The sequence below is a fragment of the Cinclus cinclus genome, chromosome 9, assembly GCF_963662255.1.
Source record: "Cinclus cinclus chromosome 9, bCinCin1.1, whole genome shotgun sequence".
Taxonomy (NCBI): domain Eukaryota; kingdom Metazoa; phylum Chordata; class Aves; order Passeriformes; family Cinclidae; genus Cinclus; species Cinclus cinclus.
Genome location: NC_085054.1, coordinates 4,696,973 through 4,982,851, shown reverse-complemented (window position 1 = coordinate 4,982,851; position 285,879 = coordinate 4,696,973). Strand labels below are relative to the sequence as shown.

Sequence of the window (285,879 nt, the reverse complement as noted above, 5' to 3'; positions counted from 1 at the left end):
AAAGCTCCCATATTATGTCAGGAAAAGGGCTACAAAATGCTTCTGTTGGCATCTTATGAAAAATAAGTAACAGACCTTTCTCTCCATTTTGCAGTGCTGGAGAAGCATTGCGTGGGGAAGCATCCATGCTACTGATCTAGGCAGAATAACAAAACAGCAATGTTGATGCCAAGCTCTTTACAGCTGTATTCCCTCCTGTGTGGAACACTCACAAAAGCAGATGTATTACATCAGAGCACCCCCACCTAATTCTCAGTCTCTGCAAGTCACTGTATCTGTTACCACAGGAAAAAGACCAAGCAACAGCAACTCAAGTTCACGAGATGTTAATGATGGCTGTTACTGGTATACGCTGCTTCAAGCACTACACTCTCCCTCTCTAGGAACCTCCTTCCTGCTACATCAAGATAAGGTTTGCTTTAGCACCTAACAAATATGGATTAAGTGGAAGGGACATGGGTGCATGTAGCAGAGCAAATCCAGGGTGCCTAGGGATTTTTAGTGCACCTTGCTACTACTGGGAGTTCAGCCTCTTGTTATAATGCTTATATTGTACTGCCTTGCAGCTCAGACATTTCCCCATAGTTCCAGCATCCCAAAGGGTGGAAATTCAGCATGCTGGCATGTGTATCCTTGGACAGAGCCCTTGAGGCAGCAGTCCAAAATCATTCATCCATCCCTTCAGTCAGCTCCCAGAGGATTCATCACAAAACAGGGATGATCTTGAAAAGCCATTTTAAATCCTTCCTGTGTCATTTGCTCTACCCCTCGATATTACCTGTCTTTTTCACAAGGGATGCACTTAATGGGCAACAACCTAGGGTTGAAGGAGATGGCCCAGTTCCTGTCTAGGCACACACTTGACAATGACTGCAGCTATCTGCTGGCATTGTTCACTTCAATATTACACAAATATCACAGAAAATTATCAACTCCCATTCATACTTAGTCTTTCTCTCTACAATATGGCTCTAAGTTCACATCTTTTAGAAAAAGATACATATAATAATATGCAATTTAAGTTTTTACAGCTGAATACTACAGGATACAGTAAAAACAAACAAACAAACAAAAAGAAAAGAAAACAAAACAACAACAACAACAAAAAATTTAAGACATTTACAGCCTGTTATCCATACCTTGCTTTCTTCACCTTGCCTCAGTCTCCCAGGGCTGGGTGGTACTGACGGACGTTTTCTCCCTTTCTCTTGTTGGAAGAGATCCTGTAATCTTAAACAAAAAATAATAATGCAACAAACAAACAGAAACAACCCACATAAAACCACCACCACCAAAGAAAAATAAATCAAAATATAGGTTACTGCTGTTATCTCTGAATTACACAAGTTATGAAGTTTCTCCATACCAGAATACAGCCAAGCATAATTTCACAAGTCTTTACAGTAAACTCAGATTACTGCTAATATGCCATCCTAACTTCCCATCTCTTTCATCTTTATTCACATAGTAATTTCTCCTCCAGATGCAAGTTGTGCTCTGCAAGACAATGCTTTTATCATATGGCTTCAAATGATTTTCTGTTCCAATTGATCAGCTGTGTGTTCTTAACCAGTAGAGTACATTCAGAACAAATTCGATAGAGCAACTGCTCTGTAGTGAATGAAACTGCAGCTGAACCTCTGCCCTCCCAACACAGTGTCAGTGCTGTTCATGATTCCAGCATGTGTCATCTTACCTATTATTCCAGGCTTGTAGCATCTCACAAAGCCCTTGCTTTTTAGCTATCAGAGACTCAAAAACAGATTGCAGCTGTTGAGGTGTGTCCAGTGATGATGAAAGCAGCCTTGCTTGGATTTTCTCAGTCCAGTTTCGAAACTCTCCTTCTTCCATCTGCCAAAAGGAAAACTGCCCGTGTTATCTCACCAAGATGACACGAGATTTGAGTAGCTCCTCCACACACACAGCCTGTGGACCACTGATGTAAAAATAGTCTATTACCTCCTTTTGGGCAAAGAGGTCTTCCATCTTCTCTTCCCTCGTTTTGCTGAAAGTATCAGTTTTCAGAGAAGCAAGGCGATCATCCACAGCAAGATACACTTGTGACACCCTGTGAACAGCCATGCAAAGAGTTAAGCTGTGACTACCTGGAGCTTCTTAAACATTCTTTAAAAAAAGTTTGAATTTAATGAAAATTTAAGGTTAGTGTTTAAGAATAAAAAAGACAATATATGACAACGTTCCTGCACAATAAGCTATCCAACTGTATTCATAGAGAAAGGTGGGAAAACTTCATTAGTAAAAGGAGAAACCTAGAAGTAACACATACTGACATTTGCCTGCACAATTTATTCTTAGCAGTGGAAGTTGTCAGAAAACAATACAAATGCCTCAAACACATTACTAACATAGGGGAACTGTTGTGTCATCGGTGATTAGGAAGAATCTGGGTCTGCAAATGACACCTCCACCAGCAGGGCTCAGAAAAAAGGAGTACCACTATTTCAGCTCTAAACAAAGCTCCACAGGATTTGAAATCAGATGGTCACAGAGACATCCAGCAATACAGGAATGCTGTGACCAGGTCAAACAACAGTCGGGCAGGATTTAACAGATTTTTTTATCAGGTCTGTCTTCCACCTTTTTGTTCCTACATTTACAAAGTGTCTAGGCTCATGGTAGTTCACCTTAGTCTACAAGGAGGTACAGTGTGCCTGCTGTTACCATATCCAATAGCTAAAATGCAAATACTTTTATACACCACAGAGTTCCACTGCCACAGGACCAACATAATGACAACAGTTCTATTCGGGAAAATTTGGGCAAGGTCTTTGCAGCTTTTCGGGGCTGAAGAACTGAAACTCAGTCAGATGTTCTGTAAAGGAACATTAGGGTAAGAGTACAAAGTATAACCTGCAGTTTTCAGAGTTAGCCTTCTAGGATCATGTTTTCCATTTCATTTTTAGCCTTAGAGGGAGGAATTACAAATACTTTAACTGTGCATTTCATAAGGTAACATTTCAGAACCTGCTGATGGTCAACCTTTCAGTAGCTTGGCAGCATTATTCAGAAATATGCTACATGACTCAGACATCAGTGAAACATTTAGGGATAGAGAAGAAAAGAGTCTTAGATTCCACTGGCAAAGTTTAACTTGACTTGCCACCAAAGAGTTGAGACATTAGTACAGACAGAACAAGCGAAGGCAACAAATATTACAGTACTGCTGTCTCTTGGAAGTATGCATATATGCATACCTGTTTTAAACTATTACTTTTCTATCAAATAAGGAATATTAAGCCATCATACCAGCAAAAATAGTTATGTGTTCTGCTAATAAAAGTACAAAATACAAAAAAGATTAGGAAGACACTAAAAAAAAGCTTACTTTTGTGAGAAATCCTTGAGATCCTGCAAAATAGTAACTTTCAATGGAGCCTGTCGTTTAATGTAGATCTTGGGGAGTGGGACACACACTTCCAGCAGCCGGATTGGAGAGTAGCTGAGAAGGCAATAACAACAGCTTGTAACAAGACCCACACCACACAGTACTAGTTCTACACCATAGTGAGGTTTGAGGCCCTTATATGAAAAAGGGCACTGACAGTGCATCCAGGGCTTCATTTACTTCTAGCAGCAATAACATTTCCCAGGCAAGAAGTAAAACCACAAATCATATTGCAAAACCAAAATTTTGAAAGCATTTGGAATTAGATAGGGAAAAGCATTTCCCTTCTGTATCATGAACAGGAACCATCCACTCTTGGAACACTGCCCACCACAGCTAGGACAGTGATGACACCCACAAAGCCCTGTGCAAACCAGCACACAATCCTGCACTTGTGGTTATGGTACAGTTATGCTATCCTATGCTGTACACACTGTGAAGGACAGACCTGATGAATCTTTACTAGAGCCATATGTTTCATACAGTACCAGAGAGAGAAGGAAGTTTTTAGCAGTGGAACTCACCTGAAAGATGCCACCATCTGATTATAGGAAAAATACTGGTGATAGTCATGGTGAATGGAATGCCCACAAGGCTCTGCGTTGGCCCTTCGAGTGTACTGGTACCCATAGAATCTCAGCTCAAGGTATTTTGCAAAAGACATAGACCAAGAATCATTGGAAAGGGGAACAACTGGTGTCACCTGAAAAATTGAAAGGCAAGTGTCTAAATTTCATCCTTTGAACAAGATTAAGGACAGGATAATTCAGGCAGCAATCTAGTATGTCTAGTGCCAGAGGCACCCATGACCCTGAAAAATACTTAGCATAAAAGATATCATTTATGCATAGCTAAGGCAAATACAATTAAAATAAATTTGACAAACAACTGCTACCTGATGAAGAAAGGTGGTAAGCTGGGGAACTCCAATCATACCCTTGATGGAAGCTTATTTCTAGGATGCTTTTTCTCTATATAGAATCAATTTCCAGCAATCCAACCAGCAGCAGTAGCCATATAATATACTTTTTTCCCTGGTGATTCTCCAGCTACAAATGCACTGGTACTGCTTTGTAGCATATTTCCAGCTTCAGAAGTGCTTTCAAGCTTAGAGCAGACACCACTTTACACACACTTAACAACCTCAAACACGTAAGTGTTTACATGAGCACACAAAAATAAAAGGTTACAGAGCAGCTGTATACACAGCAGTGCAGGGCTTGCTGTCAGCAACTGCATCAACCTCCTCCAGGTATCTGTAAATCCAACACCCATGTTTAGGGCAGTGTAAGTAGGTGACCCGAGTCATCCATATGGGTAATTCAGATGTTTTGCATTTCAGGTACTGCATGAATCTTTCTTCATTAAGTTTTATTCTTCTTTGAAGGCTCTTTGTGTTTAGCTAGACATGAGTATCCAGTTAGCAATGTTTTCTTAGCTAAATTACAGAACAGGTTTCAGATAATACACAATCTTACTATCCTGTGGGCTTTTAAAAGCAATTTAATGTTTCTCTAATTAAGATGTTACTTTCTAATGACTACTACAAGAACTCCAGACGTCACGTTGATGCAGCACAGGCTGCTCAGTCCACAGCAGATCAAAGAACAGCAAGTGGCTTTAGCCCATTACTGTGCCAGAAGGTCTTGGTGTCTGCCCTTTCCCATATGCTCATAAAGATTCACTGCAAGAAAGGGACAATACCCTTCACTTCTAAGTGGGCAACTCCATTTTTTCTGCTTTGATCTATCCTCTCAGAGTCAGTTTTGACACTTTCTAACAAGACTACCTCACACAACATTTTTTACCCTCAAGGGCCACAGTTCTAAAAGAGGAATTTGTAGCTACCACGAGAACACATGTATCAGTAACAGGTTTTCTGTCAGTTTAGCCATAGCTCCAGTCATGAGCACTTTCTCAAAAATGCTGCCTTTCCACACAAAGCCAGCCACAACAAGAACACTAAATTGGCATAGCAATGATTCTGAAGTCCACATCCTGACCTGCTTGCATAGTCGGCACCAGGAGTAAGTAAGGATGGTGTGCTGGTACCCAGGGACAGGGGAGTCCAGCTCCTTCAACACAATCTGCACACAGCCTTGCCCATGAACAAAGCGACGGATGTGGTGCACCATTGGTGTTTCACAGAACATGCTGGGACATTGGTAGGAAGGCCTAACAGAGAGAAATAGAAACATTTATGAATGATCACATACCAGGCATTGCTGAAGAATTGATTCAACAGATGCAATATGCCTTTTAATACCACGGTATTATTTATCTTCACTGTAAAAGAGTTAACTAAGCCTGTAGTGAAGGCAGTTTCTGCAGAGCAGTTTAGAAGTGGCACATAGTGAAAGTTCCATTGACAGCAATGGCTGGCTGGGTCCCAAAAGCAGTCACTGGATACTGGTTACCATCACCTTTCTACAATGAAACACTTTCTATCAACATATTCTGTGTAAGCATCAAAGCACATGTGGAATTCCTTGGCACCAAATTAAATGACTGCTTTAGCAGTGTACCCAAGCAAATGCTATTGAGGACAAAGATGTGACAAACAGCCTTCAAAATGGCAATGTTTCAGCTCCTGAAGGAACAGGTAAGCAACACAGTGCCACAGAACACCTCTGAACAGTAAAACCCATGACCTCGCTTTGGATGGGTATTTTTAAGTCATGGAAGAAAGACAAAAGTTGAATTGTTTAGGTAACAAAGTCAGATAAGACATTCTTCAAAACCAGAAAGAGCCTGAAAAAGCTCATATTCTCCTTGTTCATGTGAAAAAATAAAGAATTTTAATTACTGAAACTATGGAGACTGAGAAGCATTCACTTTAGCATACACTACCTAATGAGCAGAGAGAAGCAAGAATTAAAAGTGAGGAGCTAAGCTCCTTCTCACTGATCACCACAAGGAGAAATACTTGCTCCTGCAGAAGGCTGAACATTGAGAGCCTTCTGCTACTGCAAGTGGCCAATGGAGAGAACAGAGTAAGCTTGTCTTTTGAGCAGGTTACCCATCCAGCTTCACAGCCTGCTGAGACTCTGCATGGGGTTGTGACAGTGCCAGTTACTACAGAAATGTAAAAACTCTGAGCTGAAATAAATGACACAGAACTTTGCCAGGGCTGAAAGTGTTCTCGACTGTTTACACTGGCCACCTTGCACATATGACAAAGTCTTACTCTGAGACAGTAAATGAATAGTGTTACCCAACACTTGTATGAATTTTCAAAGAGGAGCCTCAGAAAATTGTGCCCAGTACAGTTGCTTGTCTTGAAAAACAGACAGTTGGAATACATGTTCAGACTCTTAACTTGGCCCTTAAACCTTAATTGCTACAAAAAGTGCTAAGTGAATACATTTGTCTTCATGAACTAATAAATCTTGTTTCATAATCTGTTTCACTTCCTCATGAAGGGAAGTAAGGAGGACAGGGCCAAAATAGGAAAGCAGTGGATGTACTCTAACAAGTGGGCATGAGTGAATTAGAATAAATTCCTCCTTACCTGAAACAGTAGCGCTCCAGAAAAATCCCTAGAGTTAGGTCATTTTTCCCATAGAACTCCATAGTCACAATCCTAAAGCAGAGAATGAAAAGCTTTAGAGACTGGATTGCCATCACCATTAGCTGTGCAATGGCCTTTAGGTGCACAGATCTACACCCACTGCTGACTTCTTTACAGCCATGTATAACTTCAAAGACTTTTTTTTTTTCCACCTGACTACACTTCGTAGATCCCTGCTGTCAGGTTTGCTAATAATGAGACCAAAGTACTACTAAAACAACTTTAAACTTGACATTTAAAAGTCCAGTACAATTCAACTGCACTTCTGAAGATTATTTTCAAAAATATCTAAGAACAGAAGTCTAAACAGCTTTAAGCTTCAAGCACTAACATTTAAACAGCTACAAAAAGGGAACATCCAGGACATTAAAAAAGCCTCAAGAAATCCTTATTCTTCTAGAATATTTAATAGCAAGTTTAGTTTCCCCAGAACCTGAGGTGACCAAGCCATTTAAATTGTCTATCAGTTTAAGTGTCATAATTCAGATATCCCTTTAAGTGTCACAATTCAGACATTCTCTCACTGTTGCTGCTTAGTGAGCATATCACCATATTCTCTGGTTCATTTCTAAGCTTTTACAGGAATTTTAGACCTTTCCCTGTAAGAGGGTTCTCTCTTTATTTTCATCTAAGTTAAATGATTCAAATCACCTAAGCTAATGATTAAACAGCAAGAGACCTGTTCTGTTTACTGAAGATAAAAGTGTGTCGTAAGTTGCACACAATTAGCAAATTACAGCCCCCTAAGCTAGAAATAAAGCTCTTAATACAGATGACTATAGTATGAGAAAGACAGCGATATATTCCAATGCCACTGCTGGATAATACAATCTACAAGTATTCCAAGATTCTCACAAGGCTCATTTTTGGGCTTGGACATTGTCCTGTGTTCATTTACACTACCCCTTCTCCACAAGACTGCACACAGTACTCCCCACACAGAGACATTACCCTGCAGTGAAACACCAACTAAAGCATTTGGTTTCAGGCTGGGCTTTCTCATTCATGCCTTGGGTATTACAGAGGTTGTGCAATACTGCTGTAGATTCACCTGACCACGCATAAAAAAAGTCTTTTGGCAAAAGCTCCTGTTACAGAATGGGCACAACCTACCAGGGAGTCCTCAAAGAAATACTGCTATGAGGCAGGCACTGACTATGACTTTGGGAAAGAAATAGCAACTATCCAAGCTGCAGAGGAGTAATTTTTATACCAGGGGCTAACACAGGCACTTGGAGCATTGCTGGACTGAGCAGAAGAGCTGCTGAAGAGAACACAGAGCCTCTGATGGTTTACTGGACTCAGGCAATCCACCTAGTAGAGAGAAAACAACTCATTCACTGGTTACAGACACCTCCATTCACACCCAACTTCCACTGACAAAATTCTATTGTAGTAATTTTATTCAAAGACAAATCTCTGCTTGCTCCTCTTGTACAGATTAACTTGGCATTATCTCCCAGCCCCAGGTAAACTTGTACTACGTATAATTGCTAAATGCCATTTTTAGAATAACATAACTCATATGCATAACAAAACCAATGAACGCACGTGTGTTTCTGTGGAAATTAAGCCAAGAAAACAATAAAAGCCCCATGACAAACATCCAGAGTCTCTAAATTACTGTATGATGTAGGACATCTTGGATTCAAAGCTCTGCCAAGATATACCTCAGTTACTCATTCAGCTATAGAAAGCTGATTTCTGTCTTTTTATTCTCTGGGAAGAGATGTACCATGCTGCTCTTGGAATGGAGCTGTTTTCCCTTCCATGCTCTACAAAGCTGTAATGTTACCAAATACTTTTCTTTAATCACTGAATACATTTAAAACTGCATCAACCAGTCTGATCCAGAGCAAGGGCTACTCTTACAGTTTGTAAGATTATGGCCTCTGAAGCTATAGAGATACAGCTACATTTAAGTACCAATTAAAAATTGATTTCTGCCCATTAACACAAAGGCTGATTGGCTCAGTGACCAACATGCTTGACTGTTTCAACAAATCAATTCTGCTACGCTTGTTCATAGACGTTTTTCCTAAACAACTCACAATTCAAAAAAGTCCCAAAATTCTTTTCCTCAAATACAAGTTAGTTACTTTCACGGCAGTTTACCAAAACCCTAAATATTTTTATTACAAACACATACTCCCTTGCTTTTGCTTTGAAATTTCAAAAAAGATTCTTCCCCTCCATTATGTGATTCTCACTTTTCTTCAGACCACCCAAACTTTTTACAATCAATCAAGTACTTTAATGCGATTACAGCATACTCCTGTTTCCAATACATTAAGTCCTCTGAAAATGAAAGCACAGTTCTACAAATAACCAAATACAAGGAGCAAGAAAGCTCAGTTTAAGAAACTTAAGGCTTGCTCCCTCTTCATGGACTCATTTTCAGAAACCAGTTCAGTGCAGCCCAGTCAAACAGGCAAAATCGATTATGGGCTGACTGTGCATTTCTCAGAGAAATTTTGCAGTCTCTTGTTCTGAATGATTGCAGAGCACCACAGTCTAAAACGCAGCTATGACCCGCTCAAAAAAAAACAAAACAAAGCAAAACAAAATGAAAAATCCATAATCAAACAGAAAGAAACAGACAAAAACCATCCCCTCTGGTTTAATATTAGAACACTACACCTTCTGCAGCAAATCAATCTTACCTTATGAGACCATGAAGATTCACTCTGAGCCAGTCCCTTCTCCTCCTCTTCAGTTCTGCTGCCTGTTTTTCCAGGAAGGACACTAGACACATCCTTATTTTGGGCAAAAGGATCTATGCTTTTCTGTAGTATCCTCCCTCCCCTGGCCCGATAGTCAGCCAACATTCTGGCCAAGCTCTGGCTATCACGCAGATGTTCTGCTATTCTAGTATTAACCAACTCATGAGAAGGTAAGATTTGGACAGCCTTGGCTTGGATACTCCCATTCCTCCCTTGTAATCCAGAGAGATCCCGTAACAATTGCTTCTTCCTTCTGCTCTCCAGCTCCTTGTATTCCTTATTGAGGAGAGGAGACCAATAAACTTGCTCAGGGAAGTATTCCCGGGCAGGGCACCTCATGCCTTTTTCAGTCAAAAGAAATGGTTCACGGAACATCAGTACTGGAGAAATGCAGAGAATGACATCTTTCAACTCCTGCTTAAATGCTGCAGAGTAAGTTTTGAGACGATCCTCAGATGAAGTTACCTCTTCTGTGACATATAAACCAGTATCATCCTGGAGAGGGTCTCGGAAGACTCTCATCTGACTCTTGGATTCCTGTAAATCATCCACTTGTTGAAGAGGCTCTAGTGCCTGGTTATCCAGAGTGGCCAAGTGCTGGTCCATGCCATGGACGGGCAGTGGGGATGTTTCAGGTATTGCATGAGGTACAGAGCTGAACACTGCAAATGGTGGCTCCACTTTGTGGTGCTCTTGCTGCTTGGAGGACACCATTTCCAACTGACTGTTCTCTTGGTCACCCCTGTCAAATACACCTCTTGGCTCAGGCAAACTGACCTCCTCAGAGGACACCGATTCAGAGATTACAGGCAGCTTTTCAGAGGATAGTTCAATGTCTTTGACTGCTGTGCTGAAGTCCTCACCATTGAAGAGGTTCTGTTGCTCATTTTCATCTCCTGGCTCCTCCATAAGGGAGTGAAAGGAAGTGTTTTTGGTGAGAGTAGGGGGCATGGCAAACTCATCCATAAGAAATGAGATTTCCAGCTGGGAATGATAAGCCACGCAGACCATGAAGATCAGGATCTCCTTCACACGAGCCAGCTCATACTCTGCAGCACCACACAACTTGATAGTGCAACCCAGGTGCTGGGGACACCCTTCAAAGAACATCAGGGGTTTTGTCTGATCTAGAAATAGAAGATGGGAGTTAGGATGATAACTATAGTTAATCTGTTTTTGGATACCTCACACACACAAGAGACTATAAAGGAGACTAAGAGCAAGTAACATTGGTAGTTGCAGAAATTCACATTACTGTACTGAAACAACTTATTTTAGCAAGAAAAAAAAAGCATTTGCTATAAATCTTCTTCTGTTTTATACAAGAAGCCATCATAAAGTCAAAGTGAAGGTCACATGGAACACCCTGACGTAAACAGAGTATTCTAAGATCACTGTAGACTCTGCACCAGTGGGCAAAAGAATCACTTCTCTTACCAAAACATTAGCTCATCCTTACAAAGTCAAAAGCCTATGGCAGACATCCTGTGGGCAATTTAAAGGCTGGAAGGAGCAACAAGGAAGTGGAAAGGGAAGTCTTCAAGGACAGATTTGATGGAACTTAGAAGCAACTTGGTCTAGTGGAAGGTCTAGTTCCTGTCATGGCAGAGAAGTTAGAACTAAATGATTTTTAAGGCCCCTTCCAACCCAAACCTTTCTATGATTCTATGAAGAGATGAAAAGACTACATCTCTGCAAAGATCTGCATCCACAGCATTTATGTGTGCCAGCACCTTTGGTAACCTGTCTAGCAGCATTTCTTCCTTCCTTTGTAGGCTCCCACTGCCTAGGGAAGTTACAGAGAAAAAAAAGGAACCTTTCTTAAAGCTGCACAATGACTGGACATGGGGAAGCATGCACAATTTGCAACAAGGCAAATTTTGATTTGATTTGTCAAGGTAGGCCCAGATAATCTTGTTCCTTTGTTGGAAGTCCCTTCCAACATAGGCTGTTCTATGGTTCTCTTATTTCAATGTAGAAAAATTCTTTAGTGAGGATGTAGCCCAGACAGCCTATAAAATCTCCACTCTGCAATATTTTCAAGAGTTGGCTGACAAAACCTTAAGAAATCTGATGCTGCATTGAAATTAATCCTTCCTGTTTTGAACAGGAAGATGGACTAGACAAACTACAGTATGTGGGATGAGAAAAAAAAAGTTTGGAAGAAAGAAATCAGTCTAATCAAAATCTAAAGAATATCTTTTCTTAGCAAGATCATGCTTTTCTCTGCACAGGCAGTTCACTATAGTTCCAAGAAGTAACAAAAATAAAATGAGTAGGATGATACACGATCACACAAGAAAGCCAACAGTTCAGATCTATTTAGCAAGGAGCAAAGCATTCATCCTTCCACACACATAGGCTAAGGCACATAAAGCTTTACTCACCATTGGGCAGCTGAAAAACTTGCATATAAAATTTATGACAGGTCCCCAACTGTGGTTTGGTCAACAGTTGATCCATTGACATCACTAAGTCTCCCTGGGTCATTCGACTTACCCGGTCTAACACTTGCTGTAAAAATGGAAACACCAGTAAGAATCTACACTGCAAAGAGGACACTGGCATCCTTACCCTGCTCCTAACAAATCAAAAAAACACCAGTGTAATCTACGAAACCTCTCACTGAGATGCAAACACTCCGTTAAATCCAGTCCCACAAGCCCACATCCACAATATACAAGAATCTTAGAAACACAGTTGGGTAAATATTTCTGGTGAGATTGTACCCTGCCTAGAACTTCTCACTTGAGTAGATCCAGATACCTCCAGGAGGTGCAGTGCAGTCAGCATAATGCTAGCTCTGCCAGGAGCTCAGCCAACTCCCACAGCTACTCTGTTTGGCTGTCTGTACCCTGCCTCACAGGGACAGAGGCTCTCTGGCAATAGCTGAGGACCCACACATGATTTGCTACAAATGGATATCAAAGTCAATTAGAACTTCAAACAAGGACAGCACAGTAGCTGCGAAGAGCTGAGGAAAAAGTAACCCTCCAGATTTGCCTGTCTTACCTTCCTGGAAGAGAACATGTGGTTAGAGAAGAAAATAAGACAACTCTTGGTTTTCTCCAGGGAGTTTGCTACAAGGAGTCATTAGAAATCTACCACAAGGCTGAGTCTGACTCTGACCAGAAATGCTCACCGGCTTGACATTGATGACCAGGGTGATACCATGCTCTAAGAGCATGTCCTGGGCAATTCTGGACACAGTCTTCTCAACAAGGACCAAATTGGGCTGGACATCAACGATGCGCTGTACATAGTTCTTCAAGAACTCCCTTTCCTGCAGACAGAAACAAAGTATAGCAGTGAACTACTGCAAAACTGTCAGGAAAATAAACCCACTTTAATGCTTACTATTATTTTTCACTTCACTTACATACTGTCCTTTCCTATAAAACAGGGAAAACAGCTATCTAGAAAACACCATCAGTAGTACATTGTGAACATTTTCCCACCCCCACAGCACAATACTAGTTTAACAGTAATAGTTTATACATTTCATAAAGAAAAGGTCTATACATTTCAGTGTTTTCATACTTAAGGCACATCCCTGCTCACAGGGGCAGGGCACCTGTTCCAAAGTGACATTTTCTAGTTCATCACTCCTTAGGTTGGTGGTTGTTCCATTTTTTCAAGCCTGACAAAAAATAACATGGGTGTGACCTAACCCTCACCTACACTAACTTTTCAAATATTCTTCACGCACCTAAACCTTATCTAGCTCTAATACTGCATAAGGAACATACAGTTCAGAAGGTCTCAATAATGAAAAATTTTCTAAAATGCTGGATTGTGAGAATCAAAAGCTGACATGTTCTCAGGACATGTAACTTGAGGATAAAAACCTTCAGTGCGAGGCCACAAGTTTGTACTGTATTTACTGCAGCAGCTCTCTTAGCTAGCTTACTAGAAGAGGAAAGTTCTCTCTTTTCTGTGTAATCTTATTCAACTCCACCTTACACACTGAAAAAAATGCACTGATCATGATTTTGTTGGGGTATTTTAGTCAAGAACAAAAGCATACTCTTACCTGAAGTACTATAGGCTCTATGCAGGTAAATTTTGTTTCTTCTCGATAGAGATACTCAATTGAGCATTTTAGGAGAAGAATTTTGGGATTTTTTAAGCAAGAGTTCATCTAAAAAAGGCACAAAAATAGTTAAAACAAAAATAAAAATACCTAGAGAGAAAGAAGTACACAAGAAAAAGACTTGCCATGATTGGTCCCTGCTACCCCCTTTAAAGTTTTATTCCCCCCTGCAGACCCAACTACACACTATTCCTTCTTCTGAAGTTGTTACACCCAGTTGTTGGAATTTCACAGGTACTGTCCATAAGCAGGCAATGCTAGAGAGTATTTCCAGTCACTGCTAAGAGCCCCAAAGTCTTGATTCACTTGATTCATGCAGTTCACTTCTATCTTGCCCTCCTGCCTTAAAGATCCATTTTACCATACTATTCTAAGTCAGAACCACACATGTCTTTTTCTGGCTAAAAGTTGGGGTAATTAATAGATGGTCTAGAAAACAAAACAGCTTGGAAAAGAAATGCCTTAAAAGCCATTCTTATTTGAGGGCTCAAAGGAGAGGATGGTCACAAATCTCCTAGGTGGTGAGAGAAGCTTCCTGACACAAAAAGCAAGTCAGAGCACCCTTGTTTCCACAGCATGCACTACAGTAAGATTAATCAAGTTGCATTACCTTTTTGTGTGCAACATTCTTAGTGCAAACAAATCCATTCACCACCATGGAGTCAAATTTCTTTCCACCAGGGATCTAACAAAGCAAAGAACATTTTTAGAACTGTCATACACTCCCACATCTTGTAGTGCACTAAAGGTAATACATAGAATATCTAATGTAGGTGATGTACAAACTTCAGCTCAACACAAACACCCTCAATTATGAGATGAAAGATCAGCTACAGTCATGCTGGACACAAGTCTTTCCTTTCAAAGCCTGGCAAACTTAGGACAACATGAAAACAAGTACTGAGTTCCAGGATTTCTACACCCCAACCAAGAGATGCTTATTTGTTAAACCAGTGTACTCCAGCACATGACAAGGGAACCTAATTTTGACAGGCCACAAGGAGCATATACCTTTGCACATGCCAATTCTATTAACAACAAATAAATTGTAAGGAAAGGGAGGAAAAACATAAAATAAAGAAAGAAAACCAAAAAACCCTCTACCTACCAATTGAACACATCAAACAGTTGACTGGTGTGCCTGCAGCCACAGGCAATCCCAGACATAATAAACAGCATGAAACAGGTTTCTGAATAACATGCTTCAGAGGACATTCACATTACCAGCATGTGAAAATAGCAGTCAGCTATGAAGAGCTTTCACCTCTAAACAACTGCTCTTTGAACAGGAGAAGCAGGAACAAGTGGTGCTGCCTGAAGACATGCCACAGAACTACTACAAGAATTGTAAGGTTCTCCTGAGATCTCATATGGCTTTCAAACAAGAGTACTGCTGAGGTGGATTTGGCCTAAGAAAGCTAAGCTTCAGTCCTCAGTCACACTAATTCCTTGGATGTTATTTTCACATCAGGTTCTCAGAAGGAACTTTGCATGCCAGAACTCCAGACTTACAGTTCAACAGTGTCAACACTGGGCCATCTGGCAGAACTGGATACACCATTCCATAACAATTAAGTTTTCCTCTTGAAGCAAGTCATTGTACTTGGCATGGGAGGAGCTGAAGCCTCCATAATGGATAGGTACAGGGCACACCATGTTAGATTGCACACCATGTCCTGCAAGCCACTTATCCAGCATTTGGTATATCTCCAATTCAAGCATAAAACAAGCAAAAACCAAAAAATGAACCAAGTCATTACAGAGGTGTTACTCTTTGCTACCTTCTGCAGCTTGCAGCCTGAAAGAAGAGGCCAGCCCCAGCACATGAAAACACTTTTCATAGCATACCAAGTTCCCTCTGAGCAACTTCTTCTAGAACCCCACTTTATACAAAGGCCAAGTCAGCCAATTACAGTACTGAATATGCTGGGGGCAGTGGAAAGGGGACTATTCTTTTCAAACAAGAGGTACTGCCAACAACTGCACCCTTTTGTTTCCCTACATCCACTGTTTGAAATTTACTTTTTTGATGTGGACAAACTGGCGGATATCCATGTCATCATCTCTCTTCTTGACATCTGGCCGTACCGTCTGAACTACCTGGCAGACCACAGGTACAATAATATCCCTCCAGGACAGTGACAGGGACTCATTGTATAGGAGCTGCTGCAGCAGTGCCATCATGTGGTTGTGATTAGCAGACCTATAAAAAAGGCAAAATCAATAGATTTCTCATTTTAAAAATATAAAAAATACAGTGCAGTGATTAGCTGAAGTCACATTTCAGGAGTAAATTTCTTAATATTTACAATGCAGAAGTCATCTGAAGAACAGCAGTCTAGAATGTTCTACAGTAAGCTCTGGCCCCGTACTCCATGTATTGAGTACAACACATGACATCACAAGTTAAGAAAAAAAAAAACAACCAAAATATACTGTAAAAATGCTCCCTTCTTAATGCAAATTAGTTCCTTGTATCACCAACTGTAGCTCAATTTCCACTGAAAGCTGGTGGAATAGAGGAGCTTCAGAAATTGTTACTCAAGATAGGCAAATTCCTCTTTCTACATTTTTCTTACAGCAGCCTTTCCATGGCTTGTTTCTCCCCATTCTCTTCTCTCAGCAGATCCAGATTGCTGTGGTGCCAGCCTAGGGGTGTGAATAAGAGCTCTTTGGACTTCTCCTCCACCCTTCTGTTGAATAAGGACTCTGCAAGAGATAAACCAATCTGTTAATGTGAGGTCACAGTTGAATGCTTGTGTCTTTCTGGAAGGCTTCTTTGAAAAGGAAAGAATTTACTAAGACATAAGTCTAGAACTCCTGAAATACTGAGTTTAAGTAGACATCATGGTCCTCAGTTTGAGGGGGACTGACACTTTCAATCACTGTATTGTGCAGTAACTCCTTAGAAGGGTTCTCTATTTTGCAGCACCAAAATTAGAGGTTATTTCAGCACAGTCTGTGCTTTGAAAGAGTTACTAGGTTATTTCCTACATGGTTATTATGATATTATAGAGGCAAATTATAAACTTCCACATTGACATAGTGGCTGACTATATTATAAGTCATTTATACTAGTAGTATATAAATGTTCACCAAGAAAGTATGTAAGCCTTCAGAGTTCAAGCTTAGAACTCCTCAGAGTTAAGCAAAATCTTTAGACAATAGTAACCCAAGGAGGACTACTAAAGAAAAAGACTCTTAAAAAGCAACAATTAACTTCGTCCAGATGCTCCACACACAAAATTAGCTGTGTAGAAGTTTAATAGAAGCTGCATTGATTTCCCTCTTCCTTCTGCAAAAGCTCAGTTAAAAAATAAACATCCGTTTAATCCAAGACTTTATTTTTCAGGCTAGACAGATATTGGGGTTTCTCCCTTATTTCCTCCTCTTATGGGCACACCAAATCAATAGCAGTAACTGGGAAGAAAAAAAGCCCACAAGTGCATCTGGCCATGATGAAAAGCACGTGGGTTTAAAAATTCATAAGTGCCTGTAATGGCCTTCCATTTCAGAAGCAGTGATGGTGATGGCAAAGACAAGAAACACAGAAAGATTTAAGAGAAGAAGCTTTAAGATACTCTGTAGAAGTGCAATTAACTGTATCACATCCTCATTTTCTTGCACAGGAAGTTAAAATCAGTTATATAAATTTGTTGGTGGAGAAACTGAACAGAATTCCACTTACACTTTTTTTTTAAAAAAAAAGTAAAAGCTTTTCTTTGAGTCTTTTTGAATGCAAGAAATTGAGAAGTGAAATAAACTTAAGCTTGAAAGTGCATTCAAAAAAGTCAAAGTATAGTTTATATATCAATTTTGTCACAAATAGCTTCAGATTAACTATCAAGTAAATATTTTGAAAGGGTCAGTGCTCTATTAAAGGAGTATTAAGGAATTTCCATCATTATATTAAAAAAACACACAACAGCAGCATTTGAAGTTTTTCCTTACCTTTAATAAAAGCGTCACTTATAGAGAACATCTGCTGCCCTCCGTTTTCAGGATTCAAGTACTCTGAAAGAAGAGAGAGGAGGGATATAGGTGGAGAAAAAAAAAAAAAGACAGGTTACACTGGTGTGCCCATATAATTACAATGTACACGCCCACACCAGAAGAGGCAGCATTACTCATCGAACTGTTTAGTCACCAATTTAGCAACAGCTTAGTGAGTGGTTAAGACAAGAATATCCTCTCATTCTTGTTCTAACAAAAAATTCTGCGATGTGAAGAAACAAAACAAACAATGTAGACACCAGCGAAGAATGAATTAAGAGCACACTTTTCCAGCTGACAGAGACCATCCTTTTCTAGACCTGAATATAAATGTGTTCAGACACCATGAGAATGGCCTCCTCACTCAGTCTAAAAATGCAGTTTCAGAAACCATTTTGGTCATCCACTCCATTGAACTATCTCAGACTGAGGGAGAGACCAGCCATGAGGTTTATCATACACAGTACATGAAAAGGAAGGCAGCCTGCCTTTCAAGAGCTGAAAGTCTCAAGTCTAGAACAGTTCAAAGTGTTTTGAGGAATACATGCTGACAGAGATGGCTTCCCAGAAACAAAGTAGAGCAAGAGACAGATCACTTTACACGTGGGAAATACAGTTAGAGTCTGGTGCTAATAATGCCAAGGTTGTGGATTCAATCCCTGTATGGACCATTCACTTGAAGAGTTGGATTTGATGGGTCCCTTCCAACTCAGAACATTCCGGGGTATCTCTGAAATAGGATGAAGCTCCACCTCCTATCCTCATTTAGCTTGCTATATCTTGGTCTTTCATGCTGACTGGGTACAAAAAGCTTGTTTTCTCCAGAAGCCATTAGTTTGTTGTGCCTTTAGTTGGCTCCTTACTTATACAAAAAGGGTTTCTACAATGACAAAACAAGAGCAGTAGCCCAACTGCTTATACAGCACAACTACCTGAAGCCCAAAGCCAGCCCTTTATCATCTTTCCTGAAAATACTCCAGACCCATCATAAACAGAACACAAACCCAGGCTGCTTTCAGACACCAACAGAAAGCTGACAGGACATAAACAATCACAAGGCTCTGAGCAGCAGCACTCAGGAGACCCCTTTCATGCTACCATTTTTAAATATCTGGGCTTGTTTGCAAATAGATACTCAACAGAGGAGAAGTGTACCCAAGAGAAGTTACAAGCCTCCTTTGTAGGATCCTGGTTATTTGCAATTCCTTTCATCTCTTGCTTAGTTTAAGAGTTCAGCACCACAACAGACTATTTCTTGATAAAAGCTGGCTTACCCTCAGCATTCCTTCACTCACTGACTACCTAGAGAAAGTCATGTCATGCCCTACCTACACAAGAGCATGTATACTAGCACCTCCAACCCTCTCCATCTTGCAACAGCCTCAGGACATCAGCTCTTACTCTAAACACACTTAAATTAGGTATGGCCAAGACCCCAGACTGGCACAGCCAAAGCACAAGTTATCCCCAGCTGAAACCTAACCTTAATTATGCTCTGGATGAAGACACAGGTAGGACCTCCAAACCACTTACAGATTTGTAATGATCCAGGTTCTTCCATCCAGGTGATCTTTAATGATCTAGGTGATCTTTTTTTTGGATCTTACAACCCAAACCACTCTGTTACTCTTTTCAATGCAACTTCAGGTCCCATAACTTCACTTCTGATTGGTTCCCAGGGGAACTTTCTGACAAGGTAAGGTACTATACCTCTTCTTAATCCAGACAGATAACACACTTGTAAGTGTGAGTCTTAGATGGTTTAAAATGGCTAACATGTACATTTCTTACCTCACACCACCCCTACATGCATCATGCTCCACAAAATGAGGAGGAGGAACAGAGAAGTGTTCCTGTATCTTATTTTATTACCTGAAAACTCAGGCACCTTCTCAAAACAAGAACCAAAAGGGCTCCTGGCAGAAGTACACTAAGCCTCGTCAAGCAATACAAAAAAGGAACTGCATATGGTTACTCAAATAATCTTCTCTTTCCCCCTCCTAACTACTTGCAGACATCAAAAACTACACAAAATACCTGGCACCATGATCAAGGATACCTGTCTGGAAAGATGTTCCTAAAACAGAATTTCACATACTATTAACTGTATATCTTCAAAAACAGCAACTAAACCCCATATAAATAATTTATCATATAATCTCTTCCCACAAATTAAATGCAGAAAATGATCTTACTTTGTTTCCCCTCCTGATACATACTATGTCTTTAGGCAGATGATACTATAAATGAGTCACTATGCTCAGCTAAATCAGAGTCACCCAAATTTCATGGAAACACACCAGGCCTTAGTCAGCCTGTAACACCACAAGAAGTTCTGCCATTAGAGTATACACAAACCACTCTGTGCTAAAACACAGCTGGTGGATACATCACCCACCCTTGCTTCAAAGCAGCTGACCTCTGTGACTCCGGGAAATTGCATATCCCTTAATCATTCCAAAAACCCACGAACTGCTCAGATCAAAGCTGTCCTGAACTTCTAGCACTTGATGTTTTCTACTGTCAGTCCTCCCCACAATGAATTACTAGAATTTACACAGTCTGAAGGAAACTAAATTACAAGATTCAAAAGGAAAAAGGGCTCTTCAGTTTCACTTCATTATTTCAAAGAAAGTCACTGTCACCCAGTCTAAGGACAAGAGACAACTCCAACACAGTCAAGCTAAGTAAGTGTGTCCATAACAGTCATAGGGAAGTTACTGATGCTGAGAGTGGCAAACACCTCATGTCACTGATTAACCACAGAACTCTGTTCTTAAAATAACCACCCGTTTTACACAAATGCTTAACTATCCAGTTTTGGCTGTCTAATCATTGTGATATCATAGCATCTTAGATGGCATATTTTCTTGAATATAGCCAGGATAATCAGAAAAACAAGGTGAAAATCTTAACATTATTATATAAAGCCTCTGACTTTAATATTTACAGAACCAAGTTTTAGAAGTCATGTATTTCACTACCCTAGGCACTGCAGCATTCACTGTAGGGTTCTGTCCCTCCTTGCTACCCACAAAGTTTCAGTCTTTCTATTGCCAATAAGTGTTTCTTGCTATATAGGATATTGTCACTCATTTTAACTTGTTGCTCTCTGGTTAGGTCTTTTCTCTAGAGAGTCTCATGCCAGGAACTCTAAACACAAACAAAATAAAAAAGGTATGCTAACTTCTCTGTATTTGCAGATACAGATTTTTCAAAAAGCTGCAGGATACCTACCTATCCACTCTGCACTTCCATGACACAATTCCACCCTATCCCAGCTCTGGGCCTATTACTGGTACTGTGCTCTGAAGGGAAAGCCATTCTCTTGGAAGAAATTGTTAGCAGTTTTCAACTACCAATTACACTCCTACAGAATAACCTGGTTAAGAGACCACATGTTCCAGAACATACAGCAAACACCAGCAGAGATTCACCAAAGATACCACAGTGCTGCCAGCATACATAATTCATAGGCAGAAGTCTTTTTCCTTTCAGTCCCCTCACCACTTGCCTTTTCCACTGATCTTCTCTGAGCTCTCTACCATTAAAAACTTTCTCACAAGAACTCACAAGAGTTCTGACTCTGAGCAGCCTTGATTTGGTCAACAGTTTCCAAGAGAGAGAGGCTCTCTTACATTTTCCCTTCATAATGTACTGCTCCTTGTATAAGGAGATGAAGAGTGAAGTATGTCTGAAACCAAACACCCTACAAGTCCTTTAACACTTGGAAAAGCCAAACTGACTACTGCCTGCTTTACTGCCATCACACACTGGTAAAGATAAACCTGCTACAGCTGTAAATTCATCAGATACTGCAGCACACCAGGGCCTGTTTCACACTCACTTAATCCAGCACCCCTCCTTCCTAAAAGGAATCCATTGGTACATCTCCCTCTCTTCAACTTTCCTTCCCTACAGATGCATTAGCTTTTCATTTGACTAGGGCATCAGCAGGGAACAAATTGAAAGGAACCCATAATGAGCTGGTGTCAGTAGTGCTGACAACCCATTCCCAATTTCGGATCATCTGACATCAACTCAAACTTTTGAAACTGTTCTGCTTCTCTCTTTGGGGGAAATGAGCAATCAGATGTCCTTACTTCTAGGTGTAATTTTAGCAAATAACAAAAGGTGACTACAGTAGGCATCAATAAATGTCCCCTCTAATTTATCTCATTCTGTCCCACACGTCTAGCACACTCAGATAGTCAGCTGTGACCACTTCTCCCTCATTGTCAGAGGCCATTTCAGTTTCAGAATATGCAATCTGTATGCATGCTTAAGGTTGTTGTTCCATTCTGATTCATAGCAACACAAGAGATCTGCTAGGTATTATAGAAGAATGAATTATCTAGGAGTACAAATTATTTAACACTAGATCATCTTTTAAAGCCAGAAACATTGAAAGGGTGTGGTGAAACAATAATTAAGAAACTATTTAGAAGCCACCAAAGATAAAATTCTACAAAGCTGATGTAACATTACATAAGGAAGCAGAGCAAGACATCAACTACTACTCAACACATTAAGCAACAGAAATATATTAGACCCAAGCCAGTGGCAAGCCCCAGTTTCAGACAGGCCCTGAATCATTTAGAGAATGCAGATGTCAACAGGCAGGCACATGATTTCTTCCATAAGGATGTTGCTTATAGAGCCTTTCAATTTAATACTTCTTTAGGGGAAAATCCTTTCAAAAGCAGTCTTCAACACCAAGTATTTGATTTCTTCCTACTTAAGTGGATGATCCCTTTTGAAGAAATGCTATGTACATGTGTTAAGTTAGGCCTTATTGTTTATCAGTAAGATTCTTCTGTAAAATGTAAGCTTATTAAGGTACAATTTTAAGTCAGCACTGAATTCTTCCAAGTTAATCTTGTTCTTTTGTTCTCTGGGATTTTATTTCTTGCTTGCTTTTTTAAGTTCCATCTCCAACTGTAGAGTCACGCATCAAACTGGTTTATGCGTGGATTATTTTTCCACCCCAGTTAGCCAGAACACATATGTGGATCTGTCTATTATGCATGGACAAGAGACTTCGTTTCAATGGCAAAGAGAAAGTCACAGGGGAAGTTACACACTCTGCAGAGAAGGCATTTCAACAGGTCTACTGAGCCTCCTCAGAGGTGAGCACATCAAAACTGCAAGCAAATGTCAGTTAAGTATCATATTTTCCCCTCTGTAAGACAGCTATGTAAGCAGTGTCCAAATAAGTCAGTAATCCTAGGGCCAGCTCTCCATCATGTGCAACTCCAGCTGGTGACTACCTCGTACCTTTTTGGTCGGCAGGGTGAGGGGGCACATGTGGGTACTTGGAGTGCTTCTTGATATGGAAGTTCACGTTGTCCAGCTCCACGTTGAGGCTGATGGAGGCGGCTGAATCACTGTCCATTGTGGACTGGAAGCTGCTGACTGAAGTGCGCTTGCTAGGGCTGGCGGAATCTTTTAGTGTTGGGTGAGGGGGAAGATACAGGGAGGAGAAGGGTTCAAATGGGTATTATGAGGGTACCAGAGAGGAGAAAAATTGTCTTTAATACATAAAGACCAGTGTGCAATAATACAGGAACACAGTATTTTCATCGGTCTAATCTTGTCTTCATGTGGGCATGCTGACATACTGGACATTCTTTAGTGCAATACCGGAGGGCCCAAATCAAGCAGAAATCTGCCTGAGAAACAGAAGGCAGCAATTTACATGCTTCTCCTTCATTAGAAGTATGAAGCTTTACCAGTTCCACTAAATTCAAAATACTGTATCCATTGTGAGAAAGTGGAAGACTAGACAGGCTATAGCTTCCTTAGATCCTTACAGCCCCAAGCGCACACACAGAAACACACACAAATAAAGCAAGACATGGTTAAACTACTGAGCCCTGAAGGACTGGGGACAACAGGGGAGAAGGCAGAGTGAGAACAAGACTCAGATGAAACTTACTGGCTGAGTTGTCTTCCCCTTCATCAGCAATCTGCTCTGTGTCACTGTCATCAAACTTGATGTCTTTGAACCACGATGGCTCAGAGTGGCCCTCTACAGAGTTCACAGAGTCACTGTCTGGCGATGGAGTTTCTGAGAACTCTGTGCTCTAGAAGACAAGGAAGGGAAAAAAAAATCATTAAAGTGCAGCTCTGCTGAAATATTAATCAGCCTACCACAAATGCAGGTTGGGCATTTTAAAAATCAGGAGATACTCTCAGTGGGCTGAGCCAAGTTAGTCATAGAGCTACTCCCTTTGCTATTAAGTAGAAACTCTTTGGGACAAGATTTTTTTTAAATTCCAGATGCTTAGTCTCTGCCTACCCTCTGCTTCTAAACAAACTGTGACTAAGTGGCACTAAAGGACAAGTTTATTACACTGCACATTTTCTGTCATTGTGGCCAGTTAAGCAGCTTTGAAAGCTTGCTGACTCCAGCCAAGGTGGGTCAGCCTCATCCTTTGCCCAGAAACCAACACACATAGCTTTTGGTGGAGCCTAATTCTAAGTTACTGGGGCAATTCTTTAACTGACCAAAATAGCCCCAAGAATTTCAATCCAAGATGGGCTCTGGCTGGGCCTACTGCGTCAAAGACTGGCCAGATGGCAAGAGAACCTGGAGACTAAGTAATTTCCATCAGCCTTCCTGATGCATCCAGGCACCTCAAAACAAAGGTAGCATTATCATGCCTTTGGCTGCAATGAGTGCAGCAAGCAATGGAGTCAACAACACCATTCCTCCAGACCCTTGTCCAGAAGAACTGAGATCAATGTTTCCAGGTGATGAGAACAAAAATTGACTTTAAACATACAACATAAGCATCTTACAAACAGGGATGCATAAGGACTTGCTAGTTAAGGGCAAGGTTTTACCAGAACAGTGAGACAGCTAACTAGCTGAGATATCAGATGAACCCCAGAGCAATCTCAAGGGAAGCCATATGACTGTGTCCATATGACTGAAATGCATGAGGAAGACAAATGCTATCAGCTGCAAGCTTTCTGTCTGAAGCCCATGGAACAGCTAAGCCATTCTTCATTCTAAGAAGCTGAAGAACATGCAAGGTTCTTAACTGAATGTTTTCAGTTAAGAGAGGCTACAGAAATACCTTGTTCAAGCTAAAAAACCCAATACAATCTCTCAGGCCAATGTCTGCTCTTACTTCACTGGAGTCAAACTTGCTGAGAAGTATGGTAGGACAGAATCTCTGGTCACTAGCTCTTGCCTCCCCTCAGGTAACTAGTCCTGTTTGGGAGGCATGAAAAAGACCCCATCCCAAACTTGGATGATGTGGCTAAGGTACTGAATTCCTTATTACTGCATCACTGGAGATCTGAAGAAGGTTACCAATACAATATATCTAAAATATCCATTTGGAATTTTTTTAAAAGGAATTTTTAAACAGAAGATCACCACTGAGTCTCCATCACCAGTAAGCGCACACAGATTCTAAATTCTGCACATGACAACATAGCTGCCACAAGCACAGACTGTGCCATCCTGGAGCCTCTGTGGAAGATGTTGACCATGAGAGGCCTGGCTCTGAACACCCTTTCCTTCACTTCAGGCAGCAGCACATGTAACAACTCATTCTCCACAGAGGACAGCCCCAAAGCTTTCTAGGCAAATGAAACTTCCTCAGGCTTCAACCCACTAAGGAAAAAGGCCTGCCCCCCTACTTTCTGTACAGGAGATCTGATTTAGAAAATATACTACAGCTGTTAAGAACAGGATTAGAAAATATTCTAGTCAACAGTCAAATCCAAGAAGAACCATATCGTTCAGCCTTCCCACTCCTTCTACCTGCAATGGTTTGTAGAGTGCATATTCATCTCTGAAGAGCTGATCATGATGACTGACACATTCCAGCCAACGTCCATCAACCAGTGCTTGTCCTATTGCAATGGCCTGGACCCTGGAAGTATAAGAACAGAGATGGTTTTCTATGTTTTATGGCTTGTGATACAAGCACACTACAAAAGGGAAGAGTCATTTGCTATGCACTTTTTGACCTGTCAGTATTCCATTCCCATATTAACACAGACACTATTTACAATACTGTGATGTGTTAGCACAGTGTACTAATTCTTGCATGGAGCTAAATAAACAGACTGCCAGTACTCTGAACTCAGCTGAGGTGTTCAACATTGTTGGACACCTCCAATATTGTTAACTTGAGTTATGCATACTGATCATCTCTGAGGAAGGACTGTTGGTCTACACTTAAGAACTCTCTCAGTTTTATCCCATTTTCACATAATTAAATACACAAGGTTTTTATACTCCCCTACATGGTTAAGAGTCTGCCAGCTCCACTGAAAATTTTGCTATAAAACATTAGCAGTGATCTCTGATCTCAGAGGCAAACTTGCTCTTTGGAGTACCAGTGAACACCTTTGGACAATTTTTGTAATACAGGCACTGTTCTCCAAGTGAGTGATACTTGTCCTATAAACTACCTCCCATACTGGTTTCCAAACCAGTCAGCCTCCTGTGTTCTGCTGTTTTGGGGCACATGGAGTCAGAATGCAAACTGCTCCAGCAGGCAGTAAAGGGGACATCATAATTTTCTCTCTCATCTCCCTGCAAAGGGGCCTATCTCTGCAGTCTAAGGTACCCTGTATCAGCTCAAACTCACAACCTCCTCTCATGCAGAGGACACCTGTTGTCCTGAAGCATCGGGGTTACCTTGTGGTTATGTGCCCATTTCTCATGAGCCAGTTGACCAGCTCTTTTCCCACAATGCAGTTGGGATGTGTCCGCAGCCAGTAGCGATGGTCTTGAAATTCCATACCACTGTTATGATGGCAGATTTTCTTCCACAGATCTTTCAGCTGGACTGAGTCCTGGACAAGGAGATGCGCAAGTGAATTACCAGTCTAATCTCAGCACTGATTCCAAGGGCACCAACCCAGGCCTTCAAATCAGCTTCTAGACCAAAAGCCCTCCATAAATAGGCACAGAATCTAAACCATTCTGCATAACCTATGCAAAGGTGCAAACAGAAATAGCAAACAGATATAAAATTATAGATAAGCTCCTAATTTCCTTCCATTTATATCCAGTTGAGAATAACAAAACAAAGTGGGTACTCTTAAAGATAAGCAGTTTTGATTAGGCAACATTTTGTACTGCCTGTAATGTACTTATGTCCTCATTACTGCCCTCTTGCACCCCATTCTTAAACTCAGAAGTTATAAGCAAACATAAAGGACATCACCCTTGGTGAGAAGGTTTTTCTCTATTATCTGTGCTCAGCCCAGGCATTGTGAACATATCAGTCCAATATCAAGACCAGATATAAAGCAAGTACTTAACACAGCAATGTCTACTGCTAGGATACTATTTCTTATTGAGGATCCAGTTTTGTATTGTCCATTATGAAGCTTTTCTAGGCACTCTCAGCTTTGGCCTCTAAGAAAAAAATGTGTATTCCTCCCAGCTCAATTAATAATTTTTGAATCTGTGAATCTCTTCCCCTTACCACTTGGAGCACTTCAGTCTATACCTAGAACTCATTTTGAAGCCTGTTAAACATGTGCAGAGCTGTCTCTCTGCACCTAGCCACTTTTGCCTTCCTATATGTGCCCTCACTTAGCACAGCACAAGCCATTATTGCAGGTGGAAACTGGGATCTGGATTTATTCTGACCAAGCAGCACACCACCCCAAGGTGTGGAGAAGAGATGCTGCAGCGTACCTTTCTCAAATGCTTCATTTGCTCTATTTTTCTTTAACAGAACTTTTAATTAAGTTTTAAGTGGTTTTGGCTTCCCCGTTAACCGCCAGACCCACGTTATTGCACTTTCCAAAGGGTGCCCTGAGGCCCAGGAGTTATGCTCCACTTCATTACTGGACTGGCTTTCCACTATCAATTCTAGCAGTGGTTATCCTGGGTATTACCCTAAAACCAATGTCAGCAGCTCCCTTTCCATACCAGGTATGGAGTCAAATGGATCAGTACCAGAACAATAGGAACACATAATTTGATGCAACCGGAGTCTCCACAGTTCAGCTGTCTTGAAGTGGTGAATACAGTAAACTGAAGAAATTGGCAGAACAAAGCAAATCCTTCCAACAAAAGGATTTTGACCTCTTGTTCACTGAAGTATGTGCTTATCCCAGTGTAGGTACAACCTCCTCTACCTTTATTTCACAAAGAGAGTTCATTAGACTTCTGAATGAACTAGGTTAAGCTTTAAATTAACTCCTGACATAGGGTCAACTCTACACAGTAAGGGTAATAAACAAATGGTAGGAATGCATAGAAAATCCTTCACTAATTTACACTGTCTTCTGCTCCTCCATGAACAAAATAGTACCAGTCCTCTTCTTCCTCAAGAAAGAAAATTGACAAAACATTTAACAATGTCAAGCTGAAGAGCACTGGGACTTGAACATGTTGCTCAAGTTGCACTCACAGAGGTTTGAATTTCCTCTTTCCTGCATTAACATACATGCATGAAGCAGGGTGGTTATAAAGACGTGCCTTAAACATGTTTCTCCCTCAGGTAGTTATCCATTTACAGAGCAACTTGGAAATGAGTTTTGCAACTAAACAGAAGTTAGTTTTTCTACACCCTCAGGCACACTTGAATGCATACTGCTGACAGCAGGCAGAATCTGGTAACACAGATGAGCCTGATTTTAAAGTGGCAATGGGCACAATCTTGAGTTTCTTAATGTGTGAAAAACACTGCCTTCCCTTCTCTGCAACTTCTTTGCCTAACTTGTTGGAAACACTTCCCTTTCCTTCACTCAAAGAAAATAAACAGTTTTATACTGTTTAGAAATTTATATAGCAACTGCAACCTACAATATTGCCGCTGGGGGGAAGGGATAATAGGATTACACAGAACACTGTTGCACATTGACTTTTCTTTTAAAAAGTACATCACTACAACCTTCTACAAAATATTTTACTTATTCTGCAAACAAAGGGAGGAGCCAAGTTATGTTTTGGCCCAACAAGCTATAAGGGCTTTAATTTATTCATCATCCTGTAACTTTTTCAAAGCAGCCATTTAAAGTTCCTGATTACATGGCCCTTGAAAGAAAATAACAACTTGAAGAAACACAAAAGCAGGTCACCGCATTACAGCAGCAACCACGACAGGTTTAACTCAAAGAGCAACCATATACCAACTCCACACCTAGCAAGACTAAAACTATAAACATTTGTATGCAAAAAAAAAATCCCATGAAACTATGATTTACTTCAGGAAGACAGTAACGTCCAAAGCAGCATCAATATTCCTCATCTCTGTTCCCCCTGGAGGAGAGGTCCAGGTACAGGTGCTTAGGGAAGAGCCTTAAAAGGCAGCAAAATACTCCTGCTGCATGACACAAGGGAGGCAAACATGATTGCCTTCACAGAGCAAGGCAAGAGAAGTGCGGGAGGTACCAGAAGGATTTTGCGCTCGTCCTCGCTGGTGTCTGCCTTCATGTGAGTGCGAGTGGCCTGGGGGCTGACCGACGCCTCGTAGGCAGGCACCATGGGTGACCCCGACCGGTCCAGGGACAGGTTTGTGATGCTGGCTGACCTGCAGGGGAACAGACAACAACTGAAATGGAAGTGTTCATCGTGGGGTGCTACACCAGAGCAGCCCTTCATCTTACAGCACACTAAAAACCTGCTCAAGCCCCGGGACACTGTTTACTCTTGCCAGTACAGACTGTTTAATGCTTCCTCTCTTGTCAAAGCAGAAGAAAGACTCCTGAGGAACCAAGTGTATTGCTTTGGAACTGCAAAGGTAAGCATAAAGTTCTGTAAAGATCTTGTATGAAGCAGTTGGAACTAAGTTTAGGCACACCAATTCATACATGTCTGTATTTAAAGAGACTGGGAAGGGATGGGATGCTGCATAATAAGAAGCTCCAGCAGTTTGAGACAAGACAAATGCCAGCAAGTATGGCCAACACCCAGATCCCGTAACAGAGCACTGAGATTTCTTCCTCTCCTTGTCCCATTTAAAATTCCTTGTCCTCAGCTCTCAAATACATGCCTGAATACATGCAGAGTTTGAAGTTTGAGCACTTGTTTTCTAGAGTGGCTAAACCATTTTCTGAAGCTGGCACTGCATTTCTGAAGAGGTCACTGCAGCTGGCAATCCTCCTTGTACTGCAGTATGGAGCATGCCCCTTATCTCAGCCCAGCTATTAGGAAATCTTGGCTATGCACTCCAGCCCAAACACATCATTTTGCAATTATCATTGCAAAGTTACAAATGCAAATAAAAGTTCCAGATACCTTCTGCTCCATTAACCCACAACTAGACCAGAGACTCTGAATAAACAGAGTGCAACTCCTCATCACATAGCAGCAATTGCAGTGTAAGCTATCAGTGCTAACAGCACCCTAAGGAGTGAGGATGGAAAACATTTCTGCATATATCAACAGGGAAACTCAAAATGCCAATGCTGAACTGACTGAAGAGGCTTGCACCAATCTCATGAAAATAGTTGTCAGCCTTTGGAATGAAACTTTGATAACTTCAGAGAGCTTGCTAACTGGCTAATGGACACACTATAATTATTCTCAAAAATACTCCATGGATGATGTGGCTCAGCCCAGTCATGAAAAAACAATGCCACCCTATTTCAGCTTTTACACTGCAGAGTTATGCAGCTTAGCAGAAAGCATCCTAATGCATAAGATGAGGCTGACATGGAAGTCCATAACCAAGCACTCCTCCCAGTTGTTTTGCAACAGCTGCTTTAACTGTGCCACACACCTGTAAGCAGCAGGGATTTTTATTTGGGTGCAAGCAAGTTAGAACAGTGAGATTTCACATCTGTGTCTTTACCATCAACAATTATATCTGGGCCTTTATTATATATATTTTTTAAAAAAACAGAGAGGGAGCTTTTGCAATAAAAATGCTTATCCTTTAGAAGGACCTGCAAGGGAGCAGTCTGAACCCTGCTTGAAAAATTTGATTGTTCTGCTGGGGTTTTTCCCCTCATAAAAACCATGACTGAGAACAAATAACACGTTTCCCACCCACGGGGAAAACAAATAGCATTATGTAGCTTTTGTTATGTGCATCTAAAGGCACTAAACCTGCATCTTTTCTGCTTCATCTCCTCAAGAAAGAGGAATAGTCAAGCTTCTCTCAAAGAAATGGCTACAGCTGCTTTGAGAAGATCTAAATCAAAGCCAACAGCTTGTTTTCCAAAGGTTCAGAATTTTTAACAGAGATATATTATACCTCATCATTACACACGTCCAAACAATCAAGTACTTTTGGAGAGGCCATGAACAGTCAGAGAGTTAAAATTTAACTTGAAAAAGCAATCAGGGCCTGCCAGATCAAGATTAGAACCATCCTACTATTGCATGTTTGAGCAAACAGCAAAAGCCTTTTAAAACAGAGGTATATCCAAACAGGAACTAGGAGACCATCCTCAAAGTTTCAGACATTTCTTGATGTCACAGCAGTTATTTCACAATGAACTTTTAACTTTAGATTCCTTGACATGTTTGCCCAGAATTGATTTTTTGGTACTTGTTTATTCGCCAGTATTTTACTCCCCTAGATGATATCTTTGGGTCTCAGATGTACAGTCAGTGTGCATTTCCTCCTAACCATCCCAATCACCCAGGATACAAAGGCTCCAAGCAGTCCATTCTCCAAAAAACACACAGCATACTTCTCAGCTGAGTTCCCTTGTCTTCACTGGTCCTGCCAGATCCCTCCAAACTGCTAAACATTCTGTATTCTTCTAACACCAATGCAAAGAAATCTCTGAATGTCCCAATTCCAGTTTTGAAATCTGGATTATCTTTGCTTTGTTCCTCACCTCCCTGCCTTACCTTAATTTCTTTAATTTAACCATAAGGGAAGCATGTAACCAGCACCATAGTAGAAGCACTGTGAAGTGGGAGCTACTTGTACTTGTAATACCAGCCTATTCAGTGGAATTAAGATCAAGTACTCACAAATTACACTAAAGCTCTCATGAACACTTTCAAGTTCATCCCAGCACTCTGGCATAAAGACCCAAGGGATTTCAGCCTGAGGAAGCCTGGTAATTTAAACAAGATGATCCTTCATGGAAGAACAAAGGAAGCAGATGGGGCACACACAAACAAATAAATAAAGTCTACACCTCTGCTTCACCATGACCTGAGTCTTCCTGTTTCCCACCACCAAGTATGTGTTACTCCCTTTTCTTCAGCTTCCTCAGAACTGTACTTTTCTTAGCCACTTCTTTCCCCTTCTGTCCTTTTCATCACCACTTCTGCTTGACCAAGTCTGCAGCAAACTACAGGCCCTCAAAAGTAGTACATTTGTTAACATGAATATGTACACAAATTGTCCTTCCTTACCACTCCATATGGGCAGTGAGCTGTCCCATTTTAGACATGAAACAGCACTTTCAGTAAAAACAAGCCTGGAAATGCAATCTTTACAGCAACGACTGTGATAGGAGTGCATCCAGAACAGAAAATACTCAGAATTTTTTAGTTTACCTGTTTCTAGCTGGTGACTTCCCTGCATCCTCCTGGACAGACCCAAGGCGTGCAGACAATGTGGTAGTTGAAGAGTCTGAGTGAATCAAACTGCAGGGAAAGGAGCATGATAAAGATGTTTGAGATATATGTGACACCCAGCTGTAATTAAAGTACAATTAATTGTCATGTTACCTTTCACTCACACCCATGATTGTTAAATCAGCAAGGGAACAGGGAGAGCTTTCCCCACCTGGAGGCCAAAGGTATCTATGTGGAAGACAGTGCCCCTGTCTTCTTTCAAACTCAACTCTTGAACAATATAGACTATTCCTACTTCTTGTATTATCCTGCTTTCCTACCTGCTTCCCCCATTTCCCTTTCTTACACATCTTCCTTTCCTACAGGCTGCTATTAGATGCTTTGGCAATAGACACATTGCTCCCATCTCCCACACATGCCATCTTTACTATCCATAGCTACTGCTAGACAGCTTTCACCAAGTTAGCCTGACAACCACATGTAATTGTTTAACCTGATATTAATCACCTTTGCCCTCCTTCTGTCTCCACCCCAGGAAAGACAGATGTTTGAAAACCATCAAGAGAAATTCCTGTTGGCAAAACTGTGTCACACCTAAGGCACTAGGGGCCAACTGATACAGCCACCCTGCTGCACTCCAGCACAATAAATGCTCCTAGTGTGATAAATGCTCTTCATGACAAGCTCTAAGCAATGCAGCTTTGCCTGAGTGGCTGTACTTATCCAGAGTACACCACTCCTTCACTTTTAAAGGGCATTGCCCTTCAAGTTAGTTAAAGCAGGAATTCTGTGTTCCAACTGTTTGAAGAGCAGAGCAACACCTGACAAGTACATGCAGCATCAACCTCCCTAAATGCTTTTCTCACTGCTTTGCATTTTACCTCAGATACATTATTTTGGAAAGAGACAACTCCCAAGTTTCCTTTTGAAACAAACTATTTCTCATGCAGAAGCCACTATTAGAACACAACCTCTGCTCCATTATGAAGTTGTGAGTTGCCAGTTCCTGTTGTGGCACTATTTAAATTCAGTATCTTGATTTTAAATCCCTTAAGGTCAATCAGGAACTTACCAAACAGTATTTAAGAAAAGCACTGTAACCCACTGCAAAGTACAACAAGCACTGACGAAAATATTAATCCTGCTAAAGCAACAATAAACCACCTAATCCCAAATCTCTCTTCCTCTCACACATAAAAGAGGCCCTCGTTTACTCAGTGTCTCCCAAAAAGACTGTGCTCCATTAGAGAAATATGAGCCCTTCAACAATAGGAATTGAGTGCTACAAGCTGCACCAAATAGATATAAATTCTTTCTTTACGTGTTCATGTCTACATGCTGCTGAATTGTTGTTATAAAGACACTAACAACACATTCAAAGACAAAAGTAACAATACCTTCAGCATTTTGTACATTTGAAGAGAAGAGTCTGAGAACAGCTACTTTTTCCCCAATTCAAAATTTGGTAGTATTTATCCATTGTATTTTATGCATTGTTACATTATGACTGTAAATGACTATAACATTAAACCAGAAGTACTTTCCTTTACTTAGGCCTAAAGCTCCAGATAGGAGCACCATACTCTGAAAAGCAACATGCAAAGCAAGAGTCAGGGCACCTTCTGAAGACAGAAAATGATTTGATGAGGTTTTTTAACTACTGTCAGAAGAGATCTGCTATGGGGCACATGTCACTAACACTACTGCTCAGTTAAAGGTTCTGACTCGACCTCCTAAGTAGTTTCACATCTGCTTGTTCTTCTGTTTTAGGGAAATGAGCACAAATACCACACCTAATTACTTCTTCTTTCCTACAACATTAAATTAAATCAAGATATTCCAAAAATAACTTGCATAGCACTTGAGAATTACAGTGGTCTTCTACTCATGGTCCAAAGATAAAGATCCCCTCAGTTGAGAGGGGAACAGGAATAAATATACTTTGAAAGGAGATTAGAGAACCTTTAAAGCTGTCCTTTCAATCCCATTTCTTCTGAAACAGGCAGTTACTTTCATCACTTCTCTTCTGCCTACAGAGAGCACTTCTTACGTTCTCCTGCCCAATTCAAAACCTGACAGGTAAAGCACCAATGTTACATTGACTTGCATGTCAATAACACATTGGTGGTTAGAAGGCATGATTTTGGTTCAGTATTTTCAAACTCTGAAGACAAAAGCCTGCTCTATCACTGGTACAGATTCACTGATTCAGTACATTGAAGGAAGAACTGCAAACAATTTAAAACTTCACTAGAAACATTTCCGTATTTCAGTTTGAAGAGAAGAATATGACAAGCACGCCCAGGATTAGATTATTTTTACAGGAGCTGGAATCTAAGTTTCCTAGGTGGAAACCACCAGCTTTTGTCTAGGTAGCCGTCAGCCTGAAAACAGTTGAGATTCCAGAGCTCAGCATGAAGCCATCGATTTACCTTTGCCAGGTCAGATCCTCCTCCAGGAAGATATTGCGGCTGGCTTTGCGGCTCCCAACGGGCGTGCGCGGCTCGCCAGGATCCAGCACGGACACAGAACAGGCAGAATCTGACAGGGCATTTAAGTCTTCTCCAATGGAGTTACTGTCTGTGGAGTGTGCATAGCTTAAGGCTATTTTACGGCAGTAAGTGCAGGCTCGGAGATCCCCTGTGGAAAAGGGAACCAGAGAGCGTAAGCCAACAGGAACAAACAGTACCCTGTTCCTACAGGATCAGAGGTGTATACCAGTGAAACAGAAGGATTTTCTGTTTCCAAAACCTCTTTGCAAGTCTAATTCTCATACTCTCTTATAGGGCAAAATCCTGGATAATTACACGCTCAGGGAATTTTTTTCCAAGGCAAATGATGCATAACACAAGATCATGAAAGAGGAGAAAGAAGAAAGAAAATGAGAGGAAGAGGGAGGGAGAACACACATGCCCACTGAAATGATGGCAGGACAACAGGTGGTCAGATGTGACACACCAATCGATGCATGAATTTGGTAACTCGTATTTGAAAGACTTTCCCCCTACCTTCAGTTAAAACACGTGGCTCATGAACTACTGTTACTAAGAGAAGCTTTCCCTTGAGTACACTTTTTGCAATGCACACCCTTGTTAAATTGTGGCTATATTTGTTCTGTAGTGTGGTAAAAATTAGCAGGCATGACATAACCCACCATCTTTCACAGCGAAACTGGCAGAATTAGGTCCTCTGATTCTTCTTCCTTATTTTTAAGCCCATTACAGACCACTGTACAACAGCATTTTCTAGCAGATGCCAGGATCTCAGATGGAATAGACTAAACGTGTAAACTAAATAAACCCTACCTGTGTAGCCCATGAATTTTCCAGGGATTTCCTGATTGCAGCATCGACTACAAAAGATCTGCCCACAAAGTCGACAGTGGTGCCTCCTCCGGAAGGTGGTGAATTTCTCACTACAGTCATAACATTCTTTGCACTGGCTGTCAGGCATCCAGTACTGCTTCAAGTCACTGTCCTATGAGACAAGACAGCAGAAAAAAGCTTTTTCTTTTGTAAATAAGAAAGCATGTTTAGTTTCATGACTCTTTGTAGACTGTGCTCATGGAAAAGAAAATTTCATATATTCACATATCCGTGCACATGTATACACACTCCTGCATAAAAGCACACAAAGGATTTTCCATGTGGTTTTACAGGGAGGCAGAAGGCTGAGAGCTCTGAACTAAGAGAATAAATCCAGTAGCACTTTGCTTCCTTGATCCAAGATGGCAGCAAAGCAGAATAAAACCATCATATGATGTAGATAAAAGTCAAAAAGAAACAAATATATGAAGTAGTTATTGCTCTCCCCTCTCATTTGCCCCCAGCACATGAACAGTCCTTAGCTAGCACAGTTTAAAAATGAAAAGAAAAAAAACACCATCATATATTAGTTGAAGGTGTTATCTAGGAGTAAATCAAGTTATCACAAATTATCAGTGCAGGAAGATCATTTCAACAGCTAATATTGGCATATGCTTTGAAAATATTATAGATACATGCAAACAGTTTTATTATTTGATCAAATTCTTCAACAATTCAGTAAATAGTTGTAAAAGCCTGTCCCAGACTGATCTTATTTCAAAACTCCAGGTTAAAATGCTATGTGAAGAAAACTGAATTTCACACTCAACAGACAACAGCATATATTAATTTACAGCATTGGTACAGCCACAGGAAAAACAGCATCTTAAAAACAGAGAGTTAAAATTTCCATTTGGTGTTGAAGCTACAGAGCAAGACAAACTCTCAGTTGTGATTCTGAGCACACCAGCTGCAACTGCCATGGATGGAGACAACTGCTAATGGTCACATGAAAGCCCTGGCTGTGCAACACTCTTTGCTAGAGTTAGTTCTGGCAAAAAGCCTTTGCAGAGGGACTGAATACTCCAGGTTTTTCTTAGGAAGAGAAACTGCTGCAAGTATTTTCTCAAAACAATCAGAAAGAAGAGAGTAATCATACAAAAGAAAGGTGATCCATGCTCTCATTTTCACATACTCAAAAAATCCACTGGGTTTGATTTTAAATTGGGATTTATTTTTGGATATTGACAAAGTAAAGTTTGATACAGCTGATAGACCAATTCTGAGACCAAAGCAGTTATGATCAACAACATACTTTCATGCTCTCCTCAGCCAAGAAAACTCACACAGAAAGAGGTTGAAGACTGCTCAAGACAGTCTAGACTTTTAGAGAATCTAGAACATTTAAAGATAAGCACTCAGCTTCAAGCAGGGAAAGCTGGAAAGAAGAGCTTTGCTGAGGAACTGCGGCAAAGCTGCAGGGGACAACACCACATAACAGTTTTTGTTGCAACTATGCATGATAAACCAGATCTTTGGATCTAGCACATAGAGAGGGGCTGTTCCAAACACCAGTGCTGTGCCCCACTTGCATGTAACTAAGTGTCCAGAAACCAGCCACTGCTGGTAACACCTCCCAACTCTCTGCCTTCCTCACAGGCTGTTCTTGGCATGAGGGAGGGTTCAGAACACAAGTCTGGCCCACCTTAGCAGTACAGGCTCATTAGAACAGCCCCTTCCAGAATTTGACACAAGTTTTCTACAAAAGTAAAGAGGTCTCCTGTAGACACAGGCCAAGTCCACAGCAGGAACAAACTGTTGCCTGAAGTGACTCAAGCAAAACATGGCCCTAGTCAAGGGCAGTGATGCATTACCTTTTGTACAGAAGTCAGCATGCTGATAACTAACAGACTGTTTCCAGGAGACCTAGTCATATTCATTTACTGCTGTATCCTGTCTGTTTCAGCCCTTCTCCAGTAGCTTCAAACACATCTGAAAATCTCTACGGCCTTCAGAAATTGCAACAAACTGAAATATTAGTAAGGGCAACACTCAATGCGCTGTTTAGTGCAATGAAAAGCTCCTACTTCACTCTCAAAAATCTTGCCCTTCCTATCAGAACAAGATTATTCTTACAAGCAGAATACCACAGGAAGCTAAGCTTACTCAAAGTCTACCTATAAAAACTATCAAGCAAAAAGCCTTTTTCTTCCTCTACCAGTTTAATCAAATGTACTTTTGCCTGTTCATGTCTTGCCCACAGACATAGCTATTTATACCCTCACTTATAAATAGTTGTGGATTCTTTCCTCAACTAGAGCCTCTCCTTAAAGGTATGGTCCAACTGAGGATGGAAGTAAAATCAGCAAGTCAGTGGCAACCACCAGACTCTTGGCTATCTAAATTGAAACTGATTATCAGGGAATGTCTTTCAAGCAAATATTGCTGACCAATCAGTACCATAGTAAGTAGGAGATTTAAACCACCCCAGGAATTCTCACTACTATTTGTGACAGTTAATGTGTTTCACCAGTCCATGGTTAGTCTTCAAGTGAGAAAACTGTCAGGGGGGTTTTATCACTAGACTGGGTAATATATAAGTGGGAAGGAGTCTAAAATGAGAGCATCTGGTCCAAGCACAAGAAACCAAGTAAATGCAATGATTCACTCCCCAATACGACAGATGTTTGGCAAGTCCAAAGTCAGCATCAAATGAAATTGTGTCCCCTGCATTCACACCATGTTTTCCAAGTTTATTCACTCATCCTTCAAACATCCAGAAAAAAAAATTTCTCAAGATGCATCTAAAAACAAAGCTCAGAAAATCCCAGTAAAGAAAGAATTAATTCTCTAGATGGTTTGGCTACAAATCCTTCAAAAGAAGTACCTGGCTCTTCCCCTCCATGATTTCTTTGAGGCGTTTTAAAACAGTGCTGAGGCTTCTTAACTGAACTGCAGTTCGAGGATCATGACCTCCAAGAGGTGGCTCTACTTTCCTTCGATTGTCTGGAGGGGAAGAGAGAGCAAATATTCATTTCTTCCATGATACATCAACATTCACATCACAACACAAAGCCCCACTAGAGGGAAAAACATTCCTGTATGTTTACATTCAACATTTTACAAAGTTACAATATGTATCACTTCTTGCCCTTGCATTCTTTCCCCCAAAGAAGCTCCTGATGCCAGATAGTCCTGACTGACGTTTTTTTACACAACACCCTCTGTGTTTACAAGAAGTCATTTAAGTTCTCTGAGAATGAAAACATCTTTCAAATAAGTGATTTTCAACCCACTAGACGAAGCTTGTAGTAGTCTGTTACAAAGCACTGAGGTCCAATTTTTAAAATGCCCTCTCGGATATTAATGCTTACAAAATAATTCCTACAATATATGCATTCATTTTAGGGGTAGTATAAGTCAATGCTTTAACCTAAAGTTATTTATAAATTACTACAGCAAAAATCAGGGCTATTAAAAGCAGTAATTCAGAACAAAATGCATTCAGAAGCTCACATTTTTGAGGGGTTTGGTGATTTTTTTTGTTTTGTTTTGTTTGGTTGGTTTTTTCCCTAAGAAAAACATCAGGTTGTTGAGAACTTGCATTCTTGATTAGACATTCTTGATTAACTATAGCAAAGAGAATCCTGAATAAAAAAGTAATGCAGCCAACTTCTTTTTGCTGAACGAGTTACAAATAGGCTCCTTCTTCCAGAAAAATTTGAAATCGCAGCCCTCTATTTACCTAAACATTTAAACATTTTCAAAGTCTCTTTTCTCGATCAACAACTTCAGGAATAGTTTAAATTTTCTTACCAGCTTCGTTGCTCTCCATCTGCTTAGTGTTTTATTTAGCTTGCCCCCAGAACAGGAAGAACAGACATGGCTGCTTTCTGTTTACTGCCTGGGCTATCCCTGATGTCAGCAGGAATGCTGACAGCTCTCTCTGAAGCCCGTTAACTGTTGCTGTGCAGTAACAGATACTACTTCGTGTGCAGCAGACCAAAGCCCTCCCTGTAATGTGACTAAAACCATGGGATTCCATGCCTCCTCTTCAGCTACTTAGGAGGCATTTTTAGTCAATCAGCCCACATTTTGCTGCTATGTACAACAAAGAATGCACAACATTTTCCTTTTTAAGAAAATAAACCCATTTCTGTAACTAGCCGCTCAGAACTGGTTTCTTTTTAAAAATCAAACAGACTTTTGGGCAGTACAAAGTTCAGTATTTTAGGGTGATTAAGGGGACTTTCATATTTCACAAAGACATTGATAATACCAGAGAAGCCTCTGGCTCCTCCTCACTTCTATCACAAGATCTATGCTGCGTTCACTTCCTGGTACTTCCTCTCAATTCAAGAGCATCTCCTTTCCAGGAATGTTGCTTCCAATCCAAAGAATTAAAAAATCTACTGCTTAACTACCAATAAATCTCATCATGCAAGTGACTTCCAAAAAAATGAACATACACAGCACTGAGGAAATGCCACAGGTAACTACACACTGGTTCTTGTTAGTTAAATGCCCTTTTCTCTCTTCTGTAAAACACTGTCAGAAGGATGTCTGACATTATGTTCTATATAAGAAAAAACATGCCATCAGCAGTAGCAGCACATGGCCAACGTGATTATACTACAGAAGCTGACTGACACTCAGATTAAAATTCAGCTGGTATTTTTCCTTCTTAATCATGAGATTTCTCCCTTTCTGAGGAAAAACACACTGTAGCAAGAAAGTAAGAAGTTTTCATTCCTGCAGTAAAGAAAACACTGTCTAAAACACGATCCTTCAGAAAGAATTCCCCTGTATTAATCTTAGGTTAACTCTAACCCCCTGATCCAAACTGCATTATTATAAGTTAATTTTTAACTCCTACAGTTTAAAAAAAATAGTTAATTTATTTCAAACGTCATCCTTCCTGCATGTATTTATGGTTGCTGATCCTAGGTAAAACCTAGGAAAAAACCTCTGAATTATAGAAATACATTTTTATATAGTTTCATGACTCCATAGTATTGTAGCATTCATTTTACAGTGAATGACAAGGCAAAAATACCACAAGAACTACTTTGTTGCAACCTATAGTTTCAGTTTATAGGAGAACTGATCATATACTAACACAAGAGGTAGAGATTCACACAATTTCAACAATAAAAAAAAAAATCCCTGCCAGAGATACTACAGTTTTGCTAATACTGTGGTATTTTTACAACACTAATTGCTTTCTAATTACTTGTTGCCACAGCATAAAATTTCATATTTAAGTTCAGTACCACAGTTAAAACATCACATCATTCTCAAGTCACTGCCATAAAAAGTATTGCCACGAAAAGTAGGAAAACTGTCCTTAACTTTATTTTATAACATGCATTTTCATGTTCCAAAATCTTTCTGATTAGAACAGATGCTCTGGTAATAACTCATGCTCCACAATGGTTTCCTGTAACTACCACATGCTTTCCTTAGGCCTTCTTCCCCCTGTATGATCACTCCTGCGAAGATCCTTTGCCACTCTCTATTACTTCCACTCTGCTACAACTGTCCAGCATTAACAGCTTTTTCCTGCATGACAGGGTAACAAGATAGAAGTGCTCTTACTACCCATGCTCCCTCTGCAGCAGTCAGCATTTCCAGGTCTCCTTAAACAGGATTTGCAAGCTGTGACATTATCTCAGTGACAACAGTCTCAGTGTTGGACTATCTTGACTCAATCCAAGCCTTGAAAGCCCTCATCTGAGAGCACAGCACACGCAGCCCAACACAACCAGCTGGCCCCATGGTCCCTTAGCAGTGACACCAGCTCTGCAGCGCCTGCTCCAGCACGTGATGACGCAACGGAATACCCAAGAGAGAGGCCACACAAGCCATTGCAGTCTCAGCACTGGTTCTTCAGCCACACAACCCTCAAAGCATCTCTGACATAAGCCAGGCATCCAATAGCTCCTCCTATTTTCATAAAACCCAGTATGGAGCTATTATAATGTTTTTGTGCAAGCAGTCCTGAAGGCAAGCACACAACTGAAACCCTACATAACTGCTGCCAGACAGTGTCCTACAAAAGCCACCACCCCTTCATGCTGTTCTGCACCTGCAGCTGTCAGACAGCACAGTCCCTGGGCAATGAAATGATCTGCTGCATAGACAACACAAGCTAATGCAAAGATGAGGGGGGTGAGGGTCAGCACCTTCATGAGAAATTTCATTTTATCAATATTTAGAGGCACCAGCAGCAGCCTTTTATTTATTTATTCCTTCATTTCAGTTTGCTTAACTTGACACATTATTTAAAATCAAGTAGGCTAGAGAGATCTTTGTAAAGTGCTTATATATTTTTCTGCCTACACTTGCCCACATTATTAAATATTAATGGAAAGCCTAGAGAGAGATTTACAGGCCTGGGGACAGAAGGCTACAAGAAAACTCAATTAGACACCTCACTGTCAATGAAGTCAGTAGGTGATCCAACCTACCAATCTAGATGTTTATATAAATCCCATCACTTATTTTCCTGCTTTTCACTATTTAAATATTAGAATAATTTCTAAGATTATTTGTGCAGACCAGCATCAGCTGCAATAGCAGAACTTACATTCTCTGCTACTCAAAGAAAATCCTCAAATACCTAATTATTCAGCATCTTTTAAGGTTTAAAAAAGGAAAGAAAAATAATTATCTAAAGTTTGCATCAAAAAACCCCAACACCTGGTCCTTAGAGAAGGAAAATACGAATATTTTCTCCCCTCTTCAAATAAAGTGAGATGGCCTAAAAATCTCCCCCAAACCTTCTCACTAATCCAATACACTTTTACATGTGTTACACAGAGCTCATGTCTCTTACAGCACCAAGATCGTTTGGGGGAAAATACTCAACAGCAAGTCAGGCCACTCAGCACACAGTACCACAGAAATCTCTTCAAAAAGTGAGCAGCAATTCCTGCTTCTCCTAACTTTCCTTCTTAACAGGCTAATTCATCATCACATTTTTCTAAGCATACTTGCATTCAAACTCAGAGATATGAACGGAGGTCCTGAAAAGGAGCTGGAATAATACAGGAAAAGTTCCTCCCACACACCTTAAACTAAATCTTATTCCCTGGCTGCCTAATTCTAGAGGAAGGTAAACAGCAAGATTGCTTCTTCCTTCTGAGTATTGAACAACATACCTCACCTGAAGGCTTCTAACATCTAACCCCCAGGCAATTTCCAAGTGATTCAGGAGAGGTACCAAGAAAAGGTAAATTGGCTTATCAGCTAAGAGCACATGGCTGTTCTTGAGACGTTTGAGAAAATTAAGAAAGAGCCCAAGCAAACAAAACAAAACCCCCAAATTAATTAATTAAACCCCTTGATTGGTTCATTGGAAGAAGTATAACTAAAAATATCAAACAGTACTAGAGGGCAAGGAGGAAGAAGGTGAACATGTTTAACTAAGCATGCAAATGACTTAGGTAAAAATGCTAGTTATCTGTACTAGACTTTTGCCTGCTACATGTCTTTCTAAAAATCCCATATACATTAACAACATTTAGGATCCGATTTGTTTGCACTAGGTACCACACTCTTGGAAATACTGTCTTGCACAAGACTGTTATCCAGTTTAGCAGTTTCCTCAAGGCTGTCACTAACAGCCAACAGTAACCTGCAGAGGAGCCCCTGCAACCTACTTCATAGCTCTTCCACATCTTCATAAAGCCATTATGCAGTTGCACCTCTGAAATGACAATCAACTCATATACCAGCTAAAAGATTCAGTACAGAATCCAGCAACAGTTTCAAGGCTAGGCAGGACTGCAAAAAGATTAAAAAACTTAAGCTCAACTTCCTATTCAATTCTCCTCAAAACAACTACAAGTAAAAACCTTAGTTTACAACTCCCTTGAAGACACAAACAATAAATCCACCCAGACTAAACACTAAAGTTAGAATTAGCATGTGGATGTTAAGAAATTGTAGTCTCTCAAGACAAAGCAGAAATGTTCAGGAACAAAGTTCAGGCAACTTTAAAACACTGCATGTGTTTTGGCAGCCTCTTCTGTTCCAGACTGTTTTCCAATTGAAAGAGCAGAGCCCCAACAAGAAGCTGTCTTGCTGGAACACCAGGAGTGGAGGGTTATGAGGTTAAAGTACAACCTCACTAACAGAAGCAGTGTAGCCTGGCACTAAATTCTGCTATGACTCTAGACACTAACATTGCCTTATAGAACAAAGAGCTGAAATTACCCAGAGTTGCAGAAGATCTTCTTTGCAGCTCACCAGTCAGTTGTTTTTTGTAAGGAATTGGTGATCTCAGAGACTGAGCCCTTGTGGGATGCTGAGGACTGGACCAGCCACCACTCAGTGCTTGTGGATCACTCTGTCCTGCCTCTGCTCTCTCTGCTGGGGATGAAAGCCTGCCATCATCTAGAGTTAACAAAAAGCAAGAAACCACCTGCTCAGACATGATAAAGAAAAACCAGTAGTACATGCAAAGCTAAGGGTAAAAGAACTCTCACAAATAACTCTTTTGGATCATGATTAAACAAGACAAAACAAATTACTTTTTAGTTTTAAAAGTACTATAGATTATAGTATCATAGAAAGAGGACAGTAGGCTGTCTTCAAGGCTCAGGGTATTTCAGAAATTCCCTAATGTGAAAAGTGCAAAAAAACCCTTCGCAGATTATTCTTGAATATGGATGCGAATTATTCTCGATAAATAAAATAGCTACACTTGACTATCAGCTTCTGCCTTGAAAAGAGATTCTCAGTTATTTTACAAGCCAGTAGTAAGGTCACATTAAAGTTACCACAGCTTTTAATTTCTATCAGCAAGACATTTCATGTGTTGTTTCAAGGTTGTTTTCCCATTCACTAAACAAAAGACTTTGCTGACTCCAGCTACATTTGTCAGAAAAAAAAAACAAGTGAAGCCAATATTGGCCACATTTTATGCTACTTTCAATATATTAGCAATGACAGGTGCTATTCTACTATGCAAACTAATAGCAGTCATACCAAGTAATTATTTTTCATTCTGCATAAGAAGAGTCTGAACAGATCAGTTTGCTTACACAAAAAGCTGTTTGGCTCTTTTCCCCCAGCCCAAACATTGCTGAAGTATGCTTAGCAGAGCTGGATAATGAACAGACTAAACAAAAGCAGCTGACCAGTGTGCCATCTCCAGTAAAGGGATACACAGATTTGCACAAAATCCAGGTGCATTCACTTACCACTCTTTGCAGGATTTTTCTTTGAAACAAAAAGCAGCTCACACAGTTCTTTTAGAGTTTGCCCACTGAGAACATATTTCACGATACATGCAGCACAAAGACCAAAATCAAGTTTTTAATGTACAAAACTTTCACAACACTTCAGACTTCTTGATAGGGAACACCTAAGCTATGCAAATTAAGTGTGGACTTCCTGCTTTATTGCAGCTCAGCTGTCACCCAGCTGCAGAGAGGAGATGCACAGGAAGATGAGGGGTGGATGAAGTCTGACGTAAGAACTTGCACTGGAAGGACAAGCACACTTTTTGCTCATACAGGCTGGCAGAGGGTTAGTCCTACTTTCAGCCCAAGAAAACCCAAAATCATACAGGCAAAGGAAATTCTGATTTCAAGCTAAGAATTTATAAAATACTATCTGCTAACTGGCTTGTCTTTGACTTCCATGGGCAGCCACAGATTTCCAGCTACTAAACGCTGGCTATCTTCTCTCATAATAAAGCTCTACATCACTCAAAAGCAACATGAAACATCCCTCACAAAAGAAGTGACATCAGCCCTTCGACATTATGCTCCTATGTTCAGAGGCGTTTTTACAAGCAGCACACAGCAGGCACGACCCATGCCTACACATCCCCCCAAAGCACTTGCCTTTGCTGAAACGGAAGAGATTTACAAAAGAACTGTAAGCTGATTTAAAAGGAGGCTCATCCTGGTCAGGAGTCAGGGGTTTGAAGTGAGTGAGATGAGACGGACTGCTGGGAGAACGAGGTAGATCACTGGTAGAGTCCAGGGTCGGAGACCGTTTGTCATCTGCAGCCATTTCAGGGGACCTGGAAAGAGGTCAGCAACACACATTACACACAGGGTGGTGAAACAGAACCTCTTCAGACTTCTGTACAGGAGGTGTCTCATTAGATTCCAGAGGACAGACATTCACCCAACTGACCACAGGCATCTGCTATTAGCAGAGATCAAGAGTGCCAGAGAAGCACACACCCCCTGCCCAGCCACTGACAAGAGAGCAGCATCTCTGCAAAGGACAACTCAGAGTGCCCAGTTCAACCTCCAGAGCAACAAAGTGAACAACCACTACACTGAAAGCACACTCCAGTAGAAGTTTATGAGAACTTGAAATTTTCAAATGGACACTCTGCAGGCATATCACAAAGAAGTTTTAACTTTGACAGCTCTTCTAATGTTGTGACTTCTGCAGTCCTTGTAACAAAACAGAAAACAGGCATGCCTGAGCAAGTACAAGGCAGACTTGTTGTTTGGCCAGGTTAACTTCAGAATGAGAAGCAGAATGAACTACGAACAAAAGCAGGACTGAAAAGATTAATTTTGGTGGGAAACTGTTTCCCTCCCCTATGCATTACAACACAGGCCTTGTGCAAGTTACCAGGGAAGTAACCCAAACTGTGGTTCACTTGTTGTCAAATCTAACACCTTCAAACATCCTCGTTTTCAGGAGCAGCTCCATTAAGGAAAAACAAACAAAAACCCCAAACCACTTTCTGTATTAGGAGAAGCCATACTTGTAAACCCTATTTTCTGCATACCAAAGCTTCCACATAGCCAAGAGTCATACTTTTCCCCAACTCCTACTCTTTAAGCCAAGCAGATACCCAATTTCTTTCACAACACCTAACTCAGCCTGCACTTCTAGCCTGCTAGGCTAAGGTGCTTACTACCTTCATCTTCCTTTAAGCAAGATTTAGTGAAATGTTTGACAGAGCAGGAACACAGGGAGCTGATGGAACCTACAAGTGATGGCTGATTTTTACCTGTGCCAGAATCAAAACCTCTTACGAGCTTACTTCCTGCTTAGCAACTGATACACACTTTCTTCATGAAATAACAATTTCCAGTTCCCACAATTGTTCCATAGAACTTACAGGCATATATTGCTAACTAGAGTATTTTCTTCCAAGTTCAAGAAGTCACACTGAAAGAAATCTGTGCAGTCCAGAGAAAATCAACGTGATCAGCAAGTAACAGGGAAAGTGCTAACAAGCTGCAGGCAGCTCATGTGGCAAGGTTTGACTATTCCTTCAAAGAATGCTGAAAAGATGGTATCTGCAAGTCATTCATGTGACTTCTCAGAGGACTTCTGCTTGTTGCTCCATACAGTAAGCACCTTCAGCTCAGTTTCTTTTACTATTCACATGTCCTCAGGAAAGAAAGCAGAGGCATCATTTACTAAGTTTCAAGAGAAACTTTGGTCAGGTTCTTTACGTAAGGGTGAGTATTAGTCTTCCACATCCCTCTCCCCTGTAAATAAGGGTATGCTCTGTGGTATTATTCAATATTATTCAAACAGGTGATTTGAATATGCTTAAACATCAGAGTTGACGGAACATTTTCCTTGAAACACTCTTGGGGTAAATTTGGAATTGTTTCTTCAATCTTAAGGCAACTAACAGTTTACTTTTTAAATGCTGAACATACAAGGAGGTACCTTCACACACACTACTACATAAAAATGCCACTATGAAGTCAGTTTTGTCAAAAACTATGTTTGTATTTCAGCAAATGACTATAGCCTGGTAAGATAAGCAAGTCTCTGAACTTGCATTAAATATATATATGTGTGTGTGTGTGTGATTATAGAAAAACCTTCATTTCAAGTGAAAAGATAACATAATAACTTCTTCTATCACAGCAGAACCGATCTAATTAAAACTATTGGAAAGAATAGCCTTGTACCTGGCATTAGCTCCAGAAGCACTTAAGACTTTCTGCGCAGTCCAACACACTGGCTGTGGAATCTATCGGCCTTTCTATACTTTAGTTGTCCCACTAAAGGGAAAATACTCCCCCCAATCCCACCTCAAGAAACCAAGAAATAGTCACTTCCTTGTATGATATAGGAAACGAGAAAGCAAGGTGCACATATCGGTGAACGAGCAGAAAACCGGAGTACACTCCTGACGGGACCCATACCAACAGTCACGGGGAATATATCTAAACCCACTCGAAACTGCAGCTTCAGCAATCCCCAACTCATCCCCGGTAAAACACGGAGTACGAGGGTGGCAGTGAGCCTCTCTCCTCACACGTACTGCTGCTCCTCGCCGAGCAGCGCCGGGACATCCAGCGCCCCACTAAACCGCCCACAGCTGCTCAGTGCCACAAGGATACGGCCCCTCCTTACAGACACCACTGCCGGGCACCGGGAGAGCACACCCCGGCTGCGAAAACACCCACACGTCAAACGTAACTGCGTGACACACGCTCCCCTTCCAACCTCTGCGCAGGAGACAGGGTCTTTGCTCTCCCTTCCGTGAAAGGGACTCCGCCGCCTTCCCCCTCCTGGGACGGCAGACCCCGAGATCACCTGCGACGGGACGGGGAGGACGCGGGGCAGCGACCCCCGGAGAGCCGCTACCAGGGGCCGGCCCGGGCAGCCCGGAGAAGGCTCTGGGAGCAAGGGGGCCCCGGAGCGGTGCCGGCGGAGCGGAGTGGCCCCGGCGGGCTGTACTCACCTACTGCCCGCGGCGGCGGTGCCGGTGCTGGGGCGGCACCGCTGCTCTTCCCTCACCGCCCGGCCCGGCGGCGCCGCCAGCCCCGACCAGCCGCCCGCCGACCGCGCCGCTCCCGCCCAGGCATCGCCAATCGAAGCTCCGCGCACTCCACCCACCGGCAGAGCCGGCCCCGCCCAGGCAGCCTCTGGTAAAGCGGTAAGCACACCGTATTTCATCGCTGTTCCTTTCTCTTCTATTCCCGCCCCGAGGTTCCTGCCCGGCCACGCTCCCCCGCCTCGCCCCGGCCCCAGAGAGGTGCCCGCTCCTGCCCCCGGGGCTGTGGTGTCAACACCGCCGCCGCAGCGCGAGCGGACGAGCCCGTGCCCGCTGTGGGTACCGCATCCCCGGGCTGGGCAGCGGCGCTCTCCGCTGGGGCACGCCCGAGCCCCCCGGCGCCAGCGGGTTCCCTGTGCCGGCGGGCACTCACTGCGCGGGGGTGCCAGGGAACGGAACTGGCCCGGCCGGGGAGGGGCGGGGCGGGGGCGCGGCCATATAAAGAGCTCCGCGCCCGGCCTGGCCCCGCATCGCTCCGCGCCGCCGCACGGAACGGAACGGCTCGGCACGGCACGGCACGGCACCGGGGCTGCAGGTAAAGGGCACTGCCACCGCCCCGGCGCGCCGCGGTTCGGCGGCCGCACAGCACCCTTTGTCCTTTCTTTCCCGGGCGCGGCGCCCCGCAGCGAGGCCCCGAGAGCCGGGGGTGTGTTTTACGGCTTTTTTTTTTTTTTTTTTTTTTCTTTCTTTATTCCCTCGGTGCGGGCGGGACCCCGCGGCCGCGCTCCGCCCGCCGTGAGTGTCGCTGAGGGTGCTGCAGCCCGGGATCGCCCGTCCTGTCCTGGGCCGGACTCTCTCCTCACGCAGTCCTGGGGGCTCCCGCTAATCGCTGCTGTCCTTCCCGGGCTCGGAGGCCCTCGCCTGTCCCCGCCCGCTGGGGGAGCGGCCTCGGTCACGGCCGTGCCGGTGCCGGGATTTCAGCCTCGGCCGTGGCGGCGGCTGCTGCTCTCGGCCCGGTGGGAAAATCGCGCGTGTGCCTCGGGATCGCCTTGCCAGGGGCGAGTGCGTTCGAAAAGCGAGTGCACCTGTGGGCTCGGTTGGTGGCAGCGACCCGCCCCGGGCCCCTGCGAGCCGCCTCCTCCGGGGAGATCAGCCGTACAGCCGAGTTGCGGACTTGTTGCAATAGTTAATTATTGCCCGTGGGCCCCGAGCCCTTCCTCGGGACCAAGAGGTATTTGGAAATACACAGTTCTAAGTTGCCTTGGCTGTGTGCCTGGGTTAAGTGTATTTAAAGAGCTGCTGCAGGAGAAAGACCTTGCTGGATTTTGGTAGTTCAGTATAAATTCAGAGGGAATGAGTGACAGAGTTGAACTCTGGGGAATGTATGCTCTCTAAAGGAGCCTCTGGTGTGCAGAAGAGGGATGCTACTGCAGTACTGCCCCAGTTCATAGAGAAACCGGGGACACTAATGATTGAGGAGGGGAAAAGTACCAGTACCTGGGCCATGATCATATAAACAAGCTGGGTGCTGTCAGAGTCGTTCAAGAAGCTGTTGTTTCCACACATCAGTGGAAATGTATCTCGCTGGAGGTGTGTCTCACCTTTGTTCTCTGCGTGACAGCAGCATGGAATAGTTCTGAAGGCAAACCTATTGCTGTGACTGACATAGTCTGTTTTGTTTTAGTTAAGTAGAACCAAACCACAAAACAATTAGTGTTTTCTGGATTTGTGCCTGTCCATATTTTTATTTAAATGAATCAGGCCATTTCTCAGACTGTGCCAAAAGCAAAATTGAACTCTCCCCTAGCAGTAATTCTGTACCTAGGCCATGGACTGTGATACAGACATTATTTATTCAGGTAATTACAATTGAAAATTGGGTTCAAAATATTCGCATAAATAAACTTGAGTTCAGACAGAGTGTGGTCATGTGAAGTTCAGCTCTCCTTGAGGACTAGAGAGGTCCAATGTAAGCCAAGGTACTGTCTGTGTTAGGGATAGAGGTGCCTGAAGTAGTTTATTGTTTAAACTGAGTCTCAGTATCATAACCTTATTTTGTATTTACGATTTTTTTTAGGATTTTGTGTTCTTTTTGAGTGGGATTTTTTTGGGGGAGTGGTTTTGAGTGGGGTTTTGTTGTTGGGAGTTTTTTGGATTTTTTTTGTTGCTGTTTTGTGTTTGGGGGTGTCTTTTGGTGTTTGTTTGGTTTGGTTTTTATTTGTTTTTAAGTTTTTGCACTTTAAAAGGTTTGGAAGGGCTTGATCCTGTGAACATAGCTCATTAATATTCCATTCTCTTAGAGACTAGAAAGAAACTAGAAAGTTTATTCTCTTCCCAGACTAAAATTGTTTAATAGATTGGATTTTGGAAATGCAGTACAAGTTACTTTAATTAGAGAAAAAAAAAAAGAAAGAAAAGGAAATTTTAACCCTGAGATAATCTCCCAGCGTGCTTGTAATGTGGGGCCCTTGCTCTGCAAGCCTCTCACCTCAGAATGACTTGGTCTAGATGAGCAGGTCCTGGGTACTGCTGGGTACTGGGTACTCCCTTCATTGTCTATCAAGTCATTCATGGCCCTTGGGCTCTGAGACTGCAACCTCAGGCACAAGGGCTTGCTATCTCACTGTGGTATCCCAGCAGCTGCACACAAGCACAGGACTGCCTAGAAGGAGGAACTTGCCAAGTCATAGCCCTTGCATAATCGGAGCCAAGACCCAAGAAACTGTAGCTGTTGGAAAGCAGGGCACTGTGTAAGAGCAGTTCAGTGCCTTCCGAGGTTTTCTTGACAAAGAACAAAGTGCAAATAGAAGGGCAGAGTTCAAGTTGGTTTTTTTTCCTATTTTTTTGAGGCTTTGTTCACAAATATCTTGGGAAACCTCTGTTCCCTACAGCAAACAAATCTGTCCAGTATTTATTTTAACTGTAGAAATAAAGCTTGCCACGAGAAAATACTCATGATGTGTAGCCCTTGGATTTTTCTCCCTGTTTCCTTCCTTCCTGGGGGACAAAGCTAATAAAGAAGCTCACAATATATTAATCTTAGTAGTTTCAGCAGTATGATCTGTCATTGTACTCGTGTCCAGTAACCCCTGATTTTCAGAAGAAGGTGGAGAAACAGGCAACTGGACTAGAACTCATGAAATCTGAAAGTAAACAGTGCTCATCTATTTCTCTGGAATTTGGGGAAAGAATTTGGTTGTGTTTTCAAATTCTTTGATACAACAATAATTAAAGCCCATGCCCTTAATTGTCAAGATATTAAAGTTTCTTTTTATCCTCATGTAAATCTCCCTAGGAGCTGGGGCTTTTAGGAAAATACCATGTAGCATGAAACTAAGGATAAACTTAGGTTATTTTCAAGTCTTTTTTATGAGATCCTGTATGCTATGTTAGTGCTTCACCTAGTTATGTTGTAAAAATACAGGATACATGTATTGGTCACTTAGGTTGAACTTTTTTTTTATGTCTATTGCAGTTCAAGATGTCTAAAAAAATCCGTGGAGGCTCCGTTGTGGAGATGCAAGGAGATGAAATGACACGGGTCATCTGGGAACTGATTAAAGAAAAGCTGATTTTTCCTTATGTAGATCTGGATTTGCACAGGTAATGGCTCTGTGACATTCAGCTACGCTGTACTGCAGTTTGCATGTGTCATTAGGTGTTGGTGGATTTTCATTTAGCACAGGAAGCATGCCCTCCAGGGTTCCTCACAGCAGTAAGCAGTGAATGCTGAATTGTGAGTTAGCTTTTTGCCTGTACTGTGCCTCTAAGACAGTCTCTCAGACACATGGCCTCTATTTTGATCCCCTGTGTCTTGGAGTTTCCAGCACCTGACAGTCTGCATGACTCCCTGCAGCCTGCACAATGAGAAACATGGGCTGTTCCAGCTGCTCCCTGGCTTGAAGCATAGCATCCTGCACCCCTGAGTGGGCTTATGGCTTCTTGCCATGGCTGTTCAAAGATCTGCCCAGAAGACAGAAGGGTTCATGTAGGGCACAGACTCTGCCCTGATGGCTGTAAGCCTGAGCTCTGCTGTTGACAATGTGAGCTAACTGCTGCAATTACTCCCTGAAGCTAGGCTGTGCTCCTCTACTCCCTTCTGGAAAAAAAAAACAAACACTAGCAGCTGGATACAGCAAAAGGGACATGCTATCTAAAGCATCTGGCCAAGCAGAACAAATAATTTCTTCCTTTTCTGGCCTCTGAGCTATAATTATTAAAGAAGTATCCAACTACATTGCTCCTAGCCATGTGGACAGAGGCCTTCAGTAGCATCTGCCACAAGTCTGACCTCTTCCCCTGCTGCTGGTGCCATTTGTATGCCACCTACATCAGGCTTTCTGCTTGCTGGTGGTGGGAACCAGGCAGACAGGAACCCAGCAGCATAATACATGCACACAGTCTGGAGAGCATCCCTTTTCAAAGAGAGTGGGAGGAGGGCAAGCAAACCTCTGGCTGAAACAGCACAACGGCCAGATTCATGTACAGCTGGCCATGTTTCAGGGCTGTCTCATGCTGGGCACCCATTGTTCTCCAAAAGCTGTTAAAACAGTGAGTATGGAAATAACCTTCCTCTGATGTTTGAGGGGAATATTGGCAGTTTTGCTGCCAGAGTAGGATTGTGGGTACATTATCAAAGCAGTTTTTAAGGCTAGTGTGGCTTCATGTGCTCAGTACATGAAGTAAGCCAGAGCCCTCAGCACAAAAGATTTTAAATAAAGGCTCATATTCGTCTGGGGATTTTGCTGCTCCATACAATTAGAATCCTCAACTGATGGCTGCCATTGCAGGAAGCTCAAAAGGCAAGGCAGAGGAGATACTGTCCAATGCTGGCAGCAAACCTCAGTCGTAAACTGAAGCTCTCCTTTCTCCAATCTCCTCCCAGCCTCCACTAACATGAGAAATGTCACTGCATAAGTCTTATTTTCTTCCAGTCCAGCAGCATTTTCACGGGAAGAGGGATAACTTCAGTTGTGGCAGGATGCTGGAACTACACTCACAAGTACATATGAGGTCTTGTTTCTTTCCTGTTGAACACAAACAAATGTCCTGGGCAGTCCTGATCATGTTTTTGGGTTTTTTGCAGCTATGACTTGGGCATTGAGCATCGTGATGCTACAAATGATAAAGTAACTGTGGAAGCTGCTGAAGCCATAAAGAAATACAATGTTGGCATAAAGTGTGCAACCATCACTCCTGACGAGAAGAGAGTGGAGGAGTTCAAGTTGAAGCAGATGTGGAAGTCTCCCAATGGCACAATTAGAAATATCCTAGGTGGCACTGTGTTCAGAGAGGCTATTATCTGCAAGAACATTCCCCGGCTGGTGTCTGGATGGGTGAAACCCATCGTCATCGGCCGTCACGCTTATGGGGATCAGGTGATTCACCTCAGTGTTCTCCCCTCTTTTAGTCTTAACAGGCTTATTCCTGACTGGTATAGAGCTCCAAAGGCTTAGATACATCCCTGTGCTCCTGCTCTGTCCCTTGCATTCCACCTGGGAGCACATACCTGCTAGCACTTTGTACTGCACCTCACAAGTGTGGGAGAGCCTGGTTCATGCCTCTCTTCCTTGAACAGTGTCACGGTATGAACAGCATTCAGAAGCCTGTGCTTGGATTACATAGGCCTGTACTTAGACACTTAACTCTGCTAAGTTATTGTTCTTCACCTCTATAGAACCCTCCTCCGAACATAAGAACATCTTTAGAAAATACCCTTTACACTGCCCACCACCTTACTTTGCAGGACTTTGTGGTGTCAAATGTTGCTCACAGCAAAAATGGAAAAAACTGAGTGACTTCTAGAAGTGGGCAAAATTACCTTCTGTATGGGGGAGTGGTTTTGTTCTAGTTCTTTTATAATTTTTTTACTGTGATCTTCTGCTTTAACTTGCATAGCACACCTGCAGAGTTGGTATTTGACCTGGACACACCAGGCTGTGGTACAGAAGTAGGGAAACCTCTTTTATCAGATCTCTCCTCATTGGGCTGTGGAAAGCCCTGGAACAGTTCTTAGTGTTGTGCACTTTGGATAGCCTGGAAGATAAGAATCAGTCATCCATGTTCTCCGTGGGCAATCATATTCTATAAAGCTAGCAAACATGGCAAAATAAGTCTTCTAGAAGAGCCAATTGCTTAAATAGGTAACAAGACATAAGTTTACCTGAGATAGGAAGGTAAAATAATAATTTTTCAAGAGGAAAATAATTGCAGAACCCTGACACTAGTAAAGAATGGGATTCAACATCCTTACAGGTTGCGAACAATTGAGAAGGTCAAAATAATAATAGGAAACTGAATTAAAGGGGAAGGATTGAAACCCTGCAAATGTATGAGACTAAAGTGAAAGGAACAATATAAGAACGTACAGAGGACATGGGAGCTAGACACTAACTTCAGCTCAGGGAACAGATTCCTTTGATAGGAGGGAAACTACATGAAAAACTACATAACAAATTTCAAGGAAATGTAACCTTAAATAGTCCTGTTCGGGACAGTTGAGAAGATGAGACATCATTTAAATACTTAAAGTTTTTAACTTGAAAAACTCTTACTACAGGTTGGCCTTTCAAATGTCATCTTATATAATGTATGAACCCTGTTACTTATGAGATCAGCAGCTGTTATATGAATGGCTCTTTTTGAGGCAGGGAGAGGAGCCTTTCTACCCACCAACCTCACAAGAGTCTAAATACTCTGCACTTTAAAACTTCAGCACACCTGCAAAAGTAGGGACTCTGACATTTGATGTGGCCCAAGAATCTGTGAGCTTTTTCTCCTGAAGGGGGAAATGGCTTCTGAAACAGGCAGACTTTTGACTATTTAAGGACACAGTTTAGTGGTGCTATTGGCAGTGCTGGGTTAACTGTTGGACTTGACTATCTTAAGAGTCTTTTGCAGCCTAAGTGATTCTATGACTTGTCTTTCTAATCTCTAGTAAAATAATCCAGTGACAATATGGCTGAATAAAAAGTATACTTAATGGGGGTTTTAGTACAACTGTTTTTCTGTAACCTGCCCTCCCAAATAAGGGCTGTCTTTTATGGCTCTCTCTTTCTTATAGATAAAATCATCATGGCTTTGTTTTTTTGTTGTTTGGGTTTTTTTTGTTTTGTTTTTTGTTTTTTTTTTTTTTTAACAGTACAGAGCAACTGATTTTGTGGTACCTGGGCCTGGAAAAGTAGAGATGACCTACACTCCCACAGATGGAGGCAAACCAGTCACATACCTGGTCCATAACTTTGAAAGTAGGTATTTTCTCTAATTAGTGATTGAAAGTAGGTATTTTCTCTAATTAGTGATTAAAACTGATATTTGTTATTTAATTCAACCTTGAATTATTAGTCGGGTGCGTTTGATGGTAAAATATGACTTTGAGGTAGAGTGGGGGAGAGAGTTTGGGCCTTCTTCATTTATTTGTCAAGTACTTGAAGTTCTTTGAAATCTTCCTGGGATCAAAGAAGCACATCAAGAACACAACCAGATTAGATTGGCCACCTGTTGTGCTCCTTATATGACCACTCTGGTAGCAGCATACATGTTTTTCTGTCTGATCAGAGACAAACTTGCTATGTAAACAAGGCTTGATTAAACAAGGCTTGACCTAAGGGGAGATATTTGAGAACAATCCATGTGTAATTCTTTCTGGGTTTAGTTTGTTTTACTGATCTCTGTATACCTTTGCAGTTTTTGCACTTCTTTATGAAGCCGTCTTTTTATTTGCTCAACAGAAATGAGAATGAACACTTGCTCTGTAAGGTGGAAAGAGGATTTCACAGTCAGGATGCTCCTGACTTTGTAGGCTGTAAATGTTTTAACAGATGCAGTCCCAGAGGTTTTGGTTCTCCCTATTGCTGTGCTGGTTGCAGACATTGCAAGGCTCAGGAGGAATCTTGAGGTTGCTGGAGTTTAATGGGAGCAGTTACTCACATGTTGCCAGAACTCAGGCTGTTTTCTCTAGGGGCAGGATTGAGGAAAATCATACATGTTATGTCTCTTGTCTATCATTAATCAAAGGGTTCAGGATTTAAAGTCTTATGGTGATCTGTGTGTGAGTGTTTTGGTTTCAGCTACAAAAAAATGAAACCATATAAACTAAAGCAAACAGGTACCAAAATTGACATATGACCCTCTTTTGTAGTACTTGATTTCTCTGGCATGCTCGCTCATAAGAACCTACGTCTCTACCATCTCTTGTTGCATAGCCTTTCATCTGCAGTTCACCTGCTTCATGGCCAGTCCTAATCTATTTTCATTTGCTAGATGTCTGGTGAGCCTGTGTTTGGAGATGTGTGGCCATCCAGCTGCCAGTGTGATTTGCTGCTCTGCATTGCATCAGGAAGCAGGGAAGTGCAAAGATAGCAGATAACTGCTGCTGCTCTGGGGAGCTGCCCTCCCCACAGATAGTTGTTGTGCCAGCATATCTCCCAGATGATTAAGGGAAGCTTGTACTTTTGCTGTACTAATATATTCAACCTTGACACTGAATCAAGAGATTTTTTAGTAGGCAGTAGGACTGTATGATTGCAATAAAAATTTTCATTTATATGTATGAAAATAACTGTTTGAATACAATTTAGTAGCTGTCATCCAGGAACCATGAAATCATGGCTCCTGAGGAGACAGTCTCTGTAGCTGATTGCATCCTGAACTGTCCTTGACTCCATAGGGGAAGTACAGGGATAGGTACAAGGACAACATGTATTTTTCATTGGTAGCAACAGGAATCTCATTCTCTGCCAATATCAGCTTTAAATGACATTGCTCAATAGCAATAAATATGCTCTTGGCAAGCAGATAAACCCCCTCTGGCTTTCTCTCTTCATTCTTCATGTATGTCCATATACTAACAACCATCTGGAGGTAAAGATAAATGGATATTAGGAAAGGTATTTTAAAACTGTGTTTCCAGAGCAGGGTTCCCTGATAGTGGTACTGTATAAAAAGTAGATAGATGGTGGTAGTGAGGTGCTTAAAATTAAGTACATGGTATCTACTTTTCACTAGAAACACAGAGCTGTGCTCTGAAAATGACAAAGCTGTCTCATGAAGCTCTAGACCCTACTTTCACCCACAATCATCCTCTTCCATGATCTGAGTGCTGCTTTCTTATAGGTTAGCTGGGCTGCAAGTGCAGTACACTTCCATTTGTGCTTCTAACACATCTGCCTGACACAATCAAAGTCATGTGAATGTTGATAGTTCTTCAGAGCCTTCTCAGGACTTGCCTGAGCACCCACATGACTGACTTGTTCTTCCCACAACTTGCTAGAAGTGAGCCTGAGCAGGTGGATCAAAGCTGCAGGGTAGGCCACATAAGTGCTGAAATAAATGCAGGAATTCATGTGGAGTCTTGTTTACCTGAGTTAGGCAAAGCAGTCCTTGTCTGCTGGAGTTAGTTCTGAAGATTCAAAGCATTTAAGGTGTGAGCACATCCATTTCTGGCTTTGACTGAGACTTCCTGCTCCAAACTGCTGCCTGCTGCTTTGATAGAAAAAGACTGTATTACTTAAATGGCTAGTAGGAGTTCAGGTGCACTCACTTCTGTCACAATGTGCTTGAATACTTAGACTGGATTCGAACAAAACTTCTTAGAGGGATTAGATCATATTATTAAGATGTACTTACCTGTAAAGTTGAACCACCTTCCTATCCATGTGTCACAGAACTGCTGAGCTTTGAGCTGATGGTGCAAAGCAAATATCCTGAAAGAACCAACCTTAAATTGAGAACTAGATTAAGACACCTGGGGAGAGCACCAGCCTGCCTGCCAGCCAGAGTGTGCTACAGGGAGAACAAAATTCTTTAACCAAAACTAAATCTGGTTGATTCCTATCTGTTCTTCCTCCACTAACAGGTTGTGGTGGTGTAGCCATGGGAATGTACAATCTTGACCAATCTATCAAGGATTTTGCCCACAGTTCCTTCCAAATGGCACTGGCTAAAGGCTGGCCCCTCTACATGAGTACCAAGAACACCATTCTGAAGAGATATGATGGCCGCTTCAAAGACATCTTCCAAGAGATCTATGACAGGTAATCAGTTGTGTACTTCCTGTGCATGAGTCTGCCACAGGAACATCCTCTCCAGCCTTGTGAGTTGCCTTTTCAGACACTCAGCAATGTTTTAAGGACAGAGGGGATGCCATCTCTGTCAGAGCCTCCTTTGTCCTGCAAGGCACAATACTCGATGTGGAAAGCTCTGCTAAATGTGGCTGTGGTGTCCATCTCTTCCAATAAAATCACAGATTCTCTATGGATGCCTCTGTGATTCTGAAGCTGCCTTGCTATAGCCTAGCAAAGTAGACAAGGGAAAAAACAGTAAAGAGAATGCAGGGTTTTGGGATTTTGGGGTTTTTTTAGTCTTATCTCTGTGCACCTCTCTATGTATAAACTGTGCAATCCCTGTTTATATATGACAAGGTATTCTGTTTTTTGTTTTCTAGAGAATATAAGTCCCAGTTTGAAGGCAAAAAGATCTGGTATGAGCACAGGCTCATTGATGACATGGTTGCTCAGGCCCTGAAATCTGAAGGAGGCTTTGTCTGGGCCTGCAAGAACTACGATGGGGATGTGCAGTCTGACTCTGTTGCACAAGGTATGAGGTGCTTCCCGTGCCACACTGAAGCAGGCTTAGTGGAAGGCCCTCTGACAAATCTTATGGAATGGCCCATAATGGTGTTGGCCTCAGAACTCGTATTTCAAACCCGTGGCCAGTAATGGAGGTATCAAGCAGTCAAAATCTGATTTTGCTTTTACAAGAAAATCTATTGGATGTTGATTCTGTAGTTGTGTTTATTTACATGAGGAGGGAAGTTCCTACCACCATGATAACTGGTAGGCTTCCTATTCTAGTGGACAGTATTTAGACAGCTGGTTCTCTGTCATTGACAGCTTGAGTTAAGCTGAATGCTGCCGAGTGTGCTGGCAGGTGCTCTGCAGATAAGTAATAAAACCTTCAGGACCTAAAGCTACCTGTCTGGTGTAAAGAGAGAGACTGATACATTTAGTTTCGCATATTTGCAATGCTTGATCAAAATCTTATATAACAAAGGTGCCCAGTGCCAAAACAAATATGGATGCAGAATTCCACACAGTGAGATGTGTGGCTTTATGGCATACACTCTTTCTGAAGTAATGCCACTAAACTACCTCCCACAGAACAGGAATGTGTGTTGAACTGCTAAACAAAGCAGGTTTTAAATATGCAGATCTCTGAAACCTACAGAGTTAGAAGTGGTGTGAATGTCCAATATCAGAAGTTGCTGGTTCCTCTCACAAGAGCAGGTGCTCTTGATAAGAAGTTGGTTTGTTTCCTGTCACTCTCTGTGACAAAGACAAGCAGCCCAACACTTACTGTTCTCTTACTGTACATTTTCAGTGGAAATCTGTCCAGCAAATTAGATGAGAAAACTAGTTTTATTGGACTGTTGCAGAATGTCTTTATATCTCATGGTTCAGCAGCACTTCATGTTCAGAACAGCTGTTATCTTGATGTGTAAGGACTTGCCAGTTAGTTGCAGAAGCACTACTGCTGCTCTGCTGATCAAGGATTTTCATATCAGCGGGAGGATGTAGGGGGATTGTAGGATGAGGAGGTTAAGGGGAGTTTGAAGGAGCTGTCCAAAGGAGACACTGAACTTTTGAAACTTGTACGGTGTAGGCTATGGCTCTCTGGGGATGATGACCAGCGTGCTCATCTGCCCTGATGGCAAGACTGTTGAAGCAGAAGCTGCTCATGGGACAGTTACTCGTCACTACCGCATGCACCAGAAAGGCCAAGAAACCTCCACTAACCCCATTGGTGAGCTGCTTTTAACTGCCTTTCATCATCTGTACACATGAAAGAACAAGTTCAGAGGAAGAACATCTGCACCCTTTCTGTAGACAATGCACCACTGAGTGGTGAAATTTGCAGTTCGTAATGCATTTTTCTTCCAGAGACTGTGGTGATCCTTAAGGGGAAGGAAGTAACTAAGATTCTTAAATGCTCATTGATCAAAAGAATCGACAAAAGTTAGAGGGTCTGCAAACAATCAGAAAGTAGATCAGTAAATTACACAGGTGGCATGGAAATTGCTGTGTTAGTCCCTGACCTACTGTGTAGCACACAGCAGTGGGTTTTGGATAAAGGGGTGGGGTGAAAGGGAAGGGGAAGAGAGGAATTAAAGAGAGAAAGATGAATTAAAGTGAGAGAGAATGAAAGGATGAAAAGGAGGAGAAGACAGAAAAAGAGATCACTAGTCCTGATCACAGAATTGATCCAGCTGAGTGGATGCCAAGCCTGGCTGCAGTGTTGATCCAGTTGATAAGTGGCAATCCAGCTGCATTGGTCTGGCTGCTGAGATGTCCAGGACCTGGAGGCACTGCCTGGGTTTGGGAGGGGTCAAGGGGGGTACCTTTTTATGTACATTAGTCAAGTGCAGTCTGTTCTTCCAGGCCTGTCTTGAAATGGGTCGGAGGACTTTGGGGGGTCTTTGGTCTCAATCCCATGCTATACTCCTTGCCCTCTTCCTGCCACTTATTCTTGTGCTTGTACTGTACTGTGTTGTGGTTCTTTTTCATGGAAAAGTGCTCTCCTGTTTCTACCTGGCCCCTCTTTTCCAGTCAAATCTTGTTCTTTTTCATGGCATGTCAGTAGCAACAGTCCATGCTTGGCTCTACAGCCATCCAGTTATCAGTGTTTGAGACACACAGATTAGCTCCTTCTCTTGAGATGGACTCAGTTGGTCAGAGCATGGTGCTAATAACACCCAAGTGTGTGGGTTCAATCCCTCTATGGACCATTCACATAAGAGTTGGACTCAATGATCCTTCTGTGTCCCTTGCAACTCAGACTGTTCTGTGATTCCATGTGTAACTTCTGGAAATCACGAGCTGCAAAAGATCTCACTTTGGGCTGCTGTTTAAAGGGTTGTTGGAGAGTAGGGTAGAGTATGCATTAGCTCCTTATAATCAAGAGCTTGAGGGGCCTCACTGTAAGTCACTGTTTATGGGGTCACAAGAGAGTGGGCTTTAGTCATAGTAATTTTCCATCCTGGCTGCAACTCAAGTCAGTAACTTCCTTTGAAAGTTCAGTAACAAAAATATTATTCCATTTGGGTTGTTATTCAGGCAAGAAAAACACCTTTCCAAGGCTGTTCATTAAAAAAACTAACCACACTCTGTGTGGTGGTTAGTTCCTGTGTTTCTGATAAGCTTGAGAAAGGCTTAATCCACATGTGGTTTGTCAAGGCCAAGACCTAATGAGCATTTCTCAGATCACAGTGTGGCCTGAGGGAGGCGAGGGAATACAACCCCACAGTCCTCTCATGACTTAAGTCAGCTTCTCTGGGTCTCTAGAGTCACAGCTGTATCCTGAAGCAAAAAACAGGCTGGAATGGAATGAGTGCAAGCAGTAAGCTAGACCTAACGTAGCCTTTGAGATGTGCACTCACTCTTCATGAAACAACTGGTTTATAGCCACAAGGCCTTAAGGTTGGTTGGTTTTTATTTCACTTTTCTTTCTGATGGCCCAGAAGAACCAACCACACCCCAAGCCGTCCATGTACACACTCAAAGTGTAAGTGCACTTGGAATGGGGCCTGAGGGAAAAAATCCTCTAAACAGAGACCAGAGCATAATGTAGTGTTAGGAAAAGCACTGCACCCTTCTGTGACAGTGTTCTCTAGCTACAGAGTCCTACCACCTGTCATTCTTTCTGACTTGGGCTGGAGGAAAATAAAATGACATGCATAGAGAGATTACTGGGGGCAGTGAGTAGTTCTGAGGTTTGCTTTGCTTTTTTTAGAGTTGCACAAAAGGCAAAGGATACCTAGATGAAGATAAATGTTCTTTCCCATACCAGATTTTCTATCACTTTTTTCAGTCTGCTTTGCATTTTATTGGTACTAAAAAATGCAGTTATTGTTCCACATGATGATTTGGAGCAACTTTCAGGAAGTTCTAGACAGGTAGAATAACCTACTGTTCTCTCTCAGCCTCCATCTTCGCATGGACAAGAGGCCTCGCTCACAGAGCTAAGCTGGACAACAACACTAGCCTTGGGAACTTTGCAGTTGCCCTGGAAGAAGTCTGCATTGAGACCATTGAATCTGGCTTCATGACCAAGGACCTTGCTGCCTGCATCAAAGGACTGCCTAAGTAAGTGTATGAAATAACCAGTTGTGCTTAGAGTAGGCTGTTGTATGTGGTGGTTGTGAACAGCATTTGCTGGAATGTTATTTTCAGTATGGTAAAGAACAGGAGTCTGTCTCACAGGACTCACCTGTACCCAGTGCTATATATACAGAACATGAGACACTCCCTGACCCAAGCAGCTTAGTCCAGATTGCTCTCTCCCTGCTATTGCACCAAATGAATGGGAGAAAAAAGAAGCAACTGCAAAGATTGATATTTTTTCTTATGACAGTCTAGCTATGTTGGCCAGATCCTAATAAATGAAGACTTATGTAACTGTAAAATATCACCTGGCTACCTCTTTCTGGAGCCTTTTGGCAAAAAAAACCCAGCCTGATGAGTAGGAGAGAACTCTTGGTTTTAGATGCAAAACATAAAGAGTTCTTTGAACAGTCTTCCTCTGCTTTGATTATTTGAGAGTCTACACAACCAATATCTGTCTTGTTTTGTTTCCCCTTCCAGTGTCACACGCTCTGATTACCTGAACACCTTTGAGTTCATGGACAAGATTGCTGAAAACTTGAAGCAAAAGCTGGCCTCTATGCCCAAAGCTTAAGGCATGGGTTCTACTCAAGCTCCCCTAACAAAGTGTCTCCCACTTACATCAGAGTGTAAGTGGCATTGTCTCATGCTTTGTTGTGCTTCTTTTAGGCTGGTCTTCAGCTTTGGCCCTCTGGTATTATCACACTGGCAGTTACCTACTATCAGAATCATCTTTTTGCCCAATCACTTCGTTTTTCTCTCGATTTTTCTGTCTGATGCTCTTTCTGCTCACACTTGAGTCCTCTTGCAAAGCACAGGCACTGGAGGTCTCTTTCCTCAAGAAAAATGAATTTTATAGACCTGAATCACCTGAGGGAACTTCATGACTTGAGAAGGTCTGAACTGGGGGTTTTAGCAAGCTCTCCATACTTTGCCATCTCAAAGATAGGTCCCGTCTTAATCTGCATTAAGTCAACACTTTCAAGACTCTGCAGCTGTGCTGGCTTCAACTCATATGTACTTCAAGATATTGGACTCCCTCAGGGGAATGGGAATGGTGCACACTACAGTCTCTGGTCTTCCTGTCAGAAGCCCCCTCACACACCTTCTGCCCAGTCTCGCTAGATGTTGCAGCTTTTGGCTGAAGAAGCTTCTTGCATTTTGAGCACACTCTTCACCTTGAGATCTACTACTTTCTGTATTGCTTTTAACAGCAGTTGTTTTTTTCCTGTTCTTCCTTTCTTGCCTGTTGTTCTCTTATCAGTTTGTTTTTTTAATAGGGTCCCTGCAGGATACAAACATTCACCTGTGATTGCTCAATCTTGCTGAATTTTTAGACAGTCTCATTCCCCCAGATGTGAAACTGTACCAATATATAGATGATATTCTATTTGAACGAGATTCCCGTGAAAAGATGGGAGAAGCAGCAGCAATAACGAGAAGCATTACGTGAAGCAGAATTTGAAATTCTGCCTGAAAAATTTCAAGTACCAAGTAAAGAAATGAAAGTTTTGGGTACTTGGTAGATGCAGGCAATGCAGTAGTTCCTCTAGACACTTTTAAGGAAATTGAATAAATACAAGTGCCCCCATCAAAGAAAGAATTGCAAGAGTTAATGGGAACTTTAGGATATTGGAGAAGACATGTACCTGGCTTTTCTGTCATTGCTCGTGTAAGTGGCTCTGTATTGTGCTTTGTTGTGTAACATTACAAACACTAGATAAAAATGAACGTAGACACTTTTTAAACTTTTAGAAAATCATGTTTTCTGAAACCCTTTGAGCTGCTGGGCCAAGCCCTACTTTGCTAAGGAGGTGAATTTGATAAAAGCTGGGTATGGGTTCGGATTCCTATTCACAGCAGACCTGAGGTTTTTCTCTATGACTTTGATCTATATTTATCTCTTCCTCTCAGTCTAAAGGCCAGTTTGTGTCACAGCTCTGGTCAAACCAGCAGTGACCTACCGTCCAGCAGACCACAGAAATTAATCCCATCCTCCCCTCTCCAGTACTTCCCAAGGAGTGTAAGTGAGCTCAGAGGGCTATGCCTGCTCACCCACCGCCCTCCTGAATTTATCCTGTAGTGCCAACCAGAGCACAGTACCATGAAACCAAGGGATTTGGTTCCATTGCTACAGTCAGGACTGTAGCATTTGAATAGCACTTGGTAAATGCTGAAAACAAGCCTTATAGGCTAAGAGCCTACCAAAGCCATGCTGCAGTGTCTAAATGCAGACCATGCATTTAGTTATGCTCCTTCTGACTGGATGTGAAGCATAGGAACTGTTAACCTCTTCCCTCACCCCACAATTCATAAAGGTGCAAACTTTTCTCCAATTGTCTGGGCTATTACTTACCCTTGTCATCTTACAGCAAGTCAGATCATGACTGTGAAAACTTATTCCATCCATGGTTGTATGGTGGGTTTTTTTTAAGGAATATTTTTAATTCAGACTAAAATAAAAGCCAACTAACATTCTTTGTGTCTCCTTCCCTTGTGTGATTAGCAGATAAAGGGAAACTCTGCCTCAGAGAGAGACAGCTTTCAGCATAGCACAGTACATGCTGGGACAGACTGCTGGAATGTGATATAAACACAAATTATATCCCTTCTTAGAATAGAGTGAATTTGTTCTGGCCTAGGCAAAGCTGTTACGTGTAGTGTCATGGTAACCATCAGGTACTGTACAAGAATTTGAAGATACTACTTGCATTGAAATTTTATTTGGGGAATAATACAAACTAATACATCATCTTTCAGCAAAACAGAAACAGGTTACACGTGAACAAAGTCTCCCCCTCCAGCTGACTGCTATAGGTGGTGAGTAGGATAGAGATACCAATGTTAGACTAAAGGAGCTGGTATTACCATGTGTTTGAAGCACAGCTCTGTAACTGCTAGCAGCTGTCTCTGTACCTTCAATGTGAATGAATACAATCTACTATTCTGTTATTAGCACAAGCACATAAGTGCAGCTGGGAAAAGTCCCATTTCTGACCCACAGAGCAATAAAAACAATTAAGGGGAACAGTTGGAGATCTAGCTTCCTGCCTGGCTTCTGACATCAGTGGGTCAACATAGTCATATTCTAATACAACAGCATCTATAACAAATTCCCTGTTATTTACTAGCTCCTACCTGGCTTCCATAGTTACAAAGTACCAGAGAAAGCTGGGTAACTTCCAGAAAACAAATAAATAAGAGGGCATTTTTGAATCTTGGGCTTTTTGTTTCCTATTTTTAGTAATTTAAGAGTACAGCTTAAATGTAAGCTATGCAGTAGCATTTACCTGACTGCAGATGACACTATTCTCCCTCTACTAATGAAGTTTCCATCTTCTGGAGTCCTCTGAGTACAGCGAGTACAGCAAGACCCAGCCTATGATTATGAATTGATGGATGTTGCTGAGGTGCTACGGAGAAGCAGTAAGTATGGTCAGAAGAAAAGAGCAGCCCTCTCTTCCCTCTGCCACAAAGAGGAAACACTCTGCCTGCTTCCAAACGGGCACATTTCCTTCCCTTTCACTACCAGCTTGATCCCTTCTTTTCCTCACCACTCTCTCAAACATTCAGAATCAATAGCTTTCAAAGTTACACCAGTAGACCCCCGCCCACCCAAAAAAAACAAGTGCTTGAAGCCAGTGGGTGCTCAGTCTGCAATGGAAGAGGATTTCCTGAAACACAACTGACCCCATCTGGAGTACTGTTGTCCAGCTCTGTGATTTCCAGCTTAAGAGGGATATATGGACCTATTGGAGCAAAGCCAGAGGGAGGACACAGAGATGATCAGAGGGCTGAAATAGCTCTCTTATGAACACAGGCTGAGGGAACTGAGGTTTCAGCCTGGAAAACGAGGCGCTAGAGAGACCTTATCACACCTTCCAGTACCTCAAGGGGCTACAAAAAGGCTGAAAGTGGTACTTTATAACAAGGGCAAAGAGTCATAGGAAAAGGGGAGATGTTTTTAAACAGCTCTGTCCCACGAGACCTTCTCCTCTGATCACCTTTTCTGTAGCAATACTCAGAATGTTTGAGACAAGGCATTCTTAGGTTTTGTCCTAAGCACCCTGTGTTTCAAGTATTCCTTAATGTTGGCTGGTATAGGGCTCATCCGCTGCAAGGAGCTTTACATGGCAGACAGAGAACAGGAAGGAAGCAGAAGATAGCTAGGGGCTATTCATACAGCACATAAGGGCCAAGCCCATCATTAAAACAGACATTCATCAATTTGTATCAACCACTTTCCCCACCTCATCAGTCCCAAAGATCTGAAAACAAAAGAAATCCACAGTACAAGGCTCGATTTGTCAAACTGGTCCTGGGGTTGCCTTAGCTGGAATAGTTCAGCTGCCTGGTCAGCCACGTCCACCTTTGCCTCTTTGTGCCTCTGCATTCAAAGCTGGAGCCTTGCAGCTAAACGCACGAGTTTCTAGGAGCTTGGGGACTGCCTTTCAATCGCTATTCTAATCCTGACTCCTTTCTGTTGTTATGAACTTGCCTGCCTCGCCACTGAGACACCCTTCAGGAAGCCATTCTTCGTTCTCTTTCATCTTCTTGGTCATTCCCTTGGCAGTGACAGGCTTCTTTTTTCTTTTGTAGAGAGGAGAGTGGAGGAACTTGGAGTCTGTAAATGGGTCACCCTGCCTCAGTTTCCTGCAGAACCAGAAGGGTTACATTGAACCATCAAGTATTCCTTGTAATACATGTATGATTATAGCCCCTAAAATTTCAGATTTTAGTGCAGTTCTTCCCCATAAGATGATTAAGTAGTACAGCTTGTTTTTTGTCCAGTACAGAGTACTTTCTGGTGCAATATAACCAGCTATTCATGGAAAGTTCAAGTTCAAACTGGGACACTTTGCAGGGAAAAACACACCCAGTAATGTTATATAACAACAAGGTTGTCATTTTAGGAATACACAACTCTCTGCAATAGCCATCGGGTGTACTGAATCTACAGTTTCCTAGGGAAAAGATGCAGCTCTTTGCTTAGGTATCATATCTGCTAGTGAATATAGATACAGACTGCCCTCAGGAGCCAAGCATTACACAAGTGTGTAAAATTTTAGTCATCGCAGAATAAATGAAATCAGGACTTTTGCTGAGCTGTCTTTAGCCTGCATTTTATCCTCATGCTACTGCCTCGTTAGTACTGGAGTACCACAGATGCAGTCTGCCAAGAGATGGTGCTCATTTCAACAAGTAAAATAACATCTTTAGTAGCTTGTTACCAGAAGCCTGAACATCTATGTGTGCTGATGCAGAATTTTGGCATAACCACACAGTGGTGTAAGAGGAGGCTCACAGAACACAAAGGGTAAGAACTTTGAACAAAGCCACAGAGGGCCCAGCCCTGGAGAGTTAGTACATGAGAGCAGAACAGGGGTTGCAGTATGGGAACAGTCTTTGGAAGGAATAGTTTAAAGCCCAACCTCGTGAGTGATGGCTCTTTGTAGCAGACTGGCTTCTGTTTCCGCCTGGATGAGCACCCTGGTGTTTCCTCCGAGCCAGAGGGAGGCAGACCCCTGGTATTGTTCAAATCCTGTAGTGGCCTGATATCTGCAAAGGGAGACATTCACATGGTTTGATCAAAATTATTCCAAATCATTTCCAGACACCCTAAGAAATAACAGCTGTCAAATAGAAAGACTTGCATTACCAGGTTTCTCTCAACATACACAAATCCAGAATCTCATCATATTCCCTCTAAACTCAGGAACCATTTTAATCCAAAAATACCAGACCTACTCCTCAAAAGTCAGCTCATAAATCAAATTAGGCTCCTCTGTGAAAAAAAATCACTAATCACAGATCACTAATGCTGATAGTATCATGGCCCCTGGTGGTGTAGCAGAAAAATGATATAAAAAGTCTATTTGACAGCTGTAAATCCCAGGAGCTTACAGCCTGGAGGAGACAGCAAGCTTATGGCACACAACCAACCTACCAGCAACCTACCAATTTCAGCAAGGCACAGGACCATGCCAACAGTCACTGCACCTGTCCAAGTGGAGTCAGGCAAAAGGAAGAGGGCAGGAGAACAAACTTCCTCTCTATAAAAGTACAGCCCAGTTGAGTTGTAACAGGCCTGTCTGTAAACGGCTACAGAAAGGAAAACCCCATAAAACAACTCTCTTTACAGAGCATCCATTAACAGCAAACTCCCAAAAGGGTCAGTTTAATTATTGTATGACCAGCCTAGGGATACACCCTCCAAATCCTTCTAAAAACAAACCAAAACAAACAAAAAACCAAAACCCCCATCCCACAACCAAAGTAATTTATGTTGACTCCTGATTAATTTCCAGTGAAGATATCACCTAGAGATATGAAGTCTGATACCTTGCAGCACTAAAACTATTCTGGACCAAAAATTTGCCACCTTTTTGATATTTTGTGCCCCAATAATATGACTGACCCTAATAGGCAGTGCCAGCATCAAATTATACCTTCGAACTGCTTGAGTACTTGATTTTCTAAATTAATAGGCATGCCCTGTAGATAACAAGAGTGGTAAAGCAAGACTCAGCACACGCTGCTAGTCTTGTCCATGTGTAGATATTGGGACAAGTGGACATAAGTTTGTATAGAAATGCTGATAAATTAGAAGCAAATGCAGCCACAGAAATGACTGGCCAGCACAAGTGGAAGCATAAATGGTGTACTGGAGACTGATCTTCAACTCTGAAAAGAGAGGAGAGGAAGGAAAATATAAGCACTTGCTGCATGGATTTTTTGCCCTCATCTCCAAATACAGGCACCTTCCCCAGCTTACCACCTACCAGGTTTCTGTGAAGATGAGCTACAAGAACTTGACTGGACTTGGTTCCTTTCCCCAGGTGTGTCCTCTTCAGTCTCTTCTTTAAATACCACTGACTTTTTCAACCAAGCATGGGATTTTACTTGCATTCTGTTGCCCACTGTACTTGAGCTCTTGGAAACTGGTATTTCTGTACCTCTGGAGCCGGCAGGCAGAACTGCAGAACTGCTCACATGGGAGGATTCAAGAATGTGTGAAGAGTCTGTAAGGCTATCTGCAAGTGATATGTCTGGTAGCTGCTCATCCAGGAAAGCATCTGGCTCAGACAACAGATGTGTAATGCAGGAAAACTTCCCCAACAGGACAGTTTGTTTGGATGCAAGTTCCGTGGAACTTCCAACGGGAACCTTGGCACCATCACTTTTTCTGGCCAGAGAATCAGTCTCTGGAGGTCGAGAGCTGTTCCTCTTCCTCCGAGGCCTGGGTTTGCAAGAGGCTTCTTTTTTCAAAGCATTCATGTTGTTGTCAGCTTCACCTTGCCCTTTTTTTTTAAGGCTCCCTGTCTGATTTTTATAGCTCTTTTGATTGCTCTTAGCAGCTCTGGGGATTTTGCTCGCTTTGTTCCCAGGAGCAGACGGGGGAGGAACATTTTCACCCCCTTCAAATTTTGTCTGGAAACAACCCAAGTTCCCTGCAAGATCCAAAGGATGGACAATATACGTTTCCCTGCGCTGTTTAAGATTACCTGGCAAATCCTTTGTACTCTCATTAGCTGCCCCTTGAACATCTATCCAGGAGCTAAAAACATTAACTTCATTTCTCTGATCACAATTGCTTTCCCTGACAGTATTCTTCCTGCTTCTTCGGCTTTTTTTAGGCTGTTCTTCAGCTTTGGCCTCTTGTATTATCACACCATTTGGCAGATATTCCTCATCAGAATCATCTCTTTGCCAAATTACTCTAGTTTTTCTCTTGATTTTCTGTTTGATGCTCTTTCTGCTCACACTTGAGATTTTTGTAGAATTTTGTAGACTGGAATCACTCGAGGGAACTTCATGACTTGAGAAGGTCTGAACTGGGGGTTTTAGCAAGCTCTCCATACTTTGCATCTCAAAGATAGGTCCCTTCTTAACCTGTTGCATTAAGTCAACACTTTCAAGACTCTGCAGCTGTGCTGGATTCACCTCATATGTACTTCCAAAGTCTTTGACTCCATCAGGAGAGTGGGAATGGTGCTCCACACCACAGTCTCTAGTCTTCCTGTCAGAAGCCCCCTCACACACCTTCTGCCCCATCTCACCGACTTCAATTTCACTAGAACTTGTTGCAACTTCTGGCTGAGGAAGCTTCTTTGTATTTTCTTCACCTTGAGATCTATCAGAACTATTTTCTGCATTGTTTTTAACTGCAGTTGTTTTCTTTTTTCCTGTTCTGGCTTTCTTAACAGTCTTTTTCTCGCTGGTTTTACAGTTACCTTTGCTTTTAACCTTTACAGGAACCATCTCAGGGGCTTGGCTATAGCTGGGGTCCGTTTCAACGCCACACCCCATTTCTTTTGTCTGTGGCTGCTCAGAAAAAGTCTCTTTACCCACAGAGTTTTTATGAGAAACAACAGCAGTTTGAGCAGGTGAAGCCAGGGGGCTGGGAGATCTCAGCTGTTGCTGTGTGCTGTTCTTGCTGGAGCTGCTGTTCTCCTGTGCAGGACTACCCCGAGCTGCCAGAGTGGAACTGACATGTGGTAAGATATCCAGAGCAGAAGATGGAGTGCTTGTAGCAAACGGGGTGGAACGTTTTCTCCTCAGAGTAACGTGCCCTTGTGAAAGACGATCAAAGAAATGTTTTACCATCTCATCAGCCTCATATGAAAGATTATGACTTTCCAAGGCAAGTGCTGGCAAATTGTTGGAGTTTTGTTCAGTGGTGCACAAGACCTCTGTTGTAAAGAAAAAAAATCATGTCTAAGGCTGAGAAATGCAGCAGGAAAATGCCATCTTTCCCCATACCACTAAAAACCTTGCTCCATACACTGCCACAAATCCAGAGCACAAAAGAAGTGTGATTTTGTGTTCTACAGGGATACCCCCCCCAGCTTACTGCATACTAGATTTGCTTAGCTGGCTTCCCTCTGAACAAAAGGGGAGCCCAAAGCAAGATCCCCTAACCAGCTGTAATATTAGAAACACTTATTTGATCTAGCAATTCTACTGACAAGTAATTTATCTTTCTAACACCTGAACATCATATCTTCTGCCACAGACAAAGGCAGCCCTTTGCAAGAGTTCTATACTCCTAGTTTATAAGGTATGTGTTAATACATTAGCAGATGAGCATTAGGCAATGGCAATTATTAAAAATATTTATTCATTCCAACCTAATACTGATCTGTCTAAGAGTTATTATTTACATGACAAATCAAAAAGAAACAGTGGTGCACCTAGTCAGATTCTGCACTTTTTGACATCTCCAGAAATCTTATGTAAGCTCAGTGCCTTTTTCTCAAAAAGCCTGATTCATGAGCTTTATCTACTGCAAACATGCCTCTGAAGACTCTGATTGTGGGATATACATAATGCCAGCAATAACAGCCCCAGTGGAGCATGTAGTTCCTACCAGTCATTAGGAGCTACTGGAGCTGTGGCTGAGAACTAACTGGAGCTATGGCACTCAAGCATTTCTGAGCACAGACACAAAGTCATAAAGAAGAACAGCAGGACATGCAAATGTACCTCCAAAGATGCGAGAGTCATGAAAAGCCTCTTCTGTTGCCATTGCTTCAGTCACCTTCTTGCCATTCTCTTCTTGGTGGAACCGAAGCTTCTCATCGTGCTGTGGTGGCAAAGTATCTTTAGAGGCAACAGGCACAATTTTTAGGGGCTCGTTAGAAGCAGGTCTCTGAAGTTCCCCTCCATTAGAAGCAGGTCTCTGAAGTTCTCCTGAGGATGTTTGTACTGCTGTGGAGCTGCAAGCTTGCTGCTCTGCATCAGGTAGCTTGGAAATGGGCACTCTCATTGGCATCTGTGTAACCCTGGTGAGAAGGAATAGCAGCAATGGATCATGTTTCACATATAGGACAGGCCCCAGAATCCAACAGACTAACTACAGGGCACATGTGGGCAGCTCCATGGACTGCCCTGTCTTCAAAGCAGAGACTAAACAGAGAAGAAACAGGACTTCAAGTATACTTTAAAGAGATCCTGCTCTGACCATCTTTCCAGAATGCAAGCTTACATCATACAAGCAGGTGACTATTAAGCATTTTTATGTAACAAACATCAAAGTGCTAGCTATGGCACTCACTCAATCAAGCAAATCTTGCTATGCTTACCAGCTACAAAGACAAAACAGCCTAAAAGTAGCACAGTCTCAAAGAAAGGAGGTAAAAAGACCATCTGTGCACAGACTCAGAAGTAGGACAAACAAAACAAGGAGTGGCAATAAAAAGACAGCTTCTCTGAACCACCACTGCTTGATACTTTCCTTTATTCTATCTCATGTGCAACTAGTAACTGGGCACACACATAAAACACAAGAAGTTTAGCATTAGAAATTCAGGACAAAGTTGGTGATATCATTTTAAAGCCCACCTCAGAAGCTGACCACCTGCAATATCATCGGTCCAGCTATCTTCAGTCATGCTGCTCTTCTGGCCACTGGACAAGGATGGAGAATTTGTATGGAACTGGAAAGAGAAATAGAAGAGTGATTTAAAGTTCTTGAAATCCCTCGTGCAGCCTCCTGCACAGAAACATCAGAAGCTCACGTAGAAGCAGTTTCTCTGGAAAGTATGTAAAGTACTGCCAGCAACCCTTTCACATTATGGAATAAATTGCAGCAGAATCAAATTGTGTCTCCATAGCCTAGGGATGAGGTTAAACTAGTTCAGATAATCTGAGACTAGGAAGCAGAAGTATTTTCCCATCCACCCATGAGACAGGACACAGGCAAAGTGTCCTATTCCCTATCCTAAGTTGCCATGGCTATACTTCAAAAAAGAAATTGAAAAGAAGTCACAACCTGTCAGAACAGAAATGGCCAATATAGCAAATAATCCAGAGCAAAGCAGTTTAAAACTGCAGCTCTTTCTACAGAAAGAGTTACCCTGGAAATCCTTAACACCAAGCTAAAAACAAGGACATAGCCAGCACAACTCAAGCAAGCAAAGAAAACCAGGTGAAGCATCCAACACTGAAGTGAGCAGGCAACACAAAGCAAAAGACAAAGGAAAACACAGCCCCCTTCCCAGAACAGTGTGGTCACGTTTCCCATGGTTTACCTCAGACAGCTCGGCCATCTTAACTGCAGCCATAAGATTGTCCATTTTTTTCAACATATTATTCTGTGTTGAGGTAATAAAGAGAGAAAAGCCATAAAGATATTAAATCAAAACATCTTTTCCAACAAGGATATTAGTAGCCAGAGCAAGGCATGTTCTGGGGAGAACACATTTTGTTTTGGAAACAGAAATAAGCAAATGAATGGCGACCTGTTCCATATGTTGAGACTTCAGACATTCAAAAACAACAGCTCAAGCCTCCCACAGTTGAGATGCTGGTGCAGCCCACCTTGTCTACCACCCATCCCCAAGCCAACCACACAGTTAGTGCCATACCAGGAAGGAGAGCCTGTGCCGCAGCACTGCGTTCTGGAAGTGGCACTGCTCCACCTCCTTCTGTAAGGTGGTCTTCTCATGGGTGAGCCGCTGTGCATTGGCTTTCTCTGCGTTGAGGGCTAGAGCCAATGCTTTATTGTTCTGCTTTAGGGAGACTTTCATCGTGGAGGAGTTGTCTGTGAGAGACAGAGCAGTATCACACACCATCAGCATCCAAGGTTTTACCCATACGTCTCCCCTCATCATAATTCTTTCCCTTCCTAGACCAGCCTTCCTCAGATTCAGATCTCTGCAACTTAATAGCCCCTCACAAAATCAGTAGTATCTTTCATTCCTTCCAGTAACAGAAGTCTCCAGAGAAAATAGCAGGAAAAAATTTTCCAGAATAACATGCAACACTTCAGATAGCCTCTTTACCCTCAATGGGCCACAGGCAGCAAGCTACTGCTTCAATTCTTAACGGATAATGGCATGGTTCAAGTATTGAGTTTAAAAATATATACTCCTTGCTTTGAACAAGTCACCTACAGATAAGACCTCATCATCATCCAAAAAATGCGAAAAAACCCTCTCTTCCTCTATAGTTGCCCTTGAGTAGATTTCGGCCCATTTCTCAATTTCAAAACAATTCAATAAAAATAATGGAAATATTTTGATTTTTCAAGGTAGTCCAAATTATCTCCTTTCCATCTTTGCATTATTTTGCCCACAAAAACAAATCAGTGGCCTAGCTTCTGCGGAGGATTGCATACACACTAAAATACTTCAGACACCTCTGGGCACCTTAGTGGCACTTGACACTCTCTGCAGAAGAGAGAAGCCCCCGGGCAGAGAAGCAGCACATGAGCTCTGCTAAGGGACTGCTGCCCGCTCCCGATGCCACGGCCAGAGGCCCAGGTATAAGCTGACACAGCAGCCAGCATGTGTATACACCGCAACGCAAAATACACTCACTGATGATCTTCGTCTTGATTTTTGATGCAAGCGAGGCATTCAACTTCGCAGTCCTCAAGGGACCCTTTTTCTTTTCCCGCATCCGCTCTCTCACGTCGCTCCGACTGAAGAAGGACATTTCGGCGGCCTCCCACGCTGCCATCACTGAAGAGAGCGACACGGAGCAGGGGCAGCACCCGTATTTCCCTTCCACAAGCTCTTACCGGCCAAGGCTCGCACTTGCCCCGAGAAGCGGCGCCGCGGCCCGGAAAAGCCCCACGCGGACCCCCGGAGGGGCAGAAAGAAGATGGGGACGAAGAGGAAGAAGAGGAGGACTAGGAGGAAGCCCTGCCCACCAAGCGACTTTCGAATGTCGCGGCCAGTAGGCGGCACGCCCCTCGTCCCGCCCCGCCCCGCGGGACGGCGGCGGTGAGCGGCCCTCCCTCCCGGGGTCCGGGTGAACCGCCCTCCGTCACGGGGCTCGGTGAGCGGCCCTCCCTCCCGGGGTCCGGGTGAACCTCCCTCCGTCACGGGGCTCGGTGAGCGGCCCTCCCTCACGGGGTCCGGGTGAACCGCCCTCCGTCACGGGGCTCGGTGAGCGGCCCTCCCTCCCGGGGTCCGGGTGAACCGCCCTCCGTCACGGGGCTCGGTGAGCGGCCCTCCCTCCCGGGGTCCGGGTGAACCGCCCTCCGTCACGGGGCTCGGTGAGCGGCCCTCCCTCCCGGGGTCCGGGTGAACCGCCCTCCGTCACGGGGCTCGGTGAGCGGCCCTCCCTCCCGGGGTCCGGGTGAACCTCCCTCCGTCACGGGGCTCGGTGAGCGGCCCTCCCTCCCGGGGTCCGGGTGAACCGCCCTCCGTCACGGGGCTCGGTGAGCGGCCCTCCCTCCCGGGGTCCGGGTGAACCTCCCTCCGTCACGGGGCTCGGTGAGCGGCCCTCCCTCACGGGGTCCGGGTGAACCGCCCTCCGTCACGGGGCTCGGTGAGCGGCCCTCCCTCCCGGGGTCCGGGTGAACCGCCCTCCGTCACGGGGCTCGGTGAGCGGCCCTCCCTCCCGGGGTCCGGGTGAGCCGCCCTCCCTCACGGGGCCGCCGCCCTTCGGGCGCTGCTGCCACCACTGCTCCACAGAGCTCAACCTTTTCTAGAGAGCGCCTCAGAAAAGGCCCAGCGTTCTTCTCAAGGACATACGCCACCCAAAAATGGGGGTGTTTTTTTCAGCTCTGAGAAAGACAGTTAAATGTGACCATTAAAAGGAATTACTTTTCTTCCTACGTACTTCACGCTTCAGTGAAGTTAACGCAGTTTTCCAGACACCTTTGAATTTGCCCTCAAGAAGCTGAAATTACATGTGCTGGTGTGGTGATGTTAAATATTGCATGGAAATGACAAGGAAATACAGGAAAAACAGCCAAATACTTAAAAAATGAATTTACATTGAAGGTACCAAGGGAATAAAGCTGCTAAAAACATGTGTGTTTTCCCAAAATGGGTTCTTTTACCTGGTGTGCACCTCACAAAGAGTTGAGGCATTTGATATTTGTACAATTCTGCACAGAAAGGAGTGTGCTGGGTGTCAAATCCACTAGGCTGGCACGATGACTATCAAAAATTATCATTATTCGTACATTTATTAAAGAAAGACATTAATATTCATTGGCTGCAAGTTACATAGTTCTCTAATTAGTATTCTATCTGCTGTTATAGTCTACGTTCTCAATCTCTCTTCTTTTGAGTTGGTGAATTTAATGAGTTGGTGGTTGCAATCTCCCTTGCCAGAATTACCTTCTACCTACTTAGGGCTGACTTCAGCACAGTTACTGAGTTGGTTTTGTTAGTTTCTTCCTTATCTTGGGAGTTCTGCCAAATGTCCTCATGGCTTGTAAATTCTGCATTCTGTTTCCACTATCGCTAGTACATCCTTCTCCCAGACTTTGTTAACGTCCCTCTGGAGCTGAGATTATTGAAGCATTTCAAGCTCTAAACCTCAGAAAGGCAATTCTACTGATAAGTAATTTATCTTTCTAACACCTGAACATCATACCTTCTGCCACAGACAAAGCTAGCCCTTTGCAAAAGTCCTAAACCCTACTGTTTTATGAGGTATTTGTTAATACATTAGCAGATGTGCATTAGATGATGGCAATTATTAAAGAAATTTATTAATTCCCACCTAATTAAGTAGCAGATTGACAAAACATCCTCCATACCTATCCTGAAAATCAGATGTGCAGTGGGTAACAATTCTGTAGGCACACGGTCCTACCTGTAGCTTTCTTTCTTGCTCTAGGGAAACAGACTGCCATTAAATGCTAGTGCTATGGGTGTGGGGAAATTATGTAAGTATCCTCTAAGACATATTCTGTGTTCCACGTGTGACCAATTCCACAGTTGGGGGGCCTAAATGTTCTCAACTAAGTTTATTAAGCATAGTGGTCAGTAAATTAAATTCACAGCTGGCTTCTTAAAACCAGAGACCCTTTCCCACAAAGCTTTATTGAAATAGTGGAAATCCTTGCCAAGAGATATTGCAGATGTCGTTGCTCAAAATTTCAATTTCACTTACTCCAAAAGTGATTGGACAAATTTGTTGAAGTTAAAAACAAGAGCTATTAACTGCCAAGGCAACGCTTTTTGCTCAAGAAGGTCCTGCATTGGAGAACAGAGAAATACACTGACAAACTTTGATGCCTGCTGGCACAGTTCCCCCACCTTTTCCCCAGGCATCCTCTAGTGAATGTTATTTTATTTTTACCAGGGAAGAGCACAAACACAGCCTCGCCTGCCTTGCAGTGATGCAGAAGCATTTCTTGCTTTGGGGGAAATGGCAGGGATCAGCTCACCCGAGGACTAGGGACCAGACTCATTTCAGGAAAGTCCCTTTATTCACCAGGGTATCACTTTTGCCACATAACAGGAGAGGGGTTGGGTTAGCAGGACTTCAGGTCAGTCCTGGCACAGCTATATTCAGTTTGTAAAGATCACTTTTCTCACTCGTCTCACCATAGCAGCAGATAAGCCCTGGGTGGGTGTAACTGGTGCAGTTTATGCCTGGCAGGCAGTAGATCTGTGTTTCTTAGAGCAAACAAGCAGCAGCTCTATGTTTGCCATGATGCCTGCATGGAGGATGCTCTCAAAAATCAAATCCAACTTAATTACAAGCTCCACAGCTGGAATGAAAGGTGAGGAAGGGCTAAGCTTGGTGCTCCTTTTGCCACAGAATAAATGAGAAAGGCAAATGAAAGAACAAAGAGAAAGCACAGCACAAATTCTACAAATGCCAAGTAGATTTCTTCCTGGGGAACATCTACGTCTCATGATAATACATTTCCTTTTATGTTTTCTTAGGTCATCACAAAGAGAGGCAACATTATGATCATGTCTCATAAACCCATTCCTGTTTTTTACTGGGAGATCATTTAATAACAGAAGTACATTTCCAAGGAGGGGGATGGCTCGTGCATTCAGAACTGCAGCCTGCAAACCTTCTTAATCTACAAAACCCCATACCCTCTCAGTGACTTGCAAGCCATCATGATAGTTTGGCTACTATCAGCAATCCCATGAAAGATGTGCCCTGCAACCATTGGAAGGACAACAGTGGGGTTTAGAGCAGCATGTTGGGACTTCTTTACTGTTAAAATTTCTCCCAATACTGTAATAAAAAACATAACACTGATGAAAGAACAAGTAGTTTGTATATGCCACAAACACTGTAAATGAAGCCCTAGATGGGCTCTGGGGAGGTATCAGGTCTAGTTTTTCATTACTCCATTTGGTAGAATTCTGAAACAGTAGTAGAAGTTGGTAGCTTCATTTTACAAGTAATTAGATCCATCAGAAAATGCAGTGAATAGTCTCTGCCTCCCTTGTTAGCAAGTCTGCTAGGTTTCCAACCAGCCACTCAGCAGTGAAACTCAATGCCTTGAAGTGTAATAGTATCATCTAGCTTGAAACTGATAACATAAAATGAAGGTTTAATCTCTTTTCTGTGGTGGTTTTGATTTGCTGCTTTTTTTCTTTTAATTTCTCTCAGCTCAGCAGCATTGTTTCTAAGCAACATGAGAAAGCAGCTGCCCTGCACGAAGCCATAATCTAATTTCCACGGCACACAAACTGAGGGGCAGAGGCAAGAAAGGAACAGCAACATCAAGAGGGAATTCCTCTTCATAAATACCTAAAGTCAGAGAGGCTCCAAACCCAGATCCTGAGGCCTGTTGCAAGAACTGACACAGGTAGAGCATTATTTCTTCTGTACATTTATGAGATAGAGAATATGGGAACAATATTCATTAAGAGCTGTGTGTATCATGGAGCAGAGGAGTAGAGCATGCACTTTGATGGTACAATAAATTGGTGGGCCAAGTGCTGGCTCCTCTCTTTGCTGTAACTTCATGTCTTATATCCTGTCTTCTTCCCAGTCCATACCCTCTTCCTACCACATAGATCTGATTAATAGACACACAGTAAGGAGAGGAAGGCACTGCTAAGAAACTGGGAACTGGCAGTGGGTCAATAGATTGCATTATATGAGAGAATATACATCACTTATGGGGGTGCAAACAAGCTGCAAGCTGATGCTTGAGGCTGATGCTCATCTTAAATGGGCTCATTCTGTCCATTTCCCATTACTAAACTCTTTACCCTCACCTTCAGTACTGTGCATGTTGTCTTCTTTCTTGATTAAAATTTTCTCAGCTCCTATTTTAATCGTAGTTTGGAAATTACGTTGGCTATATATTTGTAGGTGGTCTCCAAGTGTCCCACTCTTTTTATTTGTGATTAAGAGCATCACTGACAGAGATACTTTGTAGGATGCGCTTTTCTCTGTCTTAGACTCACTGAGTTTATGTTACAATGACAACAGGAATATGGAAAGAAAACTCCTGAAGAAGCAGATTGAAAAACTCCTGTAAGTAGTACCTGCCCACAGTTACTTGCACTGCACTTGAAATTGGCTTGTTTTCATTGCAAAGGCTTGTAGATCCTAGGTGGATGATAGCTCTCAAACCTTAGTTTTCTCTCTGGAAAGTATGAACAAACTTCCCGTGACATGCTCTTCATTTTGTGACATTCAGTGTTCAGTGGGAGACCTCACTGCACAGGTGACAGTAGAGATGTGACAGCCCAGATCTTGCTCAATGAGAGCAACCAGGGTGGTGCAGAGTTCCTCCCTTACAATTCAGCCAGGGCAGCTGCTGTCTGTAAGGTGTCTCCTAGCTCATGCAGCAGCATCTCATGCTCTTCAGTGTAGGATTGTCCAGCAGACAACTCCTAGGGAGTATAAGCAGTATTCCATCTATTCACACAAGTCCTGTGCCCATCTCCCCTAGGAATACTTGCATGGATCAGTAGCATTTAGTCTGAGGAAAGGTTACTGAATCAGGTCTCCCCTGAATGAGAAGGACAAGCACCAGTGAAGTATCTCTTTCAGTCTCTTGGCTGCACAGTGCAATTCTTCTGTTGAATCCCCAGACTTAAAGTAATTGTTTCATATTTGCACTTCTTCCCATATTTTGGAGCCTTTGGAGCAGTGGGGTTTGTGGGAAGCTGAGATTAGCAGAGATGCAAACATCTAACAGCTTTCCTACTTGGAAACTGTCTGTGAGAGATCCTGCAGCAGACTCCTAGCCCTGAATCATAGTAAATTTAGCCTTGATCTTGCACTAGCTCTAGAGTCATCGATTACATTTCCTATGCACTGGATTGCTTAGAAGCAGCTGTAATTCAGAATTTTTTCCTTGCTTTAAGGGGAGATTATGTTGGCATCAGACTACGAGAAAAAGGATTCGATCCAAGAGGACAAAGGCAGTCCACCTTTCTAGATGACATGGTAATCACCAGACTTTCTACTTTCTATTCTCATTAACTGCAAGGCTACTGAGAACTCTGGAACATGGCTGCTTGGTACAGCTAAATAACCTGTCCCTACAATGGCCAAGAAAAGAGTACTTAAAGAAATTACCTGTGAATAGCCAATCCTGGTGTAGTGTATACAAGATAATTAAATATTTTGCTGATTTTTTAGCAAGGAAAAGGTCATTTGCAGAAGGCTTTTGATTAAGTCAACTAACCAGATTATTATTCTTCATAAACCAAAGCTGTATATGCATAAGAGAACAAAGTCTTCTTGTGTATGTTTAAAGTACCTCAAACCGCCTTGAGTATCGTACAACATGAGGTATCCAGTGTGGTTACAGCTGATGTTTCCCTACAATACTCTGGTCTTTCTGTCTTCAGTCAAGCAATTACAGTCAAACACACCACATAAGGTTCCTCTGTCTTTCCAGGTCCATTACAACTTAGCCCTCAGTGTTGCTTTGATGTGGTTACGTGACTCAGATGCTCAGACTACACTGACAAGAGAGAAAATGTGAGTATTGCAAAGCCAAGGTCCTGCTGTTGCAGTTACTTACACCAGTGTGAAGATGGAGTAAAAGCAGCAGTGAATTGAGCCCAGGGCTACTTTTTGTATTTATAATACTAGGCTAATAATCTTCTTGTTCAAAACACCATACAGGAATTTTGCAGCTCGCACTCGATACACATATCCCAACCGCACTGAGAGAGAAGCTATGATATTATCTTCATATGCTGGAATACTAATGGTAAGAGGCCAAGAAAGATCTTTTGTCCTATAGAATAGAAACACTCCCTGTACCTAGAATGTCTTTGTTCATTGACAGCACAGTATACAGACAGTGCAAATATTACAAATGCATCTCATGTTTATCAAGCAGCCATTAAGTTTTGCTCAGCCTTAGAAAACAACACAGGCATTTTCAGTAAGTGGTCCTGTGAATGTACATGTTACTTAACTTGTCTCAGCCAAGTGCAAAATGGCAAGCAAGTTTCAGGACCAGATCAATGGGTTTGTACTAACAGTATAAAACATTACCAGGAACTCATGTGAGAGCTGTTTCAGAGAAGGGGATATGAGCTTGATTTCATCCATTCACGTGAAAGAATACTACTTCTGAGAGCTGAACCTCTCCTCTAACTTGTCTTCACAGAACAGCATACCTATAGAAGAGATCTTTGAGATTTACAGCATGAGGCCCTCAGCAACACACCGGCAGAGCTCTGCAAAAGTGAGTGACTTGTTTTTTCAGCACATCTGTAAAATCGAAGTTATTCTATAATATCTGTGCCTTTTAAAAAATATGCTACATTTTAAACTGAACTAATTATCCCTTTTACCCCATTAGTAATAGCAGATGAGTGCCAACCTTCTCTTAAAGCAACAAGCCAGATTATTCACCACCACTTCCTCTACCTTACAGTGTGCAAGGGAGAGGCAGGAAAAAGGCAGTCCAGTTACTGACATCCACACTAAGATGTAATCCAGGCCCTGCACCTTTGCCATAGTGAGGTTTACAGAAGAGCATTCCCACCACTACGATCTAATTAGCACTAGTGTGGAGTGGAGAAAAGAGATACTGCCTGCTTCACAAGGGCCTTGCCTCTGTTCAAAGCAAGTTTCCCTAGCAATATCTCTTTAGTCATAGAATTGCTCTTTAAAAAGTAGGAGAGGTATTACAATCTTTAATTCATGACTCAGATCACAAAAAAGTATTCTCCATGGCTCAGCTCCATAATGAAAAAGCATTTGTACTGGAATATATAGATTGTTTTTTCAGTAACATATAATTTATAGATGTTTCCTAAGCAACTATTTAAAGCTGATGTGGAATTGTAGTTAGACTAGAACAGATGGCTCACATGTAATTAACAGTGTTTCTGGTGCACTTAACTTTTTTTTTTTTTTTAATTTCAGACATGCTTAGCTGTAATATTAGTGACAGACTGACACCCAGTGTCCAGAAAGTGCTAGAGTTCATTCCAGCTCACAATTACATGCACCACAATAGCCTTGGCTGTAATCTCTCTTAGCTGAATTTTTCCACATCAAGAAGTAGAAATGTCGCTAGTTGTGATGTAGGGGCATTTCACAATATGTTATTTAGAAGGAGGGACCTTCCTCTCTGCTCCTGGGATAAGTGGGTGGATCAACTGTCCCTCCTTTTGCTGTGAATGTTACACTGGATGTTTTTACAGCCTTGCTTCTTATGGACAATTTCTTGATGAATTTCCAACCCAGGTTATTTTTAGAAATCTATGTTTTGAGTGCTTACCATATACTGCAGAGGAACGATGTTTTCTTGAAAGGTTTCCAGTTAGCTACTCATGCTGTTTCCTGTGGTGGGGTGTTTGAGTTTGCATTTGGGTTTTGGTGAGGCTTTTTTTTCCTTTGGGAGGAGGAGAGGTCAGGCTTTTTTAGCATTGTTCTATATTCTGATGTTGTGCAAGCAGAGAAAAAGAAAGAACAGAAATAGCATTTCTGCTCAGCTCATGTTACTGTCCACTTGCCTAGATCTTGCACCTTGTGGACTCAGAGACACTTCCTTAAGGATCACAAGCTAGCAAAGTTACAACATTTTCAGAAGAGAAAAAGCCAATGTTACCAGGCTCTTCAGTTTCTGTTTCAGCCAACAATACTGCTTCATTTTAGTCATGGGCTAAAGATCATTCCCACTCTACCAGAAAGGAATGGAAATGCTTTGATGAGCTGGGAAACTAAGGACACTTTATTTTTCAAAGTCCTAATTCATTTAAGAGGTTGAATCTACTGTTTTAAATCAACAGCGACTCTTGAAACTCAGCTTAGGCTTCCTTAAGAGTCCTAGACTCGAAGAGCTGGAATCCAGCCCATCTGAAAGTTCAGTCTCTGTGGATTTTTCTTTTCCCCCACTGACGTAAACTAATGGAGATTTCTTGTTATCTCTCATCAGTTTTGAAGCTTTCACTTAAATCTTGTAAATCATGTGCTAGTTTTACTAAGATATACTTAGGGAGCCCAAGTCACACCCTTGAGGCAGTTTGGATGGACACTATAAATGGTGCTCATTTATCCACCAGGACTGCTGAAGCACTTATTTTAACTTCTGCTGACCAGAAGAGTGTGCCCATTGTCTTAGTACATAGTTTCTGCAGGTGTATGAGTCTGTGAGTTATTGTCCTTTCAGGACCACTGCATTCAACCTTTCAAGATCTCCTCCCTGCATCCATCTGCCATGCTGACTGCCCCACAAGCTGCAGAGTATGCCTGGAAGAAAAGTGAGCACATTTCACCCCAACTCCTACAAAACCAGGGCAAGAAAACAACAGGCAGCAGGACCTGGCCCAGCAGAGCCACCAAGTTACAACCTGCTGAGCTCTAACAGCTGGACATGGAAAGGATGGTGTAAACCTTGGGCTGTGCCCATTCTCTTGGGGGGATGAGGGGGATGTAGAGGTGTTTCGTCATTGTAGCCTGAAAATGGCATCTTGCTCAGGCTCCTGAAATTCATGACAATTGCAAAAGGTGCATTTTCCTCAAATAGAGGTAAACAAGATTACATGTTTCCAGTAGAATCAGCCTTTATGTTGGTCAATTATTTGCTTGCTTTTAAGCCTGGACTAATACTAGAAGTTTTGCAAAGGTCAGTAATGCTACTGGCCAGTGAAAGCCACCTACAGTTTGCCTGTTTCTTTTCCAAGTGCAGCAAAAATGAGAGTAACTTCAGGAGCATTAAAGAATTTGAAGCCTGAACCTCTTACTTCCAACCATGTATTGCGAGTGGACCCATGCAGTAGGTCTGTAAACCAGCCTGGTGGCACTCTATATGCTCAAGATGATACAAGGCTCTCTCTCTCCCCCAAGGCATCAAGTACCAGACACCAACAACACATCAAAAGCAAGGCCCTCATTCAGCAAGGAGAGCTAAAAATGACTGCAAGCAACTGGACACACTGACCAGAGGAAAGCTACAGGGTGACAAAGTAGGTGTGGAGAATTCACACAAGCCAGTAAAACAGTTTTTGCAATGCAACACAATGTCCCAGTCTTGTCTACCCTTCTCAGCTCTCTTTAGCATGAGATGTTTCATAGCAACACTAAAGAATGTCAGCTCTAAATTGGACTGCATTACATTGGCAGGAGATGTCACTCGTGAGCTGGAAAGTCAACTCCAGTAATACACACATGGAAAGCATTCTTCTGCTTAGTATTCCTGAAAAAAACCAAAACACTTACTACCATCACTTTTAGGTTAAAAGAAAAGAAAGCCTTTTTTTAAAGAAATTAACAAAAAACCTGACTCCATGAAGAACCCAGCAATGTCAGATTAGCCTAGTATGTTCATGAAATAGTTTCTGCCTTTCTATTTCTCTGTGATTTGCTAAAGCCTTTTGTTCACCACTGCTCCACTAAGCAACAGAGCTAAGAACACATGCCAGCAGCAGTTCTGGATTTGCTGAGCTAGAGTAAGGGGGCTCCCCCACATCCCTCAGTTCCTGCATTGCATGTCACACAGCAGGAGGGAAGCTGATCTTCCTTGCAGTCGCCATCTCTCCTGATGGATTCAGCCCTTCCTGCTGTGCTTGTGCTTATTAACATTTGCATCCTGCAGGGAGCTACAGAAGCAAAACAAGGAATTTCTCCAAGGAAGCCTGGAACAAACTCAAAAGTGAGGAAAGCAAATGAAGCAAAGACATAACAAAGACCTAGACTTCATGTACCTCACTTAGTTGTAGGTGAGCTAACTGTTGTCTTCTACCTTAGCTTTGGTAATACATTTGCAACTTGTGTTTTAGGTGGGGTTTTGTTTGTTTTTAAATCTTCACAACCATTCCTTCCTTTCCACCCTCATATCTTGGATCTAAGACATCCATTCTTCTTCCATTAGCCACTTCTCTCCTGCTTGCTCCTGCCAGTGTGTTGGGAGTTTACATTCTCCCACTGCATCCCTACTGCTCCTCAGTGCACTATTCTACTTTTTCAGAGACAATGAGCGGATGCAGCACTTCAGAGGCAGGGAACACACTTTCCCTTTTCCAGAGTGCTTTGCAACTCCCATACACGATCCAGCTTTGGCCAGGATGGTGTGGGCTGTGCCTCTCAGCTCTCTCCTTTAACCATCCTGCTTTCTTATTTTGGTAAAGGGTTCAGCTAAAGAAAAAGCATCTCCCTGCAGAGCCGAGTAGCACTGAAGTCTCTCTTCCAATCCCCATTTGTATGTCTTGAATGGTTTACTTCTTATGTCCATGCTGTGCTGCCTAACAACACTCCCCATTCACTAGATGGGCTGTCACTAATCACAGCTCAATACATTCACAAATTACAAATTAACTGGTAAGTCTCCAGTGAAACAAATTCAGTAGAACCATAGGCAGCAGCCAGTGACAGGACTTGAGCAAATTTCATCCCAACTCAAACAGCATCAGTCTGACCCGTTAAAAGCCAAATTAGAAAGAAATTGTACTTTAAAATGAGATCATTACGAGAGGGGAGGAGGGGATACTGCTGCTGAGCCCATGAGAGAACAATGATGAGGGGGTGGTTAAGATTAAACAGCTAGAGAGATTAACACCTCATGACTGTTTTTTGTTCACTGACCTGTAATAAACAGTAAGACTAACAAATAGGTGATTAGCCTTGTTTTTCCAGGTGGTGTCTTTGCTGTTAGACTACTGCCATGGTATTCACTTTTCTTTGCCTAAGATTTTGTGGTTTTAAAGATAAGACCGGCAAAGTTAAGAGGAGTAAGAACAGACATCTTATTGTAGTATATTATACTTACTATATTATTACTTACTTACTTATGCTAATAAACATAAACCCAATGTTTTATTTTCAGAGTGCAAGTACCTGCCCTTTTGCTACTCCTTCCCCTGTTGGCTGGCTGGCATCTGATTGTCTGCATGCAAAAATGAAGCCCAGCACATCACACGGTTAGCTGCTCACATGTTCAGACAGCCAGAACCAGAGAGCTGAAAAGTGCTTGTGTGTGCACCACAGGATTGGTGAATCATAGCCTTCTGCTACCTTGACTGGAAATTCCTCCTTTCCTGAGTTATATTGTCTCCAGGAAAAAAAAAAAAAAAAGTCTTTCAGTGACCAAATCAATTAGTCAGAACAACTTCAAACTCTTTCATCAGCTATACAGAAAGCAATGGACAAAGTTCAGAGCTCAGATGCAATGCAGAGTCATGAATTTCTTCTACAGGACCTAGCTTAGACATCTGATCATATGTGCACCCTATGCATCTATTTGGTGCCTAGCATTGCAGTGCAGTACTACCCATAGTGGGAAAGGTAAGAAGCCATTCTGGCTCTGTTCTTCCTAAGCACCTGAAATCATGGAAAAGGGGCAAGTGAGGAATTGAACCAGGCATTATCTACTTTTCCTTTGATAATTTAAGAGGAAATTAGTACCCCAGAGGCTGACTCCAGCAGTAGAACTCACAGTGGCAACTCTCTATCACAATTCATAGCCCAGTTTATGACACTGAAATCAGATGGTTTCAGCTAACATGCTTGACTGGACAACACAGCAGCTGAGGTACAGACATATTGTCTGCTGAACCATAGATTCTAACTTCTTAAATTGCTCCACACAGGTTTCTGAGTCAGAGTCTTTACACCACAGCCAGAGTTACTAGAGCACTGCCCATGCAAGCAAGCACAAATTTTTCCCTCATTTCTGCTATGACAATCTTAAGACAAGTCACTACTGATTCTCTAACTAGTCTGAGAATTCTCACTCATTATGTTGAAGAGCTTTTTCCTAGCCAAATGTCATGTGAAAACATCTAGCATCAATCATGGAAAAGCAAAATATCTTTTCTCCCCAGACTGGTTTATCTGTTGGACAAAAACATAACCAATCTGTTCTGAAAAGCATCAGTTTTGTCAGGTTGGAAAGTAATGTAAGTCCACAGGACTTCAAGAGGCAGCTGGCAGCAACAGCAATTACCAAAGCCATGAGAAAATCAGTTTTCTCCATCTCTCTAAAACACTGTTAAAGATGATGGCTTCACAAGGAGAGTCATGGTTGAAAGAGTGCTTAGAGGTCCTCAAAACAGAAATTAGCCCAGACAGGCTGTTGTGGAGGTGATCTGCCAGCTACTTCCTCACTGGTATTTCCACTGCCAATGCTAAACACCCATTTCAGTGATGCACATGCATGGTGTGGTTGCCAAAGGCATCCAGGGCTAGATTTCATGGCCCTTCACGGGGACTTACCAGCAGACAAATATCAAGTTCTGAACAGCATACTTAGAGTAACAGCAGCAATACAGCAGGTCAAATACAATAAGCAAGCAAACATCACAACAAGGATATCCAACAGGATGAAGGCAGATAGTCTGAGGAAACACAGTCTGGGACAAAAGGGCTAAATATACTAAAGAGGACAGAAGGGTATCTAACCTGCTTGGAAATGGTGAGTGCTCATTAGGCCCTGTCATTTAATATGGATACAGTTAAAACAACATCAGAGAAGTGGTTTGTGAAGGTGGAGGTTTTGTATTTCCCCCATCCGTTTCCCCAGAAGACGCTTCTCTTTCTCTTTCCTGTCTTACTACAGCACTGAAAGCCCTCTTCTTTGGCCTAAAACCTAAGCAAAGCTGCACTCCACTAAGTCTCCCAAACTGTGCCCTGCCCTCCCTCCTTACAGCCACAAACATTCCTTTGTTCCATTGGAGGTGGAGGCTTGTGTAGTTGAAAATAGAGCTCTTTTAAGTAAATTAGATCTACAAAGGTGTTCATCTGTGTGCCAAGTTACTAATGGATCATATTGACAAGGTCTTCACATGCTTGAATGAGTTCCCCCAAATACATAAGATTATAAATTAGTTTTGGAGTGCAGTCGTTTGTTTCAATCTGAAGTATTGTCTACTTGTGATATAAGTCACTTTTATAACCAGCTTTGCATATTCCATGAAACAGTTTGTTTTTCAGAGTCAAAGATTTAGGTGCAAGGAAATGAAAAATAGCACAGAACAAGTCAATGTTTGTTACAACCCTGCACCAAACAGGAAAAAAAAGAGGAAAAGTTTCAAAATGGAGGAATACAGTTTTCTCTAGCCTACTAGCTGTACTTTAGTGTTAAAGCATTCTGCTTTAGAATTAAACAACAATCCTTCTGAGTTCCAGATAGAGAGCAACTTGTATTTAATGCTGTTTTCTCCCTCTGAATTTTTAAAACAGACTTTCAAAGGGAAAAACTGAACCAAGTGACACAAACAGATTTACAATGTTAGTCAGTAATTCAGATACACTGATAAACATCTAGTAAGAACCACTTGATTTCAATCTTTATAGTCTTCCAGGATGCTGCAATTAATCACACACCAGGAAGAGACTGAAATTTTTAATCACTACTTCCTCCTCACATGTCTATGTTAAAATCTGTACACAACAGAAAGGCTTAGTAGGCAAAGGCTAACAACACCACGTGAGGTGGACACTTTTCCTGTCTCCAGGATAAAGTGTGTGACAAAGTATTGAAATGGAAGCAAAGTATATCTGCTGTCACAAAAGGAAAGTTTGCCATGGGACAAACTTGGGCAAGTGGTAATCAGCACAGGGCAGGGAAGGAAAGGAACAGACCTACACCAGAAGCTGCTCAAGTCCACTGAGGTCAAGAGCTTTCAGGCAAAAGAGATTCTATAAAGTACCATTTTTATATACTCATACACATGCTTGTACCTATCTCACATTGGGTCAGATGGACCACGTGAAAATCAACAGCAGCTCAAAGTGTAGTCTACCCCACAGTTACATGGTAATTTAACTTGCACACAGCATCAGCAAATGCAGAGTAAAACACGGGAAAAAATAAGAGTCCCCCATGGGAAATGCAATAAACATCATAACTACAATAAAGACAAAACGTGAGAAATCCCCACAGCTTAGAATAGTCTCTTTAGTGTTACTTTTTGAAGATGGGGCATTATTACTCTGGTATATAAAAGCAAACACAATGCTCACAGCTCTTAACTTTCATCTCAGCAAATTTTCTGAAGTGGGAAAGAGAAGTGGACACCCCAGTATGCCAGTGCCCTGCTCTGACACAGACACTAGGGTGGACTATGAGTCTTTGCAAATGTTTATATTGTGGATCACTTTTTGTGAAGATAAGAGCTTCTGGGCCACTGCTGTGAATGTTGCAGAGACCACCTTGACCTGCAGCCCTCTGTGAAATAATGCAATTCCTTTAAGGCAAAAAAAGGCTGCTAGAGTTTATAGGAGAGCACAGTTACTCAGAACACCATTGCCTTTTAAAAAGGAAGAATGATCCTTACTTCCAGAAGTGGCTCAGTCTCTGCAATTCCATCAGGTCTTGACATGTAATACTACAAGTGAGTTCTGCTTAGCAGCACATCACAGTTTAAGAAAGTGGGTACAGTTTATCATTTAAGATTATAATTGCATGATGCAATGAAGGAAATAATCTGTTTAATATCAAAGCTATTTCCAGGACCTTTTCATAACTTGAAGATACTAAAAAAAGTGGAGCGATTGTTCCTAGGTAAAGAATATCTTTACATCACCCAGGGAAGGGCTGGCAGGGCTAGCTGATATAAACTTCTGCTGTGGGCTGATGTATGCCTCTTGCTTATGACCACAGAGTGTTATTATACCATGATACTTGAGCATGTTAAATCAGATTTGCAATGGGTACAGTTTTCCTAACATAAAAGCCGTGTTGGTTAAAGTCAGGCAAAGGATTACTACTTGCCAAGGTACTTCTCTCATTATTTAGATATCATTTCAATATAGGCCATAGCAGCAGGAATACTCCACATCCCCACACTCAAAGCTCAGCAATTTCTCACATGGCACATGGTGGCCTGCACACCATGGGAGCACATGGAGTGACATAGTAATGCCTTGGTAAATGTCTTTTAGCAGCATAATTCTGAAAAGGCCACATTATTCAGGCCTGGTCATGAGTAAGTGCCACACATCATCCCCAAATTGTCTGAATATATTTGCTCCTATTGTCTTGGTACAGCGTCCTCACAAATCACATTTGTTCAAATCATAAAGCATCTTCATTTAATTGCTATCACATGTGTGATCATACCCTTTTGTTGGCATACCTGAGCTCTTACCTATGGGTAAGAATTAAACCTTTCTTATTAGTTTCAAAAGAGTGAACCTTTTAGCAATCCCATCTCCAGAACAGAACACAATTTCTCAGAAATACACGTAAAAGCTGGCAATGCTCCTTTTCCTGTATGTCTGTCTTGTTTAGTAAAGTAAAAATCAGTTAAACTTCTGTCTTTTTTGTATTCTTGATATTTGCCACTGCAGAATTCTGTTTCCCACAATATTCAGCTCCATAGAAAGAAAAGCCCCAAGGTCAAATGTTTGGTCTTACTGATATTTGTCCCAGGCTATGTCCATCTCCCTGAGATCTGCTCCCTCAATGCCTGTGGAGGCTCTTGGATCTTGTATGAAATGCCTAAATTCAGGGCAGACTGTATTTATTGAAACCTAGGGAATAGAGTATTCCTGACTGTGGTGCAGTAAATGCAAAAAATTGTCTCTGCAGAGGCTGGCTGACTCACACTGAATTACTGCTTTCATACTAAATAAACAGTATGTGCTTTCCAAAATCCTGGTTCAAACAAATCTTTCTTCAGTACTACAAAAAAATTAAAGTTGTGCAATCCAGAGGGAAATCTGATTTCTTTCACATTTTCAGGGGAGAGGAGGAATAGGTTTAAAACCATTCACAATCAGTCAGTGGTTCATGATAAGTTAAGGCATGATAAGTTAAGTAAGTGTTAAAGGTCCAACTGCATATTGCTAGTAAGTGTACACTTACCATACTCTGGTAGGTGAAGGGAAAGGTCTGATTCTTTCATCTAAGTTCTCTATTTTCACAAGTTTTCAGTTTAGGAATAGATCCCAACTCTATACTTACCAGGCATACTACTGTTTTTCAGCAAAGTTCTGGAGAAAGAGAAAGCAGTACAGAGAGCACAGAACAACTAGGACACTGCAACTTTATCTGGTATGTGTTTAATTTTAAATCACTTCATCTTGGCTTGAAATGGTAGGCTTTGATTTTGTTTTGCCTAGCAAACATTCTGATAATGGAGTTCTTGAATAAAACCAAGCGACTTTTACAGCAGTGAGGTAGACTGGTTAAAACTCACATCTCTCCTTGCTAATGTCAGAGACTTCATTTAGCCATTATTTCACACGTACATGACCCATCAGAAACAGCCTGTTAGTGCTGTTAGTGACCCTCACCAGTTTCCCTGAAAACACTGGAGAGGAAAATAGAACTATTCTTTGTCCTTCTTGTCCTTCCTTTTGTACATGGGACACTATCTTTGCCCTCCTGCTTGTCCTTCACTGCATGAAGTAGGCTGTTCAGCTACTGTAAATGTTTGGTGTACGTAAAAACACCATGCTTCAGCCAAAGGGAAATGGAGCATGAGCAACTTGGCTCTCAGGGCAGAGGTGTGGAAAAGCATGTTTCCTCTTGTTCACAAACACCTAATATTGTGCATTTATGGGAACTGCACAGTGTAAGAAATACGTGTGTTAGCATGCTTAGCTAAACCAGATTTGCAAAATAACACAGCTGTTAAGGTATAATATCTGCTCATCTGCTAAGAAGAGGAAATCAAAATACTTCATTTGTCTTCAGCAGGGATGAAATAGAGACCAGTTCCCCAGACATCAATTAACATATTGTTACTGCAACAAAGTATCTGGTTCAATTAGTGCAACTGAGAACCTCAGCTCTGTAGTGATGTGTAAGATTACATGCTGGCATTCCTCTGGCAAAAGGTAAGTACCAAAAGAAATAAGTCTTCAGAGATCATGGTGATTGGTAGGGTATCTGGATTTTATATCCTGCTGCATCCTAAAGCTCAGGGGTGGCTAACCTTCTCCAAAGTTTTCCACCTGAGACAGGGATGGTGGCAATTCCTAGTTTTTAAGGACCACTGCGAAGCTGCACTTGCTTTTGTTTGCAAATGTTCAGCAAATCTCAAGGAGACGTTAAGAACAATGGTGCTAAACTAGAGGAATAATGGAAATTCACAGAGCATCCAAGTTTTCACTAACAAATCCTCTAGGTTCCTGCATCTTGCTTAAATGTTAGTAGCAGGCAACACAGCTGCTGGCATGCAGGCTGTATTTCTCTACAAAAACACTACTATTTTCAGATTACTCCTATGCTCGAGTTTTTTTGAGGTGCAAAAGCAGCCAATCTCCATGTAAAAGCAGCTGTCATGTCTCCATGTAAAAGCAGCCAGCAGTGTACTGGCTGAGGGCAGCTGCGACAGATGGAAATAGCCACACTCCCCAGACCACAGATAACATTTGTCTAACAAGATACTCTGGCTCCAGAGTTTATGATCAACCCACAGCCCTTCATGCAGTGCTCAGTTCATCTGTGGCATAGGGTCCTACGAACAGGATCCAAGGAGAAGTTGGAAGACAAGTCCAGTGAGCTAAAAAAGCCTGAGGTCCTGAAATTTGAATGAAATGTCATGTATTTGCTTCATATCTACCCTTCCCTCAGTGCCTTCTCCTGGAAGTTACTTGGCTGGATGGCCCATCTAACCTCTGATGGTTGCTCTACATTTGTTCCAGTAAGGAATACACCTGCCCTACTCAAATTCAAGGCCTCTCAAGTTCCAGACTTTATTACCAAGTCCAGTGCCCACTGTGTTCATCTGTGAAGGACCATGTGGCATCTAGAAGACAAACCTGCTCCACAAAGCAAGCATGATCACTGAACAAAAAAAAAAAGTGTAACACTTCTGAGCCTGACAAAGATCTTTAAGAAATACAAGCAGAGGCCTGCACATAGAAGTTGTTCCTGTAAGTGAATTCAATTTGCTTAGCATCAACCATGAGGAAGAAGTCATTTTTGATACAAAGAAAGCATAAAGGTGTTCAGAAACAAATGCTAGACTCAAAACACACTCTTCCCTCAGTCTGCATTCAGTTAAAGGGTACAATTTCCTGGCTGAGGAAGCACCTCCAAGAGAGAGGCTGACAATAGTGATACCATTTACAACAGCCATTAGAATCACAACTAGAGCTATGTAAAAACAGGGTAGCTAAAGATACAGTTTCATGAAATCAATGTACAAGACTCATCGTGAAAGACACATGCAAGAAAGCCCAAAACAAGTGGCATTTTGGTTGAAAAAGAAGCCAGTGAACAGAAAGACCCAAAATTCCTTCATTCAGTCTGAGCAAGAAACATGAAAATGCACTGCACATGAATAAACTTTGTGAAGTTTAGTGCAAAGGTGGGTGTGGAAGGAGAGGAAAGGGAGGCAAGTACAAGAGAAAAGATGTCACAGTTACACTCTATCAAAAATAGCAAAGATAAGAACAATGGAGTGAATGGAGCAAACAGCCTAGCAAGGGTATAGCTTCTTGTAGGCAAGTACATTTGCAAACATCTTTATTTAGTTGGTCTGCCAATGAAAGATGCAGAGAGAAAACCTCACGTGGTTGTTTTTTTATCTATCTCTGATAAATTTACTAAAGAAATATAGTGTACTTGACAGATTTCAAATACTAAAACAGTTAGACATAAAAAATATTTCAGGTGTGTTTTCTGTCTGGCTAATTTCCCTTTTAGTTTTTCAACTGCTGAAAGAGACCTGAAGTTTGTATCATCTTAGATTTTTAAGATGTCAGGAAAATAGGGTTGAAATAACCTATATCAAACAAATGTAAGGAATAGCACCAAACAATACTGCTGAATTTAATATTTCTAACTTTATTTTACTGCCACTAAGATATGGAAGTCCAGCAGAACTGAAAATGATCAGTGGGCTAACTTGGATTGGACAGAACAGTCTTGTTTTTTTCCAGTATCATTAAGAGATGTGAAAGCTTCAGCATGATTTAGATACAGCAGAATTATTCCTTCCTTTGTCTCTCTTCTACATTAAAGAAAATTTCTAGGAACCCAGGACTGGGAGCAGGAGATGGGCACAAAGCTGAATGAATGGGTGATAAACAGAAGTCATTCACAGAGCTATCAAAGAGCAAATGGTGTTTCATTTTCTCCAAATGCTCCCAAAAACTTGTCAAAAGGCTGCTAACAGGATACTTTCAATGCTAACAATTGCTCCCCACTTTCAGAGTCCCAAAGGGACATCCACCATTCTGGAGTACTAGAGAAAGGAAGACAGCAGTAATGGTCTGCACATCCTATCAAAAATGGATAGAAGGGCTTTGCTAGTCTTAGGGCTCAGTAGAAGCATCCCTATGGACCTTGCAGTCTTTGGATTACTTTGCACAACCCAGGCAAAACCCAGTCAGCTTTCAGATACTTCCCTTGATACTGATTGCGAGCACTGTTGTTTTATTGCAGATGTCTTTCTTTGAGGGCTGCTCCACTGACCCATCAGACCTGCATGCCTTCCTCAACTGCCGATAAAGTGGAAACCAGCTGCTGGACAATACATGAATGTCCCAGCTGCTCAGGCCAGCAATACTTCCTGAAGGTGGAATCTCTCCTGACTGCCAGCACTGTGTGGGCTTCAATGTGAAAAAACAAAAAAAACCCAAAAAACAAAAACAAAAAGATAAACAAACAAAAAAAAACAACCAAACAAAACAAATAAAAACCCAAGCCAAAAAAAAAAAAAAAAACACAAAAAAAAACCCCAAACTTCCAGACCTTAGAGAAAAATATTCTTCATTTTGATTATGGAAATCCCAAACTCCACCTGTAATTGACCCATGGACTAACTGCATGCCTGAATTTATTAAAGGATGTACCTTTCATCTTGAGTTGCCCCATGAAAGCAATGGCCTTCACAGAAGTATTTCTTCTGTGAGTACACTGGCAAGCTGACAGCAAACAATATCATCATGGAAATACTGCATACCAAGCCCCCAGCTGTGACACTGGACAGTTTAAGACAGAGAGAAGCATTTACAGTATTCACCAGGTTTACTAATAAAAATGATTTCCAGCAATGACTATTTGAAATGCTACAGATACCAAAATAAATCTCTCAGTTGCTTATTCACTTAATTATTAAGAAACACCCAACAAACAAACAGTCCTGGTGCCCAATAGTTCCTGCTACCAGTTGGCATTAAATCCAGATTTCTGCAAAGGATTGAATTGCTCCTACTTCCAGCTCAAAGCCTACACTGTGCTCTTTTGTTTAGCCAGGACCTCCCACAATTTGGAGACATGAACTCATGTTGACCCTTCACAGCACAGAAGTAGCAGCTTTCTCCAGGGTCTGGGGTTAGGAACCAAAATAGAGACCTGTTTCACTAAAGATTCTACAACCAGCTCAGTGTGCAAGTGGGCCCCCACAAGTCTCTCACATACTCTAATTGTACAAGTGTTTACACTACAGTGCAGAATCTTTAAAACTCCATTTCAAGTTTTGCAACAGTAGCCATCATTCATACCCTTTCTGTGCTCAGGAGACAGGCTACCCAAGTCTCTGGGATATTCACAAAGGAACACCTTTGGTTTCACATCCCACTCAGAAGCAGGCAGTGTGTTTCCAAACAGCATCTAACTTTTGGGAGGCTGTAGTACTAATATTTTGCAATAACCCCACCTCTAGTCGAAGTCAGAGCTTTCCTAAGTCCATTTTCCCTTAGTTACTTCCCTTCATTTGCCTTCTTCCCCAAACCAAGAGAAGTTAGGCTCCGAGTTGCTGTAGCAGACATCCTTGAGACATCCCTACCCTGCTCAGCTAAGAGGGACTTAAATTCAAACAGATCAACTGACTACTAACACCTACACATCCTCAGTCTTGGTTGCTGCTATGTTGTTTTTTTCCTGACACACTGATTGCTTTCAGGAATCATGCTGCAGATTCATGCTGCTGAGCACTGCAACACAATGAAATAATTCATTAAATACCCTCTTAACTAAAGCAGAACGGTTTGAAGTGCAAGTACTGTAACTCCACTGATCCCTGGCTCCATGATTGTATAGTAAATGGTGGCTTACTTTGAGTGAGAAGTCAGTTTGAAGAAGGAAGCAGAACAATTTTATGATGCAATCTTATGCAGTAACAAATGGTGGCTTCAAGCATCTGCAAAAGAAAGACAGCTGTAGCACAAATCTACATGTTAGGTCTTGCATAGCTAATCTAAATGGCAGCAGATGAGAGGGACAGTTCTAAGACTCAACTCTCATACATGAATTTTCACTATATGTTTAAGAACCTAGGCAGATCAAAGCATATTAACACATACTATCCATTTAGTCTGAAAGGGTCTTTGAGAGGTACCCACTCAAGAACATTCCTTGCACAGCTGCAAACTTAAGGCTTGTGATAAGGGAGTCCATACTACAAAAAAAGGGAGCAGAAGAGATCAAGTCACTGCCTGAGCCTTTGACAACGGTGGAGTCATTATACTGAAGGCCCCCTGTGGAAACAATCCGAAAGGACAGGCAAGGACAAAAATACTCACCGGGGTCCCAGGCTACCCTGGGGTAAATTCCTTTCTGAATTTAAGTCTGGTGAATGGCTTAACCACGCATATCTGAAAGCAGGGCAGGCAACGGGACTTAATACTATTAGCCAGACCATCACCTCCCGGCTTTAACTGTGGCCAGTCTCCAACACTGAAAGAAAGTAACTAAAATCCCTAGTTTGTATGTCAAGGGGTAAACAAATTTCTTTCCATTTTCAAATTTTATGAACAGCTAACAAGCTCGGAATTACCCGGAGTACAAAATGAATATACAGTAACAGAAGGAGATATAACTTTTTGCTGACTTACCAAACTGAATAATTGCACATTCATCTGTCAATCATGGCCAGAGAAATTGAAATCACCCTCAGCAAAATGTCGTCACAGAGACCTTGGAATCTTACAAGGAGCAGCTTACCTCTTTCTACTAGCCAAACCAAATCCAATCTCAAGTTATTTTGGTTTGAATGTCCAGAAACTAGCATTCAAAAAGTCTTATTTCTTTACATTTAGCAAAAGGTATTTTGATAATGGAAATGTTACATGCAGCCAGAAGGCCTTTTGCTTACTTACACTGTAAGGATTACTCCTTGCTTGTGTGCAAGAGCCTGCTTGTAATAAAAAAAAAAAAAAAAAAAAAAGAGTGGAAGAATTGACGGGCAGGTTCATTTCTAAGCTAATTTCTAAGTCCATTTCTATTTCAGGTCTTTATTGTTGGTAAACAAAGCATTAGCTTTAAGACATCAAGAAAAAGCTCAGCTAAAAGCTTTGCCATACATTCATCTCAGCATTATTTCTTTAGTCTTGGGGCTTGGTTTCAGTAGAAGCCTTGGGGCCAAACAACAGGCCTGAGAATATCTAAAAGTCAAATAGAGATTTTTGCCTGTTTCATTTGCTTCCACAGAAAATAAGCATAATTTCACAAAAGCAGTACTACAAGGTGTGTGGCTTTTCCTGCCATTTCAGAGGTTCCTGGACTCAGTTTCAATCCAGTGTAGTCCATTTCTTTGTTAAATCTTTCCTTAACACAAAATTAATGCCTTCTCCTTATCCACACCCTTCTTTCTAACCATTCTGTTACCTGGACTTGCCAACAAACAAGTTAATTCCATAGTAAAATGACTGAGTGACTAATTTACGGCTCCTGACAAGAGACATTAAAACCCACAAGTAATAAACAAAGTATGAGAAATAACCACTTATATAAGTGTTATGTACTTTACAACAAGTAACTGTTGTAAACAGTTACCACAAGACAGCAGCTAAAGGATAATGAAATACTAATGAACACTGCCTACCTGACTGTTTAAGGTCCATGTAACAATTGATACGTAATTATGGAAGAGCAGGCAATGAAAAAGTTTAACAATTATCTCACAGCTGAAACAATCCATAAACACTCACATTTTAAGTACCCATCCATAGCTGGCAATGCTTCTCTTTACACCTTTTCCCATTCTTTGATTTCTATATCCTTTGCTGAGTCTTCATGTAAGTAAGTACACTGAAATATAAAATCACCTACTCCACCTGCAGAGACAAACCCGTACTCCACCTTTTTCCACTGACCTCTCCCATTATTGCCCATATATCTACGTAAGAAAAAACTCATAGCAAATACTGAATGTCTGTCTGTACAGGGAGAGACTAAACTTGACATACACCCAGTGATGCAGACACCTCAAAGCTACCTCAACAGCCTTACAGAGAGCCACCTGGCTTAGGAAAACATCTAGAAGGTCAGACCAGGAGACCACTCACCCTGAATAATACAGGAACAGACTGTTCTGTTGCAAACCACAAGTGCTTTACTTTCCATCTAGAACACCTATATAAGGCAAGAACTACCTACACAAGCAACACTGATTGCCTAGGCCCACTAAAATAACTACATTGCTACAACTCCAACAGAGTGGAAAAATGGCTGCTTTATAGTCTTGGGAGCATCTGAATTCCGGGGGTGGCAGCACTTAGTCAGGGAGGAGTCTCCCATTTCTATCAGAGGATGTTTTTTTATTGCTTCATTTAAGGTTGTTGCAGGACTGGTGTGTGTAGGAGCAGCTGCTGTAGGAGTCAGTAATGTAAAAAAGCAGAGCAATATCTGAAGGGAGGATTGGGCTTTGCTAGGGCCTGGCTTCTTCAAAGGGAGCAAGTTGTAAGAGAAATTTGAAATAAGCTGTTTAGTCTAGAAAAGGCCACAAAAATGTGATAAGAGTCTGTAACTCAAAAGACTTGCTAGAAAGAGCTTCCTTTTAACAAATTATTGCAGAAGGGCCTAATAATAGTGGTTTGCATTTGCTAGAAAGGTGATGCAGGTTAGCTGTAGGGAGGAGCTCCCAGCAGTAACTCAAGCCCTGAGGTAAAGCTCTCAGGGAGGAGGCAGGCTCTCTTTTTTTCCTAGACACATTTCACCGAAGGGGCTACAGTGTGGTTTAAGCACAGCAGATCCTGCCCTGGGGACAGAGCTAGACTCTAAGCTCTTATTTTTTTCATGATGGAAAAAATTATGTTACATCCTCAATATTGCGGCTAGCATCAAGTACCAGAGCACATGTATCACACAACTAAAAATAATTTTACAGTCTCATTTTTGTCAGTGTCCCTCCATCCGTGCTAGATACTATGTTTAGATATTGCAGTAAAATATACTTCTACCACTCCCACAGCGATGATCCACATGAAACAACATTGAGCACAGATTAGCTCTTAAATTTCTTCACGGAAACTTCGCTGATCTTCTAAAAACATGACAAATATGCAAAGGCCTGTTGCAGGAACATATCTCAATCTGTCTTTGGGCTCTTGGTGATACTTACCCATCCCTAGAAAAAATGAATCTAGCAGACACTACAATGATATTACACAGTCAATTCCTTTGCAAAGGATTTCCAAACCTTGTATTTAATCATTGCAAAGGTGTGAAAAATCCCCTGAAAGTAATGGGTGCATAATGGATAGCAATGTTTCATTGCATGAAGCTATATGAACCCAAGTGAGGAGATGATCCAGTGGCAGAAGGATCAGAGCTGTGGCCAAAAGTTGCAGGACTCTGATTCTCCCAGCAAACTAGCTGGGTGCCCCATGTCTCCTTAAACCACCTCCTCCCTGCTTTGGAGTCTGATACAACATTAATTTCCAGCCTCACTTTCCAAGGGAACAGGAAGACACGAAGGGAAGCCCCTTCCCCCCAGAGTGGCCTGCAAGTGCCTATGCAAACAAGATCCTGTTACTGAGGGAGCAGGAGGAAAATCCTTCACTGGATTGGTGATACCAATTCAGTGGTACCTCGGTTGGCCAGCACAGGCCCGTGTGCTCGGGCAGGGCCACCCGAAAGCTGAGGGACATCTTGCATTTCTCCTTTGGAAATCTAACTTTTTTTATGAAATCTAACTTTGGTTCCTTAGTCCTATGCAAGCTCTGCATACAAAGTAGGGGGCTGCCTTACAGGGGCAGGTTGGATGTATGGATGTATCCATGCTCCGCAGGTATGCTAGCAGGCCTCTCTGGAGCATATATAAAACACCTGTATGTGCGTGCTAACCTCTATTACTTATGAAGCAAAGCAGTGCGGAGGTTTCCTGAGGTGCTCAGGCTGGCGCGGGCCGGGCAGGGACCGCCGGCTCAGCGGGGGAGGCGCCGCAGGCTGTGTGGATCGGCTCTGCCCCTGTCCCTGTCCCGGCGGGTCCGGCTCTGGGCCCGGGCCCGGGCTCTGTCCCTGCTCCTGCCCGTAGCCAAGATGGCACCCGCAGCTTCCCCGCCCCTTGGCGCGGCCCGGGGCGTGTGCGGGAGCGCGGGCGGGGCGAGCGATGTGGCGAGGCTCGGCCCCTCCTGCCCGGCCGCCACTCGCCGCGGCCCGGCTCGGCGGCGGGAGAGGCCGCGGGAGCGCGGCGGGAGCTGGGGGAGGCCGGGGCGCGGTAGGTGGCGGCGGGGGTCCCGGTCCCGGCCGGGAGCGGGCGGCGGAGCAGCGCGGGGCTCCTCCCGCGCCCCGCGGCTCTGCCCGGCGGCCGCTGGCCTGCGGGGCCCGCCGGCGTCCGGAGCGGCCGCGGAGCCCGGGGCTGAAGGGCGGTGGCAGCGGCTGTCGCTGCCGGCCCGGCAGCGGCGGTACCCGGGGCTCCGGCGGCCCCGCTCGGCTGCCCTGCGGCTTCCCCCCTGCAAAAGCGAGAAAGCGCCACGAACATTAAACGCCGGAACTCTCCGTCACCGGGGAATAGTGTCAGAGAGCAAAGCGGTGCGACCTGCCGCCGCCCGGTTCCCCAGGTTGTCTGTGGGCTGTAAGTGCGGATTTGATTTTTCCTCCCTACACCAAAGGCCTGAAGGGTATGTTTTCACTTTCAGAGATGAAAACCGAAGCGGCTGTGGCGAAGAACGGACATGCTTGATGCTTGTCTGCAATTGCTTGTGCTGCACTTCGTTGTTTACTCAAAAAGGAGAGACTGAGACCCTGTCACTTGGCTTCTTCTCGGGTTATGATATAATCAATAATAAAGCAAAACTGTGGAAAGAGCACCTGGGAACTGAGCATGGTAGGATCTTGAAGAGAAAAGTATCTGGGATCGACGGGAAGAGGAAGGGGAGGAATGGCATCCCGAGAGAGGCTGTATGAGCTTTGGATGCTTTACTGCAATAAGGTAAATGTTTGCGTTTGTTTGCTTTTATTCTCTTGTTTGTTAGTCAGGTATTTAAATTGTAATTTCTTTTTTCTTGGAAATTGCTTGGACATGATTAGCTTCTGCAAGGATGTAATTGCGTTTCTTATACTGTTTACAGCCTCATCCTATGGTTTGCTGTTCAGCTTGGTCTTTTTTATGAGATGGGAATTGCAGTGTTCAGTTTAAGCAGTTACTATATATAGCAGCAGCTATATATTTTATCTGTGTGAACGCATACGTTCACATAATTCTTCGTTTTGTAGCACATTAAGCTGTACTGTGTTGATTTAATTCAGTGCTGCCTAGTATTTAGTTTTGTACTTACTGATTTCTGAACAGCTTCAGTTCATTTAAGATTTATTAGCAAAACCCTTCCCAAAGAGCAAATTTGTTGAGTTACTCCAGAGTCTGCCTTTGCTGGCTAATGCCATAGTATCTACATACTCCCATTAGTAATTTCCTACACCTGGTAGAAATAATACAAAACTACTGTCCTGCCTCCGTTTGCATTTTATAGTGTAAAGCAATTAATGTGTTTAAAGCACATGTTCCAATTGCTGCCGGATGTGCTGAGTATGTAGAGAAGTTGGATTGCAGGTTATCAGAATACCTAGCTGTAAAATAAGTAGCATACAAAAAAGAGCAGTAAAGGTGGAGGGAAGGACAGATCTACTGTCATACAGGAGCTCAGTGGCAAGGGTAGCTTTAGATGGCCTTATTCTCTGGTTTTGTTTTGCCTTTTTGCAGTCTCATGCTTCGTTTGTATTTCAGTTTCTTTAAGTCTCTAATCCAGTATGACGTTAAGGGCAGAACAATCCTTCCCTTGTTCTTTCCACCTCATTTCTAGAGAATGCCCATCTCAAAAGTTTAGAATGTGAGATGTTAAGTACAGACTATTTAACTGCAAGTGCACAAAGTACTTGTCTTAATTGTATCGTTTCCTAATTTTTGTGCAGCCTTAATCCTCTACATGTTAAAACAAGTGCGAGTATAACAGCATGGTGTGAGTTCTCCCGGTGTGGGTAATCTGCAAGGTTGAACGTTTGCCTTTTCAACCCGTGTAGTAATGAATATGGCAGTAGGAAGTGGAGTAGCACTGGAGAAGATGGATGTTTTGCCAGTGAGTTCATCGATGTGAGAAGAACAAATACACTTAGAATACACTCAGCGAATCCAGACTTGACTCAGCTTTGGGAGCTGCTAAGGCTGCAGAGATGAGCCAAGTTCTGAATTTCTTTGCTCGTCTGTTCTTTGGCTCTTTCCTCCCTTGTTATTTAAAACATTGTTTTGTCTGTCTTGAACCTACTCCCTCTTTGCTGGAACCTTTCATTCAGATTGTATGCTATCCATCTCCATATTGCTCACGTATCAGGAAGTTTGCATGAAGGAGTGCTGTTTTAAATGTGTAGTTTAGATCACTTAGTGGATGTTGAGTTTCTTTATGGGAATGATGTGTTCCCAGTCCACTGACATCTCAGGTGGCAGAGTATGGGCTATTTAAAAAAAAATAATCTTTTAATATATTTGGTTTCTTCATTGGCTGTCAGTGACTTTTTTGGCCTTTTTTTTCTTTCAGACCTGTATATTAAAGGCATGATTAAATGAATTTGTTTGTTGATAAGGGCTTGTTCCTAAGAAACAAAACGTATATTCTAAAAATTAAATAGCGTCTTCAAAATATTCGGGCAACTGGAGTGATTCAGAAAAATGGAGTCTTCACTTTTTTGAGAACTGTTAGGCACAAAATATTTATTTTTTTTTCCTTATCTCTCAACTGGTTCAGGTTAAAATTACATACTGCTTGAGGCAGACATCAGAATTAGAGTCTTGGATTAAGCTTGGTGAAGTTAAGAGCAGATGAAGAAGCCATGTCTGCATCTTGGGATGTAAACTGTGGGAAGCCTTAATGTAAATTAGTTGGTTCCATCCACTTGGAAACATCTCTATATTGTGCTTTGTTCTCAGAGCATCTAGCACAATGGGAAGGTGTAGCACTAATTACCAGTGACAGGATATAGTGGTTTAGAGAAAAGTTCTTTATACCTGTGACTGCCCAGTAGGTTGCTCTGCAATAACTTTGTCTCAGAATGACGTGCTAGGGAAGAAAGCTAGGCAATTTCTTCAAGCTAGAGAAACAGCTGGAGAATTACAGTTGAGTAAAGTAGGAATTTATTGTGCCACAAATCCCAAATAAGTGATTTTAACTTTTGCAGCCTCGTCAGCTACAGAAACAGTGAAATCCATGCTACTCCTTGATGCTTCAGATTGTTACTAATAGTCTTGTTTTTTGATCATCGGGTCCTTCATGATAATCTTTTAAATACAGCACTCTACGCTAAAGCAGCAAGGCTTTTCTCAGCTTTCAAATGCTACATAATGCTGTGTTATCGTCTTACCACCTATCCTGGGTCATGACTCTTGTTCTTTGTGATCCCTTGAGATCTCTAGCAGCATCAGGTGTCAGTTGCAACACTTAGTTTTGTGTGAAGTATCATTAGGAAGGCATTTCTCCACATTTTCATTGCCTCTTGTGCAGTTAGGAATTGGAGATTTGGGCAGACGTCCAGCAGGTCTTCTGCAGAAGCAGTCTTTGGAAGACACCATGTACGAGGTGGTTTAATTTTTCTGTGTTTTTTTGTTGTTGTTGTGGGTTTTTTCTTGTTTTGATTATTTATTTTTTTAAAGATAATGTTTGAGTGGCTGCAAGAGTTTGGTTTTAGTTGGTATTCAATTGTTTTTCATTTGCAAGTTTCTAATCCAAGGCTGGGATTTGGTTTTGGGCTTTTTTTTTCCTCCGTTTCCCTGAAAGCTACAGATTAGTCTACTGTTAGAGATGAAAGTAGCAGCCACATTTGATTTACAATGCTTCTGATGTGGCATGGAAGCAGTTTTAAACTTCATTAGATGTAGTAAAATCCTGATTTGAGTGACTGGGGTTGTTATCACCATGTTGTATTATTCACAGTCTAAGTCTGTTTTTGTCTTGAGTCTTGTGTGTTTTTTTCCCCTTCTTTTTTTTTTTAAATTTGTTGATATTAAAGTTTCTGCAAAGAGTGCTTTGTTAAGGCACTTAACTTCCTTAACACCTTAACTTCCTGATGATTTTCAGTTTCAAATGTCTGTAGTGGTTGGGGATTTTTTTTCTGTTCAGTGAACTGTTAATGTACAATGTCTTTACTCAGATATTGATATGATGTAAACTGCTGTCTTCTCATCCAAGCGTTGGAATGTGAGTGTTTTAAGATAATTAAATTGTATAGAATAGATAGCAAAAAGTTTTCATTCAAAAAATTTCAATGCCAGTTCAAAGCCTTCAATAACCTACAGAGGAGCTTGGAACACTTCTTACATAAGTGCATATAGAGGCAGATACCTGAAAATGCTTCACTAATGTCAGTGTACAGCAGGAGAAGAGCTCCATTAGGTAGAAGAAGAGGACATGCTTTCATGTGTGTCTGTGGCTTCTTTGGGTTTGTGTGAGTGAGGCAATCTACCAGTTTTGTCTTGTAACATTAGACCATGATGGCTGTAATATTACTATGTTAATGTTGCTATTGTAATGTTGGTTGATTAACCTTTTATTAGATATTAATTATATATCAGTATAGAACATTTATTTCTGCTTCATAATTCTCTGAAGTAACTTTTGCTGCCAATTCAAATTAAAGAGATTCAGCCACTGTCTTGCCTGTAAGATTTTAACCATATGTAGTTTATCTCCAGTTATTCTGGTAGTTATTTGAGACTCTTAGACATAAAGCATGTCAGGATTTCTGATATTTTGGATTTTATTCAGAAAGTCTTCAGATAGCTGTTTACATGGAGATTTTTCTAGTCCATGAAAATAAAAGAGATCCTAGTTGCCTTCAAATGGGGTTTCAGAGGCATTAATGCAAGCACTTAACTGCCATATGTACATCAGAAAATCCTTAGCTTTCATGATGCTACAATGGTTGTGAGCTTTTTCTTACCTTCTTGTCTTCAATATAGCCCTGATTTCATTTAAGCACTGCCTTTTCCTGTGAAACGACAGAGTGCTTTGAAGGGAAAGCCGTGGATGTTCTTCACTCAGTTTGGAGTCTGTGCTTCACATTTTAAAGAGGGATGGTTCATGCTTAGTGTCATTGATACAGGCAGGACTCTGTGTGGTAGCTGATGGTGATGATCTGGTCTTTACTGATGCACAGAGCTGAGACAGTCACATCCTTTGCTGTGTTAAGAGCAGCAGACCCGTGCATAAGCTGTTATCTCAAATGTGCTTTCCTACCTTGTGCTGTACCTCTAATTTGCTTTTGCAAAATATGATTGTATTGAGATAAATATGTTGTGATTTTCTCTCTGGCTCAGTGAGGGATATATCTATATATTATAAATATCTTCTCATTTAATTTTGTATCATCATGTCTCAAAAAAATGTGGGTTTAGCCAAATTCCACTTTGTTGTGGTGAGAAGCATGTAATTCAACAGGAATACAATAATTCTTGACGTTGAACTGTGAGCCCCATGTGAAACACTGACCTTTGCATCCCAAATGTGATCTCATCCTGACTTGGCTTGCCCTTGTCTTCTTTCTTGTGCAGTTGCTGACTTGTCAGTGATGCAGATCATCATTGCTGTATATTACTGCCTTTGTTAGAGTTGATAAAGGAGTATTCAGCTTACAGTTAGATGAATGTTTGAGCAAACCAAATGCTCAGTAAAAGTAGTTTTTCACAATTGGCTGTCATATAAATTTGTGCTGAAGCTAGTGAGTGAAGTCTTATAATAAATTGCTGTGTAATATCTTTTCTGTCCGGTGTTTTAAGTAAATCTCTGCATTTAAGTAAATCTCTCTACATAACTTGTAGACAATAATGTCACAAGTTACTTGTGGCCACATGGTGGTAAAAATATCTTTGTTCTGTCTTTATTCAAGAGGCTAAACTAAGAATGGATATAGATAAACAACAACAGTTGGTCTTCTATTCTGAATTAACTGCTATTTAAAGAGCTGTGTCCTAGTCCAAGAACTGACATAATTCTCATATTTACAAATATAGACCTTTTCATATAAATAACTGACTGAGAATGAGACATCAGTCTCTTGAGTGGCTGTTTCCTTCCTTAATTATGGGCCAGGGTGACTGCGTGCTGGTAGTTGTTCAGACACAGAACAGAGACTGACACAGAGAATGCAGACTTCAGGTTGCAAATAAATCTAAACATTCAAAGATGTAAGAAAACGATAACTTTTTACAAGCTATGGAGAAATTATTGTTGCTTATTCTGTAATATAGTTGGCAGTATACATATATATAGCTACAACTGGTGGTTAAAGTGGAGTCTGAGGTTTGTGTTTTTGATGTAAGATTCAGGTCTCTAGTGGTGTCTAGCGTGAGGTTAGAATTCCCACATGTCTATGGGTTTGTGGATCAGTGCTTTACAGAATCAATGAGAATCATCCAGTTCTGAACATGCCAACAAATATAATTCAGTTCAAATTTTTACTGACATGAGAGAATTGAGTGTCTCTTAAATGGAATGATATATCACGAAGCTGCAGACACAGGCTTCTGGTTCAGTGTGTTGATGCTCTAATATAGAGTGAATTTAACAAACTCTGGATTGTTGTGTTTGTCTGAGTTATGGGTCCTTTAATTTGGTCAGCTGGGCAGATCTGAGGATAATGTGTGTCCTGATAAAAGAATATTGCCTAATCAACTCAAATATGTAGTATGTTTGTGCTGATTGCAGAAATGAGAGAAAGTCTTGCTAGCTGCCCATTTAACAGCATTGGAGTTAAAGGCCTGAATCCAAATGTTGGCAATAGATACTGTTAAAATATTTACAGGCTTCAGAAAGGTTAAACAGCTGCTGTAGAACAGAGAAGAGCTTCTCTAATTACTGAGCTTTTCTTGCTGAAAGAATTATATGTGAGTAGGGGAACAAACATCAAAACATGCACATCTCAACAGTACAGATAAACATCTTTTTTCATTAAAAAAACACCAATTTTCTCGAGTCTAACTTTTCCAAGTTAGGGCGAGGGGAGATACAACAGGGCACACCAAGAAATGAAAACTGTATTTGATTATTCTTCCTCATAAACCCTGCCTTACGTTTGATATCTCAGGCTTCAAGTATCTGGAAATCTAAACATTAGCTGTGAGTTTTCTGTGCTGGTAAGATGTTTATGTGTGTTGATGCCTCTCTGATTTTAAAGCAGTTTTGATAATTTAATTTGTGATTGAGGATTACATTTGCCTTTGGTAAGCAATGGGAATAAGTTTTATTAAATATACACTGGGGGGGTAAAACTCTTGGGAGTAAAGCAGGGTATAGAAAACAAGTGTGTTATTTACACAAATTTGGCTTTAGTTAGTTGTGCTAATAGTTTAAAAAATGAGCTAGCAGAAGTGCAGTGGTTGCTAAACAGCATTTGGACAAGTAATCCATACTCTGCTATACCATAGTTTTTGTGAGTTTTTAAGTGTGCTCTCTAAAAGTGAATTTGGGGTTTTTAAATGATACCCGTTCAGTGTATACATGAATTATACCTTCCATATGTAGTTCAGCTTCAGTACATTAGTAAGGCCAGGTGAGACTGAGGAGGCAAAACCAAATAGTTAAGTCCATAGGTGAAGATACAGAAACTGGTTTTAGTTTAGTTGGCTATAAATGCGTGACAGTTTGAAACAAATGCAGACTTTTTTTTACTAAGCTATGCTCAAGTTCTCAACTTTTTTCTGCTGGGAGACATGGCTAGACAATGTTTAGCTGTTGATGTGGTGAAATAGGCTGATGTTTTACTGTTGTAGCACCATCGTGCTTCCTTTCTGTGATAAACCTGTAGTGTCTCTTGCACTTCATTGAAAGTTAGAAACTCAGTGGGGCAGAAGCTCTCTTTGTGTGTGCTGGTGCTAAAATTCAGCCTTTTTCTCATGTAAAATAATGGCATCATTTGGGGCTTTAAAACAATTGAGAGTTAAAGTCTAAAGCTTTCCTAAAATATAGTTTGAATTTTCGTTAAATTTAGGCTAATCTTGACACTGTAGACTTTTGACATCATGCAACTTTAGTTGCCTTTGAATTATTTCGGATGCTTCTTGTTCCCCTTAAAATACAGCTTCCAGTTGGTTCACTATGCCAGATCTGATGGGGAAATTGAATGTTAATAGAATGTACTGTTACAGTATGGTAAATTCCTGATAAGTGCTCTGTGCAGTGGACTCCAGACAGCTGAAATAGGGTATACCAACTTGTGCGTGGGGCTTCCCAGTGGTACTTTCTGTCAAATGTGAAGACATTAAAATCTGAGTTAATATTAATTAGATTCATCCCTTGGATGGCATCAGTCACGTGCCAGTTTCAAGCTACAAGGCTCTAATTGTATCATCATTGAGCAACAACAGCAACAATAAAAATGGCAAGAGAAAGAAAAGTAGAGGCTTTACTTCTATTTTAGTAAGAAAATTCTTTCATTTTGTTTTTCCGGTTTTGTTGGAGATCTGAAGTAACAAGGAAAATGAATGAAAGTTCTTAGATTATCTTTAACTGAAGACAATACTAGAAGATTAAAGTATTTTTTTTTGTTTTGAAAAGAGAAGAAAAATATGGAACTTGAGTTTAAAGTTTGTGAGCTAAATTTTATCATGATTGGCAGCAATATGCTTATTTTGGTATAAATCCCTATGCTAAAGAGAATTTTTAACTTGTCCCAAAGTAGTATCTATCGTGATTCACTTCAACTTCCATTTATAAAACAAAGCATCACCCCTCCATTCCTTTTTGCTTTTAATTCTGGAAATGGAACATAATGCTCGTATGGATGTTGAAAACAGAGATTTATATTTACTTGCTAGGAGCTTTTCTTCTTTTGAATCTACTGATTTAAAAATCAGTATTTTGATTATAATGGAAAGTTGTGCCCAAAGGTGATTCCCCAATCAATTAGAATTTATTGATTGAATTTATCAAGGTAGTTATACCGGTTTAGAATGGTTTATCATGAAGTCTTTTACTAATTCTAGCTGCTGTGTTGCTGCTATAACAAAACTTTTCATATTTTATTTTAGCATTTTATATGAAAGGTTTACAAACAGCATAAGCATTGTGTCACGTTTCAGAGTAAAGGCTGCTAATTCTCATGCTGTAAATGTAGCCTTTCATGTCTGAAAACATGAAGAGGAAAGAGCTCCCTTTAAACAAATCTTCTAGTTCCCAAATGAATAGTTTATTTCACACTGTGTTGAGAAATGTTCTGCAGTTCTGCATTATGCAGACTACTTCAATTAATTTGAACATGAGTAAACTCGCCAGTGATCTAAAGGCAATGTTTCATATTTAGTTTCCTAATGTTAGATTTTGTAACTCTAATTTAACCTTGACACAAAAGGATTGCTCTTACTTTAAATAAAATGCTTGGGGATGGGGGATTAGTTATGATAATGCCTGTGCCAGTGAGATTTTATGGTTGTGCTTCTAAGCTGAAATCCACTTTGAAGGTTGACTGAGAGCTGGCACAGGAGTCAGACCCGGCTGGCTGTTTGATGGCTGCATGTTCAATTTATTGACTTCAAACGACTGGCTTGTTGAACAAGTCGGGCTTGTCTGATAGTTGGACTCTGAACTGCCCTGCAGGGAATTTTTGCCTTTAGAGCATGGAATGTGACACTGTAAAGAGCCTCGGGTGGATCCAGCTTTTGTTTTTAGCAGCTAATACTTCCTGAACATATCTTTGCCCTTCCAGTTCTTTGCCTGAAGCCTTAGTCGAAATGGAAGTTACTACTAAATCTATAATTGATTTGAAACCTTAGCTAAATGTGCCTGTATTCCACAGGCACAGGGCTGAAGACTTTCAGCTGGGAGGACTTCAGTACCAGTTTTGTGTAAAATGTTTTTCTTTAGCTGAGATCTAGCTTTAAGACTAGTACTACCTGGCTTCTTAATGGATTCAAAAAATATTATACGGGTTCAAACATTTATTGTGACGTTCTTGCATAGGCCAACTGAAAAGTAAGAGTGTATTAGAACATTTTTGTCATTCATTTAGTCAGTTTTCATAGCGACTAGAAAAGACTTCTGTAATTTCCAGACAGTTTAGTTTATCAAAAACAAGAGCCTGTCCCAAGCTAGTGCAGATTTTGGCTGTAGCTTCTTTCCACATCATTGCCTTAGAGAAGGTCCTGTGTGTCTGAAGGGCATCAGAGCAGATCCCCACTGGGCTGTTGGCTTTGGCTCAGCATGGTTCAGCTGAAGGTGGTGAGTTGGGAGCTGGTTTCCCAGTTCCACCACCTCAAGGAGCTGCCTTGCTGGAGTTTATACATCCATATTGCAAGTGTTAATGCTCCATGGGAATCTTGATAATTCTTTGGCAGTGTTTAATCACAGTTTTGCAGTGTATACTGGGGACCAGTACAATGAGTTTATTTAGCTTTTTTTTTTTTTTCCCTTTCTAGCATCATACTAACTGTGTTGGAAAAGAAAAAAAAACAAAACCTAAATCTCCTCTGGCTGTTTAATGAGAGACAGGTCTAGTGTGTTATGGATTTGAGTTTTTTGGGGTTTTTTTCAGTACCTGTTAGAAACACTGCAGTGCCCTTGCCTGGCAGTCCTTTTCTTTAAGGAGCTGTAGCAACTCTTACTCTGTGCCAAGAGGGTTTTAGGGAAATGGAGGCCTGAAGGGTGGTGTCATTGTGCCAGGTTGGGGTATTTGTTTTTTCAATGAAAACCAGAGGTATTTAGGGAAGGGAAGGAACAAGGAAGCATTTTCACTTTCAGGTGCTCTGAGCTACATTTGACTGAATAGGCACAAAGGACTTCTTTTTCATTACTGGGGGTGAGTGACTGCTAGAGTACTTGCTATAGCAGTTTCACAGACCTTTATTACAATGGGCCGAGCTCAGAAGCCTAAGCTTAGCCTCTGCAAACTTGTGGCTATCAACAAAAGAACTTTTCAAGTAAATAAAGACTCTTTATTTTGTTTTTCAGGGTTTTTTTTCATAGATTTTCACTTTTCTGACAATGACAACTTAAAGATAGCCTTGTTAAAACTCTGGTTGTTTCTGTTTATCACTATGAAGAGAAATAGCTGACTTAAATTGGATTTTTACATTCTTGGAGTTCAAGCCATGGGGAAATTATCTTCCAGAAGTTTTAAGGCATGCAGTTTTTATATGTGAATTATTATCTAAATAAGTTACATAAATTTGTCCTGCACAAAAGCTAGGCAGGTTTTAGATAAATAAATTAAAAGCTTAGGCTTGTAACTTAGAAAGCTTTAAGGTTTCAGAAAATAACATTTTTTTATCTTGTAGTAATTGGAAAGTTGTAACTGGTGAAAGGCATTTTATTACCACTCACAAGCTTCTTCCTGCTTTTACTGCTGCTGTACAATTCAAAAATAATCCTTCTTGATTTCTTGCTGATCTCATAGGACATCTGCAGAGTGTGTGTGGTGAGGCTGGAAAAGAATACCAATCCTCAACATTGGCTTATCACAGTTTAGCCCTGTGGTGTATTATCAAAGCATATATTGTTTTGTAAACTGTGCTTTAAAAGTGCATCTTCTACCAGCACCACAGAAAACAATTTGGAGCTGTTTTCTGACATACACCCTCCAGCTACCTGTGTGCAGAATGATAACAAAAGGGTAATTTTCAAAGAGGGCCAATACATTCCATAGTTCTTGCTGCTTCTACTGGTAGCAAGGCTTCTTGAGAATTTCTGATGCTTTATTCTGGTTTTCTGCTGCTTCCTTAGAAGGACCACAGATGTAGTAATAGCTCACAATTTATAGTGGATCAGGTGGAGCTGAGGTTGCAGTTCAGATTTGTTTCCCTCAGTAGCAGCATCCTATGGGATGCACTCTTCTGGCACATAATAACACAGATATTTGTCATGTTGCAACATGCACTGGCTTGGAAAGTTGATCTGGCATTGGAGAACACAAATATAGTCATGTTAATATAAGGTTTATTCATGTTCTGCTGTTAATACAGTTTACCACTTCTGCCGTGGGAAAATAGAGGATAGTTGAAAAGGTGAGTGGGGGGAGAACTTAGCAGAAATATATTATTTTTCATTTTTCATTCCACCAAATTTAAACTCCAAATTAAGTGGGAGCAGCCGACCTCAAGAAAAAATTCAGTTCAAGATAGATGCTGGGTATGGTAATTGCATTGTACATAAAATCACAGTGTAAACAAAACAGCTGATACCTGTTATTACTGCCTGGTTTTATTATGAACTTGGAATTTTAAACCACTGTTAAAAGACTCTGCTTCTCCTCAACTATGATGCCTTGGGTTTGGAAGAGTATAAGATGCATCTGACTCACATAGGCAGGTCTTCAGAAATGTTGTATGTATCTAGCTGTGTTTTAGGACATTTATATGTACTTTGCCAAGGGTAACATTTACCATTTTTAGTTTCCATTCTTAAAACTGCTTCAGTAAAATGTAGATTTCTTGCGGCTTTCAACAGGAGACTGGCGCCTGGGATCTGGAATGATTGCTGCTAATAAGGAAAAAAGAAAACCTGGGTCAGATTTGAAGTTTGAAACCTGTTTATAACTTCTGTTTCTAACATTTTTGCAATCACGTACATATCTTAATTGTAGCCCGTCTGCTAAGTATTTTGCCACTTTTTCCTTTTTCTTCCTTCTGTTTCACAAGTCTTCATTTTTGTTTGTTTCTGGAAAGGAGGAATGTCTCTATTAGCTGGTTTATAATGGAGATCTATTTCTTGGTGTTTCTCATGTTGCTAAGTGATCTTGTTTACTTTTTTCCTTCATGATTTAAAAAAAAAAAAAAAGTCCAAGTGGTTTTGAGTCAGTGCTGTTGCTTGGATGGAAATCTCTAGATTTGATTGAGTCAACTATTGCATAAACTGTTTTCTACTGGCACATACCAGTAGTGCAACCTGGTATTTTGATATCAAATCAGATTTTACTAACTCGGAAGATTAAATTATCAATTGACTGGCAGGGGATTGAGATAGAAGGGATTTGGGTTGAAGAGTGTGCTGTAGGGAATGATCAAACAGTACTGCAGTTCTTGGTTTTTACCGGGACTGGGAGGAGTTCTAGTGGCAAAACAAATTGAGCAGTATGTGTTCTACAGGTAGGCAAAAACTTCTGGCTGTTTCATAACACGTGGTTTACTCTTGCCATCTGTGCTATTTCTTGACTATTGTCTGCCAGTGTTCTCTTATTCCCAGTCTGTATTGATAGCTTTGCAAAGGCATTGCAGTTCAAAGATAAAGAAGCTTGAAACTGATTTAGGCTATATCATTAAAAGGGAGCAAGGAGGCATTTAATATAATTTAATCTTTTGCCATACCCTTCCCCTTTTCTCATCCTTGACTTTTGTTAAAGCAGTTTTAAGTCAGATAGTGTTATTTGCACGTCTTTCATGGTGACCAAGAGCAACAGGTTTTTTTTTTCACAAGTTTACTGTTAACAATTGGAAATGTGCCTGATCTGTGTCAACAAACAATTTTAATTTGGGAATAGGAATAGAATCAATCTAGTATTTGTTGTTGGATTTCATGGAGAAGTTTCTCATGCTAATGAAGAAGCAGTTTGTTCAACAGGGAAAAAGTCATGTAAGTTTAGTTTTTGCACATGTATATGGTCATTATCATCAGAGGCATAGATACGTGGAAATGGCAACATTTCTGTTCATTACTTCACTGTGGTTGCTTTGTCTTTTGTAGCCTGAGCTGTATTGGAATTACTAAAATGGTATCCTGGTTTCCCTTGTCTTTATGATCCTGTGAAATTGCTTGCTTGCAACTAAAACTACTTGCTATAAAATATAAGACAGTTAAAGCTTTAAATATGTGAACATTTTTGAAAAGCTGGGATGTCTGAAGACAGTGTCTTCTACTGCTTCTGAATTATTATTTTAGGCAGCTCTTACTTCTTGTCTAACTTTTGGGTTGATGTTCAATATGTTTGTCTGAACCTGAGAAATGTGTATTCTATATTCACCTACTTGTGATACAACAACCTCTGTAGCTTAAACCAGTAGCTTGGAAACCTTGAAATTATTCTTTATCTCAACTGCTTCCTTCATTCTGTGTTTTGCAATTTCATGTTGAGGACAATTGGTATGTGTGTTTAAGATAAGTTAACAGTTTGGTGGTTCAGTACCTATTAAACATGAGAAGAAGGCTGTTATACTTCCAGAACATAGTGCTGTTTTGAGCAGTTTTTAACAGAAAAAGGGAATGATTACTTACAGAATTGAAAAAATAAATAAAAGCAGACATGAGGAAAAGAAGGATTATGAAGGAGGGAGAGATTAGGAATTAAGCAGAAGGGAAAATAAGACAATTAGGAAAAGTCAACAAGAAAATGCAGTAAAGTCATTGAAAACAAATAATCAGATGTGTATCTAGGTGAGGGTTTGATTTGGCACCTGTTGTCACAGTACCTGAACACATTTTATATGTGATTGTGATAATGAAATAAATAGTGTCTGGATGTTTGTGACACTTCTTGCTTGAGTTGAGGGTGGTTTTTGGGGACACAGAAAACAGTAAAGTCTAGAATGAGAAGGGGGGGTTCCAATGCTTTATAACTGCTGTACTTGCTGTGGAGACATGCTCTGAGAAGAGCTTTGCAACACTTGAGGTTCTGGATTTGTGTTTATTTTATTCTGAGGTTTGCTTTGTTTTTGTGGGGTTTTTTAAGCTTTGTTTTGTTTGGTTTTTTTCCCTGTGGAGAGCTCTTGTAGGTAGCTATTTTGTACTGGCAGGACTCTGTCAGTCTTTCTTGGTGATTTTCTTTTTCATTGACATTGCTGCCAGAGTGTGTGTTAGAGATAGTCACTGTTTGCTCTTCGATCTTAACTATGCAGGGAAATACTGTCTTATTTTGGTAATATAAAGGCAACAAACAGAAGGGAGGAGATACAGGAGAGGGAAAAGGAGGAAGAAAAATGTTTTCAACTTTTGCAAAATGTTGCAAATTATGGAGTAGATTCAGAAATTGTTTGTAATCTCAACTACTTCTGGCAAAAATTTTAAAACTGTTTTAAAAATTATTTGTCACATAGAATGTGGGACTACGTGCATGTGTATTAATGGACAGGACTGCACAGTCCTGGCAGAGGAATGTGTTAACTATGGGCTGGCAACTTGTTTTTGAAAATTAAGCAGCTTGACTTCTAAAGCAAGACGACCTCAAATGCATATTTTGGCAGAATTTCCCTGTGTGATTTGCAGTTGTCTAGTATTTGTCCTAGTTCCTGGGACAGTGTCCAGCCCTGAGGGACTGCTGGTCACAGACACAGTCTTTGTGCTCTGCTAGGAACAACTAGGAAACCTAAATACAATTTTCTATTTGTTTTATAGCTATCTAGTATGCAAGTTGTAGTTTCTACATTGTCTTTCTGAACACCATCTGTCTCTGTTCTGCTCTTATCTGCCATATTGACCTATGAGTGAAACAAAAAAAATTACTTTGTGATTAGGATTACTATTAGGGCTCTTTAATTTATGAGCCCTAAGGAGTATTGTGTACTAATATCTATGGTATCAAGACTAGAGCACATTCTAATAAGTTTGTAAAGCTGGTATGGATGATCCTGGAGAATAAGTTAAGATTGTCCATGAGGGGAAAAGCTAAAATGCTTTGGTTGACACTGGTGCCAAGAAGAGGAGACACATAAACTAATGAATAGAGCAAAAATGTCCCATTAGCACAATGTGGCAGCTGAAAATTTCAAAGTACACAGGTGACTATTTTTCCTTTTAGTTCTAAAAAATATGTATTCTCTCCTTTCTCCCAATTGAAATGCATTAAATAGAAGTTTTTTATTTTTGGCAATACTACCGAGTTGTTGATAGCTGATCTTGAGTGCAATGTTGCTTAATGTTCTCTTCCTTTTTACAGAAAGATCCAGATTACCTGAAGCTCTGGTTGGACAGTTTTGTGTCTAGCTATGAACAGTTTCTGGATGTGGACTTTGAGAAGTTGCCAACGAGGTATGTAGAATTGGAGACCTGTTCATCTTTCCCTGATACCTGAAGCAAACCTGGCTGAGAGCCCGGTCTTGTTCAAGGGCAGTGCTGCCTTTAAACAAAAGAAAGTTTTTTAGTTGTCAAGTGGCACTCCCATTCATTTGAAGGTCGAGTTGGGTTGAGAATGATGAAATTAGGCAAATACTGGTATTTGCATTATATTAGGAAATTGCCATGAGTACTTCTTGTTCTTGCTCATAGAAATATATTGTTATTACCTTGTGTTCCTCATCATTTTTTTGAGTAGGTATTCACTGAATGTTGCATATGAAACAGTGTTTACTATCTGCATCAACAGTGACAGAAGAGAAGCAAGATGTAGGTAGAGAGTTTGTAATCTTATTTCAGAGGTGGCTGTGAGATTAAGGATGAATGAGATGCTCAGTGAAAGATTTGGGTATCTCAGCTGAAAACATTTATAAATTAAAATATGCACCAGTTAGAGACTTGAGAGTGATTTCCTTGCATCCATGAAGACTTCAGGGTAAGAGTATTGCTGCCTTCCCCCATGTTGCTGACCAAAAGCTCCCACTTATAATCATGAAGGTCTGTTAGAGCCTAACTTCAAAGTTTCATATTTAGTATTTTAAATTTGTGTGTTGTGCTATCCTGGTTGTGTTTTCATGTCTGACTTTGAAAATAAGACGTGAAAACTTAGGCATTGGATGTTTTCTCTTGCTTTTGAGGTGCTTGGATGAACTAGGGATTTTAAGAAAAACCAAATGTTAAAGGATTCAGACTTCATGAGAACTGCTGTGGGTATTTTAGCTGATACCACTAATGGTGTTTGAAAGCAAAGAGTGGTGCTCCTTACATGATGGCTGCATTCCAAGCCCTGTTGAAATCAATGGAAATTCTTTAATGGGCTTTGGATCAGATCCTGTTTGAAGTGCAAGCGATAGCCTCAACTGTTACAAGGAAGTTAAGAATGCTGCAACTGGATCTCAGCAGATAAAACCTGGACTTCCCAGCTCTTTGTATTAAAATTTTCTTCATAATGCCTATATGAGTGCAAAATATATAGTGCAATTACCAGTAAGCAAGGCCTTCAAGTTAATTTTGTGCTCTGTCTGAAAATTTACTCCATTGTAGTGTCAAAAATGCATCTTACTATGTTTAGTTAAGGAAAAAAAAATGTCCTTTGACACAGGTTATTTTTAAGATATTATTTAGTGTTAAAATATGAGCACAGGAACAGAAGAATGTCTTGGTATTTTGAGTTTGGCTTTTAAAAATTATTTATAATAATTATATTAAACTCTGAGTTTAAGTGTTTTTTACTGTAAGTGTTCATGGTTTTCATGTTGGTTTTTTTTTTTTTCCAGCAACATAAAGCTTAGTTATGCAGAACAGTAGCAGCATCTTCATTGGGATAAGTGGTGATTTTAGTGTGAAAATGTGTGTTTTTCTGAGCTTAATGACAGGATTAGTGATTTAGTCTGGAAGAAGAGAACCATGTGGATTTAGACTCATTTGTGTAACAGATGTAATGAAAAAGCATCAAAACAACATAGGGATGAAGGCAGATCATTCCTGTGCTTTTGTGCCTGCATTAAAAAAACATGGCAACCAGATACTAGAATTAACAAAGAACTTCAGTTTCTGCCCATACTTACATTTGTGTTAAAATCAGGCATGTGAAAAGTGTCATCTTTTTGGGCTTTGTCTATTTGTATTGCAGGCCTTTTCATTGTGAAAACAATAATACAGGGCCCATGAAGAAGAAAAGTAGGTCAGTGTGGAACCACCAAATGCTGATTTTCAGTGACTCCAGGGGCCACAGGACCCTGTGGACTCACTTTATTTTTTAACTGGATTCCTTATTAGACAACTAATTCTGTCTGTTTTTTTAAAAAGTATGATGTTGGCTAAAATGGGAAACTGACTGCACTTTTTTGGGTTTTTTTCCTTCTATAAATCTTGGTATGTTTTACAGCTATATGCCTGAAAGACTTTGTGTAGTGAAGGGCTAATTCCAGGAAGTTATGAGAAACTCTTTAGGGAGAAGACATGTACAGATTGTTGGACACAACTAACCTTTTGGAAGACAGACGTGAAATTTTGTGTCAATCGAAAACATATGTGGGGGTTTTTAGCATCCAAGAAAATACCAGTTAAGAAATATAAAGATTCTATTACAGGTTTGGGTGTTTTGTTTTGGTTTTTTTTTCTTCTTCTTGAAAGGAGGACTCTTAATTGGCACTGTCACTTGCTGATTTAACTCACAAGACTTTTCTTTCTATAAATTAGAATATCTAATTTCCTGAAGTCTGCTTTAGAAAAGTGAAAGATGCTAAGCAGTGCAGAATTAGAAAACCTCTAAATATAGTGTGTGTGAGTGTTTCCAGTATGATTTGACTGTTTAAGTAGAGGTTATGCAGTTCTGCAGCTTATAGGCTTATAGAGCTTTGTTCTACCCATTTGTGCCTCTACTCTGTATGAAATGGCTCATTGATGATGCTATTAATGCTTTTGCTGAAGAGGTGAATATAGCTATATTAATGGTTTGATCATGGAGCACAAAAGACCAGCACACCTGTCTGTTATTTCCCTCAAAACATGTATCCATGTCGTATGTATTTCCCATAAAAAGGATAAAACTTTCACCAGCTGGTGAGAGGATTTTTTTTTTTCTCTGCATTGGAGAGGAACTCTTATTTGATTAATTGCTTTTAGAAATAACAAAGGCCTCTGGAGTGTTGTCATCCTTTTTTTTCTGTTTTTGGTTTGCATGATCTCGAATGAAGGAGCTTAAAGGAAGGTCCTATGAAATACCATAGAAACAGTATTTTGTTAACTTGCTGACTTGAAATCCACATAAAAATTATGCAGCAATCATGATAGGAATGCTGATTACATGGTTTGTGTGATTACATGGGGACTGTTGAAAAGTAGAGCCTGGATTGCTACCACTGTTTGTTCCCAAGCCCTTACCCCTGGGAGGGGAGAGTTCCAGTGTGTGTTTGTGCTGGAATAGGTGCATACAAGGTGGAGGTGATTCAGTTCCCTTTCAGACACCTGACACAGTTTGTATGGCTGCAAAACCACATTAACATAATGAAGGGAATTATAAATAAAAATAACCTAAATTTGCCAAGTTCTTTCTCATATTTTTGAGCTAGAGTGCCAGCAGTCAAATAACAATGTCAGATAGGGTATGCTTATTTTTTAATATTAATATTTTTCCTTCATTTTGGAGTACTTACTTTAAAAAGTGAGGCTGATTGGGAAAAATTAGTACTACATGTCAACACATTTAAATCTTTGTTTTAAATCTAAGGTTTTTTGGTGGTATAGTAGTAATTTACTCTGGAGTGAAAACAGGCTTGATTATTTATAAATATTTACATTTATTTATATACTCCATAGTGTATTAATTTTGTGTAATGCCAGTTAGGATTTCTCATGCTGGTCTTACACATCTCTCCCAGATTCTCATGTGTTGTGCAACAGGCAGCTACTGCAAAGAAAACATTCTTTGGGATGTGAGGCATGAAGGGTATGCTGTTTGCTCTCTTGTAAAGCATTTCATGATCTTGCTGAAAAAGACTTGTTGGCCATTTTAGGGAATTAACTTCTGGAGATAGGACTTCAGATGTCAAAAATTACAGTTATCCTAATACTGAGAGGGGATTACAGAATTTGAATTATCAGACTATGAGAAACCCTGCTTGTAGTTCCAGGGAGTGTGGATCTGCCAGCATCTTGAGGGGTGAAGTAGCTATCAAAGAAATTTCTTTCTTGGCATTTGTGTTGGAAAAAAAAGCAGTTGCTCTCAGTTTTGTGGTTAGTGTGTTGCTATCAGTTTAGAGCCCAGGCTATGAAATTTGTGTTACAACTCTCTGAATCCCTTGAGATTCTGAATTCCATGACCTGAAAAGCAAATTGCACAACTGTGTGAAGAGCCAAGGGAATGAGCAGTAGGTGCTTGTCTGTATGAGTATAGGGAACATTTGCTTTCTAGGATATGAGAGCTTTCTGTCACTTATACCTGTCCAGGTGTTTCCTAAACTGGGTCTCTTGATTTTCCCTCCTGTAAAGGCTTCCTTTTCAACATTGGAAGCTAAACCATGGATTGTTCCCCATTTTCCTTGAATAGTAGCAGTCATGTTTTATGGGTTTAGTCACTGCATTTCTACACATCTTTTTTGTGCTTTTTCTCACAAAGATGCAATGTGCACAGCAGTTGTATTAGTGAGGTTTTGAGCTTGCTGATTTTTTTTTTTTTTGTTGTAATTTTCCTCTGGCTTTGGCCATGTTGAAAGCTTTTGGAAGCTGTAAGGCTCTTGCTTGTGTCTTCCTTTTCCTGCATAGAGTTCATAGAGGATGTGTGAGGGTAAATAGCTGCTGCCAAAGGCTAACTGTTTCTAGCATGTGCAGCAGTGGATAAACAGTTTTCATCCCAAAAAATGTTCTTACAGATCTGTAGATTTCTATACTATTACTGAAATGGATTTCCCAATGGTTGTTCCTGAGTAATTTTCTTATTTGGTTTTGGATCACTGGGAAAAAAAAAAAAGAAACTACAGATAAACCCATTATTTTCTTCATGTCCTCATTCTCATTGGTGTGTTTCTAGAAATGTTTTAGTTTGCAAAAAACAATAAGCAAGATAATTTTGTATGGCTTTTTAAAATTCATGTAAGAATGACATGAGGTTCACTGTGGATGAATACCAGCTGGACTTCAATAACTAATAATTGGCATTTTATTCATTTGGACACTTTTAATCTTCAGTAGAAAGTTAAAAATGTTCTTCCAAATATGTTTCGTTCTCATGTTTCATTCCACTGTGGCTGTCCCTGGGGATTTCCCAGGCCACCTGATTACCTGATGAAGATCATGCAATTTTTGTTGCAATTAAGGCAGCTTATTGCATGGAAGAAGATTTGGGAAGCCACTTAATGATTTTTAACCCTTTTTTAAAATGTAGTTCATTGCTGGGGAAAAGAAAGCTCAAGCTGGTGTATTGCCACCAGACATTTCCTTGTGGTTCATTAAAAAGTGTTTGTGATGTGTCAGCTGGATGACCTTTCCCACAGAACTTCACTGGAACACTACATGAGTGCATGGAAATCGATTGGCAGCTTGGCATTTGTATGATTAACAATTTTGTGTCTGGCTTTTTTCATTAGGGTGGATGACATTCCACCAGGAATATCGCTCCTTCCTGATAACATTCTTCAGGTCCTCAGGCTCCAGTTGCTACAGTGTGTCCAGAAAATGTCAGATGGCCTGGAAGAGCAGCAGCAGACTCTGTCACTTTTACTTGTGAAATTTTTCATCATCCTTTGCAGGTATTTGCTCTAATTGTTACCACAGCAAGGCTGTTGTTTTGTTTAAGAAATCTTGATGCAGTCCATCAATACAGATTTTAATGACACATCCAATGTGATTTGATACCTTCCAGTAGATACAGAGAAATGACAATTCTCACAATTGTCAAAATAAAGGCGGAGGGAATAAAAGAGAGAAAGGGGAGCAGTGCAATCATCTTAGCAATAATGTTTGCAATAAGAATAGGAGGGAGTTACACACTAAATTCCTTTGTAGCTGTAGAAGTTAAACCTATGGGAATTCAAGTAATGATGTACCTTGTGTAAGAAATACTTTTAAAAGAAGAGGTGCACTCTGACAAGTGTTAGCTATGAAATAACTTGAGACAATTGTACAGGAAGAACTGTTCCACATTCTTAGCATGCTTATAATTCCATAAACGGCTTGTGAAACTTATTGCACTACTCATGCAGCTGATTTCCTTCTGAAACTTCTGCCTGATAGTGTAATTCCCTTGACACAAATGAATAAACTATTTTTAGGGATCAGTTCCTCACTATTTTTTTCAGTTTGCTGTTGCAAAATGCATTTAGAGAGAGGAAGGGGATAAAATATAATGGAGAATCTCCTTTACTTAGGGGTGTTTGAAGCAGGATTTTTGGCTTGCCTTACCTCTGAAACAGCATAAAGAGCTGTACAGCAGTGTTTAAATATCCTGATATATTGAATCTAAGCTGAGTAGATGGTGGTAATGTGCTTCTGAAATGTAAACTGGTGTCACCTTTACTTGCTGAAAAGTTCTCCTGTGTCATCACTTTGGTGTCTGATCTTTGTAATTTCAAAACTGTGAAATGTAGTTTCCTTTACTGCAAAACTGCTTTAATTTCTGAAATAATTTATTAAGTGTTTGTTTTGCTCCAGAGAATTTAAAGTGAATAAATGCTTCCAGGTAATATGTTTCCTAAAGTTTTAGAAAGTGTATGTGCTAGTAAAGTGGAAGTTACTGTCTTTGCTATCAGATACCATTTCTGAGCTTTCTATTTAGGGTGTCCTGGGAATCTGCTTAACCTCTGAAACCCCAAATTCCAGATGGAATTGGCCTGCAGCAAAGTGACTTGAATCTTTCTTCCTGTTAGATGAAAACTTGTGAGCTCTGTAATGGTGACAGAAATAAACATTTAAGTATGTGCAAGCTTTTGGAGAGTATTTTTGAAATACTGGTATCCTTTAGAATGAATATAGACAGAATGCTAAAACAGGCATTGTTTGAACTAGCTTCAAATGGTACACTGTGTACAATCTGTGGTTTTTATGTTGTCTTTGCAGGAATTTGGCTAATGTGGAAGAGATTGGGATGTGTTCATACATTAACCATGTTATCACCATGACTACATTGTACATTCAACAGGTACATGGTTAATAATTCTTGTCTGTATTTCTGCCATCTGATACCTCCTGCTCCTTTTCATGTGATTTGCTCTTTCTGTAATAGTGTTATGTGGGGAACAATTTGTAGGCTCAGAACTGTTCTGGGGGAGATCTTATATCTGATTAGAGAAAAGATTAATTTTAAACTTCTGGAAATTTTCTGACCATAGCTTTCTTTTTCTCCTCAGTTAAAAAGCAAAACAAAAGAAAAAGAAGTGGAGGATCAGACCCCCATAGAAGAATTTGTGAGGCATGCATTGGCTTTCTGTGAAAGTCTGTACGATCCATATCGAAACTGGAGGCAGCGAATTGCAGGGTATGTGTGGACTAGCACAGGATTTTAAATACTGTGTTTTATGAGAGCTTCAACCATGAGCCCATAGAATCACACCACAGAAACGTGTTATGCATTCTCAAACTGGATATGATTTAAATAACTTAAAGATAGTGTTTTTACTGTTAATGTAAAAGTTGAAAGAAAATTAAATTTGAGGATCTATTAAGAGGTGATTGGTTGTAACTGATCACCACGAAGGTGCTTACATTACCTTCTTCCAAAAAACTGGCCATTTTTATAAACTAGTGGAACGAAGAAACCGTGTGTTGGGCAGACCTGCTTGAATTAGGATAAAAGAATTTACAGAAGTTCACAGTATAGATAAGTTACATCTTTGAAAATAAGTTTTTAAGTGTATCAGTAGAATTACATTCCTTTAATTTGACTGTCTGTTCCTTCCAGCCTAATAAACTCATAATGTTTTGTGCCCCTTTAAAATTGCTTGGTCAAGAAATCTGACAGTCTGGATGGTTGTTTGGTTACAATAAACATGGACTAAATAAGAGCTTGCTTTTTTTTTTTTTTTTTTTTAAACTAAGCCATTTAAACCAAAATGTTAAATATGTTTAGGTGCAGACTGAATATGGGGTTAGCTGTGTTTCATGTTTTCAGGATGAAATACTACTTCACTATTCTTTTTCATCCTGTAGGCAAAAGATAACTCCTGATTTATGACAGCGTTTTCTACTATGTCATATTATAATTTCATATTATAAATTAACAAATAAGTCATAAACAGAGGTACCATGTCTCATGTCTTTGGTGTATGTTTTTTTGATGTAATTGCAGACGTTTCCTTAGTACAGTTGAAAGGAGCAGACAGAAGTATAAACCAGCTTCCCTCACTGTTGAGTTTGTCCCTTTCTTTTACCGTAAGTATTGCTAACCGCCTTTTAAAAATAGATTTCTTTAGAGGAATGAACTTAGTGAGCCCAAGTAACTTTCTCCTAAGCATGCCTGATAAATGTAAATATCCCTTACTTGCTTTCTGAAGCTGAATGAAGTGAGTTACTTTGGTTGCTTGTTTTTTGTACTTGTACTTTGCTCCAAGCATCACTATTTTGCCATTCCTGCTCATCTTTGAAAGCCTTTTTGTTTATTTTTAGACTTTATTTCAGTGCTTAATGTGGTTTGATAATGCTGTTTGTGTGAATTGCCAACTTTTCCTTTTATTGTGTTACACAGCGATCTCACATGAGATCCCTGTACTAACTGCTAACTCTCATGGAAAAGTAATCTTAGGAGAGTGTTCATGCGCTTTGGTCTCTTTAATATTATTTAACAGCTGGAAAAAAACTGAAACTCTGTGCCATTCAACTAACAAATGCTCTTTGGCCTTGAGTTTGGGAAACAATTTTCTCTCTGGTTAAGTCATTAATATTAAATATCATGATGGCTACTTCAGAATTCATGTGTTCTTACCATTACAGGTTGTTTGTGTTGTAGAGAAGGACCTAATGTTCATATTCTGTACTTAAATCTCAAGAGTGTAGGATGCTCAGGTAGTTTGCCAGTTTAGCATATCTTAGTGATGGTGCCTACAGAATTGAAGCTGCAGGAATAAGATGGAGGGATGGGCAGTGAAGGAGTGAAATCAGCCCATTTTGCACCTGTCCATTAACTTAGTTTTAATTGAAAATAAAAAGTTCTATTTGTGGAGTGGTAGCATTTATGAATTTGATTTTTCTAGGTTTGAGTCACAGCTCCTGTTCCTTGGGATTCCATTGCTATGTACAAAAAATAAGATAGTTGCCAAAAAGACCAAATTGTTGCTGCCATTAAAATGCCCTTATCTACATGCCAGGGCACTGGAAACCACCTCTAAAGGCTACTACAGAGGAATGTCATCTGTAGGTTCTCTCCTCTCCACTCAATGCATTGCCCTGTGGTTCCTCCTAAGTCTCTTAAATATCATGTAACGTGACTGAGCTAAAAGTGTGCTAATTAGCCAGCAGATACTCCTGCTTGTTGGCCAACTGGAAGAAAGGACAGAGTAAGAAACTGCTGAGCATGTGCCTTAAGTATTCTGCCATGCCAGGACTAATTTGAGGGGGCATGGTTTCAAGTCTACCCAGCTTAATGATTTATTCACAATCTGCTAGATACTGCTCTTTTCAATTTGTCTGAGGCTCTACAAATATCCAGAGGCTGTAAGTCAAGCAGTGGTGGTACTAGCTCACTAACAGTGTGATCATCTAAGTAAGTTTTGTTCTGTTGGGAAAGCAGATCAGAAAAATAGCTCCAGAATATTAGATATTATAGAATATTAGAATATAAGAATATATATATATTCTATATAATATAGAATGTTAGAATATACGATAGCTCCAGCTATCAGTAAAATAGCTTGCCAATAAGTGGTATTTCCAAAAATAATCCTTTGTAGTTTCTTGCTGCTGTGTTAGCATTATTGCTGTAACAACAATATCCAGGTTGTATCTATTGCTAAGAAGAGTTCCTGAGGCTGTCTGGGACTAATTTCTGTCAGATACGGCAAGAGAAGAGATGTAGGATAGTTGTCATTACTGCTAGATAGTTGAAATTACTGCTAGGAAGGTTACAGATCTGCACAGGATTCTCTGGCAATCTGCCTTCAAATCAGCTCAGGGACTGTTTTTTAAAGCAACCTGCACTGCATATGGCATCAGACTTTTCATGCCAGAATTTCTATGAACTTTGTCATGCTTGATAGCTGGTTGTGTGTTAGAATGTCCTTCTATTTGTCATTAGTATGGACAGAATGGGCTCATTTTTACATTATGAATCAAGAGCAAAGGTTGTGTTTATGGTTCTGTTGGCTGGCACGGGAAGGTGTGGCCCTGTGAATTCCTGATAAATGTGGAATGTTGTGGTACTTTGATAATGATGGAATTGGTGTGTTTGTGTCTGAGTTATATAAAAAAAATATGGAGATGATACAGTTTATTTTTTTTTTTTCATCTGTATGACGACAGGGAATAGAGGAGGGGTTTTTATTTTTTGTTGTTGGGTTTTTTTTTGAGGAAAATCTTTTTATTTAATCAGAATGCTTTCAAGAAAGTGAACATCTCAAGGAAAGCCTAAAATGTTGCCTGCTGCATCTCTTTGGAGCTATTGTGGCTGGTGGTCAGGTAAGGATAAATGAAACTTTTCAGCTGCTGAAACCTCCAAATGCTTGTTCCTTGTTTAAGACTTCTAAATACTCCATAACTTGTAAATGAGAAGAATTTATTATCCGTGATTAATTCTTTTTGTCATAGGAACTTTGGCATCATTTTAAGTAATAATACCTAAATGCTAAAAGCTGGGTCCCAATTTCAAGTAACTATAGAAGTTTGCTGTTCAGAGCAACTACATGTTCATATGACCTTACTGTAATATTTTAAAGGAAAAATATGCATAACTAAATTAGGAATTTCCACCTGCAAAGACAAAAGTTTTGTGTTCATGTGAAGGAAATTATCTAGCTTACTTCCCAGTGCTGAAAGTAAGCTGTTTTCAGTAGGAGCCCTGGGGCCTTTACAGCTTGGAAGCAGTTTAAAGTCTTTGAAAGAATATGAGACAAAGAGGGCATTCATCAGCAACATAGCCAACATCCACTTTCTCACCTGACTTCTGTAATGTCCTCCTTAGCCTGTTCACAAGCAGCTGCTGCTTCTGGTGGTCTTGAAGAGAGAGTGTTTTTAAAGGTTTCCAGGGAGCTGCAAAGCCAGGCTCTGCTCCATCAGGGAAGCCAAGTGGAGTTTGAGCAGGATGGCCAGCAGCAGATCACCTGACCTGCAAAGGGTGTGATCTCACTAGATGCAGACAGAGCGATGGCAGCACCTGTGGTGGCTGGAATCAACCAGCCCAGCCCACCAGACAAGTCTGTAGTGATAAAGCCTCAAGTCAAGCCAGGGAGTCTGGTCAGTACATCAGAGTAGGGGTTTGCTCTACTGGTGGTAACTAGAGTCAGTCAAGAGGCAGGTGGTTGCCAGCCCCACCATAGCCATGAGGCAGGGCTAAGGTCAAGCTGCAGTCAAGGCAGTGCGTCAGGTTCAAGACACGACGTGGCCGGGCATGGCCGTGGCTGCAGTGTAGACAAACAACTCGAGGGTTGAGAGCCAAAACTTGAATGCAGTCCCCTAGAGAGGGCAAGGAGTCCCTGACAAGGCTTCTCAAAGCCCACCACAAGCCTGGGTTCCTGTGCCTGAGCCTGTGCATCAGGCTCCCAGGAAGAAAGGTGAGGTGAGTGCATGCAGGGCCCAGGCAAACGTTTGCTGATTTTTATGTTCTTGCCACACGTTCTAAAGCATCACGAATCTCATAATCTAAAATGAAAACTTGGGCGAAGGTTTGCCTCAAATTTACAGTTTATCTGGGCTGCGTCATAAAATTTTGTAACATATTAAAATCATGTTTCCTTTTCTATATAAGCATTCCATTTGAAAAAGACAGCCTATTTAAGTGAGCAAGATGGGGGATGCGTTTCATCTGTAGCCATCAGCATAATCCAGATTGAATGTTTCTTAGTTATTTAACAACTACACAACATTAGTGGATATAATAATGCATATTGCATGGTTCAGATAACTCAAGTAGACACAACTGATTTGAAGAGGTTTAAATTCTTTCAAGTTTATTTTTTTTTTTACTCATTTTTTTGCTTTAATGGGTTTCAGAGGAATGCTCTTCAAGCAGTATCTCCTGCCACCATGGAAGTCTTGATGCGTGTTTTAGCAGACTGTGACAACTGGGATGACAGAAACCCTGAGGAAGTGAGCAGGAAGGCAGAGCTGACTCTGAAGTGCCTGACAGAAGTTGTCCATATCCTCCTAACCAGCAGTTCTGACCAGCGCCAGGTCGAGACAAGTACAATATTGGAGAACTATTTCAAGCTGCTTAATTCAGACCACACAGCCTTACCTAATCCAAGGCGATGCAGGCAGTGGGAGAGCAGATTCATAGCACTACAGATCCAAATGCTGAGTGAGTACACAGTTCCTTTCAATATTTCTTGACAATAACTCTGAAGCAAAAAATATTGACTTGGCTACACAATTGAAAAGTTTCTAGCATTTCTCCTTAGATATTTCTTGTTTAATCATTTACTAATAAAAAAAAACCAGAAGAAACCATATCAGATTGCTACTATTTCAGCATAGCATCTAGGTTCATAGACTGAAAGTCTCCATTAAGAGAGAAAAACTTTGCTAGGCAAGAAGTGACACTTATCCACAACCTCAGTAATTGCAGAATAAAACTCTTCTGTAGTAAAATAACCGTGTGGTGCTGTTTTGTAAGTTTGATCTTCAGATGGCATTGTTGTGAACGTTGGGGAAAGGTAATAGTCTGAAAGAGTTGGATGTAAGAGTTTGGGTTAGAATTTGGGGGTTTGAGTTTTTTCCATTTTGGTGTTTAGAATGCAGAGTAATTGCTTGTTAAGGAAACAAATGTTCATGTGCTCTAAAGAAAGGTAATGCTGCTTATGTACTCACAATTGGCAATGACTTAAAACAGAGCCCCAAAGCAGTCAAACATATTAATTAGCTGAAATTTCTTCATAATGTTAGTCTGTGGTAATTTTTACAGTGTCAAAATTAGCTTTAGGCCTAGTGATTTGTTCTTAAATGCATATCATTCTTGATCAAAAAAGCAGAGCATATAATTAGTTTAATTTTTTGCTGATGTGTATTATGGAATGTGCAGGCAAAAATGATTGCTTTGGGAAGTGTTTTGTCTTTGATGCCAGTTCTGTTTTAATTTTATAGATACCATCACAGCCATGTTGGACTGCACAGATAGACCTGTTTTGCAGGCAATTTTCCTTAACAGCAACTGCTTTGAGCATCTCATTCGACTGTTGCAGAACTGCAAGGTAAGTTTTCCCTTATCACCATGTTTTTAACAAACCCTGCAGCACAGTTTTAACAAACCCTGCCTTGTATTATTACTAATAAAGTAGAGGTGTCTAGTGTCTGTCTTGTGGTTAAAGCAATGAATACTTACTCTGGGTCCTGGGCAAAACACCTTTACAGACCCTGCGTAGTCTCTAAAATCTGTTACAAAGCTGTGTCTTTGAATCCCTGCTGAATCTTTCCTTACCTATTAAAGTCTCTCAGATGTCAGTTTGAGCTAAGTACAGTGCCCTCTAACAGTATGTCTGATTAAAAAAATCAGTCACCCCTGCCTTTTTATTTGGGTTTTTGTTGTGGGGTTTGGTTTTTTGTTTTGTTTTTTATATTCTGTCACTGGATTGCTAGGAAATCACTTAACAACTGCTGCCAGGTAGAGGTCTGAATTCTAATTTGAGAGGAATGTTTTTCCACTAAAAAAGACTTTTCTGGTATGCCACTGTAACTGTTTCAAAATATTTGAGTCCTGTGTGTGACTGACATAAAACATGAGCTCAAGCTGTTAAAAATACTCCTCATTTTTTTCTTTTCTACATAGGATTTAGGATTTTCATCTCAACCACCAGTGGTCATAATTTGCAAGCTTCCACTGATTGCACTGATTTCATTTTTCCCTGTGTAAAAGAACATACCTATGATGTAACTCTCTGCACTATTTTGTCTCTCTTTTTGTGATATGTTAGTGACTTAGCTGTTTTGAGCTCTTCTGATGTTCATGTAGACAATGTAATTGTAGCAACAGTGTACAGTTTATTTCTAATCCATTTAGATTTTGGATTAGAATGTATTTCAGTGCAATGATTTATTAAAAATAAATGTGTTTGGATTAGGTCTTAATTGTAACTATAATCAATGGCAGAATGCCAGTGGACTTGAAGTGTTTTGAATAGTCTGTAGTTTTATTATCTCCTTCTGAAAAGACATTGTTTGACCTTCCCATTCTTCTCTGCGTTTGGGAATTTCTGCCTATTTTTGTACTAACCTTGTACTCTACAAGAAACTCCTGTTTTACTTTCTTCCAAATTCATCATCAGCATGATGTTTACCTTTTCATGGAGACTAGCTGTGTTCCTGCACTCATAAACAAATGGTGGAATGTAAAAAAAGCAAGAACAGCTGCTCTGTTTTTTCTTGCAGCTTGCTGTTTTTATTTTTATTCTGCCTGTTGGTTACAAGATGCTTTCTTTTAAGTTTTTTTTCCAGGGGTACAGTCTCACATATCGCTGTGTTGTTTAGAAATCAGTGCTGCCAGTTTAGTACACAGTGTGTTTTTTTTAGCCTTTTGCAGGCAAAATACCTCCACAGATGACAAGTGGGAGAGAGAGAGGCAAGGCAGGTGTTGCAGGATATTTGTACTTCAAATATACTGTGTCTCCATGCAAAGATTGATTTAGCTGTGGAATTAGGATTTCCCTTTATTAGCTGGAGGTAGACACCCTAGTTTGAGATTTTATTCCTTCATTTGTGAAAATTGCTGCTGGGTTCCTAAGGAAGCTGTGTGTGGAAAGCATGTTCTGCATCTCTGCAGAGAGCACGAGAGTCCATACACATACCTGAAACTTAAGAAGCTGTTGGATCTTCTGCAAACTTGAAATGCAAGTAATGTCTGTGGAAAGGAGGGCTAAAGAAAATCCATACCACTATTTCTGCTATAGGTATCACAAAGAACTTGGGGTGTTCAAGGCTGTATTTCTACTCATACTTCCTAGTCATTTGCAGTATGACAGTCTTCTAAGATGTAAATTATTTTTTTTTTATTTGCTGGTTTTAAGGCTCATGGGCAAACTGTCTTTCATTAACTATGCTTTAGGGTTAGATATCAACACAAAAGCTTTTAAAAACTGCTTGGTTAAGTTTTGATGATCTGAATGTTGCTTTTTGCCTGTGATAGCAAAAAAGAGCGTCTGTAATTTAGAGGTATCAGGAAGTGCTTATTCTGTACTGAGAGTCATTTAACAAACTAGGTTGTCAGTGCTGAATCTTTTCTCATCTGTTTAACTGTCTCAGAGGTCAGACTTTGAGCAAAGCACAATGACCTCTAACATCATCTGATTAAAAGAAAAAAAAAGTGGTTTTTGAACAGCTTTTAAATGGAAAGATGAAAACCATGTAGGCAAAGAAATCTATGTTTCCTTTTCACATGCCTTATGACAAATGAAGTAGCTCATACCAAAAGTTTGATGGACTCTTTATTTTTGCATTGTCTGCATTTGCTTTTGTTTAATGTTCTTACTCCTGCTAATGTTATAGTCCTCTGAGGCATATTGTAGTTACTCTCCATTGTTAAGTTCTCTTGACTGTGATGCACCTTTCCAAGTGTTTCCAACGATGTGCTTTCACACCTATGTAAGTCAAAGTGATATCTTGAGTGTTGTCCTTTGTTTTGCCCTAATTTATGGAAGTTGATTTCTCAGGTTGTTCCTCTTCAGGGAGACTAAGCTAGCAGATAATGGAACAAAATCTGTGTGTGGGGGGGGAAAATAAATGCTTAGGTTTTACCCACTAAAGGAAAGTGGTTTTTTTAAAGGGACTTTTAAAACATTTTGATCAGGTTTTTTATTGAATGCAAAAAAAAGGATTCTATTTTTTTCAATAGAATCTTAAAACAGAAGGTGGTAAATTTTAGTTGCAGCTAAATTTGGCTCACAAATTGCAGTTGATTATGAATTTGGGTGAGTTTGAAACTGTTAAATTCAGGTATTCACTAGGAATTTAGCTACTGAACACAGAAAAGTTCCTTAGCTGAAGATGCATTATAGCTGTATGTTTGATTTAAAGCTATTTGCAGTATCTGTCTGATTCTTAGGATGATGGCAGAGTTAGTTTTCCCTTCTTCCTGTCCCAAAGACTGTGTGACCCAGAAATTTTGCTACTCTGCTGTTTGAAGATTAAATTATTCTGTCTGGTTATCTGCGGCTTTCACCTAGGGTGAAACATCTGTATCCATTTCCATGTTAATGCCCCAATCTTGTCTTTATTTCTTACAAGCAAATTTCTTCAAACTCTGTCATATTCCATACTATGTATGAAATCACAGTTAAGCCAGAGATGAGTATAAATTCCAGATAAATCTCTCTTTCTCAATGATTGAATATTTTAATTTCTTTTTTTGGGGAAAAATAGTAATTACTCTTTAGCAAAAACACAGTGTAATCTTCAGTGTTTCAAGAATTAACAGAAGACTAATACTAATGGATGACTGTTTTACCAGTGTGAGAAAACTTTATTTTTTTTCCCCCTTCCCCTCCCCCCCTTTTTTGTTTTTGTCTGTGAAATACAAATCTAAGGCAGCCTCCACAGATTTGGCTGCAGGTAACTATTTAATGCAATTATTTCCATTATTCTTGTCTCTGTTTCTAACAGCTGTTTTTAAATGCTAACAATAAAGTGGCAGACAAGAGTGAGAAAGACCTTACCAACAAATTACTGACAGAAATGAATGAGGACCAGGTACCTACCTAAATTGTATTTTGCTTCAGTTGAAGTCAAGACACAATCACAGGAAAATTGATTCCTGTGCTTCACCTTAACCATCCTCCTTAAGCCTTTCTGCAGCAAGATGAGCTTATGATGCTGCACAGATCAGCATCAGTCTCTGGAAAATGCTTTTTGTGAATAACAGATTGAATTCAGCCTATGTTTTATTCATCTGCTTCAAACTGCAGATATTGGCAATTGAATAAGCATCAGTTATGCTTCTTTTAAGGAAAAGGTGAAGTACATGAATGGCATCTAAATTAATTCTCTCAACCTGGTGGTGATTCTTTTTCCCCTCCTTTTCCTCTTTTTTGCTCTTTGTCTCAACACTGTGGTGTTTTGGATTCTGGGGCCTTGTTTGTGAATCTCAGTGGTTGTGTTTGGTGTCCTGATTCTTTGCTTGTCATCAAGAACAGATGTTCACAAAACAATGGACAGGCTGAATCAGGGAGGTAGGAATAGCCTGCTGCTTCATTTTTCCCAGATACTGTGGAAAGCTTCAGATACAAATTTTTGTATTAATTTTATGGAAGAATTATTTGTTCTGATTAAAAATGTAAAAAAATGCTGAATACAAGGGATGGTTATTTACAGTTGCAATTTTTAGCTAATAGCTTTGGCTTTTCTGGACACAGTACAATGCTCTAACCGCATGTAAATGTTTCTTAGCATCTAATACTCTTCTGCTTCTTGACATTTCACTTCCCAAATATGTCTAAGGTGCACATAATATTTCAGAGATGATGAAACAGTATGTTTGTTTGCACAGTGTTGCTAATTAGGTTTACTGATGGCTGCAAAGGACTACTCCAACATTTTTTGTTCTTAAAACCATCATAGAAATAACATAAACAAGAATTAGAGTAAAAAGCCTCAGAAGATTACTTAAATTGAAGAGAGAGGTGTTGAATCAATGCAATGAGGCAATGGGTGAGGAAGCCACCTAACTGTGCTGATGTGAGTTCTCTCTTACACTTCAGGGGTGTGTCTCTGCTGCATTGGTTTGCAGGACCTTGGATGGAAAATAAATTACTTTATATGAACTGCAGATGCTGATTTTCCAGCAGCACACACACACCACAAGAGAATTCCTAATTGTTTTCCTCCCTCCCTCTTGAGGTTGTCCATTAGACGCATGAGGAAAACTTGTTTGTCCATCAGAATATTTGAGGTGCGGTTTGTGTTGCGAATGCTTCTCTCCTCTTGAAGTCTGTTGTTATTTGTCTACTGTGGTGTAATTCCTTGTAGGCTGTGGGGTTTGAAATTTTGACTGGTGGGGAGATGATTGTTGAAGCATGATGCCAAACTCTTGGTTTCCCTCCTGGCAGGAGGGCACAGTGCAGATTTTGGAGCTGAGCTGTCTTTGCATGTTTGTGTATGACTTCTGTACCTGCTCCTTTCAGGTGTTTCAGGGACACCTGGACTCCCTGGCAGTATCAACCATTCAAGCCCTCACAGCAGTAATGCACAAGTCTCCAGCTGCAAAGGTAACAGTGTCCATGTGGAGGGCTGTTTGCAGATTCTTGATCTTGTTTCCAGCTAGTGTTTGTATCACAGTTCCTTGATGCATCTTGCTAATGGAGATGAGCAGATTGTGGTCACACATCCATGCCAGATAGGAATAGCTCCTTATCCCTTTATATGTGTCTAGTGGCTGGACAATGAGTCATCTTTCTGCCAAAACTGGGAGATCTGAGTATGATGGCAGTTGGAACCTCTGTAAAGGAGGTACATTGTTACTTGTCCCATGGATATATAGGTAGATTTAGTGGGTATTTACAGGAATTCTCAGGCAGCTGTTTGTGTTGCAGTTTTATATGGGTTTCAGCTAGGCCAAGACATTATTGCTGTCCAGATGGTGGTTGTCGTGCCATTGCCCTGTTCCCTTCCTTGGTAGTTATTCTTGGATTTACTAAATGGATAGGTTGTAGTTAGTTTGTGGTTCTGACTGGAAGCTAAACCCATGACAAATAGTACATTTATTCCTGGATTGCTGAGTTCATTAAATGTAACCCTTGGCTGAATGATTCCTTAGACTTGGCACAGTTAAGGGGTTATGACTGTGCACTGGAGGATAAAGAAAGAGTGGGAATCATTAATTTTTTCGCTACTTTCAGTACAGCTTAAGGGAGAGACAAGAGGATCTGTTATGTTCCTCCAGAGCATTCCTGAAAGTGTTTATTTCTCTGACTCTGGCAAGCCTGGGAAGAGTTGTATGTTGGAGGTGGGGACTAGCTGGGATTCACAGAGTCAGAGTTTTCAATTGCACTTCTACTGCAACATGTGTATTTTTTTCTTTTCATGTTTACCTAATTAATCACCTCACTCCTGCTGAAAGATTTATTCTTTAAAAAACAACCAAAACATTTCAGCACAGACTATAGCCCAGAAAAGAGTATCCATTCCATATGATGTGTTGGCTGTTTAAGAATTAAACCATAAATGGATAATGCCAGTTGAACTTTGCCGGTTGATTTTTTTTTTTCCCCTTAAAAAAATCAGTTAGTAAAATCAGTTAGTTTTCAGGAAAACTTCCTTGGAACACTTTGCTATTTTTTTAACATTTTTAGGACAGGTGTTTTTAATCTGGTCCAGGAAAATCTTTTACTGAAAGATTAAAATTTGAATACTTCTGCATTTCAATGTAAACATTTTATGCTATAGTTTACACTAAAAATATGAAAAATGAAGCTATTTTGCCTTTGTGATATTATTAACATTTTGATTATACCAAATTAATTATATTATTTTATAGGTAATTAATGAAATACAACTTTGAACTTTTATTTATCTGTGTGATGCAGTGGAATGCTTATCTGCAGCATTCTAGAGACAATTAACAGGTTATCAAAATAGATTTCTGGCCCATTGTTATTACATTTTAATTATTATGTGTCTAATACTGCATTAAATTGTCTTAATTAAAATTAAAAGTTGCTTGTCTACCTGCTCATAGACAAGCAGCTTTTGTCCATTTTGTTTGTTTGTTTGTAAGACTGGAATTTTTATCCTCAGGAGGTCTTCAAGGAGAGGATTGGGTATGCTCACATATATGAGGTACTAAAATCACTGGGTCAGCCATCACGGGAATTGCTGGAAGAACTCATGAATATGGTGAGCTGTGCTTCTTTGGAGCAGAAATGCTTGTATCTTTCAGCAGTACTTCTGCCCCTGTCTTACTGTGTTTCATGTCTGAGTTCCCCGCTGTTTTTCAGGCTGTTGAAGGTGACCACACGGCTGTTGGGATACTAGGCATCAGTAATGTCCAGCCCTTATTGCTGCTCATCCAGTGGCTCCCAGAACTAGAATCACACGAGCTGCAGATTTTCATCTCCGGCTGGTTGAGGCGAATCTGCTGTATCGACAGACAGAGCCGCGCCACGTGTGTCAACGCAAACATGGTCATCCGTGTCATCGAGACCCTCAGCTCCCACCGGCTGCTCCACAGCACCTGCGCGGAGAACCTGATCGCCCTGCTGGGCTCCCTGGGGAGCCAGTCCATGGGCTCAGAAGAGCTGCTGCAGCTGGTGCGGCTGCTGCGGCCGGAGGAGCCGCGGGGCGCTCACCCGTACGCGGTGCCGGCGATGCGCGCGCTGCTGGCCATGGCGCGGAAGCAGGGCCTGGCCAGCGCCCTGCAGTACTTCGACCTGCGCCACGGCACGGCCGGCATCGCCCTGCCCGCCGTCCACAGGTGGCCGGGCTCAGCCTTCTCCTTCAACGCCTGGCTCTGCCTCGACCAGGACCGGGTGGACCCCGGCACGACGGGCAAAAGCGGCAAGAGGAAGCAGCTCTACAGGTACGGTTACTGTAACTGCTGCGGCCTACGGGCGTGGGCCTTCTGTGCCGTGTGGTGCCCCATCACGTGGGGTGCTTCTGCTTGTCTTCATCGAAGGCAGTACTTGATGCTTAGTCTGGCAAAGGGAGAGCTTTCATCTGTCGCCAGAGCCAAGTTCTGTTACGGAAATAACGTGTCGTTTCTCTGTTGTAATATCTTGTCGTCTACGGTTTCAACATGCATAAATCCAAACTGTGGTAAGGTTCATTGCTTAAACAAAACAGCATTAAAAAACAAAACCCCGTCCCTCCAGCCCCCCAGCCAAAACCAGAACAGCCTTCACACAATTTGTTGTAAAGGTAACTCTGGATTTGTATAAGAGCACAAGTGAGAATGCACCTTCATGGCGCTTAGCGCATATTGACATGAATTCTTCTTGATATAATTAGCTTTATGGGTACTAACAGAAGCAAACAAAATGTCTTGTTTGGTTTGTTTTGTTTGTTTGTTTTAATTAGAGGAGTAACAGTCACATAGTAAATACAGGACCACCGTCCAACAACTTGAGTAGGTTTTCTTCAGTGAATGTGTTGTTAGGTGGTAGTTTTGATGAAGCAAGTCCTTGAATGTGTGTTTTTTGTAGCTTTTTTACAGGAAGTGGTATGGGGTTTGAAGCCTTTATTACGTGCTCAGGGGTATTGGTGGTTGCAGTGTGCACGAAGAGGGAATATGCAACAGTGATGCTGCCTGACCATTGCTTTTTTGACTCTCTCTGGGTAAGATTTGATGCTGACAAACACTTTGTTTAGGATTATATTGTTATTTCAGAAGTCAAAATTATGGCTTTTGATAGTTTTACAAATAGTCTATTTTATATTGCAGTAATTCATTGCATTTATTGAAGCAATTTATTACATAATAGCAGATTTAATCTCAAATAATGCAAGAAATTTTCACATAGATTAGTTGTTGATTGAGCTAACTTATGCATGTGTATTAGGCATTTTTTGTTAAGTTCGTTACAGCATTAGATGCTTTTTATATTAAATTAAAACAAGAATAGGTGGCTGTGGTGCTGTGTGAATTCATTGGCTGTGGTGCTGTTTCTGCCCTACCTTTTTCTATTCCTGTACTTAAGAGCTGATGTGCATTACTATGAAAGAGCTGTATCTTTCTCTTCAAAAACCTGTTTCTATGTAAACATTGCATTTACTACTTTAAAATGGAAACAGCAGGTGGTCTTGTATTCTTGTTGATGCTTTGGATTTATTTTCTTAACTGCTTTCCTCACCAGCTTAGTAGAGATAAAGTTAAATAGCTCTGTATAGTAATTTCACTCCTCTTAATAATGACTTGATGTTTTTTTATTGCTTAACCAGCACAACATAACTATTGTTCACGTGCCTGGAAAGAGGCCCTTTGGTCAGAGCCTTGTGTATATCTATGTCAATGGACAGCAGAAGGTCTCTGCCCCACTTCGATTCCCTGCTATGAATGAAGTAAGTTCCTTTTGAGCCATACCCTGGTAGGATGAGTAGGTAAGAGATGAGATTTCAGCTGTTGCTAATGTTGTTCAGCTTTGGATACTGCCCGGTATATTATTTTGGAGTGTAACTAACCATTAAGTAATGCCTGTTTAGTCATCTCAGTTTAAAAACAAAACAAAAAAACTCTACCAGATGACATTGATTAAATTTGGAGTTTTCCTCAAAATAATTGCCTGAGCATATTGACATAATTTATGATGACATCATAATAAATGGCAGCTCTACCAGTAGGATTGCTGTAGCTACTCAATGAGGAATATTTCCTGTAATTTTCAGTATTTTCATATTTTTTACTTGTATTTTTTGAATGTTTCCTTGATTTGCTATTCCCTGTTCCTTTGGTAGCTGAATAAGCACTTTATGTGCAGTTAATCTAACCATTTTGGATGTGTGCACTTGTAGCAATACACTAGCTATCAAAATGAGTATATGTCATACTTAATTTCCTCTGTAAGCTTTGTTCATTCCTTTTGGGGAACAAATTTATATTAAACTGGGTCACAACACCCAACATTCTTCCCTCTTTTCTATGTTCTAATTTGATATTTGTTAAGTATGTTGAGAAAACAGTTAAGTTGGATGCTGTACTGGTAAAATCAGCATAAAACTTAAAAATGAGAGTAAGTGTAGTTTTCATTTCAAGATAAAACTGTTTTTTGACCCATCTGCAGAATAAACATTATAAATCTCAAGGTAGCTAAAAGTAGGGTAAGTAATCTTACCGTGAGAGCATCTGTTTGTGTGGACTAACTGATCTGAGAAATGTACAGTAGCAGATATGTTGGGCTAGGATTTTGGAATATAATCCAGAAGACGAGTATTTACAGAGGAGTATCAGGAGCATTGTCCTTCCTGGCTGTGCTCCTGCCAGAGGTCATGCAGCACTTGAGGTAACCAAATTGCTCTTAGTTGGAAAAAGGGTGTTCTCTCCTATTATGAGAAGTGTATGCTCTGTTTTTTGGCCTACTATGATGGATTGCTTGTTTTCCAAGGCTTGGCAGAACTTGTTCCTTGCAGTTTCATGTATTTAGTTCAGATTTGCTAGATGCAGTCTTCAGATTTAAAGCTTAGATTTACAAGTATGTGTTTTTGTTTTCTTTCTTCTATGTATGACTTTGCAGTCTTTTACTTCTTGCTGCATTGGTTCAGCTGGTCAAAGAACAACAACTCCTCCTCCATCTCAGATACCAGATCCACCTTTTTCCTCCCCAGTCCTGCCCCATCGGACATCGCTCGGGGGCATTCTCGCTACGGGAAGCTGGGCTGGGGTGCTTGGAAAACCAGAGTTCATCACCAAAATGATCTCAGCAGGGACTCAGGACAGTGAATGGGGGTGTCCAACATCTTTGGAGGGCCAGCTTGGATCAGTTATTATCTTTCATGAAGCACTGCAACCTTCTCAGGTGAAAGCATTATATTTAGCAGGTAAGTGGTGGTTGTACTGGTTTTAGCATAGTAAAAGAAATGAGTTATGAACAAGACCCCACTAAGCTCTGCTCTACACAGACTCATAATGAAGAACTTATAACCCAGAAGAACTGCAGAGCTAAGTGAGAGGGCTTTAAAGCAAATAAGCTTAGCATTTAGTAAGTATGTTATGATGTTTGATTTTAAAATATTATGTTCGCATAAGCTCATCTACTGATCGTATGTGTAGACCTGCAAAATTAAAATGTTAGGTAATAATTTCACTGGTAAATTCTGCATTTTTACTACTGTTTGCCTATGTGTGCTTGCATTTGAGACTCTTTAAAGGTATCGCCCTTACTTGTTAGGCCACTTAAAGGTGATGTATGCTTGAGGATTCTTCCATAAAGAAACAATAATTAAGTGGTCATTTTAAAGAAAATACTCTGAAAGCTATGTTGTACAGTTCAAAGTGTGTAAGGTATTAAGTTCTGTAATGACTCAACGTTGTTACAGATTGGCATTAAAACACTTGAATAATTTAAAGGAAAAATTATGCATTGCTAAACAAAACTATCTTGAAGGTTACTAATTTCTGGGCATTTAGGCTTGATGGCAGAGATTATTAACAAATAGGAGATAGGTATTTGTAAAGACAAATGTGAGAGCTGTCTGAAGGTATAAAAACACCTCTTCTTTGTGTAGTTTGGCTTTCAATATTGTATGCGTTCCTTTTTAAGCAGACCCTCTGAAATGAATGACTAAAGTCATAGAAACTCTACTTCAGAGCATGTCTCAAATAGATACGGTTCAGACCGTCCTGTTTGTTCTTCTAACAAATCTGCTAATACAAAATTTGCGAAGGGCAACATTAATAACCAGTGGACTCTTAAATGTATGTTATATGATTTTATATAAACTTTTTTTTATAGGTCCAAACTGTTTAACTCCATGGAAGTCTCAAGAAGCTGAAGTAGCAGACCTCCCCAGTAAGGTGCTGCTTCATTATACACCAAAGGTAGAAAACAGGACATAATTTCTGTTTGACTATACTGTGTGCATTATTTTCAGTGTTTGCACTGTGTTTTTTATGGGAAGATAAGGAGCAGTGAGAGCTTTCTTGAACTGTAGTCATGTGCAGGCATGGTAGGTTTGACAGGAGGATGGAATTACCTTGTATCATAGAGAATGTAAAATCTGAAATGGCATATATTGTATTCTAGGGGTTTCATACTGTTCAAATACTTTAATATCAACACATTGGCACAAAATCTTGTGTTCAAGCATCTGTAACTTGTTTTCTAGGTGATATCATGGCTTCTTTATTTGTTTAACAGGCCTGCAGAAACCCAATTTGCCTTGACCTGTCTGCAAATCTTTTACATGGAAGACTAACTGGAAACAAAGTAGTGAATTGGGACATCAAGGTAAATGGGCTGTGAAGAGGCGGAACCGGATGTAAAAATGACAGTGGTTGTGTGTGTTCATCTAACTTCTGGAATGCTGGAAGTTACTACCATAATGCAAATTATATTTAACAGATGCACCATGTTTTTATACTGAGAATTCATGGGCTAACACTGTAGCTGGAGTAGTAATTGCATTTGCATTACATTTACTGAGAACTTATGAGGGCCACTGCTTTTACTGTCACAGTACATGAAGATCTTTTGTAGTAGCTGACTATTCTTTATAATAATTTTGTATTCATGTTGAATGTGTATCCAAGAGCATTTTGTCATGGTTTTCTTGCTGTCATAAACTCTGAGTTAGATTAAGATTGGTAGGGTTTAATTAACACTTGTGGCTTGTCAGTAGAATACCATATTTTTTCGTCTTGAGGAAAATGTGTGAACAATAAAGTAGATCTGCCTTTTTTTTTTTTTTTTCAAGAACAGTGAACAGTTGACTGAAGTGGCAAACTAACTAATGAGGAAATATTGTTGGAGCTACACTCTACATATCCACTGTGCATAGCTCTACAATCACTTGCTGAATCTAATGTTAAGACAGTTCAGACACTCTTTAGTTAATTTTGCTGTGATATGAATAGTTCTAGAATACAATCTATGCTAATCTAGAATACCTCAGGTTGTCCTTTTATGCCCAGTAATGGGTACTTGTACTCCAGAGTGTTTGTCTCTAGACTAAGCTGGGGAAATGAGTGGGTATCTCTTGAGTAGCTTGCTAAGACCCTGATTTTAAATTGATTTGAAATGAATGTGAATCACTTCTAGAAATCTTGTGATTTGAGTATATTGTACCTTACCACAAGAAGCAATGTTTGAATAACAGAATCTGGAATCAGTTAAATTGGAGAAGTCCTCTGAGGTCATCAAGTCCAACCTGTGACCGAACATGATCTTGTTAACTAGACTGTGCCTCTAAGTGCCACATCCAGTCTGTTTTTAAAGACCTCCAGGGACTGTCTTGTGCTATCTCTGCTTGTGAGAAGGAGGGGGGGAAAAAAGGGGACTTAGAAGACTTTAAGGAGAGGCTTAGAATTGTTTTATGTATAGAGTTATTTTAAGAAAACAAAATAAAATTGTATTATTTTTTAACTGCCTGAGGTTGAAAGCTTGCAGGAAGATGATTAAAGCAGAGATGTGTATAATCGTGATCTTCTCTTACTGCTTGCTGCAAGTAACTTCAGAAGTCATAGAAATGTTTTTCCTGTTTTTCAAATATACTTAGCAGAAGATTCTTCCTAAGTTTTTGTATCCTTCAGTTTCCAGTGTTGATGGGAGGGAGGAGGAAGAAAATGTAAAAAATGTACTTTGCGAACAAGAGTGGACAGGATGGCCCATGTGTAACACATTCTGATTGGTTTGTGAGGACTCTGTGTGCTGAGTAAATTTTTGCTATAGTCAAAGGGATTTTATTTATGGTGATGTTTTTCCTGCCTTTTCTCTTGATTCAGGATATGATCAACTGTATTGGTGGAATAAATGTGCTGTTTCCATTGCTGGAGCAGATCAGCTTTCTTGGTGGACAGATGCCTGGGAAGTCTGAAGGAGAAACTCTGCCTCCAGAACTAGTAACTCCTGTAGAGGGTGATTGGGTGGTGTTTTCATCCCCAAAGGCATCAGGTGGGAAAGTGAAGCTGAAGTGAACTCATTTTTAAGCTTGGATTTACAAGTCCTTTTTTTTTTATGACAGAAAGCTGTTTATTATGTGCTGGATTTTCCAGAGCATCTATGTAAAGCTGAAAGGCTTTTTCTGTACCTAGATATCTGACATGGATACTGAGTACCAGGAATTCAGCACTATATAAAAAATAATATATTTCAAGCATAGATATGTTTAATAGCATTCTTTTTCTTTTCATGATTTACTCTTAACGGGTGCCAAGGTATGACATTGTTTTAATTCCTGTTCTGATTATTTTGAGAAATTATATTTGATGGAAAACCTAGTAATATCAACAGGAGAAGCTTTCCTACAGCTTGAGTGCTGGGTCACACAGCCACATGGGGACAGCAGCATCAGGATTGTGCTGTTTAGCCTTTAGCTAAGCTTTTCTTTTCTTAATAAAATATTCAAGCTCCTACCTCTTCCACACCTAGGCACATTTTGGATTAAAATAAAAAGGATCTGAAAGGATGCATTAAGAATAATTTTTTTAAAAAATTTTGCTGGTACTGAGAATTAACCTTGACCTTACAAAAACCAGTGAGAAATCACACCTTGCAAGGTAAAATGCTGTAGTTTTTTTTGTTTGTTTCAAAGATGAAATGGTGGAGTAAAGTTAAAAAAAAAAATCTTCTCTCTAATTTTTTTTGCATACTATGGCTAGAAAGTGTCAGTTTGAAACTACAGAGGGAAAATATCTTTTGCATCACATATGCTGCAGTTTGTAACAAAGAAGTTTATAACCTACAGCCATGGATGAAGCCACTGAAGTCAGGACTGGGATCACTTTGTTCTGGAGAGGCATGGAATGGCTATGATCCAGCACAGGAAAAAAAAAAATCTAAAGACAGGTTGCAGCTAAGGAACAAGAGTTGAGAAGTTCAGGAAATAGTGAGGAATATAAACACTTGATTTTACTTTTTCCCCTCTATTTTTATGCAGTGATCCAATGATAAACCCTAAGACATTTGCTACTGTTGTTCTGTTCTGCAGAAGCACGTCTGGAGAAGAACATAGTTGCAACTTTCATCTTGATGATAAAACACTTTATTCAGGGACATCAAGTTAATCAAGAAAATCTCATTCACTCCTATGGAGTTGCCACCCTAGGAGCCTTGTTACAGAAGGTGAGCAAACTTGAGAGACATCCTTTAGTAATGAATTTTGTGGGTAAGGTCCTGATTCTTTTGAAGCGTAGCCAGAATGTCAGGATCTTTAAAGGCCTCCTTAGTAAGTATTTTCTTTCTTGTGTTTCTGAAAGCAAAAAGGTGTGAGGTGTTGGTCTTTATCTGCAAAGTGAAATACAATGTTTCATTTTTTTTCATGTTCTGCTTCTTTTGATGTAGATACTGTCTTGTTCGGTTATTCAAGTGAGACTACTTTTCTGTTTATTGTATTGCTTTAATGGAGCAGACATTAAGAAGATAAGAAACTTCCATTTTGAAAAGTCAGATTTTATTAGGGCATTCAGTATTTTGGGTGCTAACACCTGTTACTAACCTGTTGTTATTTTGCAAGGTGCCAAGCATCTTAATGGACGTGAATGTCCTGATGGCTGTACAGTTGTTGATAGAACAAGTCTCAGTAGAAAAGAACATGCAGCTTTTGCAACAGATGTATCACCACTTACTTTTTGACTTCAGCATCTGGAACAGTGGTGACTTCCCCTTCAGAATTGGTGAGCTCTTGGCCTTGGGCAGCTGTGTGAAGAAGACACAGGACTCTTCACATGACAAATCTTTATCTTGGTTCTAAAAGAAAACTTTATGTTGTAGGACATATACAGTATCTTTCTACAATCATCAAAGACAGTAGAAGACTCTTCCGAAAGAAGTATGGTGTGCAGTTTCTTCTAGACACACTCAGGATTTATTATGGGTATGAGTTTTACTACTTCTGACTCCTCATTTATTGTATGTGGCTCTTGGGGTTTTTTGCCATCATTCCAATGAGAAAATTAATAAATAAAACCACAGGTTGCATTTTGGTGGTTGATTCAGTTTACCAAATTGCATTAATTTTTTTCTCCATTTGACTTACTACTTTTGCCTTGCTGTGAATTTTTATGCTAAGATTGCATGAAGTTCATCAGTGACACAAGGAGTGCTTGTAAAAGTAATTAAAGCTACAAAATTGTAGGACTTGTGTTCAACAATGCAAATTAAGCCGTAGATCATTACCATTACACAAAGTTTAGCATTTCAAGTTCTTTTAAATGCTTGTAGAATTCGAAGTAGGACTTCTTTAGATACTTAAAATTTTAACCTTCAGTGCTGATCTTTTATATCTACTTATGAATATAGTTATGTGCTTGAGGAAGATTGGCTAGAGACTTTGCTGTTTCCTGTGGGAAGTGGGAACCTGCAGTCCTGACCTATGTCCAGATCAGTACAAGTCTACATTTCAGTGCTTTTATAGACTTGCAAAGTCTGGTCTGCTTATTGCTGTTCAGTTGCTCGAGTTCAGTTGAAAAATTGAAAACTTATGCATGATGCCTGGATAGATGAAAAGCTACCAAACTGGCACCATCAAATTGTTATTAATGAGCCAAGAAGAACTTGCTTAGGTTGCCTTTCTGGTCTGTTGGCATACAGGTCTGGTTGCAAAGACAGTGATTTGGCTCCTGATGACCTTAGAACAATACGGACATCCCTGTATGGACTGATCAAATATTTCCTGAGCAAAGGTGGAACACATGAAGAAATTCAGAGCATTGTAGGATACATAGCTGCCACCAGTGATGAAGAGCAGGTATGCAACATGGCATAAATTAATAATTTAAACTGGACTTGTTTTGGTTTTGCATCTTGGCATTTAGAAATCTTGCCTTGCATACTTCAAAGAAGGGTGAGCAAAGAAAAAAATGACCACAAGCAAAATGTTAACTGATGCGTGGTTCTGTTTAGATGTAGGTAAGATTAGGATATGCCATTAGAAAAGTTATCTTAGTTTACAAAACCAAATGATTTGGCCTTCAGCTGACCAGGAGTTGTGATGATGTAGTTTCTGTTTTGTAGAATCAGCAGCACTTGAACTTGCTTTATGTCTCTGCTTAATTTGATAAGGCGTTCTATAGAGAGAAAAAATGTACTAAAGACGGTTTAAATCCAGTAATGCTGAACAACAAAATGTCTATTAACCAGCAAAGGTAAAACTCAAAAACCAAGAACATTTTCCTAAAACAAAGTATGAAATCTGAATCAACTGGGTATTAATTTGGTTGCCTTAATTTTGTAGCTCTGCGGAATTTTGGACGTTCTGTTCAGCCTACTTCATTCCAGTCCGACCCCAGACCAGCTTTTTTTATTGCTCTTTGAACCAGGGAATGCTGATATTCTTTATGCTCTGTTATTGCATCAAAGATACTCTGACAGGCTTAGAGAACTTGTGTTCAAGGTAATGAATTTAATTATATGTTCCTAAATTAATCAATTGAACGTAAATTTGTGTTTTTCATTGGTCTGGCAGAAGTGTATGTAATTACAAAGATACTAATCGTCCAAGTTTGCTTTTTTCTTTTCTCTAATGTTAGCTAGGTGGAATTGTCACAAAGGAATTAGTGTTACCTTAAAATAAAGTACTGGGATCCTTAAAAGAATAATCCACATTGTTTGAGCTAGTTTACCAAATAAACTTTAAAAACTGTCGACCAGCATGCTATATCATGCAGAAGTTTGAGAGATCTAGATGCTTTTTTGTGTTCAATTTGCATTTGTGTGTACTCTTCCTTACAGATCGTGGAAGAGATGCTGAAATGTACCAAAGTCTATGAACGGAGCAAGCACCGTATGAGACTCAGAGAAGTGGGGTACTCCGGGCTGGGACTCCTTCTGAATGAATCACCAGTTACTGTTTCTCTTATTAAAAACCTTCTTAACCAAGTTCTGTATGCAGGTAATTGGCAAGTGCTATTCTGACATTAGTTCACTTCTGCTGCTCAGAGGCAAGCATACCTGGTTTTTGTTGAGGAAAGCCTTCTATTCAGGAAAGCCTATTCAAAGTTCCCATTAATCTCAGCTAACATTTTCTAGTTCTCTGAAGTTTTACTTTTACTATCCCTGGATGCAGTCATAACTTCCAAGGCAATTTTAAAATATTTATCTGTTACATTCTTCTGTGTGATATTGTTTATGGTGGCTTTTTTCTTTCTTCCTTACAGATCCTGCTGTGAATTATAAAGATCTTCTAGCTGTGGTATATCTGGCTCATAGATCAGATATAAACATGAGAGTGATTATCTGTAGAAAGGTTAGTTGTCTCTTTAGAACTGGAATACTGTCCTTCAAGCCTATAAACTGTGCAGTGTGATAGCTAAATTATTTCTTTAAAACCAAGTGTTTTAAGCAATCTGTTGTTACTGTTTTCTTTAGCAAAGGTTTATTTTTAGAAATTAAACCCGTCACTTACTGTTGAATTTTGTGTACTCGAGTACTTTTAAAAGCCAAAACGAAAAGTGAGGCCTCTATCATGATTCTCAAATAGCTTGTATTTTTTACAGGTTTGAGATAGTAGACTCCTTGAATTACTGAGTTTTCTCAAAGCTTGTATCATTGGAATTAGTACTGAATCTGGCTGGAGACACCATATAGTCTATTAAGGTTTTCCAAAATGAAGAAGTGATATTATAATGTACACTATCAGTAAGCTATTAATACTGCAATTTTATTAATTTTATCTATTTAATAGTTCCTAATTAAATATATTTTCTATTTGAGAGTGTTTTTTAGACTGTGGGTGAATGAAATTATTTATTGAGGTAACTGGCTTTTGAAGGAATGCAGAAGAGTTGCTGAAATATGACAACTTAGCAATATGGTTTGATAGCTTCTCCCCTACTCCTGAGAATTTTTTACTTTTGTTTTTCTTTTTTTCTCAAATATATATTCTTACGAGGAAAAATTGCTTTGTGGCTGGATTGCTTATTAGCCGATTATGGCTCTTTATATAAGAATATATGAAAATTAAAGAACTTTTTAGATTGTAAAATGTTTAATTGAAAAGTCAGATGGATACAGTTACAAGCTAAAACTAATGTGTAGATATGGAATATCTTCTATCCTTAGATTTTGCACCTTTTGCATTCCCAATTGGATGCAGCACAACAGATTTCTCAGCAGCTGGGCTGGCAGGACACTTTGGTTAGACTGTTCCTGAAAGAAAACTCAGAGGTCCGGGTTGGCTTTAAGGAGAGCAGGACTGATTCCACCAGGGAAGAGGAAAAAAAACCTCCTAATGAAGAACTTCAGAAACATCAAGCTGATAAGACAGAGAGAGAGAAAGCTGGCAGCTTTGGATCAGTTAATGGTCTGTTTGATCAGTGGAGTTTAGAAGACAACAAATCCCTGGATGTCCCTGCCCATTTCTCTGTTATGCCACTGGAAGATGTATCCACAGCAAAGATGTCTTTTAGCTCGGAGGGCCGAGAAGAATTGTGGCACAGTAATCCTTCACATTTGAGTTTGGATTTGTCCAGTGTTGACTCTTATGAACTGGCTGACGTTGGGAATCAGATGACAGACAGCCTGCCTAGCACTCCCTCACCCACAGAGAGCACAAAGCCCTTCTCTGGGCAGCCTGACAAAGAGCTGGGTGTTACAAGTTATGTAGGCTTCACTGCTGAGCTTTCTCTCTTGGAAAACCAAGGAGTAAGTAACTATGTGACTGGTTTCTCCAGCTGTTGGAAATTTCTTTTTGTTCACTCAATCTCCCTAATGAATATTACTTTTTTTTGTCCCTCCTATCACCCAACAGAAAAGCAAACAATATGGCTCTTTTATAGTGAATAGGAGTACTTCCTTCTGTAACGTGTCTTCTTTTTTGATTGTCCAATTGAGATAGTTTTGGTTTAAAAAAACAAAAAACCAAAACCAAACTCCCCTCTGAACCGCAAGAAACCACTAAAAAAAACCCTTGCAAACTCTCTCCCCCTCTGTATTTAAACATCCCTTATTATCTGGAGGAGGCATGAAGCAGACTTGGTGTGGAAAAATCAAAGGTGGCTAAAGGCAGCTTGTTTTACATCATACGAGCCACAGTCTCTTATATTTGTGTTTTCATGAGCTTTTCAATTGGACTTCAGACTGCAGAGTTTCAAATTGTTGAAACATGAAAGCATGGGGGCTGTGATGAATAATAAATGGTTTGAAGGTTTTCTATACTTAGAAGAGCTTTAAATATTTCACTTCTTTTGTAGGGGAGTGATAATGAACTCCTGCAGTTACTTACAGACATCCTACTGTGTGTAATGTGGAAAGGTATTGAAAAATCTGATGATGAAGCTTGGGTTGAGAGAGGACAGGTGTTCTCTGCTCTCACCAAACTGGGGATGTCTAACGAGTTGCTGCGGCCTTCAGATGAGATAAAACTCAAGTGAGTGTACAGTTCATCCCTTTTGAGGATAAACAGAAGTGAGGGACACGAGTGAAGCTGGGAAGGGGTGGGTGTTTCCTGACAAGATGTACTTTTCTCTGCTATCTTTCACACACTGTCAGAAATACATTCCAGTGCCTATTTAGGAATGTCTTGTGGCCAGAAGGTTTTAAAACTATCACTGTTTTCATGAGTCTCTCAATCGCTTTTATCTCATTGGCTTAGCAAGAAGATGGCAGTTATGTAGCTGCAGACTAAGGGATTCAATTAAATACTTAATTGGATTTTTTTTAAAAGCCACTTACACTTAGAACATGTAATACTTACTTTGGGATCTTGTTTTCCATGCAGCTTGCTGGAGAAGATGTTAGAATGGTCAGTCACTGATAACAGAGATTCAAAAGCTCTCCCTACACATGCTGAAAATGCCTTCAAGCTCTTGCTAATTGTACAAGGTTTCCTGCAGGCAGAAGGACTAATTAATTCAAATTTATGGACAGAAAAGGTACAGTAACTACATAATGGAAGTACTGCATATGGGCTGAACTGGTAATCAGAAAATGGTTGATTTGGACACTGTCACCCTTTAGTCATGTTTTTAAACCACAGATACTACATAGTAAGGATTTGTAGTAGAATGGTAGCCCCCTCTTGAATAAAAATGTGAATATTTACCACAGGGATTATAGTAAATTTTGCAAATTAAATAGGCATGTAGCTTTTTACTGAGAATCCATGTTTCTTCAGACTGGAGAAATATTTAGAAAATGCAAAATCTAATGAAACGGCAGCAGTTGTAGCCTAAGCAGATTTTACACTGTTTATCAGCATTTTTGATTCTCTGAGCATCCTGAGTGAAAGACCAGCCAAAACTCTGCTTTTGGTTGCAAGTTGGGAAATGTCACTTCTGGGTTTTGACTTTTGATCCATATTGGAGTTTCAACATGTATAATTTATCTTGACACTTATGTAATCTCTGGTACTGGTCATGCTTCCTTCACAGTCTGAGTTGTCATTGCTTTTTCAGTTTTTCTAAGCAAAAGGAGAGAGAGATTATATGGAAACCATCATTATTTCACTGGAAATACTTTAAAAATATTTTTAAGGCTACTTTCTTTAAGAAAGAAGTGTAATGTCAGGAGTCTTTAACACAATAATTCCTATGCTGTTCTCCAAATGCCTGCTTACAAGTAAACAGGTTAAAACTTTAAACTGCTTTTAAAAAATTTCTTCTTGTTAAAAGCTTTGCTTTCTGTTGGGAAACCTGACTAGAAATGAGTGCTGAACTTTGAAGCTATGAGAGTTGTCTCTTGCCAGCTTTGAATTGAAAATAGCAGTACTTTCATAAATTATTTTCCACTGTGCCCAGGGAGAATTTAAAGCACTGTAGTATCCTAAATGGGATATTTCAGTCAGAATTCGAATAACTTGTTAGGGAATATATCAAAGTATATTAGTTTTAAACAAACACATCTGGATAGCAAAATGTGCCGTTTGCCTTGGGAATACCCACCTTTCACAAGGCTTGTATCATTTTTGCTGTCTAAATACTGACAGAAAGAAGTGCCTCCTGGAGTGGAGCCTTCTGAATTTTCTAAGGATATGGCATTTACTCGAGTGAACTTAGAGGAAAAACAGTAAGTTTATATGTACTATCTCTCTCTCCCTGTACATACACGCACACATATATATGCTTTGTTTAGGGGTGATACTTGACTTAACATAGTGGGCTAGGTAGATTTTTGTTGTCGGGAATTTCTTTAACTTATCAGTTTAACTGCAGTGTTCTGGGATGATTTTCTGGTTTTGGTTTAGTTATAAATGTGAACACAGCCTCTTCTTCAGGTCTTTGAAATTATTGTGTCTCCAGCTAGAGTAGTTACTGTTACTTTAACTTCAATTTATTTTATTTATTTTAATTTTATGCAAATTTTCTGTTTCTATAATAGCTCTTGGAAGAACTAGTGACTCTCATGGATAGCCTGTCAGTCTGGTACTCTGCTGGCCTAGAGGCAATTAGGCTTTCACAGGTGCAAGTCCAGCTGCTCCTTGGATTCATTGCACAGGACAACTTACAGGTTTGTTGCAAATTCTTGCAAGTGGTACTTGAGTTTTAAAGGCACATTTGATGTAACTGGTGTGGTTTTTGGGAGAGCTGCTCATGCCAGTGAGCAGACCTGTGGCAGTCCCTCATCCTTCTGTTGGGAAGATGTTTTATTGGTTCTTACCTTTTGCAGGTTTACTCTAGTCCTGTCAGCGTGCACCTCCAGAGCACAAGCAAGAGGTAGAGGGCTTCTGTTTGAGGATGGGAATATGCAGGCGGGAGTGGAAAGAAAAAAAAATGGGTGCTTGAGGAGGATCACATTCATTTTTTGCTGTTTGTTTTTATAGGTCTGTGCTATGGCAGCAGCCAAATTAAACACCCTCCTTCAGACCAAAGTAATTGAGAGCCAGCCTGAAGCATGCTACCTCCTGGGGAAGTTGGAAGGCATTTTGAGTAGGTCAATTGAAGAGAAGACAGAAACTTACTCATTTTTGATTCCCCTTGTTCGGACATTGGTATCCAAGATTTATGAACTTCTCTTTATGAGCCTGCACCTTCCTTCATTGCCTCCTACCAATGGCAGCCCATCTTTCTTTGAGGACTTTCAAGAATACTGCAGATCTGATGAGTGGCAAGTTTATATTGACAGATATGTAAGTAGTAAATTCTTTTTGTATCATTTCCTCCCTCTTTTCAGTCATGGAAGCGGAGGAACCCATTTAGAAATCATATGGTACTTTTTGTTTTGCTTTGGTGGAACCAGATTATTCCAAATATGAAGCAATATGAAGAGAATTCATTCAGACATGATAATGAGCAGATGGCACTTTATTGGAAAGACTGTTATGAAGCATTTATGGTGAACATGCACAAGCGGGACCGGGAAAGAGGAGAAAGTAAGCTTAAATTTCAGGTAAGGTTTTCAGTGAGTACAAGGTTCTCTTAAAAGTGCTCTCTGAAGAGTTGCCTTCTAAAAGATGGAGAAAATTATTTCCAGGATGATCCAGTTTGACTAATTGTAAACAGGTTAATTGTATTAAGATTTTATGGGCAGTGGGACTATATGCACTTTTAGGATATGCTTTCTAATTTTGCTCTATTAATAGTCTTATGTGCAAAGTTATTTCAGTAGACCTTCCTTTTTGTACAGCAAGGTAAAAATATGCTTAGCCATAAGCTACATCCTCTTTTACTCTGATTTGTGTTTTGAATTATTAAAACCGGTTTTCCATTATCAGCTGTTTGTTTGGGTTTTTTTCTTTAACCCTATTTCAATTCAATTCAAATATTTAAAACAGTGAACAGTTCTTATTTAATGTATGGAAAAACTGCTTCTAAACTGACCGGTCTATATAAGGTCCAGATTGAGTTTCAGCATGAGACCTATCAGATAATTGCAGGAAATTCCATAGTGAAGTTACATGTCTCTTTGCTTTCTTAATAACAAAACTTACAGGTCTATTTTATTCAAGTAGCTAAAGGAAAAATACAATGAGAGTCACATTCTAGAACACCAGAATTTAAGGAAAAATACGACCTATTATAGTAAGATTTCTAATACTGCCTGCTTTTCTAATGATGAAAATTTGCTTTCATGTGGATTCAGCATTGATAATGCTTTCTTCATATCTTTCAATCAAAGTCTGGCACTAATTCTTCTAGGTCTAAGCTTTTAAAAATTTCCCTCTGAAGTATTGCCTTAAAATTTCAGAATGTTTTATCACTAAACCTTTTCTGTTTCTTGTTTTATGGGAATTCACGGAAAACTGTTTTCCAAGGTCAGAGTTAATTCAGTGCTAGATCTGTTTGCAATGGTCTTTCAGGAGCACTTTGTGGAACCGTTCAGCAGGAAGGCTCGGCAGGAAAATCTGCGGTACAACAGCATGCTCAAACAGCTTAGCAGCCAACACACAGCCACACTGAGACAGTGGAGGGCAGCCCAGCTTTACTTGTTCTCTGAGCGTGGGCCTTGGGCTGAAAGGTGAGACTGGAGTTCCTAAGCTGGGTGTGATGCTTCAAGGGAATTTGCTCACATGACTGTTTCATGTGATTGAAACCGGGTCAGATTGACTGCAGTAGCCATGCTTGAGATGCACGGTCTCGAGCGACAGGAGAAGAGAAAGTGACCTCAAGTTGTGCCGGGGAAGGTTCTTATTAGAAATAATTTTGGGGTGATTGTGGTGGTGGTAGGTTGTCTGTTGGACTTGAAGATCTTCAAGTCTCTTCCAACCTTACGAATTCTCGTAAAATCAATACCATTTACAAAATAGACCGATGATCAGAGCTGCAATGTGAAAGAAAAGCAATAAACTGCATTTTGGTATTTTATTTTTTACAGTGTACAAGTGGATGACTAGTATTTTTCTAAATAAGCACTCTTTTGTATCAGTTAATTCCTGTAAGTCTTTATTCACATTGTTTTTATGAGCATTCCTGTTTTCCTAGGAAACAGCGTCCTGTTCACTGGAAACTTTCAAATGTGGAAAATTTTTCACGTATGAGACTAAAACTAGTGCAGAATTACAACTTCAACTCTCATCAGGATGCTAGTGACCTGAGAGATAATTTAGGTAAAGTTGTATTTGCTGTCTCACTTGAGTTCTTACCAAAGAAAGATATCCACTTCCCTTTTGTGTTTAATAAGCCGTATACGCTAGATAATTAAATCTTGATTTTTCTTTATTTAATCTGTAGCAAAATGTATAATATGAGAGTGGTTCTTTGATTTGAAACAGCATCTTCTTACTGAGTAGAATTCTTTTGCCCTGGTTCATTGAAATGTGAGGCTTTGTTGCGCAGTAAATAAAAGCTAACTCCTTTCTTTTAAAATAAGAAGTCATAAAACTTTCTAGTATGAGATTATTTATTCAAGAAAGAAGCAAAGAGATCAGAGTAAGCAGTGTTTGTTCAAAGCCTTTTGGAATTTGTGACTAATATGTGTAGATAGGAAGTGCTTTGTTTCAGAAGTGTGCCAGACTGGTTAGTTAGGGGTGTAACTGTTAAGTTTGGTGTATTGGATATCAAGGCTCAAGCAAAAAAAAAAAAAACAAACCCTGAAAGACTCTTGTAAACCCACATAACCAAAAAGCAAATGCAGTGCATATCTTTTAAAACTGCATGCTTTAGCAGCGTCTGGAAAAATACTGCAAAATGTTTTATTGTAAATGTCTACATCAGAATTCAAGTTGAATTTTTCTTAGGTGTTGTATTCCCTTTCTGCTGTCACAATTTTCAGTGTAGCTCAAGGACTGTTTTTAGTGTTCTGCTTAACCACAAAAATATTTAAGAAACATGGTTGCTTCTTTCTTGGTTAAAACCAACACTCGGCTGTGGAGGATAGGCTTAGTAGGTTAGATTTCCAAAAGTATTGTAGCAGCAGAAGTTCTCAGCTGTTATGTCTGTTTATGCCAGGTGTGCACCAGACACAGCCCTCTAGTGAGTCTCTGCTTCTGGAGGTGGTGAAGCAGGTGAAAGTGAGTGACTTGGAAGATGATATTCTGGAACTACCAGAAGAAGACACAGCAGCCAGTTCCAATCTGTAAGTAGAACAGGATAAACAATTATCATTTGTTTCTGTGCTAGGGATAAGGAGTGACAAACTACTCTGAGAATTGAATAGCAGCCAAAGTTTCCCTCTCTTTGTCTGGCCTTAACAACTCATCCGGGCAGTTTTGATCAGCAAAGTTACTGTTGAATTTATCATTGTCACCACTGAGACAAGAAAAGCCCCAGGGAAAAGAAGGCAGAGCAGATGTTTGTGAGAATCCATTAGTTGATTCACAGGTGGGCTGAAGCTACAGAATGGTTGAGGCTTTTCTACTCTGTGTGTTGACTATAATTCTCAAGAGGCAGTCTGCCCTGTAAAGACATGGAGCAGACTGGAACTGCCTCTTGTCCTTAGTTACCATGGTCACTCACTCCACTGTCAGCTGCATAGCATGAGAATCTGTGTGGTTGGCATTTACCTGCTGGAGGGTGCCTTGTGTTTAAGAGCATTCCAGGGGGAGGCCTGCTGTGCTTCCTTCATGTCACTTGTGTGCAACCAAAAAAAAGGGCAGGAGAGAGAGAGCAGGGGCAGGGGAGTTGAGGGAGATAGCAAATGCTTTGCTTTCAGTAATTGGGCATGTCATGTTGTGTGTGCATCTATGTGTGTCTGTGCTGTTAAATCCAGTAGAGGGTTGGCACTCCGAGTGGTACTGATACATTTTGTGCTTGAAAAGTTATTAAATGCTTGCTGTAGATTATAGCAAAATAACCCTGAAGATAGCTTCAGTCACATCAACTGGGACTCAGCCCTGCTCTGGGACAGAGAACTGAAGCACCTAACAATTAAATAAGAAAGGGGAATGCAGCTTAATGTTGTTGTACTTCAGATGAAGTCAAGTCCATTGTGCCTCAGACCAAAATACCAAGATTGAAGAGTGATGGTGTGAAATTATATTTGTAATCTACTCTGAAACACCCAAGACTGCTGATGAAAGCAGCTTTATATAATTGTTCATGTTGCAGTTTTAATGCCATTCTAATTTGATTCTTTTCTCAACTGTATTCTTACCAAGACCTAAGCAACAGTGTAATCTACCCAACCCCTAACACTTAGTGTTGATTTTGCAGGGATGAGAAGGATGAGGAAAGTCAGAAAGAAAAGCTAATATTGTCTGAAGACTGTGAACTCATTACAATAATTGATGTGATACCAGGCAGGCTGGAGATCACTACCCAGCACATCTATTTCTTTGATGGTAGCATTGAGAAGGAGGAAGGTAAGCATGATCAATATCTCTTTTTTTTCCAGTGTCGTTTAGCATTCTGCTTTTAATAGGCTGAGTCTGTGTTTAGAAAATGAGTGTCAAAGTAATTGTAAAGAGAGAAGTTGTTGTTCTGTACTTAAAATTATTATTGCACTTCATGGTTAGTGGCTGACTGATCCCTTCAGAATCAAGAACTTGGAACTGTACTTTCTGAGCTGGTAAACTGGTTAACTATTCTTAGTATTTCTTCAAAATAAATTACTAAAAAACCTGCCAACTAAAAAAAAGTTACTACCTCTAATTTGCTTTGTAAATGGCACCTCTCCGTTCTCCCTGACAAATAATGTTTTACTCATGCATTGATTTAAAAAGTAGTAGTATATAAGCATTAATCATCTATATTAATTTAGGAAACTTTAATAGAACATACACAGCTGGCTATGTAAACACTGAAGTGAAATGTTGGACAAATAATAGTAAAATTTTCCAATTCAGTATACCAAAATGTTCAGCCTTTAGGAAATCTAAACAAAGAAGTTTGTTTGAGCCTGTTTAAGAAAGCAAAAGGAGTTGGTTCATAATTTTTGTCAACAGAATACATTCATAATCAGAATGCAAAAGAAAATTCTACGTTCCATCAGATATTTCTTGCTTCACTTCTTTCAGCACAACGTCTGTATTTAATCAAGTCAGCTCTAAGACTTTCCTTTTCTAGGAGTAACTCTGAGGTGATTGGAGCTGGTACTGCACTATGTCTATATAAAAAGTGTTGGTTTGTTTTTTTTTTTTAATCTATATTCCAACTGAATAAACAGATTGTTCTTCCTAGGGGTAGGTTTTGATTTCAAATGGCACCTTTCTCAAATTCGAGAGATCCATCTGCGTCGGTACAACCTGAGGAGGTCAGCTTTGGAGATCTTCCTTACAGATCAAACCAACTATTTCCTGAACTTCCATAAGGAGGTATGGGTTTCCTAAATTTCATGGATTTATATAATAAGCGCAAGGCTAGTTTTAAGTGATTGTATTTGAGTCTGGTGCCTTCCTTTATTCTGTAACACTAGTAGCAAAAGGTTTGCTTTGCATTGTCATCATGGGAAACTAGACTGCAGCCTGGCATCTAGAAACTGATTAATTGTGAAAAGACAGATAAAACAAGCTTCTCCTTTTTTATCTCTCTCTCTCTGTTATACAGAATGATTATTTAACTAAAAAATCACATCAGTAGTAATTGAAATGTTTTGAAGTTTTGATTTTTTTAAAGATTGAACAAGTTAATTACAAATCAAAGGGGACGGCCTTTTTTACAACAACATTGGAAATCATTTATAGACCATGGTTAAGGAGTAGTGAACGTTTTTCCTCTCTGGGTAATATCAGTGGTCCTTTTGATGAGGGACTAAGATAATTTTCAGAATTTAGGGTGAGTTACATACTAGGGTCAGTTCATGAACAGCTCTTAGAAAATGTTGTGTGGTTTGGTTTTGATGTGAAGGATGTCACATCCATCCATGTCCAGATGTTTTAAACAGTAAGAGATGGAAGTACTCAAATATCTAACTATGTCCTATTCATTTTGCATTTTAATTTGCTGATAAGTTGCTTAATTATCAGCTTCAGTCTCCAGAATATTGTTTTATTAGTGCTGTTTTCTAACAGGTACGAAACAAAGTATATAGTCGGATATTGTCACTGCGTTCTCCAAACATTTCTGGGACCAGATCTCCACAGGAGCTTTTCAAAGCATCAGGTTTGATGCAGGTATGAGACCTCAGCTGAATGGTCTAAAGAATTCCTCTGCTTTTTGAAGGAGTCCCCCAGTGTTTAGATGGCAGCTCCCAAGTTCTGGACCCTCAGCCTGGCCCCCGAACTTCCATGTGCATCATTTTAGGATGGTTTGGGTTATGTTTACAGTCAGGTAAGTGGGTACAGCCAGGCTCTGTTGATGTGGTTGACAGGCATTTTAACATGGATATAAAAGGTGTGGTAGATTTGTTTCTGGTTTTAGTCTATGATCTTGAGTGCCGTTTTGACACTTGTTTCACTAGATGTGGAAGTAATTTTCCCTGGTATCTTTTCATGTTGGAGCTTTCAACAAAACCCACATGAAGATTAGTGGGAATTAGTAATATTGGGAAAAAAGAAAAATCTAAAAATGTCCGTATTACCATAAAAACAGATACATTTTTAAATATAGTAAATGTATTTTTATTTTTCATCTCTTTATGCCAAAATGGTTTTCTTTGAGGGAGGAAGCTTTGCAAATAACTTTAAAATATTGGAAATATTTTGATGGTTCTTTGTGTCCCTAACAATAAAAGATATCAAGTTGTTTATTTACACAGAGGAAATATTGTTTGTCATGACACATCTTCATCACTCTACAGACAAATACTGGGCCCTTGTGAAATATGTCTGTTCTTTGGTTTAGAATATAATAATGAAGCAAACAAAGGTGCACAGACAATTTGGTTTACCTGTACTGTTAACCAATAGGAGAATAATTTATAAATAAATTTTGATCTAAGTGCTCTCACGGATTTTAAAGTTCTCTTCTCCTTTTTATAAGTACCTGTGAACTTGCCTTCTTTTTGTTTCTCTCACTTTCCTTTTCACCAAGGCTGCTAATTGTCTGCTGCTCTGTATTTGAAACACTTCTGTCACCAGTCAGGACGGGATTTCAATGAAACATAGCACAATCGCTGAATCACAAAAGTAAAATAAAATTTATTATGAGAAATTGAATCTGGAGCTGCATACAATTTTTGTGGTCTTGTGCTTTTCACTTGCCAGTGCTACCCTTTGGCAGATGGATACTCACAAAACGTGTAATTTGCAGTAATTATATCCTTGATATAGTGACTTCCATTTTATCTTTCTCTGTCTTTCAGAAATGGGTGAATAGAGAAATATCCAACTTTGACTACCTTATTCAGCTGAACACCATGGCAGGACGAACTTACAATGACCTTGCTCAATATCCTGTGGTAACTAAAAAGTTAATTTTTAAATTTTTGCCCAAGGTACACGTGTTTTCTGTTTTAAGAGCTGTATTTTTAATGTGTCTGTTTGATGTACTTTTTTTTTTTTTTAAGTTTCCCTGGATTTTACGAGATTACACCTCAGAAGAACTGGACCTGAATAACCCTGCAGTATTTAGGGATCTGTCCAAACCCATAGGTGTGGTAAATGAGAAGAACGCCAAGACTGTGAAAGAGAAGTATGTATTTGAATACTTGGTTTTATTTCTTTGCCTTTTCTAAGCCTCCAGGCTAATAATATATTTAAAAAATAAAGTTGTGACAGTGGAATTTTTGAAGCTGGTTTTATGACATAACAGATGCATTTGCAAATGTGGTTGGTTTGTTGTTCCTGCTGCATTCAGACTATATTATATGGCACTCAGTTATATGGCAGTGAAAGGACAAAACTTATTGCTGTACATTTTCAATTGTTTCTCAGCTGTGGAGATAAAAACTGAAAGACTGTAGAAACAATTTAATGGCTCAACAGCTTGAAAAGACAATTTGTCCCATGTCTGCTTCAAGATAAGGAATGTGTAATCATATTGCTGAGTTGAGCTGCCTATGTTAAGAGGCATCGGTCCTAAATCTGTGTTTCTTCTTTTTTTTCAAGCATAGATTATTATCTTAAAAAAAAAATCTCAAGTGACTTTCAGCAAGTCCTCTGTAGGTACCAGTGACAGGTACTTACACCCACACAGCAGTGTAGTGATCTTTCCTGATTTGCTAGTCTGGGGACTGAGTGTGCTATCATACCAGACTGCAGTCAAGTGTCTTCCAAGATCTTCTGAAAACTTGGAACGGGGAGAATTTCCTTTGAATGATTAGGCTTTATCCTGACTATAATGAAATGGGTTCTCTAGAAATATGTTTAACTGGAATTTCTCCTACCAGCCTTGTGAGGCTGAGGAATGTATCAGCCAGATGGTGGCATGGTAGAGTGAATTTGCCAGTAGGAAAGGAAATGGGCATGAGTGTGAAAAAGATCTCTCTTCTGCATCCTGCTCAGTCAAATGCATTTCCTAAATCTTCAAGGAAACCATCATAAGTCTAATCACTAGTAAATATTCGCTGTGATGTTGTGGACTGTGTGGGTCTGTTGTATTAAAGTCATCAGTCCTGTCTGCCCTTTGTCTGGTTTCTGACAGCAAAGGCTTTGTCTGTTGTACATTTTGATTTTTCAGCAGTCTTTTTCCTAGGGACTTTCTGAGTAAGATCTAGAATCTTCATGTTTGATAGAACTCAACGTATTTTTCTCTTATAGATCACTGTGGTCATTTCTTTTGAATCTTTGCCTGGAATAACCATAATCCACATGTAAATCAACTATAATGCTCAGTTGTATTTATAAAGATTTCCTTTTTTAGATACGAGAATTTTGAGGATCCTCTTGGGATGATTGACAAGTTTCACTATGGGACACATTACTCGAATGCTGCTGGTGTCATGCATTACCTCATTAGGGTGGAGCCTTTCACTACACTTCATATCCAGCTTCAGAGTGGCAGGTATGCTGAGCAAACAAGGAGTCCTTTCCTGCTTCTTCCTTTTGTACTGAGGGAATCATCAAAGTCTAACCTGAGTTTTCTGATCCACAGATTTGACTGTGCTGATAGACAGTTCCACTCTATTCCTGCTACCTGGCAGGCACTGATGGACAACCCCAATGATGTCAAGGAACTTATCCCAGAGTTCTTCTACTTTCCAGAATTCCTGGAGAATCAAAATGGTGAACTGACTGCTAAGAATATTCTCTCAGAAAACACTCTGTATTCTTCAGAAAATAATTGTTACAGCCATTTGGGAATGCTGAGGGACAGTTACTGCTTTAACTTTATGGTGTTGTAGATGTTAATCATGATGCTGGCTTCAAACTGTTTAGTGAAGATACCAGTTGTGTTAAGCAGCAGCTTTAACATAGTTTAAAATTCAGGCTGTGGGCTTATGGATGGCTAAAAATAGTGTTTACCCAATGGAAAGTATCAGAGATGCTCATTTGGATGTTTGAAACAGTTAATACTGTTAAAAAAAAAGTTAAGAGATTAATTATATTAATTAATTATAAGTCTGATTGAAAAGCTAGTGTCCTGCATTCTTACATGAGACTCCTAGATGTTTTTTGAATTCACATTTATTGTTTTGTGATTTGTTTCTCTATCTTCACACAATTTGAAAATGAATTTGTATGTTTGTGCTGCTACAACCTACTGGAGTTCTAAATTAGAAAAATCACAAACTCCCAAGTTCAACTTTCAAGTCATTTAAGTATTTAGAGTTGTTTCAATGATAATTGGTGAGATTTCAGACTTCTTAAAAGCCTTGATTTTATAACCATTTAAACTACTAACTCCCTTATTAGGAACAACCTTACTGTAGTGTTTTGGACTCTTAATCCTGGTAAAGCAAATGCAGATATGTTTACAGATGGGTGTCTAAAATATTAATGCTGCATCATGGTTGGGCTTCAAAATCATTTAGGTGTTTTGGATAATTGTCATCCTCTGTCATTTAAAATTGTAAACGTGCAGAACAGAACTTAGCCTCCTATATCAGTGGTAGGGTTATTAGGGATTTGCATTAAGAATTTTTCAATATCCCTCTCTTGCATTGAGACAAGTGTGATTTTTAATCTTTATTGAGAAATCAAGCTACTTGAAATACTTTGTAGCAACTCTAAATCTTTTCTGAATTATTCACCAGGTTTTAACTTAGGCCAGCTTCAAATGTCAAAAGAGGTGGTAAATGATGTTATTCTGCCTAAGTGGGCCCACTCCCCAGAAGACTTTATTTATAAACACAGGAAGGCTCTGGTAAGATGTTGTTTGTATGTGTGATGTAATCATAAAGCAAGTGCACCTGCACACTGTTACTGTGGCTTAAATGTAAAACAAGTGAGATAGCACTCAAACTTGAGTTGTGGTTGCATTTGACAATACATGCACCGTTGGAACTTGCAGTTAAAAAGCTCTGTGTGTGTTGATGCAATGCTGAATAGAGCATTAAATCTCCTGGGCTTCTTGGGCACTAATGATTTGGGCATTTGCTGTCCTAGAGATAAAATGCAGAGGTAGGTGGGTAGGCTTCCCTTGCTATTTAAAGATGAATCTGTCTGGTGTTAGGGAGCTGGCAGGTGTGTTTCAATAATGCACGTCTCTTGTGTCTTGTATCTCCCCACAGCACATAAGGATATTCTTAGGCTTCTGCCCTACACATTGCTAAATACCTAATTTGTGGATACTCTTAATTTAGGAATTGAATCTTTTCCACAGAAAATAGTAAAAACTTGAAGATGGGAACAGTATTTTGCTTATTCTTACAAGAGCATTGTTTCCTTCTAGGAATCTGAGTATGTTTCTGCTCATCTTCATGAATGGATAGATTTGATTTTTGGCTACAAGCAGAGGGGACCAGCTGCAGTGGAGGCACTTAATGTGTTCTATTATTGTACTTATGAAGGTACAAAGCAGTATGTTCTCTTGTCATTGTCATCAGGCTTGTGGGTTGTCATTATTAGACAGAAGACACTTGATTTGTGAGCGTACCATTCAGTAGCATATGGTAAGGCAGCAGGTTTATAGATGAAATATGACAGCAAACCTTGCAGTGTATAATAAGAAAAAAGTATAGCTTTATTTAAAGGAGGACTGTTACAGTTTCTTGTGTTTTTTTTTTTTTTTTTTCTCCTAAAAGTTACTGGGTTTTCTTGTCACTTATTTGCTTGCTTTTAAAAGCATTTGTGGGAAGAGGCTTCTTGTGTTTTAGAGTTCAGGCACATTGCTTAAAAACAACTAATATTAGAGACAAAATTTTCTGTTAATTTCAAAGCTAACTTTTGGATGTTTTTTGTTTGCTACTTGTTGTTTGCAATGAAGTATATTAAATTCATTTGATAAGACAAGGGCCTGCAATTCTTGCCCTGACAGATACACTTAAAATTCCACATGCAGAGTGGAGTTTTCAGATTGTACTTTAAATGGAGGCTTTGTCTGGGGGCTTTTCTGGGGGTAAAGGGTCATAATGCTGCAGGTAAATTAAGTTTTGGAGTGTTACTTGACCATATTGGTTCTTAATAAGCTGTTTGGATTGTGTTCCTTTTTTTTCCCCTATTCTTCACCATTCTGGTTGTGAACCAGGGGCTGTGGATTTGGATGCTTTAACAGATGAGAAAGAAAGGAAGGCTTTAGAAGGGATGATAAACAATTTTGGACAAACTCCCTGTCAGCTGTTAAAGGTACTGCTATTTTGCTTCCTCTTCACCAGACCTTTGTTGTTATAACTGAGTTGCAAGGACTTCTGAAAAAACAGTGGTTTGTAATGTAATGGTTTGTAATTTTAGCAACATTATATCTTTGTCACATTACCAAAAGAAATTAATTTACTTTAAGAAAGTGGTATTAGGTATTTAAGACTGTTTTCCCATTAAGATTCTGAGTATCTCATGTGCATTGAACAAATTGATGAATTAGTCTAATTTGTTACTCCTTCAAATATTGCCTCCTAGGAGCCCCATCCACAAAGGCTGTCAGCAGAAGAGGTAGTGCAAAGACTAACTAAAAGTGATACCTCTACTCTGAATATCTTCCAGCACCTCACTGAGCTGAAGTCATTCTTCATAGAGGTAGATGTTACTTGAAATTGTTCCAAGTCTAATCTGAAACTTCTAATGTACTTGAAACAAAAGGTAACAACCTAGATGAAAATAAACTTGCTTCCTATTTAGAGAAAATACTTTACAATGCAATGTGTATTAAATGAGCTCTGTCTTTTTAGTTGGCTTCATAGCAGTGGATCCCATAATCTGCTGGCTGCTTGTGTGGGTATTGAGTATTGAATTGGCCACCACACTAAGAAAGCTGCAAACCTCACTGGTGGTGTGTGAGCACTCACTGAACTTGGTAGTTCAACTCCCTGTTTGGGGTCAGGGTTTCATATGCAGTGTTTGTGATGAAGCTCACCTGCACAGACTGAATGGATGTGTTCCAATGTCAGGGTGCTCTACAGGTCTGACACTGACTCCAAAGGCTTTGGATCTTTCTCTTTACAGGATCTAGATTTATCCTTCAGCTTTTGAATGTAATCAGATCAAACCCATGTCCTTTCTCTTAGGGAATTAGTGATGGTGTGCCCATTGTCAAAGCTGTTGTCCCCAGGAATCAGTCACGTTCCTTTATTTCTCAGGGAAGCCCAGAGATCTTGGTGAGTTGAATGTCAATATTGTTCTTAAACTGCAGATAGTCAGATGGGTGTATTTTTTTCATGCAGCTTGTAGAGAAACATGTCTTAACTATTCCTCTTCAAATGTGTTCCTTTAACCTATAATGAATGTCACTTATAAGTTAAATATTTTTCTTCTGAAGAAAAGCTGGGCTGATTTGTTGAATGGCATTTAAGAGCTGATGAGACATGACTGTAAATTATAGTGAGGCATATTCTAAGTTCCCACTTAATCAGCTTCCCTGCAGCAACCAATTTGCTAATGCAGTGCAGCCCAGATTCAAAATTACAGCACTGAGTTATTAATGGTGTCATTGTTTGTCATTGCTTTCCAACCTGTATATTAAATTATACCATATCTGGTACATGCAGACTCCAAAGGCCTGTGCTGTTCCTAAAACTAACTCTTGCAGTAACACACGTTCTTGTACTGTGGCAGATAGCAAATAATGAAAGGAGAACAGTGGTTTTGTATTTGCATCTGTATATATAGCCTAGACACTGGACCCAGTGCAATAATACCTCTGTTTTTCAGGAAAGACTATTCCAATATTCCTATTTTGTATGTCTAAATTACTGTCTTGTCTTAATGTGGTACATTCATAGGTTATTTGGACACATCTAAAATTCTCCATGTGATTTTCATAAATATCTAATCAAAATTGCCTTGAATATTTATATTCATTTGTTATTTTGTCAAAAATGAATCTGGTACAGTGTTTGTTAAACTTCCTGTGTTAATATGTTTACTATTAACAATTACTATTCAGAGAAGAGAAGAAGCAGCATCTTAAACTAAATGACTGACTTATAGAGGGGCTGGTTGGCTGGGATTTCTAATTTTTGTCTCCTCCCATCCTTCCTACCCCAACTTCTCTGACCTGTGTAGAACATAGACTACTGGAACATGGTTCTGTGTACCACAGATGGATTAACTCATCTGAGCAGGATTTTTTTTTTTTTTTTTTTTTTTTGGTGTGTGTGTGTGTTCAGGGAGAGGTGTGCATGTGCTTTTTCCTTTGTGGTAGGTTTTCAAGAAGCCTCTGCTGGACTTTATGCAAGCTCCATTAGTGTCAAGGCAAGCAGAAAATAAACCTCTGAGTTTCATCTACTTTTTCATCAAACTTTTCTAGGTAACAACAAGTCTGAACTGCGTTATTGGAACTCATGGTTGGCTGCCTTATGACAAAAATATTTCCAACTATTTTACATTCATCAAAGATACAACAGTGACAAATCCCAAGTAAGCAAATTTTGAGGAGGGGAACAGGTGAATGCATCTCAACTAATGAAATGTAGTAATTGTTCAAAAATCAGTTGGTTGTACTGTGTGAGTTTTCACCTACGAATGCATCTTCTGATGTTCAGTAATACCTCTAATCTGTAATAGCATTCTAATAGAGTTATGTAAGTGACATTTCAGGCTTCATTCTTAGAGCTACTTCTGAGTTTTTTTCTAATTAACAATCGTAAAAACTCATCTTGGAATCTGAGACAGTCTTCATATATTCTTATGCTATAGTAATACACAGGTATATGTGGTGAGTTTGGGTTTTTTGCTTTTAGAATATTCCCTTTTTGTCTTTAATGTTACAATGCTTAGTAGGAGCATGAGTTATTCAATTGTGTAAAAGGCTGAAAAAAACTCTTTAGATGACACCTTGCTTCCAGTCACTGGTGGCAGTAAGATTTTTGCCATGGATGTAGCCTCTTCTGTAGATGGAATTCATTACTGCTTTTTGAAGACACAGGAAGTGCAAAAATCCCGGATTTGAGCCGAGGTTACTGTTAACTGCTCGTCGTTTGCCTACAGAACGCAGCGCAGCATGAGTGGTCCTTTTGCCCCAGGGCTGGAGATCACCTCCAAGCTGTTTGCAGTGTCCCATGACGCAAAGCTGCTCTTCAGTGGCGGACACTGGGACAACAGCATCCGAGTGACGTCCCTTACGAAAGGCAAACTGATGGGACAGCACATCAGGCACATGGGTCAGTCACTCTGTGTGGGAAATGGAAAGGGTTTTATGTGTGTTATCTGGCGTTCTCACAATACGGCCACGCCACGTGGGCGCACGAGTGTAGTGGTTGTAAAGGAATGGCAGCATAAGAACAGAAGAATGCTTGAATTGTGGTTATGCAGAAATACTTGGGCGTGCCTTTTCAGTCGCTGGAGTGGTGCTTTGATGTAGTTTCCAAATAAAGGCTGCCTGCTATTTTTAGGCAGCAAAGTTGAATGTGTCAAGTGGGTGCACTTGGCTGTAGGATGATTTCATTGTTTAATGGTGTCACCAGCCCTTATCACAGTGGAGTGTTTCATGCTGACTGCAAATCAGAGTACAGCGTGACAAAATGTATCTGAATTGTCAATCTGTGGGAAATCAGTCTTAATTACCCATGTGACCACTGTCGTCTTTTCTTTATCTAGATATTGTGACCTGCTTGGCAATAGACCACTGTGGAATTCATTTAATTTCAGGCTCCAGAGATACCACCTGTATGATATGGCAGATCGTTCAGCAGGTGGGTTATTTAGGCATTCTCGGAAGCAATTTCTGGATGTAATTTTTTTCTCGGTTTTGCTATTATGTTTTATTGCCTTCTTTTCAGGTTTCTAGGGAAGATGGTGCACTACAATCAATTAGCTTAGTAATTTTACTTTCATTGTCTTCTCTGAAATACTATACATGTTGGTTACTATATAGCTGAAGTGCACTGTTTTAGAGGCTCTCTTAAAGATTTTATAGATTATTTTCTAGGCAGTTGTTCACCCCTAGTAGTTGCATTTTAGCACTGCCTTTTCTCTGTGCTGATGAGTACAGAAAAGACAGCACTGTCTGTTGCCTGCATTTGCACTGGCATTTGAGAATTCCTTAATATTGGTCTCATGCTTTCATGCAGTGAAAATAGTTATGTGATCCACATGTGTACTTACACTCTAAATGTGAGGCTGTTTCCATCATTATGCATTTAAATGCTGATTTCTGATTGCTGCATTTGAGATATACAAGTAGGATTAATTGCTGGGGGAAGCTGTCATGTTTCAGACAGTAGAGTTCATCAAGTCACCTTGTTCTTATTGTGGAACTGAAGTCAGCACATTAAAGCAGTAGAGTGATGCATAGCTGCATGTGCTTTTGTGGAAGCTGTCTTTATGGTGGGAGTATCTATAATTCTGTAAAGAAGTCCTTTGTAGTAACAGAGCATGGTCAAAGAAGTAATACCTTAGTGCTTGTATGAGTGGCTTTTTGTCTCAAGTAGGGATAAACGTTCAAGAGTTTTGTAGTTTATCTTTTCATTGTGAGTTAACTCATCCTCTGGGAATGATTTTTGTTTAGAAGTGCTTTTTCTTAAGGTTGTTAAAGTGTTTATTATTAATAGACATATAATTGCTGTTTTATGCATAGTAGCTGTTTCTTGTGAGAGTTTTATCTTGGTCTGTGCAAAGTGGCAGCAGTGGACTGCATACTGGCATTTCCATTCTACTTGTCTTCTCTGCAATGACACCTTCTGTATTTTATCACTTTTTCTGTATTCCTGCACGCTTCAGGCTTTCAGCACCTGATTGGCAAACAAATTTTTATCACAGAAATGAAAATAAATAGTTTTCTGTAGAGCTGTTTACTGTACCTTTTCTCTAGGCACAGTTGTTTCCTTAGAACTGGTTTGAGAATAAGTCTGTATGTGCTGGCAGTACACTCACTGGGACAAAAGCTGTGATACCCTGCAGTTATGTGGGAACGTTGCTATTTTTAATGAGCATAATTGCAGGATTTCCTTTGCATATTGTACTACTGGTAGTCACTGAGAAGTACTATTTGCTTCCTTTTCCTTGGCAAATGGAAAGAGTTGCTGTTATTCTAAGTAAAATTAAAGTAAATTTCAGCTTCTTTAAATTGGATAGTGAAGATAGTGTTTGATTCCAGGGTAAACTCTTAAGAACTGGACAAGCCTAGATGCACAGGGGAAGAGCAAGTGTGTGGATGGGGTGAACAACTTCTGTTAGGGCTGCTCACTATTGTCCTTGCACTCCTGGACACCTGCAGGGAGAGGAAGGAGTCAGCTGAGTAACATTCTCTCACACCCACACAGTAACTACATGTTCATTCATTCTTGGGATTTTTGTAAGTGCTGACATAGGGGGCAATACATTGATACTGGAGTGGTGAGTTATGCCTTTGACCTCTGTCAAATACACACCTCACACAACTGGTACTGAAGATACCAGAAGTTCATTTTTTGTTTGTCCTTCAGCTGCAAGAGAATGTGTCATTGCACTTTTTGTTACTCTCAGGGAGGAGTGCCTACAGGCCTGGCACCTAAACCATTACAGATCCTTTATGGGCACACTGACGAAGTTTCAAGTGTTGGCATCAGCACTGAACTGGATATGGCAGTGTCAGGATCCAGGGTAAGCACCTTTTTACTTCTCCCTTTCTTTGCCTTTCTCAGCCAAACCCAATAAGGTGTTTGAAACTGATTAAGGATAATACAAAAATAAGTCACTATTTCACAATCTTTTTGTAAAACCTTGCTTATCAAGAAGGTACGTGCCATCCCCTTTGCTGCCTGTTTAAATCAAAGTCTCAAACTGCCGTGCAGAACATAGGCCTCACCTACTATGTGGTGTTATTCTACACAGGTGAGCTTTAATATGTGTGGACTTCCTTGGAGATTTTAAGCCTCTCATAGCAAGTTCTGATTGTTTCTCCCCTGCTGTGTTAACTCTGAAGGTGCTGTTCCACTTGCTCGTGGTCTGCCTTACTGTACTACACAGGCAGGCTGCTGAACTCTGGCTTTGTACTCCACAAGCCTACTCATAAATGGTACCTGTGAAATGGCTGATTTGTTGCCTATCCTTGCTCTTGCCCTACTTGCAGTTTCTTTCTTCATATGCCTATAATACATGGTCTCGAGGGGAAGGCTTCTTTGTGCAGAGTTCCTAATGCTCAGGAGTCCTTGTCTCCCATTAAGGGTTGAAGTGCTTTCAAAGCCCTGTATGCTCTGTATGTAAACAGTGAGTGTTGTGGTAACTCTGCTGCTGAGCATGGACTCCCCTGAATGTGGTTGCTGCAGGATGGCACTGTTATTGTCCGCACTGTTCGGAGGGGTCAGTACGTGAGGACTCTGCGACCACCTTGTGAGAGCTCTCTCCTGCTCACTGTTCCCAATCTGGCTGTGTCCTGGGAAGGCCATATCGTTGTCCACACCAGTGTGGAAGGAAAGACTACTCTCAAGGTACTTAAGTTTGTGGAAAACCTGTTTCTGACACTGAAGATTTTAATCATAAGTGTATCTAACTTTATCTCATTTCCTCTAGTAATGAGGCTTTTTGAGCGTGCAGTGTCAGTTGCTGTATTTTTTAAAATTTTGCTTGCCAATTTGACTGAAATTTTGTTCAAGTTCAAGTAATGAAGGTTATTGTGCTCTGGTGAGTTTCATGGACATCTCCAAACACCTGCAAGGAAGATACTCAAGCATACACTGAGTTTTCCTGGGAGAGCCACTTTGGACTGGAAAATTAGGGGAAATAAGTTCCACTGTGAACAGAAGCAGAGGCTTATAAGGGGAGCAGTAAGTTCTGGGTGCAAGATGATCAGTGTCTACCCAGTTTCTTAGTTTGGGATTGGGGATACAGCTATAAGGTTGTGTCTGTTGAGCTGTGTAGTTGCTCTAATAACAGTAGAGCTGTTGTGATTTCTTTAAAGATGGGAAATTTCTTGGAAAACAGATCTCTCTGATGTAGGCATTCTAACTACATTAGGAAGATGGAGAGAGGAGAGAGAGATTCAAGGTAATGCCAGGCTGGAAGAATTTATGATGGTTTTGTTAGTTGTGCCTGTAATCCAGCAGGAAGTCATTGGCTTGTCTAGAAGATGCTTCTGGATCTAGATCTGTGGAAATATATTTGTATCCTTCTGCTTTTGGATTTGGGAGGGCAACAGAGGGAAGGAGGGTGGTAGCAAGGCTGAAGACGAGTGCAGTCTTGCTTTCTTCTTTCTTAAGAAAAGTTCTTATAAATTAGGGACCTCTCTATTAAATCCATGGATGTTTCCAGGAAATTTAGAATTGATTAAATGGACTACAACGTTGCATTAAGAGGTAGCTTCAAAAACTTCCATACACATTGAGTATAGGCTCACTACTCTTGTATCATTCAGCAGGGAGACTGTTGTCAGCATTATCATCTGTGGGTTGTTTCCAAATTAGTGCCTTTTAATAAGCAAAAGATACGAGTGCAACACTCTTTATCCTAGCAGTCCTCTGTGATATATTTATTTTTGATCCCTTCAGGATAAGAATGCATTACATCTCTATTCTGTCAATGGGAAATATCTGGGTTCTGAGACTCTGAAGGAGGAAGTGTCTGATCTGTGTGTAACTGGTGAATATATTGTGATGGGCAGCTTGCAGGGATTTCTTTCCATACGGGATCTCTACAGGTAATGTGCCACCATTTTTACTGGGATACAAATATGGAGGCTTATAAAGAAATGGCTGTGTAATAAACTTTGCTTAGTGCTATAGGTGAGACCTGTTGCTTTTTCTGTGTTCCCCTCAAAAGAAAAAATGTTTTTGGTGAAACTAAGACATGGAGAAAATAAAACGAGGCTATAACAGATCTCCTTCTTCCCAGACGTTTATCCCAATTGAACACCTAGAACTTACAGGAGGAACTGTCAGTTTGCAAACTGTGCTGGTCCCCTGATTAGTCACAGGGGGCTCAGCAACTGCAGGATCAAGCCTCATGTAGTTCTGCACTGAGTTTTAAGCTCCACTTACTGCTTAGCTCTGTAAATCTCCACTGCTTCTCAGAATGGGAGGGATATTTGTCAGGCAGCTGTGGGACTAATGTCACTGTTCCTCAGTGGAAATTTATTAGCTTACTGACTTAACCTATCCACATCTGTTCTTGTTATTGAAGGTCTATTTTGGGATACAATTAGATTTCTAGAATACAGTTAGATAATTGAAACTGCAAATTATATCCTTGAGAAACTCTGTTTTTTAGTGCATCCTGTGGACAGCAATTTCACCTGCATGTGATTCTTTGCGGTATGTGCAAGCAAATTCATGATGTACTTTCTCTCTGTGACTTCTGTTCCTTTCAGCCTGAATCTGAGCATCTCTCCCTTGGCCATGAGACTGCCAATCCATTGCATTTCTGTCACCAAAGAGTACAGCCACATCCTTGTTGGCTTGGAGGATGGCAAGTTGATTATCGTTGGTGTTGGCAAGCCAGCAGAGGTAAAACCCACCATCAAGAACTTTTTCTACAGAACAGTGGGAAGTTCACTTATTTCTGCTTTCCAGTTCAGCAAGAGGTCTCCTCTATGGCAGGGTAAATTTAAGAGCAAGTTTCAGTTTTCAGTGGGAAACAAATAACTTTTGAGACTGCTCTACTGAAAGCTCTGATTAAGAATCAGAGGTATATAGGGATCGCAGATGGGAAGCTCAGCTGGACTAACTTCCAGACTTTATCACTGACATCTGAATCAGTAAAGTCATAATAGCTAACCTTTTCTGAATGGGATAGTGTTGTCAGCCTCTTCTTGATGAAATAATAATCCAGAAGAAAATCGGAAATGAAAGAGAGCAAGCTACTTTCTTTATTTTTTCTTAATGGTTTCTATCAGATATCTTTTAATATGCATTGACTGACACTGGGGAAAAAGGTATTACTTCTTTCTGCTGAGAGTCTCTAATGGCAATGCACAGGGAATCACTTCTGTAGGTTCCCAGTATGCCTGTGCTCCATATGGTGAATATAAACTTGTTGGTTCTGCATATGCAATATCAATTACAGAGCATCCATCTCTCAAATAGATATGCCAAATTTTTCTTGTGCAAAATGTAGTTTTTGCTTTAATTACTACTTGTCATGACTTTCAAAGTACTTGAGTTAACTTAAAACTGCTTATTATCTTTATAACTCAATCTCTGTTGTGCTGCTATGTATTTATTTGAAAATGTGCTTATCACTTTTGCATGATCTTTAGTACATGCCAGAAAAGTGTGTATTAATTCAGTTTTATATTTTAAATGTGAAAACAGAGCAACTTTATTTGTCAGTATTTTAAAATGTTTTTGCTAGGAGATACGCAGTTGAATATTGGAAAAAGGCTTCACACAATGGTAGTCTGATTTTGCTTGTACTGGATGTGGAAGGGAGGTTTCCACTGACTTCCAGTTTTCTATTGTAGAATTGAAAAAGAGCTGATTATTCTGTGGTTAAACATATGGTTGTAACAGCAGTTTTAAACCCACTGTCATTTCTAAGCTTCCTATTCCATAGAAAATATCTTTTGTAGGCTGAAATTTGTGTGCATCATTAGACTGAAGGATTTTTGTTTTCTTATTTTCATTTTTTAATCACATCTATTTTTCTAACTATGTAGAAAGTGTTGTTTCAAAGACTGGATTCCTTTTATGGTTATAGAGACTTTCCGATTACTTTTTTCCAGGATTTTCTGTTTACAGTTCAGGTGATATGCAAGGTTAATATCCGTGTAAATAGATTTTTCTTTTTTTTTAAACATAAACATGTAAGGAACAACATTATGTCCCAGATTTTCTAGTTTTCTATGATGGCATCAATCAGTATATTTGAAGAGTGTGTGAATGTGGGGTGTTCATTTGTTGAATGACTTATTTTTAGTTTGGAAGGAATGTGTTAATTCCTGAAACTTTATCCATGTTCAGAAGACAGTGTTGTAGTTCCAGCTTTCAGTGGTGATATTGATCCATAGAACAGGATTGGATCCTTGGCACGGACTTGCTTTAATGTGCAAAAAGTGAAATGCTGCTTGGTATTAGGATTGGCCTTTAGTGTTTCTGCACTGACAGTATCTAATATGGAGCATAAGAAACACTTTGGTATTTTTAACAATTACTTTGCTGTTTTGGATGTTGCAGAAGTCTGGGCAATTATCACTTGCTAGTGTTAATCTGGTCAGTGCTGTGCCTGTTCTAGAACACTGCTGCTCTGAGGCAGGTTATGTTTGAGGTAGTAACTGTGAGGAACTGTTCTCAAACCTGTAAAGGCATGCATCTTATTTATTGAACTGCAAGGAATTCCAGAACTTAATCAGCTGCCAGGCTGATCACTACTGGCCAATCATCAACCTTGTGCTTAGGTAATTAAGAGTTTCTTACAAACTGTTGTCAGATTGCAGACCTACCAGGTGCTGGATTTAATATGGCCTCTGGTTGCTTGTTATCCATCTTATCCTATGGAATAGTCACTATGAATTACTTCTCCTTGAAACATTCCTCTGAACATCTCACCCAGGATCTTTGCAAGACTGTATAAATTTGACACCAGGAGATAACCTTTCTCTTTTTCCTTTATTCTTCTATCACTGTCCTGCATCTTGGCTATTTTTTTCCCACTTCTAGCAATTTCTGTCTGAAATCTCTAAAATAAAATTTCCTTTCTTCTCATTTAGTTCATTTTTGCTTGGCATTCATCTCTTCTTTTCCCTTCCTACCAAAATAGCAATCTAAACACTCTTTCTAAGCCGTTTGAAGTAGGTTAAGCATATAAGTACACATTAGTGGGTAATATCCCTTTAAGTGTTCAAAATCAGAGAAGACTGTGGTTGGTGTTGTGTCTTGTTTTTTGTCAGTCCCAAGAATCATCCCTAAGTGTGACTTTTAGTTTCTTTTCAAATAATTTTTTTGGTATATTTTGTTTATGCGGTACATTGTCGTGTCTGCATTTCACCAGATTCAGTGTCTGAATTCCTTTTTAATTTATCCACCTTATCCCTTCCCCCTCCTTTTGTTTCTCTGAATTACTTTCAAACAGATGCGCTCAGGTCAGCTTTCCCGAAAGCTGTGGGGATCAAGCAAACGGCTCAGCCAGATTTCATCAGGAGAGACTGAATATAACACTCAAGATTCCAAGTGATTGCTGCTTCTACCTTCTCTCATGGATTCCAGAAAAATATTTAATCTTTTGGTCACTTTAAATGTATAAATATGTAATCAGGGCTTTGATTTTTAAGTCTGTTGATGAAGAACCTATGGTATTAGAAGCAAGCATATATACTCATGCAGGTTAGCTTGCTTACATATTTGTCCTTAACTGTGTTCACTTGTTCACAGCCAAATCCCTCTCTCAACAGCTGCTAAAACTGTGTTTTGGGAGGGCTAGAAAAACCCCAAACAATCCCTCCACAAGTCTCCAAACCCCCAGATTACTAATTGAATTAAAGAGAAGTAATAAGATTTGATTTAAAGCTGAGTAGGGCCAGATGCTCCTTGATAACAAACAAGCTATTGGGCTTTGCTTTGACAGCACTGTTATTCCCCAGTAAATTGAAACTCTGATAGTTGCAATGGTTGGATTCAGAATTGGATAGATGATGGTTACAACCTTCTCAATACATTTGTTACCCTAATGATCTTTATTGCAGTTTGTTCGTGTAAATGGCTCCTGCTCTCTTTCTTTTGTGTAGCTCCAATTTTAGGCTGTTCTGCAAGGAACATCTGTGTTGCACTACTTTATCAGAAATTTTTAAGTACAGAAATGATTAACGTCAAAAGAGTTGGAGGTGGTGAAGGAGCTGAAGGAGGTAGGAAATATTGCTGCTGAAAATTATTTATATTGTTAAGTAAACTTAAGATATACACCAAGAAATCCCATTGTATATTTAATATCGTGCAGAAATACCCAGGAAGACTCATTATATATACTGCTTCATTAGTAAGGCAACTCCTGCAAACAAAAGATAAATTTCCACTGCAAAATCATTATGTAACATTGCAGCACAATTCAATTAAAAATAGCACCTGTTTGTTTCTTGGCTTGGTGTTCACCAAACCAGTTGTTAGCCATATTTCTTTTTTTTCTGTAAAAATAAGCAGGGAAAAACAGACGTTATATCCATTTTCAAAATGCATTTAAGACCTGGTAAAAGAAAATATCAGATCCTTATGTGTGCTGTATCACATTGCATACTATCTTTTGGAGAAGCCATTACTGATTTTTTTGTTTGTTTAGCAATACATGATGATAGAAGGGTGTGTGTTTTCCTACCAATCTGATATTTTTCTAATGTTACTGATGAAGATGATAAACTCTATACTGTTAGAATATGAATTTATCCAGATCAGCGTGCGAAGGGGTGTGTGTGTATGTGTATATATATATGTGTGTGTATATATATATGTGTATTAATGTATGTATTAAAAGAAGAATATCCCATGGGGTGAAGGGAGCACAGATACAAGGCAGGTGTGATTGTTACCTACTATGTTCTCTTTTGGGCCCCCCTTTCTTCCCTCTATTGTTGCTTGTCTTGGTTTTTTTTTTATTTATTTATTGAAATGAATGTGTGATGTATCTCTCATAAATGTTATCAGATATTCCCAGTGGCTGGGAAGTTGTTGAACTACCTGAGGAACATAATGTATAATCTTACTTCATTAACTTTAAGCACAATTTATTAGCTTTATAGAAATAATAATACCTCCTTACCCTGGTAAAGGATAATCTTTACAGTCCCATTCAAAATTATTTCTCCTCCTCACTTTCTTTACTGGAAAAAAATAATCCCTCTTGATGGCTGATTGGTGTACTTTGTAAAGAAAGTTGTGTTGCATTTTCTTAACTTTTGTAAATTAAATAATAAATCAGATTAGTGAGCAAGTGGGTCTATGCATAGTTGCAATATTCTGCCTAATCACTGTGACAGACTGAATTGTCTGGAAAGTTAGGAGAAAATATGGATTATTTTCCTGAGTCACTTGCCAAGAGAGAATTAAACTTCCCAAAGTAGAGTGGTGTGGGTTTTTTCATACTCCATGTAAGTAAAACAAACTAAGTTAACCCACATCCTGTATTCTCAAATAAGCTATAGAGAAGTGAAAAACACTATTTTTAATCAATTACCTATCCAATAAGAATACTAAGGATACTGTGGAAGTATTAAACTTGTTTATGAGAATGTGAAGTATGTTTGTCCATTATGATTTCATGCAGAAGGGGTTTCAGGGGAGCTCTTTGGAGAGTAGTTTATTTCAGCTCAGAATGTGAGACCTTTCTGTGTTAACGGAGGTGGAAAAAACTCAGTTGGGGAATTGAATTGATGGGTTTTATATGTATGCATAAATGTTGTGTTTAAATGCACAGACAAGGCCAAGTCTTTATTTGGACTGGAAGGGGGCAGGAAATTATCATGCCGTAGACTATGAGAATCAAGTGGAAAAGGGAGATGGGTCTTAAGTGGTGTTTGGTGGGAGCACAGGTTTCTTCTTGTCTCTTGCACAGAGGGGTTTCCATATGCATTTGAAAACATCCTATTGTGGGTTAGGTACGTTTATACAACAGTTGAATTAACATTTTTAGTAGCTCAATATTAAAGAGTACTGAATACAGTGTGTCAGTTGAAGTAAAATATAATGTTGCAATAATTGAAATAGTTTATGATGAAGACCTTTTGACATTTGAATACCATAATTACAGTGCACCAGAAGCACTGGGTGATCATCACAAATACCTGGGACAGGTTTAAATGTGGACAGTTCTTGGGCTCTCAAACTCAATGATAGTCTGTGCTTAGTATAAAGCAGCAGCAGCAGCAGAATGAGGAGGGGGCAGGTGAGCTCTGAGCTGCTGCTTTACGCCCCAGGTGTGATGGAACATCCATAGCCTTTGGATCTTCTGTCTGGTCTTTAGGGGTGGGAGGTGTATACCATCAGGTGCTTGGCATCCTTGCCAGAGGCCATCTGGAAGGACCTCCATGGCTTTGAAGGTCTGCACTTTGTCTCTATTTAAAACCAGCTTTAAATAAAAGATGAGTCGTAAGTGTGAGCATTAGTATGTTGTTTCTTTTAGGTTTAACTTACTTGCATTAAAAAGTACACAATAATGTTTAAAAATTGAAAATAATTTTTCTGATTATCTGTTTAGGTCAGTTGAATTACAGCCTATTATGCAGTGCACTGTGAATTGGAGAACTGACTTTCATAATTCTTTGATTTCCTCAAGTCAAAGCTTAGGATCCTATTTTATTTTTCAGGTAGTATTGGTGGAATAAGATTCTCCTTTGGTTTTGATCAAAGATTTGTTTAAGTGTAAAAAGAGTAAAAGTTTTGAGATGAGAGAATTCAAATGAGGAATTTAGAACAAACAAACAAGTTTTAAGTGACATTTGTTTCATAGTACTACTTTTGTCAAGATCTTCTTTGTGATATCTTCCTATGTTTAAGTTTTGGAACAAGTGTAATAATACTTATCAAAGTTTAACATATGCTTACCTTTGAAGATGAGTAGGTAGGAGTGTAAATATATATATATCTAAAAGAAACTGAAAACTGACCTGCTTTTCATACCTGTATATAAATGAGATCAAATAGTTAGCAGTGTTATCTTTGTAGCAGTTTTGAATTTACATACCAAAGGATATTTTGAAGAAATGTCTCCTTTATTTAAAATAAAATGTTTATTTCCTCTAATTCAATTTACTTATAATTCTTGATAGTATTTTTAGTTCTCTTCTTAGCTATAGAGAAGAATCCCATCTAGTCTGGGTTTGAATTTTACAAGCATACAGAAAGTGAAATGCACTTTGAGTTAGCATCTGACTTAGGCAGATTTTTGTGTACCAATATTCTTATCCATTACTCACTCCTAGGATGTCTAGAAACCACATCTTCTATCATCCATGCACCTTACCAGCACAACATAATAATCCCAGTCCTAAAGTAACTGCATTTGTCCAGATGGTTAATACACATTGTGGAAATTAGGTTTTCTTAGGAAAATAATTGATTGTTTGATAGTAAAAAGAGGAAAAAAAGAAAAAACCTAAACCAACAAAACCTCCCCCAACTCCCAAAACTTCCCCTCAAAAAAAAACCCAAACTTGCCAGCATTGCAATCCATATTGTAATCCATATTATAACTGTTTTGCTAATCTGCAACATTGATAAAAACAAGCTTTTCCCCCTCTGGCATAGTTTAGATCATGCATATTATCACAAAACAGGTTTATCAGTCTTCACAGGCTTTAAATGGCCAAGTCAATTGGCTGTCTTATAAGGATCCTCTTGAAATTTGCATTTCTTTGTCCTTTAAATGAGTGCAGAGACCTAAGTTTCTGCACTGGAAGAATTTTTAAAAATAGTCCTGCAGAAATGAAAAACTGATTTTTGTGATGCACAGATTAGGTAACTCCTCCTTTAGTCCATGGGAGCTGTATACCTCACTTCCCTAAACCATGTCTTCCTCCTCTCTGTTTCCTTTGCAAACCTTTCCCAATCTTAATTAACAAAAATCATTAGAAAAGATAAGTAAAGGCACCAAATGCTGCACAGAGCTTTTACTGTGTACATGTATTTAGTTGAAAATGTGTATCTATATACAGATTCTAGAATGGTAGGGAGCTTTAGAGCTAGAAGAGGTGGAGAGTTGTCAACCTCCTTTTGCTCCTATATTGAGAGATTCTGTAGCCACGTGCTCTGTATTGTCACCTGAAACATTGCTGTCTTCCACTGCTAAAGGCACCTTGCTGACCATGTTAAATGCTGATCCAAGCTGCTGTGAATATTTTTTTTCCCCTTTCAAAGAATTACAGAAAAAGAAGCGTGCACATAGAAATGCATATCCTAATGTGAGCCTATGGCTTATCTAATAAATACTTATGGGAAAGCACTACATAGGGTTATATTTATTTGAATGGAAATTCAAGCATGTGCTTCAGTGCTTTCTAGGTCTTTTTATGCTTTCTGGCTTAGAAGCTGTGTTGGTTTTGGCTGCAAATATGACACGTGTTGGTATTCTCCTTTTGGGGAAAGTTTCCATGGTATCATATACATGTGAGCTCATTGTATGCTAATGTTAGAGTCAACTGAAGTGCTTGGAAGATGTCTTTCCTTCCATTCCAAGGAGCCAATCTTATTATTACTAAATTACCCTTGTAAGCACATACTTTTGAAGTTTTCTAAAAAGCTACTGCATTAAAAAAATACATTTTAGAATTGGTAAAATGTTATTGTTCCCTTTTTCAGTGTTATAGATACCAGATGCCTGAATGTAAAAATGCCTCTGAGTGGCACCATAGCATGCTCTGCATTTCAACTGAGTGCCATTTACCTTACTGCAGTCTTGAACACCCCATATGTGAGGAACTGCTTGCAGTGTTTAGTCCAAGGTAGCCTTTGTTCAGTTTTTACTCACCTTTTTTGCTGTGCATCTGTGGAAGAAGACTGGTCTTTCTTTTAGTTGCCATTTACCTATGTGGCCCAAATAAAATAGATGTTTCACTTGTTCTCAGTAGAGTTCCTTCAGTGTGTGTTCTCAGTTTTTTCCAGTGGACTTGAGAAATTTGGCAGGTATTTCCAGAGTTTAGGTCTGTGCTTATACTCAGCAGACACAGCTTCATCACACACCTTCTGTCCCAGAAGTATGATTGTCACTGTAGATTATGGTTTAAAGCTGCTAAGGTGTTTTGAGATTGGAATATCAAACATCCAGCCATATATCTCATAGATCTAACTGAAGTTGGAGGCCATTTGTTTATTTAGCTTCCTATCTAGTCAGTATTTTCCTCTCAAGGGAGCTGTATTTTTTGCCTTGAAAGAGCTTTAAAATAAACTGAAGTCCTCCACCTGACAATACTACTTCAGCCACATGCCGCTGTGGGCTGTTTCTTAAAGCCACGAGGGGAAAACAGAATTCAAGAAAAACTTGCAATACATATTCTGCTTCTGCAGGAGCAATTTAGTATGAGATTAGAGAAATGCTCCATGTGAGACTTACCTCCCTCTGGACAGTGTTTTGATGGAAGCTGTGCCGCTACTCAGTTTGCCCGATGAATTTTTACTGAAGCTAAGCAGGGGTGGGAGCAAAGGCCTTACAGCAACAGTTAATCATATCTTCTGGTAATTCTTACAGATTGTGCAATTATATGATTACAAATGGATCTTTAAATGCCAAAAAAAAAGCCTTTTTAAAGAGTTAAATGTTAGGTCTGAGGAGTGCTGGAAATAACTACTTTGAGAAATGAGCCTTCAGGCACTGTAATGAACTTGCTGTCTGCCTTCTGTGCAATATCTTTTTCCCTCTGGGTGCTTTAAGAGTATACTGTATGTCTGACTTGTTTTGATCAATATGTTTTAAGAGTGTGTATATTGGCTAATGATGGATTTTTTTCCTGTACAGCATGGTGGAAGATGTTTTAAAATTTTGCACTTTTCTAGGATTTGCAAGTTTGTAACCTGAAAATTTTTAACATGCACACTTTTGTATATAATTAGCATTGTATATATTTAACATGAGTCTTGAAGCAAATAAAAGTAATTGAATGCATAACTTCTCCCTTTATTAATAGCACAGAAATTAACCTTAAGTGTGGGAGTACACTGAATGAACAATTCTTTTATTTAGCAGGTAAAAGTAGGCAGTGGGAACAGCTGACTCAGTGTCCTGTCTTAATTGTGTTAAGGCAACTTTTGTTTTTTGGTGGGGAAGGAATCAAAGTGGATATGTGGATGTACAGGCCCCTTCAAGCTTTTGAACAGTTACGATTACCAAGTACTGCAATAAAAAGTGTCTTTTTGCTGGGAAAGAAATGTCTGAGATGTGCAGCGGAGTGAGGAAAACAGTCCACTAATGCATATTTATCTTTATTTATATAATGCAATTTATCTTTATTTATAAAGCTGAGGTTCCCCACCCACCCTGGGACTATAAGCATCTCTTTCCTTCTTCCTCATTGTCTTCCCCATACAATAATTTTTCCTGCAGAATATGGAAGGCTACGGATTCAGAGGATTGCTGTCAGTCAAGAGGAAACTGAAATCTGTTCCAGGCTCGTGTTCAGTTGGTTTCTTACCCCTGCAAGCAAGACAAACCAAGCTGTGAGCTTTAATGGGAGGTGGGATTACTCTGCTTCTCTCTGTTACTAGGGATGGATCAAGGCACCCTTATTCTGTGCAAGCGGAGTTTTGACTCCCTTCTTTGCCTACATCATGTAACGTGCATTTTAGATAAAGTCCATGTAATTCTAGATACAGATTCCCTTGTTCTGGAGTTCAGTGCATTAGGGCCAAACTGGCATTTCCCTGGTTTTCAGTAAAGGAGCTGACTACTGGGGCTCTTTCTGTGAAAGGTAACTAGAATTTGGAAACATAAGCATCAATGGATGGAATGCCAAAGCATGCACTGGGCTAGTCAGATGTCCTTTAAGTGCTGTCATACTGCTGGCTCCTTTGGAACATTAAACAATTCTCACATTTTCCCCAAAGAGAAATGGAACCAAGGGATTAAGTAACTTCTGATGTGGGGGACAGGCAGCATATGCCAGGAGTCTAACAGAAGCCTCTCTTCCTTTCTGTCTGAAGGATATCAATTAAGTGAAGCATTCACCTCAAAAACAGACGTGCTCCTGTCACTCCTTGCAGCGTGGCTTTATCTCCTTCCACTAACAGCATCGTACCTTCCCGCAAGCCCTGGTGGAGGTGGAAACATTTAAAGTCATTTTCAAGCTATGTGAAAGGGTTGAATGCTTGTCACAAGCAGGCCAATCTTAGTGGCACCATGACTACAGACTAAACCTTCTTGCTTACCTAACAAAGAGGTAAAGACAAAATTAGGTGAGTTACCTTGTTTTAGAAGTTGATTTTCTTGTTTATTTCAGTTTTCTCTCTTAAAGGAGAAACTATTAAGGAGGAGAGGGACCTGGGCCAAGCAACAGCCCGCTGGGTTTGTTAGTGCACAAACTTCATACTACAAGATCAGACACAGGGACAGGAAACACAGAGGTCCCACTTCCCCAGACATAATGAAATTACATATACACTACTGAATGTGCAAATTCACAAACTGTATTACAGAGATTAAAGTTGGGAATACCTGAAAAAAGTTTAGGGGAGTTTTGAACCATCTGCATGCACACCACCCCCAACATACAGTATATAGTGGCCAGTGCCTGGGAATATCAGAGCTGCCTAAAATGGTGTTGAGCAACACTAACAGAAGTATACATTTCATTGGCCCCAACCCGTTTTCTACAATGGGCAATATCCAAAGCTGAAGCTCTTAGCCAGAATACCACTAGCAGTCCAAGCCATGAATCTCTAAGTCTTGACAGGTGGGGAACCCACACTGAGAGCTAACATGAATACTTTTAAAATGTCTATCATGCTACAGCTTCCTGCTGGAGAACTACTACTCACCAGAACTGGAGGGGTGTTTGGTTCTTCATGGTACTGGCGGATTCTTTCCTCTCTTGTCTCCTGCAATAATGAGCATAGATGTAGCTTCCCAGGCCATAGGTAGGACTTGGAGCTATCCGGGCAACATGATGTGAAACAGTTTAATAACATTAAACAAAGCAGGCACTTCCCCTCAAGCAGAATGGGATGGCAGGATTGACTCTAAAATAGATATGTGTTTTACCCTTCATCACTAGCAGCAATTTACTGCAGGTCAATCAAACAGAACTCACACAATCCCAACCCAGAAAAGCTTTAAAATTTATTTCTACTCAATTCATCCATGCTCTTTTTTTTTTAATTAGTTCTATCTCTCTGTGCAGAGATAGTACTAATACTGCCAGGAAGGTGGTAGAAGCAAATGCCTGAGGTGTCACCTTTGTGAAAGAGTACAGTGAATCATGGCTTTTCAGTGATTAAGTATTTGCTTGTTTGTCTTCAAGTAGGTATTACACTGAAGGATTTCCTTTTGTGAACAGCTCTGTCTTGTTTCCTGAGGTTTGCTGTTGAACTGAGCAATAGTAAAGAAATAAAAGCATAGGAACACAGCAGGAACTTGGTACAGCATAGAGCTTCCAGCCTCCTCTGAGAAAAGTTATTTATAGGGAAAGGACTGCCTGCTTAACTAGTGACAAGCTGCTTAAATGAATACCTACACCTTTATCTGAATTCTGGAAGCACATCCATATCCACCATTTCTTCATTGTTCCCTAATTCTTATTACTACTTCTAACCATGGAATTTTGATTACAAGGAAGAAAGTATACAGGTTGTTAAAAGATGCACCACACAGCTTGTTCCCTGAGGAATCAGATGACATGCTATTCAAGGAGCTCCTCCCCACTGTATGGAAATCTGTCTTTGTGCTTGATGGCTGAAGTGTTTTTCTTTCAGCTATGCTAATGCATGTGCTTGCTCAGTACTGGACATTACAGGCTGTGCTCCCTGCAAGGACACCAGTGCCCAGGTGTTTTCTTACACAACAACTCTATAAATCTCAGGATCTCTCTGTTCTGATTATTTGTTCTGACCTTCAGCTATTTAAGCCTCTTAATCTATGTTTAAGTTAGGTCTTCCCAAGGAGCAGTTAAGACAGAACTTTCCAGAACCACAGTGCTTTGCATCTTAACACTTCAGGTTTATCTACTTTAAAAAAAAAAATCCTCCATTCCATGCCAGATATCAAGCATTTCAACAGTATTTCAGACATTGCAGAGCTTCTGTTTGTGAAAAACAGTTTGTTCAGTAATACTGTTGCCAACTCCTCCTCCCAAGCAAAGTTTTAGGAGGAAGTGTCACTGCCTTCAGTGGCATTTTCAGTTTCTCTAGGGAGCAGCTGTTTGACATAGTATAGCTTTGTAAGGCCTCAAAAATGCACACTATTTTTACTCCTCCACACCCTGGTTACTGTGTTAGTTCTGGCGTGCTTTACTTACACCCATGTGAGTTCTTTTAATGTCTGGGTCCAGGTAGTGGGGGTTAATATTAAAAGGAACTAATCCTAGAGCCTTCAGGGAAGGTGGATAAACAATTGGCATATCATTGGTGGTATTGATGCTGATGGTAGCAACGTTGGTTCCTGCACTGGATCCCATGTAAGGAATCCCATCCTGAAAGACAAGAGCAATGATCAATCTGCAGTATCAAAACTAGGAACTCAAATTTATGGCATCTTCTATCAATCTCAGAGACTCATCATCTCACTGCTAACTTCACAGGTGAAAAGCAGAACAAGAATTCAGGCTCTGAGGTGGTCATTAGCTGCTCTGTGTCAGAGAACTAACTGCTGCCTGCCTTGTACTCACAACCCTGTGACCCCCCGAGAGAGAACTTACCAGGCTGTCAGTGCATGTTGGACTTTGCTGTTAAGAGGAGACTTGCCTCTATTGCAGTTACAGGAGATATCTGAACTGGTTTTTAACTAGCTTCTGCAGAGAGTAGACCATTGGAAGCTCAGTGCAATGTTGTCACAGCATCAACTTACCAGTACCATGATCAGTGTAGCACTGTTTAGGTATTAGTACTGAGTACTATGCTGTATGTGGAAGAATGCCACACAAATACGCAAGTATGCAGGTAATGCTGAATAATTTGTAAAAACAGAGCTGTCTGAGACAACTGGTAGTAACATAACCAAGTAGTTATCCAGACTTAACTTGGACATTTTCTGGCTTACATTCCCACAACAGACAAATTTCTATATATTAAGATAAGCCTAGCTAACCTTTATTCTTGGCAGCTGGCCTTACTCTGGCTTGTATAAATCTGCATGAAATCATTTGCAATTCCACATTGCTAGGGAACACCTTGCTTCTGTTCTCCTCCAGAGATGCTGTATCTTTGTTGTGCCTTATGAGACTCACCAGCTAGACTGGTGCTGCTGACCAGAGGGGCTCAATGGCACTCACACCTCTCAGTTCTAAAGAGATACAAAAATTATGTAACTTTCAACATCAACAGGACACAGTCTAAAAGGCACCTATGGCTACAGCTTTATCACCAGTTTATTGACAGATAACCTGCAACTTAAACACATCCATATCAACAATATATGAAATGGGCATCTCAAGATGGAAAACAGGCTTTGCAGACATAGATTAAATCCTGCACTGTTTTTTGACTGGTATTTTGAGGGATTTACTTTTGTAGCATTGTACATCCCAAGGTCTTGCAATGTAGCATGTAGAAAACTGCTCCAGGAAGATAAACTGCTGACCTTAAGTCTTTTCAATGACTCAGTGACAGCCTTGTTTGGCCATGGTTTTCAGTTCACCAGGTTGTTTGAGATGGCTCAACATTTTAAGTATATTAGAGACAAAAATGCAAAGTCAACTTAGATTTGTCTGAACAAAAGCAGGTGCATTAGAATCTGCCACTCAGACTGGGCCAGAATCTGTAGTTTTACCTCAAGCACTCTCTTCCTGATCTCATGTATCAGACTGTTGTCATAAAGAGCTTTCAAGAGACGGAATGTGTTCCCACCTCCTGCAGAAAAAAAGTTCAGATTACTTCACATACTTTCACCATCAGTTTTAATTGAAGCCTTTACAAACTTGGCAAGGACAATGGGTTCTATGCTGTATTCAGGGCAGTATCCTGCTTTGAGAAGCAGTAAAACCAGAAGCTTCAGAAGAACAGGCATTGGGCAGGCCCTGAGTTGTCCTTGTAAGGCTGCCACTGTCTGACAGTGACCTCTCTTCTAACACCCAGGGCCATGGTATGAGGACTTGAACTTCCTGGACTTGCTAATGTGATGATACAGCTGTTAAGATCATGTTTTTACACTGAAGTACTGTTGAAAATAATAATTTGAAATTTACTGGAGATGAAGTTCCATTAATCAGTCTACTTCCCAGCCCACCACTAAATTTAGGGTCTTAGGGCTCCCAAGTACTGTCCTCTGTAGTTTATAATTACTAGGCCTAACTGCTTAATTGTTGGTCTTCAGTGCCACCTCCAAGCAGAACTAATCCAGTGCCCTATATAAGCCCTCACTGGGGAGTAAGAAGTAAAACTTACCAATAAATATTGCTTCAGATTTCCTTACAGCTTCCACTGGATCACAAGATTCATGAATGCTGTCCAGCCCATAACCTTAAATGATAAAGTATTTACCTTTGCCATGTCAGTTTGGTGGAAGAATGTGAAATGTTCAATCCTTCCCTACCCCCCTCCTTCAACCCTGAGCCAAATGTCTCAGCCAGGGAAATTTCAGAGAACTGTACAATGGAAAGAGTAAATGTGTTTTTGTGCAGGGCTTCAGCATCCAGCTGTACAAAAGGAAATGCTTGTTTTGTGGATATATGCACTCAGTGTGTAGGAGCAGAGCATTTCACTCAGCAGGTGCAGGCCAAGGCACAATATCCTGCTGAGCATTACCAGGTAACTAGAAAATACAGATAAAGCTGTTGGTCCTCAGCTAGGCTGTGCTGTTTCTAGCACTGCTTGTGCAAATACTTGATCTGAGTATTGTCTCTGTTAAAGTGTCTGACTTTGGATAGATTTGCCTTGCTGGGGTTCACTGAGTAGAGGAAGTGCCAAGAGAGACAGAAGAACATGAGCATTTGATAGCAGCAATCCTCCTGCAAGTCAAGGAGCAAAGTGTACTGCCCAGGGAGGCGAGTACTGATTATTACTACACTAACATGTCCAAAGTTACCCTCAACAGTGATAGATACTAGGTGGAGGGAGGTCTTGCTGTAGGCTGCTCTGCAGAGATCTTTGCTCCAAGCAAAGTTCAGCTGCTCTCCATCATGGAACTACCTGGCTCCTTGAGGTGCTTTCAGTAATGGTCTTTACTTAACGCTTAAGTGGCTGCGCGGCTTGAGCAAAGGTTTTGAGATATAGGGGAAGAAATGTTCCCTCATGTAATTAAGAAGAATAAAAAGATTCCACTTCATCGTTAGGGACAAGATCTTCCCTGGAGCGGGCAGAAGTGTTTGCAGTAGGATTTCTTCTGGAGGCCTCTCACATACCGCCTTCCAGGCAGAAGTCCGCAGCCGACTCTGTTGCTGCCTGCCCTTGCTGCCCGTAGCGCAGCAGCCCAGCCCAGCCCAGCGCAGCGCAGGCGGTGTGCACCGCGGACCGCAGCGCCGTGCCCGGCCGTGTCCCCGCCGAGCCGAGCGGAGCCGAGCGGCTGCGGCGCTGCCGTCCCGGGGCGCTCCGTGCCCCCAAGCTGCTGCCCGTGCCCGCTGCCGCCCCGGCACAGCCTTACCCAGGCTTTCAAACTTCTCCCTGGCCGTGCGGGCGTAGGCGTCGCGGTCGTGCAGGGCGTAGGGGATGAACAGCACCCGCTTCACGTTCCTGGCAGAAGAGAGGGGATAGAGCGGTCGGCGCGGCGGAGGCGAGGGCCGGGCGCGGTCCCGCAGCCCCGCACGGCGCTTACTGCCCGAGGAAGCTCTGGATGTGCTGCTGGCAGTGGCCCAGGTACCCCCCTCCGTGCAGGGTGGAGTTGGAGATGAGCAGCAGGCGCCGCGGGCCCCCCATGCCGAGCCGTGCCGAGCCGAGCCGAGCCGTGCTCCCGGCCCAGCCCGGTCCGCCCCTTCCTGCCCCGCCGGCGGCCCCGGGGTGGGGCCGAGCTGCCGCCGCTCCTCCGCCCCGGCCTGGCCATGCTGGACTTCGCCATCTTCGCCGTCACTTTCCTGCTCATCCTCGTGGGCGCCGTGCTCTACCTGTACCCGGTAATGCTGCCGGCGATGGGGCGGGGGGCGCTCGGCCCGGCCCGGCTCCCGGTGCGGGGGGCGGAGGGCGAGCGGCCTCGGGGCCGAGGCAGCCCCGGGCCCGTCCCCCCGGCCCCTGGGCTCGGGCGTGCCCCCGGCCCGGTCCGTGTCCCGGGGCCCGGGCGGGACGTGGCAGAGGCCTGCGGGAGAGGCTGCCGGGCAGGCCGTTCCCGGATAGCTCGCCCCCGGCACTCCTCCTGCTTCCCGTGCTCCGGGAGCGAATCCCGCTTTCCAAAGGCGCGGTCTGCTCGCCTTGCATTTTTGGAGGCCTCCGGGACAAATCCGTGTGTAATCCTACATTACAAACGTGACCCTTTAAATCTTTACGCAGACGTCTTTCATCTAACCAGATGAATAATCCTGGGTTAGCCAGTGGCACCAGGCACATGCTTGAGGTTTATCAGCTTAGCAGGTTTAAAGCCTGCAGATGTAGCATATCCAGCTTCTGTTCCATGTTTGTAAGTAGTGTCGTAGTATTGGTGTGGAAAATTCATCTCTCCTGCTGGAAAGCTGTGGGACCTGTATAAAATCCAAAGCTCACGTAGATTGATGCATTTCCTTTTACTCTAGGCATCTAGGCAAGCATCAGGTATCCCTGGGCTGGCTCCAACTGATGAAAAGTAAGTGGTTTCTGTCTCCTTGTTTGTGAAGTTCAGCATTGGCAGAGGATGCTATTCATGACCAGACACCTTCTGTCTTTCTCAGGGATGGCAACCTGCCAGATATCATTGTCAGCAGCAGTTTACATGAGTTTCTGGTGAACCTTCATGAGAAGTATGGGCCACTGGTGTCCTTCTGGTTTGGAAGACGACTTGTTGTCAGCCTCGGGTCCATTCATCTCCTGAAACAACATGTTAACCCCAACCGGTTGTGTAAGTGTTGTGCTTTGTCTTTGAGTCCATTTATTCTGCCCTCACTGGGCATCAAAGGAACGGTGGCAGAGGAAGTTGGGGTTTCATTCTACATTGAAAGAAAAGGAGAGTTTGTAGCTGACATGGTGGTTCAGGTATGATTTTGGTCCTGCTTACTGGACTTGAGTATCAGTGACCAAGGGTTACTGCTGTCCAGTGGCTGTCAAGAAATCAGTACCCTTGTGTCTTTTACCATCTCATCAGGCAAACGTTCAGGGAAAGCATCATGCTCATTAGTCACTTGATAGAGCAAGGTGAACATCCTGTAGCTACTTGGCATACATTTTAAGAGCAGCTTGAAATACGGTTTTGGAGGGTAAACTTTGCTAAATTAAGTCTGAATACAGCTCTGCTAGTTTGTGATAACTGCCTTGTATGGCTCAGTATGGAGGTTTTTCAGACTATTATTTTAAGTTCTTTACCTTTCATGTTTCTTCTGGTGTGTAGTATTTTGTGGTGAAAATTTTAATGATCTTCCAGTCTTGGAAGTGGTTGCTGGTGCTAGTAGCTGAGTTGACCATCTTAGTCATGAGAGAGTATTTTAATTTGTGGCCTAACCCTCTTAGGTGGGCATTTTGCTTCTTAAGGTTATTACAGTCAATAAGTTAACTCAGTTAATGTTTGGGTTTTATCTCTTGCTTTCCCAGTTTTTCTCTTACAAGGTTGACTGAGGTGCTGGGTGCACACCTCTTACCTGATCCTGTAGGCTGTCTTTAGGTACAGGCAGATATCTCAGCTCACTCTGTGCTGGGGTTGCGAGGGGTAAGCTTCACGTACAGTTGCCTGACAGAATCAAAAAAAGAAATGGTGACAATCTGGGAAAGGAGTGGGAGTTAACAAGGATCAGCAAGATACAGTAGATAACGCTGACACTCCAGAAGGTGGAAAACCACCCTGAAAGATTTGAATGCTCTCAAGTGTGTTTGGGGGAAATTAAGCAGACGGTCACTTTCTCAGAGCTCAGAGAAGTGGTGACAGGCCCCTGCACAGGCAAGTTCTCAGAAATGTTCCAAATCTGGGAGGATCTGTGTATCGGAGAAAGAGAAATACAGTGCCTGGACTGCAGTACAGGAAATTAGGTGACCCAGGCAGCTACAGACTAGCCTGGTATCTTGCTATGCCAAGGGCTAAATGTATTTTTTTAAGGTTGGGGGATAAGTGGGAAATGCATGTTGTACTTTGATAATTAGATTTTTTGACAAGGAAAGTGATAGAACTGTGTTTATGTCAGGGATTTAGTTCAGAATTTGCTTGAATAAGGCTGGATTGTCTTGGAAAAGTGAAATGCAGTGCTGGGGACATGGAATACTCCATCTTATGTTAGTGTCCTACCCTGATGGCATCATTCCTGAGCCCTGTGTTGGCACAGGGCAGCAGAGTGGGATGGATATCCCTGAGGGCTGGGACAGCAGGAACAGGAGCAGGAGGAGAAGAAGCAGCCTGCGTGAATTCCCTGTGGGATGACATGGCCATGGGGAAAAAAAAAAAAAAGATAGATTGAGTCATGGATTTTCTGTAAAGAGAGGACTTTTGCACAAAATGAGCATGAGTCAGACCTGGAGTCCTGTGTGTGGCTCTGACCTCTATACTCAGGCATGATTATGAATAAAGCAAGTGCAAATAAAGGCTGCCAGTGCTCTCAGAGAAGTGGGGAGCCTGTTGTGCAGGAGAAGCCAGGGAAGGTGTGTTCAGCCCAGCTGAAGAAGGAGCTTATGAGAAGATCCTCATAAAGGCAACAAACCTGAGAAGGAGGGTTCTTACCATCTCAGAGCTGGAGGAGCAGCAATATTAGTTGTGTCACTGCTTTCCTTTTAGCACTGATGCTTGCCAGAAGTGCTCAAACTTTATTAGAGGTGAGGAATCCTATAGGTTATGTTTCCTGAAGCGTTGAGGTATAAACAGTAGTAGCTGAGCAGCTGTGACAAAGCCCTTCCTGTACCCTTTCTTGGTGAGTGGGAGTAGGGGTTGTAGTAGGTCTCAGCCACAAACTGGCTCTGGGCAGCTTGGAATTTTATTGGAGATGTGGTCTTGCCCCTATCCCTTCTGTGCACACAGTGCTGTGAGGCAGGAGAGAGCCCACAGAGGACTGCATTGTATCCGACTCCTGACTTCAGCCCCACTTGAAAACCCATGCCATGTGACTCTTCCTCAGTCATCTGGAGTGCCTGAGGCCACCATCCATTTTCATGGATACCTGACACTTGGTTTCCAAGGATTTGGCTCTAAGTATCATACAAGGTTCCTCTCATCTCATATGTGTGTCACAGGTATGGCCGAACTTCTTGGAGACTGAGAGAGAGTTGCAGATAATGCATTTCTCATCAAAGCCTTGAAGCTGGACTAATTGGATTCATAGTTATAAACATTTCCAATGCCAGGGGACTCTTTTTATTTAGGCTTCGAGAAGTGTTTGAAATTGGTATGTTTTCATGGCCTCTTAAAGCTTGGTTGAGATTAATTTGCAGGGAGAATTCAAAGGAAGTAAAACTTTGCAGCTGGTACTGGTGATTCCCCTGAGTTGCTCTGGGGAAGCAGTTCAGGCCTACAAATGATATGGATGTGAAGAGGGTGGGCTAATATAGGATTGCCAGGAGCAGGGATTTCAGAGATCTACTTGGAAAATTCAGCTGAGTTGATGATGCATTTTGAACTGGGGCAATGAACCTGAAGTACACTGAATGCTGGAGATGGAGCTATGGGTCCTGGCCTGTCTGAACAGGTCTTCATTGCTGTTCTGTGAGCATTTTACTGTGCAGGTTCAGAGGTCCTTTCTATCTCCAATGTTCAGTTCTGCTCGATTCCAGTTAGGTTTTTTCTCTGTCTTTACTTGCGATGGTATCCAGGACAGCACTCATTGAGTTTTTTGGGATTGGGAGATTTCCATGTAAGTGAAAAGAACAGTCGAAATTTTGATGTGTGTTACTAGGAGAGCTGAAAATGTAACCCTGGAAATGTTTTCAAGACAAGGACAAAGGATGAAGCCTGTGCAGGTGCTGGCAGAGCAGAGCTCTCTCCAGAGGCAGTTTGTGCCTTGTGGAGTCACTAGCCTCCCACAGCTGTGCAGAAATAGCCCTTTCCCAAACAGCACGAGGCAGAGCCAGCCCTCAGCAAAAGGGCAGCCTGGGTTCTGCAGCCCTGAGTGCATGACAGTGAGTGTGTATCAGTGGTGTAGGATTGCCAGTTTAGTCTAGGGACATTAGGAGAAAAAAGCCCAGAGCCCGTGGCCAATCCAGCAGATTTCTTTCATGTGCAGCAGGAAGACTTTGCAGTTTCAGCAGGTGTTGCTTCTAAGCATCCTTCAGCCTCTCTAGATGCCTCTGCTTGCTGGATTTTCTGTGTGGGCTTTACCACCTGCCATGTGTCTTCCTGGCTACCCAATATTGTGCCTGGCTGTGCCAGTGCCAGTCAGCAGGGATCTGTGGCATGAATAGCAGCTCCATGACAAAGTACCTTGGAGGAGGAATTGTCAGCAGCAACTAGAGGCACATAACAGCCCGCGCCACGTGGAGAGCCACAGGTACCATCTGCTCTGCCAAAAGACACATGCTCATGCTCCTTGTCATTCAAAGTGGCAAAGAGGGTGAGATGCAGAGCTTAAAAACATTGGAAGGGAAAAGATGTGAGAGAAAAACATTTGGGAAAGATTACCATATTCATGCCTCTGGCCTCGTTAACTGCTTTTATGTCTTTAGGTAGTCAGTCCTCTGCATGTGGGAGTTTTCTCTTCTTGTAAGTTTGCCTGGTAGTGTAATGAGGCCCCAGTCTCTGTGGGGAATCCTAGATACATCCACAGCTGGTAAAGTCATATGTGTCTAGCCCAGCCTTGATGTTTTCTGATGCCTCAGAGGTTTCACTCTCCATCTGGGAGAAATAACAGACTGTGATAAACAGTGACAATATCCTTCTTGATAACCCTGATTGCTGCTTCTAAATAGTTCCTTAAAGACTCTGCCACTTCCACAAGACACACTGAAAGGTTTACAGAAAGGAAAAAACAGATGCCATGCTGTATTGCACAGTTTTTCATTGACACCTAATATCCTTCAGCAGATTTATTAAGTAGAGGTCCTTGGTGGTAAAATTCAGAGTTAAAAATCTCACTGAAATGAGTCACGGATAGGGAAGTGATGTGGTTTTGTCTAGTTTGTACACTAATGCAACTGTCTGTGTGGAAGGATCGAAGATAGAAAGAAGGTGATTAGCAGCAGAAAGTTTTCTGTAGCTTAGTGGGGTATGGTTTTCTGTAGGAGCTTCAGAGCTTCTGTGCGGGAGGGTAGGTGAGTGCTAGGTTTGGGAAGACTCTTCAACAGGGAGCTCAGTGCACATGAGGGAAATCGTGCAGGAGCAGTAGAGTATCAAACAAGGTTTGCTGGGTCTATTATGCAAGGGAAGGAGTCCCAAGAGCCATCTCTGGCTAAGTCTAAGTCTGTCATGTGAGCTGGTATGACCTGAGTGCGTAGCCACATTCAGGGCAGGAGGGCACACCAGATGCTAAAGAGACTGCAGGTCAGGCTGGAGGACAAGGGCAAGGACCATGCCACACTCACTCTTGTCACCAAATCAATGGCACAACCAGCTGGGAAATGGCAAACAGGGAGCAAGCTCTGAAGGCATCCTTTAACTAAAGAGTTACTTGCTAGAGCCAGCAGGCAAACTCTGTAGGGGGAGCTGATCACAGGGTGGCAATCAGCCCCAGAAAAAGACTTAATGAAATACCAGCCCACACTGAGCAAGAGAAACTTGACACCCCAAAGAGACTGTTGTAGGGGAAGGAGCCACAGCTTGCTCACTGCCCAGAAGTAGCGGTACCCGATTAAAGAGGCTGCTGTTTTCATCAGCCCTGTGTAGTGTGACTTTTGAATGGTATTTCTTTTATTTGCTTTCAGTGGATCCCTTTGAGACAATGCTGAAATCCCTCTTGAGGTACCAGTCCAGCCTGAGTGGGGATACAGGAGAGAGCCACATGAGGAGAAAACTGTACGAGAATGGTGTGACCAAGTCATTGCAAAGTAACTTTGCTCTCATCCAGAAGGTAACTGCCTTTGTACAGTAGAGAAGCCCTCTGTGGCTCACAGGGGAAAGTTTAGTGAGAATGGTCACTAGGATGAAGGACCTGTGCTCAAATAAGTGCTGGAGGAATAAACACCTGAGATAACAAACAGCCTCTGCCTTTCAGGGTGTGAATATTTGCATTCTCTTAGCTCCAGTGGGTTGGGGGAAGGGCCGAGCTTGCTTAATTGTTATGCCAAGATACCAGATGAAGTTAAAGATGCTGGACCACATGGATTTTAGATCTATTTCACAGGACAGGAGGATGGAGCAAGGAACCAGCTTTTGGGGTCACAAAGAGGTGATGTTGATTTAGTCCAGCAGCCAGAATATGATCTGTTTTCCTATTGTGGAGCTGTCAGTATTAAAGGGTTTAAGGTTTCTTTTGTGACGGAGGGAGCAAGAGAGGAGGGTAGGGTTGCTTGCTGGGGGAGAGCCTTAAAAGCAGCAGAAGATTGGAGGCTAAAATGTTACTGTTTAACAATGGAAAGAAACCTGGAGAGAGTTTAGCATTATTCCATAGCCATGAAAGTGCAGTCTGCCTTAGGAAGTGGGTGGGAATGTGTCCAGGGTGTGTTTGGTAAATAGACTGCTGGTGTTACTGCTAACTAATGGTTCATTCCCTCTCAAGCTGTCAGAAGAGCTGCTGGCCAAATGGCTGTCTCTTCCTGAGGCACAACATGTGCCACTCTGCCAGCACATGCTGGGCTTTGCCATGAAGTCTGTCACACAGACAGCTATGGGCAGCAGCTTTGAAGATGACCGGGAAGTCATCCGATTCCGCAGGCACCATGATGCAGTAAGTGTCCCAAGGAGCCAGGAAATCTCCTATTAAATTTTTCCAAATTAAAACCACAGAGCTTGTATCTGTACAGTTAAGTACAAGCTAGAGACCTTAAAGTATGAGCTTGAGGGCTCTGCCTCACTTGTCCCAAGCTGAAACTGTTCGAAAGATCCTACTGCTGATCCTGCTGTCATTAGTCTGAGGTGTTTCTAAAGGATCCTTGAGGATCAGGAACCTAGATCCCATGGCAGTTAGGAGGTCTTCGGTACCTAAGTCAGTTATACTCTGTTGGGACTGCCAGTGGAACTTCTTCTTTTCAGAGATCTTCTGAAAGCTCTGTGACATTGTGGAGAAAGGAAAATCTGATGACATCTCAAGCTGTAGCTACATGTGGGGATGTTAAATATGCTGGTGATAGGGTGGGAAAGAAACAGTTCCGTCTCCCATTTAAGATTCCCATACCTTTCTCCCTGTAGTTATAATTACAGTTGTTTCATTTCAGCTTAATTCCAGCTATCACAGACATAGTGTCTGAAATGGTGTGTGGTGTCCTGAAGAGAAGACCAGTTCCATATTGACAGGAAGTCTTGATTTTATTTGGCATTTCCACTTTCCTGAGTAGGGAAGAATGGAATAGTCCCAGCAGTCTCACCCTATGGTGAATGACGGTGCTGTTCTCTCTGTCCTTCCAGATCTGGTCAGAGATTGGAAAAGGTTTCTTGGATGGGTCTCTTGACAAAAACATGACTAGGAAGAAGCACTACGAAGATGGTAGGTTTCTCCCAAAATTACAGTGTTCCTCCCACTCTGATTAACACTTAGGAGTTAGCTAGCATGTGAAAGCACTTCATTTGCCCAGTTGTCTTGGCTTTTCTTCAGAGTTGCTTATCGTGCCATGAGCTACCAGATACATTGTACTTACTCTCACCTTACATCCTTGTTTCGGGGTTGAGTGGCAAGCTGCCTTTATGTGAGAAGCTGTAGGACTAGAACTCTAGTTCCAGGTCTAGTTCTGGGATCTGTCCAGTCTGGTGAGTGATAGAGGGGAAGTGTGTGCTTCCTCCCTTCGTGTTCTGTTCCCTAGTGTACACTTTTGACCTCTCTTGGAGGCAATCAGCTGTGCTAGGTGGAGACAGATGGAGCTCCTGCATTTGGCCTGTATGGGCATTCAAATGATGCACCTGTACTGCCAGACAGTCACAGACTGGAAGATGAGTACAGAGGTGCTGCTTTGTTGGATACCATCAGATAGCCTCTGATGTGCTCTTACAAGATAACATTATTTTCAGGTCTGTTACAGTGGTGCTTCTGTTTCTCATGTATTTTACAGTAAGTTACTTTAATTTTAGGTTGCCTTATCTTTTTTCATTCTTAATGATTAAACCATTTCAGTATTGACAGATAAGATGCTAAATTAAAGTAGATTGCATCTGGAACTAAAGATTTACTTTTAAACCCTCCAAAGCCAGTGTTTCCTTCTTTGTACTTCTGGTTCTGTGGGTTTCAGAGCCTGAGGACAACTTCTGCCCCATTGAAATGGGTTCCTCCCATGGTCACTTTTCCTGAGTCGTAGTATGATGATGCATGAGGACACAATTTCACAAACTCCAGATAGCGAGCCTTGGTGTTTGAGTGTTGCTGACCTTCTTACGCAGAGAGGAGGAAGGAAGGAAGGTAATTCTAAGACAAAGGAACTGAACTGGGCCTTGATAAGTGGAGTTTCAGACCCAAATTCTGCTCCATGTTTTATGGGTAGTCCTCGGTAGGTCATTTAAGCCAGATGGGCAAGGGTGTCTAGGACCCAACTCCCTCTGGTTCCCACTGCAGTCACCAGGAGTTAGGCATTCACATATCTTCAAATATGTGCCAAAACCCTCCCACACTTCCCCCCGATTCCTCTCTGTCTCTGCACACTTTCTTTAGCACAGGGCCATCCTCTTGCACTGTGCCTGTAGAACCCCTGGCCAAAGGGGCTCCATCAGTCCTGGTGCTGTAGTAATTGTAATTCTGCAGGTCAGGTAGCCAGAGTTATGTAGTTCATACATGTTTTCATGGGGGCTGATGAAGTACATTTCTGTGATGGTTCAACAGCATTACTTGTCTTCCCTTATGTGATTTCAGCTCACAGAGTACACCTTGCTTATACCTCTAAGGATGGCTTTTTATAGGCAAGCTGTGTTACTTGGCTCCTGCATTTTCAGCTAAACTGGGGATACTGCCTTCCAAATTCACAGTAACATGTAACAGAGGCTGCTTCTGTAAGTCAGCCCAGCAGAGACAGCTGGTCTGAAAATCTGCTTGAGGAGATGGATTTGCTTCTCTGCAGCACCAGGATGACCAGGTTTTAAAATAACCATTTCTTTTTTCTTCCAAAGCTCTGGTGGAGATGGAATCCATCATAAGGAAGGTCACAAAGGAGCGCCGAGGCAGATCATTCAACAGGCATGTCTTTATAGACACCTTGCTGCAGGGGAGCTTGAGTGACCAGCAGGTCTGTGCAGCTGTTACCTCCTTACACAGTAATGGAGTTTTGCCAGATGGGCAATTCATTACGTTGTAGCCTTTGATTAATGTAAGATTTTGCATCTTAGCTTAGATTCTTTACCAAAGCAGGGCTTTGAGTTCATTTTTTCCACTCCTGCAATGTTTGATTGCATTAGACTTTGGTAGATTTCCTTGCCACTGCTTCATAGCTATTTTTATAAACCAGAAGTATGTTAATATGAAGCGTGTCTCATGCAATTCCAGTGGAAGTTCTACCGAGAGTTCAGTTTATGTCTTCTAGATGTATTTCCTGCTCTCTGCACTAAAGGGATTTAATATGCTTGAGTGGAGAGTGTGCTACTTCTTTCTTCTCTTTACAATCTTATGAACTTCATTCCCTGAAGTAGATTTTCTTTTCTAGATTCTGGAAGATACAATGATTTTCTCTTTGGCAGGATGTGTAATCACTGCTAACTGTAAGTACAGTGACTAGGTAACTTCTCATCCTTACACTCGGCTGCCAAGAACTGTATGTGATGACATGAGACCCATGGCAAATAAAAAATTGTACTAATCATTCTTTCTCTTGAGCTACAGACATATAAAAGAAGCTAATTTTTACATCAGACAGTTAGTGAGCTGAACCTCAGCTGTGTTTGACCTTTCCAGTCTTATGGTGAACCTTAGAATTTCTCCCTATTGCTTTTTGCCTCCATTCTTAACCCCCAGATAACTGATGCTAAATTTGGTGAAAAAGCCACCAAAATAAATAAGCAACAAAGATCATGTTGTAAAATAGGTTCAGGCATATAAGAAGAAAGAGTGCGAGCATCTGTCTGAGTGCTTTGAATTTCTGGAGGATGCCCGTGTTCCATGTATGGAGGACTTTCGGAGAAGCTACTCTGGGATTTATGCAAAGATTATGAAAAAACCCCAAACAAATAAAAATACAAACTGAAGCTGTGTAAAATACCTTATGATAAAGGGATGATTATCTGGCCTTGTACCTCAGCCAATAGGACTAGGACTCCAAAGAAAACCTCCAGGATGCATTGGGTGTTAAAGAATGTGAAAAGTAAATCAGATAACTATGGTAATACTCTCTCCAGAGAATACCCTCTCCAGGTGCTCCAGGAAGAAGACTGTAATTTTAAGGGGCTTAAATCCACATGATTTCATGGAATCACAAAATATTCTAAGATGGAAGGGACCCACAGGGGTCATCAAGTCCAAGATTCCAGATAGTTCACATGAACAGACATTTTTGAGAGCTAGAAACATTTCCTTGTTGCTTTAGGGAAACTGCATCCTACACACTTACTTCTTATGCAAGGTTTTTTTTTTTTTTTTCACTCTGCTAGTGAAGATAATCTCAAGTGCCTCAAAAAATAGATGTAGGGGGACAAGTGTTTGCCAACATCTGCAGAGAGCTCCCTTCAGGAGCCCTAGGCACTGACTGGCTGGAGCACTTGCCCGAGATGTGCTAGGGAAGACCCCCAGTAAGGGAATTTTCTAAAGCTTTGAAGAAACCAGGCTTTCATTTGCATGGTTGGTGTAGTAGCTCTGATTCCCCAGGGCTTGTTGGGCTGTGTGCTTTAGTGTCCTGCACAGCTCCCTAAGCTCCTCATAGCATCAGAAGGAGAATTCTAGCTCTTGTTACACAGGAGTTCAGCCTCTCTTCCTGCCACTGAATACAGAATCAGCACAGCCTACTGTAAACAGAGGTCACCTTTTTTTTTAGACCAAAATGTAATGTTGAAAATACAGGAAGTAAGAAAACTGAATGCCATTGGTAAAGGATTGAATTTTCAGGGTCTGATCTTGTCTTGATTCCTTCTCCAGTGTGTACCTGGGCAGTCTATTTCCTGACAACTTCAGAAGATGTTCAGCAGAATCTCTGCAAGGAGATGGACCGTGTTCTAGGGAAGGGACCAATTTCACATGAGAAAATTGAGCAGCTCAGGTGGGTCCTATGGAGGGAATGCAGAGGAAGGCTGTGTCCTGTGGTGGGGACAGGTGTTTCCTATGGAGTCTGATGCCAAGCCTGCATTAGGCCAGGAGAAGGCATTCAAAAGCTACTTACTCCCTTTTTTTTTCTTTCTGGAAGTGATCAAACCACAGGATGACTTGCAACACAGAGAGAATCTGCTGGCACTCCAGACACAGGGACCATGGTGCTCACTGGGGGGTGTCTATAGGAAACCCTTTAGGTTCATCAGCAGAGGAAAAGCACAGAATCAGTGCCCTGGCTGCCAGGCCAAAATTTTTGTTCACTGTCTTGTTTGGTTTCTGTCCTAGTTTTCCAGAAGTAGTAGAAGTAATCAGTCATTTTCATGGTTGGATATAGAGATATTTAGAGAGAAAGCATGGACCAATCTTCTTTTCAAAGAGCTGCAAGTAGTGATGACTGGTCAGCAGTGTGCCTTTATGTTTTCTGCACTTATTGTGTTGGTGCAACCAGGTGCATTTTTGTATTTGGACTAGTGTTAGGGTTTCAGTAAGGGAATATTGAGTGTATGGTTTCCTTGCTGCTTGTATGAGTGAGAGGTACAGGGAAAGGGCTGGTGTGTTCATGCATTTTAGCAGATTTAGTTTGGTTTAAAATCTGGAAGGAGAGATTCCGATAATGTTCTGTGGAACCTGTTAATGAGATCTAATGCTTCTTGCAAAGATGTTGGAACTCCTTGGCAGAAAAAAAAGAAAAAAGAAGTGCTTCTAAATACAGCAGTTGACTATGCTCTGCTTGCTGCCACAAGGATGTGGGCAAGCTTCTCTCTGAGAATGACTCTAACCAAGGGTTACTGGTTGCAGGTACTGTCGGCAAGTCCTGTGTGAGACAGTGCGGACAGCAAAGCTCACTCCCATTGCTGCACAGCTGCAGGAGCTGGAGGGCAGAGTCGACCAACATACTGTCCCCAAAGAGGTAGGGCAGTGCTGGGAGCACTAGGCCACTCTCCTTTCCTGTAGGGGAATTTGCAGTTTCCTCTTCTTCCAGACCAGGGGTGAGGCAAGAAGACTATTTTTTCTGACAGTGTTGAACCTGAGCAGGTGCTGTCATCTGAAAGTACAGTTTAGCCTAAAGTTTGCCTGCAGTTGCATTGTAGGAGAGGCTTTGCAAATTTGTGTTCTCTGGCTGAGCAGATTTGCTTCTGCTTCTGGGTCCACCAGGGATGAGTGAGTAAACTTTTGAAGGGGCCTATGGGTTCAGTTATGCATAAGAGAGCATTGTTCCAGGCTTCATCATATCACTCATCATACCACCTTCCCTTCCAGAGGGTAAAGTAGTCCATACATACATCTCAGCAAGTGCAGAGAAATGGGTCACACCCTCTGTAACCACCAGCAATTGCAGCGTGATTCTTAGAAATCAAGATCCTAACATCTGGGCTTGGGTATGGAACTCTGTAAATGAATACTGCGTAACTGTCTTTTTAATCCACATAAACATGAGTAGTCTACAGAATAGTCATCATCCAGCAGAGCCATTGAGAAGTGTCTTTAATTGTGCATTTCCTTCTGCATTGACGTGTTGTAATTCTCTTTGCAGACACTTGTGCTTTATGCTCTTGGTGTGATGCTGCAGGATAGTTCATCTTGGCCATCACCATACAAGTACGTATAATCAACTTTAATTGCAACTAATTCCTTTGCTTTGTTAAATTAGATCTTACAGCACAGCCTTCTGTGCTGCAGGGCCTGCCATAAGCAGATTCTGGAGATGAAAGGGAGTCTGTAAGAAAATCAGTTTATGAAGGTCTGGGTCTGTTTGTCTCCATGGGCATGGTTTGGGAGCAATTAAAGTCGGTTCCTCTGATGCTCCAGTCTGTGTGTGTGCATGTATGTGTTGGGGTTTAGTAAAAACTTTTTTGTGCATATACACAGAGCTTCCCTGGCTAATGCTGGTGACTTCTGTTAAAAAGGTTTTCTGTGAAACAGTGACTTGAATGGCTTTGGAATCACTGCTTGTCATCATGAAGCAATGATGCAAGGGAGAAAATGTCAGTCTGAAGTTGTGGGGTTTTAGGATGAAGGGAAATGCTACCTCAATATTTTGATCTGTCTGTGAAAACTGAAGTGGATCTAGGTCAGTGTTTTGGAGGTTAAAGAAAAAAATCGCTGTAGCTTCCTGTGGCCTCCAGGTGGCAAATATTAACCTGTATCTGATTTACTTCACTTGGGCTGCAAAAAATGTGGGTCAGTTGTTCTGAACAGAGAACAGACTGCTGAGATTTAGAAGAAAGAATAGAGCCTTTAGAACAGCACTCATCCTCTCCTGCAATTGCACCTTTTAGAAAGGGGTCAGGCATTGATGCACCAGTCTGCAAGCACCTTGTCAGGGCTTGCCTCCCAAGGTACACAACTGTGTTCAGGTTTGCTGAGGCCCCATGGACTGCTATGAGCATTGTATATTTGTTTCAGGATGGCTGGTGTTGAGGTTTAGCTTGAGGTAGGTGAAGATTTCCATGAGAGAGGTAGGAGACCAGCTCTGTGGGATCCTTTGACACATCTACTGTCCAAAACAGCCCTCCCTGCTTTTTTTGCTAGGCAGCTACATTTTCCCTCCTGTTACAAAATCTGTAATTTTCACTTTAGTTCAGGGGAAATGTAAGTTTTATCTTGCTTTTCCTAAGTATCAGCACCCATATGCCCTTTCACCTTGTTAGAAGCATAGCTTGGATGTTTAGGCAGGGAAATGAAGGCTTGAAGCATTTAGCAGAAAGGTTTAAAAGAGCAGTCTTGTGTCCATCAAATTTTGTGTTTGGAGGGGGGTTAATATTTAAATTGAATACTATTGTATTAGTTTCCCTTGCTTTAACTTATGCCAGCTCTGGATAATAATTTTCTCACAGCCCCTACCATCCTAAAGCTGGAAACCACTTTTCTCACTTGAATGAGTCACTGGCTTCCCTCCCCCAGCACATACACATACATACACCAGCTGCTTGAAGAGAAGGGTGAGGGGCAAGGAGAAAAGGGAAATATTTTTGGAATTGAAGAAGGAAGAGACTCAGAGGGGTAGGGAGAGAGACAGACAAATGAGATTGCATGTGCCCTGGAGAGGAATAGAGGGCAGGTACCAGCATCAGCTCAGCTGTGTACTGCACATTAATTCCAGCCCTGTCTCACACTACCTCAGTTTGTCAGCAGTTTGACCAAGATGGGACACAGCTGACCAGCTGGGAACATTGGTGGAATGAGTACACAATTGCCTTCATACATTTGTGCAGAATGACCCAGAGAGGACAAAGTAGTGAGATTCTCTATTTCATTTCCAGCTTTTTACTTGTGTGTGTGTGCATGTTTCTGGGGAAAGGATGCTGTGCCTGCTCAGAAGATTCTAATGTGTTTCATCTTTTATAGGTTTGACCCAGACAGATTCAATGAGGAATTAGCTTTGAAAAACTTCTCCTTGCTGGGTTTTTCAGGAAGCCAGGAGTGCCCAGAGTTGAGGTGAGCATAGAGAAGGAGATCTTTCCAGCATCTTGGTGTTACTGCTGGGACAACCTGTCCAAGCTGTTGTGCTTTGGCAAATTGACATCATAGCAAGGTTTTTATTTTTTTTTCTCCCAATTCTTCCCTCAGGTTTGCCTATATGGTGGCCACAGTTCTGCTGAGTGTCCTGGTAAGGAAACTGTATCTCCACCCAGTGAAAGGACAAGTCATGGAGGCAAAATATGAACTGGTAACTTCACCAAAGGAGGAAGCGTGGATAACAGTGTCTAAGAGAAGCTAAGAGCAAGCAAAACAAGGGGTTTAAAGTGCCAGCTGTGGAGTTCTGGGCAAGGGTCCTAACGAAAATCACACTGGCACCATGTTTACTCAGCCAAGGAATTTTATATCCTGATTTTTTTACCTTCCATATTCTTAACCTCATGCCTATCTTGGGTACTTTCTCTAATTCAAGCAGTAGTCACATTAAAGTAGATTTAATCTATATGTCTTTTTTATATTTGCTTTTGGGTCTCTGGCCAAACCTTTGCAAAGGAAACAACAAAACGTTGCAGTGATGTATATATGAAATACAGGGTGTCAGCTAGTCAAAAACCAGAGCTCTGGTTAACCCAGTCTCTTTCCAATAGCAGCCAGAGCCTGATAGGAGTGCCCCTCTTCTCCAGTGGAATGCTTCTTCCTGAATCCCAGCTAAGTAAGACCTTGGAGACACAAGGACAAAGCCTTTCTCTGTATATAGGTATTTTTATTCAAAGTGTCTTTCCCTCCCTTGAGCTATATCTGTCAGGAAGAGCAGATATATCCTGTGAGAAGTATGTGTGAGTGTGAGAAAGAGAAAAATAAAGTGGGGTGGGAATTGCACCACTAGTTCTCATGCTGTGTAATCTTGACATGCTCTGGGGGTGCACAAAAAAGGATGACTGAGAAATGCTAGTAAGCCAAGAGGAATAAAATTGGTTTGGCCCCTGAGAAAACAGAAACATCAGTAATAATATAGTGAAGTGAAATGAAATAAAACCACAGAACAAAGCCCCAAGAAGGGGAGTTTCTATCCTGACAGTTCTGAGGGCAGTGTCTAATCTAATCAACATCAGAAATTGATGGATGCTTGCAATTTATTCAGCACTGGGTCAGCATGAGACTGGTCATGCAAATAATGGAGAGTGCTGATTTAATAGGGCTCTAGATTAATGTTGTACTTAATAACTTAAAAGCCTTTCAAAGAATCCTTTTCCTCCTCCTAAATGTGTGCTCGCCAAAGAAGCACCGAATGCTGCATGTTCATGTGCTTTTTCCTGCTTCTTCCTTTCTTTTTTTGCCAGTCACAGGACAGCTCCATTCAAAGCCCTGTTGAATGGTTTGCAAGGCAGAAACCTCCTACCCTGTCATTGCATTGGAGTAATTGCCATCTGACTAACTGTTCATGTTGTGGTTCTTCCCTTTTTTCTCTTACATTTTTCTCTTTATCTGATCTTTATAAATCTTTTCTCTGTACAACTGACTTCTCTGTTAGCTCCAGTTCCTAGTGCCCTTCCCACCCAGCAGCTGTGTGGTGTTAGGTGAGGGGTTTCTCAGCCTGCAGCTGTATCTGCTTAAGCTGTACACAGCTGCCTGTGCACCACAGAGCAGGCCAAGAGTGTGTGCCTCCCATTGGAGCTTTTACATTTTACTGCTTGTGCAGACAGAGTACACACAACTGCTAACTGCACTTATTTCTACAGATGTTGATATTTTCACCAGTACATTCTGGGTCAGGAAACCTCCTGCTCTTTTAAAAAAATGCTTTTGCTCTTGCCTGAAGTGTGCCAGCCTGAATGCAGTCCTGTCGGCTCTTACAGGGTTAACAGCTGATGCCATCCTCTGTGGGCACCAGACAAAATTCTGCTCTTGGGTTTAATGTGTCAGCTCTGCTTCTGGTGGAGCTGTAGAAATTTAGATGCACTGCAGTGTAGCTTCTGTTGGGGTAGAGTGATACAGAGATGTTGGGCAGGAAGAGGAGAATTGTGCAGTTCAGCTTCCTGTCTGTCTTGCATTGATCTTTATAATGAACTTGCTAATCTGACCTCCACTTCACTAAAGGTTGGTCATGTCCCCAGATGGCAGTTTATGTTAGGCTTTGCTTCACTGCTTATGCAAAAAAGCCTGTTTTTCTTGAAGGTTGCAGATGTTTCCTAAACCTTCTGGAGAAATCAGCATGGTAAAGAATTTCATATTAAAGCATCCCTGGATGTGCAGAGGAGGCAAAACAAAGGCCAAGTTATTGCTTTGTTTGGAAAATATGGTAGGATAGCATTATCCCTGCTAGGAGCTGAACAAGGAATGTAACTGGGTGATGAAGATCTGCTTTAGAAGTGAAGCTTTCAAACACTAGAAAAGCTTCCCAAGTGTAATTGTCCAGATTTCTGTTACAGCATTTCTCTGCCTTGCTGGAGCTGATCAAACTGCCTTGAAACAGCTGCTTCCCAGTTACAGGAATCAAAAATGGGAATGATTCCATAGATATTGTTAGCAGTTTTCCATTACCCTGCACCAATAGGCTGCGCTCAGTCTGGGCCAGTGATGAAGCCTGCTGCAGGAGTCCATGCCTGATACAGGAGAAGAATGGGGCTCAGTGTGCTGGAGAAAGGCAGTGATCAGTTTGTGTTTGCTCAAAACTGCTGTAAAAAAACACCCTGACTCATCAGTTAAGGAAATGTGTTGAGTATGGACAGAAAGGGGGGGGTGGGTGGGTAAGGCACTCTCAGGCATTTGTAATGCACTGCTGGGAGTGACTCTGAGGTCACAGCCACATGGTTTGCTGAAGTCTGTAGGTTTCCATTCCTTGCTCTATGTGTGTCAGTCACTTCAGACAGCCCAACTATAGTGATTTAGTGGAACACACTTATCAGCCCAGCTGTGGATCCTTGTGCAGCCAACTCCTTTATTGTATGGGAATGTTCATGGAATTGAGCTTTCTTAGGAAGTTTTAGTCTATTTTGATTTGAATGAAAACTGAAATACCAATTTTCTCCCATTTCTTCCCTCACCCCTTGTCTGGCATATACTGTTGCTGGTTCTTGTTTGGCCTGGTTTCCTTAGGAAGACTTGTGTTCATAAGGTGTGCACCCTTCCCACTTACATTTGGTCATTTTCCCCTTTGTCTTACGAAAACTAAATTCTGAGCCTTTGGGCCAAAACAGCAGCATTTGACAGGGATTTGAATTCTCTACACTTGTGTTTCTGCAGATTTTTTGAGGAGAAGATGACTGAGGCAGGGAGTCTGTGCTAGCCATGTCACAAGATTGCAGTCACAGCTGCAGCACTGTCCATAGCAGCCTGAGGAAAAGCCTGAGTTTCCTGAGCAAAACCAATCTCAGGAGTCCAGTCACAGAGCACAGGGCTTTGTCAGTGATGCTCAGACCCACACACTAGGGGCATGTATAAAGTCCAGAGATGCCTTCTGCCTGTTATATGGGGGATATAGGCAAGCATTGCAACCTGTGGAAAGAAATGTCGTAGTCTAGGCAGAAAGCCAAGAGGGGGAGGTTGCTTCTGTAATACAGGGAATCGTTGCTTTTTATGCTTCATATTCCTGCTCTACACCAGCAAGCTGCTTTGCAAATTTGACAGGATGATTTTGAAAAGTGCCCAGAAAAATTGACATTTGATTCCTTAGACTCTTACTGTAGGACAAGTTTCTACAGAGAGCTGCAAACTCACGAAAGGTAGGAGGCCAGTGTATCTCTGTGCCTTTGCAACCTTGCTGCCCTCAGAAGCAGCAGCCAGCACGGGTGGTGGGAGCAGCCAGGCCATTGCTAATGCTCTTTATGGCTGGCAAAACTTTTTGCTTTTGCCCTTTGTCCTGGTGGCAACTGGTGAGGCAGTTGTTAACAACTTTGAGCAGAGCAGACAGTTTACTGATCTAGCCTCCCACTACCTCCAAAATATCCGTGAATACTGTTATCTCTACATTTAATTCACATGAGCTACATGTAGAAGCATCGTTGCAAATTAATATCCTGTTAATAATAGTAATATTCTTCTGTTCCCAGCAGTTTAAGGACTTGCTGGCAGTGGCTGTGGCATGCACCACAGAGTTTAGGGCTGCATGTTTGACTTTTCATTGCTACATGGAAAGGATGGTCTTGGCAATTTCTGTCCTACTTGCTGCAAAAGTGAATGTTGGTTATTGGGCAGGGTGGATGTTTGCTGATTTAAAGTCCCTTGGACAGCTGTTGTGCCAGCTCCCCCACTAGCTGTGCTGTTGCATGAACTTGGGGCTGTTGGCACTCCAAACTGGGAAAGCTCTCTCACCTGCATAGTCAATTACTGACTTCCTTTTTGTGCTCAAATCCTCTTGTGGCTTTAGGGCAAAAGGAATGGGATAGAGCAGTACCTTCAGGAAACCATAAAGGAAAATCTTCATCACTTGTGGGTTATGCTGCCAGGAAGTGAAACTGTTTTAAGGACCATAGCAAATCCTGTTGCTTCTTTCCACTTGTCCAAAGCAAGAATTGCTAGAAAATATTCCAGGCATTTCTCTTTCAGCAATGACTTTTCAACTAAACGAAAGGCCTGTTTGACATCTCTTAGAATTCAATGCCAGGGTTTTGGTGGTAGCAGACAGAGAAGAGGAACTACCACATGCAGGAAAAAAAAAGACTAAGAAAATGTTGTTCACATATGGAGGGTGGGGAAGGAGACACGGTAAAGGTTTCCATGGCAACATTCCTTGAAGAGAAGTATTTTTAAATCTGTGAATTTTAGCATCAAAAACACAGTTGTGTTTCCCACAAAAAGATTTGGGGGAGGGCTGGAGTGGAAAGAATTTTTCCCCCTACTTTTCAGGTCATTCCAGTTTCTTTTACAGAGGAGCCTGCTCCCAGGATAAATTAAGTATGTGTGATTTCTGTGATCTTAATGCTCCTGTAAAGAAAGCCCTGCTTCCAGGAGGCAGGAAGCATCAGTCATAGTTCTATATCTGCTCCAGCATCTTTGGCACAAGCACTTGATCATCCCTTTAATGGGAAGAGCAGTTCAAATAAATCAATGCTAGACCAGTTCAAAGTCACAAGGACAAATCTTGCAGGATTTTACATTAAAACTAGTGTAACTTGGCACAAAGTCTTAATTTTTATTGATGTACAGTTAAGTGATAGTAGTAGTGATGAGGTAGCTGAGGCCTTTTGCCTGGTCAGAGAGGAGAGGATGCAGAACTGAAAGGGCAGAGAAACCAGCTAGAAGATGTCCCTGGTGAATGTCTTTCTCTGACAGTGAAATGTCCCTGTAAGTGGACAAGTGGTGCTGCAGTGACACTTCTGCAGGAAATGTTTGTTCTTGAGATGGGGTATCAGTGCTGAGGCCACCTCTGAACCTCTCTGAAGCTTCTCTGCTCCCATCTCTGCAGTGGAGAGCAACTCATGGGCACTGGCACACTCAGCTCCCACCTCACCTCCCTGCTGGCATCCAGGCAGGTCAGTTCTGTCACGAGCCTGGCACATCCAAAGCCTGCTTGGCTGCCAACTTTGAAGTCTCACCAAAAAAGGATTGTTTTGTTTTGTTTTTTTTTCAACAGTTCAACAGTTCCTTCCAATTCAGTGGTGACTCAGACACTGCAGCAAGGATAAAGTGATGATCTTCCCTTTCAGAGGTTTCCAGCAGAAGGCCCTGAGCATCCTCTCTAAAAGAGAGCTTGGTGAGCCCAGCCATCAACTGGATTCAGTTCTTTAATTTAGGTGATGGAAAAAGATATTCCAGCAGTGCTGTGTGCCTGCTAGCTCAGGGCCTGTGTTTCAGCAGTAGACTAAATGATTCCTGGAGTACTTTGTATTCAGAAACCCTGGGAAGGGGAGGCTGGGAGGGAATGAATAGTCATACAGAAAACAAAAGGGACAGTTCACAGGTTAAAGCTTTTTTCCTGACCAAACTTCCCTCAGCCATGAATCCAGGAAAGGAACAAGAATCTATTGCAATAGTAAGAGAAAAAAAAGTAAGTAATATTTGGCCATTTGTCTTCCAGGGGGAGACAGAGGATGCAAATAAGGGTGTTAAAAAAAGTAAAACTCATACTGTCAGAAGTGTGGAAATTGGCACTTGGCAGCAGTGTTTCATATTGGCCAAGACCTGGTACACAATAAGCAAGGCTCAGATCTAAGAGACTAAGATGACTTGTCAACTTCCCTACATCTTCACTGATAAAACCTATCAGCAGTAGGTGCTTTGGGAGGAGTGGAGTGAGACTTGAGTCAACAGGAGCTGACAGGAATGCCTGCAAGAATACACTGTTGCATATAATGGGAAACCAATGGTTGCAGCTGCCCCACATTCATTGATAAGCAAGATATTTTGGAGCAGAGAGAGCACTTTGTTCTGCTGTGCAAAATTCACACTGAATTTGACAGACCCTGCACCTGGATTTGATGTACTGTTCTAAAAGAAAGGAGCAGATTGATTGCTTGTTAACAGAATGCTCTAAATTAACCTCAGCCGTGGGCCTGGTTCTGGAGTCCTTTGCATGACTGTTATTTTTGCTGTACAGTTGCATTGAATGCCATTGACTATCCAATATATTGGTCTGGCACGTCTGCACTGAAATTCTAGTTGTGGCTTTTGGTTGTTGGAACCCAAATTTTTGTATCTGCTTAGATATTTGGATTTTGAATGGTCCCAAGTAGTTGAGCACCTACTTGACTATTTAAACATCTCGATATCTTTGTAAGTCTAGTATTGCCATAATGCAAAGAAAAATGAAATTATATAGACACTGCCTGGCCTCTGGTTTCATATCCCCACAGTGATGAGTAGGTAGAGCTTGTTGCTGTATATACACCATAGTTCAAAGCAAATGTCTTCTTTGCTTGAGGAGGCTTGATGGTGATTTTTACATAGTAAAGATGAAAATACTGCAAACATATATCATGCATTAGCCTTTATGTATTTTATAGCTGTACTGTTCCAGTGTGGCAAACTGAGCTGAGCAATCACATTTTCTCAGTTACCTTCAAGAACTAGAAATCCTTATCACCTCTGTGTTTCTTTCTCCCACTACTGCTGCACTGGTCTTGAAATTGTCACCAAAGCTAAAAATCCTCATTCTGTAAATTAAACTGTGATTTCAAAACATTTTACAGTACAGTCTCCTCATAAAACTCCACAAGTCTTTTTGCTGATGTGACTCACTCAATTACTCATGTGGGCAGACATTCAGATAATAAAAGTGGTTAATGGAAAGCTGTGAGAAATACTGCTGGTTCCTGAGGAGGCAGCCAGGGGGAATGTACTGTGGGTATTTTATCCTAAGAGCTGCTGAATGCACTGAGCTCCCAGCCATTTTTTTAAGATAAGAATTTCTCCATTCTGCTTTTTCCTTTGTATAAGAACAGCTTGAAATATCAGATTGGCAACAGAGTAGAAAAAGCACACCAGCTGTATGTGTTTGCTCTTCTGTTCCTCTTCCTACATATTAGAGATGATAGCCAGTCTATAGCCTGAAATAATCCCTTTATCTTAGTGATGTAAGTACCTAAACAACAGTACTCTAATGAGCTCTGGATTTCTGAATCAAGGAGTGCAACTGGCAAGTGGCTAAATAACCTCTTTTGCTGGAAGTGTCACATATACTGACAAGGATCAGATTTTTCTGGAATTAATAAAATTAAGAGATTTGGCCTTGAGATTTGGTGTGCAATAGGTCAGGAAACATCTAGAAAACAGGTTTCAATGACGTGTCACATTAGAGTGCACACTGGAGGAATATAGCACCTTTTGAAGCTGGTGAGGCAGAAAGGTGCAGAAAAGTAGTAAGGTACCACTTGGATATGAGATGTCCGCTATCTAATGAAATTATACATGTGTGATGGCTTCAAAGAGACTTAGAATTGAGACAGAACTGGAACTAGTGTAAGTGGATGAACTGATTAGAGCTTAGGGCTAGCTGGTATTTGCAGAAATTAACTCTTGGTTGTGTGGCTCTGAGTCTGCTAGATTTTTGGGGAATGTGCTACTGCAGTTGCTGTGTGAGCCCATTCCAACAACAGTGCTAGATATAGAAAGAGAGAGCATGTGAAGATATGCTAATTTTTGATACAAGATGAGCTGGGAGGGAGACTATGGTTTGACTTGTAAAATAGAGCTTCTGGCACAGAGAAGCAGTGCATGAATGTTGAGGCTCTGGACCAGAGAAAGTAAGCTGTCAGATTATATTTAGCGACTACATGCTGCAGGAAAGCACAGAGAGGGAAGGAGGTGAATGATTGCATAGCTGAGCCCCATGGGTAGTGAGCACACAGTGCAGGGAATGAGGTTGTTAAGAGAGGATGAATTGCCTTGGTGTTCCTGATTCAAATAAATCTCTATGTGAGGCCAGGTAGCTGCACAGATTTGTATGATTACTTTGATTACCAGAGCTCAGCTTTATTTATCCTTCAATAATGCCCCAGACTCTCATTAGGTGAAGAGTGACCAGCCTGTGGCCTTCCAGCCATTCCCCTCTAGCCTCATCCTAGGGATGTCTCCTGCAGCAATCCCATTCCTAGGTGGGGGAGCAGTAGTCTGAGAGAGGCTCTTGAAACCAATGTCCTAAGCTGCTGTACAGCCCATTTGCACACCCAGCTCAGTCCTAACCCACCAGAATCTGTTAGTCAAGGCTGGCATCTGCAAAATATATTAGGTTATCTTGCTCCATTTGAATTCAGGGATGTGAATCCTCCATTATGTTTTCTGGAAAGCCCAATCCTAAATAGATAAAGGTGGAAAAAAATAAATCCTTATACCTGTATGAGACAGATCAAACCTTGCATGCTGACATGTGGCAGTCAGTCATTTGTATCCTGTCATATACTGCAGGGTGCAGAGATTGTAACTTTGACTCGTTTACAGCAGGATGGGTACATCTTAGGTTCTTAACTCTTTCCTGCTAAAAGCTCACTTGTATGATTCAGAGATGCTTTTGCCTTTGAAATAAATAAGGCCTTTAAGCTCCCTCTCAGAGGAGAAGTGTGGGGAGGCCTGGCTGCTTTCTGTGCATAAATATTTCTGTCAAACTGGATTCAGACTTAGGTGGGTAAAATGACTGTGCCCATGGGGAGCCATCAGCCTCCATCTCCTGTTAGGAAGTACTGCATCACTGAGATTTGTGTTGCCATACTGTCAAAATTAGCTGTGGGTGAGAGAAAGGGCTGAAATGCTCCTGTATGTTGGCCAAGCAGGAGGATAGAGCAGCTGGGGGAAGGAGGAAAATGCAGGCTGTAGTAGTGAAGAGAAGCTGTGCAAGGAGAAGCTGCCCTCACAACCTTGAGAAAGGGGATTACTTGTCCAGATGTGTGATAGAAGGAGGAAAGATGACTTCAAAGATGTGATTAATTATGCTTCCTATCCAAGTTATGCTAGTTACAGAAACAAGACACATTGGGTTTGGTGGTTCCTAAGAATATGCAAGGTCTTAAATTATTTTTAAAGTGGTTTATGTGGTAAAAGCAAGATTACAAACAGAACAGGATTAGAAAAGCTCCAGGGGGCGAGTTCCTGGAGTTACAGGAGTACCTAAAAATCTGAACTTTAATTTCAGGAAGAAACAAAGACCTCAAAAAATGGTTCTGACTGTTGCAGCTGCTGCAGATCAAACTTGAAAATGTGAAAAAGCATCAGTAGGTCAGTAACAGTGAGCCAGAATCAATAGTTCAGAGAAGATGAATTTTTGTATGTGCTGTACTGGAGCATTAACTACCCTTCAGTGGCTCAGTTGCCATATCAGACCTTACCTGGGAGATGCCACAGGGTCAGGACAGAGTGGAAAAGGACTGGCAGTTGGTCTGGGTTAGCATCTTAGAGAAGGAATACCAGCAGGAAAAGCAAATTAGAGCTGTTCTTTCCTCTCCTGTTCCCTGGATGCTTGTCATTTGAACTCTTAGAAGGAAACTGATGAGCAACTATGCTTTGTGCTAGCCTCTTTGAAACCATTTGTTGCTTGTTTTCTTTTAAAGTCTGAAATGTTAGAAAGAGATAATTATTTTTCCTATTTGGCTTGACCTCTTCCTTCCTGGGAGCGTACCTCCCCTTGTGCTGGCTCTGTCCTCACACAGTGCTCTGTTGAAAGAAAGTTCAGCAGGAAACTAGAAAAAAGCTTGGGATTCTGAATAAGGTCGAACAGAAGGTCTGAATCTCTGCAACGTGTCCTGTTCCTCTCTGGAGGTGCTGTGAGGTACCAGATGTCAGTCATGCACTAGGTGGTTCTGAAATAGCAGTGTTAGGGCAAATGCTTCCATGAGATGGAAGCTACTCCACTGGTCACCTCTCCTACCTTTGTGCAGCCAGCCAGACCCAGTTTCTCATAAGCAGAGAGGTTATCTGTGGTTATAATCTTGATTGCCCAGCAAATTGCTGAATGCCTGAGGAAGCAGGAGGAGAATGTGCAGCTTCAGAGTGTGTGGGTTTTTCAGTCTGGTTCACAGTGAGCACTGGAGGTTGAGTGTTTAAGATGCCTTGGGATCCTGACACCATTTATTGCAGAGCTGCAAATTCTGTGCTGGGAGGCCACCCCAGCATTCTGGAGTAGCCATGGGAGTTAAATAAATTGCTGTTTGCTTCAGAAGCTTTGGATGATGAGAGTGGCAAAGAGTGGCTATCTGCGCAGAGGAAGACCCAAACACTATGTGAAGCAAGCATGAAGACTTATGTCTCTGCTGGGGGAGTGAAGGTGCATACTTCAGTTACAGACTATTTTCTTCAATTGCCCAATTTTCCTTCCCTCCGTCACCCCTCCAGTAAATGCTACCTTCCTCATAAAGGGCAAGGACCGATATATATATATATATATATATATATATATATATATATATATAATCAGTACACATGACCAAAACTTTGGTGCCAGAGTCCTTTGTCCTTTATCCAGCTGAAAATCTGCTCAGCTCCATGTGATGCAGCAGCACAGGGATTTTCAGCTTTTGTTCTGCTGTTTACAAAGAGTGAAAAAGATAAAGGGAAAAATGTTCATAAAACTAGATCACAGTTATATAAAGGTGAACTGAAAACCTGCAGCAGGATCTGTCCGAGATCTGACCTGGTCATCTGTCCACAGAGGATGTTTACTTGCAGCCCTTATGTGATGACTGTGCTGTTCTCTGTAAAGCAACAAAAATGGAAGAGACTTTGATTGTGATTTCTTACTGTGTGCAAAACATAGTTGGCCTTTGAGGCACCCCATTATTACTTTTCTCTTATTAAGAATTGATGATTCAAGCTGTACGTGTGGGACAGCCATGCAGAGTGCCCAGTTGCAGGATTGCATGTGACCAATGGGTTGGCTCATCTGTGCAAGTTTTTCTGAGGAGGGGACTCCCTTGGGTGATTGGCAGAGGTAAAAACGTGACATGTGAGAGAACTTGAAAGAATAGTGGTCTTCCTGTGCTTTTGGATCTTGACCTCCTATTTAAAGTCTCTAGGCTGCCTTTCTATTTTTTGGTGACTGTTTGAACAGCATGTTTATGTGAAAAATGTGTTTGCTTCTCAGTCTCAAAGATATTGATATAAGGGAAAATCTTGCACAAAAGGATTGAAAAAAGTGGAGAAGTTAAAATGGGTAATAAATTAGGGCTGAGGGAATATAAAAACTTAAAATTAGTTTAGCACACCACTTGACAGATGGAAGGTAATTTATGTAAATTTAGGGAAGTGGTAGTTGGATTCAGTTGATCTGATTTAAACACTATTTCTAATTATTTTTTGTATGTATACAGAGGATTATAGGATGGCCATTTTTCTGACAGAAGGGCTCTTCATGTTTAAATTTAAATCCATAAATGAGTACCCTATTAAAATGTAAACATGCTGTGATAACAAGCACCTGATTATGCAGACAGGTTAGTCCAGCTACTCTGGTGAACAGCTGTGTGCGTGTATTTTAGATAATGCTTTTTCTTACACGCTAAGAACCACAGGCAGAGAGCCTTGAGAGGTCAAGAGGTGCCTGACCCACAGGTGGGAGCTGCCTGTAAGGAGTTTTGCTGATGCTGAGTGCAGCTCTCAGAGCAGATGGGCTCTCACAGATTTCCACTGAAAGCAGGCCCTAGTGGCACCCAGGGGCACAGAGAGAAGATGACACAATTAACAATTCCCCCTCACTATACTGGTGCTGCTAATCCAAGTTTAAACTCCTAACAGCATCTTTGTAGAACCTTCTCCTTTATATTTTGACACCTTTCTCCTTTTGCCAAGAGAAAGATCATGTAGGTTTACTGGGGAGCTGCCAAATGACAGCTTGACTTCACACCTGAGAAGCTAATGAATGAGGAGAGAAGGAAAGCCTCAGCCTGCTTCCAGCCTGGCACAAACACAAAGAGTCTTGGAAGCATGGACATGAGCAACCCCTGGAGCTGCAACAGCAGCAGCAGATGTGACATGAGCAGAATCCAAGCTGAAGCTACAATGGAGGAGGGAGCATGGGGCCTGTTACCAAATTTCAAAAGCATTATCCATCAGCTGCACACCCTGGGGGAAGGTGTGGGCATGGCCATGGATGATTCTTGGAGGTGTGGGATAAAACTTGGAGCTGCACACTGTAGAGGAGCCTTCTTGAATTGATTTGGCTGCCTTTCCTTCCTTGAGCCACTGCAGAAAAGACTGCTCTCTCAAGATGTGCATTAACAACCAGCAGGGCAGCTGAAAGCATGATTCATTCTTTAACTACCCCAAACCCAGTATTTTTGGATGTGTAACTCATGGTTTATAGACTCTGTGGGTAGAGGGCACTGAGAATGAGGTTGGATGACACCTCTTTGCTCCTTGTGGGTTTAGGGCAGAATGCCAGACTGTTTGTGGAGAACTGCAGTCAGCCTGACTCCACGGGTGTTCAGGGACCCCATGGGTGCTCAGTGACAGTGCAGGTGCCCATGAGCAGTCACCTCTCTCCTCCCACATGCATCATGGGGAGGTGTCCCTGGCACGGTATTCTGTGGTTCTTAAGCCTTTTTGTGAAAGCAAGACTATTACAGCTAGCTACAAATTGCCCTTGGCTCTCTAACTGCCTGTTGAAAAGTAGTTGAAGTTGTGAATTTCAGACCACATTTTAAAATGGGAGAAAAAATGCATTGCATGTGAGGGTTTTTTGACCAGTGTGATGAACACTGTGCCTGACTCATCCTTCGTATGGGAAAGCTAAGAAGAAATGGCCTTCAGGGCATGGATTTCTAGCTCATTTTTCTTTTAAGGGAAGAAGTTTCCAAGGACTGGCCTCAAAGACTACTAGTTTGTTGCCTGACCCCGCCAGGTGTTTGCAATCTGCAATTCTAGAAGTCAGGCATACCTAGCTGGATGCCTTTGCAGGAGCTTTCAAAGCACGAGAACAGCTGTTCCTGTAGGACCAGACCGATGCCCAGGTCCTGCAGTGCTGGATGTTCTCTGGCCAACTACCAGAGTGTCTGTAATGTGAGGGCTGGGAAAACGTCGGGCTCTTGTATCAGTACCCTGGGCTGCACCACAGAGGCAGCAGGAGCTTTGTGGAGCCTCATGGGAACAGGAGGTAAGTAATCACAGCTGCAACTCATTTCAAAGAGACAAATGAGCTCTCCTGCAGAAAGCTGGGACACTTCTGCTGAGGACTAGTTGGTTGGTTTTTTGTTATTTTTTGGTAGGAGAAAGGTTATTTCTAGGTTCAGGTGGAGGACTTGAGTGGGAAAGCTTTGCACATTCCTCGAAGAGTGGGCATTTTCATCACAATGGTAGAGTGACTCCCTGGGACATAAGGGACGTCAGTGTTAAAGCCGAGCAGCACTCCTTAAATGATAGCTTCAGCCACGAGGCTCTCCTTCCTCTGTTTCTGCTGACCCTTCATTATGTGCTTTTTTGGCAAGGCTGGAAAGCTGGAAGTTCACCCTTCCGCACGCCCCTGTAGAACAGCAGCTTTTCGGAGAGGATGCACACGGAGGAAACACTTTTTTCCTCCTGCGGCGATCAGAAGAGCCGCTGAGCGGCCGCACAGAGCAGCGGGCCCTGGCCCTCACACGGCCCCCAGAGACCCCGGGCTATCGGCGGAGTTGGCCGCAGCCCCGTGCTCTGCAGAGAGGGAACGAAGGCAGAAGGATCCGCTGAAGGGAGCGCAGCCGCAGTTATTTGTCGGTTCCCGGGACAGCGGTACCGGGCTCCGACCGCGGGCCGTGGGGCCCGCCCCCTCTCCCGCCGGAAACGCCCCCCGCGCGCCGCGGCGCGGAAGTGGGCGCGCGGGGGGGAGGGCGTGGGGTGCGCGGGGCGGCGCATGCGCAGGAGGCGGTGCGCGGCCGCGCCCCGCCCCCGCCGCGGTGGGGGTCTGGCGCGCGCTCCGTGCGCGCGGCGCGAGGCCGGGCCCGGGCGGCGGGGGCAGAGCCCGGGGGGGCGGGGGGAGCGCGCGGAGCGGGCGGGGGGCGAGGGACGGACGGACGGTGAGAGGATGTGAAGATGGCGGAGCTGCAGATGCTGCTGGAGGAGGAGATCCCGGGAGGGCGCCGGGCCCTGTTCGACAGCTACACGAACCTGGAGCGGGTGGCCGAGTACTGCGAGACCAACTACATCCAGGTGCGTGCGGGCCGGGGCCGCGCGGCCGGGCCGGGGCGCGCCCTCACGGCCGTGCCCGCGGGGCTGCCCCGCTCGCCGGGCCCGCGGCGGCGGGCGGGCAACGCCGGCTGCTGCAGCCTGGGCGGGGAGGGGGGGGGGGTGGAAGCTGCTTCACCTCCAGCGTGAGCTACCCCGGCGTGACGAGGAGCTTAAATATGTAATTGATTCCTAAATTGAATTCCTTCCACTTTGTGAGTTAACGTTTATTCCCTGCTGCCCCTTTTCGTTCCCTCGGCAAATTCTGATCTCCTCTGCTGCCGGCGCTGAGGTGATGTGATAAACCGAGGGCACAGCTGGTGCCTGCTAATTTAGAGCAGAATGACACGCTTTAGTAGGGTTATGTCTGTCCGTTTGTATTTCCCTTCTCGAGCAGGACTGTGGAATTCCGTAGGAAGGGCAGCTAGCAAGTGGTAGGTGCAGGATGGACGCGTGATGTAGTAGAGCTGGTACAGAATTAGGGAGAAAGAGATGAAGTGCAAGTGCTACCGCATAGTGTGATTTTTGCGGTGACTGCTCTAAAGCCAGGCTGGTGTTAAGAGTCTGCTTTTTTAAATTTCTGTTTCTAGTGGAAAGAAAGGCAAAATATTCTCGCTTTAGTTTGATAGTGATAATAGAGCCAGCTGAAAACTTTGCCCCCAAACACGAGAAGACAGACACCCTAAGACATGTCTGAGTCTGCAGGAGTGAAAGGTGGGGAGGATGATGTGGATTTGTGGTGTCAGTGCTGAGAGAATTCCGAGGTGTCCCAGAATTGTTTTTGAATTCAGTCCCCGAAGGGCAGAGTGCTTGTGTGCTTCCAGAGGGCAGCCAGCGATGAGATCTGTGGTGAGACTGTTCTGTCAGTGAAAATGGGAGAGACTATTTAACCAGACGCAGAGAGTACTTAAAATATCCCTGTAAAAAAGCTCTCACTGTTTCTTTTGAATTGCTGAATGACCAGCTGTCCTTTACAGAGACTTTGCACGTTTTGTGTCATTTACAAAACAGGTCAATTACAGTAAAATTATATAGGTGTATTTTATTATGTAATAACTTTTCTGATGTTGCATTAGCATGACTTAAGGTTTTTAAGAGACGTGTTGAAATATTTTCTTGCAGTTATGACGTAACGTACATGTGTTTAAATTTCTGGTTTTTTGAAAAGTGATTTTTCTGGAATATGGGAGAGGAGTATTGGAAGGCAGAACCAGATAGGAAGAACTGCATGTATCTGGGGTTTATTTCCTTTGACTTTTTTTTTTTTTTAGTTCTTTATATAAATCAAAGTTTGCAAAATCTCTGTGGAACAGCTCCACTTTTAATGTCCTAATGCGAACTGCAGAAGAGGACTCCGTGCTGTTTTGTGCAAATAGAGAACAAAAAATAAAAAAAAATGGTTATTGTCCCAGACAGCACACAGTCCATAAGGACAGTCTAGGATCACGGGAGATGGGTACAGACAGATGGTGAATGAAGGAAAAGAATGAGGCACTCTTGGTCGGCCTGATGGATTCTGACCACCACAGAGCAGTATCCTGACTGTTGGCAATTTATCCAGGCATCATGACAACACAGAGCTTTAAGGGGGAGGTGAGAATTAAAGACTGAAACTGTGAGCGTTGACTGTGAGGTGCAGTATGGGTCACAGCATCAGCATACTTAAATTTTTAAGCAAGTGGGGAATGGAGGACATCAGCCAGGCAAAAGGCTCTGGCTTTTGGAATGCTCTGAGACATCACAGAGTGGGTTTGTTGTGGAGGAGAGGTTCAGTGTGAGGGGATTCTGGATTTAGTGAAGTGAGTGTCCTAGTAACAGATCTGTCAGTGAGCTCACCCCACCTTCACAGTGCCAGAGCTCTGTAAACTGCTGCACCAGATCTCTCGAAAGAGCTGGTTTGTCTTCTCTACGGGAGGGGAATGGATTAATGGGAATAACTATTGGTCAGTTGGATATTTGTGGTTTTGCTTCCAATAATATTTATTATTCCAAAGTTGTTCTGTCTGAAAGAAGTCCAGATTATGTTCAAAATAGTAGCCTTGAACTTTGTGGGAAAGATGGGTTTGTAAATGCACTGAAATGCATGGAAGAATAATTGTCCAGGAAGTCATGTAATGAAGATGAACTAATTCTACTGTAATCCTGTAGTATTTCACTGCTGAGAGAAGATTTGTTGTGGATAATCTTGAGATCTAGGGGAGGCTCAGAATGTGACTGAGACCTGAAGTTTATCTGCAGGATAGTAGGTGCTGTGGTGATGGGGACATTGAAGGACCTTCGTTGCCCTTTATTATCTATTTCAGTAGCCGAGTCACTCCCTTTCTATGCCAGTTGCTGCTTTGAAGTTTTATTGTGCAGCACAAAAACTGTTGCAAAAGCCGGTGAAACATAGGCCAGTGTAACCGAATTTGAAGTTCAGTGCTAAAGTGAATAGGTTTTTTCTCTTCCTCCCCTCCCAGCAACATAATTGCAACTTCAAAATAATTAAATATGTAGTCTCATAGTGAGGAAATTGCTAGCTCACAGTAGTAGAGCTGAGGCAATTGCAACTTATTTGACTTCTGCTTAGGAAATGAAAAATCTGTTCTTATGAATTTTGTCAGTGTTTATCCAAATTATGATTGATATGTAGCTCGATTACTTTAGCGACAGGGAATGTTACATAAAATGCTATCATTCCCTTGAGTCTGTGATATGGTAGTGTAGCAGAGAACATCAGCTTTAAATTCTGTGGAAAATTATAGGAAATACAACAAATATATAATAAATGGACCTCCAACAGTGAAAGAAAAGACTTCTGTTCAGGAGGGAAAAGTTTCTTTGTGTCGAAAGCATCTTATTCTTCTAATAGCTTGGAGAAATCATACAGTTCTTTTTATGTCATGCTGCTTCTTAAAGAGAAGGGGAAGAAAACCTTTTTTGTTTTGGAGGGTGTTAGTGTGGTTTCTGACACAATGTCAATCGCAGGTTAAATTTTATATGGTGTGTTCAATGCTTTATGTACTAGTGCTGTGTCCTCTCTTACTAGTTCAGTCTCAGTCTAAACATGCAGCAGAGTAATTCTATAAAATTTGATTATTTGATGTACTTGGTATTTGCAGTCTATATTGATTTATCTGGTCTTTCATAAAAAGCGTATAATAATTCTATTGGTCAGCGTGCTGTGTTTACAAAATTTTCATATTCCTGCTTAATTTTGTTCAGGAGTATCATAAAGAAAATTTCTACTTATGATCATATAAGTAGCAAGACCATACAGTTATGTGATTTGTACATCTTGTTACTGAAATACTGACATAAATTCCAACACTGGCTTGCTCTGTTAAATTTCTTTGAGCTTGTTCTGTGTAAGTCTATTCTGGAATAATCTTCTGTTTTTTTTCTCATTATCATAGCTCTTTTTAAAAATCAGCTTTTCATTTTGTTTAGTGCATGGAGCTTTCCAGAGTAACTGAATGCTTGTGTCTAACCCTTTTTTGAAAGAGCCAGAAAAAATTACCAGGTGGAGACATTTCAGCCTGTAAGTGTCTTGTGGGCAGAGATTTGGGATGGGGGGAGGTCCCTCCACCACAGCATGCAGATCAGAGTGAAAAGCCAAGCCTCTGTCCCCTGCCCTGCCTTCAGAAGGAACCTCTGATTTCTCTGATCCAGTTGTGTTGGCTGGATTCTTCAAAAAGGCTCCGTATTTTTTAGTTATTCAAGGTTATTATGCTTTACTTTTCATCTCTAGAGACTGAAAAGGAAGAGGAGCTTCTGATATTCCTCCTTTCAAAGTCTTCATGTTGCCATGACTGTTTGCATTTTATATACAGAAACACACTTTTGGTTTTTGTGAAGGGAAGGGTAGAAAGAAGATTTTTATTCTTGTTCTTAGTAATCCATCCTGCTGGTTACTAGAAATAGTCTGCTTCCATTCCTGTACATAGCTTTATTTGACTAAACATAAAGGTGAAGACTGCTTGTTTCTTGGTAATTTTACTGCAGTCCATAGATCAATGAGTTTCATAGTTGCTTTCCACATATCTGCTAATTTTACTTAGATCTCATAAGCAAACCCAGGTGGTTGTAGATTTGGAAGCATCTTCAGTAGGCTGAACAGAGAATAAGGCATCTAATAGCACACTAGTTTTAAATTGCAGGAATGACAATCTTTACAAACAGCAACTTCATGGTTACAGCTTTAGTAATGAGAAATTTCCATGGAGCTGCTTGTAATGACAGGTATCAGTATATAACTTGTGTAATTACATAGGGAGTTGTAGGCATTATAGTTTATAAACAAGTTCAAGAATGATCTCTCTTCAGTTTACTGAAGATATGTATCACCTTAACAGAGGTGACTGAGTTAGATTCATAAAATCTATTTAATTATTAGAAGTGTGAGTATCAGAGCAAAGTTTTCACTTTTTCTGTTCCCTAAGCTTGTTTATTGTACAATTCAGCTTCAGTGGAGGGGTGATTAATCTTAGCACTGATGGAACACTTGTTCTGCGGGCGTGAAAGCGGATATTGATTAGCTCCAGTGAATATTAGTCCAGAACTTCAGGAAGATGGTAACAGGTTGAAACTCTAAAAAAACCTATGAAGCTAGTAGTGGATATATGGGCAATGTGCTCTTGCCCATAAAACTGTCCCACTCCGAAGTTCAGTGAATATTACATGGACATATCTTGTCCATCAGCCTATGGTAGGACTTCATGAAAACCGTGTGATTTTTAAATTTGAAGTATGCAGTGGTGGATTAAACTTGAAAGTCAGCCAGGTGCCCACCAAGCTATTCTCTTACTTTCACTCCTCAGCTGAACAACAGGAGAAAGTAAGTAAAAAAAACCCAAAAAAACAGCTCACGGGTTGAGTTAAGGACAAGGAGGTCAATCACAAATTCCTGTCATAGGCAAACCACTCTCAACTTGGGGAGTACTAATTTAATTTACTGCCAATAAAAATAGAGTAGGACAGTGAGAAACAAAACCAAAACTAAACCCACCTTCCCCCAGCCTTCCCTTCTTCCCAGGTTCAATTTCACTCCTTCATTTCTAACTCTTGTAGTTCCTTCCTCTCCAGCGGTGCAGGGGAACAGGAATGGGGGATGCTCTAGTTCTCTCCTATCACTTTGTCTCTGCTGCTCTTTCCTCCTCGAAGTCTTCCCCCACTCCACTGTGGCCTCCCTCCAGTGGGGTGCAGTCCTTCACAAAGTGCTCCAAAACACTCCACACAATCTTCACTTCAGTGCCTTGAAACACTCTTCTCCCCTTCTTCCTTTTCTGATCTTGCTGTCTGCAGGGTTGTTTCTTTCACATTTATCTCACTCCTGTCCCAGTTGCTTTCAGTGTTTTTTACCCTTTGCTAGATAGATTGTCCCAGAGGTGCCACCAGCATCACTGATAGCTTTTGCCAGTGCTGGGGCTCTTTTGGAGCTGGCTTAGAGCTGGCTCTGTCTGATGTGGGGGCAGCTCCTCATCTCCTGTCACAGAGGCTGCTCCTGCAGCCCCCTGGATACTACTAAAGTGGCTCTTTAGGTTTGGGAAGTTTAGTGTGGATAATCTAGAACATGTTTCCTTTAAGTGAGCCAGTGAAGCTGGCAAAGTTGTTGAAGGATTTATTGCTCAACCAGTCAGCTTTCCTTTTTCATCACCTGTGCTGTGTTTTGCCAGGAAAGCTAATTTAATGCATTTAATAATGCCACAAGTTCAACCTGGAGTTCAGGAAGTGCTGGATTGATCCTTTATTGAGTGGATATGGAAATAGCATGAGCCATTTTATTAGTGGTAATTGGAGTTGCTGGTGGTAATACTCTGTGTGTAGGTATGAAAAGAAAATTTTTAAATATGCAAGTTGCTAATATAAAATAAATGTTGTAACACTAAATGTTGGTTGCAAGTGGCATTGCAAGTTGTTCCCTTCTGTAGTTTATTTTTGGACTGTGGTTATTGAGTTATATTGATCAAGAATTTTAATTCAGAGTAGCAAGCTTTTGCATCCTGCAGTTAATCAGCTCTCTGAAATTTATTGCCCATTGCTGATGTTTTACTTGAGTTTACAGTTATTAATCTTTGTGGCTTAGTGCTGAGGCAGAAAGTGCCTATGTAAGGCAAGAACCTCTCCAGTCAGTGCTTTAAGCAAGTGAAATCTTACTCTAGTCTTCAGCAGAATATTTTCTTGATGAAAAACTTTGATTTAGATACCATGTTTACAGCAGATTCATTCAGTAGAGTCTAGGTCTAGAGGCTGATGGCCCTTTAAAACAAAAAAAGGTTTAAAATGCTGTGTTTTCACACTTAATTGCACACCTGAAATTGACCTCTTGCTTAGTAATCTAAGTTTTGTAAATTGTCCTGGATATCCCTACTAGGAACTTCAGTCATTGGGCTACTCTGTGAAGCAAAACTCCATGTCAGTAGATGAAACATCATCACAGCACACTAAATTTAGGAGCATTTCCTCTTCTCAAGGCTCTCACTAGTTTGGTTGGCAATTCTGACTTGATGTGAATGAACTAATACAGTTTTACAAGTGAGTTGTGTCTATTTCAGTGAGAAATCTCAATTTCCTGTTTCTCAGGTGCAATGACTGAGTTGCTCTGAAGTATAGACTCTATATTACTATTCCATTTTCCTGCAGCTTATTTCCCAGTAGGTATCATTGTAATATCTATTCTTAATGGTATTTCAGTTTGAATAATATTAAATTCTAGCCTTATTATTGATGTAGTGTTATCATGATGAAGTTGTTTTTTGCTCAGTGAAGTGCAGGGTGTGGAACAAATACTACTTGTTCTGGGGTTTTTAGTTGCCTGTCTGCTGGTTATAACAAACAACCAAAGTGTGCCTTTGTGCCAACTCATAAATATGCTAATTTTTTTCTTAAAAACTCTTTTAAGTAAATGCGAATGTTTTTGTTAGGGTATTCTGTAACTTTGTTGTGAATTTCCTGCAGACAAGAGCAGCACTGTTGCTTTGCTCAGGGATGGTGGGAGTGTGAAGCTGGGGAGGAGGAGGGAATGACTGAGGCATCGAGCTGTTAAATGGACAATTTAAGGTGAGTGAGAAGTTCATCAAAGTACCAGGTATCAAGTGTGGTTATTTCAAACTTTCGTGCAGCAGTAGTGCTGCTTTTTGGGCCTGAAGATCTGTAGTGAGAATGTCAGGTGCTGTTTCTGTGGCCCCCGTGAAATCTGTGAGCAGTGGGGCTGGCACTTGTTAAACATGGGAGGGTTGGTACAGACAACCTGTAGGTAAGATGGGATTTTAGAAAGTGGAATTAGTGCTTGATTTTCTGTAGAGTCTGCCTCATAAAACAGTCAAGAGTCTCTTCTTGACAATGCTGGGTTTGCCAGACAGTAATACACAAACTTAGCTGAAACAGTACTTGAGTCTGATCTCTGTTCAACAAACAATATCTCTGTGTATAACAAACAAAATATACAAAATCATTTTTTATTGAGTAGTGTTGTAAGAATTCAAAGCACACTGATTTCTCTTGATTCGCTTTAATAGTAATCATTAAATAGCATGTGTTAACTCAATATACAGTGCACATTCTCTTTAAGAATTATCAGTTATCTTTAAGTGTGTCCTTTCAGACTGTTTGAGCAATGCTGGCCATTGCAGCATTTGTCATTCACTCTAATTTTTTAACGAGGTGGTGACTTTGTAAGTTGGCTTGAGAAGTGGAGCTCGTTCATAGCTTTCTGTGTGAGGCAGAGTGTGTGCTGCACATTGTGGAAGTTTGTTGTCTACCTATTTTTAATAGGGTAAAAACCATAGGTCTGATGCAACTTGAGGGAAATCCAAAAATGTTAAATACCCCTAATTGAATGCTACTGTGAATCAGCTAATGTACATTTATCTTTATGGAGGGTCTGTGGAGGGACAAGCCAACAGGAATTTAAAAAATCTTACAGATACTAAAGATACCCTGCCATTGTGGAAAGTTTACAGTAAATTTCACTATTTCTAAATATTTCAAAAAAGAGAAATAGTAGAAACAAAAGCCAGCCTCTTATCCCCCACACTGCTAACAGCAAAAGAAGAGGCTGAGGTGGATGACAGGCTTCAGAGACACTGAAAATGCCAGTATGAGCAGATACTCAATAAAGGGGTGGTTATTTTTGACAGAGAAATAATGTATTGTAGGATTATTCAAGTAATGTTTTGAAAAGTATGAACTATGTACACTAGTTTCCCATTTTTCTTTGATAGAGTACAGGGATACTAAATTAAGTTTGAGAGGTAATGCTACTTAATCTATGGAATTATTGCTATGAGCTAAGGCTCAGGATTTAATGGTATTCTAGAAAGGCTAGACATTTTAAATAAATAATGAGAATATAAGCAGTTCTGTCTTTTACTTTCATATGCTTTTGCCTTGCTTTTATTCCATGATGGAGATTTATGTCTCTTATATGAAGTATTTTGCACTGTCCACTGCAATTAATTTCACTGGATTATTTGGGCTGTTACTTTTGTTTAGTACTGTATTTTCTGTATCCTGAATGCAATATATCCTAGATCCTTTGAAACGGTTTTTGCACAAATTGGTGTTGAATTAGCCTTCCAAGGAGAGGCAATTAATATGTTGAGTTACTCATACCAATTTCATAAGATCTAGATAAATTTCATTTGTGGGAAAGAGAGCTAAAGGTTTTTATGTGATGGAGTATATATATGTGTGTGCTGAAATGGTGGTAGTAACGTTAATGGGCTTTTTCCACCATGACTCCCATGAACTGGGAGTGAAAGGAGTTGTAGAGAAGAATGAAACTGTGACACATAGCATTTATTTGTTATTTGTGATAAATCAATATGCAGTGTTTTCTGACATACTCAGTTTTCTCACTTTATTCATCTGCTAGTGATCTCAGAAATTAGTGTCAAAGATTTAAGGCTATTTGAGTTCGTGTCCTTAGAGACGTGATGCCCATCAAGTGACTCTGTCTCAGAAGGGGCAGAATGAGCATGCAGAATCTCTGGATCAAAGAGTAGTGTGTAATCAGCCTAAATTAGTGAGGATGCTGCTTTTGCAGCATTTCTATTGCATTCTGAGTGCACTGTCATAAGAGCAGTCCATTCCTAAAAGAAAGAGGTAATTCTTGGCCTATATGTGCATCTGTATAAATGAATCAGTTGGATAATAGAAGGTAGAAAGTTCTCAGTAGACTCTGAGTCACTATTATATTTCTCTGGTGGTGATAATAATTCATTTAAATCATCTCTAAATTGAAGACACTTCTATAACCACTTGATGGGATGAGTTAATAAAACTATTGTAAATAATTCCCATTTTGTTATCTGCTTAAAATGTAATTTTTGTATTTTCTAAATATGTATGCAAGTCTTTACATTTATTGGAGTCAGTAATTCAGTATGTGCTACAAACACATCCAATTTTGATGACTGGAGCAAGGGGGAGGTGTAAGCCTCTGATTTTTGTTGTTGTCATTTGTATACTCCTCTGTCTAACAAATGCAGCTCCTTGGAAACAGAACTTTTTACTGTGATGAGCCTCTTGCCATTGTACCATTTTAAGACCCTTCATTTGTGTAAGGCTTATAAGTTGTATTCATTATGCAGGACAGGCTCTTATAAATTGTCTCATTTGATCAGCAGTTGGATAATTAATGCAGACTTATAACTTATTTAACTGTTTATGCACATATAAAAGAATTTTTTCATTAAAGAACAAGTGGGGAATAATCCACTTGTCCTCTGTAGAGGCTGTGCTTAACAGTTCTCCAAAGAGAAAGGGGATTTCCCCTTGTTTTCTTATGAGCAGAGGTTAATATTTTCTGTGTGTTTTACTTTCCCTGAAATTTTCTTATCTTCTTTTGAGTTGTAGCTTTTTGTAAGGACCCAAAGATGAATAAGTGATTTATTTGCCCCTGGTAAAGGCTCAGACTATTGAATTTTATTAAATTTAGCTTATTTTCTAAGCAACATGGTCAACTTTGTGATATTCAATCTATAATCTCAAGTTAAATTTTGTGTGACACGGTATCTTTAAAATTAAAAACATACTTAAGGAAATTAGTTTTGTGTTTTAAATTAATTTTACTAAAAGGACCCTAGACCAAGCAACAATTTCTTCCATTTCCTGTACTACTCTTGAGGTTGTGCAATGATAATGGCAGCAACAGGATTTTCTGTGGAGCTGGCTTTTTCCATAAGCAGTGTGATGTATTTTATCATTTGAGAAGAAAGCTGGTTTAGAGATTAAGTACCAGTTTTAGTTCTGAAGTTTGGCTTGGGGGGGGTCTACTGCAGTTACTGTATGAATATTGCTTCAATTCCCTTTCTCATAAAGGAGCCCAAAATGCTTTTCTTGGCTTTTCAAAAGAGTGAAATGATAGTCTTCCTGTGGTGGACTGATTTGACTTTAATTTTCAGGAGTCTTGGCATTACAACATGGTAATTGCTGTACTCAGGGTAACTCCCAGGACCTCTCTGAAAGGCCAACATTTTGAAAATTTTAAAATTTATTTTATATCGGAGATGGAAATGTTAAGGATTTCAGTCTCTCTGGAGGTTGAAATGCAAGGATTAATGAGCTTTTGTTTTTTTTGGAAAGTATTGTATTCATTTCTCAAACTGTATTTTTTTGTGTGTGCTGAGCAGGTAAATGCCTCTGCACAGACCAAATCCCAATTTGAGCAGGCAGTTTCTTATACCTAGTTGTGTTGGTTTTAAGTATCACAGCTCTTACATGATGTCATCTCTAGATCTTGTACTTTACAAATCAGGGTGAATACAGCTTTTGTGTGCAAACAGAGGGAGGAGTTTCTTTTGGTCTTTATTCCGTATGCCCTTAAGGCTCTGAACACAGTCCTTCAAGAATTGTTTGCGTGGTTTTCTTTGACTAATTTTAGGGGGAATATGAATGTTTTTTCCTGAGTTTTTGGGACAGGACAAACTATTCAGTAAAATGACTGGAAGATGATGAGTGATATAAACAAAGCCTATTGCCTGTGTCTAGGAAGGTGGAGCATTATGCAGTTGGTAGATCCTTCTTCTTAAAGAAGGACAGAATTGCTTGTCTGAGAAACAGCTTGAAAATTTGTGCTATCTCTGTGCCTTTTTGTTTTTAAATGCTGTGATTCATGTTGTGAAACTCTCCAGGATAGTTTTATTGATTGCCATAGCTAGATGGAGAGAGAGGTGCTATTATTTAGGCGTGTCTTGTCAAATGAGCAGGTCATTCATGCAGCACTTTTAATTCATGAAGGTGTAGAGAAAACCCTTCTTTCAGATGGTAGTACAACTTGCTGAATATATAGTTGTAGCAAATCTGTTAAGACAACTTGAAAATGAATTCACATTAAAAAGAAAAATGCAAGGCAGGAAAATATTTTATGACATAGGAAATGCACTCAGCAGTTGAAATGTTCTTATTTCTGTCATTTCGCTTCTTTGATGTTTCTATTTTTATGACAACAAGTAGCTCAGAATTGTCAGAAGAGTAGCATTAAAATTTGGTGAAAAGCGAAGGTTGAGACTCAGTCTGTGTCATAATTAAGGTGAAAGTAAAACACAGCTGTGGGGATTCTTCATATCCTGTACCGGAGCATAAAAGCGCTGTGAGAGGATTCTTACGTTCTTGCACAAGTCTGCAACGTCCCGTTGAACTTCCATGGTGTAACTTTCCGTGTGTGTGGTTCTGGGACGGCGCTGCCCAGGTGCTGCTGTGATAGCTGAGTGCTCTGAGCAGCTGCTCCATTGCAGTGCAGGTGGGGTGGGTTCCTGCAGGATGTGTTCTGGGGCTCAGCTCTGGCTATTGGGAGTTCCCAGCATGTGCAAGGCTGGCTGCTGCTGCTCTAGTTAGAGATGATGAAATTTGGCCTATGTGGGGAACAGCGTGGCAGTTCTTAACTGTGGGATTAAAATGACTCTTTCCTGAAATACTTGTCACCGAATTTAGATTGTATAGCAGGAAGGAAACGTTTCTCCTATTTGAGACAGCCGCAGTATAGTCTGTATATGACTTTTTCTTTGAAAATTGTTTGAAAAAAATGACTTTTTAAACTGTTGCATTTCACAAAATTTATTAATAGCAATTTTCTTGGGTGAGGAAAATTCATGAAAATTCTGGTCTGAAATTTTACTAGGCTACTCTGGATCTGACTGCTGTGGGGGAAAATAGCAGTACATTTTTATTTTCTGCTGAGATGTCTGTGGCTAACAGTATCTTCTCTGTCCAATATGAATGCTTATGAATCTATAGATATTGAAAATAGTAAGATTGCCATAAATATGGGGGGAAATAGTTGTTTAATTGCTCTTAAAGAAATGCATCCTGTGATACGGGATTGTCTAAAGGATGTTTATAAAGGTCTTGGGCAGGACAGCACCAGTAAGTGCTGAAATCATTATCTGGACAAATCTAAAAGGGCCTGGTGAAAATCTGGCTTACATTGGATAAATAGAGAAAAGAAAAAGTATTACTTCACACATTTTGGTAAAATAGCATAGTGCCTGCAGATGCTTTTGTTGGTAAAAAAGTGCTTTAGTGGAAGCTGAGGTCTGGAACATCATTAATATGTGTGCAGAGGTGGGCACCTGTGAATTTTGGAGCTTTGCAGATGCTCTATACTACACTACTTCGAGAGTGATTCATTCTCTGTCCTTTTCTGAAGCTTTTAGGGTAGCCACCTTTTTCAGGACAGACTTGGTAGAACTTCTTGTGCCATTATATGTGGGGCCTATTTTTTCATTTTAGAATTGCTTCCAGATTTACAGAGCTGTCTTCTGTTGGATGCCAAATAACTTGATTGATTTTTTTGAACGTGTTCTGATAGTTCTATGTCCTTAGCTGCTGCTGCTAGAATGTCCTGCATGGAGATTTTCTCCTGGATGTTGACTGAGATATTTCTGAACTTCTCTTCTTCAAAATATCCTCACAGTTGATTTTGTGTGTTTTTCACATGAGTTATAGGTAGGTGTTGTCTTCAGCTGACATCTAAATGTTAGAACAAAGGGACTGAAACATTTTAGAAATAGAAGCCCTTGTTTGGTACTGCAGTCATTCTCATGGGGTTTGTTGTATTCATTTATTAAATGCTTTTGATTCAGAGAATGTATTTGGTGCATAATCTACTTACTTTGTGTGGAAGAAAAACAGCCTTGTAGAATTTACAGAACTTCTGCCAGGGAGGTCCAGGTCACTGTTTTGGCTATTAGGTAATGCTAGTGTTTTGTTTTGAGACAGCAGATTTAAACATTTATTGTATGAAATTCTGGTATTGTTCTGAAGGAATTAAAAAAAAAAAATCTGGTCTCTTCAAGCTCCTTCTGATTGATGATCTGAATGATGTAGTTAAGCAAGATGACCCTTATTTCTGGTAGTTTGTGTGTTTCAAGTCCTGGCTTTTCTTTACCAGACAGAAAACTCTCCATATTGTTAGAGAGAAATTCTGAAATGGCTCTGACCTGCATCACGTTCGCTTTGCTGGGGAATGTTAGAACTATTGTATGTGGAGAAAAAACTTTGCCAAGGTTGGATTTGGTTATTAAGCATATTCCTTTTGATACCTCATTGTGATACATGTTAATTCTTAAAAAAGTAACTTGGTAATTTGCAGAAAGAAGTAGTATTTAAATTAGATGGAGGTTGCAGTGTTACAGTTGCAGTGTACTTAATATGAAAAATTAAATACCCATCCTTTTATACATGTAAATGGCCCTATATTGTTTTTAGAAACTAAGTTACCACTTGCATGAAACACTCTGGGTAAGAAGTACTGCTCTTACTGTGAATGTAGGTCATGCTTAGAAAATGTGTGTGTAAAATAGAGATCTTGCTTGAAATAATTACAGAAGACTTGATGCTGTGCTGTTAAGTTGCATGCTGCAGGTTGAATATAGCAACTTGGCTTGCTGTTCTTGAGCTGCATAGCAATTGACAGAAGGTTTGCTTATAATTTTGAAGTAAATGGACCCAAACTGCTTATTAAACTGGGAAAAAGAATAATTGCTATTTTCAGTGCCTGCAGAAAAGTTGGGTTTTTTTCTGCTTATTTTCTGAGATTTTAAAATTGTAACAGTGTAACAAAGTTTGAGTCTAGTTGAAATAAAAAACATCCTGTAACCTTGTGATTTCTTTGTTGACAACTCTCTCACAAGCATGAACAAGAAGGGTTCTAAAAAAAATCTTTATTTCTAGAAGTTTACCCTTGGGAATTTGATTGGGACTCCTCAGTTGAGGAGATGACTTTTGTATTTCTAAAATGTTCTCTAGTAAGTGCAGAACAAAGATCTGGGCTTGGTTAACTGTCTCTTTATAAGAGGCCAGAATCCCATTCTCATCTGCCAATATTGTATTTTGTCCAGTGCTATGGTAACAGGAGCAAAAGGTTGTAAAAACATTCTTTGCTGTAAAAATGAGCAGATGGTTCTCTCAGGACACGTAGGGAACAAATCTACTTAATAAGAAGGCACTGGTTTTGATTTTCAGATTTCAGAGTGAACTTTCACTAACTATTTCAGTTTATAATGGTGGTTTGTTTAGTTAATCTCCATCCTGGATTCATTCATTGAGTGCTACCACCACCTTCAGCAGGTGGGTTGTTGGCTTTCAGCAAAGTGAACATGGATGTCAAGAACAAATCGACATGTTGTTGCTTGCTTCTGCCCTCTTTTCAGCAAGCCTTTCTAGGGACAGCAAGGAAAAAGGTCAGCGAGTAGTGTGGGCTGTTGTGATTTTTTCAGTCAGACAAGAATGTGTCGGTGTCTGGGGTGCAAGTGTGTGTGCATTTGAGGTGATGAGACTGTGGCACGTGTGTAGCACTGCAGGGCTTGGAGACTTGGACCTTTAAGTGGCTCTGCAGTAGGCTAGGACATTGTTTTAATGCAGAAAAGAAAGAGGGACAAACTGGGCAACCTTTCATGGATGAATGAGGGAAACCTCTTCTGATTCTTCAGTTCTGTGCTGTAGAGTGATCAGCTGCCACTGCAGCTCACCCAGGCTCTGCTAATTTAGCATAAATCTTTAGGTCTTGGGGTATGCTGCCAATGGTTCTTTTGCCTCCTAGAGGAATATTGTATATTGTAGTTGTTCTGTGAAAGTCTCTTATTTTGATCTGTACTTTTTCATATAAAATATTTTATGGGTTATTTTCCTGTTCTGGCAGATTGTGGGCATGGATCTGAAGACAGTTCATTTCTTTCATTATGTCTGAATTCGTAGCAGCTTTAAAAAATGCCAAGTAAGAATAATTTCAAGTTTAGCATTAACTGGTCGGTGTGAAGGAATCTGTGCAATCCGAATGTATTTATTTCTTAGAAGAGTGACTATGCAAATTCCTGCCCCCCCATTAGTTTAAACCCTCTATCTGCAGCATTTGGAAAGCATACTCATGTTACCTGGTAGCTACGCCTCTTCACTTTTCTTCAAGCTTTTTTAAGCCATAGTTACCAAAGGCAGTTAATTGAAAGTACAACTTCCAGTGTGATAAAATTTGGGGGCTTGCACATGTGAGGAAGTAGAGAAAGTGAATAGGAATTGAAAGACTTGTACTAGTTAGGGTGGTGAGGTGGGGGGAATTCTGAGGCTAACAGGACTGCATTTGCCCTGGATGGGCAGGAAAGGCTTTCCAGCAGCTTGCGTTCCTTGAGCTACCTCGGTCTTTCTGAGAGCCGAAGGAAGTGGAGCTGGCGTTGCTGTGGTAACTGATGTGGGTGTTATCTGCACCCCTGGCAGCCTCCCTGGGGGCTGCTGGCCCCATAGGGTGTGTATCTCCCCCGGGTGTGCTGCAGCTGCACCCTGGCATTTACAGGTGTCCTGCATCTGACTGTTCAGAGGGGTACTTCAGGTGGTGAGCTCTGATGGTGGAGGATATGGCTGCGTGTCCTACTTAGCTTTCCTTGCTATGAGCTTGTGATGTCTGGCAGTGGACACTTGGAAGCAGAATCTGCTTCTGCTGCCACGGATCGCTCTGCCTGTGATTCGGAATCAAAGCCATTAGCTGATCTCAATCACTGCTATGTAATGAATTGGATTGAGAATTTGTAGTGAAAGGAAGAAACTGGCAAAATTGGGAAATAACTCAGTTGTTACATAAACCCCTGTGATTAGATAATATTTGATAAAGCTGAAGTAGATATCCTTTCTTAAAAATGGTAGATTTTGTCAGATTTCAAGAGATAGAAGTAGAAGTCTGTTCATCTGATATGGATAGTGGGGAAAACCATTTGTGCAAATAGCATTTTTGTACAGCAGAATGTAATTACTATATGATTGTAGTTTTTACTTGTGAAAGCCACTGTACATATGAAGTAATTTTTTGCAAATGCTACCACTTGCTTTATTTTTATTAAGTAACTGTAAAATTAAATTTGAGTTTACCAGTGATTTTGACTTGTAAACTCAGTGAACCCTCTGCATACTAAAGCATCATCGGTGAATGAAGAGTTGTAGAACAGGAGGTACATGAGATAATAGAATTAAGGCTGTGGATCTTTGCTGTTTCTGAGGTTCTTCATTCAGAGCGTTTGTATTGGCCCAGCATCTTATGGCCACAAATGTGTTGATACTGTGCTGCTATTAAAGCCAAAATTGGCCTTATATCTGGAACTCCCAAAATAATTATGTTGTAGGAACTAGAAAATGGCCCACTTCTCTGTGCTGTGTTATTGCACAAGAGCTACCAGAGTAAGGTGAAACCTCCACTGGTTTCACAGAATGAGCAGGGGAGCAGGTTCCCTCACTGCTGCTTCCTCTGGAGCAAGAGCAAAGTGATGCTGTGCAGCTGTGATGAATAACTAGTAATAGAGATACATATTAACTATATTTCAGATGTAAACGCATTTGGATGCTAGCATGCTGTTCTTGTGATACAATTTGTGATGCATCCCTTTAAACTGTGTTGCTGATGTGTTGAAGAAGGTTTTTTTATAACCTTGTCTAGTAAGTTTGCTTGAATACATCATGCCCTGTTATTTTTGCATAAGCAGGACTTTGGCTCTGTTCTCGAGGAACAGGAACCCACAAGGTCTGATGAGGGCAGGACGTTTGGGTGTGAAAACTGCTCTGCTGTACTCATGAATGTATAATAAAATAAATGCAAAGTTGGATTCTGGTGATGGTGAAGGGAAACAGATGACTGGTTTGTTGCAGTGGTGCAGGCAGCATGGGAACAGTGGTGCTGGTGATTAGATGTCAGGGTAGCTGTGCTTGTCCACAGCTCCCATTTGCTGTTTTTCTTTTAGGTAGACTGCTATTGCTGTCATAGATCTCAAACCAGTGAGCTAGTTTTACCCTCACTGGAGGCCTTGAATGCAGTACGTATTTTAAAAAGCAGCTTTTCCTTTTAGGAGGTTAGGTTCTGTGTGTACTTCTTTGAAAGGTTGCTTTCCTAGCTGTTAATCAAACCTACATTTTGAGGCTCAGCACAGAACTAAAAACATCAAGTAAATTTACGGCAGTGAAAACAAAAGGCTGCAATTTAATGCAAATGACCTTGTAGAGACTGCAGGAGATTATTGATACAGAGTTTAAGATAGCTTGAAAGTTAGGCAGTCACACTTGTAATCAAGAAGTTCTAGTTGCATTTAGTAAATCATTACAGTTTTTTAATAGTTTGGAAAACAGAATAACTTGGTATCAAGGACTTTACTAGAGTATGAATACGAAGAGTATAGATCATATTCTTTAGCTAGCATGCTTGCTATTAGTAGGCAGATAAATAGAGATAAACTATTCTTACAAATAATTTGTTGAAAATGGGAAGAACTTTATATGATATTAATATTAGTGTAATAAGATGAATGCAATTAACCCCGTGTTTGGAAATTACTTTTTAAATTATTACATTTATTACTTGCTCTTTGAATGTTGTTTGGATTCTAAAATCTAGTGATAGTTTTGATGCATTCTTAATTCTAAACCCAGTATATTCTATAATGATTGTGTTTGGCTTAAATGCCAGTGTTCCTTATACAACTTTGTTGGTTTACTCTATGATCTCTGATCCAAGGATGGTGTGTTTTACTAAATGTAGGACAAACAGAATTCACAGTGCTGTGAGAATAGTCCTAATCCCATTATCAGTTGTAAAGAGAAGAGTTTACTTAAGTATGTTCACATTTAAAGGTGTTTAAATTTTAAATGCACTTTGTGTGAACAGCAAGTTAATTGCTTTCATGGAGATGTTGAGTAGAGCCTTTGGATACACTTGAGGAGAAAGTACTTACCTTTCAGCTTGACAGATCTTGATAAGGTAGGATGGTTTAGGTTGGTAGGATGGTTTGAATAACCTCTGTGTGCCTGGACACCTGTGGATGTTCCACCCACAACTGAAGTTCCATTTAGTGCCGATTCTTACACTGGTTTGTCACTTCTGAGAGCAGTTCATTAACAAAAAAGGAGTTGTGTCACTAGGAGACTTGACATGCTCTGCTCCTTTCTTCACAGATGTGACACAGACTTTTCAAGCAGATTACTTTAATTATAGTTAGCGTTCAGATAAGGTCATGCTAAAGTTATTGTGAAGTAAAAATATTCTATTGCCAAACTCTAGAGCTACCATTTCTACTAATTGTTGTCCAAATTACTGGTCTCAATAATCTTGTTGCTTCCCTGTTTATGGTCTCAGTGTGTTTTGCTGCTTTTGTGTTTTCTTTTGAATGCAGAATAATAGAAAGCTGTCAGAGAACTTATGAGTGGGTTTGTGGCAGGGTATGTGTGGAGAAGTGTTCTCCATTTGCGTCCAAAATGTTGCTTGCTTATGTTGCCTAGCATTTGATTAATTCATAATGTTTAGGGCACAGAGTACATGTAAATGGGCAATGACTATGAGCCCTCCTTAATTTTAAAAGAAAGTTGTATACATCTGAGTAGGGTAATCAAGCAATCAAGCCAGCCTTTTGTCATTCTAAAATAATAACAGAAATAATTACATATATATATATATATAGTCATTATAAAATCATGAATAAGCAATTACATAGAGACAGATGTTTGCACATAGAGGTGAATAGTATAGAGATGATGCTATTACAGTTGACAGGAAGAAAAAAAAAATTCTACTCCCAGCTCCAGGTACTGTGAAATTTTGGTTATATTAAAGAACAGGTAGACTGAGTTTCCCTGTGTCCTGTGTACTAACAGAACACATGGATTGTTCTGCATCCAGAAGGGAAAATTGTTTTTTTTTCTGGTGTCACAGAAATAAGTGCCTTGGAGCTCTCTGGCCCTTAGTTCTTTCTGAAACTCTGGGAGAGCTCGTTTCCTTCTGTTCTAACATGTCAGTGATTGCTTCTGCTTCTTTGTGCCTGTTTCTCCTGTGTGTGAGTGACCAGCTCCTTAGGAATTGGTGGGTACATGTTTTTTGTCCTGGGAATGAGCAGTTCCGGTACTGAAAGAGGAGTGAGGGATATTCTTTAGCAAGTATTTAATGAGCCAGTTTGTTAAAACAGAAAACTACTGTATCTTTCACTGACAGTTATGTAAGTTTTTGGCATGATTTTGACTTAATTATTGGATTAATGATGCTCAGTTTTCTTCTCAATCATTTTTTGTAGTTCACGGAAGGACCTCAGAAAGCACTTGGATGGGCTGAGCAAATGCCATCTGTGCAGTTGAATAAAAGTGTGTAAAATACTTAATTATGCATGAGGCTTTCAGTAACTTCAAGGAATTCAGCAACAATTAAAAGGATGATATAAGAGCTCAATCTATTTTTCACAGGAAAACTGAAGTGTGCTTTGTCAGTATCACAGTTGGGCACATTTTGTACTGAATAATGCAAGCTTGTTGAACTCTAGCATGCAGCTTTTGTTCTTCAGGCTTCTTGAAGCTGATGCAACCTCAGCAGAAACCTGAGGGGTTTTGCTAGCTGGTCGTAAGACAAATGCCAGCTTGGGTTTTTGTTAACAGTAGTCAAAAGGAACAACTGTTAGATTGATTAAGTGAAACTAATCTTCTGTCTTATTTTTAAAATTTTACTATTAATTTTTAATTACATGTATTAAATAGGAGTTTGTTTCACTAAACAGTACTGTTTTGAACAATACCAAGAGATGCTATATGTTGGGGAATTGATTAGTATATTCTGAATATACTTTTTTGTGTAGTTAGTCTGATGTCAAACTCTTCAAACTCAGCTTCCACTTTTATGCCTAAATCTTACTGCGTAAATCCATTGTATATGGAAGAGTTGATTTGAGTATGAATTGAGATTTTTTTCCATGCGGAAATCTGTTTCCTAAAAGATGTAGAATATAATATCCTCCAGAATGAAAAGCTCTATTTTTTTGCCCCCTTTCAATTCAACATGAAGTAATAATCTTAGAAGAATTTTTTGTTGTAGTCATATTGATATTAAAGGCAACAACTTGTGTCTGTCATAAGAAACACAGTTTCTTTCTCAACTCATAGGTCCAGATGTTTTGGCTCATCCAGTAGAGTTTGCATAATTAGCCTGACTGCAGAACTGTGAACTTCCAAGTTGATGATGACTACTGGATAAATAACTTTTTAAAAAAAGTTTTTAGATCTATAGCAGAAAATTAATGTAGCTACAATAACCAAGTAAACTGCCAGTAGCTTTTAACACTTCCTTTCATGCCCCACTTTCACACCTGTCTTTGAGCTCTTTCCAACCCATAGGAAGCGTGGGTTTTTTTTAATATGTTCCTGTCTTTGAAGTCTTTCCTTCTAATTTAGTAACATTGGTAGCTTTCTGAGCATTTGGTAGCAATTTTTCTTTTGTCTAGTTTTATCCAGTTGGATTGATGCTTTGTAAATCTTACTGTAGGTTCACATTGTCTCCTGTCATTTGTTTCTTTGTAGAATTTCTATATCCATTAGTAGATGCTTTTCTGTACGAAATTATTCACGTTCTTAACAGGGGTATAACAGACCTTACCACTAGGATTTGGCTGATCACTCTTTGAGTGGGAGAACGCTTTAAATTCTTGGTTTCTTTCTAGCCCTGCATTTTATGCTCCATATGTGTGTAAGAATTCCTTTTGCCAATCATTCATATAGCCAAATAATTTTGTTGTTTTGGATACCTTACTGCATGTTTTATTTTCTCATCTGCCCCATTCAATATTTGTTTCTTCTTTATAATCTGTTTTTTTAAACTGCTTGTATAAATATGAAAGCTTGTGTTTTCTTTGGCAGGAGAATAAATACTGAGACATTTAATTCCAAAAGTAAAAGGATATTTTATATAGTCAGCAGTCCAGGCTATTTCTTACTCAATTCTGGTAATGTAATTGTGCAGTGTAAATGGAACTTCAGAGTGGGAAGCAAAAGTGATGCCTGGCCTCTGCATCCTGACATGAAAATTAGTCATCTTTACATTTACTGCTGGTTGAATTCCATGTAATTTCTGATGCTAGCAATTTGGTTTATACAATCTAATAAAAAAGTGAACAGTATTTTCAGGTGAACATTTATGATCATTCCTGAGCTGTTAAGATTTAGTGTCCATTATTGGACTGCCACGTGGAAGTGGAAACTGTTACTAATTCTCCAGTGTCTGAAAGGAAGCACACACTCTTGCCTTGTGTATGTAGTACGTGGCTTTTCTGACTGACTGTGAAGTCTGTGCATTTGTAGCTGACTTGAATGACTTTGATCTCCTCTTATCTAAAAGCCCCAGTTTGTATAGTCCCTGTTGTCTGTGCTGTAGCTCTCAGACTGGATTCATCCTGTGAAACCTTTGGTATTGTTGATAACTTGTTTTGTTTTCTGGTGGAGACAAAATAACTGTTTCAGTACTGGGCACTTCCCACAAATGGAAAACGCTCTCCAGAGGAGAGCTGGGCAGAGCCATGGCTGCTGCTGTGTCCAGGTGCCTGGGGAAGCACTTCCTGCTGCAGTAGGGGGACCATCTCCCAGCAGTAGCTGACACTGTCCATACGTGTCCATATGTGTCACATATGTCCATATGTGGCTGGCAGGAGCATCAGATGAGCTCTCTGTGGTGAGTCAAAATGGTGCTCTTCCTGCTGAGAGCAGGAGAAAAGGATGCTGCCTTGTGTCTCACATGGACACCCGACGTGTGCATTGAGAAAAATGATAAAATAATTGCTAAGATGTTGCCTGGAAATTCCATAACATGGCACAGAAGACATGATCTAAGCGTTTCTATTCCAGGCTGTGAAGATGATCCAGCTGTGATAGTCTAGTATTTTAACATTGTGTGAGAAGTCAAAACTGCAAATTTTAAGAGGTGGAGACACAAGCAGCATTCTTAACACAGTTAATGGAAAAATATTAAGGGAAACATGGAACACTGCACAGTTTGGGTGAAGAAAACTGTAGGTAGTGGATGGCTGGAAAAACTGATGTTCTAGCACTTGTTCCAGTGCAATGGAATGCAATGATATTCCAGCACTTGTTCCTTTTCTAGCGAGCTCAACAACTCTGGATAGTTCTTCCCTCTTTATTCTTGATTGTATCATTCCTTGTGTTTCTCTGGCTATGCAGTGGTTTGGATGAGACAAAACTTCTAGTTTGGTTCATGGATTCAGATGATTTTCATTTGGGACATGCCTCCTGGTCCAATTCACTACAGCAGATGGAGTGTACACATGGTGTTGGGGACATGGACTGTGACAGGTACTGCTGATTAAAGTAGATCCTGAGTCTCCATCATATGAGAGTTGCTCAGACCATCATTCACCGAGTTGTTTTGCTTTTTCTTTTTGGCATTTACATAGTTTTACTAGGGGTAGTGTTTGCAATTTTGCATGCCAGGGAAGATGATGGAAGTGACTGCAGTTTAAAACAATCATTTGTTTCTAAAGTTAGTTATAAACTAGGTCAGGTATTCAGTCTGCCAGGCGGCCCTGCGTAGGCAGTGGAACAGGTATGTTAGGTCCAGGAATGAGAGGATCCCTATATTGGCAGTGTTTCAGAAGGCTTGCTTGTCAAACAATAGCTTTGATTTCTTAAATTAATTATCCATTAAAAAAAAATACAGATCAAACTGATCTAATAGTTGAAAGCATTGCTTTCCTAAGAGTTGTGCATGGATAGATGTTATGAGCCTGTATTTTTTCACAGACATGCATAATTTTATGTGTGTGAGTGCTAAAGATACTTAAAAACTGAAATGGAGAGCTACTCAAAGGTTTGCTTCATGGCATTTAATTTAGGTGGGGGCACTGAAAACGCTGGCTACCAGAGCTGGATCATGCTGAACACAATGTTTCCCGAGAACTGAAGGGCTTCAAGTTAACGTGCCTAAGTATCCACAGGAAGAAGTCTTCTTGTTAAAATGAACATGGAACATGTTTCTCTTGTTTTTGATATTTTTCACAGAAACAGTATTCCACAGGTTACTGAAACTACTGTAGAGAGTCTTACCAGTTTGATATCTTTTTCTTTCGCTAGAGAATTTTGGTAGGTATGGATATGGAAATAACTTTTTGTCTGCCTTACAGTCTGATGTGAAGCATTCTGGCTGGTATTTTGGTGCTAGGAAGATCAAGAGTATCAGAACTTAGACTGCCAAGGATTATATTTGAATTTTGTTTACTGATAACTTGAAACCATTATCTTATTAGCAGAAATCCCTTTATTTACATGGTTACATACTCAGTGAGCACAGCAGCATTTGCAAGCAATGTGATTTGGTGTCCATGTGGAGTGTAAATAGGGATTTTGTTGCACAGGAGCATATGATAACAATCTCTGGAAATCTGCTTATCAAATTAAAAGATGGATTTCATGCTAAACACAGCTTAGCATTTCAAGTTAAATTTTAACTGACATTTATTGTTACGTTTCTACAGGGGAACTTAGGATTTTTCTGTAAGTATTCTAGAATTTTTACTATTGCTGTGAGTTATTCAAGTTTTCATATTTGAAAGTTTTCAGGGTAAACATGATTGTTTTAAAATGGTGTCACTAATTATTTTTTGTTCTTTTGAAATGGATAGACAGGAGTAGGTTCAAATAGTCATTTTCATTTGAACAGATTCTTCACAGGAAGAAAGTTCAAACTTTCATTTTGCTATGCCAAATGTGAGTGGAGTTTCCCTCAGGGAATTTTGGGCTCTGTAAAAAGGCATGTAGACCAAATCACAGTTGTTACCAGCTGAGTACATGAATTAGGCACCTCAATCAAATGGGGTTTTGCACTAATAACAGTTCCAAAGTAGTTTATAGTATTGTTTTATGACATCTTTAATGCAAATGAACATTGAGAAGTCAGTTCCTTATTGGTTTGAACTGGGGGTCACTTGAATTTAGCTATTAGGTTACATCCCTGGAAGGACTAGCTCTGAACATGGATTCATACTTGTGCTTCTTTAAGCAGAAAAAACATAGCAGAGGTCCATAATACTTAAAATTAGAGGTAGTTTTCCTTTTGTTCTCCAACACTTCATCTGTTAATGAAGAAATACTGTGTTTGCTGGATTATACTCAGCTGCTCTGGATATACAGTGTACTAATGGAAATCAGCATTTTCTGCTTCTATAAATAGATTGGCAGCAGCTGCAAGGCAAAACAGGCGAGCTTCTGGTCATTTTTATTATTGCCATTGAGAAATGGTTTGAATAGCTGTGGAGCGTGCCTGCTGCAGGGGAGTAGTGTGCAGGCTGAGCTGGGGATATGAGCAGGGAGAGGGGAAGAAAGAGTGTATTCTATTGAGAATAGAGGTGAAGAGCTCGATGTTCCTTCGTTTGGGAGTCCTGAAGTTGAGTTTCAAGGTCTTTTGTGTAGAAGACATACTACTCAGCTGGTTAAAAGTCATGAGTTCTTAAATAAAACCTGGGAATAGCATTTTTCTAACTTCTTGATAGTGGAATATAAGGCAGCATTTATAATTGTGCTCTCTTGGAGAATATCCTCATGCTGTGCCTTGAGAAGCTCCTAAAATTTTCAGTTCCTTCTTCTGTTGGTCTTGTTTTGTCTTCTGCATTGGAGAGAAACACAATGAAAAATGCTCACCTCTTGCAGCATTCCTCCTTCCTGCCCCATGGAGGCAGCTCTTGGATGAACAGCAGCTGCAGCTCTCCTCCTTCCCAGCAGATGAGGAACTGGTACCACTGCAGCCTGCCAGCTGGCCAGCTGAATTACTGGAGTTTATGGACTCAGGAAGTTGCCAAGAAAGAGAAAATATTGATTATGTTTCATGTGGGCATTTAATTGAAGTATTGTGCCTGTGTTTACATGTGTGGAATTTTTTTTTCCCCCCCATCAAAGCTAGCAGTCTTCTTTTAAGAATCTTACTACAAGGTCTTGGGAAACATTGAGCTGTAGGAATTGTTTTCCTGAAGTACAGATATGCTTACTTGATGTGTTTCTCCATGTATGTATAATGCAATGGATGTTAGGTTCAGCTTGTGCTGGAAGATATGGAATGACTTTATATTCCCTCTTTAATAACAGCACATTTCTTCAATCTTGATACCCAACCTAAGTGGATAATATAAAAAGCCAAGGAAATAATGAAATACAGTATTATAATGACAGGTGGGAGTAGAGAACATTTATCAACTGTTGCTTTTAAAACAGCACCATCAACCTGTGAGATGGCTAAAGATCACCTAAAAGTGAAGCTCACTGTATACTGAAGCCTTGGAAACTAGAAAGTTTCTTAGCATCTTAGTTGTATGTTTTACCAGTGCTTTAATCTGTATTTGTACTGAATTACATCTTCGTGATATTAACTGTTTTTCAAGGAGAAACACAGAACTCTAACAATGAGATTCTTAGCTTATTAGTTTATTATTTTTAATGCTGTTTGAAATGTATGTATGTTTTTGAATGTCTAATGGATGTCTTGTCTTTTGATAACCAAAATACTTTCAGGTTCTCTGCTACTAGAAAAATGGATCATATTCATTTTTCATAGAAAAACGTATTGACAATGTGTCAAAGTATGAAATGCTTAAGAAGAAAACATGGACTTAATCTTTTTAAAAATTATTCCTCTCACACTGTATTCAGCTTCCATCTTATGGGAATAGAATTCATTCACTGAATGACCATTTGTGACAACAATGAGGGCTAAATGATTAGGAGAGATGAGGAATATGCTGTTTGGCAGCTCCTTGTAGGTTGTTATGGGTTATAAATGAAGTACCAAGTTTAGAAAAACAAAACAGTTCTAAAACATATAGAATCTAGGAGAAAGAAATAATAGGTGTGTGTGCTCAGAGTGCTTTTCAAGCACATTGCTTAAATACTGAATAAGAAGTTGGACTTTTTTCAAGAAAAATCCAGGTATATTTCAAGAAAAAAAGGAGCTTAATTCTTCTTAAGAAAGTGAGATCATTGTCTTTAAAGACAGGCGAAAAGAGTTCATTCCAGTAATCTTTGCGTGAAAGACTTTATACTAAATAAACCTTTTCTTTCTGTTTTTCAGTCAGCAGATAAGCAGCGAGCCCTGGAAGAAACCAAAGCCTACACAACCCAGTCGTTAGCAAGCGTAGCCTATCTGATCAACACTTTGGCCAACAATGTTCTCCAAATGCTGGATATCCAGGCATCCCAGCTGCGGCGCATGGAATCTTCAATCAACCATATCTCACAAGTGAGACTTGTTTCTTTTGCCTTTCATATTACATAGCAAGTGAAACTCTGAACTGACGTCTTGTGAGCGAGAAGAATTTCAAACAGGAGGATGCATTTCTTCTCATAGTTGTTCTGGGATTATTGGGTATCATCATGTGGGTCTATACCAGTATGAGCATTTTACATACCAAAGCAGGTTAAATGCATTCTCAGGCAGATTATTGTTTGGAGAGGGGGTCATTCTGCGTAAGTGAAAAGCACATAACACTTTCTAATGGTAAAATGAGAATATTATATTAAGAAATATGAAATGGATGGTGGGAAACAGTACTCGTCATCTTTTTACTTTTGCTGTAATACTGGCATCTAATGACAGCAACACAGATGACAAAAATAGTTTGCTCCTGGCTTTTCTTAATAAAATATACTTTGCAGTGACATGAACAAAAGCCAGAATTAATGTTTCAGTTTGTGTATGGCTGCAGAACTCCTGCCGTTGTTTGCAGTTTTTTTGAGCAGCAGTAAACTAAGCTGCTATGATCAGGAACCCAGGTTCAGTCACCACACTGATGAGACAATTTTGACTGCCAGAATGGGCTGAGAATGAATGATAGATAAAAGTGGAGATTTACCAGCCACTGATGGATTAAAAGAAAAATTTTAAAAAAAGATACAGCAGTTCCTGGGTTTTGTATCTGTTTACTGACTATTTTGTCTTAGTTGACCAGTATATTTTGACTACTGGGGTTTCTTGATCTCCATGTGATAATATAAATTAAAATAAAGAATATTGTGGTATTTAGAAAAACATTTGCAAATAGGGGCTGTGTAAGGTAGGAAATAAGTAGATGGATTGGATCTATTAGAACCAGTAAAAGAAGTGAGTAATTTTATGCTGGTTTAGTGGGCTGAATTGCCTCTGATTGGGTCAGAGGAATCCCAGGGCAAGTACAAAGAAAGAGGTGGGGAGGATTTTCTCTTCTGATAGTGCTGTGCTATTAAATTGCCTCAGTTGTCTCATGGATCTGCATAAAAAATAAGGTGGAAGTTTGATTTCTTCTGCTAAATGTTAATCATTGTGTGGACAAGTAAATTCATTTTTTCCCCCCCCCAGAAAGTTATGAATTACCCTGTGTATGCCTGTGTGCTGTATCTATCTGTGTGCTCTCTCTGTGTATGTGCTTCTCCACAGGCTAGTGCCAGCTCACACATCTTCCAGCTGCTTCAGAGCCTGATGCAAAAGACAGTATATTTTGCATTTCAGGATTGCAGAAAACTAATTTTGTCACACAGTTTCTGTAAAGTAGCTTTTGTGGAAAGGGCCATAGCATTTTCATTTTTTTCCTCCCGAGAAGCTGACATTTATACATATTGAGAGCTAGGTTAGATTGTCTTTGACCTTTATGCAATACAGCTAGTTATTTAAAATAGAGCACTAGATTAGCAGTACCCAAACACCTAATAAAGATGTGTCTGCAAAATTTCATAGGTTGAGCTTGAACAACCAAAAAAAAAAAAAAAAAAAATCTGTGATGGTCTTTTTTTAAAATACTGCCATAAAATTGAAAATCTAGTTTGTTTGGGAGGATTTTTTGTGTGGCTTTTGTGTTTTTTTTTTTTTTGAGCCTGCATCATCTGTATGTAGGATGCTCCTCAAAACTTTATGGAAGAAATTATATCAGAAGAGCAGACAGTATTTAAATTTTGGATGTTACATACATTAAGTGTATTGATCCAAGGAACTATATTAAGCTGATTTAATTAAGTCTTTGGAAATGGCTTCTTCCCATAATGCCAGTGTTGTAAATTAGCATGTTATCTGTCTTAATTTCCATGGTTGTTTTTCTTAAAAAGTTTAACGTACACCGTATTTTTGTAAATAAATAATTTTTTTCAAGAAATTCGGTTATACTTCTGAAATTAGCCTAATCTGCAGAAGGTTTCCTTGGTGTTTATGTTGGGTGGAAAGTTTACTTTTTCTAATAGTACTGAAAATGCTGTGTGGGGTAACACCTCACTGCCAAATTAGGATTTCAGCCAGCTTTTTTTGAAATGAAGTCAGCAACATAGAACAGAAAACAGGTTGGTTTTGGCCAGTAGGTCTTGGTGTTTAAGTTAGGAGAACATTATATGCAAGTTGTGATATCTGGATGGAATCCTCCTTTAATTCTGATTTGGGTTTCCAAAGAGAGCAGAATAATTTGGTGCTTGGTACAAAAACTTTTCCTAAAGTGCTTGTTTTGTTCAAGTAGCTCAGACTGGGAGAGGTGTGATTAAGTTAGTAAGATAAAATGCTCTGGGCCTCTGTTCATTGGTAGAATGCCAGTTTATATCCCTTTCTGTGTTTCTTTCTCAATGCCAACCTAATCAAAGAGCTGAAAAGGCAGCTGATAATAATTTGTGCTTTTTCAAGTTATATATAAACTATGAATAAGGAAATTGTTACTATTGAAACTATTTTTATGCAAGTGATTAAATCCTGTTGGTTTAAAAAATAGAATTACTTTGGTTTGGTCTGAAAGCTGATGAATCTATTCTTACTTGCCTTCTTAAACCTTGTCCAGAACTAGATGATACATAGTGTTTCATATTTGACTGAGAATTTAAATCTTAACTCCAGATCATATGTACAAATATTTATACTTATTAAAAATCTTTCTTGCAGCTTTCAAGTTAGCAGCCACTGTGAAACATTACTAACATCCAGATTCTTTAAATTAATCTGGCAGATTTTCAGGTTTTAATATTTGTACGATGAGAAATGCTTTTTTCTGGTTTAGTTACAGAATCTGTTACTTAGCAATGTCATTTTAAAAACTCTGCTGCTAATTCTATAAACAAGCACGTTATCATAAAGATGAGTGGCAGTGGTGAATTTTCTCCTGTGGCACTGTGTTGTGGGGAGGTCTGCTACATCCTTCCCTTACAGAGCTGACTGCCACACTCGTGGCTGTGGGAACAGGCACTGAATAGATTGCAGGCTTGGATTCCCTGCAGGCAGCAGGTGCTGCTTAGCTGGGCTGTAGCAGCATCTGTGAACTGCTCACTCTCTGCAGGGAAGTTCACTTGGACTTTCCACTGAAAAGACAATAAAAGTTGGTGACTTTTCTCAGTTGTCTTATTCTTGCAAGGCACAGGAATAACAAAACATGTTAAAAAACGGTGATGCAAGGCCACTTTTGCACAGTGCATGTTCCTGTTTATGGAACAAGTCGCATTTTAGCAGCATTATGATCTCTTTCTTTGTGTATAAATTGCATGCAACTTGAGGCAATTAATATCACATTTCTAACACATCAGAATTAGGCAGTTACTAATTTTAAAGTAATGATCCAGTTTTCAGGGTAATTTGCAATTCATTTGAATTGCATCAAATTAAAAAGATTAATAAAAAATAAAAGTCCAGCAATAATATATGTAAGCAACGTTTTCTTCTGAGATTTTTTGAAACTGAATTTTAAAAGGCCAGACTGATAGTTAATTCGTACATTTAAATTAGAATGGTTTGAGAAGAGGAAGAATTGGAGTTTTGTGGAGACTCTTATCTCTGAAATTTCACTGTTATTTCACTGTTATTCAGACTTTCAGCGTGCTGTTGTGGTTTAACCCCAGCTGGCAACTAAGCACCACGTGGCTGCTCCCTCATTCCCCCTTAGCAGGCTATGGGTAGGTAATCAGAAGGGTAAAAGTGAGAAAGCCTGTGGGTTGAGATATGTGCAGTTTAATGATGATGTTGATAATAATAATAATATAGACAACTGATACCGAAGAGAGAAACAAAACCCAAGAAGAAAGGCTGCAAAGGAAAGCAGCTGCTCAGCAGCAGCTGAGCCCAGCCCAGGCAGTCCCCAGGCAGCAGTGCCCAGCCAGGCTCCCCCAGGCTGCTGCTGCTGCCCATGGGCCACGTGCAGCGTTGTCCCCTGGCTCAGCAGGGCCAGCTGTCCTGGCTGTGTCCCTTCCCAGCTTGAGGGGCACCCCAGGGTTACCCAGGGCTGGGTGGGATGGGGAGCAGGAAAGGCCTTGACTCTGCAGCCACTGCTCAGCAGTAACTAAAACATCCTGGAGTTATCAGCTCTGTTTACAGCACTAATCCAGAATATCACCCCATACTGTGAAGAAAATTAATTGTCCCAGCCAAAACTAACTTCAGTTAAGTGCTGCTTTAATGCTTTGAGAAATTTTGTTTACCGGTAGAAGAGAATATTTCTCAAAACTCGGTGGCTTTTAATTGAACTTGTAAGTGGTGTTAACTTTCCCAGAAATTATTTCTGGTTTTTTTGTTTGCTTTAATATTTGCAGAGCTTGAGACTGGTTTTGTTGAATTCAGTATGAAAACCTGATGTTTCAAAATGGCCAGAAAATTCGTAACAGAAAAAAATGCAGTGGTTCATACTTATTTTTCCCCTTATGCTCTCCCTCTGCTATTGCAGGGATCTTGGAAAGCACATGAAAAGATTATAGTAATGAGCCTAACCTCTAACAAACAGTCACTTACAAGCTTTTGCCAAAGCTAATGGAGCTATGTGAAAAAAAAATTAAAAAGCATAGTAATGCTGTCGGGAATCCAAAATTTCTTGTTAGAAAACAGGGTTTTAAGTTGCAGAAGGGCAGAGTGTATCCCATCTGCTTTTCCTTAACAGAGTTTTCAAGCCAGGTGTTTTGTTCGTCCAGCTCTAACCTCAGAAACTTTTCATTAGAACTTTCTAAACTGATGAATACACATTTTGGTGCGTTCTCCTGCCTTGATAAGGGATTTATGGTATTACTGGAGGTAGTAATTACCTGTGTGTTGAGGATAAATGTTTGCATTTCCTTCAGTAGCAGGTTAATCTTTGTTACCTCCTCTACTAATGGAATACCGCAGTGTTCCTTTGTGCTATTTTGTGGCTGTATTAGGATCTCATGACTTCCCTAGTCTACTAAACAAGGAAATGAAAGGTTTGGAAAGCTGCCAGCATAATGCTTTTCAATACCATTTTAGGTGCATGGACCAGAATTAGGTGCAGTTTGTATACTTGTAGTCATTCCATAGCTATTCAAGTTTAAAGAGATGTTCTGAATCATAATACAAGAGAAATCCCACCAGATGAGCTTCAGGTTTTAATTAGTTTTTGTGTACTTCATTGTTTGTTAACTGTAGTCATGCCTCATGATCGTCATAGTCCTTAAGGAAGGTTGTACCCCTGGCTCCTATTGAAAACCCACTCTTCATTCACAGCAACAGCTTTGCACAGTGCCAGGATACCATTGCTACAGTAAAATGAGCATTAAATATCTATATCTGCATTGTATTAATAGATAATTACATAAGAAAGTACTGAAAGAACATATTCAAAGTTGCAGAGTTCTAGCTCTTGAAATAGAAAGTGAGAAATTATCTTGCCAACCCTGCACTAATGACTTCCTTTTTGATTTGTGGATTGAAATTGAAATTACTGGCTCTGAGCGCAATACCCAAGACATGAAACTGGTTTTGAAGGACCAGATTCGGACCCATAAGATTTGGATATTCCAGTTCATCCTGAGGTCTAGCTGCTGTAGCAGCTGGAGTTTTTTAACATTCTAGCAAATGGTATCAGGGGCCTGTGAGACAAAGAGCATACAAGAGTCGTGTCTCTGCAGTTCTCCAGGGACATGTCTAGACCACACATAAAGTCTGCAGTAGAGACTGAATTTGTCAGTGGTGTCAAACATGACACTGTCCTCCCAAGTCGTTGCCATCACATATCTTCAGCTTCTTAAGGCAGTATGTGCCCTCGGAGTGGTGAGATGAGTCTGTAGACCATCTTTTCCAGAATGTGTGCTCCTGTTCCCTGTGCTGCAAAAGCAAAGGTCTAGTACAGAGAAGGGATAAAAACCTGAGATGGAAGATGAAATCTTACATCTTAGCTTGATGCAGAATGATGTACTATAGGTACTCTGGCCTGGAAAATGTTGGTGTGCTCTGTTTGCACTTGTGCTTGTACCATAAATATAGCACTGTAAGAGCTGTGAAGATCTGATCTGCACTGCTGTATTGAGGGTTGGTGCACAGTCCTGGTCATCTTGGGGAGCTTCAGAAAGGACCTTGGCAAATTCATTGGAGAGTGGTTTAGTTGTTAAGTAGTTTCAGAAGTATATTTCTGTTACACTTGTGTGAACTGTGAATTTCTGCAGAATTTATGTTGGCCAAATCTGGGTGGGTTGTTGTGCAGGTGTCTCAGATAGTTTAACTACCCCCATTCAATTTCAAATCATTGCTCAACAAACTTGAGCTTTCCAAAGAGAGATTTGCCAATGCATTTTGACCTTAAAATCTACTTTTCTGTTTCTTTATTTTAAGAAATAGCTATGCACCTGTAGTGGAAACTTTACAGTTCTAGGCAGGTGGAACTAGAGGTGGCAGAATGTACATGACAAAGCTGTAGTCAGTGCTTAATTTTAGCAAAGTTAAAACTTGAAAATATGTTGCTGGGAAATACTAGGCAATCTTGATGATAGTATTGTAAGCTCACATATAATGTAGCAGATATTTCCCTGGAAATAATGCAAAGAAACAACTTCTTGGAAGTAGTCTGTGGGGTGGTTGGGTTTCTAAATTTTTTTTTTGAAATTTTAAAAGTTGAGGTGATTTGTTCATGATTAGCTTGCTTTGCTATCAGTAGCAGTATAAAACAGTGCAGCCAACCCCACTGCCCCAGGGCCTGCCCACAGAATAATAAAATAGACAAAAAAGTGTGCTAGGAAAATGAGTTCTCATTTATACCTGTTCTCCAGTTATTGCAAAGCCTGGTTTAAAACTGTGAAAAGTGTTTCTGGTGCCGTTCATGATCATTGAAGTGGCAATAAGAAATCTGTGAGTATCTAGAAATCCTTGTAGCGGTGTTTCTGGCTGTTTATACTTCTGGTTTTTATCCTGGAGCTAAAACTTTTGTTCACAGTTTAGCACAGTTTAGTTTATTTTTTTCCTATATTGAAAGCTGCTTTTTGAACACGCAATTATTTTTGGTTTAAATAAGGCAAGGAGCTCCATGGCCCATGATTTAAGAGATTATATTTCCCCGGAAGACATAAATGGACTTTTTGATAGGCTTTTCTTACTCTTGTTACCTAACAAGATTCTGTACATGTTTTTAGGCAATGAATTGTCAGCAGAACTTTGTTTTACACCATAGATTCTCCTGTGGTATTGATTTTAATATATGAAGGAAGGGATTTCCAATGTTTGTCCTCGGCATCCAAAGGGAAGACAATGGGCTTAACTTTGGCTTTATTGTGGATAAATTAGTATGGAACACATTCTAAAATCTAATCATTGATTTGTGATGAGTAAGTTGTAATGACCAAAATACTTTCTCTGTTTGTCTAAGTGAAATTTTATTCTATCACAGGCTTACCAGTCCTAATTTATCAGACTTTTACAATGTAAGAAAACTTGCTTATGGTATGTTTTTCTGGTCTTAAAATTAAGGTTTGGGAAGGCATCCTTACACTTCATCTAGTTGAAGCCCATGTGAAAGACAAGCTTAGAGAGCAGTTGTAAAATAAAAAAGGGTAAGTGAAGGAACCTTATATAAAACAGTGTCAGTAAATTGATGTGCACTAGTGAGAATGGAAAGGATTTTGTGAAACTGAAAGAACGAGGGTAACAGAAAACCCAAAGAACCCCCAGCTATTAGTGTGGCTTTAGAGGTGGCAAATTCAGCAGTAAGTTGAAGAAAGATGATGTAATCAAGTATATGTAGTGATGTGTTTAGTACAGTGTAGAGATCTTCAGAACATTAGAACTGATTTAATTTTTTTAATACTGACTCTGTATTCCAATGCATACCACTGTTAGTAAATACACTGCGTCTTTTGTAGACGGTGGACATTCACAAAGAGAAAGTTGCTAGAAGAGAAATTGGTATCTTGACTACAAACAAAAACACCTCAAGAACTCACAAAATCATTGCACCAGCTAACTTGGAGCGACCAGTTCGCTACATCAGGAAACCTATTGATTATACAATTCTAGATGATATTGGACATGGAGTGAAGGTAGGTGATATTGTTAAAACAGCCAAACTGCAAATTCATTGTCTTTGTATATTTTCAGAATAACCTGATGCTTTTCATGGTAATATACCAGTTTCTCCTTGCCTGGACAATGTGTCTATAAACAGGAGAGGAGTCCTGTCCCATTTCCAGTTGTCCCTTCCCCTTCTCTTGCCCCAGTGTTTCTAAATGTTTCAAACTCACTGAATCTGATTTCTAATTGGGACTGTGAGTCTCACCTTTTAAAATGCTTCTGAATATCAACTGTGATGCTGCTTTTATTGTTTGGGTCAGTTGCCAGGGATATACGTGGGGACTGAAGGGCTAATGACCATCACTTTTCTGCCTGAATTAGCACCACAGAGTGTGATCCAGCTGTAATTGCCACTGGTTTACTTTGACATTCATGCAAAGGAAGGGGTTGCATGAGAAGTGTTATGGGCTCCCTTCTTTCTGCCAGGGTCAGTTATACACAAACCCAGTGACGTGCTTTGTTAAAGGGAGCTCTCTGCAACTTTTGTGCTATATGGGGTTTTGGGATGGGAGTATTACTGCCAAGTTCAAAGCCAGCTGGTTTTTCCTTTCAAGATTAGGAAAAAAAGAAGGAATTTTGGGGCAGAGATCAGACTGAGACACAACTGATGGCTATTAGATCAATGTACACAGCAGCAGTGATGTGTTTGAGGTCAGATATGCATTTTTAAAAGCACATCCTGAATATAAACACAGTCATAGCAGGTGTGAGCTCATTGTTAACTTGTGCTGCCAGGAAAACAAGTACGGAAATGAGAACACTGACAGTATTAAAGTTCCAGGAAATGAAAGGTAAATAACACAAAGTGATGTCATTTTTTGCAAGGCAAACTAACAAATCTGTAAACCTGCTAAGTAGCAGTAAGGTAAGATGCTTCTTCCAGTCAAAGTACACCAGAATTTCTTTTGCTTGACTTGTAACTGGATTAGGTTATCTCTGTTGTCCTATTTGATTTGTCTGCTTGGTGGCCATTTAAATGGCAGTAAGTGGTTTAACCTAACTTCTAAAATTCAAATTCCGATCAATTTGATTTAAATATCTCCCAAGCAATTTTACTTAAGGTCTTTTCAACACCCTGTTTATTAATAGCAAGTCTCCTTCCCCCCATTTCTTACTCAAAGAATCAACCTCTGAACAGATTTTATAAAGGACAAACAAAAAAGCATACCAAATTTTAATAAGTACAGTTTTGACCAGGAAACTTTTACCAGTCATGTGTTAAAATCTGCTACCAATTTTGAATTTATGTAGGTCAGCAGATTTCCTTCTGGGTATGGATGGAGCATATTAACCTGTAGGATTGCTCTTGCTAATATTTTAATAATCACTTTTTGTTTTAGGGGAGATTGTTTTAGAACTCATTGAAGAATAGTTTTTAATTGCTCTGCAGCACAATCTTATTTAGCACTGCCTCTAAATCACTGTAATTGGTATCCCACTTACCTCGATGTAGCAGTCATACTAAGATGCAATGAATTATATTCTTCTGAAAGAACATAGTTCATCAAATGGATGATGACTTGAGTGTGTTTTACATCCATTCGTTATGCTTGTGATAGACTTAAATGATATTTACCATGCACTATGTTTATCTAGAAAATGAAGAGGCATTGTGTACTTGTGAAACAATAATCAGAGAACTTGAAGTCATGCTATGTTTAAGTTTGTAAATGAGTTCTAATCAGGTTAATCCTGTGTTTAGGACAGAAGAAAGAACAGCTCTCTTGCTGATGGGGAAAAGGTGGTCAGTTGTGCTTATGAACCTGTTTTTGTTCTGCTTGAATAACTACTTGAATAACTACTAACTTGAATAACAGATTAGTTTATTAGAGCTCTGGCTGTAGAACAGAGAGAAACAAATAAAACATGTAGAAGCTTTAAATTTGCCTATATATAGCTCTTTATTGTTTGAGCTGTGATACTTTTCCCTTCAAGTGAGCATTCAGAAGGAGTTGCTGCATAAACAGCGTTGAAGTTTCAGTTAGCATCAGGATTCCTCAGTCTGCATGCTTTGTCCTTTTTCTGCTGAAGCGCTTCTGCTCCAGTACTTGGACCCAGAATTACGTATTTTCAGGACAGGCAGAATGCTGATGCAGCAGACATTCATTGCAACCCCTGAGAAAGATGGACAGAATAATACAGGAGTAAAAGGGAGGATTCTTGGCTGAGAAATTCAGTATGCTGTGCTGAGAGAAGTGGTACAGGCCCTTAAGCATCTTATTCCTCCCATTCAGAAATTTGAAGCGTAGTGGAGATGATGTTCAGGCAGGGTTGCTCTATATAGTATGGTTTTTAAATAGATGTGAGAGAATTCAAGTGCTTCTGTATCATCCCAGCAGTCCCTCCTCATCTTCCCTCCCTGAAGCTACAATGCTGCAAAAATCAAAAGAATCTTTTGTGTGAAACAGACTTGCTTTCAGTTTTTTTCAAGTGTTTCCCAAGTTACAAAGTCTTCCAACCTGTTGTTCCCACCAAAGATTTCTTTGGTCAAGAGACTGGGCAAACAAGAAGTGCTCCCTTCAGAGAGGTGTGCATTAAGGCACTGGAGTTACCAGGCAGTGCTGCTGAGGTCGCTGCAGATGGACCTGCCAGTGTGGCTGACCACTGTGGCCACCACAGGGGGACCAGGTTTTCCAGTGTAGCTCTGCGAGGCAGAGACCATATTGCTTAATAGATCCACTGAATTAAACTCAAGGACAGGAGATTTTCACAGGAGTGCTTCCTCTTAGTAGAGCGGGGTCCCTCCTGAATTGATGCAACAAATCAGTCACTCTGGATGCTCCACTGTTTATACAAATATTTAAATAATTATTTACTTGAATATTTAAATATTTACCTGAATATTTGCTGCAGAAAGTGTAACAAATTTAATGACACATTTGTGTGAATTGAACTAAAAGTCATCAACTAAAGATCATTCAAAGGGAAAGACAAGTAATTTAACAAGAATTTTTTATGGAGAAAGAAGATGTATGGTATTGTGCCAGTAAGATGCAGAATTTAGTGTCAAAACACTAGCACTTAGGTTTTAAAGTAAGGTTTTGCTGTTGGTTAATGTCAGTTTATACTTTAGGAAATGTGGATATGTGGTACAGTATCCATAAAAAGTGCTGTACTTCTTACAAGATGTAATGATTTGCTCTTGATCTTTGTTCAGGAGAGGTCTCATGGCATCGAGTTAATGAACAGCATTTTCTAGAAAAGAACATACATTAGCTTATTATGTTAGAAGCTTCCATTTCAGCTACCTGTAAATGTGCTAATGCATGTAAACAATTTAAATGAGCTTGGGCTCATTTTGAAGGCTAGTCTTTGACAGCTCAAATTAATTAATCTCTGAAGTTAATCCATCTAGATCTTCGTGATACATTTTGAAAGAAGCTGCCTTTTTGTTAGCACTGTAATAACTTAAGTAAACAGTGTACAAGCATTTGAATGTTAATTTTAAAGTAATAATTTAAAGGCTTTGTGGTCAATATATATTAGAAGTTTCAGCTTGAAGATCTTTTGTTCATGGCATTCTGCTTTAACCACTCTTTCTATGATCTACTGATACATTATTTTGTTAATGCTGAATGCTTAACTTTTTTCTTTCTTTTTTCCTTTCTCTTCATATCCTGAAGTTCCAACTAACCTTTCAATGCTTTTTTTCCTTACCTCTTTTATTTGCTCCATTTATGCATTAAGTGGTTGCTTAGATTTAAGGTAAGAAACCCCAGGGCTGGATTTCCATTCTTCTTCTGAGATTATTACACACGGGGAGATGATTGACATCAATGCTACTGATTGTTTAAAACAACACCCGCTCTCCCTTCTGTGTCGCAGAACTTCTGTTGAGTAACTCATTGTGGATAAGCATTTTGTGACATAAATTGGTGTGTATATGAAAGGAAGTTAACACAGTTAATTTTAAAAGCTTTGTGGTAAAATATCAGCTGCCCTCAGCATATTTAGGAGATCATTTACGAGGGAGGGATGTTGTGCTAGCCTTGTGTAGGCAAAAATATACACGGACTAGATAGCAGGTGAATATGAGCCTCCCCCTGTGTAATATTCTTTTTATCCTATATACGGTGTAAGTACGGTTTGATTTGGATTAATGTTTCAGTGTGAGATGGCTCCAATAATGAGCTCCAAAGGTGTGTAACAAATTCAAATCTGTATATTATTTTTTAAAGTTGCAGTATTCTTAATTTTTTCAGAAACTGATAGCAGTGCTTAAATACTCAGAGGCACTCATCTATGGAAACTTCCAGAAATTTCAGAATTGTGTAAAATTTTTAACTGTTAAACAACAAGATAAGTGATTTATTTAGTCGAATATTACATGAATAGTGCATCAAAGGATTCAGGCTGAGGTATGTCAAATTCTTAGTGGTATTAGTGGCTGCAGAAGCAGCAATTAAAAGCATCAAATCAATTAGACAAGCAGTTAAATTAAGTTACATGATACCATGGTAGAGTTCATAGTACATTAATTAATAGATAGGTTATAGCCTTTATTGAGTAGGATGATCTCCTCCTAAAGTGTAGCTGGTTTGGGGAAAGAGGGACTGGAAGTCTTTTAGTAGCAGGCATCACCATTGTAATGAGGGAACTGTATTTTAGAACACAGAATGCCAATATGTAGAGTGTATATATTAATTAAAGGAAGTTCCGAGTTGACATCAAGTATTTTCTATGCTTGGAAAAAGCTAAAAGAAAATCCTGCAAATTCTTGAAATTGCCTTTAAAATCAGTATATAATGATCTCCCTGTGAAATTGGACAGATGGTACTTTTGGTTAAGTATTTAAGTGTATGTAGCATCTCTGATATTTATGAGAGAACTCTCACATGTCATTTGAAATTTATTTTTACAAAGGTGTGTGAGGTGTACAGTATTTCAACTCACTTAGTGTTTACATGCTTTTAATATGAGAATGGCAAAATATGCCTCCCCTCTGATTTTTTTATTGTCTGTTTACATAAAATGGATAGTTTTGATGCTGAATATGTCTTATTCTGGACACACTTAATATTGGATGTTTTTAGTTTTCTCAGTGTTCTTAAAAAACAAGTTGCAAACTCAGTTTTCTTTGTTGCTCCCTGCAGTTGCAGTTTATAAAGTAATAATGGCTGTCCTAAGAAAAGCTTTAAAATTGGTTAATTATAGATAATATGTGAACTGACGTATCTGTGCATTATCTGAAGTAGCAATAAGAGTTTCTACAGCTTTTCAGTGTAAATATTTTTTTCTGTTTATAGGTTGGAGTGAATTTTTTTTGTTATAACACCATTTCTTTATTTACTAGAGTGAACCCAGTTAGAAATTTGATTTAAGAATCAAACGTGTCGGTCAACTTCTCACTGGGAAAACATGAGGGTTTAAAAGAAGAAACAAAAAAATGCAAAAAGCAGTGCAGCATATCTCAGTAGACCTGAGTTGTTATTTGTCTCACTGTAGTCACTGTGCATCAGGCTGAAAGAAGACTGAAAAGCAGCTAGTAACCCCAGTTCTCTGGGAGTGGCTATTTTACTTCATTTAAAAGTGATTGGATATGAAGTGTTCAGCTTGCATTTCTTTTCTGTGACTCCAAAAAAACCCTTAGCCTTACCTAACAGCTATAATATTAAACTGACTGACTGTAGCATTAGATTTGTGTCTGAGTAACTGAAATTTTAAACAGATTTTGAAGAAAATTTTAGTTACAAGGCTGAGGAAAATCAATTGAAATCAAAAACTCAATCATTTCAGCCTTTTTGTATTCACCAGACTTGGTTCTTCAATTACTTTACATGTGTGGATGTGATAAAAACAAGTAAGCTCACTTGCTGAAGCTTCTACTTGTGATCATTTGCCAAATCAGTGTTGAAATTTATACATTTCACTTCCATATAAACTGGTTAATGAGCTGGCAAGCAAGTGGCTTGATTAGACATGCACAGTAAGTAGTTGAGTGGCTGAGCACATCTTGAAAAGAAATGTACTTTGAGGTAGCAGACGATGGGCCAAAAATCAGTTCATCATCCCTGTGGTGTTAACAAGATGAAGCAAGGCATGGGAAGGGAGTTGTCATTCAGCCTTGGGTTGTTTTTTCCTGTAATTGGATATAAAATCTTGCTCAAGAAGGTCAAGGAACTGTCTGAAGTTTCTGAATATAATCCGTGAAGCATCATTGACCGGACACTTTTTCTTACTAGGTTTTGGGCAAAAAATTATTCTTTGGACATCCTGAAAGTTCTAGAAAATACAATGTGAATGTAAAGCACCACTTAAAAACTGTGTCCACACTGGCTGTGTCCAGCTTTAGAACTAGCTCCTCCTGAGGTTTGATTGTGTTGAATATCTGTTATTCAGGATTTTGGGGGGAAAAGAACAACCAACCAAAAATAAACCAACCCCCCAAAAAAGCCCACCTTGCTTGCTTTCTTGCAGGTAAGTGCCTCATGTCTGTATAAATGCAGGAAATTGATGCAAATAGTTTTTGCAGTCTCTTGACCAGCTTTCATGTCTGACCAACTATGTATTTCTGCACTTCCTGTCCAGTGATTTTTTTTTTTTCACTTGTGAAGATATTCCCAATAATTAAATTGAATGAATGGCAGAATGTATCAGTTTTAGCCAATTTATTTCAGTATAAATTTCTTAACACAGTAGAGTGCTAAAGAAACTCAGTATGTTAAATGCTGATAAAAATGTAACTAAGAAGAAAACTTGGTCATATGCAGGACCATATAAGATGGTGTTTTAATCGCTGGATTTTATGAGAAACTAGTTTCCAAAAATAGGAATTGGCTAATTAAAACAATTATTTAAAGAATTAAACTTAAGAGGATAGTTTTGCTGAGTGCTCTAGTCAGTGCCATATTGTGTCTTGAAGTCATTAGATGGTACCTTTCTAAACCTGTAGCTCAGTAATAAAAAATATTGGATGAAATACTATTGTACCCTTTTAAAACAGAATGGTCCATCAGGATCCATTTCTTTACAGTTCATTTTACAGCTGTTACTGTGGGGCTGGATCCCAGAGCATTTTCTGGGATGTCTTACTTACCAAGGATCTGCTTTTTAAGTAGTTTCTGTGGTTTCTTCCTCAGCAAAACATCCAACTCCAGCTCCAGTGCTGACAAAGTTACAGCTTACCACTTTTCTGTGGTGCAAGTGCTTGCTAATTCCTCTATAAAAAGCTTCTGCAAGGTATCCAGTAAAAAAAAAAAAGGGCAACTTTAACCAAGATCTCGTTAGAATTATTTGGTGTTCCACAACTTCTGTTGATAATATTTTTTTGCATTTTTTTTCTAATATGAAAGAATAAAAAAAATTTATTTGAAAATAAATTTTGCCCTGCATGCATTTGGCACAGCTACTGTGCCCTACTTGTCTTGGTTTGTCTTCCTGCTTTTACATCAGTCAGCTGTGTTTTTTCTCTTGAGCTTTGTGCCCAAGTCATTACTGCCTCTCTTACTGTTTTCCTTTTCTAAACACAGTGGTTGGCTGGTTAACTGTGCAGTTGTGAGCAAAGGCAGACAGATAGTGCTTTGTCTTTCTGGTCTCAGCTCTCTTTTGCTATGCATTTTCTTAAAATGATTTGCAAGATTTAAACTAGAAATCAGCCCCAGCCCTGTGGGGTCCTGCAGTCAAACAAACCACCATCAGACAGAATCATTCCTCTGCTTTCACCCTCTTATTAAATCAGCTGCATCTGGGTAGTTCCAGCTGTGCAGAACCAGGGGAAATGATGTCTGAAACAGTGCAACTTCTGTCAAATACCAGCTTACTCCAGAAAAAGGATATTTTTCAACTCGACCGTGAATGCAAATGTGACCTTGAGTTCTGGTGGTTGCTTCAGATTTTAGATGTTTGTAAGAGGGATGTGTGTGGGTGAGGATTTGTGTATGGAAACTGTGTTTACAACTATATGTGCAAAATAGAAAAGGCAATACAGCAAACCTTGGCGGAGAGGGGGCATTAATGGCCTTCCTTCCCCCTCCAGTAAAAATTATAGAAGGAGACAGCTGTATATATTACAATGTTTTAATCTCAGTTGTAATTGGTGCAATTTTAGATTTTTTTTTTAGCATCTTTCATGCTTTTATTTCCAAGGATCTGTCCATTTTGATCAGAACTGTTGAAATAATTATATTTTTTGAATTTATCTTCTGTGAATATTTGGCAGTAAGTCAAAGGGTAAGTTACTTGCACAGGGTTGTTTAACTTAGAGAAGCTGATCTTAAAGCCATCAGTCCTGTCAGATTTGAAGACAACCCTGTAAATTTTAATTACTTGTTCTCTGAACATTTCAATTTCAATGTTGAAAAGTCATTTCCAAGACCCTGAAACTAAACCTGTCAGTGAATTTCCTCATCTTTCAGGTTAGCTTTTTTTTAAGGATGGTTTCTTTTTGTTAAGTTCCTGGGCTAAAAAAGGATTTTTTTTTTTTTTTTGGCCACATTTTCTAAAGCTTTCTTCCCATCCTTTGTCAAGGATCTGTGTATTTGCAGTGTTAATGAAAATATCAAGCAGTCACTGTGTTAGTGAGGTGAGTGTTGCCTCCACTTCTGGCTGTACCAGTGTGATGTTCCAGCATCCTCCGCCTCAGCCATCTTTTCTTTTCATGTAGCTGTAGCCCTAGGGATGCCTAGAGGTTATTTTTTCTTCTTGCAGTCATTGTATATAAAACAATAGCATTATCTGTATTAAATATATGGAATTTAATATAAACTGTAAAGTGATAGCCAGTGGTTGCATCATCTCATCAGAAACAATAGTGTAGGCAGTTAAAACCCCTAAATGGACTACTCAGGGGCACACAGATTGGTCTGTCATCTAAAGACATCCAGAAGCAGAAGCTGAGGGGGCTGTTTGAAATACAGCCACTGACAATTCAGTCGCTTTTTTTTTTTTCTTTTTTGAAAACTCAAATAGGTAAGTGGGTGAAACAGGCATGTTTAATGAGAGAGGAAATACAGGGGGTGCTGCAACTTTAAAAAAAAATTCAGATTTTGCTATTTCTTAAATGTTCCGTGTATAGAATAAAATGCATTTCATTTTACACTTTCCCTTTTCCCTTCAAGTAGTTGTAGTTCAGTGCTTACCTCATCTCTCACTTGAATTAACTTTAGATTTCTTGTTGCTTCGAGTTGGCTTAAAGGACTTTATAATGCCGTGCAAAATAATTTTGTCATAAATTGACGTTACAGAGTACTCTTGCACAACTAACTCCAAACATCTGATTTTGAATCTGATAAAATACCCCTTCCAATGCTTGGGTTTTCTTTTCCTCCCTGCAGATTGAAAATGTGATAGCACTGGGATTATTTAGAACCAGAGAATCAAGTTTCAGTGGACTGGAGTACTGAACATATTGCTCTTCACCCTGTTGTCAATATTTATCAATTCACTAATCTAAACATTGTCTAGGTTTTAAGTGAGTTGTTAGAGTCAAATTTTGAAGGAGTAATTTGCCTTCAACGATGTTTGCAAATACTCCTGAGTGCCTTGATGACTGTTTTCATTTTTCTATGGGAGGTGGGAGCCGTAGCCAGGACTTAACATTTTAGAAAGAAGAAACTCTGTGAGACAGAGCATGACAGGATAACAGAGAGGGTTGTAAGCACACTTGTTTAGGTTTGCTGAGTATCTCTGGGTCTGAGCAATGGCTCAGGCAGTTGTAAATCTGAGCTGTTTTGTAAGCAGACCGTGTGCTGATTCCTGTAAGGATGTGTGCGTCGAGGGAATTTTGCTTGGCTGGCAGACTACAGGGAAGCAAAATGCACGTTGGTAACAACTGTTTACAATTCCTAGATTAATCAATCAGTCAGGAATGTAGATGAGTTTTTGAAAGAAGTTAGAGTAAATTATTTTATATAAAATTTACTTCATGAGTATTTTAACCTGACAGAGGAGAAGTGGACAACCACAGTTATATCACGTCACTGCTAAATATTTTTCTCCCTGTCCATTTATTTATAAACTGTCAGAAATGAAATTGCTACAGATTTAATAGGGGGGAAAAAATGCACCTTTCTATTTTTTCTCAAAATAGCTTTCTCTGTATGTTTACATATTTTAAGTAAATATGTTTAAAAGTTTTTAAAAGCTGTGAAAACATTAAAACATTATGGATCATATTTATAGATTGCTTTGACTTCTCCATATCTGTATAAATCACATTAAATTGTAGCCTTTTAGATAAGCCTTAGTATTTTTAAACAGTATTGAAAAATATTTTTGCAAATTTACCATTCAGTAGTGCCATGTGAAATAACTGCTTTTTTTCTCAAAGGATGACTGGGAGGTTCAGCCAAGTTAGGTACAGTGTCTGTATTCTCAGAGATTTAATGTTTATGTGATAGCCTGAAGGCAAATTCACTTTTTTGTACAATTTCTAAAAACTATGTAATTAAGAGTCCTTTGAGCGCAACTCTTGATTTCTAGCAGAGTGGAAATTGCATATAAAACGCATGGCCTCTCAATTTTTTTTTTTGTTTGTTTAAACCTTCCCCTACTTAGAGTTGATTGCTAAAGGCATCTCAGTGTCTCTCCCCTCGACCCTGAGCTCAGTGAAGGCCGTTTTTTCTCCCCGTTCTTTCACGCAGGTCAGCACCCAGAATATGAAGATGGGTGGGCTGCCTCGCACAACACCACCCACCCAGAAGCCACCCAGTCCACCAATGTCAGGAAAAGGAACTATTGGGTAAGTGCAGTTACTGAGTGGGCGAACAGAAGGGAAAAGAGGGAAGATTCTTTCTTTTTCTGTAGTGGGAGAGGTTTCATGGTTTTACTTCAACCATTCACAAGGTGTTAAATCTGCCCCCTCTTACACTGATCAAGTCTTCGTACGTTAGCGTGCTGCTGCCGGGAGACAGTGGGCATTATGAGCCTTTCCCTGCAGGAACCTTCTTCTCAGCGCAGAGCACTTACGTACTTTAGAGTCAGGTGTCATTAGCTGTGGCTTTCGCAGGTGGTGCTAAACAACTGAAAGACGAGGACGTGGCACTGTTCATTAATTATTTTTGCTGTGCTTTCCTGTGAAGTTTATGAACCTGATTTTGGCTTTAGGAAAATGTTATAAGTGGGACGAATGCTGTTTGCTGGTGCGTGATTATGCATATACGGGCAGAGCACGGCGTTTTATTTTAATACAAGATAACGGCTTGCCTTTGAAACAAGAATGGGATGTGCAACACGGAGTTTACTCATAGGAAGACCGAAGAACATCCTTAATTGTGGTTTTTTTTCCCTCATCGTACAAAATAAGTGCTGCAAAGTTCTATTTTTTAAGCTCCCGTTCGTGATGAGTACGTAGCTGTCTTTGAAGGGGCGAGAAGTGTCTGCGCGCGCTGTGCTAACCCGCTGCTGTTGTGTGCCCGTGCGCTGCAGGCGGCACTCCCCGTACCGCACGCTGGAGCCGGTGCGGCCCCCGGTGGTCCCCAACGATTACGTGCCCAGCCCGACGCGCACCATGGCCCCGGCCCAGCAGAGCCCCGTCCGAACGGCCTCGGTCAACCAGCGCAACCGCACCTACAGGTACCGGCCCTGCTGCGCTAAGCCGCGCGTCGCCTGCGCGGAGGGGCAGCGCTAGCGGAGCCGCAGCAGGGACTCGTGTGGAGAGCGTTCGCCTAGCCCCTGTTCGCCTAGCCCTAGTGCTGCCACTTAAGAGTACTTCATGAATTACTGCCATTGGGAGCTCTTTCAAGGAGGTAGATGATGATACTATTTTACCAAAGCCATTGTCAAGCTGGGGGAAGACTTTGTAGACAACTTGCCTTCTACATGATGAAGGGGTGCTTAGATGCTTATACGTGACGTTTTTGAACATTTGGATGTTATAGATTGAATAGCTGAAATTGTAGCATAATGTTTTGGAAATATTGATAACTTCTAACATAGAATAAAGCTGAACTGCATTACCAGAGGCTCTGCAGAAGACTGTCTTTTTCTCTAGGATAATTGGTTTCATGATGTGGTAGATCTAAACACTTTCCTTGGAATCTTTATTTTTTAAACATAAGAAGTACTTGAGAGTGAATTAACAAGTGGACCTAAAGAATAAGAAATCTGATTTTTACTATTTTGCAACTTGTAGGCTTTAGTAGTCTCATATGAAAGCATACAAATCACAGCCTAAGCACTCTGTAAGTTTTAAAGTTACAGAAGAAAGGTCTGTATTTGCTCCGTAGAGGCTTAATACCTCTGGAATGATGTGCTTTGAACAAGGTTCTGGAAGTGTTTCACTTTTGGGCAAGTTCACTAAGGCTAACTTACTGGAAAGCCCAGTTTCAGGAAAGCCCAGCTTTTTATAGGTTTATATCATTCTTGTTCCCTGATACTTCTCTGATTTTGTAAGATGTTCTGTGAGGGATCTTAGGTTTCAGCGTGAACAGCAGCATATTCATGGCCCGGTTACTTTGGTTTCTTACAGCAGCAGTGGCAGTAGTGGAGGAAGCCACCCAAGTAGTCGGAGCAGCAGTCGAGAGAACAGTGGAAGTGGAAGTGTCGGTGTTCCCATTGCTGTTCCCACACCATCTCCTCCTAGTGTCTATCCAGGTGAATGGAAACTTCTCATTCCTCTTTCTGCCTCACTTGAGCATTTGCAGTTTCCTAAACTCCAAGGGAAGGAAGCCCAGAGTTCATTGCTGTTGACAATATGAACTTGAATCAAGTAGTATCTTCTCTGAGAGTGTTGATGTGCCATAATGTTCCTTTTATGTATTAATGTGTTTATCAGAATTTTTTGCCTGGCTACCTGCACATGACAAGGTAGGACACGGCACCTTTTTCAGTGGGCTGAGGGACGCTTCTCCCTTGTCCTTTTAAGCAAATAAATGTTTTTTCATTGGCTGTTTGTGCAGATACATAGAAGCATGTTTTTAGAAAATTAGATTGAATGAGAGGCAGGCACAGAGTAAAGGTTGAGTACATCAATGCAAGCCTGAATTGTCACAGAGAGATACTTGTTCAATGTAATGGTCCCAGACTTTCCAGAAGTAGGAAGTGTTATTAGTACTTTTTTCCTTTGCTCAGCCTTTTCAGTGAAGAAGAGACTGCAGTTGGCTTGCAGCAAAATACATGATGCTTCTGAAACAAAGAGCTGGATATTTTTTGCTTTCTAATTCATGCAAAAGCTAAATACAGCCAAGCTAGAGATTTGAGAATAAATAACACAATGCAAAAACATCTTTCAAAAGTAATGGCTTTCACTGAAAAGTTTTGGGTTGTGCTCCCTTCAGACCTGGAAAGGAGTGGATTTGCTTGACCCTCATTTACCATCTACACAGGAATGAGCCTTTCTTTAACAGATCCATTGTTTTCTCATCTCGTACATTCTGAAATACTGTGCAGCTAATAAATAGCTAACACTGAATAGTCAGAGGCTTTCTCTAATCCTTGCTAACATATCTCCTTATTAACCCACCTCTTCCTCCTCTCTTCACTTAGCCCCTGCTGGCTCAGCTGGCACTTCTCCCCTTCCTGCTACCTCTGCTCCTGCCCCCACTCCTGCTCCTCCTGCCCCTTCCTCCGCTGCCCCAGATGCTGCTGCTGCTGCAGGAGCTCAGCCCCTTGCTGATGGCTTCACCTCTCCAACTCCCCCTGCTGTTTCTTCCACACCCTCTGCAGGTGAGTGTCTGCTCCAGCTGCTGGCAGATGAAGCCAGATGTGATCATGATCCAAGGCTTTGCAAAGTTACTTCAGCAGCAGCGATTCATAATTTAAAAAAAAGTTTAATTATAGCTAGAAATATCTGCTAATATCTAACTACAAGGTCATGGTTACAGTAAACAATTCAAGGTGTGCTGATTTTTTTAACAGCAGTAATTGAATTTTCATAATTTTATTTTTACATTTACATAATTTACTAAATCACGATTTTATTTCTTTTTGGATACTGAGAACCTCATAGATAATTATGTTTGGCAGGAACCATCATTGATAGTTCTGGGTCTTATTACTCTCTTTCATAAGTGAGATTTTAAAAAGTGCATCTAGAAATATATAATTTATGTATCTGGTTTCTTCAGTGCTGTGAAATGATAAGTCTCCCTTTAACGAACTGATGAAAAGACCAGGGGTTTTGTGTCCAGTATTAGGTAAAATACAAATTTTTATTATGCAGACTGTTATTAAAGCAGTTTGTTTTCATGTGTGGTACTTAGGGTGTAAGTTGCAACTTCCTTTTTTTGTGCTACACTTTTCATTTTCTCATGTGCTGAAGTTGCAGTGTGTAGCACTTACTGACCATAACACTGTCCTGTATCACCTTTTGATGAGGAGATTGCAGTGTGAAGAGCTCCTTCAGACAGCCAAATTCCTGTGTAGCTACCTGCATGCTTTGCTACTTTACATTATGGTGGAGGCTGCTTACAAGGGTGGGAGTTAATTTGTGTGTTTATTAGTGTTCATCTCTTAGTAAAAACTGCACCAGGTTCCAGAAGCATTCTTGAAATTGCATGTAGTTTAAAGGGCTGTGGCTCATCCAAAATTAGGAGATATTTACACTAGAATCCATACTGTGACCAGAAGTTTCTAAAGTGTGATGAATTTTGGTCTCAGAAGATGATCCCGATGTCTAAACTACTTTCATGAAAGTGTGCTGTGGCATGTGGGGCCTCAAACAGTTTTCCATTTTTGAGGCACTGTCAGTATCCCAGTTCTTAAGCCATGTTGGTTCTATATTTTTAACAAGTCAAAATCAAGCAAAGATTAATATTTTAAGGACTGTAAATTCTCATTCACAATTTCATATGAGAAATTTCATGTTAGTTGCTATTTTTAACATCTTTTGTTCCCCTGCTTTATTAGTGAGATTTGCTTATATGGCTTCTCTAAAAGTATTAGAGGAGACTGGATAGGTCACCACTTACGAAGTCATAGCTTTTTGGTCCTTAAAAAACCTCTTAGCCCTCTCTCCTCCCTTCCCTCCAATCATCACAAATTTCCTTAAGTACATTTAGTAACAGAGAGAGGGAGACACACACATTGGAAAGACGCATCAGGAAAAATGGGCCTTTGTAGAATGGATTCTTTCTTATCTGTAAGAAGTGCATGTTTATAATATGGTACGCTACATTATTGGTACAAAGCAGAGGGAATGTGACATAGTTCATGCCTTTGCTCTTACAAGCAAGTAACAGAGCAAGCAACTTGCATTTTTATTTACTGACCTAGTATGAAGTTGTGCCAAGCAAAAAAAAAATAATAAAGAACAATGCAGGCTTTAAAAAAATTGTACATTCTTTAGTTCTGTTTCTGTATTTACTTCTCTTCTCAACCACAGTGGCCATCCCTTGACCATCCCTTCTTCCCTTGTTTTCTTGCAAACTCTCAAATTTGCTTCTAGGACAAATGGTGGAGACAGAATAGTTTGTGGGGTGTAATAACACATACGGGAATAATAAATCCAGTTTACTGTAATAGACAGTATAAAATCCAGAGAATTTTATGTGAGCACAGAAGATACCTTGCTTCATTTATTGCTTGCTGGGATTCATGATCAATGACTTGAATACAGGAAGTAATGAAAATACAGAGCAAGTTTTTGAGGAGTTGTTTTAATTGACAGCTCCCTTGAAGAGGGTCTTTTAGTTTAACTTTATTCCATCCTTCTAGCAGTTTCTAGCATTCTCTTCTCCCCAGATGATTCTCTGCATGTCTTCTAAATGGCACTAAGATAGGTAGTACTGTGTTTGTCAGTTACAGAAGGTAACAGCTTTGAATTCTGGAAATGGCTTGCAGTTATTTTTTACATGTATATTCCTTAATTGCAGAACTGTGATGTATTGGGGAGTTCTTTGCAGGCTTAGAAATAACTGAATTCGCAAGAAGTTACTGTAATACATTATTTAAAACAGATAACCAGATATTATTTTCTTTAATTTTGAAGATTCATAGCTTAAACACCTTTGCATTCTCCTGCTGACTTTTGTAAGCAGTGCTGAGTGCAGGCAGTTGGGAGAGTTGTTTCGCATTGCTCTTGAAACATTTGGTGTCCTGCCAGTCTGGCAGCTGAAGTGGCCGACTCTTTCCCTAGGATGCAGACTGTCTTAAAATAAAGAGCCAGAAACCTTTCCAAAGCTCTGAAATCGAATGCAGGTAGAGGGAAGGCAGGCGTCGTTCTCCTCTGTGCTAAGGCATTCCGTGTGTGCCCCAGGTCACCCGGTGCAGTTCTACAGCATGAACAGGCCTGCGGCTCGGCACACGCCGCCGACCATCGGGGGCTCTCTGCCCTATCGGCGGCCTCCTTCCATCACATCGCAGACGAGCCTGCAGAACCAGATCAACGGGGGCCCCTTCTACAGCCAGAACCCAGGTAAGGAGGCTCGGCCGCTCCGCCGAACTCGGCCGCGGTGAACTCGGCGACCTTCAGCTCTCTGGAGTTTTATGTTCCGTCTCCGTTGCAGACCTTGCACTTTCTGTATGTTGCTGGTAGCTGTGCCAAAGCTGCAGTGCAAGTGCAGAGTGTTCAGCTTCCGTTATGGCAAGGATCTTAAAAAAATGCCGGCTTTGTTGCCAGATAACTTATGTTTGATGTCACAGTCCCTATCAGACAAGCTTTAGTCCTTGACTCGGCGTGTGGCATGGTGCTGCTTTGGTGTGGGATGGGTATTCAGTTTTGTACCAGATCACCGATTCTTCATTAATCAGTCTTTATCTTGTGTGCATTTTCCTTCTGGGCAAAGTACGGCTCAGGCAGCTGTATTTGTCACAGAGGGACAAGCACTAGACCCCTCCGAGACACCAGTGGTGTTTGGGTGTGAGGGAGCTCTGTCATCTGCTAAGAAGCCTACAAGTGATTTTATTTGATGGGTGACCTGCCTTACAAAGCAAGAGGAGACCTTACCGGGGAGCGAGTGTCTTATATGTCAGCATAACATAGTAGCCTTTTACCTAAGGAGTCCTCCTTCCTGTGCTTCTGATGGGACAGAGGAGGGTTTTGTACCAGAGTAGGGGAGAGTTTCTCTTTTGAAAAAGCTACAGAAAGATGCAGAAAGGCTAATGGTTTCTTGTCAGGAAATGCCCTAATACCAGCAAGATTAAGTGGAGTGTTGACTTGCAATTACTACAGTATCTTGGGGTTTTGTGGTGGGATTTGAAGGGGGGGGTGTGTGTTTGTGTGTTGCTTGGTTGGTTTTTTTTGTTTTTTCTTTTTTGGTTGGTGTTTGATTTGTTTTTTTTTAAATTGAGCACTGAACTTGGAATTAGGTCAAATGCTGCAATCTGCATTTAAGAGATTTGATCATTTTGGCTGTTACTGTTTGTGAGCTACCCTGCAGGGTGGGTTGTATTCTGAGCTTGAAATGGAAATGAAAGGTCCTGCTGGGCACAGGGAAGTGGAGGAGGCTGTAGTGCTAAATTGGAGCCCAGTTGCCTGAAATAGGTCATATTTTCTAAGCACATTATGTGCATATTGAAGGCTGAAGGGGGGAATAGGCAAGAAGGAAAGGGTAATAGCAACAAAAGAAACCTTTCAGGACTACAATAATGCAATTTTTGCAATAAAGACGATTTTCAATATATCCAGAAAGTTTTTGATGACCGCCGTGCATTTTTTGCTTTAGCAAAGGGATAATTCTCTGCAAGCTGCCATTGCATTGTTAATAGGTTATCATAGAAGATGCCAAATAGACTTAAAATAAATTGCATAACCACAGTTTCAGTCTGTGCATCCAAAAAGAAGGTAATGATTATGGTGATCAGTCATTTGAACTGTAAATCACAAATAAAATGCTTCAGTTATACTGGCATATCTGAAACAATATAAATAAGGAGTTGTAGTAAAGAGACTTTTTTGGATATACGAGCAGAATACAGAATTTCTTAGCTTTGCAGTTACACTAAACCAAGGTTTTTTTGGAGTTCACCTTGAAAGGAGAGGATGTTCAGGCATGTATAATTGATGAAAGCCCTAAAAACAGAGGCCCTCATGTGTCTGGGAGAAGCAGGTTTAGCAGTGATGGGACAGAGGCCACAATTTTTTCTCAGTATTCCTGAAGAGAGGCAGAAAACAAGAGGGGAGAGACCTTACAAGAGGCAGAGGAGGGTGCCAGCTGTGGCTTTATTGTTGTTTGTAGGTTATTTGGCAATAACACAGTACTGTTATTTCCATTGCCATTTTTTAAAATGGTGGCATAGTCATGTTTGTTTATTCACTCAACAGGAGAATGAAGGGTACTTGCATTGCCTTGTTCTGTTAAATGCCACTTTAGATAATACAATTTTTCTGCTTCATGATGAGACCTTTTTTAACAACTGAAGAGGAAATATTAAGAAATGGAGACTAAGTGAGCTCAGCATGTCTGTCCCACAGCCACTCTTGCCAGCCAAGCCACCTAACAAACTGCTTTAACCTTGCAACTTTGGATATCATTATCTAAGCAATGCAGAGCTCAGCACAGGCTAAAAACTGTGTGGGAGAATCAGGGCAAGTATTGTGGTGCTTGCACCCCACCATTTGTACAGCTAAATTCTTACCAGTCTGAAGCAGCCTCGTGGAAGATGCTCTTGAGCATTTTTGAATTAATTTACAGCAACTATGTATTAAATCTATCAGTGATCAGTATGGAAGGAAGATGGGAGAGAACATTTAAAATTGTTTATACAGCAGAGGTAAAGTTCTTCTGATGCATTTAATAAAATAATTAGTAATAAAATATTTATTGTATTGCCTCATAAAGGTCAAAACTAGAGTCACTATATAGCATATAGAGACAATATTTTGATAATCACAGTGCAAAGACTCAGGGGTTAAGATAGACAAGGAATGATGTCAGCTAGTGTTAGCATCACCATTGTGATTAAACTACACAACCCAAACTGAACCTGGGAATATTTTTTATTTGTTTGGTGTGCTTGTCCAGAGTGATCTATTTTTTTATTTATTAACAAGGAAAAGCCTTGTTATTTCTTTCAAAGAAATATGTATAGCTCATGAACAAAATACACTGAAGAGACCAAGGAAACTGGAGGTACTCTCCTATGATAGGTATGGATTGTATGAATCCATATGATGTTGAACAGAGGAATCATTTTGAAGTGAAACACTTTTACAGCATATATAATTGAAAAAGCAGGGACAAGGATGCTGAATTGATAAATATTACTGTTTTTCAGTAGGACTTTAAATTCGAGTTCCCTTTTTCTGCTTGGAAAATATGCATGACCAAGTCTTTTCACAGCAATCATGGTTACACTTGAAGAAATAAATACTCTTGAGGTCATGTCATTTGAGTCAAAGAAATTGTTATCAGAAATGTATTTCATTTTTTTCTCAAGAGATATCAATTAAATGGTGAGATAATGGAACTTATTTTATATGGAGGTACAAGATATTTTTGCAACAAAAAGGATGGTTGCTGTTTTTTCTTTTATGGTGTGTGGTTCTGACAGTAATGTGAATGTAAATACAGAAGAAATTCAAAGCACTTAAGGTAGTTGTTACTGGAATGAGCAAACAGAAGAAATCTTGAGATACAAGTTGTAAATGCTGTGGAACTCTTTTCTCTTGCTATTATAATGTGAATTAATTCTGAAAAATGCTGTGTCATACCTGTCAGATTTCTTACTACCTCTGGAATTAGCCTGAAATTTATTTCGTTCTGTCTGGTAGCTAAATAAATATACTGGTACATGAGGTATAGACTTTTTTTCCCCTTAATTCCTTTTGACATGGTTCAGTGTTTTTTGTATGCCACATACTAACAAGAAATTTATTATTTATGCTTTTCCGAAGGTGTGCTGTCTGAAAAATCATCTTGCAATTTGACTAAATAATTTTGCTGCATTATTCAAAGGGATACTAAACTCACATAAAACTAGTTAGCTGATTTTTTTAACTAGATAACTGAAACTCACATTAGAGGCTTAAAGCACAGTTCAGTGTTACAGCATTTGCAACCGGCTGAGAGCATCTTCTTTAACTAGGAATTCACAAATATTGTACAAAGGCAGCTCTTCTTATTGTACAAAGAGAGCTCTTCTGATACCAGTGAAAGGGCTGTTCAGAGTTCAGGGCAGTGAAGTCAGGTGGGGAGGAAACCAGGCAGCACATCTGGAATAGGCCCTGTGGTTTGGCAGCAGCACAGTGTGCTCTGCTCTGTAAATCAGATCAGAAGTGTTGCATCTTTCAGATCTGCACAGTTCTCAAAAGGCATCTTTTTCTGTTTTGTCTAAAATAGCTGCCTCGTTCAGTGAGGTTTTTTTGGCCTACATCTTGGAAAAAAAAAGAGGAATATCCATTTTCATTACTAGGGATTCATGGATGCTTTTAGTCACCTCTGTAAATATCAATTAGATTTGGAAGGGAGAGAATTATAGGCAGAGAGTCCTTTTGATATGTATTTGTTAGTTAGGTCTGTTCATAGAGTGCTATAATCTGTAGTAAGAAACTTCATCTTAAGGGAATCTCATAGTCAAATCAGAAGAATACTTCATCATGAATTCTTAATGTTATGAAAAAGAGCTGGGTTGGAAAGTTTAAAAATAGAGAAATATTCTTGAAGAAAGGATCAGGAATATGCTTAAACCAGCTGAGCCATTTTTCTTTAAATGTCAGTCTTTTTATCTCGGCTTCTTGGCAGCCTGCTGCACTGTCTGAGTGGTGATAATGTCTACTTTCCTGTTTGCTGCTTTGTTGTGTTTCTAACTGGTTTCCTCTCTTTTTAATTTCTGTGGCAGCATCCCTTGCTCCTCCTCCCCCCTCCATCCTACAGGTAACTCCACAGTTACCACTAATGGGATTTGTGGCCAGAGTTCAAGAAAACAGTAAGTTTGCTGCTTCCTTGTGCTGTTTTATTACTGGATGTGGCTTTTGGATTGAGTTGATGAAAGATTTGTCTGTATATAGCCAAAATTCTGCATTCTCTACAAGTTTGTCTGAAATTGTGAAGGGTGGGAAAAAGAAATAACCATATTGTGGAGGTACCTGGTCCTTCCTACTCTGGATTTTCCTGTCTCTAGTGTATTTTCACAAGTTATAACTGTTGGTCCCACTGCAGTTAACTGCAATAGAGAATATTACTTGAAGCAGCTACCGTGGTTGTGGGGACATTTTCATGGTTGTACTGGTAGTTATTTTCAGTTTCAGATACTCCTCCCCCACCACCGCCCGTGGACGAGGCAGTGTTTGATGAGTCTCCACCTCCACCCCCACCTCCAGAGGATTATGAGGAGGAGGAAGCAGCCGTGGTGGAGTACAGCGATCCCTATGCTGAGGAGGACCCTCCTTGGGCACCGAGGACATACTTAGAAAAGGGTAGGTTTGGAGCTGCAGGAGACAGCAGGGCTGTATTTGTAACAACTTCTTGTACGCGCTCCTGCCATCCTGCCTTTGGACATGGAGTCTGCATCGACCCCTTCATACCAGTATTTGGTATTACAGCATTTTAGTCAGTAGCAAAAAAGGAAGAAGAGGCCCTGATGTGCGTTTATAATATCTCATACCAATGCGAGGTGGGGGGGGGGGGGGTGTGCACGTGCCTTAAAAAACAACTTTCTATTTGAGGAAATAATGATATTTGAATGATAGTTTTGTTCTGCTTTCCTGTGGGATTTCGTGAGCTTGGGAACTAAAATAGATTATATAGGTGCATATACACACAGATCTGTTCCATCTGCCATGGGACAGCAAAACTGTAAAGGGGAGTCTTTAAAGATAAACTTAAAAAGAATAAGACAAAGTATATAAATAAGATAAAGTCAGGCTTTTAGTCAGAAAATGTTTTCTGTGGCAAGCAAAGGTGTAAGAAGCCAAACATTGTCTTACTGATTTAGAGACCCATGCAAAAACATAATTTTGATCTGTATTTTTAAAACTAGATGACCAAAACATCTAAAGGGTTGGGCTGTTTTTAGAAACACTCTTAAAAAGAATAGAAAATACAGTTGCTTTCAGTATATTTAGAACTATTAAATAGTAGTTTTAGGATAGCAGAAAAAACTGAGGTATTGTCGTAGGTGTGCATTCTGTTGTAGTTATGTGAATAGCTCTACTCAGCTGATGTCTTGAATCTGACTGCCTTGCTGGAGCCGGGAGAGGAGTTCTTGGCTGTGAAGCTTTTGTAGCTAGCTTTGAAGCTTTAAAATTAATGAGAAACCTTTTACTAAAAGAGGACTTTAATAGTCAAAGAATATGTTACTTACACTGCTGGGAATTATAATGCTTTATTCAGCAAACTTTGGCAACTTCTTAAATTCCTATAAATAGTATTCCATGCCACATGATTCGAAGTGGACAAAACAGATGAAGCTAAGTAGCTCTTCCAACACATTTACCCTCAATAAATAGAATTCCCAATTCTTAGGATTTGTACTTTTGATATGACCATTCTCCTACTTAGGTTCATATGAGAGCACTTCTATAGGATTAGGGTAGATGACCTTTGCAGTAGAAGCTGGGACACCAAAGAGGTGTCAGATACAGAGGTTTGCTGTATATTGGAATGGGATTCAATGAGACCCCGTTGTGTAGAGGGTCAAGCAGTGTGGGAGGTACCTTTAACATTAAGATATGCTCTAGCCTGCAGCTGAGGGTGGAAGTGAACAGCAGATCCATTTGGAACAGATGGAGAAAATGTTAAGTAGGATATAATTGCTGGAGATGCTGAACTTGAGGACACTGCCATGTGACTGTAATAGCAACAGCCAACCTGCAGTGTCTAGAGATGTGCACTGCAGTTTTCCATTGAGCTCTCTGTCTGGATATGTGGCAGGAAAAGATAAGAAAATGACCTGGCTCTGCAAATCAGATAAATGGAAACAGGTATCCAGAAGGAAAAATTGCACTTACACCACTTAGAGAAGGTGTGTGTTCACAGATTCCAGTTGGATAATCAGCCTAGCCTGCATTTGTGGTCAGTTAGATATAACAGAGTTCAGCCAAACTCTGTGTAATTGTTGAAGAGCCAAAGACCATTGATTGGAAGAATATCAACCTAAATGAGTAATTCTGTTTTTCATAACTGCATTGAAACAGATTCAGACAGAAACTAGAAGAGGCCCTGGCTCAGGCTGACAGGGAAGGATGCCACCTCCTGAGTCAGTATTGCTGCTTCCTGTCTCATCTGGAGCCTTTCTTGCAATACTGGCCTGGACTCCTCATAACTCGGGGCATGTGACAAGCTCACAGCTTGAACTGGTGGGACTACAGACAGAAGGATTAAACAGCCTTTTAGAGAGAGAACTGTTGCCAGTACACACATAACATGCTGGAGGAAGCAGTGGTGATGTAAAAACAAACCAGGCTTCAGGTAAATTTTATGAGGCTTAACAAGAAGCAAATTTTCTTCACAAACTTTAGAGCTTCCTTCTTGAGATCATGAAATAATGAATCCATTCAGTATCCAAAGGGACTAAAGTACATGCAAAAGTTAGAAAGAAAGGAATTGGAAGTTACCATGATCCTTGGCTGATGATGATTATCATTGTCATCAGGAGAATAAAGAAAAATAGCACAGTGACTCTAGAAAGAAATTTCAGAGCCCTTAGAAAAAGATTTTGAAGGACTTAAATGGCATGTATCACGTGTTCATACATTTATTTTTGAAGCTAAAAATATCTTTGTTTCTCCATTGATGCTTTATTCGCTTAGAATTTTATGTCTAAAACTGTACAGAATAAGTTAACTAACAACTGTTGGCACAATGGTAGAGCTAACAACATGTGTTTTTAAAACATGCTCTGGTCACATGATAAAAAAAAAAAAATCTGTACATACTCTGATTTTCCACTGGGATTCATCGGTATATTTTATAATCTCTTCTGGATCCAGATTTCCCTGGTGTTGGTTTGTGTTGATTCCTTTGCTCCCTCAAAAGGAAATGACCTCTTTTGAAAATAATGATAAGCTTACTAGGACTCTTGGACAGTGGATTTATGAACACATGCTCTTAATTTTTAATCCTTGCTTTAGTTTAGAGTATCCTTCCATCTATCCCCAGTTCAAGATTTCAGGATCCCTGTCCAACACTATTTTTCCCTTTGTGGCAGCACTGCATGTTTCATTGCCAAGTGCTCAAAGCAGTGATTGATGGTATTTGTAAAAGTACTCAGAGTCTGGCATAACTAACTTTCTCTATGAAACACATGATAGCACTGAGATTGGAAAAAATGTATCAATTTGATGTCTATTTTCTGTCATTTCAGGACTGTTCTGTTTAATATTTCCAAGTGCTTTGTCCAGTTTTTTTGCCTTTCCTAACAGCTTTTGTGCCATCAGTAAAATATTCTACAGCTGTGAGAAAAATGTCCTGATACAGTGTGTGTACATTTCCACCTTTCTTCTTCATGGCTCCTAACAGGGATTTACCTACCTTGGTGCTGTGTGCCCTGGGAATGGCTTCTGGATATTGGGAGGCACATGCACCTTTAGAGATTTAAATGTGGATGGAAGTCTGGGACATCAGCCTTGGCTCATTCATACTGTGGCCTGGAGAGAGCTCCTGCTGCAGTCCCTCTTCCATGTTTTCCTGCTCTTAGCTGTGCTGAGATCCAGTTTAGCACACGTAGGAATAGTTCTGAGTGGTCATAGCCATGGGGATTTGCAAACACCTCATTGTATCATTCCATGCTTAAAGTTTATCATGCAGTTAGACACTTCCTCTGGTGGGTCTGGAAATAGTAAGAAAAGAAGAGTTAATGGAGTCCTGGCTCATGTTCCTCAAAGCATGAGCTTGTACAAAAGGGGGTGGAAGAAACTCAGCAGGTCATTCTGCACACAAACAGGTGAGGCAGTGCCTGGATGAGGGAGGGTGATTGGATTTTCCTCCTCCTCCCCCAACTCTCCTGATGTCACATTCTCTTCTATTCTCTCCTAGTGGTGGCAATCTATGACTACACCAAGGACAAGGAAGATGAGCTCTCATTTCAGGAAGGTGCCATCATTTACGTCATCAAGAAAAATGATGATGGCTGGTATGAGGGGGTCATGAACGGAGTGACAGGGCTGTTCCCGGGGAACTATGTGGAGTCGATCATGCATTACTCAGAGTGAAGACAGAGGACAGGACACTGCATCTCCTGCTGCAGGAGCTGTCAGGGCTTCCCAGATCTCCACCAGCCTCTGCGGCCCCATCCAGTATAACTGAATGAAGGATAATTGTAACAACCACTCTTTTGGCTTTGGTTTGTTGTTTTTTTTTTGTTTGTTTTTTTTGTTGGTTTTTTTTTTTTTTTTCCTTTTCCCCCTCATGATAAGACAATAGTGATTTGAGTTGTTTGAACAAATGGCTCTTCAGCTGCCAGCAGAGGCTGTCCTGAGCTATCTGACTTTGAATTAAGCTGACCCATTCAGGTGTAACAGACTTGTTGATTAGCTCATACTTCACTCGAATACTGACTTCTGACAGGTCTTGGGATCTGTCTCAGGAATCCTGTGTGCCCTCACGGTACTACCGATGGAAGCAGTTCCTGGCACTGGGGATGTCCTGAATGCTTGTGGTGAAGGTTACTGGCCATTGGACATCCCTTCTGTTTCTACACTACACTCCTGTGCAGCTGGAAGAACAGTCATGTGCTAGCAAACACTGGGATTTCTACACAGAGACGTTCCTGTAACTGACTTCCAGATAGCTGGATGCATCTTTAGCATAAACACTTCAGCAGCTGCTCTGCACACATAGGCTGACACAGGGCACACGGAGCCAGCTTTCATTCACTCACCTTTTGGTTTAGACAATTCAGATGGCTGCAGCCCAGAGGATCCCCACCCCCATTTCTCATCTTCCGAATGCCACACATTTGTTTTGTGTTCTGCACTGATGTAACTGTGCTCCTCTCCACAGCGAGCTCCTTGCCACGGTTGCTGCCGGTTCAAACAGAACTCACGGGTGCAGATGCCGTTGATGGTGAAGGCGAAACAAAGTTTACAGGTCCTCCTGGGGTCTGAGGATTAACTCTAGGGGGTGTGATCTAAGGTTCAGATCCACTCATGCCTGCTTGCACTAGAGAAACTTGCCCCCAACTTTAGTTTTATGCACAATATAATCTTAAAAATCCAATCAGGTATTGTAAATTGGCTATTTTGTACTTGATGACTAGATTTGCATATGTACTGTGAGAGCCCTGTGCAGAGGCAGGACAAACGGCAATTGTCGTCTTCATGTCTGTTGCCAAAATCTCTTCAGAGGAAGCAAAAAGGGCTGTTGTGTGTACTGGTTTCCCATGGAAATCCAAGCAGTAACTAGTAGTAGTCCTAGCTCTTCCCCTAGCCCTCTCCATTGTTTATTAGAATAGATATTTTGAGCTGTACTGGTGGCTTGGGGTGGAGTAATACCAAGGGAAGGATCTGTAGCCCCTTGTGATAATACTTGGCTTTCTAATCTAGTCTCGGTTAAAAATTCTGCTCAGTGATTGTACACAGCAGATCACCGTAAGTGATGGTTGTACTCATCTGCCCTTAGGAACATCTGAATGTTACCTTTGGGTAAGTATCATGCATTAACTGAATAAATTTCCTGTTAAGTCTTGTTAGCCTGCAAATTGAGCTGATTCTGATTGCGAGAGCCTCCTGGGCAAGGGCATCTTCCTGGGCAACTTTAGACTGTCACCTGGCCAAGTTCTACCTGGTACCAAGGGTAGCTTGTCCAAAGTGAGACTGCTGCAGCCAGAGAGGCTGGTGTTAAAGCAGAGCAGTGCACAGGAGAGCGGGGCTGGCTGTGTGATGGCACTGGCACCAGTGACCAACTGACCCAGCCCCTTGCTCAGTACTTAGTGCAGTACCAGCACACAGGTGCAGGTTTGGTGCCAGCCCGGGCAGAGAGGTGCCACAGCTGCTCAGAGGAGAGAATGAAGAAACAAATAGGTGTGTTTGTAGGCCATGGAGGAATGTGATCACCTGCTGTCAGCTTGTGGAACTCCTGTGACAGCGCACAAGAAACTGGTTTGGTTAAAGTCTGCAGGAAGGACAACTTTGAAGAAACTTGTGTGCAGATAGAAGTCGCTTTCTCCCTTGCTAATCCACATGTTGTCTTCTTTCTGGAAGCTGACAGCATTGTTTGGAATGAGTGCCAGAACAGACACCCTTTAAGGCTTTTACTCTCTGAAAAGTTTTCTTGCAGCCATGTTCAGTTCCCTCAGCCCAACATTTCTGCGGAGGCAAGTTCAGAACCACTGGTTGTGCAGTCACTGGAATAACTGTTTCTAGTGTCATTGGCCAGGTCTAAGCTTTTGGCACAGGGAGGTGGTGCTTGTAGCAAAGGTGATTGAACAGCAGCATTCATAAGTCCTTGGTGCTTACAGGGTGGCTGTGTTTTCCAGGAATATCAGAGCTTTCCTGGCTTCTCCTGCCTTGGCTGGGTTTGTGGCAAAAACTGAGCCCACAGTGCTCAAATGCATTGTTAGGGCAGCTCAATGAGCCCCTAAGTGAGAGCTGAACCTCTGCCTGTGCACCCAAGCTGCAGCTGGTAGGTCATACTTTAGTGAAACATGTCTTAACCCAGTCTGAGCAAGAGCTTGTGCTTGAACACTTCTGGCAGGCGGGTGGGGTAGTGTGTACTCCCACTGTGTGTGATACTTAATCTTCAGTCAGCTGGTTTTTCCTCTTGCAAGTTTTCTGTGAGAGCAGAGAGAGAGCAGTGTGAGATGAACACTTGCCAGAGCCCAGCACAGAAGATGAGGCTGCAAAACCCTGAAAGTGGAATATGTGACAGCTCCTGAAGAACTGCCTTTGGTCTGATGTGCCAGGGGTTAGTTTGGTCTCTGCTGATAGTACACAGAATTGTTTATCCTGCAAGAACTGCTGTGGATGGAATTTCTGGGTCACCTCCTGCTGGTTTTATGCTTTATTATGCAGTACTAATGTAAAGAAATTTGTTGAGTTTTATGCATATTTTTTATTTTGTACAGATTTTAATTCTGTTGCTTGTTTGGGGATGATGTGATGTAATGGTCATAGACCAGGCCAAGGTAAATAGGCTTTGTATATTAATGTTACATAGATTGCATGCTAGTAAAGTCAGTGAGGGTTGTGTTTCCAGTTTTGTCCCTTGTACTTCTCCTTGTCCAAAACCTTCTCTTCCCCACCCCTTTTTAATTTACAAGTTTACTTTAAAAGGGGGTGGCAGATGGGGGGTGGGGGAGAGTCACCTCAGTATTTTAAATAAGGTGCACAACATCTCTTCACTGCTGAGTTTTGCTGCCACAGCTCATGGTGCTCTGCATCACAGGCTGTTGAAACAGGAGTGTGTATGAGAGGTGGGGGAATGAGATAGTCCAGCATAGCCCAAAGAGTGCTGAATGGCCAAAATGTTTGCTTCTCCCTTTGTGAGAACTGCCTTAGCCCAGCCAGCTGTTTTCATTGTGCACAGAAATTGTTCAGCATCCTCTAGCGGTGTATTTTGCCTTGGTTTGCTGTGTATCAAAGGTTTCATCCTTCCTGTTGGTGCCAGGAACAAAGCTATTAACTACAGCTGCCTCTCTGTCACGTGCCTGCATGAGAGGTGGTCTGACTGAGACTGTCCACATCAAGTGCTGAAGCAGGGTCATTTAGGTGTCTTCATTCCAGCCAAGGAGAGATAGCTGAGGTTGCATGTGTCTCACCCACTCTTTCCCCTCCTTTTCCTCTTCCCCCCCCAGCTGTTGCAGCAGAGTGCTGAAAGGGGCAGGAGAGGCAACCAGCAAATTCTCTGCCTGAGGGTGTGTCCATGTGCACTGGCTGGAGTAGGCACCAGAGAGCTGAAGCAGTGCTGGATCACTCACTGGTCTGACCAGTTAAGATGCAGACACGCACTGAAGAGCCACTGCTCTCACTGGAGGACAAGAGCTGTGGCTTGGCCCTGAGGCAGATGAATGACAGAGCTTAGTGTGTGTTACCGGGAGGCTGACCATGGTCCTGGAATTCAGCTTGTCCTTGCAGATAGTTGAATTGGATGTCATGAAAGTGTCTGGAGATGTCTGCTGGTGTGAACCACAGGCCCCGTGGTGTGTCTGGGTGGCTTATCCATGGGTGCCAGAAAGGCTTAAACCCATCTAGTTCTTGCTAGAGCAATTTGTTCTCTTTTCACAGCTGCTGGGCATTTTCTTTTCTTGCTGCTGAGGGTTCTTGATGACAGCCAAAGTTGACAGTGGCAGTAAAGCAGTTTCTGAAAAGTGCCACTTTTACCTGGGGTATTTCAGTTGATTGTGGAAAGAAAGCAAGGAAGCATCAGGACTGAGGAGCCTTTTCTAGCAGAGGGGATGTGGGCTGCCTGCCTGCTGTGGATGTGCACATTGTTGACTAGAAGTGTTAAGAGGACTGTGCACTGATAATGTTGCACTTCTGTGGTGCCTCCCACCTGTGCTCGATGGTGACTTAATGCTGTGCTCTTCCTAGCAACTTCCACCACTTCCTGGCAGATGCTGTGGATGCAAGGCTCTGCTGGAAACGAGCTTGCTTTTTTATTAGTTACATCTCTGAGCTCAGCATAGCTCTCAGGCAAAGAGCAAAACTTCTACGTCTTCCTTTCTGGAAAAGATGGAGCTTTATGTGGTTTAGTAAACTGGGAGCATTTATAGAGTTTCTCCTCCCAGAGGTGCAACAGGACATTTTGTAAAACAGGTGGCAACTGTATTCTCTGCAGGCCCATTTTGGAAGCTGCTGTTGGAAAGACCATCGTACTGTGGCTTTACTAGCAGTAGTAGTTGCATTCAGGGTAGTCTCGCTTCAGAGTATTGGGAGTCACTGGTGAAGCACTGCAGCATTTCAGGCAGCACTACAAACCCCATGCATTCTGTACCTATGTTGGCAGCTGTGGCAGTGGAAAACATACAGCCCAGTTGCATCCACTAAAGCAAGTATTTGCAACACTAACCTCTAGGGAAGGCAGTGATGGAAACTGAGCACCAGCAGGATCATGGGCTACAGCTTCTGGGGTGCCAGTTACAACAATTGGCCGTGCTTACAGGTGTATTCACCTTCCCCAGCTTCTGGCATCTCCCAGTATTTGGCACAGCTGCATTTTGTAGATACGATGGTTATTACAGAGGTCAGAGCAGTACAAGAAGGGAACAATGTGTGGTTTGTTTTGGGGATTTTCCCCTGCAGTAGCTGAAGTCAATGTGTAGTAACAGTCCTATCTACCAATTTCCGATGTTCAAACTTCAACTTCATAGTGGGACCCCCACCTCATGTCCTTGGGGGCATGCTGAAAGCTTGGTGCAGCCAAGGTTTGACAACGGCTGTTAAGAGTAATTCACAGATCATGGTGTTCTGCTACTTTCATTTGAGAAAAACCCAACCATGTGTTTTGTGTTACCGCCAGACCATGCAAGAAGAGGTTTGGGGGTTTTTTGGTACTCTGAAAATACTAATTCTACTAGCACCTGTGCTTATTACAAGACAGTGATGGCAGCAGTGGCCTGCTGTCCAGAGGTAAGCCTACACAAGGAAGCTGCTGAACACTGACATGGGGACCCTGCTGAAGTGGGTGCAGTGCGTTTGTTCCAGTTTCATTTCACACCCCCGAAGATTCCTACCACTACTGACTCTTAGGAAGAGCTATGTACAAATTTATTTCCATTACAGCGCCTCGGTAAGTGCTGACATGTCCGAGATTTTTTGTAAAGAACAAGTGCTTCTTTTCACATTTGAAAAAGTGTCTTTTGCAACTTGCATGGACAAGTAGTTTCTATGAATTCTCTGGAAATGTCAGTGTCTAACATGGATTTTGTCCATGCACTTTTTTCTGAAAGTAGATATGCCCCCCTTTGGTTTGCAGTTGGAGCAGCACTCTGTGCTTTTGCTTTTGGCACTGCTGATGCAGTGGATGGATGCAGAGCCCACTGTCAATGACCCAGCCCGCAGGACTCTGGGGAGCTGTATGCCACCAGTAACGTTTTAGTGTGTGTGCCATTTGAACCACCTTCCAGTGAGTGCAAAACCCAATTTTTAAATTTTTTTAATTGTACTTGGAATTAACTGTTGCTGTGTACTAAACCCTCTTGTTATGAGCCCTAAATAAAAAGAACAAAGCACACTTCATGTGTTCTGTGAGCGTGCCCCAGCCGTGTCACATTTCTTGTCTTTGGCTACAGACTTCAAATGCACCAGGGCCAGGGGTCGTGGCTTGTGTGTGCAGGAGCCCTGTCCCCGAGGATCTCTGACACAGCACTTCCCACAGCAAAGGTACAAACCTTGGCATGGAGCCTGCTGCCTTCAGCAGCTCCTCAACCTCTGTGGGACTCCCCTTTCCTGCACTTGCTAGTGCAATCCTCCAATCTCTGCTACTGAGGCCGCAGGGTGAGGCTGAGAGCATTTCCCAGCTGTGTTCCCACAGCCACAGCAGCACTTACCAGCTGGCAGCTGTTGTGTGTGAGCTGGACGGGATCCTGAAAGCCCGAGCAAGGAGCAGGTGGAAAAGGTGAGCCTTCACAGGGGGTCCTCTGGAGACCTGTAACTGGTGTGCAGCACAGGGCTGGTACAGCCAGCTCTGGCCCAGCAGAAATAACTGTGCAAAGGAGTAACAGCAGTTCCACTGAGTGAGCACAGAAATGGCACATACAGCTGTTGGCCAAGAGCCACTTGACCCCTACTGAGAGGAACGAACCACTGATGACCCAAAAACACAGTGTGGGTTCTGAGATCGTGAAAAAGGAAAATTGCAACACAGAGGATTAAAACAGAATATTAAATTTAACTACATCTTTATTGAATTGTGCATATTCCATTGTATAATGATCTATATTGGGTACTCTATAATGTAGTATTTCTTTTGTCCGCTCTCATGCTTAAAAAAGTATATTTATACATATATTTATATATATTTATAATATGGCAAAGCTCCCCCCAACCTGAAGTTATCAGTCTAAAAGAGCTTTGATTTTTTTATTTTTTTATTTTCTTTTTGGAAAGGGAAGAAGAGGGGAGGCAATCCCATTGAAAGATAAAATGTGCAATTTTCTTTTTAAAGCAGTAAACATGAATGTATTTACAGCACTCAGCACAAGTTTGCTGCACAGACAAATCATCATTGCAATGACACTTCTTACACTTGCATCTCCAGTATTACACAGAACATTCCCAGTGACTGGTAACAATTAGTGTAAGCCATAAACCAAACTGCTGCTTCAGTTCATTTCTGGTCCATTGCAGTCCACTAGGAGGCCTAAGATTCCTAATTACAACTTGTGACAAAATACTCTGTTTTTCTTTTAGAAGTGCAAACGCTGTTGTGCTGCACCAAATCAGCTAGCAGGGTGCCGTGGGCACGGCTTTGTTTGCTTAACTGTCCTTTGCAAGTGTTCCAGCACGGTTCCCAGTGTTGGTTAAAGGCAAAGGACACACAGCATCTAAGAGTGGCACCCTGTTCTCTCACCAGACACATGCTAGAGATCAGCAGTACGAGACCCCTGGCAACTCAAGACTGGTGTACACACATCTGCATACCTGGAATTTAGCTCAGAATGCATCTTTGGCATCTTGGGAAAGCTGGAAGGAAATTATTTTCCACTGTAGCAAAAGGTTGAAGTCCAAAATCTAAAAACACATCTCCTAAAAGACATGTTGCCTTCAAGCATTTAAATAAGGTGGGTAGTGTCCACAGTCTGTTACTGAAGGTCCCTCTCACTCATTTCTACAGCACTAGTTCCTGCTCCTCCTGGTCTACCTTCTCTACCTCCCCTTTACACAAGATCCATCATGCTGAGCAGATCACTCATCTCAATGAGTCCCTGCCCCACTGAGTGCCTCAGAGCACCAAATGATCAGTACCCAAGTCACTCTTTTCCCCGTGGTTGGTTAGTAGCAATTCAAGTAATTTACATGGTGCTGGATAAGCATGTGTTTGTCATCTCATTTGCACATTTTAGTGTCTTAAACTTCTCAAAACTAGACCAAGCCTGTGTCACAGTATTAGTGAGTGCCTGCCCCCTCCAACAAAACCCTGGTTTGGTCAGTCCTCATAGGCCTTTTTTAATTGAAGGAAAGGAAATTCAGTAAGGAAAATTACTCCACCTAGACAAATTCAGAATGCCAAAATAAAGCTTAAAACCCCACCAGCACATGGCAAAAAGCATCAAAGCGAAGCTATCCCTTGTAGTGTTAAATCCTCTCTGGTTTGGAGTCTGCCCCAGTGATGCAAAGGAATGAATGGAGAGCTCAACACCAGGTACCACACATGGGCCCCAAAGTAGTAAGACTCACCTGCAGCTAAGGAGCAGTGTGAGACTGAGTATGTAATTTATACCTTAACAATGCTAAAAAGGAAAAAAAAAAAATAAACAGCAACCAACCAAACTCCATGTTCTGGCTGCATCCTCTCTACCTTCTGCCAGGTATTCATACTGCTTCTCTGGAGTGCAACTGATTTTAACATGACACTAGTTGAAGTAGTACTCATTTTAGGACCCGCTTATAATCTGATTTTGAGTAAGAAATAAATTTACCTGTGATGGTACCATGGTAGCAGAACAATTTGGTTCTATGCTGTTTTCTGTAAAAAAGTAGAAAATTTTTCTTGTTGACCTTCAGCTGTTGAAATTGCACTTTTGGTTCCTTAAACTGTGGGGAAAAAAATTTAACTGAGAGGAAGACTGGCCACACTTTATCTCTGAGCTGATATGATTTATCTGGGTGCCTAAGGGCACAGAAAGAATTAGAAAACCTTTAAATGTGCAAGCCCAGAAGAGCAAATGTTAAAATGCACTTGAAAAAAACTGCTTCCTCTCCCCTCAGACCGGAAACCAAATAATCCAGGTACCTGCATTTTGTTTCCCTGATGTGTTGCTCACTGTTGCCCTGCAGACAACTGCAGCGTAAGCTCAGGAGAGGAGTTCTTTGGCTTTGAGGTCATCACCAAGTCAGAGCAGTCAGTGGTGGTTTGCCACAGGAGGAAACCACTGTGCATGGTGCAGCAGGAAACTTCCTTGCCCACAGAAAATAAGAGAATTATTTAGACACTTGTGCCTATCTTCCTCTCTCAGCTACAGGTGTTAAACAGGACCCCTAGCATAGCCACCTGAAACATGTTAGCTATGGTTTGTTTAGAACCTGTGGGGTTTTTTTTGGTTTTAAAAATTATTTCTCATCTAAGCTTAGAAGAAGAAGAGCCTAGTTTTCCCTTTCAGAGCAATTCCCCAACACCTAAATTATGATGTAAGTGTCTGAGAATAGCTCCCTGCTTTCTACACCTGGGCTGCAGGCACAGACCCAGCTGACCAGGGCTCTGGCACTCACTGCACACCAGAGGGGAAACAAAGACCAAACGTGGAAAAGATTAACAAACACAGCTGAGCCCTCTCAGCTGCCCTTGCAGCAGCAGGGCTCCCCTGACACCCACGTTAACAAGTGCCCAGCCTGTGCACTGCCTCATGTGATGCCACTCTAGCCCTACACTCCACCTCTGCTGGGATCAAACACTTTGTGTCTGGAGTATGGACACTCAGCCTTCGCATACCCATTTCTACATTGCCAAAAG

General features: G+C 40.7%; 8 protein-coding genes across 66 annotated transcripts in view; 5 read left to right on the top strand and 3 right to left on the bottom strand.

Annotated features, from left to right (window-relative positions):
* The window catches only part of PIKFYVE (phosphoinositide kinase, FYVE-type zinc finger containing), a 62,844-nt gene extending 14,557 nt beyond the window's left edge, over window positions 1-48,287 (bottom strand). The window contains exons 1-29 of the mRNA XM_062498297.1: window positions 48,259-48,287; window positions 45,422-45,603; window positions 43,785-43,964; window positions 38,452-38,570; window positions 35,565-35,736; window positions 34,692-34,899; window positions 32,239-32,328; window positions 29,167-29,305; window positions 26,452-26,609; window positions 25,567-25,678; window positions 23,725-23,872; window positions 23,064-23,231; window positions 17,745-17,807; window positions 16,373-16,502; window positions 15,816-15,996; window positions 14,404-14,478; window positions 13,734-13,841; window positions 12,843-12,983; window positions 12,088-12,214; window positions 9,641-10,827; window positions 8,191-8,291; window positions 6,918-6,989; window positions 5,410-5,581; window positions 3,931-4,109; window positions 3,347-3,460; window positions 1,960-2,068; window positions 1,697-1,851; window positions 1,140-1,230; window positions 76-136 (exon numbers count right to left, since the gene is read on the bottom strand). Of these exons, the coding sequence (XP_062354281.1) occupies window positions 76-136; window positions 1,140-1,230; window positions 1,697-1,851; window positions 1,960-2,068; window positions 3,347-3,460; window positions 3,931-4,109; window positions 5,410-5,581; window positions 6,918-6,989; window positions 8,191-8,291; window positions 9,641-10,827; window positions 12,088-12,214; window positions 12,843-12,983; window positions 13,734-13,841; window positions 14,404-14,478; window positions 15,816-15,996; window positions 16,373-16,502; window positions 17,745-17,807; window positions 23,064-23,231; window positions 23,725-23,872; window positions 25,567-25,678; window positions 26,452-26,609; window positions 29,167-29,305; window positions 32,239-32,328; window positions 34,692-34,899; window positions 35,565-35,736; window positions 38,452-38,570; window positions 43,785-43,964; window positions 45,422-45,593 (4,732 nt within the window). The 5' untranslated portion in view covers window positions 45,594-45,603; window positions 48,259-48,287. The remainder of the gene's footprint in view (window positions 1-75; window positions 137-1,139; window positions 1,231-1,696; window positions 1,852-1,959; window positions 2,069-3,346; window positions 3,461-3,930; window positions 4,110-5,409; window positions 5,582-6,917; window positions 6,990-8,190; window positions 8,292-9,640; window positions 10,828-12,087; window positions 12,215-12,842; window positions 12,984-13,733; window positions 13,842-14,403; window positions 14,479-15,815; window positions 15,997-16,372; window positions 16,503-17,744; window positions 17,808-23,063; window positions 23,232-23,724; window positions 23,873-25,566; window positions 25,679-26,451; window positions 26,610-29,166; window positions 29,306-32,238; window positions 32,329-34,691; window positions 34,900-35,564; window positions 35,737-38,451; window positions 38,571-43,784; window positions 43,965-45,421; window positions 45,604-48,258) is intronic.
* A 139-nt stretch (window positions 48,288-48,426) lies between these two features.
* On the top strand, window positions 48,427-65,120 carry IDH1 (isocitrate dehydrogenase (NADP(+)) 1). 3 transcript variants are annotated; one of them, XM_062498301.1, is made up of 9 exons: window positions 48,427-48,453; window positions 51,767-51,894; window positions 53,378-53,669; window positions 55,433-55,538; window positions 58,148-58,325; window positions 58,736-58,887; window positions 59,953-60,093; window positions 62,270-62,432; window positions 62,931-65,120. In XM_062498301.1, exons 2-9 carry the CDS (start codon window positions 51,773-51,775, stop codon window positions 63,022-63,024), a joined length of 1,248 nt encoding a protein of 415 aa, XP_062354285.1. In that variant the 5' UTR covers window positions 48,427-48,453; window positions 51,767-51,772; the 3' UTR covers window positions 63,025-65,120. The 3 variants fall into 3 exon arrangements, with proteins under 3 accessions (XP_062354285.1, XP_062354283.1, XP_062354284.1); XM_062498299.1 differs by lacking the exon at window positions 48,427-48,453 and adding an exon at window positions 48,847-48,886; XM_062498300.1 differs by lacking the exon at window positions 48,427-48,453 and adding an exon at window positions 49,504-49,522.
* LOC134047263 (uncharacterized) lies at window positions 55,584-75,856 on the bottom strand. Of its 6 annotated transcripts, none has more exons than XR_009933423.1 (11): window positions 74,774-75,856; window positions 73,820-73,995; window positions 73,484-73,546; window positions 72,795-72,889; window positions 71,937-72,235; window positions 69,233-71,143; window positions 67,883-68,009; window positions 65,741-67,103; window positions 57,919-57,995; window positions 57,652-57,774; window positions 55,584-56,247 (listed from the first exon to the last, which is right to left on the bottom strand). XR_009933423.1 is itself a non-coding variant. In XM_062498298.1 (8 exons), the coding sequence occupies exons 1-8, from the start codon at window positions 74,913-74,915 to the stop codon at window positions 66,914-66,916; spliced, it is 3,003 nt and encodes a 1,000-aa protein (XP_062354282.1). In that variant the 5' UTR covers window positions 74,916-75,856; the 3' UTR covers window positions 65,183-66,913. The 6 variants fall into 6 exon arrangements, 1 of the variants encoding a protein (XP_062354282.1); XR_009933424.1 differs by lacking the exon at window positions 55,584-56,247 and adding an exon at window positions 57,086-57,147; XR_009933422.1 differs by lacking the exon at window positions 55,584-56,247 and having other exon boundaries at window positions 57,635-57,774.
* Window positions 75,857-79,617: 3,761 nt separating this feature from the next.
* C9H2orf80 (chromosome 9 C2orf80 homolog) lies at window positions 79,618-85,284 on the top strand. Its single transcript, XM_062498599.1, has 8 exons — window positions 79,618-79,658; window positions 80,498-80,579; window positions 81,037-81,119; window positions 81,267-81,354; window positions 81,760-81,837; window positions 83,773-83,863; window positions 84,450-84,568; window positions 85,198-85,284. Exons 1-8 carry the CDS (start codon window positions 79,618-79,620, stop codon window positions 85,282-85,284), a joined length of 669 nt encoding a protein of 222 aa, XP_062354583.1.
* Window positions 85,285-101,380: 16,096 nt separating this feature from the next.
* On the top strand, window positions 101,381-177,152 carry NBEAL1 (neurobeachin like 1). Of its 2 annotated transcripts, XM_062498520.1 has the most exons (55): window positions 101,381-101,653; window positions 116,557-116,648; window positions 121,820-121,981; window positions 123,288-123,369; window positions 123,578-123,705; window positions 124,516-124,598; window positions 126,751-126,836; window positions 128,367-128,673; window positions 129,456-129,562; window positions 132,963-133,049; window positions 134,480-134,563; window positions 136,092-136,190; window positions 136,292-136,872; window positions 137,495-137,627; window positions 138,231-138,350; window positions 139,520-139,823; window positions 140,738-140,823; window positions 141,143-141,232; window positions 142,726-142,894; window positions 143,931-144,064; window positions 144,456-144,615; window positions 144,713-144,815; window positions 145,532-145,688; window positions 146,175-146,333; window positions 146,672-146,831; window positions 147,097-147,185; window positions 148,001-148,582; window positions 149,131-149,306; window positions 149,658-149,811; window positions 151,256-151,384; window positions 151,698-152,003; window positions 152,114-152,263; window positions 153,174-153,331; window positions 153,796-153,920; window positions 154,762-154,888; window positions 155,965-156,113; window positions 156,931-157,064; window positions 157,761-157,862; window positions 158,993-159,088; window positions 159,197-159,321; window positions 160,492-160,632; window positions 160,723-160,853; window positions 161,825-161,934; window positions 162,463-162,580; window positions 163,258-163,355; window positions 163,626-163,742; window positions 164,231-164,320; window positions 165,472-165,581; window positions 166,152-166,324; window positions 166,761-166,855; window positions 168,627-168,743; window positions 169,409-169,570; window positions 170,627-170,775; window positions 171,445-171,580; window positions 174,144-177,152. In XM_062498520.1, the coding sequence occupies exons 1-55, from the start codon at window positions 101,603-101,605 to the stop codon at window positions 174,243-174,245; spliced, it is 8,175 nt and encodes a 2,724-aa protein (XP_062354504.1). In that variant the 5' UTR covers window positions 101,381-101,602; the 3' UTR covers window positions 174,246-177,152. The 2 variants fall into 2 exon arrangements, with proteins under 2 accessions (XP_062354504.1, XP_062354505.1); XM_062498521.1 differs by lacking the exon at window positions 132,963-133,049.
* A 3,857-nt stretch (window positions 177,153-181,009) lies between these two features.
* On the bottom strand, window positions 181,010-187,562 carry LOC134047412 (alpha-aspartyl dipeptidase-like). Its single transcript, XM_062498523.1, has 8 exons — window positions 187,443-187,562; window positions 187,272-187,360; window positions 186,077-186,151; window positions 185,463-185,542; window positions 183,994-184,167; window positions 182,519-182,578; window positions 181,710-181,792; window positions 181,010-181,178 (listed from the first exon to the last, which is right to left on the bottom strand). Exons 1-8 carry the CDS (start codon window positions 187,541-187,543, stop codon window positions 181,100-181,102), a joined length of 741 nt encoding a protein of 246 aa, XP_062354507.1. The 5' UTR covers window positions 187,544-187,562; the 3' UTR covers window positions 181,010-181,099.
* Window positions 187,563-187,665: 103 nt separating this feature from the next.
* Window positions 187,666-202,884, top strand: LOC134047291 (cytochrome P450 20A1). Of its 2 annotated transcripts, none has more exons than XM_062498343.1 (13): window positions 187,666-187,737; window positions 188,347-188,396; window positions 188,482-188,648; window positions 193,574-193,719; window positions 194,368-194,530; window positions 195,181-195,291; window positions 196,896-197,011; window positions 197,426-197,480; window positions 198,847-198,967; window positions 199,816-199,927; window positions 200,552-200,616; window positions 202,366-202,455; window positions 202,588-202,884. In XM_062498343.1, the coding sequence occupies exons 1-13, from the start codon at window positions 187,666-187,668 to the stop codon at window positions 202,736-202,738; spliced, it is 1,419 nt and encodes a 472-aa protein (XP_062354327.1). In that variant the 3' UTR covers window positions 202,739-202,884. The 2 variants fall into 2 exon arrangements, with proteins under 2 accessions (XP_062354327.1, XP_062354328.1); XM_062498344.1 differs by having other exon boundaries at window positions 194,368-194,535; window positions 195,213-195,291.
* A 13,977-nt stretch (window positions 202,885-216,861) lies between these two features.
* On the top strand, window positions 216,862-276,599 carry ABI2 (abl interactor 2). Of its 50 annotated transcripts, none has more exons than XM_062498677.1 (12): window positions 216,862-216,978; window positions 243,317-243,484; window positions 251,308-251,484; window positions 255,203-255,220; window positions 262,096-262,193; window positions 263,922-264,046; window positions 264,938-265,117; window positions 267,648-267,806; window positions 268,475-268,495; window positions 272,218-272,244; window positions 272,574-272,747; window positions 276,307-276,599. In XM_062498677.1, the coding sequence occupies exons 1-12, from the start codon at window positions 216,862-216,864 to the stop codon at window positions 276,480-276,482; spliced, it is 1,440 nt and encodes a 479-aa protein (XP_062354661.1). In that variant the 3' UTR covers window positions 276,483-276,599. The 50 variants fall into 50 exon arrangements, with proteins under 50 accessions (XP_062354661.1, XP_062354636.1, XP_062354637.1 ...); XM_062498652.1 differs by lacking the exon at window positions 268,475-268,495 and adding an exon at window positions 262,880-263,026 and having other exon boundaries at window positions 263,925-264,046; window positions 272,171-272,257; XM_062498653.1 differs by lacking the exon at window positions 268,475-268,495 and adding an exon at window positions 262,880-263,026 and having other exon boundaries at window positions 272,171-272,257; window positions 272,580-272,747.
* Window positions 276,600-285,879: the final 9,280 nt, after the last annotated feature.

What these genes read in the sequence shown, in the direction of transcription:
- IDH1 (XM_062498301.1), top strand. Translation starts at nt 51,773, where the DNA reads ATGTCTAAAAAAATCCGTGGAGGCTCCGTTGTGGAGATGCAAGGAGAT. An exon ending in CCTGGTCCATAACTTTGAAA is followed by an intron (nt 55,539 to 58,147) that starts GTAGGTATTTTC and finishes CTCCACTAACAG; the next exon opens with GTTGTGGTGGTGTAGCCATG. An exon ending in GTCTGACTCTGTTGCACAAG is followed by an intron (nt 58,888 to 59,952) that starts GTATGAGGTGCT and finishes TGTACGGTGTAG; the next exon opens with GCTATGGCTCTCTGGGGATG.
- LOC134047263 (XM_062498298.1), bottom strand. Translation starts at nt 74,915, where the DNA reads ATGGCAGCGTGGGAGGCCGCCGAAATGTCCTTCTTCAGTCGGAGCGAC. An exon ending in GGCACAGGCTCTCCTTCCTG is followed by an intron (nt 73,547 to 73,819) that starts GTATGGCACTAA and finishes ACCTCAACACAG; the next exon opens with AATAATATGTTGAAAAAAAT. An exon ending in TGACTCTCGCATCTTTGGAG is followed by an intron (nt 71,144 to 71,936) that starts GTACATTTGCAT and finishes TCTTTACAACAG; the next exon opens with AGGTCTTGTGCACCACTGAA.
- C9H2orf80 (XM_062498599.1), top strand. Translation starts at nt 79,618, where the DNA reads ATGGAAAGAAAACTCCTGAAGAAGCAGATTGAAAAACTCCT. An exon ending in AAGCAGATTGAAAAACTCCT is followed by an intron (nt 79,659 to 80,497) that starts GTAAGTAGTACC and finishes CCTTGCTTTAAG; the next exon opens with GGGAGATTATGTTGGCATCA. An exon ending in GAAAGCTACAGGGTGACAAA is followed by an intron (nt 84,569 to 85,197) that starts GTAGGTGTGGAG and finishes TGCATCCTGCAG; the next exon opens with GGAGCTACAGAAGCAAAACA.
- NBEAL1 (XM_062498520.1), top strand. Translation starts at nt 101,603, where the DNA reads ATGGCATCCCGAGAGAGGCTGTATGAGCTTTGGATGCTTTACTGCAAT. An exon ending in CAGAAATGAATGAGGACCAG is followed by an intron (nt 133,050 to 134,479) that starts GTACCTACCTAA and finishes TGCTCCTTTCAG; the next exon opens with GTGTTTCAGGGACACCTGGA. An exon ending in TAGGAGCCTTGTTACAGAAG is followed by an intron (nt 144,065 to 144,455) that starts GTGAGCAAACTT and finishes TTATTTTGCAAG; the next exon opens with GTGCCAAGCATCTTAATGGA.
- LOC134047412 (XM_062498523.1), bottom strand. Translation starts at nt 187,543, where the DNA reads ATGGGGGGCCCGCGGCGCCTGCTGCTCATCTCCAACTCCACCCTGCAC. An exon ending in ATCCAGAGCTTCCTCGGGCA is followed by an intron (nt 187,361 to 187,442) that starts GTAAGCGCCGTG and finishes CTCTTCTGCCAG; the next exon opens with GAACGTGAAGCGGGTGCTGT. An exon ending in TTAAAAGAACTCACATGGGT is followed by an intron (nt 182,579 to 183,993) that starts GTAAGTAAAGCA and finishes TCATTATTGCAG; the next exon opens with GAGACAAGAGAGGAAAGAAT.
- LOC134047291 (XM_062498343.1), top strand. Translation starts at nt 187,666, where the DNA reads ATGCTGGACTTCGCCATCTTCGCCGTCACTTTCCTGCTCATCCTCGTG. An exon ending in ACTTTGCTCTCATCCAGAAG is followed by an intron (nt 193,720 to 194,367) that starts GTAACTGCCTTT and finishes TTCCCTCTCAAG; the next exon opens with CTGTCAGAAGAGCTGCTGGC. An exon ending in CCGATTCCGCAGGCACCATG is followed by an intron (nt 194,531 to 195,180) that starts ATGCAGTAAGTG and finishes TCACCCTATGGT; the next exon opens with GAATGACGGTGCTGTTCTCT.
- ABI2 (XM_062498651.1), top strand. Translation starts at nt 216,862, where the DNA reads ATGGCGGAGCTGCAGATGCTGCTGGAGGAGGAGATCCCGGGAGGGCGC. An exon ending in TCAGGAAAAGGAACTATTGG is followed by an intron (nt 262,194 to 262,879) that starts GTAAGTGCAGTT and finishes CGTGCGCTGCAG; the next exon opens with GCGGCACTCCCCGTACCGCA. An exon ending in TTCTTCCACACCCTCTGCAG is followed by an intron (nt 265,118 to 267,647) that starts GTGAGTGTCTGC and finishes TGTGTGCCCCAG; the next exon opens with GTCACCCGGTGCAGTTCTAC.